This window comes from Dipodomys spectabilis, unplaced genomic scaffold (genome assembly GCF_019054845.1).
Source record: "Dipodomys spectabilis isolate Male_0828 unplaced genomic scaffold, ASM1905484v1 ptg000018l, whole genome shotgun sequence".
NCBI classification, from domain to species: Eukaryota; Metazoa; Chordata; class Mammalia; order Rodentia; family Heteromyidae; genus Dipodomys; species Dipodomys spectabilis.
In genome coordinates this window covers 8259313-8536390 of record NW_024870695.1, presented here as the reverse complement: position 1 = coordinate 8536390, position 277078 = coordinate 8259313, and the positions used below count along the sequence as shown (strand labels likewise).

The 277078-nt window shown below is 45.1% G+C and overlaps 6 protein-coding genes, 7 non-coding genes and 1 pseudogene across 20 annotated transcripts in view; 5 read left to right on the top strand and 9 right to left on the bottom strand.

Annotated features, from left to right (window-relative positions):
• Positions 1 to 74064: 74064 nt before the first annotated feature.
• On the bottom strand, positions 74065 to 75933 carry Arl4d (ADP ribosylation factor like GTPase 4D). 2 transcript variants are annotated; one of them, XM_042673641.1, is made up of 2 exons: positions 75839 to 75933; positions 74065 to 75297 (listed from the first exon to the last, which is right to left on the bottom strand). In XM_042673641.1, exon 2 carries the CDS (start codon positions 75247 to 75249, stop codon positions 74647 to 74649), a length of 603 nt encoding a protein of 200 aa, XP_042529575.1. In that variant the 5' UTR covers positions 75250 to 75297; positions 75839 to 75933; the 3' UTR covers positions 74065 to 74646. The 2 variants fall into 2 exon arrangements, with proteins under 2 accessions (XP_042529575.1, XP_042529574.1); XM_042673640.1 differs by having other exon boundaries at positions 75845 to 75933.
• A 7591-nt stretch (positions 75934 to 83524) lies between these two features.
• On the top strand, positions 83525 to 83715 carry LOC122103611. The gene has a single exon (XR_006146787.1). It is a non-coding gene; the product is annotated as a U2 spliceosomal RNA (small nuclear RNA).
• A 2904-nt stretch (positions 83716 to 86619) lies between these two features.
• On the top strand, positions 86620 to 86810 carry LOC122103647. The gene has a single exon (XR_006146820.1). It is a non-coding gene; the product is annotated as a U2 spliceosomal RNA (small nuclear RNA).
• Positions 86811 to 88333: 1523 nt separating this feature from the next.
• On the top strand, positions 88334 to 88524 carry LOC122103632. Its single transcript, XR_006146805.1, has one exon. It is a non-coding gene; the product is annotated as a U2 spliceosomal RNA (small nuclear RNA).
• Positions 88525 to 93767: 5243 nt separating this feature from the next.
• On the bottom strand, positions 93768 to 93958 carry LOC122103620. The gene has a single exon (XR_006146794.1). It is a non-coding gene; the product is annotated as a U2 spliceosomal RNA (small nuclear RNA).
• Positions 93959 to 95481: 1523 nt separating this feature from the next.
• On the bottom strand, positions 95482 to 95672 carry LOC122103643. The gene has a single exon (XR_006146816.1). It is a non-coding gene; the product is annotated as a U2 spliceosomal RNA (small nuclear RNA).
• Positions 95673 to 98587: 2915 nt separating this feature from the next.
• On the bottom strand, positions 98588 to 98778 carry LOC122103609. Its single transcript, XR_006146786.1, has one exon. It is a non-coding gene; the product is annotated as a U2 spliceosomal RNA (small nuclear RNA).
• Positions 98779 to 103925: 5147 nt separating this feature from the next.
• LOC122103612 lies at positions 103926 to 104116 on the bottom strand. Its single transcript, XR_006146788.1, has one exon. It is a non-coding gene; the product is annotated as a U2 spliceosomal RNA (small nuclear RNA).
• Positions 104117 to 114524: 10408 nt separating this feature from the next.
• Positions 114525 to 128865, bottom strand: Tmem106a (transmembrane protein 106A). Its single transcript, XM_042673845.1, has 8 exons — positions 128784 to 128865; positions 127049 to 127259; positions 125999 to 126062; positions 119730 to 119883; positions 116905 to 117045; positions 116748 to 116791; positions 115567 to 115620; positions 114525 to 114992 (listed from the first exon to the last, which is right to left on the bottom strand). Exons 2-8 carry the CDS (start codon positions 127257 to 127259, stop codon positions 114872 to 114874), a joined length of 789 nt encoding a protein of 262 aa, XP_042529779.1. The 5' UTR covers positions 128784 to 128865; the 3' UTR covers positions 114525 to 114871.
• Positions 117769 to 118206, bottom strand: LOC122103527 (annotated as a pseudogene).
• A 139-nt stretch (positions 128866 to 129004) lies between the features above and the next one.
• Nbr1 (NBR1 autophagy cargo receptor) lies at positions 129005 to 169870 on the bottom strand. Of its 4 annotated transcripts, none has more exons than XM_042671072.1 (22): positions 169767 to 169870; positions 162508 to 162617; positions 159427 to 159489; positions 157269 to 157287; positions 155919 to 155941; positions 153498 to 153692; positions 153108 to 153185; positions 151765 to 151979; positions 151091 to 151258; positions 148875 to 149084; positions 147018 to 147177; positions 146191 to 146481; positions 144575 to 144715; positions 143503 to 143578; positions 142887 to 142997; positions 142257 to 142418; positions 142081 to 142152; positions 138189 to 138606; positions 137296 to 137387; positions 136027 to 136084; positions 135031 to 135133; positions 129005 to 130667 (listed from the first exon to the last, which is right to left on the bottom strand). In XM_042671072.1, exons 1-22 carry the CDS (start codon positions 169858 to 169860, stop codon positions 130494 to 130496), a joined length of 3033 nt encoding a protein of 1010 aa, XP_042527006.1. In that variant the 5' UTR covers positions 169861 to 169870; the 3' UTR covers positions 129005 to 130493. The 4 variants fall into 4 exon arrangements, with proteins under 4 accessions (XP_042527006.1, XP_042527010.1, XP_042527017.1 ...); XM_042671076.1 differs by having other exon boundaries at positions 142257 to 142409; XM_042671083.1 differs by lacking the exon at positions 142081 to 142152.
• Positions 169871 to 170911: 1041 nt separating this feature from the next.
• On the top strand, positions 170912 to 252648 carry Brca1 (BRCA1 DNA repair associated). 4 transcript variants are annotated; one of them, XM_042674021.1, is made up of 23 exons: positions 170912 to 171103; positions 172150 to 172244; positions 180920 to 180973; positions 189931 to 190008; positions 192833 to 192921; positions 194688 to 194827; positions 197039 to 197141; positions 198311 to 198356; positions 199520 to 199596; positions 200584 to 203841; positions 204743 to 204831; positions 212448 to 212604; positions 221189 to 221315; positions 224581 to 224768; positions 227151 to 227422; positions 231046 to 231133; positions 235772 to 235849; positions 236776 to 236816; positions 241025 to 241105; positions 245938 to 245992; positions 249040 to 249113; positions 249898 to 249958; positions 251491 to 252648. In XM_042674021.1, exons 2-23 carry the CDS (start codon positions 172165 to 172167, stop codon positions 251652 to 251654), a joined length of 5400 nt encoding a protein of 1799 aa, XP_042529955.1. In that variant the 5' UTR covers positions 170912 to 171103; positions 172150 to 172164; the 3' UTR covers positions 251655 to 252648. The 4 variants fall into 4 exon arrangements, with proteins under 4 accessions (XP_042529955.1, XP_042529954.1, XP_042529953.1 ...); XM_042674020.1 differs by having other exon boundaries at positions 197036 to 197141; positions 221192 to 221315; XM_042674019.1 differs by having other exon boundaries at positions 197036 to 197141.
• Positions 252649 to 270470: 17822 nt separating this feature from the next.
• On the bottom strand, positions 270471 to 274194 carry Rnd2 (Rho family GTPase 2). The gene is made up of 5 exons (XM_042673813.1): positions 274026 to 274194; positions 273458 to 273545; positions 272346 to 272455; positions 271528 to 271662; positions 270471 to 271398 (listed from the first exon to the last, which is right to left on the bottom strand). The coding sequence occupies exons 1-5, from the start codon at positions 274125 to 274127 to the stop codon at positions 271150 to 271152; spliced, it is 684 nt and encodes a 227-aa protein (XP_042529747.1). The 5' UTR covers positions 274128 to 274194; the 3' UTR covers positions 270471 to 271149.
• A 2384-nt stretch (positions 274195 to 276578) lies between these two features.
• Positions 276579 to 277078, top strand: part of Vat1 (vesicle amine transport 1) — a 7703-nt gene continuing 7203 nt past the window's right edge. The window contains exon 1 of the mRNA XM_042672258.1: positions 276579 to 277045. Within this exon, the coding sequence (XP_042528192.1) occupies positions 276638 to 277045 (408 nt within the window). The 5' untranslated portion in view covers positions 276579 to 276637. The remainder of the gene's footprint in view (positions 277046 to 277078) is intronic.

Below are 277078 nucleotides of genomic sequence, written 5' to 3'. Positions count from 1 at the left end.
TGAATGGAATGGAAAGGGAAACACTGCAATTTATCCAACATGTTCAACTTGCCAGCTTGGCCTTAGAATTTCAGAAGTTTATTTCACTTGATTTCCTTTCTCTGTGCCTCTTTGCCTTTATAAATTAATATTTCTAGGTTGTATATGGTGGTTTATGCCTGTAAACACATCTACTTGGAGTTGGGGAAAAGGAAGATAATGGTTCAAGGCTAGCCTGGGCAAAAAGTTAGTGAGATCACATTTCCATTTAAAAACCAGAGGTGGTAGTATATACCTTTCATTCCAGCTATGCAAGAAGCATAGGTAGGAGGATCCTAGTCTGAGGCCCAGTGGACAAAAACACAAGATCCTACATGAAAAGTAACAAAAGCAGAAAAGTACTCAAGGCATGTCTCAAGATAGAATACCTGCCTAGCAAGTATGAGGCCCTGAGTTCAAGCCCCAGTACTACCAAAAAAAAAAAAAAAACCCTAACAGCATTTCTATTCTTCTGTACTCCAAAATTTAACTGGAAATACGAGAATCATAAGTTTGAAGCTAGCTATGTAGTAAGTTTGAGGCCAGGATGGGCTGAATAAGGTGAGATCCTGTCTCAAAAAGAAAAAAGGGGGGGGAGGAGGCTATAGAATCATAACATACAAGTAGTAGCAGTAAATACAACAAGAGCTTTTATACTTGTTTAGGAATCACTGAACATAAGTCTCCATAGTAACATATTAACAGCAAAGCTATTAAATTTTATTTTCATATGCCACTAACTGCCCATTTTCAGCAGTGACAGTTTTATGCAATACTATGTATTTCCTGTAACACCTAAGAATTATGAAAGGTAAACAAATCTATTGAGAAAGGTAACAGTTTAAACAAAGATGAATGTGGAATCCTCCTACTTTCTTTCCATGTAAGAGACACGGAACCAATTACATGCCTGTAATCCTAATGAGATCTGAGGATCATAGTTTGAATCCAGCCTGAGCAAAACCATGAAACTCTGGTTCCAATTAACCACCAAAAAGCTAGAAATGGAACTGTGACTCAAATGATAGAGCACTAGCCTTGAGCACAAAAGCTCAGGAACAGGGCCCAGACCCCAAGTTCAAGCCCCAGGCAAAGAGTGAATGTAGGGCCCTTAGTGGTGGTATACACCTGTAATCTCGTCCCCTGGAAGCTGAGGCAGGAATATGGAGACTTTTAGCTGCTTTGGGATATTTTCATTTTAAACTATAATATCAGATAAAATTAATTGGCCACTACAGTTATTGGTAGTTGCCAGTAATATAGTCACATGTATTCAAAAAAATGTTTTTGTTGGTGAGAAAAATCACAGGGCTTCCTGATACCAAAACAAAACAGTGTTACAAACCAAGACAGCCCTAGCTTTTTCTGCTGGGTTGAAGCAGGGACCTTGGGGACAGCTCCCCTGCTCTAGACTGTAAAATCAGAACAGTCTGCGGTTAATTATTGATTGCCATTCAACAATTATTGTCTGTGTGGTGAGGAAGAAGGGCTTGAAACTAGGAGTGGAACTCAGGGCCTGGATACTATCCCTGAGCTTTTTCACTCAAAGCTATTGCTCTACCACTTGAGCTACACTTCTGCTTCCAGTTTTTTGCTGGGTAATTGGAGATAAGAATCCAACCAGGCTGGCTTGGAACCAGGATCTTCAAACCTCAGCCTCCTGAGTAGCTAAGATTACAAGCCATTAGTGCTGGGCAACAATTCTTGTCTTTTCCTGGGAAACTTCCGGAAAAAATGATCCAACTGGAAAGCCTACTATCTATCTGTCCTAAAGACACTAGCAAGAATGATGAGAAGAGCCCTTTCCTCTGAGGTCCTTGCTGCTGAGCAATAGGACTCCAGAGAAAGGAATCATCCCTTATTAGCCACTTGACTTTTCCCCAGAATTCGTCTCTAAATTGGAAACAATTCATCAGAATTGTATTGGACATCTACTTTTTTTCTGGCATTAGGCCTTAAACTCAGGGCCTCAGTGCTGTTCCTTAGCTTTTTCACTCAAGGCTGGTGCTCTACCACTTGAGCCACACCTCCACTTCTGGCTTTTTGTTGGTTACTTGGAGATAAGAGTTCTCATAGACTTTGAATTTCTCATAGCTGGATTTGAATTTCTTTTTTGTTTTTGTTTTCATTGGTCGTGGGGCTTGAACACTAGGCCTGGGCGCTGTCCCTGCTCTCTTCAGCTCAAGGCAAGCACTCTACCTCTTGAGCCACAGCACCACTTCCCTGGCTTTGAATTTCAATCCTCAGATCTCAGCCTCTTGAGTAGCTAGGATTATAAGTGTAAGCCACCAGCTCCCAGCTTGTTAGCTACTTTGTGCCCAGGCACTGTGGTATGTTCTGGAAAGGATCATGAGGGATCTGAAAGATAGCAGAAAACATTAAAAAATGAAAACAAGAATATTCTAAATGCCACACTGAGCCGAGAGCTCTGGGCAGAGCTGTGTTTATAACTCAAGTCTCTCTGCTGCTTAAACATGAGGCAGGTGATTAGAAGGCAGAAAAACAACACAGATCTGTTTCCTGTCATCTGGAGGCAGTTGGGGAAGGGCAGGGAGGAGTCAATCCCCGCCAGGGCCATCTCATGAGGTAATTTATTCTGTTGCAATCTTTTATTTGTCTATCTTATCTTCAGTGGACAAGAGCAGCCTCAATTTTGTGCAAAACATTCCTGACCTAAAATTCCCTCTCTTCTTAGATTATTAACCTGCCATCAATAATAATGAATGCTGCACAGCTTTAGAATATTAGGTAAAAATCATTCTTCCCCAGCAGATGTTTTCTCTTTCTTAGTCAGGTTTCCAATTTTCTCTTACTTTAAGGCTATTTTTAAACTCTTTCTTTTTATTTACTCTCTTATTTTTGTTTTTCTTTGTTAGTTTTTACCTATCATACATGATAGGCAAGCGCTGATCTATTGATCAGTGCTAAGGCTGTCTTATAATGCCAGGCTAGCCAGGCACTAGTGGCTCATGCTTTTAATCCTAGCTACTCAGAAGGCAAGATCTGATAGTTGTGGTTCAAAGCCCAGGCAGAAAAATCTATTAGACTCTTATCTCTAATTAAACACCAAAAGGCCAGACATAAGCTGTGGCTCCAGTGGTAGAATACCAGCTTTGAGCAAAAGAAAGAAGAAGAAGAAGCCCAAGGACTGTATTCAGGTCTGAATTCAAGCCCCAGAACAGACACAGACACACACAGACACACACAGACACACAGACACACAGACACAGACACACACACACACACACACACACACACACACACACACACACACACACAAAATGCCAGGCTAAACCGGGCACCTGTGGCTCACACCTGTAATCCTAGCTACTCAGGAGACTGAGATCTGAGGACCAAGGTTCAAAGCCAACACCAGGCAGAAACCTGAAAGACACTTTTCTCCAATTAATACCAGCAAAAACTGGTAGAGTGCCATCCTTGAGCAAAAATGCTGAGTGGCCAGGTCCTGAGTTTAAATCCCAGTCTGGGTGCAAATGCGCACATGTGGACATGCAAGCACACACACACACACATACACATACACACACACAGGCTAAAATAAAGCAAAAGCAAACTTAGAAACCCTACACACGGGGGGGGGGTGCGGGGGGAGTAGTTGGGGAGGTGGGAAGAAAGGGATGGTAGGGGAAAAACAAAAGAGGAGGCAAGAATGCTTGATAGGAAATGTACTCATTACCTTACTCGTAACTGTAACCCCTCTGTACAGTATTTTTACAATAAAAAAGTATATAAAAAAAAGAAACCCCACACACAAGGATGTTAGCTTGTCAAAAAATACATCGTACATTTCTTCCTCTTTACTTTCTTTCTTTCTTTTTTTTTTTTGTCGGTCCTGGGGCTTAAACTCTGGGTTTGGGTGCTGTCCCTGCACTCTTCAGCTCAAGGTGAGCACTCTACCACTTGAGCCATAGCACCACTTCTAGTTTTCTAGTTTATTGAATATAAGAGTCTTACAGACTTTCCTGCCTGGGCTGACTTTGAATCGTGATCCTCAGATCTCAGCCTCCTGAGTAGCTAGGATTACAGGCGTGAGCCACCAGTGCCCGGCTCCTCTTTACTTTCATAGGAGGGTAAGGCCATTTCACTTGTTCATTTCTGAGAATTATTTATTTCCTTATTTATTTAATGGTGTTGGGGATCTAACCCCTGCCTCCAGCACCTAGGAAGCACTCTGTCATTTTTAAAGGGATCCTGATCCAAGATCTAATTGGTATTTGTTACATTTAAGTTGCTTTTCATTTGTGTGTGTGTGAGTGTGTGTGTGCTAGTATTGGGGCTTGAACTCAGGGCCTTGCACTATTCCTTAGCTTTTATTTGCTTAGATCTGATGTTCTGCCACCTGAGCTACACCTCTACTTCTGGCTTTTGGCTGGTTGGAAAGAAGATTTTTTTGGGACCTGGGACTGTGGCTTAGCAGTAGAGTGCTTGCCTAGCATGCATGAAGCTCTGGGTTCAATTCCTCAGTACCACATAAATAAAAAAAGCCAGAAGTAGTGCTGTGTAGTAGAGTGCTAGCCTTGAGCAAAAAAAGCCCAAAGACAGTACCCAAGCCCTGAGTTAAGCCCCAGGACTAGAGGGGAAAAAAGATTTTTCTGGATTTGTCTATCCCAGCTGGCTTCAAACCACAATCCTCAGATGTCAGCGCCTCTCCTGAGTCACTAAGATTATAGGTATGAGCCACCAGTGCCGGCCTTGTTGCTTCTCTCTCTCTCTCTCTCTCTCTCTCTCTCTCTCTCTCTCTCCCCTCTCTCTCTCTCTCTCTCTCTCTCTTTCTCTTGCTTGCTTTCCGTCTGTCTGTCTTTCTTTCTTGCCAGTTCTGGGGCTTGAACTCTGGGCCTGATTCTAAGCTTCTTTTGCTCAAGGAGAGCACTCTACCACTTGAATCACAGTGGAGATAAGAGTCTCATGGAGTTTCCTGCCCAGACTGGCTTCGAACTACGATCCTTAGATCTCAGCCTCCTGAGTAGCTAGGATTACAGGTGTGAGCTACCAGCACCTGGCTTGTTTCTTTTCTTTTGAAATACAGAAATTCTCCACTCTTCTTCAATATAGTTCTGGAATTCCTAGCCAGAGAAATAAGGCAGGAAAAGGACATAAAAGGGATTCACATAGGGAAAGAAGTCAAACTATCCCTATTTGTAGATGACACGATCTTATACTTTTTTTTTGCCAGTCCTGGGACTTGAACTCAGGGCCTGGGCACTGTCTCTGAGCCTCTCTATGCTTAAGGCTAGTGCTCTACCACTTGAGCTACAGTGCCACTTCTGGCTTTATCTGTTTATGTGGTACTGAGGAATCGAACCCAGGGCTTCATGCATGCTAGACAAGCACTCTACCACTAAGCCATATTCCCAGCCCTGATCAACCACTTCAGCAAAGTAGCAGGATACAAAATTAACCCACAAACCCCAGTAGCCTTTCTGAAGCTTGGGGACAGCACCCAGGTTCAGAGTTCAAGCCCCGAGACTGGCAAGAAAGAATGAAAAGAAAAGAAGGAAGGGAGGGAGGGATGGAGGGAAAGAAAGAAAGAAAGAAAGAAAGAAAGAAAGAAAGAAAGAAAGAAAGAAAGAAAGAAAGGAGAGAAAGAAGGAGAGAAAGAAAGAGAAGCAACAAGCCTGGCATTAGTGGATAATGGCTATAATCCTAGTGACTCAGGAGCTGACATCTGAGGATTGTGGTTTGAAGCCAGCTGGGATAGACAATCCATACCAACAATGCACAAGCAGAAAGGGAAATTATGAAAATGACTCCATTTGCAATAGCCTCAAATCTAGGAATAAACCTAACCAAAGATGAAAAAGATCTTTATAGTGAAAACTATAACAATCTGAAGAAAGAAATCGAAGAGAACACCAAAAGCCGAATGCTGGTGGCTCACACCGGCAGGAGGCTGAGATCTGAGGATCATTGTTCAAAGCCAGCCCAGGCAGGAAAATCCGTGAGAAGTCCATGAGACTCTTATCTCCAAAAAACTACTCCAAAAAAGCCACTGTGGCTCAAGTGGTAGAGCGCTAGCCTTGAGCACAGAGAGGCTCAGGGACAGTGCCCACGCCCTGAGGTCAAGCACCAGGACCTGCCAAAAAAAAAAAAAAAAAAAGAAGAAGAAGACATCAGAAAATGGAAAGACCTTCCATGTTCATAGATAGGTAGAATCAATATTATGAAAATGGCCATACTGACAAAAAATGATATGCAAATTCAGTGCAATCCCATCAAAATCCGAATCTTTACTGAGATACACAAAACAGTCCATATGGAACAACAAAAGACCTAGAATATATAAAGCAATTCTAGGCACAAAAAGTAATGTAGGAGGCTGGGAATGTGGCTTGGTGCTAGAGTGCTTGCCTAGCATTCATGAAACCCTGGGTTCGATTCCTCTCATTACTACATAAACAGAAAAGGCGGAAAGTGGCACTTTGGCTCAAAGTGATAGAGCACTAGCCTTGAGTGGAAAAGCTCAAGGATAGCACCCAGGCCCTGAGTTCAATCCCCATGACCAAGGGAAAAAAATACCAGACCTCAAACTCTACTACAGAGCTATAATAAAAACAGCTTGGTAGCTCGGCGCTGGTGGCTAATGCTACTCAGGAGGCTGAGATCTGAGGATTGCGGTTCAAAGCCAGCCTGGGCAAGAAAATCCATGAGACTCTTATCTCCAATAAACCACTAGGAAACTGGAAGTGGCACTGTGGCTCAGTGGTAGAGCACTAGCCTTGAGCTGAAGAGCTCAAGGACACTGCCCAGGTCCAGAGTTCAAGCCCCATGACTGACAAAAAACAAAAAAAATACAAAAAAAAAAAAAAAAAAAAGCTTGGTATTGGTAAAAATAGACCTGAAAATCAATGGAACACATTAGAAGATCCAGAAATAAAACCATATACTTACAGTTATCTGATATTTGATAATGGAGCCAGAGACATATAGTATTGGGAAAAATAGCCTCTTTAATAACTGGTGTTGGGAAAACTTGGCATCTATATGCAGAAAACTAAAAGTGGATCCTTGCTTGTAATAATGCACTAATATCAACCCAAAATGGATCAAAGACCTCAATGTCAGACTCAAAACTTTGAAACTGGACTGGGAATGTGGGTTAGTGGTAGAGTACTTATCTAGCATGTGTGAAGCCCTGGGTTCGATTCCGCAGTACCACATATACATACAAATCTGGAAGTGACTCTGGCTCAAGCAATAGAGCACTAGACTTGAGCAAAAGAAGCTCAGGGACAGTGCTCAAGCCCTGAGTTCAAACCCTGGGATTAACAAATAAAAGCGGGGCGAGAGGGGGGGGTGGCAAAGAAATACATGCAGAAATGCTCATCACCCCTGGCTACAAAGGAAATGCAAATCAAAACAATTTTGAGACTCTATCTCACCCCAGTTAGATTGGACAACATTGTGAATTCTAATAACAATAAATGTTAGTGGGATATGGGGGTAAAAGGAAATCTACTGCACTGTTGGTGGGAATGTAAACTAGTACAACCATTCTGGACAGCAGTCCAGAATAGATCTTCCCTATGACCCAACCATACCACTCCTGGGCATCTACCCTGAACATCATGAGCCATGATATGACCAAGACACCTGCACATCCATGTTTATTGCCGCACTAGTCACAAGAGCCAAGATATGGAAACAACCCAGATGCCCCACAATAGATGAGTGGATCAAAAAAGTGTGATATCTGTACACAATGGAATTTTATACAGCCATTAGAAAGAATAAATCAATGTCATTTGCAGAGAAATGGATGGAACTAGAACAAATCATGTTAGGTGAAGTAAGCCAAGCTCAGAGAGATGAATGGCTCCTGTTCTCTCTGATATGCAGAAATTAGAGCTAAAATACACTGGGATATGATAAATTATTCAAGATTCTAGATATTCACACAAAGTGAGACCAAAAGATGATATTCTTAAGAAAGAAGCACAAGGCCAGTGTCAGTGGCTCATGCCTAGTTACTCAGGAGGCTGAGATCTGAGGATCTCAGTATGAAGCCAGCCTGGGCAGAAAAGTTCCTGTAAGACTCTTACCTTGGGGCTGGGAAGGTAGAGTGCTTTCCTTGCATGCATGAGGCCCAGGATTTGATTCCTCAGCACCATATAAACAGAAAAAACTGGAAGTGGCACTATGGCTCAAGTGGTAGAGTGCTATCCTTGAGCTGAAGAGCTGAGGGACAGTGCCCAGGCCCAGAGTTCAGGCCCCATGACTGATCAAAAAACACCCAAAGACTCTTATCTCTAATTAACTACTTAAAAATCAGAAGTGGCACTGTGGCTCAAGTGGTAGGGCTCTAGCCTTGAGCAGAGAGAGGCTCAGAGACAGTGCCCAGGCCCTGAGTTCAAACCCCACAACCAACTAAAAAAAAAAAAAAAAGGGGTGGGGGGAGAGAAACACAAGGCACAATGCCTAGTGCCTTTTCATAAAATAATATACATACTGAAATGAGCCGGGCGCCAGTGGCTTGTAATCCTAGCTACTCAGGAGGCTAAGATCTGAGAATCAAAGTTCAGAGCCAGTCCAGTCAGGAAAGTCCCTGAGACTCTTATCTCCAATTAACCTCCAGAAAACCAGAAGTGACGCTGTGGCTCGAGTGGTAGAGCACTAGCCTTGAGCTGAAGAGCTGAGGGACAGTGCCAGGCCCAGAGTTGAAGCCCCACGACTGACCAAAAAAAAAAATTATACTCTCTCTCTTTCTCTCCCTGAAATGAACTAAAAAATATGGAAAACAAAAGACCTCTTTTTTTCTCTTTTTTAAAAAAAGTTTTTACTTTTAGATGATTCTGTCTTCTTTACGTTATGTATGGTGTATTCGAGTGTATAGCTTTGGGAGGGTGGGAGTAAGTCGGAACTCAAGGAAAAAAGGGTGAAATTTAGTCTAGCAGTGAAGCACACAGGACACGGAAGAAAGTAAACTATACAACTGGTGGGTGGAGATAGGAGGGAGGGGCTGGGAGAGGGGGACTGGGAGAGTGTGAGGGAACAGAAGACACTGTATGAAAGAAAATGTACTCATTACCTGACTTATGTAATTGTAATCCCTTGTATATCACCTCTATAATAATAAAGTAAATTAATAATAAGAAAATAAAATAAAATAATAGACTAAAATTTAAATCAATATTACAAATAGAGCTGTGAATGTGGCTTAGTGGTAGACTGCTTGCCTGGCTTGCATGAAGCCTGGGCTCAACATCTTAGTACCACATAAAACAGAAAAGTCTGGAAGTGGTGCTTTGGCTCAAGTGGTAGAGTTCTAGCCTTGAGCACAGAGAGGATCAGGAACAGGCAAAAAAAAAAAAGCCTAGGACTAGCAAAAAAAAAATAAATAAAATATTACAAGTATACACAACAAAGTGATAGTTTCATTGGTTTTCTTTTTTTTAATTCTTTCTAATTACATTCAGCCTCCATATCTGGTGGCTAGGTGTTTTTATGGCCTCTGTTTTCTATTTGAGGTAACTCTTTGGGAACTTTAAAAGCTTTCCTCAGGAGATATGTAAAAAGCCAGGCCACACTAAGAAATGGGTTCATGGAAAGAGGAGAGGTAAAACCAGACAACTAAAGTCCAAATGACATTCTGTATGTGAGCCAGACAACCAGCTGTTGGGGAGCCAAGGGTTACTTATTTATGGAGGTGCTCCAATGGAACCCAGGCCCTTGCACATGCTGAACACATGCACAGCAATCTACCACTGAGCTACCCCCAAGCTCAAAGGTCTGTTGGAAGATGCAACTCTACCCACTGACACAGAGGCAGCTGCTCCTTTGGAAACTCCATTATCCCCCAGGAAAAGGAGAATTGCTGTTCGGTACATTCTCCATCCAACCCTGAGAATGTCTCCTACATATCCAGAACCTCAGGTAGAACCCTCTTACTGGTAGCAATAGATACTGCCCTGGTGCCAGAGAAGCTGATGTCTTGGGATTCCGGTAATTATGGTGATTTATGCCACCAGAGTGAAAATTAGCGATCTGGTGAGCTAACTAAAAATGAATGCATCTCTTCCTAGCATTTACTCCACCCAGCTGAACCACCAAATAAAAGCAGCATATGGGGCAATTAAGAGGCCAAGTTTCTGCTCTCAGAACACAGCACATAAGAGTTCAATTTCTCTGTCTGGCTCAGTGATGATCAATAAGTCTCTAACAGCCATTCTGTAAGTGTGAGTCTGAGCCTCTTGTAAACACCAACCTGTGACTTAGCCTTTAAAGTCATTTGCTCCAGGATGTAGCTAATTAACCTTTTTTTTCCTAACTGCAAATTGGCTGAAGATGGTGGGAAAAAAAAAGAAGGGAAGGCTATCCTCTTTCACATGGATATGTGTACAGCAAAGATACTTTTTTCTTCTTAGTCATATATTTGCTCTTATATGTATGTGTGCCAGTACTGGGGGCTTGAACTCACAGGTCCTTGTGATCTTGCCTAGCTTTTTTTACTTAAGGCTGGTTCTTTACCACTTGAGCCACAGCTCCATTCTGGCTTTTTGGTGATTAATTGGACATATCAGTCTCACAGACTTTCCTACCTGGACTGACTTTGAATTGTGATTCTTGGATCTCAGCCACCCATGTAGCTAGAATTACAGGCCAACACCTGGCTTATAGTTGTGGTTTTATGTTACCCAGAAAGACTTTCAGCTTGCCTACTTCCCACAGCCACTCTCAAATTTGGATGTCACATCAAATTGTTAAAAGAAACATTTTCTAATAATTATTTTTTGGTCGGTTGTGGGGGCTGAACTCTAGGCCTGGGTACTGTCCCTCAGCCCTTCAGCTCAAGGCTAGTGCTCTACCACTTGAGCCACAGCACCACTTCCAGCTTTTTCTGCTTATGTAGTGCTGAGGAATCCAACCCAGGGCCTCATGCATGTGAGGAAAACACTCTACCACTGAGCCAACTTCCCAGCCATCAGAGATCAGACACCGGTGCCTCACACCTGTAATCCTAGCTATTCAGAAGGTTGAGAGCTGAGGTTTGAAGCTAGCCCACACAGAAAAGTCCATGAGATTCTTATCTACAATAAACTATTCAAAAATCTGGAAGTGGCTCTGTGGCTCAAGAGGTAGGTAGAGTGCTTGCCTTGAGCAAAAGAAGCTCAGGGACAGTGCCCAGGCCCAGAGTTCAAGCCCCAGTACCAGCAATAAAACAAAAATCCCTCGGATAGTCAGAATTTTTCCCTACCACTTGGATTTCATGGGACATCATATGCAATAGGTTTGATTAGGGTCCCACGCTCAGCTACTTAGAAATTTGCATGTAAATGCAGCTTTCGCCTACTCATATTTCTTTTTTTTTTTTTTGGGGGGGGGGTGTGCCAGTCGTGGGGCCTGAACTCTGGGCCTGGGTGCTGTCCCTCAGCTCTATATCTCAAGGCTAGCGCTCTACCACTTGAGCCACAGCGCCACTTCCAGCTTTTTTTTTTTTTTGCTTATGTGGTGCTGAGGCATCGAACCCAAGGCCTCATGCATGCAAGGCAAGCACTCTACCACTGAGCCACCTTCCCACCCCCGCCTACTTGTATTTCTTATAGATTTTTAGAGTAAAAAAGGATTTAAGAGAGAATATAATCAAACCCACACAATAAATTGTATCTATCATTATTTGAAATTATTCTACTCCCAGATCTCAATCTGTGAAATTCTTTGTGACCCAACTTCTTCTTTTCTCTAACATTTAATCTCCGTTTACGTTTTTGAGTCACTTGTCTTTCATCCACCCTTTCCTCTCCAGTCTATCAGCTCTCTTAATTTCAGTCACATTTTCTCCTGGTCATGCTGACTCTATTGATATTTGTTCACCAATACCAAGGATTTCTGCTACTCAGTGTTTGGTTTTGGTGCTAGCACTAGGGCTTGAACTCAGGGCTGGGGTTCTGTCCCTTAATTTTTCTGTTCAAGGCTGGGACTTTACCACTTGAGCCACAGCTCTACTTCCGACTCAGTGGTTAATTTGAGATAAGCAGCTCCTGTACTATCCCTGCCTAGACTGGCTTTGAATCCTCAGATCTCAGCCTACTGAGTAGCTAGGATTACAAGCATGAGCCACCAGTGCAGGGCCAAGCAGGACCTTTTTTAAAGGCATGTCTGAGTCATCTCTCACAAGACAATCCAAAGGCTTACACGTGGTAGGTACACGAATACTTTTCAAACTGCAAGTACCCTGGCTCACCCAAAACCACATGGCTACATACAGCGGTTCTTCCATACCATAGAGACTCAACATTCAGATAAACTAAGCTGTATTTTCTCTTTTTATAGTGCTGACAATGTCATAAGGATAGGAATTTTCTTACGGAAAAGCTGTGATTTGAGAAATTCTAAACTACAATTTAAGTCACTGTTCCACTATTTTCAGCCTTTGGCATACCATGCACTGTAATTATACCCATGTGTCTGTATAATACTAGGTAAATAATATAAGCATTTTATATATTTCCATAAACATACTCTAGACTGTCTGATTTTTATGGCCTAGAAATACATTTTGAATACTGAGATAGATTTCAAATTGAGAAGCCAAGTAGGGTCACTCATGCCTGTAATCTCAGTACTGGGGAGATGAAAGCAGGAGGATTCAGAGCTCCATGCCAGCCAGGACTACATAGTAAGACTGTATTTCAAAAAAATACTTTTTTTAGTACCACACAAGCATTGGTGGCCCACACTTATAATCCTAGCTACTCAGAAAGCTGAGGTCTGAAGATCACAGTTCAGAACCAACCTGAGCAGAAAAGCATTTGAGATTCTTACCTCCAAAAAGCTAGAAATGGAGGTAATGACACAAGTGATAGAGTGCCAGCCTTGAGCATAAAAAACAAAGCCAGAGGAAGTGGCGCTGTGGCTCAAGTGGTAGAGTATTTGCCTTGAGCTGAAGAGCTGAGGGACAGCGCTCAGGCCCAGAGTTCAAGCCCTACGACTGACAAAACAAAACAATACAAAAAAAAAAAAAAAAAAAGCCAGAGTATGAGGTTCTGAGTTCAAGCCCCAGTACTGGGGCACGCACACACACACACACACACACACACACACACACACACACACACACACACACACACACACTCGTTATTTAAAATTATTACTACTACTACTACTGTGGTACTAGGGATTGAACTCAAGGCCTCACAATTGCTAGTTAAGCATACTACCACTTGAACCATACACCAAATCCTCTTACTGCTAGTTTATTTTCCAGATAGAGTCTAGAACTAACTTTGCCCCTGTGACTTTGAGTTGATATCTTCCTTCCTGTGCCACTTGAGAAACAGGACTCACAGGCATGTGCCACCACATCCAGCTTGTTTTTGAGATAAGGACTTGCTAACTTTTGCTCTGCTATCCGAGATCATCAACTTTCCTACTTCTGCCACTTAAGTAGCTGGAATTACAGACATGTATCACAACTATCATTTTTAGAGACAAGTTCTTGCCATGGTGTCCAGGCTGAGATCAGCCTCCCAAGTAGCTAGGAGTATAGATGGATACTACTACACCTTGAGTTATAAGAAAAAGAGAGGAAGTGGCACTGTGGCTCAAGTGGTAGAGCACTAGCCTTGAGCTGAAGAGCTGAGGGACAGCACCCAGGCCCAGAGTCCAAGCCCCACAACCAACAAAATAAATAACTAAATTTTGGGGCTGGGATGTAGCTCAGTGGCAAAGCCACCTGCCTAGCAAGTGCAATATCCTGGGTTCGATCCCCAGTACCAAAAAAGAAAAGACAAAAAAAAAAAAAAGAAAGAAAGAAAAGGAAAAAAAGAAAATGAGAGCATAGGGCTGGGAATGTGGCTTAGTGGTATAGTGCTTGCCTAGCATGCATGAGGCCCTGGGTCAATTCCTCAGTACCATATAAACAAAAAAAGCTGGAAGTGGTGCTTTGGCTCAAGTGGTACAGCACTTGCCTTGAGCAGAGAGAGGCTCAGGGATATAGCCCAGGCCCTGAGATTAAGCCCCAGGACTGACAAAAAAAAAATAAAGGAAACAAGCATATTGATATTTATCACATACCCATTAAGGTATATGTTTAGATATTTTAACATTTTTACCACTACTCTGGAAGGTAGCTAAGAAATGCAAGAAGATACAAATTGCCACAGGGCCATTTGGCCAAACCACAAATGATGGGGGGAGTCTCCATTTTGGCTTTTCAGGAAGCAATTTAAGCAGGTTTGGTTTAAACTTTGAGCTATATTCTCCAGCTCTTCTTAAGAGGCCATATTTACCACACACACACACCCCAAATTCCCTGGTCTGGTCCAGACACTCACAGCTACCTGTAAATGCCAGCTGTATCTCTGATCAAGATATTGTCCTCTTGACCACCCAGCAGACAGTGCTCACAATTTGTTACAATTCTTACTCACAGGATACCTGCCTTCAAAAGGCAGAGGAATATATTCTTTGGATACCCACCAGCTAGTTCCACAAAGAAGGAAGAAACAATGATTAATCATACATTCTTACATATTAAAAATTATAACTAGGTTCGAACCTGTAATCCTAGCTACTCAGGAGCCAAAGTTCAAAGCAAACCTGAGCAGACAAATTTGAGGGACTCTTGTATCCTAATAATCATCAGAGATCTGGAAGAAGAGGCATGGCTCAAGTGGCAGAGCACCACAACGGCAAGAGCAAGCATGAGGCCTTGAGTTCAGAATCCAGGACTGGCACACACAAAAAAGTAACTGGTTTGTTTATATACTTTTAGCATGGGAAAGTAGATATTGCATGTCACCAAATCTCTTTTTATTAAAAAGTTAAAATTTTTCTAGCTACGCATGGTTTTTCCCACTTGAAATCCCAGCACTCAAGAGTCTAAGGATTAAGGATCATACTGGGCAATACAGTGACATCCTTTTTTTAAAAAATAGTATTCTGGTTTTATCTCATTATTTTTCACCTCCTAGTAGTAGTTTCAGGAAAGATGAAGGTGAGAAATGAGAGCTCTGCATCTCACTATGTGTCCTCATGGGACAAATGTCAGCCAATAGTCAGAGGACACAGCAAGGTAAGGAACAGGCAGCAGGGCCATTTGGCCAGGCCACAAATGGGGTCTTTAATGCCAATTTTCAACACCTTCTCATCCTTCCAAGTCTGTCTGCTTCTCCCATGGGATTATAAGTATTATTCATCCCAATTTACATTTGAGAAAACAAGTCCAAAGAGGTGAAGTAACTTCCTAGGAGGAAAACTACAAAAAGCCATGATCCCCTCTCCTGGAAAGAAAACTGAACTGAACTGAAAAACATAGCAAGGAGGAGGAAGGAGGAAAAAGAAGAAAAAGGGAAAAAGGAAGAGGAAGAGAAGGAGGAAGAAGAGCTGGAAGAGGAAGAAGTAAGGAGAGAGTCCAGGAAGCTTTGTAAGGTCTTTATCTCTGATTCTAGATGTCTTAGAATCAGAGACCTCTCTTTTTGCCCAAGCTCAGTACCACATAAACAGAAAAGGCCGGGGGGGGGGGGGGGGGACAGACACAAGGAGAGAGGGGGGAGAGAGAGAAAGAAAGAGAAAGAGAGAGAGAGAGAGCTGGTACTCAGGCTTGAACTCAGGGCTTCGGCACTGTCTTTGAGTTTACTCACTTGAGGCTGGTGATTTACCACTTCAGCCACAGCTCCACTTCTGGCTTTTTAAGCCCATGCAAGTTCAGGGTGTCACTCAGATCTTGTCTCTGACAACGTGATAAGGAGCAGGGCAAAGAACACCAAGCCCAGACCTTCACCTTCACACCTGTGACTCACATGGGCTTCCACCTTAGTCTATCCTGTGTGGGAAGAGAGCATTCCATTCCCACTGCTCTTGTACAATTCAAGATGACACGTGCACCTGAGGGCATGTGTTCAGAAGGAAATGCCATGCTCTCAGCAGTTGGAGTGTGCATATGGGGCATATGGTGAAATATTTGCCCATGAAACCACACCCAGGCAAACCTACCTAGACCTTGAAGGATGAGAGGGGAAGACAATGGATGGAGAAAAGCTGCAAAGATAAGATGGGTGCCAATAGCTGGATGTTTATAATCCAAGCTGCTCAGGAGGCTGAGATCTGAGGATCCTGGTTCTAAGCCAGCCCAGGCAGAAAAGTACTGGCACAGACAGAGAGAGGGAGAAAGAAAGAGACAGAGACAGAGAGACAGAGACAGAAAAGAGACAGAGACAGACAGAAACAGAAACAGAGAGAGACAGAGGGAGATCTTGCTTCTTAAGCAAGCTATGTCAGAAACCTATGACTTAAGCACAAAAAAGTTCAAGAGAAAATAGTGGAGCTAGCAATGTTCTATAGGTTAGACACATGGCCTACGGCCCAGATCATTCTTCACTGCTCTCTGTGACATGTGACACTAATTCGAGGAGACAGCAAGATGTTCCATTGCCCAAAACCTATGGAGACAGAAACTCTGCTTTTTTTTTTTTTTTCTGTTACTGAACCCTGGGCCTGGATGCTGTGTCTGAATGCTTTTGCTCAAGGTTAGCACTCTATCACTTGAGCCTCAGCTCTACTTTGGGCTTTTTGTGGTTAATTTGAGAGAAGAGTCTTTTAGATTTTTCCCACTCATGATGGCTTTGAACCTTGATCCTCAGATTTCAGCCTCCTGAGTAGGTAGAATTACAGACATGAGCCACCAACGTCCAGCAATTCTGCCTATTAGCAGCCATTCTGGTGACAGAAAACGTGATTTCTCCTGCTGTTAGCCTGGAGATGATTCAGGCCTGTCATCCCCTTGTCACCAAGAGAATGTCAGTTCTGAAATCACACGCAGAAATTAAAGTGTAAATGTGGGCCGAGGTGTTGCTAAGGCTTGGGGGATCTCCTTCCACTGAAGTTGCCAGAGCCTTCCCACACCTCCTAAGAGGCATCTATGGCTGACACCTGTGGTATACTTCTGTTCTCTGGTGTTTGTGTGTAGGTATGTATATGTGTGTGTAGGTATATATGTGTGTGTACTGGTACTGGGGTTTGAAATCAGGGCTTTAGCACTGTCCCTTAATTTTTTTGCACAAGGCTGGTACTTTACCACTGGAGCCCACAGTTCCACTTCTGTCTTTTTGGTAATCAATTGCAGATAAGAATCTCATGGGGGGGGTGCTGGGAAGGTGGCTCAGTGGTAGAGTGCTTGCCTTGCATGACTGAAGCCCTGGGTTCGATTCCCCAGCACCACATAAGCAAAAAGAAAAAAAGCCAGAAGTGGCGCTGTGGCTCAAGTGGTAGATCGCTAGCCTTGAGCTGAAGAGCTGAGGGACAGTGCCCATGCCCAGAGTTCAGTTCCCACGACCAGACCCCCCCCCAAAAAAAAGAATCTCATGGGGGGAAGAGTTGGGGAGGTGGAGGAAGGGAAGGGATAGTAGGGGAAAAACAAAGGAGAGGGTAACAATGCTTGATACTCATTACCTTACCTTGCTCATGTAACTGTAACCCCTCTACGCAGTATCTTTACAAATTTTTTATATATATAATTCCTGCTGGGGCTGGCTTTAAGCCTTGATCCTCAAATCTTGGCCCCCTGAGTCATGAGCTACTGGCACCCTGGCTCCCTGATGTTTTGAGAGCCCCCAGCCAAACTGGAACTGTAGTACCCAAGTGGGAGGCAACCATGCCCTAGCAGGAAATGAAGATCAGCTGGGCATGGGAACTCACAATGTGCCTCTCACTGAATGCCCTTTTACCTGGAGGACAGGTTAGTGCCCAGTTGTTTGACTCCCATCCAGGAATTCTTACTTGTCTATACTGGCAGCTATTCATGTGGACTCTGATCTATCCCTGGTCTCATTTATACTTGCCTAACTATTGTCAGAGCTTTGGAAGCCCAATTTTTTTTTTTTTTTTTTTGGTCCGGTCATGGGGCCTGAACTCTGGGCCTGGGCCCTGTCCCTCAGCTCTTCAGCTCAAGGCTAGCGCTCTACCACTTGAGCCACAGCGCCACTTCCGGCTTTTTTCTGTTTGCTTATGTGGTGCTGAGGAACGAACCCAGGGCCTCATGCATGCAAGGCAAGCACTCTACCACTGAGCCACCTTCCTAGCCCTGGAAGCCCAATTTGTTTGTCCCTGCCCTACTAGCATCCCCTGGAAAACCAGATCTCAGCAGTCTGATGGAAGGCACAGATTTAACACGCCATTCCAAAAGGAAATGAATGCAAAGATTTCTACTTACAGATTCTGGGCAGGGCAGGGCAGGGCAGGGCAGGGCGTAGGTGGAGTATGGTCCCCATTGGGATCATTTGAGCAAAAATGAAGAGTCACCAGAGGAAGAGAGCAGAATATATAAGGGAATGGAATTCAGGTCACTTTAAGCTCAAGGGCAAATACCCATGATCCATTTAAAGGAAGACAGCAAAGCTCTGGTGGCTCATGCCTGCAATCCTAGCTATTCTGGAGGCTGAGATCTGAGGATCCTGGTTCTAAGCCAGCCCAGGCAGACAAGTCTGAGAGACTCTTATCTCCAACTAAACAGCAAAACCTCAGAAATGGAAGTGTGACTCAATGGTAGAGCACCATCCTTGAGTGAAAAAGCTAAGGAGAGCACAAGACCCTGAGTTCAAGCCCCAATACAGGCAAAAGTGCACACACATGTGTACACACACATACAATATCCCACTGCAAAATTACTAAACCACACTTTACACATCTGCTAAATGGGGGAGGGGGTGTTTTTTTGTTTTTGTTTGTTTGTTGGGTATGGGGCCTGAACTCTGGACCTAGGTGCTGTCCCTCAGCTCTTCAGCTCAAGGCTAGAACTCTACCACTTGAGCTACAGTGCCACTTCCAGGCTTTTCTGCTTAAGTGTTGCTGAGGAATTGAACCCAGGGCATCATTCATGCAAAGCAAGCACTCTACCATTGAGCCACCTTTCCAGCTCCTCAGGGTTTATTTTAAAAAGGGAGTCTCATGGGCTGGGAAGGTGGCTCAGTGGTAGAGCGCTTGCCTTGCATGCCTGAGGCCCTGGGTTCGATTCCCAGCACCACATAAGCAAAAAGAAAAAAACCGGAAGTGGCGCTGTGGCTCAAGTGGTAGAGTGCTAGCCTTGAGCTGAAGAGCTGAGGGACAGCACCCAGGCCCAGAGTTCAGGCCCCATGACCGGACCCAAAAAAAATAAATAAATAAAATAAAAAAATAAAATAAATAAATAAATAAAAAGGGAGTCTCAGGCTGTGGCTCTGTGGTAGAGTATGCATTCATGAGGGCTTCAGTTTGATCTTTTTTTTTTTGTCTGTCATGGGGCTTGAACTCTGGGCCTAGGCACTGTCCCTCAGCTCTTTTTTTTTTTTTTTTTTGTCAGTCGTGGGGCTTGAACTCTGGGCCTGGGCACTGTCCCTCAGCTCTTCAGCTCAAGGCGAGCGCTCTACCACTTGAGCTACAGCGCCACTTCCGGTTTTCTGGTGGTTTATTGGAGATAGGAGTCTCACGGTCTCTCCTGCTCGGGCTGGCTTTGAACCGTGATCCTCAGATCTCAGCCTCCTGAGTAGCTAGGATTACAGGCGTGAGCCACCAGCGCCCGGCTGTCCCTCAGCTCTTAAGCTCAAGGTGAGCGCTTTACCACTTGAGCTACAATGCCACTTCCAGTTTTCCAGTGGTTTATTGGAGATAATAGTCTGACGGTCTTTCCTGCCTGGGCTGGCTTTGAACCGCGATCCTCAGATCTCAGCCTCCTGAGTAGCTAGGATTACAGGCGTGAGCCACTGGCGTCTGGCTTCAGTTTGATCTTTAGCACTGAATTGTTTAAAAAGTTAGAAAAGGGCAGGTGCTGGTGGCTCATGCCTGTAATCCTAGCTACTCAGGAGACTGAGATATCTGGATTGTAGTTCAAAGCCAGCCCAGACAGGAAAGTCCATGAGAGTCTTATCTCCAATAAACTAGAAGAAGGAGGAAGAGGAAGGGGAGGAGGAGAAGGAGGAGGAAATGTTGGAGCTGTGACTCAAGTGGTACAGAACTAGTCTTGAGCAAAATAAGCTCAGAGACAGAGCCCAGGCCCTGAGTTCAAGCCCCAGGGCTGTCTGTCTCTCCACACACACACACACACACACACACACACACACACACACACACACACACACACAGAAATAAGACAAATAGTGTAACACACAGAAATAAGACAAATAGTGTAACAAAAAACAGAAGCTCTATAATAGCCACAAAAGCCTCCCCTGCTTTTTCTTTTCCAAACACAATCTATCGGAAAACAGAATCAAAGATGGCCACTGGGATTATGGCAAATTAGACCCATTCTATCCTCAGAAGAAAAGAGAAATCTTTCATATATTTACATAGTTCTATTTACATCTTTCCTATCTATTACAATGTACTATGGGGGCATAGAGAGGCTGTACGGGAATTTTGAACTTGTGCCACACTTCTAGCCCCCCCCCCCCCCGCTTTTTTTTGCCAGTTCTGGGGCTTGAACTCAGGGCCTGGACACTGTCCCTGAGCTTCTTTGTGCTCAAGGCTAGCACTCTACCACTTAAGCCTCAGTGGCACTTCTGGCTTTTTTTTTTTTTAATGTGGTATTGAGGAATCAAACCCAGGGTTTCATGCATGCTAGGCAAGCACTCTACCACTAAGCCATAGTCCCAGCCCCCTAGCTTGTTCTTTGAGGTAGGATCTCATTGACTTTTTGCCTAGGGTTGTCCTGGAACCTCTCCAAGAATCTGGGCTTACAGATGGGAGCCACTGCACCCTGCACAAGAAAAGACTTTTGCAAAACACCACAGAAAAAGCCATTGTAACTCTCTTATAAAAAGACTAAATGAAAATTAATTGCAAGCCCTTGATGGTGACAAATGAATAATATACCAAGCTGTATACAATGAAACTGGCTTTTTCAGAGAGACTTGAGCTTCTCTGAAGCTATGGGGCCGCTCCTGGAGGACCATCACTGCCTTGTTTATTTTTTTTAATTTTTTATCAATTTTCCCAGTGACCTGCTAAGCCCAGCAGGAGATGCCTAACTCTGCCCCCTCGCAGAGAGCAGGTAGTTCAGGACACGTGCACAATCAAGGAAGCTCTTGACTGCAGGAATGTAACATTTTTAGTGAGTAAATGGGCCACACTGCCACTTGGCCCTTGTCCTGATTCCCAGTTCAAATGTGAATAGCCATTAGGGTGGAAAAGGGGCCTCCTGGATCGTGGAAATTTTTCAAGTATGAAGTCTGGCTTCATTCTGAAGCAATTGGGTTGAACCAAGAACAGGCCTGAGTCTACAGACATCCTTTCTCCAGGAATCCCCTGAGACCTTGTTACAAGGTTCTAGTCAGGAAATAAGGATGCTCTGTGCCCTTGGCTCTAGAATGGTCCTCCTGTATTGGGAAAGGTTGTCCTCTTCCACCGAGATCACAACCTCGGGAGAGACGTTCATGGAAAAACAAAGGAGGAAGAACTAATCCAGCCAGATCCATCAAACCAACTCTGGTGATCAATGAGATGGCAGGTATGCAGACAGATTGCCTTCACAGCCTTTTTGGGCAATGTTGTTTTATGGTTTTGGTTTTGGATTTGTTTGGTTGGGTTTTTTTGTTTTGTTTTGTTTTATCGGTTATGGAGCTTGAACTCTGGGCCTGGGCATTGTCCCTCAGCTCTTCAGCTCAAGGCTAGTGCTCTACCACTTGAGCCACAGTGCCACTTCTAGTTTTCTGGTAGTTAATTGGAGATAAGAGTCTCATAGACTTTCCTTCTCAGGCTGGCTTTGAACCACAATCCTCAGATCTCAGCCTCCTAACTAGCTATGATTACAGGCATGAGCCAGCAGTACCCAGCTTGTTTGTTTTTGTTCTGTATGCCAGTACTGGGCCTTGAACTCAGGGCCTAGGTGTTGTCCCTTAGCTTTTCTGCTCAAGGCTGGTGCTCTACTACTTGAGCCACAGCTCTGCTTCTGGCTTTTTGGTGATTCATTGGAAATAATCTCTGGACTTTCCTGCCTGGGCTGGCATCGAATCACCTTTTGTCAGATTTCTACTTCCTGAGTAGTTAGGATTACAAAAATGAACCACCATTGCCTGGTTAATATTGGGGTTTGAAATCAGGGCTTTGTGCTTCTTAGGCAGGTGCTCTACCACTGAGCCATGCCTCTAGCCTGAGACAAGGCTGCACCAAGGATTCTCCAAACTGGACTTCTCTGAGCCTCAGTTTTGTTACCTGCAAAATAGGATAACCATGCTAGCTCACATGCTTGCCTGAGAATGAAATGAGCCAACCCCCAAGAAAGTGATGAGACAGAACCTGGCCGGTGACTGTGACAGATAACTCTCACCTTCATTACTGCAGCTTTCCCCACAGCTCAGCCTGCCCTGGCCACGCCTACTCTCCCTATGACATTACTTACTATTCACTTGGAACTGTTTGCCTTGGCACCCGGTTCTGTCTTGTCCACAGATTCTTCTACCTATTATTGAGTTTGCTTTAATAGCAAGATGCTAACACACCCTTTCAAAACCCCCTATCTTACTCCCAATCATCAGACTGGATGCCACACAATGAAGAGGTAATTATGACTTTATTTACAAAACAGCTGACCTTGAAAAAGCTGTATTTCAGAGACTAAGGGGATCAGCCCTCTTAGATTTTTGGAGCTAAGGGACTGGGATTTTCAATGCTAAAATTAAGAAATACCTTGGTGGGGGAGGGGGGTAGGAAGGGTGGTAAAAAAAACAGGACAAGTTGGCCATCATGGGCAGAAATTCTGACTCAGCCACTTAACTTGGATAAGTCATGGAACCTCCCCTATCCTCTGTTTTCTCCTCTGTAAAATTGAGATAATGATAACTAAACACTTTTCCCCTCCCTGTGTGGACAGACTTATCATCTATAAATCATATACAGGCCTTTGCCAGACACTGACCATACCAGGCTAGAGGTTTTTGTTTTTTCTAGGAATTTATTTTTAACAAAATCTTCCCCCAAATATACACAAAAGAAATTTATATAAGGAAGTTCATAGGTCATCTACAACCAGGATTTAACAGAGGATTTAACTAATCAATGATGATATATTCACACAACAGAAATGTATATACTCATCAAAAAGAATGGTAGGCTGGGAATGTGGCTTAGTGGTAGAGTGCTTGCCTCATATGCATGAAGCCCTAAGTTTGATTCCTCAGTACCACATAAACAGAAAAAGTTGGAAGTGGTGCTTTGGCTAAGGTGGTTGAGTGCTAGCCTTGAGCAAAAAGAAGCTCAGGAGTTCAAGCCTCATGACTGGACAAAAGAAGAAGAAGAAGAAGAATGGGAAAACATTCCTTTGTTCTGGAAATGTGTCATGTCCAAAAAGTAAATTTAAAAAGCAAAAGTAGGTCAAGTGCCAGTGGCTCAGGTCTATACACCTAGCTATTCAGGAGGCTGAGATCTGAGGATCGCGATTCAAAGCCAGCCCAGGTAGGAAAGACCATGAGACTACTATCTCCAATAAACCACCAGAAAACTGGAAGTGGCACTGTGGCTCAAGTGGTAGAGCGCTCACCTTGAGCTGAAGAGCTGAGGGACAGTACCCAGGCCCACAGTTCAAGCCCCACTACCGACAAAAAAAAAAGAGTCTCATGGACTTTCCTGCCCAGGCTGGCTTTGAACCTTGATTACAGGCATAAGCCACAGGCACCCAGCCCATGAGACTCTTATCTCCAATTAACCATCAGAAAACCAGAAGAGGCACCGTAGCTCGAAGTGGTAGAGCACTAGCATTGAGCAGTGCCCAGGCCCAGAGTTCAAGCCCCATGACTGACAAAAAGAAAAAGAAAAAAGAAAGAAGTGATGGTCTGGGAAAGTGGCTCAGTGGTAGAGTGCTTGCCTTGCATGAATGATGCCCTGGGTTCGATTCCTCAGTACCACATAAGCAGAAAAAGCTGGAAGTGGCACTGTGGCTCAAGTGGTAGAGTGCTAGCCTTGAGCTGAAAAGCTGAGGGACAGTGCCCAGACCCAGAGTTCAGGCCCACAACTGACAAAAAAAAAAAAGAAAGAAAGTGATATACAGAGGGATTACAGTTATATAAGTCAAATAAAACGTACATTTCTTTTTGGACAATGTCACTCCTTCCCTTACTCTCTCTCATTTGTTTTTTGTTTTTATTTTTGTTTTGTGCCAGTATTGACCCTTGAACTCAGGGCCTTAAGGTCTCCCTTAGCTTTTTGCTCCAGGTAGGTGCTCTACCACTTGAGCTACACCTCCACTGACAGCTTCTTACTGGTTAATTGGAGAAAAAAGTCTCTCAGGGACTAGGAACCCTTTTTAGTGGTAGAGTGCTTGCCTAGCATGAATGAGACCCTGGGTTCAATTCCTCAGTTGCCACATAAATGGAAAAAGCCAGAAGTGGCACTGTGGCTCAAGTGGTAGAGTACAAGCTCAGGGACAGTGTCCAGACCCTGAGTTCAAGCCCCAGGTCTGGCAAAAAAAAAAAATGTCTCTCAGATTTGTGTGCCAGGCTGTCTCCAAACCAGGATTCTCAGATCTCAACCTCCTGAGCAGCTAGGATTACAGGTGTATGCCATCAGCAATTGACTCATACCAGATCTTTGATCTTAGGATTTCTTAGCCTTCAGAATTGCCTATAATAAATGAAAAGTCCCATGTCACTACTTGCCTATCGAAAATAAGATACATCTTTCCAACATGGTCTATCTTCATTGCTCAGACTGGTTTCAAACTCCTAGACTCAAGGAATCCTCCTGTATAAGTCCAAGTAGCTGAGACTACAGCTGCACCCCATTGTACCCCATCTAACATTCCCTTTCTTTTTATCTTCTGTATAGTATTTGATAATCAAATAGAAGTTTCTCCTACTCCAGCTGAATGATGGAATTCACAGTCCCCTACTACTGTGAGGTTAAATGTAGCTACATGACTTGCTTCTGCCAATGAAATGTAGGGTAGTACTTTTGGGCAGATCATTAAGATTCATGATCTGTTCCTCCCTCTTCCCATGGCTGTTTGGCTGTAGTGAGATGAAACGCCATGAAAAATCAGTCATTATGAACCCATTTGACCAGGATGATTAGTTTCCCTGCTAACATATATATTTCATATGAAATGAGCAAGAAAGTTGTGTTAAACCATTAAGAAAAATAAAATTAGGGACTGGGAAGGTGGCTCAGTGGTAGAGTGCTTGTCTTGCATTCATAAGGCCCTGGGTTTGATTCCTCAGCACCACATAAACTAAAAAAGCCAGAAGTGGCACTGTGGCTCAAGACTCAAGTGGTAGAGGCCTTGCCTTGAGCTGAAGAGCTGAGAGACAGCACCCAGGCCTACAGTTCAAACTCCACGACCGACAAAAATAAAAAAAAAATAGTTATAGGACTACTTGTATATCTCCCTATTTATCCATTTATTGCTATGTGGGGCTGGGATGGAACCCAGGGTCTGACCCATACTACCCAAGCCTCCTACCATTAAGCCATACCCCTAATCTCTAATACTAAAATTTTTCTTGCTTGGAGGTCCAGTCATTTCTCACTTCCCTGCTTTGTTAGAGCAGAATTTTCTAGCCCCCGCCCCTTCCCCTACAGAACACAGTGAGATCTATGAAATCAACTGTGGTTTAGGATCTGTTTAGGCTGGGTCTCTTTGTTTTTTCCACCTATGGAACACCTGTGTTCCAGGCCTCCCCAAACACCTATTTTCTTTCCTGTAGATTTCCCACTTCTGGATGTGAAGGTGTCCGCCAGACAACCAGCAAAGACTGACAGCTGCCATCCTATCTGCACAGGGACCACATGGTGCTTTGGGAGCAATTTATACTGGAAGGACACATTGGAAGGTTTTTTGTTTTTTTTTTTGGGGGGGGGGGTCCGGTTGTGGGGCCTGAACTCTGGGCCTGGGCTCTGTCCCTCAGCTCTTCAGCTCAAGGCTAGCGCTCTACCACTTGAGCCACAGTGCCACTTCTAGCTTTTTTTTTCTGCTTATATGGTGCTGAGGAATCGAACCTAGGGCCTCATGCATGCAAGGGAAGTGCTCTACCACTGAGCTACCTTCCCAGCCCTTGGAAGGCTTTTATGAGTTGGTTTCTTTCTTTTTGCCCCCTCCTTTTATTTTGTCAGTCATTGGGCTCGAACTCAGGGCCTGGGCACTGAGCTTTTTTGACCTTTTTTTTTTTTGGTATAGGGGATCGAACCCAGGACGCTTTGTTTTTGTTTTGTTTTGTTGCTCAAGGCTAGTGTTTTACCGGTTTGAGCCACGGCTCCACTACCTATATTTTTGGTGGTTAATAGGAGATAAGAATCTCATGGATTTACCTACACGGGCTGGCTTCAAACTGTAATCCTCAGATCTCATCCTCTTGTGTAGCTAAGATTATGGGCCACTAGTGCCAGGCCCCGAGTTTTTTTTGTTTTTTTTTTGCTCTAGGCTAGCACTCTGCCACTTGAGCCACAGTTCCAGTTCTTTAGCTTTTTGGGGGATCAGAATCTCACAGACTTTCCTGCCATGACTGGCTTTGAGCCACAATCCTTAGGTCTAAGTAACTAGACTTACAGGCATGAGCCACCAGCACCAGGTTCCTTTTTTTTTTTTGTCGGTCGTGAGGTTTGAACTCTGGGCCTGGGTGATATCCCTGCACTCTTCAGCTCAAGGCGAGAGCTCTACCCCTTGAGCCATAGTGCCACTTCTGGTTTTCTAGTGGTTTATTGGAGATAAGAGTCTCACAGAGTTTCCTGCCCCCAGGTTGGCTTTGAACCAAGATCCTCAAATCTCAGCCTCCTGAGGCACAAGCCAGCGGCGCCCGGCTTTTTTTTTTTTTTTGACACAGGGTTTCACTAATTTGATCTGGCATGGCCTCAAATTCATAATCCTCTTACCTCAAACTGAAGTGCTGATGTGTGTGTGTGTGTGTGTGTGCATGTGTGTATGTATGCTTGCATGCATGCATTGCTCCTGGGTCCTGAACTCACTTGAGGCTAGAATTCTACCACTTAAACCACAACTCTGCTTCACACTTTTTGGTGGTTAATTACAAATATGAGCCTCACGGAAGCCGAGTTTTGGTGGCTCACACCTGTAATCCTAGCTACTCAGGAGGCTGAGATCTGAGAATTGTGGTTCAAAGCCAGCCTGGGCAGGAAAATCCATGAGACTCTTATCTCCAATAAACCACTAGAAAACCAGAAGTGGTTCTATGGCTCAAGTAGTAGAGTGCCTGCCTTGAATTGAAGAGTGCAAGGACAGCGCCCAGGCCCAGAGTTCAAGCCCCACGACTGACAAAAAAAAGTCTCATGAATTTTCCTGCCTGAGCTAGCTTCAAATCTCAATCCTCAGATCTCAGCCTCCTGAGTAGTTAGGATTATAGATGTGAGCCACCGGTGTCCAGCTACCCTCTGGTTTTGATGACCTTGGGTTGTGCCAGGTGTCCCACTAGTTAAGAGGGTTCTAGCTTTATTTTACTACAGGTAAAACTAATAGAGTGCAAGGCCATCCAGCTAGTACAGAGGTTGAGATGCAGACCCATACACCCTGATTCTTAGCTCAACATATTTTTCCTCTGTTCTATATAGCCTGAGCTCCTCCACCCTCATCTCTGTGGCCCACAGAGACTACATGCACTCAGGTCATCTGAGGTAAGATGGGGAGCTGGCTTCCCCACTGCAGGGTGGAGCATGCTCTCAATGACAGCCTCGTTATAATGATTAGATCATCCCATGCTGGTGACAGATTGGAAGGCCGGGGGGGGGGGGGGGGAGCAGGTGGACAATGAATTGAGAGCATCTCTGGGACAGTTCAGCCAATGTGAGCCATCCATCACCAGAAGCTGGTAAGGTCTGCTGGGCTCTTAACCCTCTGGGGACAAACCAATTTGGGGGGGGGGGGGTTGGGGGTGGCTGATGAGCCAGATGTTCTCTCTAGCCATTTACATCTGAAATCCCTCATTTCCTGGCATGGATTGATAGCAGAGGCACCAAGGGCTAGTAGAATAGGGTTGACACTTTTGTTCCTTTCTGACCCCCATTTAAGGCAGTTCTAGAGGAAAGTCCCCCAAAGGTTAAATGACTATGACAGGAGGAATACAATTAAACAACATGGCCAAGAAGTACTGGAGGCCCAGGAAAGGTGATTTGGATGAACCACCTTTACCAGATTTTAGGCATATGAATTTATCACATAAATAATTCTCTCATGTGATGGATCAAAAGAGACATACATGAAGGCATTCATTGTAGCATTGCCCATGAACTAAGCAAATATCTTAAGCAATGAGGACAGAGCAGGAACAGGGCAAAATAGCTGCCCTTGTAAGCTTCATTCATTCATTCAATAAAACTTTTGTATGTGTGGAGGGTACTGGGACTTGAACTCAGGGCCTGGGCACTGTCCCCTAGCTTTATCACTCAATGCTGACACTCTTACTTAAGCCACAGATCTACTTCCAGCTGTTTGCTGGTTAGAAATAAGAGTCTCATGAACTTTTCTGTTTGGGCTGCTTTGAATTATGGACCTCCGATTTCAACTTCCTGGTAGCTAAGATTACAGACATGAGCACCAAGCATCCAGTTTCTTGCTTTCTTTTTATTTTTTTGAGTCCGGTTGTGGGGCCTGAACTCTGGGCCTGGACGCTGTCCCTCAGCTCTTCAGCTCAGGGCTAGCGCTCTACCATTTGAGCCACAGCGTCACTTCCAGCTTTTTCTTTTTTCTTTTGTGGTACTGAGGAATTGAACCCAGGGCCTCAGGCATGCAAGGCAAGCGTTCTACCACTGAGCCACCTTCCTACTCCCAAGCATCCAGCTTTCATTCAAAAAAAATTTTTATTAAACCACTATTATGTGCCTGGCTTTGTTCTAGGATAGAACAAAGATAAAACATAGGATGTCCTATTAAATTTTCAGATAAACAGAAAAAAAAATTCAAAATTTCCTAATGTTTGGAACTGAGGATGTAGTCCAGTGAAAAAAAGCACTTGTCGGGGGCTGGGAAGGTGGCTCAGTGATAGAGTGCTTGCCTTGCATGCATGAAGCCCTGGGTTCAATTCCTTAACACCACATAAGAAGAAAAAGATAGAAGTGGCAGTGCGTCTCAAGGGGTAGAGCGCTAGCCTTGAGCTGAAGAGGTGAGGGACAGCGCCCAGGCCCAGAGTTCAGGCCCCACAGCCAACCAAAAGAAAAGCATTTGTCCAAGACCCTCGCATCAGTCCTCAACACCACACACACAAAAAAAAAAACACACAAAAGAAAATAATGTTTCATAGAGGACTCTGGTAAATCCAGGGGGCTCTCCAGGGCTATATTCTTCTATTGCAAAGCCCAGTGAACCAGGCTGCTTGGATCTCTTGGTCCTCCCATCCCATTAGAGGCCTCCTTGGTCATTTTGTCAGGGAAAGAAAGTGTTGGAGGGCTGTGCACTGCTGATGAAAGCAGTCAGATGAGACTTCTGCTAACAATCCTTGGGCCAGAATTAGTCACAGTCTTCTGTCTGGTTCTAAGGAATCCCAGTCTTTGTGTTTGAACTCAGCGCTTTGCACTGGCTCAGTTGGTACTGTACCATTTTGAGACACATTACTTTTTTTAAAACACATTATTCATTTCCACGTGTGTTTTCAGATACCTCTGCTAGTAGGGCTGGAAGAATTTTTATAAGAATTGTAGTTTTCTAGAGGGTCTTCAATTGTCAGGATTCGAGACAGTTTTCTAGCAAGAAACATATCAGGATGACTTAAGAGGGTCACCTACACTCTACAGAAAGAAGTGGAGGAAGCCTGGTGCTGGAGGCTCACACCTGTGATCCTAGCTATATGGGAGGCTGAGATCTGAGGATGAAGGTTCAAACTCAGCCCTTGTAGACATATCTGAGAGATCCTTATCTCCAATTAACTATCAAAAAGCCCAAAGTGGAGGTGTGTGGTAGAGCATTAACCTCGAGTGAAAAAGCCAAGCAAGAGTGGAAGGCCCAGGGGCTGGGAATGTGGCTTAGTGGTAGTGTTTGCTTAGCATGCATGAAGCCCTGGGTTCCATTCCTCAGGTTCACATAAACAGAAAAAGCCAGAAGTGGTGCTGTGGCTTAAGTGGAAAAGCACTAGCCTGTGCACAGAGGAGCTGAAGGACAGTGCCCAGGCCCTGAGTTCAAGCTCCAGGATTCACACACACACACACACACACACACACACACACACACATATACATACACACACACACACACACACACACACACACACTGAACTGGCCCATGGCACATACTCAAATAGAAAATCACATTGATCAAGATGCATTGTACTTATAAAAGATCTGTTGAACTGAAACCTTTTTGTACAACCACTCAGAGACAATAAATAAAATAAAATAAATGGATTCAGAACTTTTAGGGCCCAGTACCAAATGTATGGGTTTTGTTTTTTGGGGTGCGTGTGTGCCTGTGTATATGTGTGTGTCCTGGGGTTTAACCTCAGGGCTTGGGCACTGTCCTTGAGCTTCTTTTGCTCAAGGCTAGCGCTTTACCACTTGAGCCACAGAGCCACTTCTGGCTTTTTCTGTTTATGTGATACTGAGGAATCAAACCTAGGGCTTCATGAATGCTAGGCAAGCACTCTACCACTAAACCACATTCCCAGCCCCAGCAAAAGTGTGATTTCTTATTCATGAATCAGTGAACTAGCCAGGCGCTGGTAGCTCATGCCTATAGTCCTAGCTACTCAGAAGGCTGAGATACGAGGAGTGCAGTTCGAAACCAGCCCAGGCAGAAGAGTCCTAGTAAGACTCTTATCTCCAATTAATCACTAAAAAACTGGAAGTGGAGCTGTAACTCAAAGTGGTAGAGTGCTAGGCTTGAGCAACAAAGCTCAGGGACAGGGCCTAGGCTCTGAGTTCAAGCTCCTCGACTGACAACAAACACAACAAACAAACATATCAAAATAGTACCAGAAGAACATTGACTCAAGTACAACATCCTTGTAGATGATGTGCCTGGGTCAAGTCTGCAGGCCATGGGCATGCACCAAGCAGTAGCTGACCCAACAGAGAAGGCCATCCCCATGGTTCCTGATGGGTATCCAGAGCGGAGGAGACCCAGAGTGCTGGCAGCTTTCCCTGCACAAGGACCTAATAGAACCTAATTCCTCACAGAGCCATTTTCCACACTCACCCTGCTCTACTCTGAGTTCAGCAGAAAAACCAGAGCAATAAAATAAACATAAATCAAAGCCAACCATGTTAATAGAATGAACCCAAAGGGTCAGGGTGGCAGGCAGGACATGAGGATTGAGACAGCTTTAGGATCTCCCTGGACAAATTACACAATTTGAAGTCAGAGGTAGTCTAAAGTTCATACACCATAGACCTCCTGCCTCATTGGACTCCCATTTGCCCTGCAGCATATTATTAACTAAATAATCCTGAGCTGGTAGAACTGTTGTTCCAACATAGGCCCAATATCTGCACAGAAAACTACTCAAGAATTTTTACCAGAAGTGACCCCAGGCTGAGTTTGCCATTCTGAGCACTGGCACCAGTGTTCAGGGGAAGAATCCTGTCCCTGAGAGAGGCAGGGGACAGAGGTTGCAGGAGAAGAGAGTGCAGGGCAGAGAGGAAGGCAATGGATCAAGGAGGAGATGGGAAATATTTCTGCTCTACACCAGCCACATTAAAACTTCTAGAAGTCCTTTGTTTAACCTTAAGGCTCAGCTTGAAAAAACACCTCCTGGGAGCCGGGCACTAGTGGTTTATGCCTGTAATCCTAGCTACTCAGGAAAGTGAGATCTGAGGATCATGGTTCAAAGCCAGCCCAGACAGGAAAGTCTGTAAGACTCTTATCTCCAATTGACTCCAAGTGGCAGAGTGTTGGGCCCTGAGCTCAAAAGCTCAGGAACAGGGGGCTGGGAAGGTGGCTCAGTGATAGAGTGCTTGACTTGCATGTCTGAGGCCCTGGGTTCGATTCCTCAGCACCACATAGGCAAAAAGAAAAAAAAGCCAGAAGTGGTGCTGTGGCTCAAGTGGTAGAGCGCTAGCCTTGAGCTGAAGAGCTGAAGGACAGTGCATAGGCCCAGAGTTCAGGCCCCATGACCAGACCCCCCCCCAAAATAAAATAAAATATATTTTTAAGAAAGCTCATTAACAGTGCCCAGGCCCTGAATTAAGCCCCAGGACTGGCACCTCCCACCAAAAAAAAATGCATAATTGAATTTTACTGTATAATATTCAAATTTTCTAAAATTTAACTGCGCCTGAGCGCAGAAACCAGGTTCTCAACTGTTTGTGTCACCTAGGGCGCCTTAGCCATCAAATGCTTAATGTTCCCAAACTTGGCTACACCTTGGAACCACCTGCTAGTCTTTAAAAACTCCTCATGCCTGACAGCCAACTCCAGATATTCTGATTTAATTAGTCTGAGATGAGATCAGGAGAGCAAGTATTTAAAGCTTCCTAGATTTGTTGTTTTTCTTAGACAAGGTGTCACTATTCAGCCTACCTTAAACTCAGGATCCTCCTGTCTCAGTATCCCAAATGTTGAGATTACAAGTGTGTACCATCAGATTATTTTAATATGAAGTACAATTTGATAACCACTGGCTGAGCAAATGGTTAATGAGCAACCATTTCTGGAAGCCAAAAGCTAGACTCTGCCCTTTTCATTATGACCTAAGAGCAATCAGATGTGATTTGGCCTTGGCAAAGGGAACATTACAGCCATTCCCACTGTTTACCAAGCCAAGCAAATCAGAACATTCTCTCCAAATCCTTAAGGGCCACTGCTCTCACTGTAAACATGTGGTCAATAAGGCTTCTGGCAAAGTGTTCTGCAAGGCCCAGCCTTCTCCATCCTCCCCAGACTCTTTCATTACCCCCTATTTATGTATTTATCCATTCTTTCATTTATTGGCCTGTACTGGGACATGAATTCAGGGCCTCCTGCTCTCAGTTGGCTATTTTGCTTAAAGCTGATGCTCTACGGATTAAGCCACACCTCCACTTTCAGCTTTTTGCTGGGTAATTGGAGATAAGAGTCTCATGGACTTTTCTGCCCATGCTGGCTCTGAACCTTGATCCTCAGATCTCAGTCTCACAAGTAGCTAGGATGATAAGCATGAGCCATAGGCAATGGGCTTCATTACCCTCATTCGTTGCTCAGGGAGAGGAAACAGAGGAGGTAAATACATTCTCTGTGGCTGTAAGCTTCTGCATTTCCCTTCCCAGGACATTCATGTCTGTAAAGACTGCCAACTACAAGATGGCCTGGCTCATCTGTAATAGAATTTCAGATGCTAGAAGGGAAGATATTTGAGAGTGAGGGTTCTCTTTCCCTTGACTTCTCAGGTACATGTCTGGACTGGTCCTCATGCTTTGGTCTGTTTTCTTAGAGAATGAGATCCTAGCTGAAAACATTCCATTCACTTTAATGACTTGTGGTTTGAGGTTTCATTTAGTGATAATTTGGTATTGTCTGTGATACTAATGGTCTTTCTCTGCCAAGGCATCTCATACTCCATTGGAAACCTTTGTGTACTGTCTACTGTTGTTTTGTGCAAATGAATCTTTCTCTGCTTTAGGTGCTAAGACTTTTAGTTGTACAGTTCAAAAACAAACTCAAGTAATTTCAAGCTAAAGGGATTAGAGGTGGGAATGGGTCAAGTTAGGTCCAGGAAAGCAGGGATCCAGGTATGACAGAGTCAAAATCAGGCAGCAGGAACTAAGGCCCATTCTGGTGAATTCTCTGAGATCAGATCTCAGGAAATAATAATCATTTAATATTAACTGCACACTTAGTATAGGCAATATTATGTAAGCAATTTGTCCAAGGGCTTTGGCTTGCATTGAACTCAAGCTTTCTGGTTTTAGGATCCACATACTTAAACCTAGCAGGTGAGTGGTACCTTTGAGAGTTGCACAGTAAACAACCTGAGCACTCATACATAGTGAGTGACCTTGTGGCATGATGTTCATTTTACCAACAAGGACATTATGGATATTTGGAGTTGGGCACCAGTGGCTCACACCTGTAATCCTAGCTATTTAGGAGGCCAAAAATCTAAGGATCATGGTTCCAAGCCAGACAAGAAAGTCCATGAAACTTTTTTTTTCAGTTGTGGGGCTTGAACTCTGGGCCTGGGCACTGTCCCTCAGCTCTTCAGCTCAAGGCAAGCACTCTACCACTTGTGCCACTTTCAGTTTTCTTTTGGTTAATTGGAGATAAGAATAGCACAGACATTCCTGCCCAGGCTGTCTTTGAACCACAATCCTCAGATCTCAGCCTTCTGAGTAGCTAGGATTATAGGCAAGAGCCACAGGCTCCCAGCTCTATGAGACTCTTATCTCCAATTAACCACCAAAAAGTTGGAAATGGACCAGAACAACTATGAAAGGAAGAAAGGAAGGAAGAAAGGAAGGAAGGAAGGAGAAAGAAAGAAAGAAAGGAATTTCAAACTAGATCATTTGCTAGGTAGGATTATCCTATCCTTCAGTTATTAAATCCTAGTAGTAGTGACCATCAAAATATCCCCCAGCTTTTGGGAGGAAAGGGAAAAAAACTGAGGCTTCAGTTGAAAACAACTGTGACAAATATTTCTACTTTGCAAATCCCTTCAAGGCTAATAGTTTTTTCTGCCTCCCATCACAGAACTATGTAAATTCTCACTCCCCAAGTACTAAACCACCCCACAAAGCCTGCAGGAACTCAGAATCCTTAACCTGGTTGCATGTTACCTAGGACTCCACTGAGCCTAGGCTGAAGGACTTCGTCTTGGCGAGGGGGGGGAGGGGGGGAGGGAGGCTGGGGACTGAATCCAGGGACCAGTGCACATTAGATAAGTGCTCTCCATCTTAATGAACTATTGGTAGATTCACTACCAACAAAACTTCATGAACATACAACAGTTTTCTGTTTTTCATTTGGTCTCCCTAAAGAGCCCACAGGGTAGGAAGGGCAAGTATTAGTCACTTTTTTTTTCTTCTGCCAGTCCTGGAGCTTGAACTCAAGGCCTAGGTGCTGTCCCTGAGCTTCTTTTGCTCAAGGCTACCAGTTGACCAGTTGAGCCACAGCACCACTTCTGGCTTTTACTGACTAGTTTATTGGAGATAAGAATTTCACAGTCTTTCCTACCCAGGCTGGCTTCGAACCTTGATCCTCAGATCTCAGCCTCCTGAGTAGCTAGGATTACAGGAGTTAGCTGGCTGGAATTAGTCACTTCTAGAGAAAAAAAAATGCAAAAGTAATCTTTTTTTTTTTTTGGGGGGGTCTGGTCGTGGGGCCTGAACTCTGGGCCTGGGCACTGTCCCTCAGCTCTTCAGCTTAAGGCTAGTGCTCTACCACTTGAGCCACAGCTCCACTTCCAGCTTTTTTTTCTGCTTATGTGGTGCTGAGGAATTGAACCCAGGGCCTCATGCATGCAAGGCAAGCGCTCTACCACTGAGCCACCTTCCCAGCCCAGACTTTTTTTTTGTCTATGCTTAAAGATTACTTTTGCAGGGGGCTGGGAAGGTGGCTCAATGGTAGAGCGCTTGCCTTGCATGCATGAGGCCCTGGGTTCGATTCCTCAGCACCACATAAGCAGAAAAAAAAAAAGCTGGAAGTGGCGCTGTGGCTCAAGTGGTAGAGCGCTAGCCTTGAGCTGAAGAGCTGAGGGGCAGCGCCCAGGCCCAGAGTTCAGGGTTCAGGCCCACGACCGGACCCCCCCCCCAAAAAAAAATCCCTAAACCCCTACCCTCCTCATACTGCTCTCAGATTTGCATGGTCCCTCCACTTCCTGTCTACATATACCACATACTCCATGGTTTTCATAATAAATAGTCTTCTAAATTTCTGCATAATGTTACATCGCCCAAATCTACTCCTGTGTGTGTATATGTGCATGCATGCTTGCTGGTACTGAGCCTTGAACTCAAGGCCTCCTACTTGGCTTTTTTGCTCATGACTGGCCCTTTACTTCTTGAGCCATACCTCTACTTCCTGCTTTTTGTTTTTGTTTATGGCCAGTCCTGGAGCTTGAACTCAGGGCCTGAGCACTGTCCCTGAGCTTCTTTTTGCTCAAGGCTAGCACTCTACCACTTGAACCACAGTGCAGCTTCTGGTTTTTTCTGTTTATGTGGTGCTGAGGTATGGAAGCCAGCGCTTCATGCATGCTAGGCAAGCACTCTACCACTAAGCCATGTTCCCAGCCCCATACTGAGTGACTTTTTTTTTTGGGGGGGGGAGGGTCGGTCATGGATGGGTCTGGGCGTAGGCACTGTCACTGAGCTCTTCAGCTCAAGGCTAGTGCTGTACCACTTGAGTCACAGCGCCACTTCCGGTTTTCTGAGTGGTTTGTTGCAGATAAGAGTCTCACAGACTTTATTGCTCGAGCTGGCTTTGAACCACCATCCTCAGATCTCAGCCTCCTGAGTAGCTAGGATTACAGGCATGAGCCACTGGCACCCGGCACCTCATGCTTTTTGTTGGTTAATTGGAGTTAAGAATCTGGCAGATTTGTCTGCCAAGGCTGGCTCCCAATTATGATCCTCGGATCTCAGTCTCCTGAGTATCAAGGATTAAAGGCATGCATAGCTAGTACCTAGCTATCTATTTTAATTTTAAATAATCATCTTTCACATGTTTTCAGTGTTTAATCTCTAGACTTGTTGGATTTCAGTATTTAGTTTAAAAAGTAATGGTGCAATATATGTTCTTATGCTTATAGCTTTTGTTTTAATTTACTCAGATCATTCTCCGAAATGGGATCATTGAGTCAGTGGGTGTGGACATCTTTAGGCCTTTTGGCAAATAGTTCTAGGTCACTTTCCAAGAAGTATGTACCAACTTGCCATGTTGCCTGGCAGTTTCTGAGTGCAATTTTACCACAACTATACATTAAGTATTGCCATTTTTCTGTTGAGAGAAAAACCTATGGACTTAATCTTCCTAGCCAGGCAAGATGGGCTAAAAAATACATGTAAAAGTCTGCCATGTGGATAAAAATGGAGGCTCAGCCGGGTGCTAGTGGCTCACACCTGTAATCCTAGCTACTCAGGAGGCTGAGATCTGAGGATTATGGTTCAAAGCCAGCTCAGGCCGAGAAGTCCAGGAGACTCTTATCTCCAATAAACCACTCAGAAAACTGGAAGTAGAGCTGTGGCTCAAGTGGTAGAGTGCTCGCCTTGAGCTGAAGAGCTGAGGGACAGCGCCCAGGCCCAGCGTTCAAGCCCCATGACAGACAAAAAAAAAAAAAAAAAAGAATGGAGGCTCAATAAATTTTAACTGAATTAATAGGAGAACCAGGTTTGGTGGTACAAGCCTGTAATCCTAGTTACTCTGGAAGCAGAGATTGAAAAGACAAAAGTTTAAGGACAACCCAAGCAAAAAGTGTACCTATCATCCTAGCTATGAGGAAGACTGAGACCAGGAAGAATGCAGTTACAGAAGATAGAGACAAAAAAATTCACACAATTCCATTTCAACAGAAAAGGCTGAGCATCTAAATAGTCTAGGCTGTCAGGGAAAAACAAGAGAGTCTATCTCAAAAATAACCCAGGCAAGCCAGACACTACAACTACTACCTAACTACTCAAGAGTTCTGAGGATCATAGTTCAAAGCCAGCTGGAGCAAAAAAGTCCATTAGACTTATCTCCTATTAATCCCCACCCCCAACCCCCAAAAAAGAAGGAAGTGGAGCTGTGGCTCCAAGTGATAGAGTGGCTCAAATGCCAGCCTTGAGTAGAAAAGGCTAAGGGACAATGCTCAGGCCTGAGTTCAAGCTCTAGTATCAGCACTAAATAAATAAACATAAAAATACACCTCAAGCAAAAGAGTAGGCAGTGTGGCTCAAGTGTGGCTATGTTAGGTTTGTTGTCTAACAAGCACAAAGCCCTGAGTTCCAAACCCTAGTACTGCCTTCCAAAAAGAAAGAACGACTCTAATTTTTTAGCTAGGCATAATAGTGAACACTTGTCATTCTAGCTACAGGCTAAGATTGGGAGGACCAAGGTTCTAGGCCAGCCAGAGTAATAAAGGTTCTAGGTCAGCCAGGTGCCAGTGCCTCACACCTACAATCCTAGCTACTCGGGAGGCAGAGATCTAAAGATCTTGGTTTGAAGCCAGCTTAGGCAGGAAAGTCTGTGAGATTCTTATCTCCAATAAATTACAGAAAACAACAACAACAACAACCAAAAAACCATCCCCCTATTCAAGACAGCACCTGGGAGCACATCAAGGCCATCCTATTACTGCAGGCAAGCAACAGCTTCTCTTACACTGTCATGCCCTGCCCAGTGCAGACCTGGACCCTGAAGACTCCAGCCCCAGTGACTTCTCTATGCTCCCATGACAGCAAGAAGTAGCCAGAAAAGACCACGATGTCCCTCAACTTTTCATATTCCTTCAGGGTTTCAAATGATGGGAATCTGCTTTGTTCTTTTATAGCAACATGTTGCTCCCTTCTCAGCCTAATTCTTTCATTCTTTTTCTTTTTTTAATATTTTTTTATTGTGAAAATACCGTACAGAGGGGTTACAATTACATGGGCAATGTAATGAGTACATTTCTTATCAAGAATTGTAGCCTCAGGAAGAGGCTGCAATACTTGGTAAGAAATGTACGCATTATCCTGCCCATGTAATTGTAACCCCTCTGTACAGTATGTTCACAAATAAAATAAAATATTTTAAAAAAAAAGAATTGTAGTCTCCTCCTTTGTTTCCCCTTACCATCTCTTCCCATCTCCCCCAAACCCACCCCATGCCCTCCATCCCCCCATCCCCTCCACCCCGTGCCAAAGTTGTAAAGTTCTTTTTTTGACATAATGTCTTATACATCTCATTGTTGCAATGGGTCCACCTGTATCCCTATTTAAACAATTTGTTTTTTCCCTTCCCCTCCACAAATTATACCAACATCAAATACAGTGAAAACAGGGGTTATACCATGGGGGAGGGACATACAAAGCAACAAAGAAATATCTTATAAATATGTTAGAATAAAATAAATATGTTAGAAACAATAGCAAGAAAGAAAAAACATTTGAGTCCTTATCTTGGGGTTCATTTTGCCTAACATCAACTTATCTGACCGTTTCTGCTTGTCTCAGACATATACTAGTTATTGCAAATAAGGGAAACTATGGGACCTGTTTCTTTGGGCCTGGCTTAATTCATGTAATATAATTTTTTCCAAATCTTTCCATTTCCTAGCAAATGGGGCAATGTCATCCTTTCTGATGGAGGCATAGAATTCCACTATATATATATACCACATTTTCTTGATCCATTCATTTACTGAGGGGCATCTGGGTTGGTTCTATATCTTAGCTATGGTAAATAATGCTGTAATAAACATAGTTGTGCTGGTAGCTTTTTTTTTTTTTTTTGTCAGTCATGGGGCTTGAACTCTGGGCCTGGGCACTGTCCCTCACCTCTTCCCTCAGCTCAAGGAGAGTGCTCTACCACTTGAGCTACAGCGCCACTTCCAGTTTTCTAATGGTTTATTGGAGATAGGAGTCTCACGGTCTTTCCTGCCCGGGCTGGCTTTGAACCGTGATCCTCAGATCTCAGCCTCCTGAGTAGCTAGGATTACAGATGTGAGCCACTGGCGCCCGGCTTGCTGGTAGCTTTAGTACGGTCTTGTTTGTGATCATTTGGGTAAATGCCCAAAAGTGGGGTTGCTGGGTCATAGGGGAGCTCTATGTGGAGTCTTTTGAGGAACCTCCATATTACTTTCCAAAGTGGTTGAACAAGTTTATACTCCCACCAACAATGCAGTAGGGTTCCCTTCTGTCCACATCCCCTCCAGCATCTGTTGTTAATAGAGTTCTTGATTATAGCCATTCTAACTGGGGTGAGGTGGTATCTCAATGTTGTTTTGATGTGCATTTCTTTTATGGCTAGGGAGGTTGAGCATTTCCTCATGTGTCTATTGGCCATCCTTCTTTCCTCTTCAGGGAAGTTTCTCTTTAAGTCTTTAGCCCACTTATTTATTGGGCAGTTGTTTCTTTGAGGGTTTGTTGTTGGAGGGATTTAATTTTTTGAGTTCCAAGTATATTTTAGATATGAGACCCTTGTCCATTGTATGGATAGTGAAGATCTTCTCCCAATCCGTGGGCTTTCTATTGATCTTGCTAGCTCTGTCCTTTGCCATGCAGAAGCTCTGCAATTTCATGCAATCCCATTTGTCCAACATTTCTTTGCTTTGTTGTGTTTTTGGGTCTCTATTAAGAAAATTTCAGCCTGTGCCAAGGAGACCTAGGGTTTCTCCTATTCCGTCCTGTAATGTTTTCAGAGTGTCTGCCTTGTCTCCGAGGTCTTTGATCCATTTGGAGTTGATTCTGGTGCAGGGTGATATATAAGGATGTCTCTTGGCCCATTCTTTCTATGTATCCAAAGATGGAATATGAAGGGTTGACGCCCACTCTTTTCCCAGGTGCATACAGATATCAGGCGACCCACCAAAGATAAGTGCAAACTACTCTACTCCAGCAGGGCAAACTGCCTAAACCTGAGGTGGGCCCAACCAAAAAGCCTCCCACCTCCCTTGACCTAGTGGCTTTTTCATTAACCTCTGCCTCCTTGCTCAGTCCTCATAAAACCCAGCTCCTGTCCTACCTCTGACACTCAGTCTCCAAGCTGTGCCCCTTGCTGCTCTATCTCAATAAACAGTCCTCACCTGCGGAAGGTCAAGTCTGGCCTGTTTCCTTCCTTTCTCCTCCATTTCCCCAACAGAAGTGGAGCTATGGCTGTAGTTCAAGCCTCAGGACTGGCAAACAAACAAACAAACAAACTCCAGACATCAACAGAAAAAGCTAGGTGTGGTAGGAAGCAAATGGCACTTCTGTCTTTTCCGTGTCTCTTCTGCCTAGAGAATGAATAGAGACAGGTGTCTCTAAGTCACCTCTGGTAATTTCCTAAGGTTGTGATTGAAAGGAATCTTTCACATCCATCCCAGGGGACCACGAGGAGGCAAGCAGGCGCAGGAGAAAGATTATTATAAGCTTTATTAGAGGAGCCATATGTTCCCGAATAGGAAGCACATGGCATCTGTCCCTATCTAGGTAGCAGGAGGGTCTGGGGGCTGGAAGTGAGGTAGGTGCATGCTCAGGTGGGTCTGGGTGGAGAGAGAGAATGGCCAGCTATATGGCAGGAACTCTAGGGCTGAGAGGAGCTCAGGTCTGGGTGGAGCTGAGAACCAAAGGTGGATATAATGCTAACAGTGATTCCTACCACTGAGCCACCTTCCCAGCCCCTAACAGTGATTCCTATACCTATCTTCTCCCCAAACTCTGCTGGGAGAGGAACTTTTCCCAGATTCCTGGTCTCTAGAATCAGAATCACAAGGAACTGGCCCTGGAGAGCTCTAGTTTTTTGTGGGTTTGTTTGTTTTTTTGTCAGTTGTGGGGCCTGAACTCTGGGCCTGGGCACTGTCCCTCAGCTCTTCAGCTCAATGCTAGAGCTCTACCACTTGAGCCACAGCACCACTTCCGGCTTTCTCTGCTTATGTGGTACTGAGGAATCAAACTCAGGGTCTCGTGCATGCAAGGCAAATACTCTATCACTGAGCCACCTTCCCAGCCTTTGTTTTTTAAAACTAATTTTAAATGGTTTTTTAATTTTTCTTTAATTTTTTTGTTTACATGGTACCAAGGAATCAAACAAGGGCCTCATGTATGTCAGGAAAGCACTCTACCACTAAGCCACATTCCTGCCACCAAGATCTCTAATTTTGAATCTCCAGGGAAGTAAGGGGTTCGGCCAGGTTTAGAACTCACTGTCTGAGGGTTCACACAGTCACCTAAAGGAGCTGATTAAACATGCAGACTCCCAGCCAAGTGTCATGTTCACACCTCTAATCCCAGCACTCAGGAATAAGGCAGGAAGATTCTGAGTTTGAGACCAGCCTAGGGTACAGAGCTTGACTCTGTCACAAAACAAAACAAAGCCAGGCAGATTCCCAGTCTCTCCAGAGTCTGGTGTGGGGTGGTGGAATTTGCATACCAGTAAGCAATGGGGACCCTTGGGGACTTGGGGAAGGCCTCTGCAACGACCACTTTTCCACTTTAATCAAAATGTAGAGGAGCTTCCATTGGAAGCAGCATTTTCTGTTCCCCCAGAGAAAACAACTAGATTTCCTGTAAATCCAGTTTTTCTGTCCAGCTCCAAAGTATTAGCATAAAAGCTAATGGAGAGTGAAGAAAAAAGAGAAAACTCCATTCCAAGAAGGGGGTGGGGGTCGGTTGCAGCAGGAAGGGTGGCAGGTGGTGTTTATCTACAATCATGGGCTATTCACCAAACCGCCTCTTAGATGCAAATTATTCATCAGAATGATCACTTAGCCATTCATCTGGGAACTGAGGGCTGCAACTTCAGACTCCGCCCCCTCCCCTTACCAAATCAAACTTCTGAAGAGCCTGTAGTGCCAGGATGCCATTCAAAGACATACACCTGCAACAGGACATGTGTACAGAGACACACACACACACACACGCGCACACACACACACACAAACACACACACACTCTAGAAGTGGACCACTAACCCCTGTAATTAAAGGCGTCAAGTTTGTTTGCCAGTCCTGGGGCTTGAACTCAAGGCCTGGGTGCTGTTCCTTTGGCTTTTTTTTTTTTTTTTTTTTTTGGGTCCGGTAATGGGGCCTGAACTCTGGGCCTGGGCGCTGTCCCTCAGCTCTTCAGCTCAAGGCTAGCGATCTACCACTTGAGCCACAGAGCCACTTCCGGCTTTTTTCTTTTTGCTTATGTGGTGCTGAGGAATCAAACCCAGGGCCTCATGCATGCAAGGCAAGCGCTCTACCACTGAGCCACCTTCCCAGCCCCTTGGCTTTTTTTTTTTTTTTGTCATGGGGCTTGAACTCTGGGCCTGCGCGCTGTCCCTCAACTCAGGACTAGCACTCTACCACTTGAGCTACAACACCATATCCGGTTTTCTCGTGGTTTATTGGAGATAAGAGTTTCACGGACTTTCTTGCCCGGGCTGGCTTTGAACTGCGATCCTCAGATCTCAGCCTCCTGAGTAGCTAGGATTACAGACGTAAGCCACCAGCGCCCAGCACTCCTTTGGCATTTTTGCTCAAAGCTAGTGCTCTACCACTTGAGCCACAGCTTTACTCTCACAAAGATCTATTTTACTTTAAGTTCCAAAATGTTTCTCCTTTTGTTGGAGGTGAACATATTTAACTTCAGATTTAGTTTTTATTTTCTGTGTGTGTGTATGTGGTATGTGGTATGTGTGTGTGTGTGTGTGTGTGTGTAGTAGTAGTAGTAGTAGTAGTAGTGGGAATTGAACCGAAGGATTCAAGAGTACTCAAATCCTAGCTATATATAATGGCTCACACCTGTATTCCTAGCTACTCAAAAGGCTGAGATCTGAGAATAACAGTTTGAAGACAGGTCAGGCAGAAAAGTTTGTGAGTCTCATCTCCAATTAACTGGCAAGAGGCTGGAAGTAGAGCTGTGGCTCAAGTGGTAGAGGGAGGCACGTAAGAAATCTGCTTACTCTAAAGAAAAATAGAAGGAAAAATAGAAGAAATATAGAAAAAAAAACACCTTTTCTTTTTCTAGAAACATTCGCTTTCTCAAACTTAGCAAAGGCTAAGCAAGAGTGAGAGGCCATGAGTTCAAGCCCCACTACTGTGTACAAACACACACACACACACACACACACACACACACACACACACACACAAAGCTTTAAACTTCCTTCCAAGTAATGAATTAGCATATTAAAAAAACCTGACCTGAAACCGAAGGAAAGCAAGCAGTCTTGATGAAAGAAACTATGATGAAAAAAATGTTTCTTTAATACTTAGTATTTCTTTCTTTTTTTTTCTTTTTCTTTCACAGCAGTCTTAGGGCTTGAACTCAGGGCCTGGATGTCATCTCTGAGCTTTTTAGCTCAAAGGTAATGCTTTTCTACTTGAGGAACATCTTCTTGCTGATTAACTGAAGTCTCATAGACTTTTCTGCTGGGGCTGACTTCGACAATCTTCAGATCTTAACCTCCAGGATAGCTAGGATTGAGAGTGTGAGCCACTAGCACCAGACTCATACTTAACATTTCTATACTACCAAGTATTGTGCATATAAATGATGTTCAATAATGTTTACATAATAACATTAAATTAGAACATGCAAAAAAAAAAAAAAAGCTAAGGGAGAGCTGGGAAGGTGGCTCAGTGGTAGAGCGCTTGCCTTGCATGCATGAGGCCCTGGGTTCGATTCCTCAGCACTGTTAGGTTTTTAAAAAGAGGTAGCCGAGTAAGAACAGCACCATGCACGTGCCATTCAGGTAAGGGGTAGGTTTATTCATTGTTCCAGCTGGCAACAGGCCATCTTGGTCCTCCACGTGGTGGGGAAAGGCCTGAGAAAGAGAGAGAGCTAGGGAAGGGAGAGAGCTGGGAAAGGAAGAGAGAAGAGAGCTAGAAAAAGAGGAAAGAGCTGGGAAAGAGAGAGCTGAGAGAGAGCTGGGAAAAAAAAAGAGAAAAGAGCTAGAAAAGAAGGCGTCTGGGCCTGGGCTAGGCCTTATCTAGGGTATGGGTGGAGAAAGGTGTGGCCACATCAAATTCAGATGTGACCTCAGCGGATGCAGATGTGACCTCTTCAGGTGTGCCAGTTGCCAAGGTAACGCAGGTACTGGGTGGAGACTTTGCTGTGAGGAAGGTGGAGTCTGCGAGCGGACCTTACAAGCACCATATAAGCAGAAAAAAAAGTCGGAAGTGGAGCTGTGGCTCAAGTGATAGAGTGCTAGCCTTGAGCTGAAGAGCTGAGGGACAGTGCCTCAGCCCAGAGTTCAAGCCCCACGACCGGGCCCCCCCACCCCCCCAAAAAAAAAGCTAAGGGACAACACCCAGGCCCAGAGTCCAAGCCCCAAGCCCAGTACAAAATAAACAAATAAAATAATTAAATAATAGCAGTAACAAGAGCTTATACTTGCACAACACATTATAGTTGTCAAATCTCGTTTACATGTTACATCATTCTATTTATCCTTGATTAATGCACAAACAATTAGGCATTAGTAAGCACCTGCTCTATGCCTGACATCATAGAAAAATATAAATATAATGCCTTCCTTGGCTTTCAATCAACTCACACAGCAGAATCACCTGAGGTGCTTTTTTTTCCTTGTCCTAGGGCTTGAACTCTGGGCCTGTGAACTATCCGTGAGCTTCTTTTGCTAAAGACTAGTTCTCTACCACTTGAGCCACAGTGCCATTTTCAGCTTTTTCTGAAAATAAGCTTCATGGACCTTCCTGACTGAACCACAATTGCCAGATCTCAACCTCCTGAGTAGCTAAGGATTACAGGCATGAGCCACCATTTAACATTAACTGCACAGCCTGAGGAGCATTTTTGTTTGTTTCATTGGTTTTTTGCCAGTCCTGGGCTTGAACTAAGGCCTGAGTACTGTCCCTGAGCTCCTTTTTTTTTTTTTTTTTTTGGGGGGGGGGTGGTCAGTCATGGGGCTTGAACTCTGGGCTTGGACTCTGTCCCTGCGCTCTTCAGCTCAAGGTGAGCGCTCTACTGCTTGAGCCACAGCGCCACTTCTGGTTTTCTAGTGGTTTACTGGAGATAAGAGTCTCACGGACTTTCCTGCCCCAGCTGGCTTTGAACTGAGATCCTGAGATCTCAGCCTAAGTAGCTAGGATTACAGGCGGGAGCCACCGGTGCCCTGCCCTGAGCTGCCTTTGCTCAAGGCTAGCACTCTATCACTTGAGCCACAGCACCACTTCCAGGTTTTTCTGTGTATGTGATACTGAGGAATCGAAACCAGGGCTTCATGGATACTAAGCAAGCATGTTAACACTGAGCCATGTTCCCACCCATACTTTTCTTCTTCTTTTTTTTTTCAGTACAATATTGGGAAGGTGGTATAGTGGTAGAGTGCTAAGGCTCTGAGTTCAAATATTGATACTGCAAACAAAAAAAAAAGTACAGATGTCAGAACTTTTGTGGTAAAGCCAGAAAAGGTGAGTTTTAGGGCTTTACCAGGAAGCTGCCTATGCAAAGCAGGAAGACCCAATAAGTTCCATGGTTGGTTCTGGGACCTGGTAACATTGTAGAACCATGCATGTCCTGATTTGGTGGTAGACAGAGGCAATAGTATTTTCTAAAGCTCACGAAGCAAGCCCAACAGGTAGCCAAGGTTGGGAGCACTGAACTGAAGGAATTCAGAGATGGGAAGAGGGTAAGCAAAGGACAAGCAGGATCCCAAGGAATGTGTCTGCACCAGATGGGACCTGAGCCATGTCTTTTCAAGCAGAAAAGAAGAAAGGAATTTGCAAGAAGGTAGAGAGCAGCAAAATTGTAAACACTTGGCCTAAGTGGAAGATTCCTTTTCTTTTTTTTTTTTTGGTTTTTTTTTTTTTTGGGGGGGGGGTTGGGCTTTTTTTTTTTTAATTGGTCATGGGGCTTGAACCCTGGGCCTGGGCGCTGTCCCTCAGCTCTTCAGCTCAAGGCAAGTGCTCTACCACTTGAGCTACAGTGCCACTTCCAGTTTTCTAGCCGTTTATTGGTAGTAAAAGTCTCATGGACGTTCCTGCCCAGGCTGGTTGGAACCATGATCCTCAGATCTCAGCCTGAGTAGCTAGGATTAGAGGCATGAGCCACCGGTGCCTAGCTAAGTGGAAGATTCTTTTTTTTTTTTTAACTGTTTTTTTTGTTGTTGTTGTTTTGTCTTTTCTTTTTGGTACTGGGGATCGAACCCAGGACGTTACACTTGCTAGGTAAGTGCTTTACCACTGAGCTACATCCCAGCTCATTTGTTTGTTTGTTTGTTTTTTTTTTTGGTCGGTCGTGGGGCTTGAACTCTGGGCCTGGGCGCTGTCCCTCAGCTCTTCAGCTCAAGCCGAGCGCTCTACCACTTGAGCCACAGCGCCACTTCTGGCTTTTTCTTTTTGCTTATGTGGTGCTGAGGAATCAAACCCAGGGCCTTGAGCATGCAAGGCAAGCGCTCTACCACTGAGCCACCTTCCCAGCCAAGTGGAAGATTCTTAATGAGAAATAGGTTGGAAGATCTGTCGAGCAGATTCTGAGGAATCCAAACATGCCAAGTAAGGGGCTCAATTATATCTAACAAAGTTTCAAGAGATTTTTTTTTTTTGTAAGGAGTGATTTCTTAGAGATTTGGGGGAAGAGATAGCAAATGCATTGAGAAATGCTGGAGCTTGGGGGGTCACATTAAAAATTTCCTACAGTGGGGCTGGGAAGGTGACTCAGTGGTAGAGCGCTTGCCTTGCATGCGTGAGACCCTGGGTTCAATTCCTCAACACCACATAAGCAGGAAAAAAAAAGCCGGAACTGACGCTATGGCTCAAGTGGTAGAGCACTAGCCTTGAGCTGAAGAGCTGAGGGACAGCACCCAGGCCCAGAGTTCAGGCCCACAACCAGACCCCCAAAAAAAAAAAATTCCTACACTTATCGGTACCCATGAGTCATGTCAGTAATCCTAACTACTAAGAAAGCTGAGATCTGAGCATCATGGTTCAAATCTAGACTGAGCAGAAAAACTCATGATATTCCTTAATCTCTAATTAAGTACCAAGAAGTAACAAGTGACGCTTTGACTCAAGTGGTAGAGCATCAGCCTAGCAAAGAAAAAACAAAACAAAACAAAACAAAACTAAGGACAGTATCCAGGACTAAGTTCAAGCTCCAATACTGGCACCAAAAAAAATTTTTTTTTCCTAAAGCGACAATGAGCAGAGTACAGACAGATCCATGTATACTGCTTGTTGTGAGTACATTGGTAAGGTTTTCTTTCGGAAAAAAAAAAAGTGTGGGGCACTGGTAGCTCATTCTTGTCATGCTAGCTGTTCAAGAGGCTCAGATCTGAGGATTACAGTTCAGATCCAGGCCAGGCAGGAAAGTCCAAGAGACCCTTATCTCCAATTAACCACCAGAAAATCTGCCCTATTTTTCACCCCTAGAGTTGGATCCAGTGTCTGTGGCTGCCTGGCTATAGGGCAAGTCTGTGATATTGCAAAGCTGAGCATAATCAGCCTCAGCTGGGCACCAATAAACAATAGCACAGCGTTAGGGATTGTTCCTGCTCAGGATACTTCACCACAGCTATGTGTTGTATCTCAGAAGTGTCCAAGAAAGTGTAATGATGGATAAGACCCTGCCTTAAGAAACCAAAAACCAGCCAGGTGCTAGTGGCTCATGCCTGTAATCCTACCTGCTAAGAAGGACAGTCCCTGAGCTTCTTTTGCTCCAGGCTAGCACTCTACCACTTGAGCCACAGAGCCACTTCCAGCTTTTTTTGGGGGGGGGGGGGGGACCAGTTGTGGGGCTTGAACTCTGGGCCTGGGCGCTGTCCTTCAGCTCTTCAGCTCTAGGCTAGCACTCTACTACTTGAGCCACAGAGCCATTTCCGGCTTTTTGTGCTTATGTGGTGCTAAGGAATCGAACCCATAGCCTCATGCATGCATGGCAAGCACTCTACCACTGAGCCACCTTCCCAGCCCCCCAGCTTTTTCTATGTATGTGGTACTGAGGAACCAAACCTAGGGCTTCATTCATGCTAGGCAAGCACTCTACCACTGAGCTACCTTCCCAGCCCTATTTGGAAGATCTTCATGCCAGCTATTTTGTAACCACAGATAATTTCAGATTCTAAGTCAGTAACCTTGACCTTGCTGAGCTGCTCAATTAATTCTGGCTCCACCTACCTCCACATATCATAATTCATGTTTTTTGTTTTTTCTTTTTTGTCGGTCATGGGGCTTGAACTCTGTACCTGGGTGCTGTCCCTCAGCTATTCAGCTCAAGGCTAGTGCCCTACCACTTGAGCCACAGCACCACTTCCGACTTTTTCTACTTATGTGGTGCTGAGGAATTAAAACCAGGGCCTCATGCGTGCAAGGCAAGCACTCTACCACTGAGCCACCTTTCCAGCCCCGACACACATCATAATTCATAAGTCACAATATCTTCCAGATGTGAATATCTGTGATGTTGCTAATGAGGGATCTGAATCAAATGCATGAACTTGGGGGCAACAGGGCAGACCTGGTAGAAGTTGCGAGAAAATATCTCCTTAAGGATGTCAGGAGTGGTTTTAGCTGCCAAAGCAGAAACACCAACTTGCAACAGCTTAAAATTAGAATAGTGGGGCTGGAAAGGTGGCTCAGTGGTAGAGTGCTTGCCTTGCATGCCTGAGGCCCTGGGTTCGATTCCTCAGCACCACATAAGCAGAAATAAAAAAAAGCCAGAAGTGGTGCTATGGCTCAAGTGGTAGAGTGCTAGCCTTGAGCTGAAGAGCTGAGGGACAGCGCCCAGGCCCAGAGTTCAGGCCCCATGACTGGACCCAAAAAAAAAATTCTTTTATAAGAACCTCAGGAACAGTGCTCAAACACTGAGTTCAAGCCTCCCAGTACTGGCACGCACGCATGTGCGCGCGCACACACACACATTGGGAACTTGAAACATTTTCAGGATTAGAGGCAGAGGATGGGAGAGAAGACAAAGAAGCAGAGATCAGAAAAGCTAGAGGAAGGACTCTCAGAAGAAATGAAAGTTCAAGTAGCTAAGGACAGTCCTGAGCATTAGTCTTGACAAGAAGGTCCCCTTGACCTTGGGCAGTGTTGCCATGAACAGGAAAGCACATTGAGAGGCCTGAGTGGCAGGTAGTGAAGTAGACAGGAAAGGGGGCATGGAAGGTGCCTCCATGGGGAGAAGACTGGGAGGGAGATGCTCCCACAATAAAGCACAGAACCATGGGGAGAAGACTGGGAGGGAGATGCTCCCACAATAAAGCACAGAACCTGGGAGCTTGAGAAGCTACAGGAAAACTGAAGGACTTCCTCTATGCATATTCATTAGGAAACCTCTCCCAGCTTGAGAGAGATCCAGGAGACAGAAGAGCTCCTCCCATCGCCTCTATGATTGATTCCCAGCTCCCTTGGGGCTTAGCATAAAAGAAGGGCTAATCGTGCCCTCTTGCCATCTGGACAATTACCATCTTCCCATCAGCTAGTACAAAATGAGGGGTTTGTGACATTTAGTGATGGCCCTGCCCCCATCACATCTGGGCCTTAATCCCTTGAATTTGCCAAACCAAAGGAAATTTGGAAATGTATTGTGATTCAAGTGATGGAATAAATATCCCGGTGCCCAGGCTGCACTCCAAGTCTTCCCGCCTACATCATGCTTAATTGGAGAGGGCTAAAACGGCGAGACCAGCCTTGCAGGTGCCTTGTAGAGAGACAGAGGGTGTGTACAGTGTGGCTCTATGAAGACTGTGCATCCCACTGCTGGTGACTCATCCCTGTAATCCTAGCTACTCACAGGGCTGAGATCTGAGGATTGTGGTACAAAACCAGCCTGATCTAGAAAGTTTGTGAGACTAATCTATTAACTACAGAAAAAAGCTGTGACTCAAATGGTAGAACACTAGCTTTGAGCAAAAAGCTTATGAATAGTGCCCAGGTCCTGAGTGCAAGCCCCAGGACAGGCACAAAGTAAAATAAAGACATTGAAAAATAAAGCTGGAGCAGGGCATAGGTGGCTTATACCTGTAATCCTAGCTACTCAGGAGGCTGAGATCTGAGGATCACAGTTCAAAGCTAGCCTAGAAGTCCTCCATGAGACTCTTATTTCCAATTAATCTAAAAAAAAAAACCTGCAAGTACAGCTGTGGTTCAAGTGGTTAGAGCCTTGAGCAAAAGAAGCTCAGAAACAATGCCCAGGTCCTGAGTTCAAGCCCCAGGACTGGCGCGCACACACACACACACACACACACACACACACACACACACAAATAAAAGAAAGAAAAATAAAGATGTTCCTTAACTTCCAATGGAATTAGGTGTCAGTACATACATGAAAAATGGAAAAGACTATAAATGGAATGTGTGTAATATACACCACCTGTCAAACTCCTTGGCTTAGCAGCTCAATGCCCAGAATATCAGTTATTTATTCTCCTGATTGGGTGTTCAAGTACTGGCTGTGAGCATCAGAGAGTATCACACAGCAAATAGCTAGCCATAGGCAAAAGATCAAAGTCCAAAGTATGACTGAATATGCATTACTTTTGCATTATTACAAAGTCAAAACTGCTAAGTCCAATGATCATGAATTGGAGAGTGAAGTAACTGTATCTAAAACAGAATTGGGAAATGAGTTTTGGGCTTTTGCAAAAGACAGAATAAATGCATTGGAATACAGAGGCTCAGATGTAGTTTGAGGTGAAGTGCATGTTTAGTATTTGTGAATCCAAATGTTGAAACCCAGCAACAGAGCGAGAGAGAGTGGGGGGGGGGGGGAGAATATTATAAGAGTATTAGAATACAAGCTAATACATTGTATCTCTCTGGGTAGGAATGAAATAAAGAACATTATTAAATACTTCCCTGCCCCCTCCCCATGTTATAATCTCCTCTCTGTCCTATAATTACAGAATTTGGGATAATATTATTACTACTATTTTACAAATCACTGTTGTAATTGTTGCTATGCTTATTTTTATTTTGAAATAAATTTATGTTCACAAAATGATTGTTAACCAGACATGGTGGTACATGCCTATAATCCCAGCACTTGAGAGGCTCAGGCAGGAGGATCATGAGTTTGAGGCTATCTTGAACAACATAGTGTGACCCTGTATATAAGTTGGAGTTAATGATATGGCTAGCTAGGACTTACTGAGACAAAAACTGGTCCAATAGTCACCTCCCAGTACCCCTCCCTCTCCAGTACCCCAAGGCCACTTTCTGCTACCTCACAGCCTTCAGGTCTACTAGCCATGTTGAGTCTGAACAAAGCGCAAATCAGTGACTCAGTTTCCTTCTCAGTAGCTCAGACGCTTCTCAGAGACACAGCCTGGAACACGGAGCCAAGTTTGTATCTGGGAGTTTATCTTCTTGCCAAGCGGAGAAACCCTGAAGGCAGGGTGGTGACTAACTGAAGCCTGTGAGTCAGGCACCTTGCCAGCCTCTTCTTCGTACCAGCATCCCTGGGGAGACTAGAGAACCAGTCTCTGCCCACCTGCACCCAGGGGCGAGGGCTGGAAGCCAGGGAACGGAGGACTTCCCTTTAGACCAACAGAAAGCTGCTGTGTGATGAGGGAAGGCTAATCACATACAGAGCCTCCATGACACCCAGGGGCACAAACTGGCTTCTGCCTCCAAGGCAATACTAGTTGACTGATTCAGTGGATAAGTGAAAGGGCAAAATAACAGCTCACCTGCATCTGCACAGCATTTGACAGTTAGCAAAGCTTAGCCACATACACCAGCTTATATCATTCTCCCGACAACACAGAGGCAGGGATATGATTGTACAAATGAGAAAGCAAAGAGGTTCAGAGAGCTGGCCACCCAGTAGATTAAGACACTGAATGAGCTAGGTACCAATGGGCTCATACTGTAATCCCAGCTATTCAGGAAGCCAAGATCTGAGAATTGAGGTTCAAAGCTAACCCAAGCAGGAAAGTCTAAGATGCTTACCTCCAATTAACCACCAAAAAACAGGAAGTGGAGTCTGGCTCAGTGGTATAGTGCCAGAAAAAGCGAAGGGATAGTGTCTAGACCCTGGGTTCAAGCCCAAGTACCAGTATACACTCTCTCTGTCTCTCTGTCCTCTCTCTCTCTCTCTCTCTCTCACATACACACACACACACACACGCAAAGACAATAAATGAATGCTCAATGAATGAATGCACGCATCAATGTATACATGAGTGAATGAATAATGAAAGCATCAGTAAATGCACGAATGAATGAGTTGGTGAGTGAACATCTAAAATGTCCTTGTCATTCCCAAATTCAGTACTCTTTCTTCCATGTATGATGCTACTCTCAGTAGAAATTAAAAAAGTATCACCTCTGAGGAACTAGAATTAGATGTTGCGGGAGTAAGATTGCAGAAATCCTATGGGCCCAATGTCACCTTCATATCTGATTTTTTTTGGGGGGGTGGTCGGTCGTGGAGCCTGAACTCTGGGCCTGGGCACTGTCCCTTAGCTCTTCAGCGCAAGGCAAGCATTCTACCACTTGAGCCACAGTGCCACTTCTGGCTTTTTCTGTTATGTGGTACTGAGGAATCATACCCAAGGGCTCATGCATGGGAGGCAAGCACTCTACCACTGACCCACCTTCCCAGCCCCTTGATTTTTTTTTTGAGACAGTATCTCACTAAGTAACCCAGGCTAACCTTTTCCAGTCCTCCTAACTCTGCCACCTGAGTGTGTAATTATGGCTGTGCATCACCACACCCCACTCCGTACTGATGCACTTCCATGGACACAGTACCTACCCTCCTCCTCCTCCAGCTCCTCCTCCTCCTCCTCTTCTTTTGCCAGTCCTGGGGCTTGATCTCAGGGCCTGGGTGCTGTCCCTGAGCCTCTTTTTGCTCAAGGCACTCTACCACCTGAGCCACAGTGCCACTTCTGGCTTTTTTGTTTATGTGGTATTGAGGAATCGAACCCAGGGCTTCATGCATGCTAGGCAAACACTCTACCACTAAGCCACATTTCCAGCTCTGACCTGCCCTCTTCTGACCCTTCCAAGGCTTTCTCTCACCCCATGCCAGCCCCCATAGGGCTGCTGTGCTATAACACCTACTGTCGATCTCATGGTCCTGGGAGTGTGAGCCCAAAAAGAGCATTGTGCTCTGCTGTGCTTCTTATCCTCAGCACCTGCCATAGCCCAGGTATTGGATGGATGGATGGATGGATGGATGGGTGGGTGGGTGGATGGGTGGGTGGGTGGATGTGTAGATGAGATATATGACAGATTCTCTTTTCCTTTGTTTCCCAAAACGAAGATATAAGAACAGCCTATCCCCCAACATTATTCTCTATGGCTGACCAGTTCAGAAAAGCAATCTTGTCTGTCTCTGTCTCTGTCTGTGTCTCCTGTCAATGATCAGGAGAATGATCCCATCTTCCAGGGAGCCAAAGGGCTGAGCCCATTCCAGCCTCTCCACTCAATGCAGCCCCACAGAGCTAAATTTTCTTTCTCCCACAAAAGGGCCCACATAGCAATGTTTCCACCTACATCTTGGCTCGCCCACATCTCTTCCCTGCCTCCCTGCGCACAGCCCCACTGCCACCTCCCTCCTACCCAGCCCTCTGCTATCAAAGCTTTGAATACCCAAAAAGGAAAAACGATGTGTGCTGAGCAAAGACAGAGCCAGGGAGGAAGGGAAGGGCTGCGCACTGCCAGCTGACGTCCTACAGGCAGAGCTTCCTCTATGCCAAGGGTGTGGCAACGGTGAATTCTCAGAGACATGGAGGAGGGGGGCGGGTACTGTTTGCATAGCATATCCCAAGTCCTATCTCAAACTATACTGACTTGGATTCCCCAAGAGGAAGCATAGATCAAAGACTACAGAAGATAGAGAACCAGAGGAGGGTGTATATTCATTCAACAAACATTCATGGAACACCTGACATGCACTAAGCCCAAAGAATGCAGACGTGAAAGACAGCACACTTGCCTTGGAAAATCTCACATTTGAGTGGGAGAGACAAACAAGAAATGTGACCAGTGCTAAGAAAGAGACAAGCATAGACACAGTAAGAGTTCAAAGGATAGCTAGGAGTGGTGATATATGCCTGAAATCCCAGCGCTTCAGAAGCTAAGGTGGGAAGATAGAGAGTTCAACATCAGCCTAATTGACATAATGAGTTCCAGGCCAGCTTAGGCTATATAAAAAGACCCTGAGCCAGGTGCTGGTGGCTCCTGCTTGTAATCCTAGCTACTCAGGAAGCTGAGATCTGAGGATCTCAGTTCAAAACCAGCCCAGGCAGGAAAGCCCAGGAGACTCTTATCTCCAATAAATCAGGAGAAAACTAGAAGTGGCGTCATAGCTCAAGTGGTAGAGCACTTGTCTTAAGCTGAAGAGCTCAAGGACAGCACCCAGGCCCAGAGTTCAAGCCCCAGGACCAACAACAACAACAAAAAAAAAGACCCTGTCCAAAGGAAAAGGAAGGAAGGAAAAAAAAAAATAGAGAGATAAGAAAATGCAAGGGAGGAATTGGGAATGTGACTCAGTGGTTGCCTAGCAAGCATGAAGCCCTGGGTACAATTCCTCAGGACCGAGCCGGGCGCCGGTGGCTCACGCCTGTAATCCGAGCTACTCAGGAGGCTGAGATCTGAGGATCGAGGTTCAAAGCCAGCCTGGGCAGGAAAGCCCAGGAGACTCTTATCTCCAATAAACCACTAGAAAACTGGAAGTGGCACTGTAGCTCAAGTGGTAGAGCACTTGTCTTAAGCTAAAGAGCTGAGCTGAGGGACAGCGCTCAGGCCCAGAGTTCAAGCCCCACAACCAAAAAAAAAAAAAAAAAATCAATTCCTCAGGACCACATAAACAGAAAAGGCCAGAAGAGGCGCTGTGGCTCAAGTGGTAGAGTACTAGCCTTGAGCCAAAGAAGCTCAGGGGCAGCGCCCAGGCCCTGAGTTCAAGCCCCAGGACTGGCAAAAAAGAATAGAAAAGAAAAAAGAAAATGCAAGGAAAACACCCGAAAGACAAGTGGTCAGAGTCAGCCTGGAAGAGGTGACACTCTACACACTGGTTTGTGAAGATTGGGGAAGAATTAGATCACTGCAGCTGGAAGGAAAGGTACACCTAGGCAGCAGGATTAGCCGTGCAAAGTCATGGGGCTGAAAACACCCACCACCACCACCACCACCACCATTCCTGTGATGCAGTACAGCCCAGTGAGTGCTGGGCATAATATGAGACTCTTTTTTGGAGGACCAAAAATGTTATTTTTAAGACAGATAGGGTCTCATCAAAAAACTATGAGGAGCCAGGCACTGGTGGCTCACACCTGTAAATCTAGCTACTTAGGAGGCTGAGATTTAAGGATCAAAGTTCAAAGCCAGACAGTCTGTGTGACTCTGATCTCCAGTTCACCACCAGAAAACTGGAAGTGGAGCTGTGGGTCAAGTGGTACAGTGCCAGTCTTGAGCAAAAAAAGTTCAAGCCCTAAGACTAGCAGAAAGAAAGGAAGGAAGGAAGGAAGGAAGGAAGGAAGGAAGGAAGGAAGGAAGGAAGGAAGGAAGGAAGGAAGGAAAGAAGGAAGGAAGGAAGGAAGGAAGGAAGGAAGGAAGGAAGGAAGGAAGGGAAAGAAAGAAAGAAAGAAAGAAAGAATGAAAGAAAGAAAGAAAGAAAGAAAGAAAGAAAGAAAGAAAGAAAGAAAGAAAGAAAGAAAGAAAGGAAGAAAGGAAGGAAGGAAGGAAGGAAGGAAGGAAGGAGGGAGGGAGGGAGGGAGGGAGGGAGGGAGGGAAGGACAAGAAAGAAGGAAGGAAGGAAGGGAAGGATGAGAAAGAGAGAAAGAAAAGAAGGAAGGGAGAGAGAAAGAAAGAGAGAGAGAGATGAAGGTGGTTAATTTGATCAAAGTACATTAGATACATGTATGGAAATATCACAATGAAACCTCTTCATATAATGAATATATACTAATAAAGTAAAAACAATAATGGTATCAAATGACTATAGTGTTTGGATATGACTGGGCACATTTAAATAATAAGTAATAAAGTGGCTTCATTTTTAAATGTCCCAATTTACAGCATTTATAATGCATAAGAAACAACCTTCCTGGGGAGAGGTTAGGCTGTCCTCAAAATTCCCAGTCCTCCTGCCTCAGAATTGCTAGTGCTGGGGGGCTGGGAAGGTGGCTCAGTGATAGAGCGATTGCCTTGCATGCCTGAGGCCCTAGGATTCCTCAGCACCACATAAGCAAAAAGAAAAAAGCCGGAAGTGGCACTGTGGCTCAAGTGGTAGAGCACTAGCCTTGAGCTGAAGAGCTGAGGGACAGCACCCAGGCCCAGAGTTCAGGCCCCACGACCGGATCCCCCCTCCCCCCCAAAAAAAGAATTGCTAGTGCTGGGATTACAGATATGAAACACCGTGCCTGGCTGTGCTAACTTATTTAAGTTTATGATATGTAAACAGGGTAGAGATATGGAGGGTTTTTTTGTTTTTGATTTTTTGCCAGTCTTGGGGCTTGAACTCAGGGGGCTGATCACTGTCCCTGAGCTTCTTTGGTTCTGGTTTTTCTGTTTCTGTGGTACTGAGAAATCAAACCAAGGGCTTCATGCATGCTAGGCAAGCACTCTACTATAAGCCACATTCCCCGCCCTGAAGGTGTGTCATGTGTCATGGTCATTCATGGTTCCATTCTCAGGTTCCCAGAAGTCCCCTCACTTTGTTGTTTTGTTTTTTTTTTTTCTTTTTCCCTTTCCTTTTTCTTGATAGTGTGGCTTGAATTCAGAGCCTGAGCGCTGTCCCTGAGCTCTTTTGTTCTGGTGGTTAATTGGAGATGAGAGTTTCATGGACTTTCCTACCTAGGATGGCTTTGAACCACAATCCTCAGCTCTCAGGATTATAGGTGTGACACATCAGCACCAGGCTTTCACTTGGCTTTCTCATTCAAGTCTGGTACTCTACCCTTTGAGCCACAGCTCCATTTCCAGTTTAGTTTAGTTTCGGGGGCGGGGTGGGGGGTGTGATCAATTAGAGTTTAAGAGTCTCACAGATTTTTCTTGCCAAGGCTGGCTTTGAACTGTGACCTTGATTTCAGCCTCCTGAGTAGCTAAATTATAGGTATCAGAAACCAGTGCTGGGCCTAGAAGCCCTCTCTTTTCTTTTTTCTTTTCATTTTTTAGGACCAAGACTGGGACTTGAACTTGGTACCTGCCACTTTCACTCATTGGCTAACGCTCTAGTGATTGAGAGCCACGCCTCCAACCCCTAGAAGCGCCCCCCCCCCTTTTTTTTTTTGCTGGTCATGGGGCCTTAACTCTGGGCCTGGGTGCTGTCCCTCAGCTCTTCAGCTCAAAGCTAGTGCTCTACCAGTTGAACCACAGCGTCACTTCCAGCTTTTTCTGCTTGTGTAGTGCTGAGGAATCAAACCCAGGGCCTCATGAATACAAGGCACTCTACCACTGAGCCACCTTCTTAGCCCCTAGGAGCCCCCTTTTATACTGCTCTTTTCTTCTCTTGGGGCTGGAGCCCTACTTCCTGGTAAAGAGATTAAAAAAATCTACTTTACTCACTGGCCTTTAAAAGAAAATCTGTTACACTCTGAACTAGGAAGAACAAAAGAGATTCATTGTTTCACTGTTCTGGAGGCCACAGTCTTACATCAAGATGCTGGCAAGACCATGCATCCTGAGAAGGCTCCCAGGGAGAAGGCTTCCTTGCCAGATCTGCAGGTGACTCCTGCGTTCCTCAGCCTCCCTGGCTGAAACACTCTGCCTCCATCTTCAAACAGCCCCCCTTTCTCACCAGGTTTATGGAGTCTTTAGAAAGCAGGTTTGCTGGGTGTGATGATAAGTATGTGGGGCCACTGGCAGAAAGAAGAGAGGATGGTACCAAGTTGTTGGGTATTTTTTTTTTTTTTGTAATTATGCCGGTAGCTGGGGCTTGATGGAGAACCTTACACACTTGCTTAGTTTTTTTTTTGTTTGTTTGTTTGTTCGTTTTGTGGGTCATGGGGCTTGAACTCTGAGCTTGAGCGCTGTCCCTGGGCTCTTCAGCTCAAGGTGAGCGCTCTACCACTTGAGCCACAGTGCCACTTCTGGTTTTCTAGTGGTTTATTGAAGATAAGAATATCGTGGACTTTCCTGCCCAAGCTGGCTTTGAACCGCGATCCTCAGATCTCAGCCTCCTGAGTAGCTAGGATTACAGGCTTGAGCCACCGGCACCTGGCTTAGTTTGTTTTTTGTTTTTTTCACTCAGCAGGTATTCTACCACTTGAACCACAGCTTTACTTCCAGCTTTTTTACTAGTTAATGGGAGATAAAAAGTCTCAGAAATTTTTCTACCTGGGCTAGTTTCAAATCCTGATTCTCATATCTTAGCCTCTCAAGTAGCTATGATTTACAGGCATGAGCCAACAGCACCTGACTGGTACCAAGTTCTGACATGGCTATCGAAGGGCCAGGTCAGATTACTATGAATAGAGGTGGGCTATCGAAGCAAAGGAGTAAATTTAGAGGTGACTGTGGGCAGCCATAGAGGAAGGGGCCTTGATCAGTGGTAAAATGGAGAGAAAGTGTGGAGCTCAAGGGATGGGCAGGAGAGAAGCATTTGAGAGTAAGGATGGCCACTGTAGGTGTGGGGGAGATCACCCAAAACAATTGTGGATTGAAAGTGTGTGGGATGTAATTTTCATGCCCCGATTATGATTGGCAGAGAGAATACAAGTAGAAGTGTTTGGCCTGCATGTCAGTCAGAATGGAGACTCAATAAATTTTAACTGAATGCTTAGTCAAGAATCATAAATAGAGAAGTCTGGCATAGTGGTACAAGCCTGTCATCCTAGCTACTTCAAAGGTGGAAGTTAGAAGGATCACTGTTCAAGGTTAAATGTTGAGATATCATCCATGTAAACAAAAAAGCTGGGAATAATGACTGGTACAAGTAATCCCAGCTACACAGGAGATATAGATAGGAGGATCATGGTCCCAGGCCAGCCAGAGGGAAAAAGACCCTATTCAAAAAATAACCAAAGCAAAAAAGGACTGAAGGCATAGCTCAAGTAGTAAAGCACCACTGTAGCAAGCTCCAGGTCCCGAGTTCAAATCTCAGAACCACCAAAAGAATAAAAATAAAAGAATCGGGCTGGGAGGATGGCTCAGTGGTAGAGTGCTTGCTTTGCATGCATGAGGCCCTGGGTTCGATTCCTCAGCACCACATAAGCAAAAAGAAAAAAGCCGGAAGTGGCGCTGTGGCTCAAGTGGTAGAGCGCTAGCCTTGAGCTGAAGAGCTGAGGGACAGTGCCCAGGCCCAGAGTTCAGGCCCCACAACTGGGCAAAAAAATAAAATAAAATAAATAAATAAATAAAAGAATCATGAATAGGGCTGGGATGTGACTCAGTGATAATGTGTAGGATTAGTCTCTGGCACCACACACACACACACAAAATTAGGAATAGGGCTGGGAAGGTGGCTCAGTGGTAGAGCACTTGCCTTGCATGCTTGAGGCCCTGGGTTTGATTCCTTAGCACCACATAAGCAAAAAGAAAAAAGCTGGAAGTGACACTGTGGCTCAGGTTGTAGAGCGCTAGCCTTGAGCTGAAGAGCTGAGGGACAGCGCCCAGACCCAGAGTTCAGGCCCACTACTGGACCCAAAAAAAAAAAAAAAAAAAATCAGGAATTATGTGGGTTGTTGTGTTTTTTGGTCAGTAGTGGGACTTGAACTCAGGGCTTGGGCACTGTCGCTGACCTCTTTTGTTCAAGGTTAGTGCTCTACCACTTTTTATTTTATTTTATTTTATTTTATTTGTGAACATACTGTACAGAGGAGTTACAGTTACATGGGCAGGATAATGCGTACATTTCTTACCAAGCATTGCAGCCTCCTCCTTTGTTTACCCTTCACATCCCTTCCCAGCCTCCCCCCTCCCCCCCAGTGCTCTACCACTTTGAACCACAGCACCACTTCCCGTTTTTGAGTGGTTAATTGGAGATAAGAGTCTCATGGGGACTTTTCTGCTCAGGCTGGTTTCAAACCATCTCAGCCTCTGACTAGCTAGGATTACAGGTGTGAGCCCCCAGTGACCAGCTTGAGTAACTGGTTTTGAGTAATTAAAGTTACTTCTGATCATTAACATTTTCAGTTTTTTCTTTTTTGTGATGATAATATGGCTTGAACTCAGAAGTACCTCCATTCTCGCTTAGCTTTTTCACTTAAAGCTGGTGCTCTACCACTTGTGCCACTCCTCCACTCTGACATTTGGTTAATTTGATAAGAGTCTCTCAGATTTGTCTACCAAGGCTGCCTTTGAACCTCAGATTTTAGACTCCTGAGTAGTTTAGGGTTATAGGTGTAAGCCATTGGCTTCTAGCTCATTTCCATTTTTCTTTGAAAATGTTCACCCCATTGTCTGTGCTCTTGTTCCATGGGAAGTCCTTGTAAGGTGTCTCCTCACTGCCTTACTGGGCCGACAGTCCCAATTGCCTTGTCTGTTATATTCATCACCAGCTTACCCTGTCTCCCTGCCTCCTACTCTCTCCCTTGTCTGATATTTTAAAACTGTTTTATTTTCAGACAGTCTTCGTCACTGCCATCAGCTGCCTATTTGAAGTATTTTCATCAAATATTGTGTTTGTGTAGTTAAACCATAACTTTTTGTAGAAGGAAACAATGGCACAAATTATTCCAAAATGATACATTGAAATGAGTTCTGATTGACTTGGGTCTTTCTGATTGCTGTGGTCTTTGCATGGAAATGTAGATGTGTTAGATACTCCCTAAGTCAAACTTATGTTAAATGGCCATAGTAGGAGAATTCTAGGCAAGAAGCAAGAGCCCAATTGCTCCATCCCACCCTAGTTTCTATCTGTCAAGCCATCTTTTTCTTTTCTTTTCTTTTTTTCTTTTCTTTTCTTTTTTTGTGCCAATACTGGAGATTGAACTCAGGGCCTCAAGCTATCCCTTAGTTTTTTTTCTTAAGGCTAGTGCTTTACCACTTGAGCTCCACTTCTGCCTTTTTGCTGGTTAATTAATAAGAGTCTCAAATTTGGCTGCCCAGTCTGGACTATGATCCTCAGATCTCATCTCCTGAGTAGCTATGATTACTGCCATGAGCCACCAGTACCTGGTTTCCATGTATCTTTCTCTCCTCCTCATCTATCTACCCCTCAATCCATACATCCACCCTCCAATTCCATTCATCTACCTCAAAATATCTCTAAAAGTTTGCTCTAGGCCAGGTAGTACACTAGATATCAGATGAAGCTTAGAACAAGAATCTCCCCAGCCTAGCCGGGCGCTGGTGGCTCACGCCTGTAATCCTAGCTACTCAGGAGGCTGAGATCTGAGGATCGCGGTTCAAAGCCAGCCCGGACAGGAGAGACCGTGAGAATCCTATCTCCAATAAACCACCAGAAAACCGGAAGTGGCACTGTAGCTCAAGTGGTAGAGCGCTCGCCTTGAGCTGAAGAGCTGAGGGACAACGCCCAGGCCCAGAGTTCAAGCCCCACGACCGACAAAAAAAAAAAAAAAAAAGAATCTCCCAAGCCTGATAAAGAGAAAGATCCAAGATTAAAAATAACTATACTGGCTGGGAAGGTGGCTTAGTGGTGCCTAGGATGCATGAAGCCCTAGGCTTGATTCCTCAGTACCGTATAAACAGAAAAAAACTGGAAGTGGCACTGTGGCTCAAGTGGTAGAGTGCTAGCCTTGAGTTGAAGAGAAAGAAAAAAAGAAGGAAGAAAGAAAAAGAAAATTCTAAATGAAATGAAATGGGGTTGAGTTTTCCAATCCATAGCATCCAGAAGGCATTCTTCATTTAATAACTTTCTCACTGTGCCCTTCAGTACCACCTGGTCTGACATTGTATCTCCAAGAACCTGTGAGGGTTTCAATGTACTGGCCGAAGAAAACCCCTCATTTTGATGCAGGACAGAATGCTGAAAGAAGAACTGAAAACAGCATCCAGCATCCCCTCCTACCTCAGATCCTTTGGCAGCTCTAATTGAGGCCTGTCACATGGGAGAAAAGCCAGCTGCAAATTGCATTCATCAACAAATTATAACAATTACAGTCCCAGCCTAATAGGGTGACACATGCACTCAGGCAATGCCTTCTTATTCTGAGATGCCACATGCTTTCGGCTGCCAGGGTCATTTTCTCCAGTGCAGACCTAAGCTTTATCCTAGGCCTGCAACCTGGCATTTACACAATACTTGTAGAAAGATGGAGACCCTCTGACCCCAAGAGATCTCTAGGTCACTTTTCTTTTTTGGGGGGGGGTCCGGTCGTGGGGCCTGAACTCTGGGCCTGAGCACTGTCCCTCAGCTCTTCAGCTCAAGGCTAGTGCTCTACCACTTGAGCCACAGTGCTACTTCCGGCTTTTTTTTTCTTTTTGCTTATGTGGTGCTGAGGAATCAAACCCAGGGCCTCATGCATGCAAGGCAAGCGCTCTACCACTGAGCCATCTTCCCAGCCCCTGTAGGTCACTTTTCTTTTTTTTTTTTTGGGTCCAGTCGTGGGGCCTGAACTCTGGGCCTGAGCGCTGTCCCTCAGCTCTTCAGCTCAAGGCTAGTGCTCTACCACTTGAGCCACAGCGCCACTTCCAGCTTTTTTCTTTTTGCTTATGTGGTGCTGGGAAATCGAACCCAGGGCCTCAGGAATGCAAGGCAAGCACTTTACCACTGAGCCACCTTCCCAGCCCATAGGTCACTTTTCTTGACCACTGTGGAAGCTCACCCTGCAATCCATATCCCAAGCCCAGTGCTATGCTTTGAGATGAATTTCCTCCAGATTTGGTCCTTGGAAGAATTAGCTTGTTGGCACATCAGAGCTAGCTGAGAGCTCTTTCTTTTTGGATTAAGCCAGCTCACCTCAGTCCCTCCTGCCCACCCTGAAGACACTAGTAGGGTGAGGTTCACATGAAACCTGTGGAGGTGTAGTGGAAGTTTCACCTCCCAGAAGGACAGGAATGTGGCCACCTACATCTGTTGGTAACTTCTTCCCTATTACCCTCCCTGAAGCCTGCAGCTCTGGTTTCAACAGTGTGACAGGGTATGTGTACATGTGTGAGTGTGTGAACATGTGTGTGTGTGTGTCTATGAGTCATACCATAGGCCATCCATATGTTAAGAACAAAAAGATGGGAAGGGGCTGGGAACGTAGCTCAGTGGTAGAGTGCTTGCCTCACATTCATGAGGCCCTGGGTTCGATTCCTCAGCACCACATAAACAGAAAAAGCCAGAAGTGGCACTGTGGCTCAAGTGGTAGAGCACTCACCTTGAGCTGAATAGCTCAGAGGCTGTACCCAGGCCTAGAGTTCAAGCCCCACAACCGACAAAAAAAAAAAAAAAAGGTAAGAAGTCCAGATGCTGGTGGTGAACACCTGTAATCCTTCCTACTCAATAGGCTGAGATCTGGGGATCTTGGTTCCAAACCAGCCTAGTCTGGGGAGCCAAATCTGAGAGACTCTTATCTTCAACTAACCAGCAAAAAGAAATAAAAAGTCATAAGTAGAACTGTGGCTTAAGAGGTAAAGCATCAACCTTGAGTGTTCAAACCCCAGTACCAGCCCAATTTAAAATATATATATATGGGGGGGGGGAACATATATGGGAGGACATAACACAGAACTGCCTGTGTTTGATCTTGAGAGTAAAAGAGCAGCCACATTGGGGCTGGGAAGGTGGCTCAGTGGTACAGCACTTGCCTTGCATGCATGAGGCCCTGGGTTCAATTCCTCAGCACCACATAAGCAAAAAGAAAAAAGCCGAAAGTGGCGCTATGGCTCAAGTGGTAGAGCGCTAGCCTACCACTGAGGGACAGCGCCCAGGCCCAGAGTTCAGGCCCCATGACAGGACCCCCCCAAAAAAAAAGAGAGAGAGAGAACAGCCACGTGTCCTCAAAAGTGATTTTTTTTTCTTTGGACTTGCTGTTTCCCTCAGGAACCTAGCACCTCTAACAAATAGAATTGCCTGTGCCAAAAGAAAACCAAGGTCCAGGGGTTAGTCTATCCAGCCTCCTCTCCCCAGAAACAATCATCTCTTTCCGTTCTCCCACCCATTTGGCTCTGGGAGTGGACAGGGAAAGGAGCTATCTTTTCTGTTCTGAAGTTACTAAGGAAGCCAGGCCAGGCGCACCCTTCCCCTTCCAGGGAATGTATCCTGTGATGTCTAAGTAGGAGTCACGCCTGGAAGGTGAATTGTTCCTAAACTATCCCTTCTCTAGACAGGAAGTGGGGCTGGAGACAACTAGCAAAGGGAAAGCACAAGTGAGAAGGTTAATATCAGATGTCCCTGGGTTCCCAAAGCCTGTTGTCTAGATGCTCATGGACCAGGGAAGAAATGTGCCAGGATATTTCCATGGCCCCTGCTCCTTGGGGGCTCTCAAAAAGTGCTAAGTTTCATCCTGAGTTCCCTATAAACCTCAAGAGAGATAAGGGGGCCAAATGGGGGTAATGCCTGTAATCTTAGCTACTCTGGAGGCTGAGAACTGAGGATCACAGTTTAAAACTAGCCTGGACAAGAAAATCCTTGAGAGTCTTATCTCCAACTAACCATCAAAAGAAGGAAGAGGAGGAGGAGGAGGAAGAGGAGGAAGAGGAAGGAAAAAAAGTGCCAGCCTTAAACAAACAAACAAAAAAAAAGGGACAGCAGCCAGGCCTGAGTTCAAGCCCTAGTATATGTGCATGCTTGCATATGCATACTCATACACAGAGAAGAAAAGGAGGAGGAGAAGGAAGATGAGGAGGAAGAGAGAGAAAAAGAAAAGGAGGAGAAAGAGGAGAAGGAGAAGGGGAAGGCAGCTTAGTTCTATCCTGAGTTCCATATAAACCCCAAACTGAGTCAAGGCAGTATCAGAGGCAGGGACTGAGGGTGGATGGAAGGAAACAAAGGAACAGATGGAGGAGGAACAAGGTGGGTCAAAGAAAAGATAAGGGCTGTGGCCAGGCTGAGAGTGAGAGTAGAAAGGATTGTGTTTTCAGGTGTGGACAGCAATTAGACTGTGGCATACTTGGGTCATCTAGTTCTTCTCTTCTTGGGCTACACCCTGAGTGAATTCCCTTGATGCCCCGCCCAGATCCCCTGTTCTGATCCTCTATTGGTTACCAAGAGCTCCCCTTCTCTGGTCACTTGCCTTGTCTAGTGGGCAGCCAGTCAGTTGACAGATGGGGGCATGAAAGAGCATCCTCTGTTTGGCATTGTGACTCAAGCCTGTAATCCTAGCTAATCAGGAGGCTGAGATCTGAGGACCATGGGTCAAAGCCAGCCCAGAAAGAAGACTTCGAGAGACTCTTATATCCAATAAACCATCAGAAACCCAGAAGTTATGCTATGGCTCAAGTGGTAGAGTGCTAGCCTTGATCTGAAGAGCTAAAGGACAGTGCCCAGGCCCAGAGTTTAAGACCTACGACCAACAAAAGGAAGGAAGAAAGGAAGGAAGGAAGGAAGGAAGGAAGGAAGGAAGGAAGGAAGGAAGGAAGGAAGGAAGGAAGGCAGGCAGGCAGGCAGGCAGGCAGGCAGGCAGGCAGGCAGGCAGAAAGTGTCCTCTTTGCTGGGATCAGATGCCTTCTGGGATGTGCAGACAGTCAAAAGCATACTCCAGCTGCCGGTCCTGCCTCCCTTCCCATCCTTCTCCTGATAGCCTGACCTTCCATAAACCAAGTGCCTTGTCTCAGTCTTTTTATGAGGGAAATCATATTTATGACAACATTCCACAATGCACCTTGTGGTTCTAGAGATCAAACCCTGCACATACTAAGCACACATTATCACTGAGCTACACCTCCAGTCCCTCAAGTTACTTCTTTCTGTCTAGGGGCCACTGGCTCATGCCTATCTATAATCTTAATAATTCAGGAGGCAGAGATCTGAGGATTTAAGTTCAAAGCCAGCCTGGGCAAGAAAGTCTATAAAACATCTCTAATTACCAAACAGTCAGAAGTGGAGCTGTGGCTCAAGTGATACAAGTAAGTGCCTGTCTTGAGTGAAAAAAACAAATGAGAAAGCAAGGCCCTGATTCAAGCCCCACACACACACACACACACCACATACACACAAACACCACATACACACACTTGTCAACATAATCCCCATGGCTCATCCCGGTACATCCTGTCTGCATAGAGGCCACTTGCTAATAAATGAGCTAAATCAGCAGCAGATAATCCAATCTGTGGATTATCCAGACCCTTCCTCAAATCTTCCTTCCCAGTACAATCTCCCTGAGCCCTTCTGGCGCTCCAGTACTTTCCAGGGTTGGAGGATACAATGATGCAACCACTGTCTGCCAATATTGCTGATGCTGCACTCCAGCACTCTAATGAAAGATCAGAAACTATTGGGTAAAATCAGGTCTGGAATTGCCTGTGGATTCCAGATATCTGGGCTTATCATCAAGGAGAGCTAAGAACTGTTCACGCAGTGAAAATATTCTGATTGAAGTTAGGAAAATCATCTGCTAAATAACCAGGTTTCGGTCATTTACAACCAGAGTTTGATAAGATAATGTCTGAAAATTATTCAAGATACATATTCAGTCTTCACCTACCTTAAGAGATTTCTAGGAAGGGGAGTAGGCAGTTTTTTAAATCCTCCCTGTCAAAAAGGCCTTCCTGCCTGGTACCAGTGGCTCATGGTCTATAATCTTAGCTACTCAGAAGGCTGAGATCTGTGGATCAAAGTTCAAAACCAGCCTGAGAAGAAACGTTCATGAGACTCTTATTTCCAATTAATCAGCAAAAACCTAGACATGAAGATATGGTTCAAGTGGTAAAATCCAGCATTGGGCAGAAAACTAAGTGAGAATAACAGCCTCTGAGTTCAAGCCCTAGTACCTGCATGAATGAATACATAAATAATAATAAATAAAAGTGTTGCCTAGCCAGGCACCAGTGGCTCACATCGGTAATCATAGCTATTCAGGAGGATGAAATCTGAGAACCCTGGTTCAAAGCCAAGCTAGGCAGGAAAGTCTGTGAGACTCTTCCAACTAATTAGCTACAGAAAACCGGAAGTGGAGCTATGGCTCAAAGTGGTACAGTGCTAGCCTTGAACAAAAAGAGCTCAGCAAAGCTGGGCGCTAGTGGCTCATGCCTGTAATCCTAGCTACTCAGGAGGCTGAGATCTGAGGATCGCGGTTCAAAGCCAGCCCAGGCAGGAGAGACCGTGAGACTCCTATCTCCAATAAACCACCAGAAAACCAGAAGTGGCGCTGTAGTTCAAGTGGTAGAGCGCTTGCCTTGAGCTGAAGAGCTGAGGGACAACGCCCAGGCCCAGAGTTCAAGCCCCACGACCAACAACAACAACAAAAAAAAGAGCTCAGCACAGTGCTGAATTCAAGCCCCATAACCAACCAGAAGAAGAAGAAGAAGAAGATTGCCTAGTAACCCATCCCCACCCCTGTTCATCACCTTTACAATCAATTAAAAAATAAAAATAAATAAAGTATTGCCTACTGGGGGAGTGTATATCAGTGTAGCATGTATGAGACTCTGGAGTTATCCCCAGCACTGCAAATAAGAAACAGATGAGTATGTCTGTAATCCTAGCACTTAGGAGGCTATGATGTTGAGTTTGAAGCCAACATGGGTTTCGTAGAGATGCTCTATGAAATAAATAAACCAGTAAAACAAAGCAAAAAAGAAGATGAAACTAATTTCCATATATTTTACCCAATATAACAACAAAAAAAAATGACCATTGCAACATATAACCTGTGGGAAGGGCTGGAGAAGGGGGAGTGGTTCACAATCTCTGGGGAGTGTCCCAGGCCAGGTAATTACAGGGAAAGAAGGCTTGAAACTGTTTACTAACCTTCAGTCTCAGGCCTTTTTTCCTGATCAGTAGAAAGGGCTACAAAAATGTTCCTAAGAAGCCAGGCACTGGTGGCCAATGCCAATAATCCCAGCTACTCAGGGGGCTGAGATCTGAGGATCATGGTTTTAAGTCAGACTCAGCAGACAAGTCTGAGAGACTTACAGCTGTAATTAACCAGCAAAAAAAAAAAAAAAAGCTGAAAGTGGAGGTGTGGCTCAAGTAGTAGAGCATCAGCCTTGAGTGGAAAAAGTAAAGGTATAGTGCCCATGCCTGGAGTTCAAGACCCAGTACTAGCACAAAATAAAAAAAATAAAGGGGCTGGGAAGGTGGCTCAGTGGTAGAGCGCTTGCCTTGCATGCATGAGGCCCTGGGTTCGATTCCTCAGCACCACATGAGCAAAAAGAAAAAAAGCTGGAAGTGGCATTGTGGCTCAAGTGGTAGAGTGCTAGCCTTGAGCTGAAGAGTTGAGGGGCAGCGCCCAGACCCAGAGCTCAGGCCCCACGGCCGGACCCAAACAAATAAAAAATGAAAAATAAAGAACCCAGCTGTGCACCTCTCTTATCCACCAAGAAGTTGCACCAGACTAAGTAGAAGGGCATAGAGCATGAGTGAGTAGTCCCCTGCATCCCTGACCCCCCATCATCTTACTTTACTTAGAGAGGTGACATCCTGCCAGGATGAACCCAGAAGCCTGAGACCCAGGGAGGGAGGTCAGGCTCCAAACAACACAGAGTGGATGAGGGATCTGATTACTCAGCTTCTGCTTTCTGTCCCAGGAGTTCATGACCTAAAACACTTGGTAAGATCCCACCAGAGGGGTTGGATGGGGGTCCTTTTGGGGGGGGGGTCCAGAGCCTCTGTGACCCTTCTTAAGGCTAGAGCTTCCTTCTCCAGTTCCTTTTAGAGCAAACACTCCTGGTCTCAGCCTTCCTCCCTCCCTGAGCCAAATCCCGGGAATTTATTTCAGTACTTGCTTCGCCCACTCTGCCTGACGTCTGTGACAAGCTGGGTGCTAGGGAGTCCTCACCATCTGCCCACCTCCACCACCAGCCAGGCAGCCCCAGAGGGTGCTGATCCTTATGCTGGGAAAGTGAGCCTATCTAAGCAAATCCACTACCAAGTTGCTGGTGATTTTATTTCTTCTTGCCTTCCAGAAAGCAAGGGTGCTCTGATGTCTATCCCAGTGGACACACACACACACACACACACACACACACACACACCTCAGTATAAAGAGGAGGTTGGCTTACATTTCCCTCTCCTCAAACCTTCTCTCCAGAAAGAGAAACTTTTAAGCTTTATCATTGAAAGCTTGAAATACAAGTTTACATGTAAATGTGATCTTTCACACAAAAATTCCACTTCTAGGAAATTTTGTTTTGTTTTGTGCTGTTGAGCCACCAGCACCTGGCCACTTCTAGGAATTTTATCTTTCACAAAATCTTCCCCAAATATACCCAAAAGAAATATACGTAAGGAAACCAGGCACCAGTGGCTCACGCCTGTAATCCTAGCTACACAGGAGGCTGAGATCTAAGGATCACTGTTCAAAGCCAGTCTGGGCAGCAAATTCTGTGAGACTCTAATCTCCAATTAACCACCAGAAAACTAGAAGTGGCACTGTGGTTCAAGTGGTAGAGTGCTTGCCTTGAGCTGAAGAGCTGAGGGAGAGCACCCAGGCCCAGAGTTCAAGCCCCACAACCCCACAACTGATACACACACACACAAAATATATATATACACACACACACACACATAAGGAAGTTCATGGCTCATCTACACCAAGGATTTAACAGGATTTAACTTATCAGTGATGGTATATTCACACAAAAGAAACATATATACTTATCAAAAAGAATGGGAAAAATTCCTATGTTCTGGAAATATGTCATGTCCAAAAAGTAAATTTAAAAAGCAAAACTAGCTGGGTGCCGGTGGCTCATGCCTGTAATCCTAGCTACTTAAGAGGCTGAGATCTGAGGATTGCGGTTCAAAGCCAGCCCAGGCAGGAAAGTCCATGAAACTCTTATCTCATCTCCAATAAGCCACTAGAAAACCGCAAGTGGTTCTGTGGCTCAAAAGGTAGAGTGCTCACCTTGAGCTGAAGAGCACAGGAACAGCGCCCAGGCCCAGAGAAGCCCCACAACTGACCAAATTTTTTTTTTTTTTTTTTGGGTCGGGTCGTGGGGCTTGAACTCTGGGCCTGGGCGCTGTCCCTCAGCTCTTAAGCTCAAGGCGAGCGCTCTACCACTTGAGCCACAGCGCCACTTCCGGCTTTTTTTCTTTTTGCTTATGTGGTACTGGGGAATGGAACCCAAGGCCTCATGCATGCAAAGCAAGTGCTCTACCACTGAACCACCTTCCCAGCCCCTGACCAAAATTTTTTAAAGAGCAAAACTAGGCCAGGCACCCATGGCTCACACCTGAAATCCTAGCTAGGAGGTTGAGATCTGAGGATCATGGTTCAAAGCCAGCCTGGGCCCCAAAGTCATGAGACTCTTATCTCCAATTAACCACCAGAAAACCAGAAGTGGCGCTGTGGTTCAAAGTGGTAGAGCACTATCCCTGAAAAAAGCTCAGGGACACTGCCCAGGCCCAGAGACCAGGAAAAACAACAACAAAAACAAAAACAAAAAAAAACCCTATACAACTGTAAGCTGGGTACTGGTGGCCTATGCCTATAATCCTAGCTACTAGGAGGCTGAGATCTAAGGATTACAGTTTGAAGCTAGTCCAGGCAGGAAAGTCCATGAGATTCTTTTTTTTTTTTTTTTTTGGGTCCGGTCATGGGGCCTGAACTCTGGGCCTGGGCGCTGTCCCTCAGCTCTTCAGCTCAAGGCTAGCACTCTACCACTTGAGCCACAGCGCCACTTCCGGCTTTTTTCTTTTTGCTTCTGTGGTGCTGAGGAATCAAACCCAGGGCCTCTGGCATGCAAGGCAAGCACTCTACCACTGAGCCACCTTCCCAGCCCAGTCCATGAGATTCTTATTTCCAATTAGCCACCAAAGAGCTGGAAGTGGAGCTGTAGCTTAAAGTGGTAGAGTACTAGCCTTGACCAAAAAAGCTCAGGAAAAATGCCCAGGCCCTGAATTCAAGCCCAAAGACAGGCACAACTATAAATAAATAAATAAAGCTTCTTCCAGCTCCCCCAAGGGAAGAAGTCCCATGATGAGCACCCACAGACTCCCCATTAGGTAGCCTTGGGAATCAAGTTTGGCAACACTCTACCACCAGCCAATTGTGCTAGACCTGGGCCTTGCTGTCTCTCATCCCCTCTTCTCACTGCCCACTGTCCCCCATTTAAAACAAGCCCATGCTGGAGAACAGCCCATCTACTGCAGGGAAGAGTCCACCTTAAGAAAAACCTGAAGGACGTGCTCTGTATGAAAAGTGGGAGGAGATTCTGGCCAGATGTGAGGCCAAAGCTTTGCTGGGTTTGGGAGATAAAAGCTGCCACTTGCCAGGAAGGGAGTGGGAGAGAGGAAAGCTAGTTCTTAATCTAATCAAGAAGGGGAAAGAAGGAGGGGCAGGGAGAGGGAGGAGCCAGAGCTCTGAGATGCTGTAGACTTGGTCTCTAGTCTCCCACCGCTGTGGTCAATACAAGTTGTACAAAGAGCTTGCCTGGCAACAAGGATCTGCAGCCACCACTAAGTGACAAGGTGTCTTTAGACAAGTCACTGCCCACTCTGGGCCTTAGGAATATCTCCCTTTTTTCTTTTCTCTCTTCCTTGAGCCCACACAGTAAAAAGAAGGCTGCAGAGACCATGGAAAAGTGGAGGGCCATGTTATCTTTGTCTTCATAGGACACAGGGAAAAGTGTGCAGGGAAAATGCCCTCCATCTTGATTTTACAGTGCAACTTGTGCAAGGAGAAGGGGTGGCCAGTGGAAGGAAGGGTGGTTCAGAAGTGAGCCTCAAGTTTGGGCTGACAAGTTTCCTTCCTCTTCTCCAGGCATCCAGGTCCAGCCACCACTCCAGGGAACTTCTCAGCACCCATTTCTGGGGCGTAAAGAGATTCTACTTAGCCAGATGCCAGTGGCTCATGCCTGTAATTCTAGCTTTCAGGAAGCTGAGAGCTGAGGATCTAGGATTGAAGTTAGCCTAGGCAGGAAAGCCTGTGAGAGACTCATCTCTAATTAACTACCAAAAAAGCTGTAGGTAGGGCTGCGGTTCAAAAACTAGGGCACTAGGGGCTGGGAAGGTGGCTCAGTGGTAGAGCGCTTGCCTTGCATGAATGAGGCCCTGGGTTCGATTCCTCAGCACCCCACAAGCAAAAAGAAAAAAAATGCCGGAAGTGGCTCTGTGGCTCAAGTGGTAGAGTGCTAGCCTTGAGCTGAAGAGCTGAGGGAGAGCACCCAGGCCCAGAGTTCAAGCTCCAGGAGCAGCACCTCCCCCCCCCCCCCACAAACACACAAAGAAAAAAGAGCAGAATTAGGATGGATAGGAACAATTTTCCAGTTAAGGATAAAAGATCTTTCTGGCTGCATCCTTCTCAGCCTAGATCAGGCCGTTCCTTGGCTACTCTGCCCCAAAGGGCTAGAAGATGACGAATGATCCGGTGTCCTGGAAGCCAGGTAACAAAGGTCTCCAGCAGAACCAGTCCAGCAGCTCTGCCAGGCAGGCTCTGACTGACGCACACTTTGGGCACCCTTCTGGATCAATGCACATCCAACCACCCTGCCAGCCAGAGACTGGAGACAGAGAGGGAGGAATCTACATGGGCCAATGCTCAGCTTCTGGAAACCCAGGGTAGGAAGCAGCAAGTTCTTCAGGAAGCCTCCCCCAGCACCTTCTCTCCCTCCCCCAGTCCTTTTATCTAATTCTGGAGCAGAGATTAAGCCTGTTTCTGGGATCCAATGTTTGCACAAAGGGTGGGAGTAAGACTAAAGGGGCTGGAAATAATTATTTGGCTTAAATTCACTGCTCCTGCCCAGCAAGATTAGGAGAATCTAATTGTTCTGTGTTATCACTCAGCTGACCTTGGTGCTGAGAGGGGACTCAGGCACTTGCAACAGAAACATTATTTTTTGGGGGTAGAGTAGCATTACTTGAACTCAGGGCCTGGGAGCTATCCCTTAGCATTTCACCAGTGCTCTACTAATTAAGCCACAATTCCACTTTTGGCTTTTTGCTGGTTAGATGGAAATAAGAGTATCAGATTTGTCTTCCTGGACTGGCTATGAACCTGGATCCTCAGATCTCAGACCCCTGAGTAGCTAGAGTTATAGGCATGAACCACTGGTACCCTGCCAAGGAAACATTTTATTCTTACAGTGACTACTAACATTGGTTGCCTGTCGCCCTCCTGAAGAGTTGGGCTGAGGGACAATTACTCTGCTTCTCTTGTGGGAATACTGGAAGACTGGGCTTAGTCATCAGACCAGCCTAGGCCTCCCCAGCACCAGCTGCTGCTGATACATCCAGAGTGCTGCAGTCAGCAGGATTGAGCACACAGAGGTGGCTTAAGGCCAGTGATGAATTACTTTCCATTCGCACCACATCTTCTGGGGGGGGGGGGGGGGGCTGGCAGGGAATTAGACAAACCTGAGGACTTAGGAGGATGGCTCTTCAAGGATTTTCCTATATAGACAGAGCTAGGAGCAGCTTAGACCAGCAACACCGGCAGTTAAATCTGCAAGAAGCAGCTAGTAGCAAGGGCAGGAACCAAAGGACAAAGGGAGGGGAGGAAAGGAATGTGACCTTCACAAAAACTACTGAGATCAGGGTAGAGATAGCTTAAGAGGTTTTCACTTACCCCAATAGTTCTCACCCATTATCCCCTTTAGTTCATAATCTAATTTTTATGAGTGTTTGTTTTGCAAATTCAGCCTGAAGATAACCCTCCTCCTCCCACCCCAGACAGAAATCCTGGAGTTTCACGGCAGCTAAATAAGGAGAGAAGAAAATGGCACGCCAAAGTAAGAGCTAGAATCATCAATCTTTAATAACTTACAGGCAAAATGCTAAAAAAAATAGTTCATAATAACAGAGGGTACACATAGTTTATAAAAAGGGTAGTGGGGAAGGATTCTTGGCACACTCACACAGACACAAAAATAAAAACTATTGTAACTGATGTCCCTAGAAAAGCAGCTGGGGAGAAAGACCCTCCCTAGCTGGGGAAGCAGAAAAGGAAAAAAGATAGCTCTCGTTCACCCCAAATGCACTCTCTGAGCAAGCTTCTATCCTGCTCCAAATATCCAAAGAGAAAGCTAGAGAAAGGAAAAGAGAAGCAGAGTCGAGGTAGAGCCAGCATTTACATTTAAGCCTCCACAGTCTTATAGCCCCTAACTTCTCCAGAGGTGAGGGGGAAGGAGAGATGTAAAGACGTCCCGCCTGCCATCCTTCCCCCAACGTGGCACCAAAACAGGACCCCCATTCTCCTCAGTCCTTCATTGAGATGGGCAGATCCTGAACCCCAGGCTGACAGACATCCTAGGCACTGTCTGACTATGCAAGCGTACAGACCCCCTAGTAGGTATGGAGGGGTGGTATCTCAGGTCACCGTCTCTTCTTGCTTGTCCGGGCTGTCTTCTTCCTCTTGAGAATCATCTCATACAGACGCTCAAGGCCGGGCTGCAGGCCCAGCCCGTCCACAGCACTGCACCCCTGCACATGAGTCAGTGTGGCTGCTGCCAGCTCACGGACTGCCAGCCTCTTTTCCACCTCAGCTGCGCTCAGTGCCCCAGGCTGGTCCTGCTTGTTAGCTAGCACCAGCACTGGCACCCCCTGATTGTCCGAGGCCCTGCTGATTCGATGTAGTTCCACCTTAGCCTCTTCAAGCCGCTCAGTCTCTGCAGCATCCACCACAAACACCAACCCATCTGTCCTGCGGGTGTAAGAGCGCCACAGGGGTCGCAGCTTCTCCTGACCCCCAACATCCCACACTTGGAAGGTGATTCCACGGGACCCCCCCAAGGGTACGCGGATCTTCTCAGTGTTGAACCCTTTGGTAGGGACACTCTGGACAAACTCTTTGAACTTGAGGCGGTAAAGGAGAGAGGTCTTTCCAGACGAGTCTAGCCCAATAACCACTACGTGCAGGGCCTGGAAGTGGGGCAAGAAGGAGGCAGTGGGTGCCATCTCAGTCAAGTGGTTCCCCATTGTGAGTTAGGGTTTAGGTCAGAGCTGAGGAGCAGGTCTCGGAATGTCCTGTAGAGTTAAGAAGGAGGCTTTGAAATTATCAAGTTAATAAGAGCACACTGGGCATTCTAAACAGGAAAAGGTCATGAAAGGAAAAAGAGACTTTTCCTGACATGCATAATTTGCAACTTTTTGATCTTTCCTAAATCAGTCATCTTTTGTCTATTAATTTTGCCTTTTTTTGTTTTTAAGCAGTTGCAGGGATTCCCCTCCCCGGGGCTCCTAAGAACTAGAGAAACTCAGGTCTCAGGAGGCTCTAGTGAAGGGTGAGGGCGAAATCCCATGGAAAATCCACTTTCAGAGCTTCTTCTCCGAGCTGCGGAATGGAAGTAAATATCGACACCTCCATTCCCCAGGCGAGAAATCCTCGCAGGAAAGGAGAAGCTGAGCATTGCTCCCAAACTAAGAGTCAGGGTGCAGGCAACGAATCTTGCTGCTGCAATCTCGAGCCTTTGCAAGCGACCCCTTCCCCTCCACCCTGCGATACTCTCCTGTAAGCCTTCCTCTAACAGCCGATTAGGGACACCGGCTCCCCAGCCCCGCACCGCACCTTTACCTGTCGTCAGCAGCACTCCCGGGAGCCTTCCCTGGTCCAAGCCGCGACGCTGCCTCCGTTATCTGCAACCCAGCCTGCTCAAAGTGCCGACTCTGCGGCAAGGTCTCGGACTCTGTATTTAAATACCCTCTGGTGACGTCACGTGGAATGGACCAATCAGCGGGCCCTCAGTGAAGGGGTGGGGAAAGAAGGTAAGCAGGCTGGCTGTGGTGCACGTTTGATGAGGCTGTATCTGCTTTGATTTTTTTTTCTACAGTATGCTAATATGTTTAATGAAGCCTAGGATTAATCAGGGCTGGGTGGTGGGAGAAAGAGAAGGAGCTGTGGCAAGTATTTGACTCCAGAGGAGAGAGAAATAGTTATATTTTTTTTCGGTTGTGGGGCTTGAACTCAGAACTCAGGCACTGCCCCTGAGCTCTTTTACTCTAGATCGCTACCACTTTGAGCCACAATTCCACTTCCGGTTTTTGAATGATTAATAGGAAGTAAGAGTCTCATGGGGACTTTTCTGTCAGGCTGGCTTTGAACTGTGATCCTCAGATCTCAGCCTCCTGAGTACCTAGAGTTCAAGGCATGAGCCTCTGGTGCCCAGCTGTGAAATATCTTAATATTCCCACAGAGCTACCTGCCCACATGCACTCCCTTAGGCCAAAGAAAATATATTCCTGGGGCTGGGAAGGTGGCTCAGTGGTAGAGCGCATGCCTTGCATGCCAGAGGCCCTGGGTTCGATTCCTCAGCACCACATAAGCAAAAAGAAAAAAAAGCCGGAAGTGGCGCTGTGGCTCAAGTGGTAGAGTGCTAGCCTTGAGCTGAAGAGCTGAGGGACAGCGCCCAGGCCCAGAGTTCAGGCCCCATGACTGGACCCAAAAAAAAAAAAAAAAAAAAAAAAAAATATATATATATATATATATATATATATATATATATATATATTCCCATAGAGCCTTATAAGTCTGTCTCCTTACCTTTCACAATTGATTTTCCAAGCCAGAGTTAATCTGGGGCCTTATAAAATAGCTAATTGGTGGTGTTAACCCCATTGTTTCTTTTTTTTTGCGGGGGGGGGGGGGGGGGGGGGGGTGAGCAAAAGAAGCTCAGGGAAGCCCAGTGCCAGTGGCTCACGCTGTAATCCTAGCTACTCAGGAGGCTGAGATCTAAGGATCACGGTTCAAAGCTAACCCAGGCAGGAAAGTCAGTGAGACTCTTATCTCCAGTAAACTACTAGGAAACAGGAAGTGGCGCTGTGGCTCAAGCAGTAGAGCGTTCACCTTGAGCTGAAGAGCTCTACCACTTGAGTCACAGCGCCATTTCTGGTTTTCTGGTGGTTACTTGGAGGTAAGAGTCTCACAGACTTTCCTTCCCGGGCTGGCTTTGAACAGTGAGCCTCAGATCTCAGCCTCCTGAGTAGCTAGGATTATATGTGTGAGCCACCGGCACCTGGCTTCCCTTAGCTTTTTCAATCAAGGCTAGCTCGCCACCACTTGAACCACAGCTCCAGTTCTGGCTTTATGCCAGTGAATTGGAGATAAGGGTTCTGTATAGGTTCATTTGAACTATGATCCATAGATCTGAGTCTCTTGAGTGGCTAGGATTACAGGTGTGAGCTACCAGTGCTTGGCTAAATTGGGCCTCTATAAATCCTGAGATAAATCCTTGTAGAATTTTAGAGTACACAGAGAAAATGTTGATTGGAAGCCTCAGGAAAGCTTTCCAGAAGCTCCCTAGTTGTATGTTAGACCAGTTAGAAGGGACACAGGACCGAATTACCTCGACCATTTCATAAGGGGCAGCCCTGAAAGGATGTCACAAAGGGCACTGTGACCAAAAGGACACAGTGGATGCCAGTAGGATAAACTTTTCAAAGGCTGTATGGAAAGGGGACTGGAAAAGGAAGAGAGGAAGTCATTGCCAGACAGCAGGGCCAGCCCTTTTCCTGCTCACCAGCCTCAACCAAGTGCTGATAAATAAGTTTCCATCTGTTTAACACCAGCATGCCTTGCCACCTCCTTCTTCCCCGCCTTTCCTGCTACACAATCAGCCACCTGGCCCACTCCCACCCACCCCAACAATACAGGGAGCCTCCTGAAATCCCTGAAGACTTTAGGAAATTAGTCTAGGACCTGAGAAAATTCACTATTATCACCCCAGACTAGGGGGTGACAGATTACAGCAACACCCAGGAGTGGAGCAAATTTAGAAGAGACAGATACAGAGCAGACCCAGGGATGGGACAACCACTGCCCTATCCAATGACAGGCCCAAGCCTAGGATTAACCCAGGCACTTAATCTTTGCCTCTTGTAATATGCAACTCAAGTTCAGGAAGTAAGGTTAGTATGAAAAGAGCTGGTTGGGCACTGGTGGCTCATGTAGTTCTAGCTACTCAGGAGACTGAGACCTAGAGAATCTAAGTTGGAAGCCAGCCTGAGTAGAAAAGTCTGGGAGGGCTGGGAAGGTGGCTCAGTGGTAGAGCGCTTGCCTTGCATGCTTGAGGCCCTGGGTTCGATTCCTCAGCACCACATAAGCAAAAAGAAAAAAGCTGGAAGTGGCGCTGTGGCTTAAGTGGTAGAGTGCTAGCCTTGAGCTGAAGAGCTGAGGGACAGCGCCCAGGCCCAGAGTTCAGGCCCCACGACTGGACCCAAAAAAAGAAAAGAAAAGAAAAGTCTGGGAGACTCTATTTCCAATTAACCAGTAAAATGCTGGGCTAGATGCATGGCTCAAGTGGTAGAGTTCCAACCTTGAGCAAGAAAGCAGAGAGCTCAAGGCTGAGATCAAACTCCAGGAAAAAGAGGAAGAAGAGAGGAGGAGGGAAGGATCTGAAGCACACAGGAGCACTGGAAAAGTTAGGTAATTTATCCAAAGTTACCCAGCTAGAAATTGGCCAAACTTGGCTTTGAGCAATGGTTAGAATGACTCTGAAACTGAATACACACAGGTTTTTTGTTTCTTCTGCCACATTTGAGGCTTTAACATTTCTCCTATAAAATCTCTCCTGAGAGCTGGGAAGGAAGCTCAGTGGTAGAGTGCTCACCTAGCATGCATGAAGCCCTGGCTTGGATTCCTCAGCACTGCATAAACAGAAAAAGCCGAAAGTGGCATTGTGGCTCAAGTGGTAGGCTGCTAGCCTTGTGTAAAAGAAGCTCAGAGACAGTGCCCAGGCCCTGAGTTCAAGCCCCAGGACTGGCAAAAAAAAAAAAAAAGTCTCCTGAGATTCACACCCAAGATAGAAATTGTCACATATCTGATAAAGGAAATGAAACTGACAATCTCACTCCACCCTTTATCTCCCCAGTTTGCTGAAAAGGTCTTGGTGCACAAATGGGAGTGAGGAGGTGGGGCTGGGGAGGAGTGAAGGACTGGAGCTGTGGACAAACCCACTCTCTCCCACTCTCTGCCTCCTTTAACCAGGAACTCTCGTCCCTGCTTCCCCACTCCTACCTTGCCCAAATGGCTGTTCTCCAACTATCAATGGGGTATTCTTCTAGCAGCCTCACTTCCACAGCCTTCCTCTCACAAGATCACAGCCCAGGGGACTCACGCTTATAATCCTAGCTACACTGGAGGCTGAGATCTGAGAATCGTGGTTGAAAACCAGCACCTGGCAGGAAAGTCCATGAGACTCTTAACTCTTAACCAAAAAGCCCAAAGTAGAGCTGTAGCTCAAATAATAGAGCCTTGAGTGAAAAAGTTAAGGGACAGCATCCAGGTCCTGAGTTCAAGCCCCTCAGCCCAGGCCCCATACCCTCAGGGATTTCTTCACAGAAAAAAACATTTTGGACTTGTACACATTTAACATTGATACATGGAATAGCTAGTAGGTGTTAGATGTCATTGTAGGTTCTGAGTAAGGTGGATAAGGACCTGCTCTGATGGACCAGGAATTGCAATGGAGAGTGGGGAAAGATGGGATAAAGAAGGGCATCTCTGTGGCTGATACATATCAAGAAGGAAAAGCAACAGAATTTGCCTCTCAAAGAGGCAAACTCAGAACCAGGCTAAAGTATAGGGAGTTAGTTAAGTGTCTCTCATAGAGGGAAAGACTAGCTGAGAGTGTCTGCTTCCGCCTGCTAGCTTCCCACCTGGATCAAATTCCAGCTGCTACATCACCCTTCCTCCAAGCCAGCTGTCCTACTACACTCAGCCCTGGAGGGCAAGAGTTGGCCAAGGGTCTTGAACTCTGGGCCTGGGTGGTGTCCCTGTGCTCTTCAGCTCAAGGTGAGCGCTCTACTGCTTGAGCTAAGGCCCCAGTTCCGGTTTTCTACTGGGTTATTGGAAATAAAAGTCTCATGGACTTTACTGTGCAGGCTGGCAGGAAAGGATTACAGGCATGAGCCACTGGCGCTTAGCTCTTTCTTTCTTTTCACACAGGGTCTCGCTAGATACGCAAGCCTGGCCTGCACCTTTTTATGTAGTTCAGGCAGGCCTCCAATTCGAGCCTCTGGAACGTTGTGATTACAGGCATGTATCACCATGCCTGGCCCTCTGCAGCATTTTAACCAAGTCCATGCCTAAGTGAATAGCAGGAATCCTTTAGGAACAGACGCGTAGGAGCAGTTATCAGCTTAGGACTCAGAAAGTCCCGGTGTGCAAATCCCAGTTCAGCTTCTCCACGAACAAAATGAAGACAGCACCTGTCACAGTTGGGGCGCAGAAGGCCTGGAAGGGCCCCAAGGCTCCCCTGTCCCAGTCAACCATCCCGAACTCGCTCCAGGGCACGCCAACGGGCGGGAGCTGAGCCAACGCCGCCCCCTGGCGGCCATCTTGGTCACTGCCTACTATCGAAAGAAAAGTTAGGTAAAGGTGCAGCAGTTTAGTCTGGTTCTCTGCTTCCTTGGAAGGCTCCTTTCCCGCCAGGGCGACTCCTACGTACATATTGAGGATGGAAACGCTGACTTTCCAGAGAGTGTGTGTGTGTGTGTGTGTGTGTGTGTGTGTGGATGGTGGGGCCTGAACTCTGCGTCTGGGCGCTGACCCTCAGCTCTTCAGCTCAAGGCTAGCGTTCTACCACTTGAGCCACAGCGTCACTTCGGGCTGCTTCTGCTTCTGCGGTGCTGAGGAATCGAACCCAGGGCCTCATGCATGCAAGGCAAGCGCTCTACCACTGAACCACCTTCCCAGCCCATCTTTGGATATTTTTTTGCGTGTGGATTTGACCTAGCTAAAATGAGCATCTATCTGAGCAAAGTGTCTACCTTCGGTCTAACTTGGATTTTCTGTGCATTTACCAAAGACATAGGTGGAGGCCGGGCGCCGGGGACCCACGCCTGTAATCCTCGGTACTCAAGGGGAAGGGCGGGGGCTGAACTCTGAGGATCGCGTTTCCAAGCCAAGCCCGGGGAGGAAAGTCGGTGAGACTTGTATCTCCAATGAACTACTCAGAAAAGGAACAAAGAAAAAAACCACCGGAAGTGGCACCGTGGCTCAAGCGGTGGATTGATCAGAAAAGAAGTTGAGGGACAGGGCCCGAGACTCTGCTTCTAGCCCCGTGACCCGTAAAAGAAAAGAGGTGGAGGGGGGAGAGAGGGAAAGGTCGAGAGACCACTGAGGCGAGGCAGGAGGAAGCCGCACAAAGGACGCGGGTCCTGAAGAGCTGGGATGCCTGCGGGACGTGTACACAAACGCGCAAGAACAGCACCCAGACCCTGACTTCAAGCCCGGGTCCAGCACCATAAAAGCTTAAAAAATAAAGAAAGGAGAAAGCCGGGCGCCGGTGGCTCATTCCCGAAATCCTAGCTACTCAGGGGGCTGAGATCGGAGGACCGCTGTTCAAAGCCAGCCCCGGCAGGAAGGTCTGAGAGACCCTTACCTCCAATTCACCACCAGAAACACAGAAGTGGCGCCGTGGCTCAAGTGGGAGCAAAAGAGCTCAGGGACAGCGCCCAGGCTCAGAATTCAAGCCCCAGGACAGACAAAAAGAAAAAAGAAAGGAAAGAAAGAAAGAGGGAGGGGGGAGGGAGGAAGGGAGGAAGGAAGGCAGGAAGGGAAGAAGGAAGGAGAAATGAGATGGAGATTGAAAGTAGCATGAGGAGGAATAGGAGGAAACACGAGGCTCTGGGGAACCCCCAAACTGGGGTTGAGGGTATGGCTGAAACGCCAGAGCACCTGCCCAACAAACATGAGGTTCTGAGTTCAAATCCTAATATGGCCAAACAACCACCACCACCACCACCAAACCCCAACAAATTAAACCCCACAAGTCCACAAGGGCCTTTGAAGCCAAGGGAAGCCAGTATCCAAAGTAAGGAAAAGGGAGCAGTCTTTGGATGCGTGAAAGCCGGGAAATCACAGGGGACGGGATGGGCTGAGGGATGGGGGGTCCTGAGAGCGAGGTCCAGTGGTGGCTGCAGAGTTGGAGGAGTGTCGCCTCAGGGCGCGGTGGGTTGTTTGAGCGCCAGTGGCTCCCAGCTGTGAATCCCAGCTACTCAGGAGGCTGAGATCTGAGGATCAAGGTTGGAAGCCAGCCGGGACAGACCAATCTGAGAGAGTCTTATCTCCAGGAGAGCAGCAAGAAGCCCAAAGTGGAGGTGTGGTTCGAGAGGTAGAACACAGCTTGGAGTGAAAAAGAAAAGAAAAGAGTACAAGGCCCCCAGGTCAAGCCCCAGTACGGGCACGCAGGCACAGCCCTCACCCCCCCCCCCCCCCCAACACACACAGAAGGCACAGTGCAAGAATAGTTCTCTCCAGAGCACATGGTTCCACAAGGACTGGCGCTGGGAGGAGAGGTCTCTAAGGAGCCAGCAGGAGTCAAGAGATGAGGAGCATGTCCTTTGTGGCCTGGCGGACAGGCTGTGCTAGGCCTCCCAGGAGAGCCCTTACTGAGTAGAGAAGCAGGTGGCTGTGGGCATAGGGAAGTGGGGGGGGGGAGTTCAGGCCTGTCAAGGTCAAGGTTCAGAGGCAGGATTCAAGGTTGGGGTAAAGGGCTTCTTATGCAGCACAACCTAGACAAGCTTGTCTTCCTTCAGGAAAATTTGGACCTCAGGCTGTCTCCCGCCGCCTCCCGGACCCTTCTTTCCGCTCAGCCCCAATCCTCCGGTGGAGTCTTCCTGTTGAGTTGTTAAAGAAAAAAAAAGTGGGGGGGGGGGAGGAGGGGACCGGGGGCGAGGGGCGCCGCTCGCCGGTGGCTCCCGCCTGTAATGCTAGCTACTCGGGAGGCTGAGATCTGAGGATCGCGGTTCAAAGCCAGCCGGTGAGGCTCTTATCTCCGATTAACCACCAGAAAACCGCAAGTGGCGCTGTGGTAGAGCGCTCGCCTTGAGCTGAACAGCGCCGGGACAGCGCCCAGGCCCGAGAGTTCAAGCCCCACGACCGCCGCCCCCTTCCTCCCGCCCCCAGGCCCCACAAAAGGCTCCGCCTGCCTCTCCGACTGGGTCTCCCAGCACGCCTTAAGCAGTCGCGAAGGTGGAGTCGGCCCCCGTTGGCCACGCCCCCGGAGGCCGGTGAAGGGCGGGACTTGCAAATGAGAAGCGGCTCTACAGCCCCGCCGCGCGGGACCCCCGGGCCCGGAAAGGTTCTGGTGAAAACGGGGAAGAGTAGGAGATCCGCGCGGGGGGGGGTCTTGGAGGGGCGCGCGGGTGAGGACGGGGCGCAGGAAAGGAGAGCGAGAGCGAAGCCCCCGGCGCTCGCCGCGAGTTGAATGTGTGGGAGGCGAGGGCGGCAAGGCGGAGAGGGAGGCGCTGAGTTATCGCTTCTCGGCCTTTTGGCTAAGATCAAGTGTAGTATCTGTTCTTATCAGTTTAATATCTGATACGTCCTCTATCCGAGGACAATATATTAAATGGATTTTTGGAGCTAGGAGTCGGAATAGGAGCTTGCTCCGTCCGCTCCACGCATCGACCTGGTATTGCAGTATCTCCAGGAACGGTGCACCCCTCTCGGGGATCTAAAGCTGTCAAAGATCAGAGCATGCTATCGCCTCTCGCTGGTTGTGTCGTTTACTGCCACTTCCCTTGCAGACCTCTGAAGCGCAAGTGACTGTACGCGATGTGACCCTTGGAGTGCCTTTTGGTACTTAGCTTGCGAGTTGAAACCTGACCCGGTCTTAAGTCGTTCTGTTTGTTTTTTCCTGCCTTAGGCCGGCCTTCTACCACCTTGAACCACGGGTCCGGTTCCAATTCCGTCCTTTTTCTCTTTATTTACTCTTTTGAGTCTTGTTGTAAGAGGCACACGTAGTTAATTTTAGTTTTATTCTAGGGTAAGGGTGCTGTGCTGTCGGGGGAGCTGTAGTTACACAAGTAAGGAAACCAGTCTCTGTCTCTCTCGGTGGTGCCTGGGGGTGCTGTCCCTGGGCTCTACTACTTGCGCCACAGCGCCACTTCCGGTTTTCCGGTGGTTTGTTGGATTTTCCCGCCCGGGCTAGCTTTGAACCACCATCCTCAGAACTCAGCCTCAGGAGGTAGCTAGGGTTAAGGGCCTGAGCACCCCAGTGCCCGGCTGAGTACATTTCTTTGTTTTTTTGTCGCTCTTCAACTCAAGCACCACACCACTTCCGGTTTTCTGGTGGTTTATTGGAGATAAGAGTCTCACGGACTTTTCTGCTCGGGCTGGCTTTGAGCCATGATCCTCAGATCTCAGCCTCCTGAGTAGCTAGGATTACAGGCGTGAGCCACCGGCGCCGGGCCTGAGTACATTTCTTCATTGTTACCCCCACTGCCTGTTTTCTCCCCCTCCATCCTTTTTCTCCCTAGTGGTTAATTGAAGGCAAGCACTGTAGCACTAAGCCGCATTTCGCAGCCCAGTCGGGGACTTGGTGGTTTTTAGTAGAGGAGTTTCTTTGGGGACGTGCTGGCAAGATAGCGTGTGGTGGGGAAGATACAGCTCCCAAGGACTCCTCTAATAACCTCTTTTTATTTTATTTTTTGTCATTCCTGGGGCTCGACGGCAGGGCCTGAGTTCTGTCCCTGAGCTTCTCTGCTCAAGGCTAGCACTCTACCAACTGAGTCACAGCGCCAGCTCTGGCTTTTTCTGTGTATGTGGTGTTGAGGAATCGAACCCAGGGCTTCATGCATGTGAGGCACGCACTCTACCATTCCCAGTCCCATGTTACTGTTGTTTAAGACAAGTGTCTATCTTTGACTTTTTTTTTTTTTCCTTGAAAATACTTTGGTGGGGCTGGGAAGGTGGCTCAGTGGTAGAGAGCTTGCCTTGCATGCCTGAGGCCCTGGGTTCGATTCCTCAGCACCACCTAAGCAGGAAAAAAAAAAAAAAAAGCCAGAAGTGTCGCTGTGGCTCAAGTGGTAGAGCGCTAGCCTTGAGCTGAAGAGCTGAGAGACAGCGAGCGCCCAGGCCCAGAGTTCAGGCCCACGACCGGACCCCCAAAAGAAAATACTTTGGTGGCTCGGCACCAGTGGCTCACCATCTACGATCCTAGCTACGGAGGAGCCTAAGATCTGAGGATCAAGGATCAAAGGCAGCCCCAACAGGAAAGTTCCTCAGGACTCTTATCTCCAATTAAGCACCAAGAAGCTGGAAGTAAAGCTGCGGCGCAAGCGGTAGGAAGCATGCGGGCCGTGAGCTGAAGCCCAAGTTCAAATGAACAAACGAAACCTCGGAATTCCCTGAACCAGGACCTCTCTCTCTCTCTGAGAGAGTCAATGCTCTTGCTTTCAATAAACTACTTAATAAATAAATGAAATAACCTTGCTCAGTAACCCAACTGGACTATATGGGCAAGTGCCCAAGATCATCGGGAAAGAAGTCGTCGTTGAGGTCCTTGTCCCTCCTCCTCCTCCGCCTCCTCTTTCTTCTTCTTCTTCTCCCTAAAGGTTGACAAAAGCAGCAATCGTACTCACTGGACACACTATGTGGAGAAATGAACTGCGCGACTTCTGGCGGGGTGGGGGAGGGCGGTGGTGTGGAAGAGTGGGAGAGAGCGAGGGAAGGGGTGACACTGTCCGTTTACCTGACGTGGGCATCTAAAGGTTGCCACTCACTGAGAAGGATGTGTGTGTGTGTGAGACAGAGAGAGAGAGAGAGAGAGAGAGAGAGAGAGAGAGAGAGAGATTTTCTGGGGCTGGAGCGGAGGGCCTCGCGCCTGCTAGGCAGTCCCCAGCTGCTTGGAATCAACCTGCTCAACGACACGGCGCCCACTTCATCCTTCCTGGCTGCCGCTTCCTGACCGGCCTTCGCTCGCCTCTCTCCCCGGTAAGAGCCCAGCCCGGACGGGGGGCGGGTGCGAGACAGTGGACCCCCCCCCCCCCCCCGCCCTCATCCGGTGAGGACACTGGGGGTCGAATCCAACTCCGCGGGACGCAGTCCCGCCCAGGAAGCCGCCACGCCCACCGTTTGCGGCGGGAAACGTTCCCTTCCAGCGACGGCTATGCCGGACCTCCCCTTCCCGGGAAGACCAACTGCAGAAGAGGACCCGGAAACGGGTTAGTGGCTACTGGGGACCACACCAGCAGCACGACTCGTCGGGGTCCGGCCGAGTAACGCGGTAGGGACCGAAGCTCGAGGTTGTGAAGCTCAAGGGTGGAGTCCGCCGGCGATGGCCACGCCCCTGGATGCCTCGGGGGCGGGGCATGCAAATGAGAGGCGGTGCTACAGCCCCGCCGCGCGGAACCACGCGGGACCACCGGGCCCGGATTCTGGTGAAAATGCGGGAGAGTAAGAAGTCCGCTTGGGGAGTCTTTGAGGGGCGCGCGGGTAAGGACGGGGCGCAGGAGAGGAGAGCGAGAGCGAGGCCGCCCTCACCCCCCCTCCCCCCCCCCCCCGGCGCTCGCCGCGAGTTGAATGTGTGGGAGGCGAGGGTAGCAAGGTGGAGAGGGAGGGGTTGAGTTATCGCTTCTCGGCCTTTTGGCTAAGATCAAGTGTAGTATCTGTTCTTATCAGTTTAATATCTGATACGTCCTCTATCCGAGGACAATATATTAAATGGATTTTTGGAGCTAGGAGTCGGAATAGGAGCTTGCTCCGTCCGCTCCACGCATCGACCTGGTATTGCAGTACCTCCAGGAACGGTGCACCTCCTTCCAACTGCTGCGGTTGCAAAGTTAGAATCTCTGCTTTGCGGTTTCTGTGGTGTATTTTAGGGTTTGGGGTTTGCTTGTCTGGCTTGGTCCTGGCTGCCAAGTGTGGGAGTGTCGCAGGCGCTCTTGTTCACCTTTGTCTTCTGTATGAGTGCTCTCTGTCTAGCATCTCCACAACCTAATTTTCCTACTTAGTCTCTTAGCTTGGGGGGGGAGGCTGTCGGGTGTATGGGACGGCCTAGCCGTGGCCTTCTTTTTGCGCTCTCCCCTCACCCTTTTTTCCCTTAGGAAACCACAACACAGGGCCCTAGATAGTAGGGCCCTGGAAAGAGGAAGGAAACACAGCCGGGAGCCCCCACCTCTCTAACCTCACCGGGTTTGCTTCCTGTGGCTCTCCTGTCACTTTCTGAGGCCGCCTCCTGCTCCACCTGCTTCTGGAGAGCTGCGGCGCCATCCCCTCACGCCCACCCGCGGCCAATCTCACCCAGCAACCTAGCGGTGAGCACGTTCTCTTCTTCCTATTATAGGAAGGGCGTTCCCCCCCCTCCCCTCCCACTCCCGAACTCTCCAATTCCTTCTTGTTCTCCCTGTATTATTTTAAGATCTCACAGTAACTTCTCACTAGACAGACAGGCAGGGACGGACAGCTGGCTCTAGAAGCAGAGGCAGGAAGGTGGAGTGTTCGAGGCCAACCCAGGCAAAAACTCAGAAACAAAAGATGAAAAGGCTCCTGCGGTGGGAGCGCTTGCCGAGAATGTGCCAAGACACGGGTGCACTGCCCCGAGTGTGTGTGTGTGTGTGTGTGTGTGTGTGTGTGTGTGTGTGCGCGCGCGCGATTCTCTCTCTGCCCTTCTCCCCGCCCCCTCCTCCCCCCGTGTACCCCGGTCCATTCTCCAATTTGGGCTTGGGCCTCTGCAGAAGGTCGGGATGACAGGTGTTTGCCATCGCGCCGGGCTCCCGGCAGAGCACGTGGCCCGGGGCCCACCCCGGCTCGCGATGGGCGGGCACCTCCTCCCTCGGGGAGCGCCTGACCGAGCGCCCCAGCCTCTCGGCAGTGAGTTCGCCAAAGGGCGTCCGGTACGCTTGGAGCTGCACCCCGTCCCGGCCGCGAGCTGGGCTTCTGTAGCCTCCCCTCCCCTGACCAGAGGCGCGCGGTTCTCCCCTTTGAGTTAGAGGCGGGAGAGCGCCTCTAAGAAGGCCACGGGCCACCCTGCGGTTAGAAGGAAGCGCGAGGAGAGAAGAACCGCTGTACGGTCGGGGGAGGCGGCGCTGGGAGCGCGGCAGGGGCGGGGCATGCAAATGTGAAATGGCGGCTGCTCGGGAGAGCGATGGGAGCGAAAAGAGTGCAAAAAAATCCTACAAATACGTGATGATCCCGGACAAATTTTCGCACCCTCTGAGTTATGCCCACCACCCAGTACGAATGGCGGTGAGGGATGAGCCTTCTCTGGAGCTTGGGATTTCTCACCGTGAGCTGAAGATGTGTGGGTCGTGCAGTGCTGCGAGTAAAAGGGAGGTTGGAGTTATCGCTTCTCGGCCTTTTGGCTAAGATCAAGTGTAGTATCTGTTCTTATCAGTTTAATATCTGATACGTCCTCTATCCGAGGACAATATATTAAATGGATTTTTGGAGCTGGGAGTCGGAATAGGAGCTTGCTCCGTCCGCTCCACGCATCGACCTGGTATTGCAGTACTTCCAGGAACGGTGCACCCCTTTGGGGGACTCTTTGCGGTGTTAAAAAGCAGACTTATTACTTTTTCTTCGTTTTTCCTTGGTTGGTGTGGTGTGTTTTGCTTCTCGATACCTGTCTTTTTTTTTTTTTTTTTCGTTTTCCATTTTTCAGAGTTGCCCGCCACACACCGCTCAGCTTTTCTCTTCTTTGGGATAACTTTCTGTGTGACTTCCCTGTAGAGGGGACTGCCGGTTGCTGCCTGGTGGAGACATCTCCTTCCTGCAGTCTCAATTTCTTTTCACTGGTAAGTTTTTTATGAGGGGTTCTTTTAAAATAGTCCTTCTCCAGAAGTTTTTCTTCCCCCTCCCTTCTCTACTCCCCACCCCCGCTTACAGTTCTGGGGCTGGCACCGTACCGTACTTTGGGCCACAGCGCCCCTGTTCTCTCTCTCTCTCTCTCTCTCTCTCTCTCTCTCTCTCTCTCTCTCTCTCTCTCTCTCCCCTTCTCCCCTCCCTCTCCTGCCCTACTTTTCTTTTTTTTTTTTTTTTTAACTTAATTTTATTTGTGAACATACTGTACAGAGGGGTTACAATTACAAGGGCAGGATAATGCGTACATTTCTTACCAAGCATTGCAGCCTCCTCCTTTGGTTTTACCCTTCACATCCCTTCCCAGCCTCCCCCCTCCCCCCATCCCAATCCTTCTCCTCTCCCACACCCCCACCCCCACCCCGCACCGCCGTTGTAAAGCTCGTTTTGGACATGACAACTTGTACTTCTCATTGTTGCAACAGGTGGACCTGTTCCTTCTTTCTTTCTTTAAGTGTTTATGTGGTGCTTGGGAATCCCACCTCGGGCTTCACGCGTGGTACACAAGAGCTCTCTACAGCACTGAGCCACATTCCTAGGAGTTTTTTAAGTTGGATGCTTGAAACAGCTGTGAGTACTCTTTATTTACATATGCATTGCTTCTTGGCATTCTCCCACAGGACTCACCCCCAAAAAGTGTTTAAAGTTGTGAGCTCCATAACTCAAAATTTTTTGTTAGGGAGTCAGTTTTCTTCTGTGAGGAAGGTGAGTGAAAGCGATTTATCCCTTTTACCAGAAATGTTTTAACATTTCTGTAAAGCATTGTAGTGTAAAATACCAACATTGACAAACATTAAGCAACTTACTCCTGGCCATCCATCATCAGTGCCTGTAATCCTGCCTCTCAGGAGGCTATAACCTGAGCAGGAGAGACACTGGACTGTAAGACTGGTCCCCAATTAACTACCAAAAATGCCAGTAAGTCAAGCAAAGAACTTGAGGGGCATTCCCTGTATAGTTTATTGTTTATTTTCGTGGGTCTTGACTTTTAACTCTGGGCCTGGGTTCTGACCCTGAACTGTAGAGCACTCTACCACTTGATCCCCAGCACCACTTCCAGTTTTCTGGTGGTTAACTGAAGATAGTCTCCAGATGTTCCTCCCTGGGCTGCTTAAATCACAGCTCTATGGTTTGGTTGATGCTCTGTATGTCTGCCCTTTTCCTATCTTGGAAAATGAAAGAATGTATTAAGACTTTTAATACAGTGTGTAAGGAACTGTGGAGCCGAGCTGTGAGATCAGGACAGTGTTAATAGGTTGGAATGCCACATCCACAGCACTCAGAAGGCTGACAGCTGTACTTAAGGCAAGGGAAGACAGAAGTATAAGCCCCTAGCCTAAATGATCTGTTTGGACACTCAAAGCTTAAGACCTTGGAAAAGAAGGTGTCTGTGTTAGTTAAATTGTTCACTGCTCCCCCTATTGACACTACAACTCATGTTAATGGCTGTACCCACAAGATAGATTGATGCTCTAAGTTCAGCACTTACTGGTTGTCCCCTCCCTTGTATTGAACTACAGAAGATTGCTAGTAGGAACTTGGGGTTCAGAAGCCAGGAAGAGGCAGTCCCCCAGGTTTCTATTTCCCCCTCTCTCTTTGGCCCAGGTATCCCATTGTACTTTCCTGGTTTCAGGAAGAAACAAAAGTGAATTATTTCTGCCTAGAATCCAAAAAATTTACCCAAGTCTTGATATGGATACTGGCTGGGCACCAGTGGGTCATGCATGCCTGTAATCCTAGTGACTCAGAAAGCTAAGATCTGAGGATCAGGCTGGGAAGGTGGCTTAGTGGTAGAGTGCTTGCCTTGCATGCATGAGGCCCTGGGTTCAATTCCTCAGCACCACAAAAGAAAAAAGCTGGAAGTGGCGCTGTGGCTCAAATGGCAGAGTGCTAGCCCTGAGCTGGAGCTAAGGGACAGCACCCAGGCCCAGAGTTCAGGCCCCATGATCTGAGGCCCCCCCCCCCAAAAAAAAATCTGAGGATCTGAGGATCAAGGTTCAAACTCAGTGTGGGATGAAAACTCCCACTGGAGACTCATTGCCAATTAATCACCAGAAATCTGGAAGTAGTGCTATGGTTCAAAGTGTCTTAAGAGTACTGGCCTTGAGCAAGTAGAGGTTAGGTAGAGCACAAATATGGATATTGGATCTAATAGGTATGATCTTGGCATCTTGGTGGATGATAGGACTGGCTTTTAATTTTAACAGCTAATACAATTCCTTTTTTTTTTTTTTTTTTGGTGGAGCCTGAACTCTGGTCCTGGGTGTTGTCCCTCAGCTCTTCAGCTCAAGGCTAGTGTTCTACCACTTGAGCCACAGTACCACTTTGGGCTTTTCCTGATTCTGTGGTGCTGAGGAATCAAACCCAAGGCCTTATGCATGCAAGGCAAGCGCTCTACCACTGAGCCACCTTCCCAGTCATACAATTCCAACTTTTTGTTTTTTTCAGTCATGGGGCTTAAACTCTGGGCCTGTGCGCTTTCCCTCAGCTCTTCAGCTCAAGGCAAGCGCTGTTATCACTTGAGCTAAATGCCACTTCCGGTTTTCTAGTGGTTATTGGAGATAGTTTCACGGACTTTCCTGCCCCGGGCTGGCTTTGAACCGTGATCCTCAGATCTCAGCTTCCTGAGTAGCTAGGATTATAGATGTGAGCCACAGGCACCCGGCTTACAATTCTAATTTTAAGCATTACTTCCACACAAAGCAAAAACCCACATATTCTACAAAAACAACAACAACAAAACAAAACACAGGGGTTGGGGGTTTAGCTCAGCGGAAGGGCACCTGCCTGGCAAGCAAAAGGCCCTGAGTTCCGTCCTCAGTTTGGAGAAAAAAAAAAAAGCTACAAAGAAAAACACTTGGTAGAAAAATGACTAACATCCTTTCCTGTTCAGCCCTGCCCCCAACCCATGAACTGTAGTCTGGTTGCAAAATTACAGCACTTTTAAAAGCTTTTTAAGTTTCTTCCATCCTGGGGCTTGAACTAGCTGAGCCCTGTCCCTAAGCTCTTCAACTCAACTAGCACTCTACCACTCTGGAGCCACAGTGCCACTTCCTTTTTTTCTTTTTCTTTTTTATGCTCCTGAAGCTTGAGCTTAGGACCTGGGCACTGTTCCTGAGCCTTTTTGTGCTCTAGGCCACTGTTCTACCCTTGATTCACAGTGTCACTATCAGCTTTTTTGAATAGTTGGAGATACCAGTCTCACAGGGGACTTTTTTTTCTGTCTAGGCTGGCTTCGAACCCAGATCCTTATATATCACCCTCCAGGGTAGCTAGGTTTACAGGCATGCATTCTCCAAAAAGTCTTTAAGAGGTGAGATTCACTTCCCCGTCCATCACTTCCCAGGGTTGGATGCTTCTAGGCTAGATACCTAGAAGCAGATGGGACAGGCCAGAAGCATGCCATAAACTCCAGCTTCTGTTGTCCTTGCCCTCTAACCAGGACTCTAGGCCCCACTACCACTACTGCCAGTACACCACCATGTCTTCAGTCTTCTCTCAGATCACCATTGCATTTTTCTTAAACTCTCCATTAAAGGTGCTCTGGTTTGTTAAGATTGCTTTCTTTCTTTACCACCTGTGTGACTCAGATTCCTAACAGTTTTAAGTGCATTAGAAGTTATAGGTGTTGGGGAACATGAAATGCACACATGATGGCCAACTTTGTAATAATAAAGGTTTCAGATTCAACCTCATCTTGGCCACCTGAGGAGCTCAGGTTACAGATGTGTGCCACACTGACGCTCAGCTCATCACTTCTGGCTGTATTTTGCACATAATTCTTCCTGCATGCAAAGTATACACCATCTTGCACATCTGTGCTCCCTAAGGTGCCCTGTTCTGTTAAGTTCTGGTAAGGCAAAAAGGATAAATCGCTTTCACTCACCTTCCTCACAGAAGAAAACTGACTCCCTAACAAAAAATTTTGAGTTATGGAGCTCACAACTTTAAACACTTTTTGGGGGTGAGTCCTGTGGGAGAATGCCAAGAAGCAATGCATATGTAAATAAAGAGTACTCACAGCTGTTTCAAGCATCCAACTTAAAAAACTCCTAGGAATGTGGCTCAGTGCTGTAGAGAGCTCTTGTGTACCACGCGTGAAGCCCGAGGTGGGATTCCCAAGCACCACATAAACACTTAAAGAAAGAAAGAAGGAACAGGTCCACCTGTTGCAACAATGAGAAGTACAAGTTGTCATGTCCAAAACGAGCTTTACAACGGCGGTGCGGGGTGGGGGTGGGGGTGTGGGAGAGGAGAAGGATTGGGATGGGGGGAGGGGGGAGGCTGGGAAGGGATGTGAAGGGTAAAACCAAAGGAGGAGGCTGCAATGCTTGGTAAGAAATGTACGCATTATCCTGCCCTTGTAATTGTAACCCCTCTGTACAGTATGTTCACAAATAAAATTAAGTTAAAAAAAAAAAAAAAAAGAAAAGTAGGGCAGGAGAGGGAGGGGAGAAGGGGAGAGAGAGAGAGAGAGAGAGAGAGAGAGAGAGAGAGAGAGAGAGAGAGAGAGAGAGAGAACAGGGGCGCTGTGGCCCAAAGTACGGTACGGTGCCAGCCCCAGAACTGTAAGCGGGGGTGGGGAGTAGAGAAGGGAGGGGGAAGAAAAACTTCTGGAGAAGGACTATTTTAAAAGAACCCCTCATAAAAAACTTACCAGTGAAAAGAAATTGAGACTGCAGGAAGGAGATGTCTCCACCAGGCAGCAACCGGCAGTCCCCTCTACAGGGAAGTCACACAGAAAGTTATCCCAAAGAAGAGAAAAGCTGAGCGGTGTGTGGCGGGCAACTCTGAAAAATGGAAAACGAAAAAAAAAAAAAAAAAGACAGGTATCGAGAAGCAAAACACACCACACCAACCAAGGAAAAACGAAGAAAAAGTAATAAGTCTGCTTTTTAACACCGCAAAGAGTCCCCCAAAGGGGTGCACCGTTCCTGGAAGTACTGCAATACCAGGTCGATGCGTGGAGCGGACGGAGCAAGCTCCTATTCCGACTCCCAGCTCCAAAAATCCATTTAATATATTGTCCTCGGATAGAGGACGTATCAGATATTAAACTGATAAGAACAGATACTACACTTGATCTTAGCCAAAAGGCCGAGAAGCGATAACTCCAACCTCCCTTTTACTCGCAGCACTGCACGACCCACACATCTTCAGCTCACGGTGAGAAATCCCAAGCTCCAGAGAAGGCTCATCCCTCACCGCCATTCGTACTGGGTGGTGGGCATAACTCAGAGGGTGCGAAAATTTGTCCGGGATCATCACGTATTTGTAGGATTTTTTTGCACTCTTTTCGCTCCCATCGCTCTCCCGAGCAGCCGCCATTTCACATTTGCATGCCCCGCCCCTGCCGCGCTCCCAGCGCCGCCTCCCCCGACCGTACAGCGGTTCTTCTCTCCTCGCGCTTCCTTCTAACCGCAGGGTGGCCCGTGGCCTTCTTAGAGGCGCTCTCCCGCCTCTAACTCAAAGGGGAGAACCGCGCGCCTCTGGTCAGGGGAGGGGAGGCTACAGAAGCCCAGCTCGCGGCCGGGACGGGGTGCAGCTCCAAGCGTACCGGACGCCCTTTGGCGAACTCACTGCCGAGAGGCTGGGGCGCTCGGTCAGGCGCTCCCCGAGGGAGGAGGTGCCCGCCCATCGCGAGCCGGGGTGGGCCCCGGGCCACGTGCTCTGCCGGGAGCCCGGCGCGATGGCAAACACCTGTCATCCCGACCTTCTGCAGAGGCCCAAGCCCAAATTGGAGAATGGACCGGGGTACACGGGGGGAGGAGGGGGCGGGGAGAAGGGCAGAGAGAGAATCGCGCGCGCGCACACACACACACACACACACACACACACACACACACACACTCGGGGCAGTGCACCCGTGTCTTGGCACATTCTCGGCAAGCGCTCCCACCGCAGGAGCCTTTTCATCTTTTGTTTCTGAGTTTTTGCCTGGGTTGGCCTCGAACACTCCACCTTCCTGCCTCTGCTTCTAGAGCCAGCTGTCCGTCCCTGCCTGTCTGTCTAGTGAGAAGTTACTGTGAGATCTTAAAATAATACAGGGAGAACAAGAAGGAATTGGAGAGTTCGGGAGTGGGAGGGGAGGGGGGGGAACGCCCTTCCTATAATAGGAAGAAGAGAACGTGCTCACCGCTAGGTTGCTGGGTGAGATTGGCCGCGGGTGGGCGTGAGGGGATGGCGCCGCAGCTCTCCAGAAGCAGGTGGAGCAGGAGGCGGCCTCAGAAAGTGACAGGAGAGCCACAGGAAGCAAACCCGGTGAGGTTAGAGAGGTGGGGGCTCCCGGCTGTGTTTCCTTCCTCTTTCCAGGGCCCTACTATCTAGGGCCCTGTGTTGTGGTTTCCTAAGGGAAAAAAGGGTGAGGGGAGAGCGCAAAAAGAAGGCCACGGCTAGGCCGTCCCATACACCCGACAGCCTCCCCCCCCAAGCTAAGAGACTAAGTAGGAAAATTAGGTTGTGGAGATGCTAGACAGAGAGCACTCATACAGAAGACAAAGGTGAACAAGAGCGCCTGCGACACTCCCACACTTGGCAGCCAGGACCAAGCCAGACAAGCAAACCCCAAACCCTAAAATACACCACAGAAACCGCAAAGCAGAGATTCTAACTTTGCAACCGCAGCAGTTGGAAGGAGGTGCACCGTTCCTGGAGGTACTGCAATACCAGGTCGATGCGTGGAGCGGACGGAGCAAGCTCCTATTCCGACTCCTAGCTCCAAAAATCCATTTAATATATTGTCCTCGGATAGAGGACGTATCAGATATTAAACTGATAAGAACAGATACTACACTTGATCTTAGCCAAAAGGCCGAGAAGCGATAACTCAACCCCTCCCTCTCCACCTTGCTACCCTCGCCTCCCACACATTCAACTCGCGGCGAGCGCCGGGGGGGGGGGGGAGGGGGGGTGAGGGCGGCCTCGCTCTCGCTCTCCTCTCCTGCGCCCCGTCCTTACCCGCGCGCCCCTCAAAGACTCCCCAAGCGGACTTCTTACTCTCCCGCATTTTCACCAGAATCCGGGCCCGGTGGTCCCGCGTGGTTCCGCGCGGCGGGGCTGTAGCACCGCCTCTCATTTGCATGCCCCGCCCCCGAGGCATCCAGGGGCGTGGCCATCGCCGGCGGACTCCACCCTTGAGCTTCACAACCTCGAGCTTCGGTCCCTACCGCGTTACTCGGCCGGACCCCGACGAGTCGTGCTGCTGGTGTGGTCCCCAGTAGCCACTAACCCGTTTCCGGGTCCTCTTCTGCAGTTGGTCTTCCCGGGAAGGGGAGGTCCGGCATAGCCGTCGCTGGAAGGGAACGTTTCCCGCCGCAAACGGTGGGCGTGGCGGCTTCCTGGGCGGGACTGCGTCCCGCGGAGTTGGATTCGACCCCCAGTGTCCTCACCGGATGAGGGCGGGGGGGGGGGGGGGTCCACTGTCTCGCACCCGCCCCCCGTCCGGGCTGGGCTCTTACCGGGGAGAGAGGCGAGCGAAGGCCGGTCAGGAAGCGGCAGCCAGGAAGGATGAAGTGGGCGCCGTGTCGTTGAGCAGGTTGATTCCAAGCAGCTGGGGACTGCCTAGCAGGCGCGAGGCCCTCCGCTCCAGCCCCAGAAAATCTCTCTCTCTCTCTCTCTCTCTCTCTCTCTCTCTCTCTCTCTCTCTCTCTCTCTGTCTCACACACACACACATCCTTCTCAGTGAGTGGCAACCTTTAGATGCCCACGTCAGGTAAACGGACAGTGTCACCCCTTCCCTCGCTCTCTCCCACTCTTCCACACCACCGCCCTCCCCCACCCCGCCAGAAGTCGCGCAGTTCATTTCTCCACATAGTGTGTCCAGTGAGTACGATTGCTGCTTTTGTCAACCTTTAGGGAGAAGAAGAAGAAGAAAGAGGAGGCGGAGGAGGAGGAGGGACAAGGACCTCAACGACGACTTCTTTCCCGATGATCTTGGGCACTTGCCCATATAGTCCAGTTGGGTTACTGAGCAAGGTTATTTCATTTATTTATTAAGTAGTTTATTGAAAGCAAGAGCATTGACTCTCTCAGAGAGAGAGAGAGGTCCTGGTTCAGGGAATTCCGAGGTTTCGTTTGTTCATTTGAACTTGGGCTTCAGCTCACGGCCCGCATGCTTCCTACCGCTTGCGCCGCAGCTTTACTTCCAGCTTCTTGGTGCTTAATTGGAGATAAGAGTCCTGAGGAACTTTCCTGTTGGGGCTGCCTTTGATCCTTGATCCTCAGATCTTAGGCTCCTCCGTAGCTAGGATCGTAGATGGTGAGCCACTGGTGCCGAGCCACCAAAGTATTTTCTTTTGGGGGTCCGGTCGTGGGCCTGAACTCTGGGCCTGGGCGCTCGCTGTCTCTCAGCTCTTCAGCTCAAGGCTAGCGCTCTACCACTTGAGCCACAGCGACACTTCTGGCTTTTTTTTTTTTTTTTTCCTGCTTAGGTGGTGCTGAGGAATCGAACCCAGGGCCTCAGGCATGCAAGGCAAGCTCTCTACCACTGAGCCACCTTCCCAGCCCCACCAAAGTATTTTCAAGGAAAAAAAAAAAAAGTCAAAGATAGACACTTGTCTTAAACAACAGTAACATGGGACTGGGAATGGTAGAGTGCGTGCCTCACATGCATGAAGCCCTGGGTTCGATTCCTCAACACCACATACACAGAAAAAGCCAGAGCTGGCGCTGTGACTCAGTTGGTAGAGTGCTAGCCTTGAGCAGAGAAGCTCAGGGACAGAACTCAGGCCCTGCCGTCGAGCCCCAGGAATGACAAAAAATAAAATAAAAAGAGGTTATTAGAGGAGTCCTTGGGAGCTGTATCTTCCCCACCACACGCTATCTTGCCAGCACGTCCCCAAAGAAACTCCTCTACTAAAAACCACCAAGTCCCCGACTGGGCTGCGAAATGCGGCTTAGTGCTACAGTGCTTGCCTTCAATTAACCACTAGGGAGAAAAAGGATGGAGGGGGAGAAAACAGGCAGTGGGGTAACAATGAAGAAATGTACTCAGGCCCGGCGCCGGTGGCTCACGCCTGTAATCCTAGCTACTCAGGAGGCTGAGATCTGAGGATCATGGCTCAAAGCCAGCCCGAGCAGAAAAGTCCGTGAGACTCTTATCTCCAATAAACCACCAGAAAACCGGAAGTGGTGTGGTGCTTGAGTTGAAGAGCGACAAAAAAACAAAGAAATGTACTCAGCCGGGCACTGGGGTGCTCAGGCCCTTAACCCTAGCTACCTCCTGAGGCTGAGTTCTGAGGATGGTGGTTCAAAGCTAGCCCGGGCGGGAAAATCCAACAAACCACCGGAAAACCGGAAGTGGCGCTGTGGCGCAAGTAGTAGAGCCCAGGGACAGCACCCCCAGGCACCACCGAGAGAGACAGAGACTGGTTTCCTTACTTGTGTAACTACAGCTCCCCCGACAGCACAGCACCCTTACCCTAGAATAAAACTAAAATTAACTACGTGTGCCTCTTACAACAAGACTCAAAAGAGTAAATAAAGAGAAAAAGGACGGAATTGGAACCGGACCCGTGGTTCAAGGTGGTAGAAGGCCGGCCTAAGGCAGGAAAAAACAAACAGAACGACTTAAGACCGGGTCAGGTTTCAACTCGCAAGCTAAGTACCAAAAGGCACTCCAAGGGTCACATCGCGTACAGTCACTTGCGCTTCAGAGGTCTGCAAGGGAAGTGGCAGTAAACGACACAACCAGCGAGAGGCGATAGCATGCTCTGATCTTTGACAGCTTTAGATCCCCGAGAGGGGTGCACCGTTCCTGGAGATACTGCAATACCAGGTCGATGCGTGGAGCGGACGGAGCAAGCTCCTATTCCGACTCCTAGCTCCAAAAATCCATTTAATATATTGTCCTCGGATAGAGGACGTATCAGATATTAAACTGATAAGAACAGATACTACACTTGATCTTAGCCAAAAGGCCGAGAAGCGATAACTCAGCGCCTCCCTCTCCGCCTTGCCGCCCTCGCCTCCCACACATTCAACTCGCGGCGAGCGCCGGGGGCTTCGCTCTCGCTCTCCTTTCCTGCGCCCCGTCCTCACCCGCGCGCCCCTCCAAGACCCCCCCCCCGCGCGGATCTCCTACTCTTCCCCGTTTTCACCAGAACCTTTCCGGGCCCGGGGGTCCCGCGCGGCGGGGCTGTAGAGCCGCTTCTCATTTGCAAGTCCCGCCCTTCACCGGCCTCCGGGGGCGTGGCCAACGGGGGCCGACTCCACCTTCGCGACTGCTTAAGGCGTGCTGGGAGACCCAGTCGGAGAGGCAGGCGGAGCCTTTTGTGGGGCCTGGGGGCGGGAGGAAGGGGGCGGCGGTCGTGGGGCTTGAACTCTCGGGCCTGGGCGCTGTCCCGGCGCTGTTCAGCTCAAGGCGAGCGCTCTACCACAGCGCCACTTGCGGTTTTCTGGTGGTTAATCGGAGATAAGAGCCTCACCGGCTGGCTTTGAACCGCGATCCTCAGATCTCAGCCTCCCGAGTAGCTAGCATTACAGGCGGGAGCCACCGGCGAGCGGCGCCCCTCGCCCCCGGTCCCCTCCTCCCCCCCCCCACTTTTTTTTTCTTTAACAACTCAACAGGAAGACTCCACCGGAGGATTGGGGCTGAGCGGAAAGAAGGGTCCGGGAGGCGGCGGGAGACAGCCTGAGGTCCAAATTTTCCTGAAGGAAGACAAGCTTGTCTAGGTTGTGCTGCATAAGAAGCCCTTTACCCCAACCTTGAATCCTGCCTCTGAACCTTGACCTTGACAGGCCTGAACTCCCCCCCCCCACTTCCCTATGCCCACAGCCACCTGCTTCTCTACTCAGTAAGGGCTCTCCTGGGAGGCCTAGCACAGCCTGTCCGCCAGGCCACAAAGGACATGCTCCTCATCTCTTGACTCCTGCTGGCTCCTTAGAGACCTCTCCTCCCAGCGCCAGTCCTTGTGGAACCATGTGCTCTGGAGAGAACTATTCTTGCACTGTGCCTTCTGTGTGTGTTGGGGGGGGGGGGGGTGAGGGCTGTGCCTGCGTGCCCGTACTGGGGCTTGACCTGGGGGCCTTGTACTCTTTTCTTTTCTTTTTCACTCCAAGCTGTGTTCTACCTCTCGAACCACACCTCCACTTTGGGCTTCTTGCTGCTCTCCTGGAGATAAGACTCTCTCAGATTGGTCTGTCCCGGCTGGCTTCCAACCTTGATCCTCAGATCTCAGCCTCCTGAGTAGCTGGGATTCACAGCTGGGAGCCACTGGCGCTCAAACAACCCACCGCGCCCTGAGGCGACACTCCTCCAACTCTGCAGCCACCACTGGACCTCGCTCTCAGGACCCCCCATCCCTCAGCCCATCCCGTCCCCTGTGATTTCCCGGCTTTCACGCATCCAAAGACTGCTCCCTTTTCCTTACTTTGGATACTGGCTTCCCTTGGCTTCAAAGGCCCTTGTGGACTTGTGGGGTTTAATTTGTTGGGGTTTGGTGGTGGTGGTGGTGGTTGTTTGGCCATATTAGGATTTGAACTCAGAACCTCATGTTTGTTGGGCAGGTGCTCTGGCGTTTCAGCCATACCCTCAACCCCAGTTTGGGGGTTCCCCAGAGCCTCGTGTTTCCTCCTATTCCTCCTCATGCTACTTTCAATCTCCATCTCATTTCTCCTTCCTTCTTCCCTTCCTGCCTTCCTTCCTCCCTTCCTCCCTCCCCCCTCCCTCTTTCTTTCTTTCCTTTCTTTTTTCTTTTTGTCTGTCCTGGGGCTTGAATTCTGAGCCTGGGCGCTGTCCCTGAGCTCTTTTGCTCCCACTTGAGCCACGGCGCCACTTCTGTGTTTCTGGTGGTGAATTGGAGGTAAGGGTCTCTCAGACCTTCCTGCCGGGGCTGGCTTTGAACAGCGGTCCTCCGATCTCAGCCCCCTGAGTAGCTAGGATTTCGGGAATGAGCCACCGGCGCCCGGCTTTCTCCTTTCTTTATTTTTTAAGCTTTTATGGTGCTGGACCCGGGCTTGAAGTCAGGGTCTGGGTGCTGTTCTTGCGCGTTTGTGTACACGTCCCGCAGGCATCCCAGCTCTTCAGGACCCGCGTCCTTTGTGCGGCTTCCTCCTGCCTCGCCTCAGTGGTCTCTCGACCTTTCCCTCTCTCCCCCCTCCACCTCTTTTCTTTTACGGGTCACGGGGCTAGAAGCAGAGTCTCGGGCCCTGTCCCTCAACTTCTTTTCTGATCAATCCACCGCTTGAGCCACGGTGCCACTTCCGGTGGTTTTTTTCTTTGTTCCTTTTCTGAGTAGTTCATTGGAGATACAAGTCTCACCGACTTTCCTCCCCGGGCTTGGCTTGGAAACGCGATCCTCAGAGTTCAGCCCCCGCCCTTCCCCTTGAGTACCGAGGATTACAGGCGTGGGTCCCCGGCGCCCGGCCTCCACCTATGTCTTTGGTAAATGCACAGAAAATCCAAGTTAGACCGAAGGTAGACACTTTGCTCAGATAGATGCTCATTTTAGCTAGGTCAAATCCACACGCAAAAAAATATCCAAAGATGGGCTGGGAAGGTGGCTCAGTGGGAGAGCGCTTGCCTTGCATGCATGAGGCCCTGGGTTCGATTCCTCAGCACCACATAAGCAGAAGCAGCCCGAAGTGACGCTGTGGCTCAAGTGGTAGAGCGCTAGCCTTGAGCTGAAGAGCTGAGGGTCAGCGCCCAGACGCAGAGTTCAGGCCCCACCATCCACACACACTCTGTGTGTGTGTGTGTGTGTGTGTGTGTGTGTGTGTGTGTGTGTGTTTTTCTCTCTCAAGTCAGCGTTTCCATCCTCAATATGTACGTAGGAGTCGCCCTGGCGGGAAAGGAGTCTTCCAAGGAAGCAGAGAACCAGACTAAACTGCTGCACCTTTACCTAACTTTTCTTTCGATAGTAGGCAGTGACCAAGATGGCCGCCAGGGGGCGGCGTTGGCTCAGCTCCTGCCTGTTGGCGTGCCCTGGAGCGAGTTCGGGATGGTTGACTGGGACAGGGGAGCCTTGGGGCCCTTCCAGGCCTTCTGCGCCCCAACTGCGACAGGTGCTGTCTTCATTTTGTTCGTGGAGAAGCTGAACTGGGATTTGCACACCAGGACTTTCTGAGTCCTAAGCTGTTCCAAAAGGAGGATTCCTCAATTTTGAGGCTAGCATGAACTACATAGAAAGTTCCAGGCCTGCTGTGGCAAGTTGTCATTGTCCTCACTACTCAAAGGGACTCGGAATCCATGATTCTCCTGTTCTATGTTTGGGTATCCCCAAATCACCCTCTGTCCTACTGTTCCTTAGAGGGTATTTTCAGTCCTTGCCTTCAAGATTTCCTTGATGAGGCCCTGCAGCCCATGCTAAGTGGAAAATGATTTTAGGGAGAGGGCTCAAAGCTAGAGAAATACAAACAGAGGCAGAGCTGTCAAGGTTTTCCATCCTCTTTTGAGTCAATCTGTGGGTCCAAATAAGCATTCAGTACCCCTGAGTTCATGGACTGTTTTGGGTTTTTTTGGTCGGTCCTGGGGCCTGAACTCTGGGCCTGGGCACTGTCCCTCAGCTCTTCAGCTTAAGGCTAGCGCTCTACCACTTGAGCCACAGCCCCACTTCCGGCTTTTCCTGCTTATATGGTGTTGAGGAATGGAACCCGGGGCCTCATGCATGCAAAGCAAGCACTCTACTACTATTGAGCCACCTTCCTAGCCCAAATAGGAAGTTTTCATTCCAATATTCTCAGAGACCTTGTGAGCATATTCCCCATTTTGCATTTTCTTTATAGATCACCATCAGCCATGGCTGGCTACTACCTATCACGCTTGGGTTTCAGCTGGTCCTGGGGCTTGAATTCGGGGCCTGGGTGCTTTTCCTGAGCTTCTTTTGCTCAAGGCTAGTGCTCTGACAGTTGACCCACGGCCGGCCAGCTCTGGCTTTTTCAGTACTTTATTGGAGATGAAAAGTCTCATGAAGTGGCACAGTGGCTCAAGTGGTAGAGCGTGAACATTGAGCTGAAGAGCTCAGGGACAGTGATCAAAAAAAAAAGTTGATAAAACGTCTCATGGACGGGCTGGGAAGGTGGCTCAGTGATAGAGTGCTTGCCTTGTATTGCCTTGTATGCCTGAGGCCCTGGGTTCAATTCTCAGCACCACATAAGCAGAAAAAGCCAGCAAAAGCATGCTGTGAGTCAAGTGAGCAATAGCCTTTAGCTGAAGAGTTGAGGGACAGAGCCCAGGCCCAGAATTCAAGATCCATGACTACCACCACCGACCACCACCACCAAAATGTCTTGTGGACTATGCTTCCCAGGCTGGCTTTGAACTAAAATCCTTAGATCTGAGTAACTAGAATTACATGTATGAGCTCATGCTTGCTTCTAAAATATGGTTTGAATGACTTCCAGCTGGATTCTCTTTTAGTCTTGTGGTTAAGTGGTTAGCACATGGTGTTTTAGTAGTGTTTAGGAGTGTTTAAAATTTAAGAACTCAGCTTTTTGCCAGACCCAGAGTGGCTCACCTAATTCTAGCTACCCAGCAGATTTAACCTGGATTTGAAGGTCTGTGATTTAGATCTCCATTTAACCATAAAAAAACAAACCCAGGTTGTTGCTTTCTTAAATCTCTAGAAATTAGCGGGTCGCCGGTGGCTCACGCCTGTAATCCTAGCTACTCAGGAGGCTGAGATCTGAGAATCGTGGTTCAAAGCCAGTCCGGGCAGGAGAGACCGTGAGACTCCTATCTCCAATAAACCACTAGAAAACCGGAAGTGGCACTGTAGCTCAAGTGGTAGAGCGCTGGCCTTGAGCTGAAGAGCTGAAGGACAGCGCCCACGCCCAGAGTTCAGGCCCCATGACCGACAAAAAAAAAAAAATCTCTAGAAATTACAACTGTAACGGGAGGGAGGGAGGGTGTGCCAGTGGCCCAGGTCTGTAAACTACTCAGGAGGATGAGGACGTGTAAGACAACTCCAGCTAAGCACAAGAGAAACTTAAGTGATAATGCACTACAACCTCAAAGGAACACAAAAATGCCATAGCTACAACATACGTGTAGACTAGATGGATAGCTCCAACCTTAAGCTGTCTTAGATTAATAAGCACAGTACTTGCCTAATTTTAAACCACATTAATTTCCCCCAGAAGGAGATGCACCGTTCCTAGAGGTACTGCAATACCAGGTCGATGCGTGGAGCGGACGGAGCAAGCTCCTATTCCGACTCCTAGCTCCAAAAATCCATCTAATATATTGTCCTCGGATAGAGGACGTATCAGATATTAAACTGATAAGAACAGATACTACACTTGATCTTAGCCAAAAGGCCGAGAAGCGATAACTCAACGACTCCCTCTACGCCTTGCCGCCTTCGCCTCCCACACATTCAACTCGCGGCGAGCGCCGGGAACTTCGCTCTCGCTCTCCTTTCCTGCGTCCCGTCCTCACCCGCGCGCCCCTCCAAGACCCCCTGCGCGGACCTCTTACTCTTCCCCGTTTTCACCAGAACCTTTCCAGGCACGGTGGTCCTGCGCGGCGGGGCTGCAGCACCGGCTTGCATTTGCAATTCCCGCCCTTCACCGTCCTTCGGGGGCGTGGCCAACGGGGGGTGGACTCAACCTTAGCGAGACCAGTCTGAGCTCTAGGCGGCGCCCTTTTTAACAATTCAGCAGAAAACCTGAGGATTGAAAGGGATCTTGGAAGCGGCTGGCAGCAGCCTGAACAAAGGCAAGCTTGCAAAACACATCCACCAGGAAAGCCTAGACCATGGATTTTATTATTAACCCCCGTGCTGGGCGGGAAGAGCTGCTTTGGCCAGTGAGAAGGGAAGAAACTGTCAGGTAGGGTGTGCCTGGCAAGGGAGTGGGAAGCATTGTCTGTAACTCTAGCATCAGTGTCCGTGGGCAACTTAAGCTCCTTTAGCCTAGTGTCATTTGCCTTCCCCTCTCCCCTACCTGGTAACTTTCTTTTAAAAAACAGAACTTTAATATTATTGATATTATAATAATACTATATTGAAAGCATTCAATTTACACACAGACATTACTGAATTACATTTCACAAAGGCAGTAAACAATACATTAGACTGTATGGAAACCAGTTCTAAATATCAAAAGATACAGCTGCTCAGACATCTGTAATCTTAGTTACTCAGGTGGCTGAGATCTGAGGATTGGGTTTGGAGCCAGCCTGGCAAAAGTCTGTGAGACAGTTGTTTGTTTTCTTTGTCAGTCATGAAGCTTGAACTCAGGGCCTGGGTACTGTCCCTGAGTTCTTAGTTCTTTTTGCTCAAGGCTCGTGCTCTACCTTTGAGCCACAGTGCCACTTCCAGTCTGTGAAACTTTTATCTTCAATTAATCACCAAAAAGCTAGAAGTGGAACCTGTGTCTGTCATGGTTTCCCTCCCCTGTTCCTCTCCTGGTTTTGTGTGTGTGTGTGTGTGTTTGCACGCACATGCACGTGCTGATACTGGAACTCAAGGTCTAGGCAATCTTACACTTTTTCACTCAAATGTTAGCACTCTACCACTTGAGCCACACCTCCACTTCCAGCTTTTTGCTGTTTAATTAGAGATAAGAGCCAATTTTGCCTGGCCCTGGTGGCTCACACCTATAATCCTAGCTACTCTAGTGGCTGAGATCTGAGGATCATGGTTCAAAGGGAATCCGGGGGCCAACTCCATGATTCTCTTATCTCCAAGAAACCACCAGAAAACCAGAAGTGGCACTGTGGCTCAAGTGGTACAGCATGCCTTGAGCTGAAGATCTGAAGGACAGAGTCTAGGCCCAAAGTTCAAGCCCCACGACTGACAAAAAAAAAAAAAAAAAAGAGCTAATTTTGTCTTCCCTAGGCTGGCTTTGAACCATAAGCCTCAGATCTCAGCCTCCTGAGTAACTAGGAAGACAACTGCTGCACTCACTCGTGCTCGCTCTCTCTCTCTCTCTCTCTCTCTCTCTCTCTCTCTCTCTCTCTCTCTCTCTCTCTCTCTCTCTCTCCTCTCTCTTTGAATACCAGTGCTGGGGCTTGAACTCAGGTCCTAGGCACTGTCCCTAAGCTTTTGTGCTCAAGACTAGCACCTAGCCCCTTGAGCCACAGAGACAATTCCAACTTTTTTTAGTAGTTTGTTGGAGATAAGAGTCTCATAGACTTCCCTACCATGGCTGGCTTTGAACTGTGATCCTCAGAGTTCAGCCTCCTAGTAAACAGGATTACAGGCGTGAGCCACCGGTGCCCAGCAACAGATTCTTTTTTTTTTTTTTTTTTTTTATTTTATTTGAGAACATACTGTACAGAGGGGTTACAATTACATGGGCATCAGCAACAGATTCTAAGTAATCTTTACTTAGAAGCCTCAAGAATACGGAGTGGCCTGCCCAAATTCTCTCAGCTAGCAGGTAACTGGATTAAGTCTGTTTGACACCAAAGCCCAAACTGTGTCTACTACAATGACCACTAGAATTGACAGGCTCTAGAATTAACAGGAAACTTCTCTGATCAAAGAGTTGCTCCCTATGTCCCCAGTGTTGCTTACCTAGGCTCTGCATTTTCTTCTGTCTTTACTCCACACAAACATTTATGGGGTAGGGTTATCAGTGAGGGAAGGGAAGATGGAGATCTGAGGGAAAAGTCATTCTTGAGATCTTGTGGGAAGGAGAGGTTAGTGGGTGCTGCTGGAAATCTCCTGGGAAGTGTGGGAGAACCAAGCCAGAAACAACCAAGGAGACTTTAATTGCAAAATTATCCCTGAGGCCTGCTGAGACTGAGTTGAGGTTAGATGGTGTTGTCTGTCTTCTCAGGACCCTGGAGAGGAAAGTACTTTATAGATTGATAGGCCTTTCCCAGAGCCTGGAGAAGTCTCCCCTCAACAAGGCAGATGGGCCCACCCAGTTGCCCTGGCAGTGGCCACATTGTGAGGTGGTTCTGGCTACAAGCAGTAAAGGGGCTGGGGTACAAGGCTACAGAGTGTCAAGCCAGACATAATGTCTTGACTTCTGCCTGCCTTCACTCTCAGCTGGGGCCTCCCACCTTACCATCATGGCTAGTGCCTACCACTGGGAGGCCCGGCGCCGGCAGATGGCTTTAGACCAGAGAAGATGGCGGCTGATTCAACAACAACAAGAGCAACAAGAGCAGGTGCCCAAGAGGGCCCAGGTCCATCACAGGGCAAGAAGGGAGCAGGAGAGGGATTCAGACTCTTACTGTCTGTTTTAGTTTTAGTTCCTGTATTTTGTGCCTATTAGTGGAACTTAGGGCCTGGACTGTGTCCCTTAGCTTTTTAGCTCAAGGCTGGCACTCTATCACTTGAGCCACATCTCTACTTCTGTCTTTTTCATGATTAATTGAAGATATGAGTCTCTCAGATTTGTCTGCCTGTGCTAGCTTCAAAGTCTGATCCTCAGATCTTAGCTTCCCAAGTAGCTAGAATTACAGGCATGAGCCACCAGCACCTGGCCAGCTCAGGTTTCTTTTGGGCAGTGGTGCTGTTTCAAAGCATTTGCCAGGAATCACTAATTACCCTGAAACTATACTAAAAACTGCTGGCTCTCCTGCTTGAAGTTTTTCTGACAGATAGGTGGGCGACTGAGTAAGGATGTCACTTGCGGGGGTGTGGGGGTTTCTTAACAGGAACCAGAGAGGTGCCCACAGAAGGAACAGGATCCTGAGAACAAATCTCAGCCACCTTACCCCAAGGAAACTCTGTCACCACTTTTGCAACTACAACAGCCAGCTACACTGCCAAAGCCACCCTTACAAAAGCCACTGCCGCAGCCTGAGGTACAGCCATCACTACCTCACCCATCTCAACGTGAGCCAGACCTTTCTGTTCAGTGTGCCTTCAAATACAATCTCCAGAAGGATACCCAAAGGCAAGGACCCCAGCTTGGGTCAGAGGGGACCGATCAAACAGGACAGCCATCCTATTGTACATACAGAGTCCAGGATGGGCCGAACATCCTTCCAGGTCCTGGTGAGTGGGATGCCTAGTAGGTTCAGTGGTGAGGAAAGAAAACCCTTGCTCCCATCCCTACAGCCTAGAATTCCTATGGGCCATCCCACCATTTGATCCTTCCCCACATTCTCAGCCTTTTCTACCTGGGTGGTCACTGCCTGTGGGTGGGTTTGTGCACCAATCTAAGACTGTAAAGATGCCCACCAACTTCTGCATAGTGGGCTGAGGGGTGTCAGCCCCTCTTAAGGGTGAGGGTGGCAAAGGAAGTGAGCATCTAAGTTGCAGGCTATTAATATACACTGAATCCTTTTGCAGTCTGGAACATGAACCTCCAGCATGGCTTCCTGGTTAAGCATCTTCAGGGTGGGTTCAGTCTGTGTCTTGCCCCAGGGAGGGGGCACACCCTTGTCTCTAGACTCTCAAACATAGGGTACAGAGGCTAACCTTACTGTGTTCTACCCTTGGAAATTTTCAAATGAGTGATTTGTGCTTGGTTCTCTCATCAGACCCCATGAAACTATGCCAGCCTCCTTCCAACAAATACAAACGACTCACGGTGAGACAAATACAGAGCTTGAAAGATGGACAGACTGGCTGAGTGAATTTCTGGCTGGGTGCCTTTGCTTGTGCCAGTGTGTGTGTGTGTGTGTGTGTGTGTGTGTGTGTGTGTGTGTGTGTGTGTGTGTGTGTGTGTGTGTGTGATCTACAAGAATTCTTAGCAGGAGTGGGCCAGAAATTATTTCAGTCTTTTTTTTTTTTTTTGCAATTACTAGGCTTTGGAACTCTGGGCCTTATGCTCCCAAGCAAGGGCTGAGACATGCTTCCAGCTGAGTCACTTCTAAGAACTTCATACCTTAGCCTCATAAAAATATCTGAGATCTGGTCACTGGTGGCTCATGCCTGTAATCCTAGCTTCTCAGGAGACTGAGATCTGAGGATTTGAGTTTGAAGCCAGCCCAGGCAGGAAAGTCTCTGAGACTCTTATCTCCAATAAACTACTTAGAAAAAGCCAGAAGTGGTGTTGTGGCCCAACTGGCAGGGTGTTGACCTTGAGCAAAAGAAATTCAGGGGGGGCTGGGAAGGTAGCTCAGTGGTAGAGCGCTTGCCTTGCATGCATGAGGCCCTGGGTTCAATTCCTCAGCACCACATAAGCAAAAAGAAAAAAGCCGGAAGTGGTGCTGTGGCTCAAGTGGTAGAGCGCCAACTTTGAGCTGAAGAGCTGAGGGACAGTGCCCAGGCCCAGAGTTCAGGACCTCCCCCCAAAAAAAAGAAAAAAAAGAAAGAAATTCAGGGACAGTGCCTAGGCCCTGAGTTCAAGCCCCAGGACTGGCACACACACACACACACACACACACACACACACACACACACACACACACACGCGCACACACACACACACACACAATCTGAGTTGTTAGGCACCAGTGGTGGCTCATGTTTGTAATCCTAGCTTCTCAGGAGGCTGAGATCTGATGATTGTGGTTCAAAGCCAGTCAGGACAGATAAATCCAACTAACCAGCAAAAAGCTGGAAGTGGAAGTGTGGCTCATATACTAGAGAATTAGCCTTGAGCAAAAATGCTAAGCAGAGTGTGAAGCCCTGAGTTCAAGCATCAGAACCAGCAAACACATATAAAAGAAAAATCTGGGTAGAACCTGTTTCTAGGGCTAAACATAAATGGAAAGACAGATAAAAAAAGAACCTTAATAAAGGTGATGTTTTCAGGTCTTATCGGGTAAATTAAAAAAAAAAACAAACAAAAAACACAGGGCTCGAAATGTGGCTTAGTGGTAGAGTGCTTGCCTAGCATACATGAAGTCCTGGGTTCCATTCCTTAGTACCACAGAAACAGAAAGAGCTGGAAGTGGCTTAGTGGCTAGAGTGGTAGAGTGCTAGCCCTGAGCAAATGAAGCTCAGGGATAGTGCCCAAGCCCTGAGCTCAAGTCTCAGGACTGGAAAAACAAAACAAAAAAAACCTAGAAACATAGTTATTTATTATCATTATCAGAATGATAATCAGGGGCTGGGAAGGTGACTCAGTGGTAGAGAGCTTGCCTTGCATGCCTGAGGCCCTGGGTTCGATTCTTCAGCACCACATAAGCAAAAAGAAAAAAGCCGGAAGTGGTGCTGTGGCTCAAGTGGTAGAGCGCTAGCCTTGAGCTGAAGAGCTGAGGGACAGTGCCCAGGCCAAGAGTTCAGGCCCCACGACCAGACTCAAAAAAAAAAAAAAAGAATGATGATCAGTTTAGGCTGAGGACAGAACTGCTATAATTCACTTTTTTGTTGTTCCAGTCCTGTGGCTTGAACTCAGAGCATGGGCAATGTCCCTGAACTTTTTTGCTCAAGGTGAGCTTTCTACCACTTGAGCCACAGTTTCATTTTCAGCTTTTTACTGATTAATTGTAGATAAAAGTCTCATAGACTTCCCTACCTTAGCTGGCTTCAAACTATGATCCTCAGACCTTGGAGTTTTGAGTAGCTAGGATCACAGGTGTGAGCCCCCAGCACCTGCTGTATAGTTCATTTTTATTCCTTTACCTCAAAGGGTTGAAAATACTCTAAAACCAGCAGGCCTGGTAACTACTAACTTGTTTTCCTTTTTTGTCTCTCTTCTTTTTCAGTCAACTAATTACATCCAGCAATGGTGATGTAGAGATGGACTTCAGGACCCCAATGCATCACCAGAATACCAATTCACAATCGTACCTTCTCACCACCCAGCAATATCTCCACCACAAAAGCAATCCATGCTCGAAGATCAGGCTAGCTAGAAGCTTAATTGACTTCTGGAAGGAACCAGAACAGTCAGCTTTGAGACTAAGATGAGGGTGGGGCAGGAGGACCCATAGGGTGATGTAGAGAGTGGAAGGCAATCCATGCTTCTTTTTCCTTTTTTTTCTTTTTTGCTGGTACTGGGGTTTGAACTCAGGGCCTTATGTTCTCACTCTTTTTCCTCTCACACCACTTAACACCTATAGTCTAGGGTTGTTGTTTTTGTTTTGTTTTGTTTTTGCTGATTAATTGGAGATATAGTCTCTTGGACTATATCTGCATCTCCTACTACTAGTTTTACTATTCCTACTCGCCTTGTTCAGCAATAATAGGTCTGTTAGCTCATTGTCAGGTCAGGTTTATTTTGTGTGTGTGTGTGTGTGTGTGTGTGTGTGTGTGTGTGTGTGTGTGTGTGTGTTACTTAAGGCCTCCTGCTTTCTTGGCTTTTTCACTCAATTCTGGTACTCTATCATTGGAGCCACACCTCCATTTCCAGTTTTTTTAGTAGGTAGTTGGAGATAAGAGTCTCTCGGATTTGTCTGCTTGCGCTGGCTTTAAATTGTGATCCTTAGTCTCAGCCTCCTGAGTAGGGTTATAAGCAGGAACCAAGAGTGCTTGGCTAGATCAGATATATTGAGCAATACTTGGGTCTTTGCTCCTCTGAGATATGGCCTGAGGGAGAAAGAACTACACCACACCAGAGCAGGCCTGGGATTCACATGTAATTCCTGGCCCATAATAGCTACTCAGATGTTAGATGGTTTATGTGACAGGAAAGGAGAACTTAGAAGGGAGCTGCAGCCTCAGGTATGGGACACCTGACCCTGGGAAGGAGAGAGAGGCTTGCCTATTAAAATCCTCAGGTAAGGGGCTCAAGACTAATCCAATCTACTCAGGAGTCTGAGATCTGAGGATTAAGGTGCAAAGCCATCCTAGAGAAGGAATTTCTGTGAGACTTCAATCTCCAAATAACCACCAAAAGAAAAAAAAAAAAAAAGACAAATGGAGCAGTGGCTTGAGCAGTAGTGCATTAGCCATGAACAAAAAAGCTCAGGGATAGTGCCCAGGCCCTGAGTTCAAGCCCCAGGACTGGCACAAAAAAGTAAAAAAATAAAAATCTTCAGGCCTCTCTTCCCAGGTATCAGCCTTTCCATCCAGCCAGGAGACTTCAAAAGCATAAGGTGAAAGAAAAAGGGGATAGGGCTAAGGGACTGTGGTTGTCAGGCTTCAGTAAGGTACAAGCTCGGGGGATCCTGAGAAAAGCTACCTCAGTGACTCTTTACACCCCAGGTCTGAGAAATCAATGGGTCATTTCATTGTAGCCTAGGGAGCATTATCTTTGGAACTGACTTAAGGATTTCTGTCTCAGTACAGCCCAGGATGTTTCCTGAGGGACACTTCTGGGATGAGGGGAAGAGCACAGACTAGGAATATTAAAGATTGGAAGATAGCTTATAGATGAGTAATATCTCAGTCAGAAAAGCAAGACACATTGTCAGAGGCCTTGACTTAGTCTAAGAATGCTAAGAAACACGGAGAATTGTTTACCAGCTTCTTCTCACTCCCAGGAGACTTTTTTTTTCCTTTGGTCGGTCATGGGGCTTAAACTCTGGGCTTGGGCGCTGCGCTGTCCCTCAGCTCTTCAGTTCAAGGCGAGTACTCTACTGCTTGAGCCACAGCGCCACTTCCAGTTTCCTAGTGGTTTATTGGAGATAAGAGTCTCACAGACTTTGCTGCCCAGCTGGCTTTGAACCTCGATCCTCAGATCTCAGCCTCCTGAGTAGCTAGGATTACAGGTGTGAGCCACCAGTGCTTGTCAACTTTTTTTTCTTAAACACTGCTAAGATATTGAAAACAATATAAGTCATTTGCATTGGGTGATTTATACAAAGCAGCCCTAGCCTGTCTCCCAGCCCCTCAGCTTCTGTGCATTGCTGGCACTACCTTGTTTCTGTTTTTTAATGTATGTATGTATGTATGTATGTTATATGCATGTATATATTTATGTGCCAATCCTGAGGCTTGAAATCAGCCTAGACACTGTCCCTGAGCTTTTATGCTCAAGGGACATTCATTCTACCATTTCAAGCCACAGCTTCAATTAGAGGCAAGAGTCCCCAAGACTTCTTGATTGGGCTGGCTTTGAACCATGATCTTCAGATCTTAGTCTCCTGAGTAGCTTGGATTACATGTATGAGTCACCAGCACCCATATACTACTATATGTTTCTTAAGTTCCATAGGATGAAACCTTAAGAGACAATACAGACTATACCTTCACTCTCTTAGTAGCCCCAGTTAGTCATCTATTTCTATTATGACACCCCTCTCCATCCACCTTACTTCAAAATTCACTTTTCACCATCTGATTGTTTCTCTCATCTGAAGGAGAAAGTCATAGCCACCTTTAGTGAGCAAATAACACTCCTGCTTTGCCTAAGTCCAAAAGTTGCCTCCATGTAGAGCCCAGTGGGAAGTTGGGAGTTGTCTGAGATCTGGCTCCAGGCCTGATGGATGGGCTGCTGCTCAATGTCAAAGCCTTGAAGGGAGCAGGGGCTTCTGGGAGCAGAAGGTGCTGAGCAGGGAGTCCACAGAATTGAGCCCTGCAGCTTTGACTGGATAATGGCAGCTTCATCTTCTACAGGCATTCAGAAGATAGCAGCTGGGCATTTTTGATCTGTGCCTATTCACATGGGATAGGTTGTGGGGCTTAGAAATTCTCTGTTAATAAACACCTTTCATTTTATGTTATTGCCAATCCTGGGCGCTACTCCTGAGATGCTTTTTCTCAAGACTAACTCTACCACTTGTGCCACTGTGCCACTTCCAGCTTTTATCTGTTTATGTGGTACTGAGGAATAGAACCCAGGGCTTCATGCATGCGAAGAAAGCATTCTACCAGTAAGCCACATTCCCAGCTCCAATAAACACCTTTTAAGACAACTGCCTTTGGGCTGGAGATATGGCTAAAGTGATGAGTACCTGCCTAGCAAGTATAAGGCCCTGAGTTCAAATCCTAGTATATAGGGAAAATAAAACAAAAGAACTGCCTTTGACTCTTCCATGTGGACCCAGGTAGCTCCTTTCCTTCCTCTTGTACTTGAGCTCTTTTAGTAATGACATTAGTAACACTATTTTTGTTGGTCATGGTGCTTGAACCCAGGGTCTGGGCACTGTGCCAGAGCTCTTTCTGCTCAAGGCTAGTGCTTCACCACTTTGAGCCACAGTGCCACTTCCGGTTTTCTGGTGGTTACTTGGAGATAAGAGTCACACAGACAGGGCTGGGAAGGTGGCTCAGTGGTAGAGCGCTTGCCTTGCATGCCTGAGGCCCTGGGTTCAATTCCCCAGCACCACATAAGCAGAAAGAAAAAAGCCGGAAGTGGCACTATGGCTTAAGTGGTAGAGTGCTAGCCTTGAGCTGAAGAGCTGAGGGACAGCGCCCAGGCCCAAAATTCAGGCCCCACGACCGCACCCAAAAAATAAAAATAAAAAAAAATAAAATAAAGAGTTGCACAGACTTTCCTTCCTGGGCTGGCTTTGAACTTTGAACCTCAGATCTCATCCTCCTAATTAGCTAGAACTACAGCATGAGCCATAAGCACCTGGCTTGGTAATACCATTCTTTATTTTTTTAAAAATTTTTTTTGGGTCCGGTCTTGGGGCCTGAACTCTGGGCCTGGGCGCTGTCCCTCAGCTCTTCAGCTCAAGGCTAGCACTTTACCACTTGAGCCACAGCGCCACTTCTGGCTTTTTTCTTTTTGCTTATGTGGTGCTGGGGAATCGAACCCAGGGCCTCAGGCATGCAAGGCAAGCACTCTACCACTGAGCCACCTTTCCAGCCCCAGGTAATACCATTCTTTAGAGAGGAGGTTTTTTTGGATGGAGAATAGCTATCTTCCAGGGACCCATCTCATTACCTGGGAAGAACAGAGTTTTGGCCAATCTTACTGTGATAAGTTACCAGACAGAAGAGAGTCATTCCCATCATTTTGTCACCTGACTCTGAAGCAGAGAGACACAACACTGGATGTCCCCAAAGTCATTTTCTTATTACTGGGTGAAGAACCTGAGTGAAGAAGCCAGATGGCACTGGGCAACCAGCATGCTCAGCCACAATGTGAGGTCAGATTTTCCTTTAGACATACCAAGATCGGATCTGATGCTCACACAGAAAATAATTCATAGAAAATGAAGGACTGAGTGTGTTTGCAAGTGTGATGTTAACATTATAGAAAGCAACTTGTGCTAAGGGTGTGGCAGGGCCTGGGCATGATAAAGCAGGACTTTCCTTTGGCAAAGTCCTTCTTTGGGCACCACAGTTGACAGTCATGGACCAGGCTTGCAGGTACCTGGAGTCCAGGGACCACAGGCAGTTAGGGTGTGTGAGGGATTAGCAGATGGGGCACTGATGTGTCATCTCGGCAGTCCACATATTCATAGCTCTGGAACATCCGCTGCTCTGAATGGCACAGGTAGGAGCAGGTCAGCGAGCCCCTGGAGAGGAAGCAGGCCTTGTTGCCAAGTTGAGGAGGAAAAGGACAGCTCTGGTCTTGTTCTGGTGTCTGGGGGGGGGGGGGGGGGGGGGGGGGGGGGGGAAGGGAGGGGCAATGTTGCTTCCCTGCTCTGCCAAGAGCCTTGGGATGACTGCTTCATGAATGCTAGCAGTTTTCAGATAGCCTTGGGACTCTCACACCAATCCAGCCAGGTGAGACCAGAGAGGCCTGGACTTGTTATTCCCCAGACCCAATTAAGATTCACATATTTAGCTGGGCACCGGTGCCTATAATCCTGGTTACTCAGGAGGCTGAGATCTGAGGATCACAATTTGAAGCCATTCCAGGCAAGAATGGTTATGAGACTCTAATTAACTAGCAAAAAGCCAGGAGTGGAGGTATGGCTGGAGTGGTATATAGTACCCAGGCCCTGAGTACAAGCTCCCAATACTGGCACCAAAAATTAAAATTAAAAAATCATGTAGTTGGCTTCAGTGACTCTTTCTCCCCCATGAGACAGACCAGAGGTGAGAATTGAGAAGTGGGAGGATATCACAGCTCTATACTCTACTTACTGGATATGTAAAAGCACATGGTGGACTTTAATTTTCAGCCAGGTACATATTTTGCTGAGAAAGAGAAAAAGGGAACATGGAGGCACATTTCACAGTAAACAGCCTGTCAGAAATCCCAAAGAAGCCGGGCGCTGGTGGCTCACGCCTGTAATCCTAGCTACTCAGGAGGCTGAGATCTGAGGATCGCGGTTCAAAGCCAGCCCGGGCAGGAGAGACCGTGAGACTCCTATCTCCAATAAACTACCAGAAAACCGGAAGTGGCGCTGTAGCTCAAGTGGTAGAGCGCTCGCCTTGAGCTGAAGAGCTGAGGGACAGCGCCCAAGCCCAGAGTTCAAGCCCCACGACTGACAAAAAAAAAAAAAAAAAAAAAGAAATCCCAAAGAAGCCGGGCACAAGTAGCTCATGCCTGTAATTGTAGCTACTCTGGAGGCTGAGATCTAAGGATCAGGTAGGAAAGTCCATGAGACTCTTATCTCCGGTAAACTACTCACAAAACCGGAAGTGGTGCTGTGGCTCAAGTGGTAGAGCACTGGCCTTGAGCTGAAGAGCTGAGGGACAGGGCCCAGACCCAGAGGACAGAGGGAGGCGGGGGGGAGGCGAAGACATCCCAAAGAAGACCAACAGGTCTCAGTTTCCTTGCCTTCTATGATTTCACTCTTTTTTTTTTGTCGGCCTGAACTCTGGGCCTGGGCACTGTCCCTCAGCTCTTCAGTTGAAAGCTAGTGCTCTACCACTTGAGCCTTAGCCCCACTTCTGGCGTTTTCTGTTATGTGGTGCTGAGGAATCGAACCCAGAACCTCATGCATGCAAGGCAAGCACTCTACCACTGAGCCACCTCCCAAGCTCCCATGATTTCACTCCTATGCCTTCCCTCTTCCTCTAAGGTAAGGTGCTAGTCACCAGGCTGCACTATCATCTGCCTACCCCTACTTGCTAGACCCTCCTTCAGTAGAAAACAAGACATTCTTCTTCCTCAATGATTAGGCCCAAGAGCCCAAGATCATATATTGTAAAGATTAACCATATTTTAGCCTGTTTTCATTCTAATCTACATTCAACAGCTGGGAACACTCTCGACTTTGCACATTGCAGTTCTAACCTCAAGGGGGCAGGCCAAACGTGGGTTGTAGAATTTGCTAGACAACCAGGAAACCTGGTGGAATTGATGAATGGATACTTACTATGTGCTCTCATCCTTAATCCTGCTGGCTACTGTGTAAAATATCTGTCAACCAAATGGACACAGAGTTAGTACTAACTTCAGGATCTCTCTCTTCCCACCATCACCACACATCTACACACACTGGGACAGGTCTGGCCAAGAAGGCAGTCACTTACCTGTTCACTTGCCAAAGGGCCAACATGCAGGAAGAGGCTGTAGGAGACCTGTCCAACTATGAGGGACAGGTGCAGAACTTCGATGGTCAGCTGAGTCACAGTGATAGGGTAGTAGTTAGTGTTGGAGATGTTCAAGACATTCTGGAAATGAAGACAAGGAAAGAGAGGAGTGAGGGTTGCCTTCCTAGGAGAAGCCAAACAGTTGATGAATCTTGACTAGTCTAATCTAGTCTAATCTCCATCCTACCACAATGGACTTTAAAGTGCAGAGGACTAAGTACAGGGAAGCTTTTTCAAGGCCTCTTCATTTTATTTATTTGGTTTAACTTCTTGTTGTTGTTGTTGTTCTGATCCTAGGGCTTGAACTCAGTGCCTAGGCATACCTATAACCCTAGTTACTCAAGAGGCTGAGATCTGGGGATCATGGTTCAAAGCCAGTCTGGGTAGGAAAGTCTGTGAGATTCTTATCTCCAATAAATCAACAGAAAACCAGAAATGTTGCTGTGGCTCAAGTGGTAGAATGCTAGCCTTGAGTTGAAGAGCCCAGGAACAGCATCCAGGCCCAGAGTTCAAGCCACATGACTAACAAAAGAAAGAAAAAGAAAGAAAGAAAGAAAGAAAGAATGAAAGAAAGAAAGAAAGAGAGAAAGAAAGAAAGAAAGAAAGAGAGAAAGAAAGAAAGAAAGAAAGAAAGAAAGAAAGAAAGAAAGAAAGAAAGAAAGAAAGAAAGAAAGAAAGAAAAGGAAGGAAAGAAAGAGAAAAAGATGCTCTCCAATTTTTCTTCTGTGCCTTCTTCCTTCCTAACATCCCTCCAGGGGAGTTCCATAAGCTGTGGAAGAGGAATCTGAGGATAGTGAAAGGGGATCATGATTTCTCCAAAGTCCTCTGAAACAACCAAATCTTTCTGGCTCCAGTTGAGAATCTTTTGGTTGAAAAGAGATTTAGCTCTTCAAGTCCCCCATGTACATCTCGGGGAGCTTGTATCTTCTTTCATTGTTTGGTCTGTGCTTCACTAGTCCTGGCTGGCTTTGAGGGGGCTTCCACTTCCATAGTCACCTTTTCTGTCTGTGCAAGCCAGATCTGCTGTTGGAGTTTTCTGCAAGTCTCCCTGGACAAAGCAAATGTTGGCATCGGCACTGGATGCTCACTTTTTCAGGTGACACCTGTGATGCCTTCGTCTATCACAGTCCCACCACCTGGTGCTTCAGTAGGTAGAGGCTCCTAGTTCCAAACCTGCCGGTGCTTGCCCAGCTTCTTCAGCTTCATTCAGGGCTGGTTGTTATTTCCTCCCAGGGAACCCATAATTGCAGAGAGGCTCACTCTTTCCCAGGTGCTGGTGGCTCAGCCTGTAATCCTAACTACTCAGGAGGCTGAGATCTAAGGATTGCAGTTGGAAGCCAGCCAGGGCAGGAAAGTCCCTGAGACTCTTATCTCCAATTAACAGAGCTGAAAGTTCAACTGTGTCTCAAGTGGTAGAGCACTCATCTTGAGCACAAAAGCTCAAGGACAACACCCACACCAGAGCTCAAACCCTAGGACTGACACACATTCACACACAAAGGTATGGCATGGTAGTGAATCCCTGTGATCTCAGCTACCCAAAGACCAGTCTAGGCAACCAAGCAAGTTAAGGTTCTCAAAAGCAATGAAAGTGTCAAGCTAGGCATGGGTGGCTCATGCCTGTAATCCTAGGGAGGCTGAGATCTGAGGATCGAGGTTCAATGCCAGCCCTGGCAGGAAAGTCCCTTAGATTATTTCCAATTAACCACCAGAAAACTGGAGGTGGTGCTGTGGCTCAAAGTGGTAGAGTGCTAGTGTTGAGCACAAGAGCTCAGGGACAGTTCCCAGGCCCTAAGTTCAAGCTCCATGATCAGAAAAAAAAAAAAAAAAATTAAGAAAAAAATAACAAGCTGGGGTGATTCACACCTAAGTAATCCTAAGTACTCAGGAGCTGGGTCAATGACCAGGAATCTTTTTTCACTCTTCATTGTAAATCCCAGGTTGGGAAAGCCAGAATGCTTTTTTTATTTGTCAGTCGTGGGGTCTGAACTCTGGGTCTGGGTGCTGTCTCTCAGCTTTGCAGCTCAAGGCGAGCGCCCTACTGCTTGAGCCACAGCGCCACTTCTGGCTTTTTCAGCTTTATGTGGTGCTAAGGAATCGAACCCAGGGCCTCATGCATGCAAGGCAAGCACTCTACCACTGAGCCATCTTCCCAGCCCCACACCCCCCCTTTTTTTTTTTTTTGTCAATCATGGGGTTTGACTCTGGGCCTGGGTAGTGTCCTTCAGCTCTTTAGCTCAAGGCTAACACCCAACCACTTGAGCCACAGCACCACTTCCAGCTTTTTCTGCTTATGTGGTGCTGAGGAATGGAACCCAGCGTCTCATGCATGCATGGCAAGCACTCTACCACTGAGCTACCTTCCCAGCCCCCAGAATGCTTTGTAATAGCAGCACTGAGTCTGAATTCACCCTCAAAACACCCAATGAAGACAAGGCAGCTGGGTTCATGGTTTGAAGCTAGCCCAGTCAGTAAAGTCCCAGAAAGTCTTCTATCCAATTAACCACTAAAAATACTGTAAGTGGACCTGTGGCCCAAATGGTAGAGCACTAGCCTTAACTGAAAAAGCTAAGGGACAGTGCCCAGGCCCTGAGTTCAAGACCCAGTATTGATGCATATATATATATATATATATGTATATACACACATATATACATATATATGTATATACATATGTATATGTATATGTATATATGTGTGTGTGTGTGTGTGTATATATATATATATATATATGAACAAATGCTACAGGGAACATGGGTACCCACTGTCATGTTGACTTGGATATTTTCTTCATCAAAGGCCACCATAGAGGAGTTGAGGCCTGCAGGCTCCACATCAACAGACCGGGGAAACAGGAAAAAGATGATGAAGGAGGAGGTCACCAGGCATATGAGCATAGTCAGGAACACAAAGAGCTTCCTGTGGGAACGCATGGAGGAAGAGAGGAATGTGAACACCCAGGAAAGATGGAGAGATCTTTACATACTTTTCTCTAGATACAAAGTTCTCCCATATATATCCACCCCACAATTGCATGTTTAGCTTCTTAGCTGTGGTCCAGTATGGGTGGGAGCACAGGATTGGCTGGTAGACACTTCCATTTCCAGCTCTGACCTCATTGACCTAGTAATGCTGAGAAGCCCATGTAATCTCTCCAAGCCTTATTTTATTTATTTATGCTGGACGTGGGGCTTGAACTCAGGGCGTGGGCATTATCCTTGACGTCTTTTTGCTTAAGGTTAGGACTCTACCACTTTGAGCCACAGTGCTATATTCAGGTGTGTGTGTGTGTGTGTGTGTGTGTGTGTGTGTGTGTGTGTGTGTGTGTGTGTGTGTGTGTGTGTGTGTGTGTTTTAAAATGTTTAATTGGAAATAAGTGTCTCTGGGACTTTTCAACCCAGGCTAGCTTTGAACCGCAATCCTAAGATCTCAGCCTCCCCCAGTAAGCTAGTTTTAGAACTAGACTGAATAAAGCACACTACACACTTCCAGGAAAGTAAGGTTTAATGTCAGAGAGACTGACAGGCTGTTTCCATCAGGACACAGCAGCTAAGGGGGTAATTATAGGGGAGTGAACCTGTAGGAATGAGGTGGGGAGTAAACCTATAGGAACAAGGAAGTGGGAGTCTGCACTGTGTAAGGAAAATTGATGGTAAGGGAGTGAGCAGGAAATTGACTGTGAGGTAGTTGGTGTTAGTGGTCAGGCTATGTCAGGGACCCTGAGATGCAGACAGCCTGGTGGAACCTCAGCAGCCAAAATGTCAGCCACCACAGGATGACTTCACCACAGCCAACAGCTAGGATTATAGCATGAGCCATCAATGCCTGGCAGTTTCTCTTTTTTAGATGGAGATAGTTATACTTACCTCATAGAATTTGCAATGGGCTAAAGCATGAAAAAATAGTAGGAAAACAGTGCTCCTAGTTCATAGTTAAGAACTCAATGGATAGCTGGATGCTGGTAGCTCATACCTGTAATCCTAGCTACTCAGGAGGCTGAGATCTGAGGATCACGGTTCAAAGCCAGCCCCAGCAGGAAAGTCTGTGAGACTCTTATCTCCAAAAAACCACTCAAAAATCAGAAGTGGCGCTGTGGCTCAAGCGGTAGAGCACTCACCTAGAGCTGAAGAGCGCAGGGACAGTGCCCAAGCCCAGAGTTCAAGCCCCACGACCAACAAAACAAAAAAAAAGAGACAAAGGGCACATGGTCTCCCTGATATGTGGATGCTAAAGCCAAAATGCAAGAAGATATGACAAAGTAAACAGGACTTGAGAAACAAAGGACAGCCACTCATTTTGTCATATCATTACTAAATGACTCCATGTTCTTTTTTTTTTTTTTTGGGTCCGGTTGTGGGGCCTGAACTCTGGGCCTGGACGCTGTCCCTCAGCTCTTCAGCTCAAGGCTAGCACTCTACCACTTGAGCCACAGCGCCACTTCCGGCTTTTTTCTTTTTGCTTATGTGGTACTGAGGAATCGAACCCAGGGCCTCGAGCATGCAAGGCAAGTGCTCTACCATGAGCCACCTTCCCAGCCCCATGACTCCATGTTCTTGACCATATATATGGTAGATATATGCACACAACAGAGGGAAGACAGGAGGAGGATACAGAATAAGTGGGAAATGGAACAACCTACAACAAAAGGACCCATCAGCTTCACTGGACATAGAAGAAAAAGAACTAAGCAACCAAAGACAGCAATGGGAAGAGAAGAATGAGAGGGAAAGAGGGAACAGCCTACACTAAGCAAAAAGAAAAGAAATGTAAGCATCCCTTGATGTGGAAAAAATAATTTGTATTGTAAAAGCTCAGAGAATTCACAAACTGTATAGACCATGATAATGACAATGTGCCTTGTGAAGGTTAAAATGTGTTTATGACTTTAACTAAGTATCACTATTCCACAATACTGTGAAATATGTGAAATTTATGTAATCACCTAATCTCAATTTTTAAAAAAAGGGGAGAGAAAAGGGATGGGTTAGGAGCAATGGGTGACAATGTTGTCAGACACCTTGTATTCATATACTGTTTTGTAGAATAGGAACTTCTTTCTACAACTACTTAAAGATAATAATAAATAATGCCACTTAAAAAGAATGTTCCCGGCTGGAAAGGTGGCTTAGTGGTAGAACGCTTGCCTTGCATGCATGAGGCCCTGGGTTCGATTCCTCAGCACCACATAAGCAAAAAGAAAAAAGCCGGAAGTGGTGCTGTGGCTCAAGTGGTAGAGTGCTAGCCTTGAGCTGAAGAGCGGAGGGACAGCGCTCAGGCCCAGAGTTCAGGCCCCAGGACTGGACCCCCCCCAAAAAAAGAATGTTCCCTAAAATAACTTTTTCCAGCTAAATAATGTCTTTCCACAACTTCTCTACTCTGGAAAAGCAGCCAGCAGACAAGAGAAGCAAGAAGGACTAATGGCTGTGGAATTTTCTGAATGTGAATGATAAAGAATGCAAATCTTTGTCATTGAGAAATGAAGTTACTTTGAAAAATGTCTAAAAAAATTATTTGCTGGTCCTGGGGCTTGAACTCAGGGCCTTGGTGCTGTTCTTGAACTTTTGGGTTCAAATCTAGCGCTCTGCCACTTGACCACATTTTTACTTCTGGGGTGTGTGTGTGTGTGTGTATGTGTGTAACTGAAGAGTCCCATGAATTTGTCTGCATAAGGCTGGCTTTGAACTGAGATCTTTAGAACTCAGCTTCCTGTGTAGTTAGGATTACAGGTGTGAGCTACCTGTGCCAGGCTACACATGAGTGTTCTGAATTGTAATAATTAATCAAATTTGATATTCAGAACAGGCTACTATCCCTCTATCTAATTATAAGCAAAACTAGGTGCTGGTGGCTCATGCCTGTAATCTTTTCTACTCAGGAGGCTAAAATCTGAGGATTGTGGTTCAAAGCCAGCCAGGGAAGACAAATCTGAGACTTTATCTCCAATTAACAATCAAAAGGCAGAAGTGGAGTTGTGATTTAAGTGGTAGGGGTTCAGCCTTGTGTGAAAAAAAAATCTAAGCAAGAGCACAAGGCTCTAAGTTCAAGCCCTCCATAGAAGCACAAAATAACCACAGAACCTCAGATACGCCCAGTTACTCAGGAAGTGGAAGCAGGAGGGTGTTGACTTGGATGCCAGCCCAGACAAAGCTAGCATGAGACCTTATCCCCTAGAAACAAAATGAAAACAGAGTTGGAGGAGTGGCTCAAGTACTCAAGTACTTGCCTAGCATTCTCCAAGCAGTGGGTTTAATCCCAGCACTGAAAAACAAGCTATATATACAAAATCAGAGCTATTCACTAGAGTCAGTACTTTGTTAGTATCTCCTGAGGAACACTGCTAGTTTCTAATTTTAGTGCAATGTTTGGGGAAGCTGAGTGGTGGCTCTCAAACTATGCTGAGACCCTTGAAGTTGAAAAGATCCATGTCACATGGACCTGGATCACATACAAGATCCTCAGCTGCATCTGAGGTTCCCAGTAGTTTCCAGATAGGAAACAGCTGGCTTTCTATCCCTACTGGAAAGAAAACAAGCTGTTCTAAACTACCATAATAAGGGAAAAATAACTTCCCCAAGTAACTGCAGCTAGGACCCTGTGCTCTGTCCTGGTAGGATTTGGAGAGGCAGGAGGGAGTTCCTTTCTGTCTTGGAGAGGGAGCCATGCTTCTTGGAAGCAGTGATGGTCTGGGAGGGTTATCAAGTGACCTAAAGAGATAATTATTTTGTCTGATGCTGCTTTTTTTTTTTAAAGTTTGATTTTATTTTGCTTAACACATAATTGTACATGTTTATAAGGTATAATATGATGTCTCAGTATATACATATAGTGTGATAATTACCCTATCTATGACATTTATCTCTTTCTTCCTTCAATCCTTCCTTATTCCTCCTTGTGTTTTTCTTGTGCCAGTACTGGGGTTTGAATTTAGGGCCTCTCACTCTTGCTGAAGGCTAGAACCCTTCCACTTGAGTACACCTCCACTACAGGCTTCTTGCTGGTTAATTAGAGATAAGAATGTCATAGACTTTTTGAATGGGCTGGCTTCAAATTATGATCCCCCCAGAGCTCAGCTTCCTGAGTAGCTAGGATTACAGGTGTGAGCCACCAGTGCCAAGCATTTATTGATTGATTGTAGGTCGTGGGGCTTTAACTTAGGGCCTGGGCACTGTCCCTGAGCTTTTGTTCTCAAGGCTAGTGCTCTACCACTCTCTCTGAGCCTCAGCTCCACATCTGGTTTTCTGGCGGTTAATTGGAGATAAGAATCTCATGACTTTCCTGCCCAGGCTGGCAGGAGTAGCTAGGATTACTGGCATGAGCCACCATTTCTTTTAATGGTGCTAAGAATTGAACCCAGGGCCTCATGAATGCTTGAAAAATAATCTTACTGCTGACCTAAAACCCCAGCTCCTGACCACATTTTTTTTTCTTCCTGGTCCTGGGGTTTGAACCCTGGGCCTGGGTGCTGACTCTGTGCTTCTTTTACTCAAGGATAGCGCTCTACCATTTGAGCCATAGTACCACGTCCATCTTTTTCTGAGTAGTTTATTGGAAGTAAGACTCTCATAGACTTTTCTGCCTGGACTGACTTCAAACCACTTTTCTTAGATCTCAGCCTCCTGAGTAGTTAGGATTACTGGTACCTGTCTATTATCTTTTTTTTTTTTTTTTTTTTTTTGAGAGAGAGAGTGGGTGTTTGAGACAGGGTCTCACTAGGCTGGCCTCAAACTCAATCCTCCTGCCTCTGCTTACCAAGTTCTGGGATTCCAAGTACTGTATATATCACTATGTCCAGCAACACTACTATTCTTTTTCTTTTTGGTCAGTTGTGGGGCTTGAACTCTGGGCCTGGGAGCTGTCCCTGAGCTCTTCAGCTCAAGGCTAGCACTCTACCACTTGAGTCACAGCGCCACTTCCAGTTTTCTGGTGGTTTATAGATGATGAGTCTCATGGATGTTCCTGCCTGGGCTGGCTTTGAACCATGATTTTCAGATCTCAGTTTCCTGAGTAGTTAGGATACAGGTGTGAGCTATCATCACCTGGCTCCAGCACTATCATTCTTTTTTTGTTTGTTTTGGTTTTTTCTTTTTTGGTATTGGGGATTGAACCCAGGATGTTGCATTTGCTAGGCAAGTGCTTTGCCACTTGGCTACATCCCAGCCCTAGCACTATCATTCTTTTTTTTTTTTTTTTTTTGGGGGGGGGGGTCTGGTCATGGGGCCTGAACTCTGGGCCTGGGCGCTGTCCCTCAGCTCTTCAGCTCCAGGCTAGCGCTCTACCACTTGAGCCATAGGACCACTTATGGCTTTTTTCTTTTTGCTTATATGGTGCTGAGGAATCGAAACCAGGGCCTCATGCATGCAAGGCAAGCGCTCTACCACTGAGCCACCTTCCCAGCCCCAAGCACTATCATTCTTTTTTTTTTTTTTTTTGCTGGTTGTGGAACTTGAACTCTGGGCCTGGGCACTGTTCTGAGCTCTTCAGCTCAAGGCTAGCACTCTACCACTTGAGCCATAGCACCCACTTCAAGCTTTTTCTGTGTATGTGGTGCTGAGGAATTGAACCCAGGGCCTCATGCATGCAAGGCAAGCACTCTACCAATGAGCCACCTTCCCAGCCCCAGCACTATCATTCTTAAACCAGGAAAATCCTTAGAAACAAAGAGCTGGTTATGTTTGAACCCAGCAAAGCTCAGGTTTTTTTTTGTTTTTGTTTTTTTTGTTTTGGGTCTGGTGGTGGGGTCTGAACTCTGGGCCTGGGCGCTATCCCTCAGCTCTTCAGCTCAAGGCTAGCGCTCTACTTCTTGAGCCACAGCACCACTTCCGGCTTTTTTCTTTTTGCTTATGTGGTGCTGAGGAATCGAACCCAGGGCCTCATGCATGCAAGGCAATCGCTCTACCACTGAGCCACCTTCCCAGCCCCAAAGCTCAGGGTTTTTATAGAATAAATTAGAAAGGATCCAAACACAGCACACACACTAGTAACATGACCACCAAGGGTGATAGTCTGTGGAGATGAAGGAAGAATTGTGGCTCACGTGCGCCTGGGTTTCAGCCTTTTGTCCCCATAGGGGATGAGAGCCACCAGCTGCTTCTCCAGCTCTGTAGAGAGAAAGAGGGTGAGAGGAGGATCAAGAAGTGTCCATGACAAATGTTTCTTGTGCTAGCCTCACAGAAGCACCTCTCCATATAGAAACATACTACTTCTATCCTAGAACGGGTCTGGGAATACTGGGCTGTGCTATGAGTTAGTAGCTTTGACCGAGAATAGAAATGAGGTTTCCATTACCAAGTCTGAAGAATATATGGAAATCCCTAGCAAATCAGATACCCCCAGCTTATTTGAAGAGATAATTTGTAACTTTTTTTTTTTTTTTTTTTGGTCTGGTCGTGGGGCCTGAACTCTGGGCCTGGGCGCTGTCCCTCAGCTCTTCAGCTCAAGGCTAGTGCTCTACCACTTGAGCCACAGCGCCACTTGCGGCTTTTTTCTTTTTTCTTATGTGGTGCTGAGGAATCGAACCCAGGGCCTCATGCATGCAAGGCAAGCGCTCTACCACTAAGCCACCTTCCCAGCCCCAATTTGTAACTTCTTGAATCCTAAAACAGACTGTTGCTTGAGGAGCAGAGTGACTTTGACTAGGTATCCTCCCTCTAATGGCTGGAGAATAAGTCAGTAGCACTGTGTGTGTGTACATATTTATATGTTTTCAGAGAGTCCTATGATAGCATCTCCTTGGCCAGTTTTTTTTTGTTGTTGTTGTTGTTGTTGGTTTTGGGCCTGAACTCTGGACCTGGGCACTGTCCCTCAGCTCTTCAGTTCAACCCTAGCACTCTACCACTTGAGCCACAGCACCATTTCTGTTTTTTTCTGCTTATGTGATGCTGAGGAATTGAACCCAGGGCCTCATGCATGCAAGACAAGCACTCTACCACCGAGCCACCTTCCCCGCCCTCCCTGACCAGTTTTTGACTGGGAGATCACAAACTGGAAGCAGATTCAACTATTCTAGGAGATTCAGGGGCTAAACCTTGGCTAGTTGGTCAAGAGCTCTTTGTGGATTTAGGCCCTGCAATCTTGGGCCACTTACCTCGGGGGATCTCCCCACTGCCTTGGCAAGTAGGACAAGTAACAAAGCTGGTACTAGCTGTGCATTCATTAGGCATATAGGAACAAAAAGTCTTGCTGTTATTCATGCTTGAGTAGCTGATAGCCTTGCTGTCAATGGCTGGGTTCTGGGGCAGGACAGTGTTGCTTTCATCTTCCTGCTGAGAGTCCAGCTGGGAAATTGACCCACCCATCTGTTGAGAGACAGGAATTTTTCACTGATAGGAGCAAAGTTCATTGCTAACATTATTAGAATGGATGCTAGATATAATTCTGACATATATATATATGTGTGTGTGTGCGTGTGTATATATATGTATATATATCACAGCCACTAGCACCTGGCTCACTTCTTTTTTGGTAGTTTAAGTTTCATGGGCTTTCCTGTCCATGCTGGCAATCCTCAGATTTCAGTCTCTTGAGTAGCTAGGATTACAGGTGTGAGCCACCATTAATAATTCTGATTTTGCTGGGCGCCGGTGGCTCATGCCTATAATACTAGCTTCTCAGGAGGCTGAGATCTGAGGATCGCAGTTCAAAGCTAGTCCGGGCAGGAAAGTCCATGAGACTCTTATCTCCAATAAACCACTAGAAAACTAGAAGTGGCGCTGTGGCTCAAGCGGTAGAGTGCTAGCCTTGAGCTGAAGAGCTGAGGGACAGAGCCCAGACTCAGAGTTCAAAAATCTGATTTTAAGTTCTCAAGATTTGCAAGAAGCTCTACCACAATGTAAGCAAGCTGAAGCCCAACAAGCTTGGTGTGTGTGGATGTGTGACACACAAGACCAGATATGAAATCTCAATGCATTTCACTATTGAAAGAGACAAAATGCTCTATAAAAGAGAAAAGCAGAAGTTATTTCAATTTAGGGGATTTCCATAAGTGAATGCAGAGCACTAGTAACTTTCTCTGATAAAGTTGCTGAGCTGACATTCCTTTAAAGGAAGGAAGCTGGAAAGGGCTGAGACAGGAGACAGGACAGACCCAGAGGGCCTTTTATCCTTAATCTGGTGATTATTCTGAAGAGATCTCTCAGAACACTAGGACAGAAATGCCTGAGATCTGCATACTGGTGTGGAAAGCTTTGGTTCCTGGCCCTGGGTAGTACTGAGGTAACAGGAAGGTAGGATTTGTTTTAAGCAAGGAGAAAGGAGAGCACCCATCTAGGTAGGGCTAAAGACTGTTTTCCTGAGTGGAAGCAAATAGTTCCTCAGGCAGAATTGAAAGGCCTGAGGGTGGCTGTGGTCATGTCAAGGTCTGTCTGTCCATTAAAAATGAGTAAATCTGCACTTTTTCTCCAAAAGACCCAAGGAGTGGCAGAATGAGGTAGGCAGGTCGAGGCACACAGATTGATCTTCCTGGGCTAAACTAAAGGGAGCCAGGGGCTCTGATCCGGGATGCCTGGCTCATTTCAGCTGCAAGCCAAGTTTTCTAGAATGCCTCTAAAAAAATGTAGGGATGGAGGTGGGAGGTGGAGGAGCAATCAGCCCCCTACAGCAGAGTCTTGGGGGAGTGGCTATGCGGCGTTGCAGCCGTGGATCGGAGAGGGGATCAGGTCCCTAGCTTCCTGGGAGGACCAAGCTGCTTCCTGCTCTAGTTGGGAGGTGTGTCAGCCAGTGTGCATGGGACTTCAAACTCCATCAGACACAGAGGCTGGAGTTGGATACCTGTGTGTGCCAGTGTTGGAAGAGGAAGCCCAAAATGTCTCTCAGGTTCTTACCTCCGAAAGGGAAAGGAAGAGAGTCGACGCAGGACGGCCTTCCTCAAGGCGGACAGAAACGGCTGCTCGCGGATGGAACCGAAAGTGCGGCAGTAGGCGGGAGCTTTGACAGAGTGCTTTGGGAAGCTCCGCCCCAGCGCCCCCGCCCCGCCCCTGAACTCCGCAAAGGTCACCCGAGGTCACAGACACTTCTTCCCAAAGGACCACCTTAGTCCAGGTAGGGGTTTCAAAGGTCATTTATTTCACCATTCTTTAAGTGGTTATGTACAGGTACTACGGGGAGGACGACACAGTTGGTCAAAACCGGGCCCGTTTGAAATCAACCCCATTATCCACACCCTGGCTTCATGAAGCCCCGATTAAAAAACGTCGTAAATAATGAACAGCCCGGTTGACTTGCGGTCTGAATTCTGGTTTATTTAAGTAGCATTCGAGAGTTATACTGTAAATAAACATTATGACTAATTAAAATCGCCATTCATTATAAATACCGACCAGGTTAAATAATACTATTTTAACTATCTTTTCCCCTCCAGCTGGAGTTTTGCTTTTTTTTTTTTTAACCTTTTCTGAAAGCCACTTTCATGAATAAAAAGTTTAATTTTCTGTTACCTTTTCCCTTACCAATGAGCCCAACACTTCCTTTCTGCAAATAGAAGCAACTGAGCTCCTAGAAGCAACTCCTTCCACTCAATTCTCTAGGGCTAATCCAAAACTTATCCGTGAGTTGGCCCCCATCGAAGTTGTTCAAGCAGCAGCTACACTTCTAGGGCTAGATGTCTCTCTGAATGGATTCCAAACATTCAATAAGTCAACAGCATTTCCTGTGCCACACTTCTGAACATTAACATAAGAGCCAGCTTGCATTTCTGGTTTCTATTTCCCCCACTCTACTATAAAATAAGATCTTCCCTGACATTTAGAAAACAGGTGACTATTAAATTCCTCTTTCCCTTTATGTAATACTTTTTTTTCCTCTATAAGATCAGCAAAATATTTCATACTACCTAAACTTTTTGTCCTTAAATAAAAGAAAAATATATGCAAAATTACTACAAGACACTGCTCAACAGGTGCATACTGTCTCAGACTTTTGAGATTCTTGCAAGGTAGATACTGATATGCACCAATGAAGTCTCTAGGAAACAAGGTGCTCTTACAAAGTCCTGCAGGAAAATGACTTTCTTCTTGAGAAAGAGAGTGGCAATATTTCTGTCTTGCTCTGGTGTCTTTTCAATGACATATGCCTATGAGGATTGGGGTTGGTTACAGAAATTATGAAAATTCTTAAACATAACTTCCAAGGCTAATTTCTAAAAAAAAAAACAAAACACCTGACGTTTAATAGATATCTCATTAAAAACATCCACATGAACCAACAAAGAATACTCAACTTCAATACAAGTGGAAAACAATGGTCCTACAGAAAGTCAAAGTTACACTCCTCAATGCACTGAGAAAGGAGTTTTATCCAAATTGATTGAAAAACTGTCTTCCTACTACTCACCCAATTCCTAAAGTGAAAATTTAGGTTGTGGTCTTTGATTTGCTCCAAAAAATACTATAACTGGTAGTGTCTTGATAATTCAGTGATGGGTTCTATATAGATTATTCAGATTAAAAAATAATCAAGGGTCTCTACTCCATCCCCCAATAACAAATAAAAATCATCTCTAAGCAGCAGGCAGTTATTTAATGCAAGGTCACTCCTCAGTAGCGTTGGCTGTACCAGTCATTATTGTTGACTTGAAGGAGTTCTGTCACAACTTGCAGGATGTTGTAATTATGTTTCTTCAGCAGCCTTAGATTCAACTGCCTGTCACAGAATCCCATTTCAAAGAGATGGGCCATCAGAGCTGCTGTCTGGTCTTCAGAAACTATTGGCTGGGCAAAGATAGGAAGACATTTCATGAATGATCTTTTTTTTTTTTTTTTTTGCCAGTGGGGCTTGAACTCAGGACCTGGACACTGTCCCTCAGCTTTTTTTTGCTCACCACTTGAGCCACAGCGCCACTTCTGGCTTTTTCTGTGTATGTGGTACTGAGGAAGTGAACCCAAGGCTTCATGCATGCTAGGCAAGCACTCTATCACAACCACATTCTCAGCCCATGAATGATTAATCTTACAAATCTTTTTTTTTTTTTTTCTTGCCCAACCTGGGGCTTGAACTCACCGGTGCTGTCTTTGAGCTTCTGTGCTCAAGGCTAGTGATCTACTACTTTGAGCCATAGTTCTACTTTTGGCTTTTTATGGTTAATTGGAGATAAGTTTCACAGACTTACCTGCCTAGGCTGGTTTTGAACCTTGATCCTCAAATCTAGCCTCCTGAGAGTATCTAGGATTACAGGCCTGAGCCACTAGTACCTGACTCTACCTTACAAATGTTTACAGTCTTGTCATACATACTAGTCTTTCTAATTAAAAATGCTAGCCAGGTGTAATCCTAGTTACTCAGGAAGCTGAGATCTAAGGATTGTGGTTCAAAGCCAGCCCAGGCATAAAAATCCATGAGACTCTCATCTCCAATAAACTACTTAAAAAGCTGGAAGTGGCTCAAGTGGTAGAACACTAACCTTGAGCAAAAGCAGCTCAGGACCAGAAGCCAGTGACTCATGCCTATAATCCTAGCTACTTAGGAAGCTGAGATCTGAGGATGGCAGTTCAAAGCCAGCCAGGGCAGAAAAGTCTAGAGACTCTTATCTCTAATTAACCACCTGAAAACCAGAAGTGGTGCTGTAGCTCAAGTAGTAGAGCGCTGGCCTTGAGCTGAAGAGCTCAAGGATAGTGCCCAGGCCAAGTTCAAATCTCACAAACCAACAACAACAATAATAATAATAATAACAACAACAAAAAAGCTAGAAAATAAGTGCAAGTATAGAGAGAGCATTCCTGTCTACCTGATATCAATGAATCTTCTGAAAGAGTAAAGAGTGCTTTAGGTTAGCTATGTGTGTACCTAAAGGAGAAAAGGGAAATGGGGGAGATTCTAAACTCCTAAGAATAAGGAGACTGTTTCAGAGGGGACTTTCAGAAGCATGTTTTGGCTAGAAGGAAAAGATGAAAACAAACCTTTGAGACCTTGTGAATATTAAAGTAATTGTGGTTGCATGCCAGTGGCTCACACCTATAATCCTACTCAGGAGGCTAAGGTCTAAGAATTTTGGTTCAAAGCCATCCCTAGCAGTAAAGTCTGTGAGACTTTTTTTTTTTTTGGGTCCGGTCATAGGTTCTGCACTCTGGGCCTGGGCGCTGTCCCTCAGCTCTTCAGCTCAAGGCTAGCACTCTATTACTTGAGCCAGAGTGCCACTTCCGGCTTTTTTTCTTTTTGCTTATGTGGTGCTGGGGAATAGAACCCAGGGCCTCATGCATGCAAGGCAAGCACTCTACCACTGAGCCACCTTCCCAGCCTGTCTGTGAGACTTTTATCTCCAATTAACCACCCAAAAAGCCAGAAGTGGAGAGTGGAACTGTGGCTCAAGTGGTAGAGCAAAAAAAACTCAGGGATACCACCCAGGCCCTGTGTTCAATCCCCAGGATGTGCACATGTGTATGTGCACATACACACGCACACACACACACACACACACACACAGAAATTGTGATGATAGGGCAAGGGAAATCTTGCCTGATACATGAAGGAGATGAGATGTACAAAAACTGGAAAATTACATCCAGGCAGGCTTCTTGACTTTTCCCTTTCAAAATAGAAGCGGTCTCGGGGGCTGGGAAGTTGGCTCAGTGGTAGAGCTTGGCTCAGTGGTAGAGCGCTTGCCTTGCATGCCTGAGGCCCTGGTTTCGATTCCTCAGCACCACATAAGCAAAAAGAAAAAAGCTGGAAGTGGCACTGTGGCTCAAGTGGTAGAGTGCTAGCCTTGAGCTGAAGAGCTGAAGGACAGCACTCAGCCCCAGAGTTCAGGCCCCATGACCGGACCCAAAAAAAAAAGAAGAAGCGGTCTAGGTAATAGGAGTTCCCAATATATTTCCCTCTGGGCCAAGCCCTGGGGTAGATATACAACCTTTTAAAATCCTAATATGATGATTTATCCACATGATAGTTGGAGGCTGGAGAGCAGATGATTTGACTGTGAAAGTAGAAAGGCTTAGCCTCAAATCCTAACTACCATTTGTTTACTATCTGTGCTGAGTATCTACCTCTCTCTCCTGTGTGGGTGTGTGTATATGTATGTATGTGTGTGTGTGCGCACATGCACTAATACTAGAGCTTGACTTAGAAACTGGGTGCTGTCTCTGACCTTTTTTGGCTCAAGGCTAATGCTGTACTACTTGGAACCACAGCTCCACTTCCAGCTTGCCTGCTTATGCTGGCTTCAAATGACAATCTTCAGTTCTCAGCCTCCTAAGTAGCTAAGATTTCTGTTGCCCAGCCTCAATCTCACATTATTCCTGTTTTGCAGCATAGAGAAGATATATAAAAATGAGGAAAATATGTAATATACAGGAATCTCTGGTATTTTACTTTCTGGTATGTTCATTTCTTTCCACTTAGATTATCCATACTCTTTTCCAGATTTAATCTTTTATGATTTTTTTTTTCCCGGTCATGGGGCTTGAACTGTAGGCCTGGGCACTGTCCCTCAGCTCTTCAGCTCAAGGCTAGTACTGTACCACTTGAGTCACAGTGCCATTTCTGGCTTTTTCTGAGTAGTTTATTGGATGTAAGAGTCTCATGGAATTTTCTGCCAAGGCTAGCTTCGAATCCTGATCCTCAGATCTCAATCTCCCGAGTAGCTAGTATTATAGGCATGAGCCACCAGTACCTGGCTTACAAGTGTCTTTACTACCTACTTGGTCTACAGTACTTTCTGCTGTTCTCTTCTCCTGAAAACTTAATTTGTCCTTATCCTTTAGAATTCATTTCAGCTGGGGGCTGGTAGATCACACCTGCAATCCTAGCTACTCAGGAGGTTGAGATCTGAGGATCTCAGTTTGAAGCCAACCCAGGCAGAAAAGTATGTGAGACTTTTATCTCTAACCACCAAAAAGCCAGAAGTGGAGCTGTGGCCCAAGTGGTAGAGTGTTAGCTTTGAATGGAAAAGCTAAGGGACAGTGCCAAGGCCATGAATTTAACCCCTAAGACTGGCACAAAAAACAAAAGGTAAATTAGCTGGGCACCGGTGGCTCATGCCTGTAATCCTAGCTACTCAGGAGGTTGAGATCTGAGGATTACAGTTCAAAGCCAGCCTGAGCAGGAAAGTTCCTGAGATTCTTTTTTTTTTTTTTTGGGTCGGGTTGTGGGGCCTGAACTCTGGGCCTGGGCACTATCCCTCAGTTCTTCAGCTCAAGGCTAGCGCTCTACCACTTGAGCCACAGTGCCACTTCCGGCTTTTTTCTTTTTGCTTATGTGGTGCTGAGGAATCGAACCCAGGGCCTCAGGCATGCAAGGCAAGCGCTCTACCACTGAGCCACCTTCCCAGCCCAAGTTCCTGAGATTCTGATCTCCAATAAACCACCAAAAAACCAGAAGTGGCACTGTGGTTCAAGTGGTAGAATGCTAGCCTTGAGTTGAAGAGCTGAGGGATAGCACCAAGGCCAGAGTTCAAGCCCCACAACCACCACCACCACCACCAACAAAAAAGGAAAGGTAAGAAGGAAGGATTAATTCAGTTCAGGCATTATCTACCAACCTCTGGCCTCACTAGATTGAGGTGTTTTTGTTTTTTTGTCGGTCATGGGGCTTGATCACCAGACCTGGGCACTGCCTCTGAGCTCTTTTGCTTAAGCACTTTGAGCTATAGCACCACTTCCAGTTTTCCAGTGGTTAACTGGAGGTACGTCTCAAGGACTTTCTTGGCTAGGGTGACTCTGAACTGCAATTCTCATTTCTTAGCCTCCTAAGTAGCTAGGATTACAGGTGTAAGCCACTACTGCCCTGCTTTAGGTGTATTTTTCTAATATGTCTGACTGCAATGGCATAGTATCTTATCCTGTATGTTTTTATTTTTCCTGCTGTTGGAATTGAGCTTGTCTACTCTGCCACTTGAGCTCATGCTCACCTCTCTTACTCTGACTGTCAATATCAGTTTGTCTCACCTGTCTTACACAGTATTTGGGCAGAAGCCATTGTTTTATTTATTTTATAGCATCACACCTGCAGTATCTCCTCTATGTATTATGCATTAACAAAGACTAGAGCCCATGCTTTTTCCATAGTGCCAAGTAGCTCCCTACACAGAGGACATCATTGTTACCTGTGATTTATTGAGTTTGAGGAAAATGAAACACTTACCTGTGCAGTGACTGGTGGCCCAGAAAATAGGGCCTTGTATGCAGAGGCAGCAACAGACAAAGCCCCCTTCACCAGTCCTCCAGCAATGCTCCCATGATGGTGTCTGTAGAGGAAAACCAAATTATCTCCCCTCATAAAACAAACCGTTACCTTCTTACAAGATGATTTATGTGCCAATTTCAAAACATTAAAAAAAAAAAGGTTTCCTTGAGGAAAAAGTAAGATGTGAAAGAGAATTTGACTATTTTCACATCAGTTTTCTAGTTATAAATCATAGTTTCATGTAGAGTTCAGTTCTGCTGGTGTAAGATATGGGCATGTCTTTCAGGAAGTGTACCACTCTGGTTATCATGCCAACTTTTAATTCAAGTTTGGAAGTTAATGTGGTCATGAACACACTGGGGTATTGACATCCCATCTGCTCATTGAGAAAACACCTGGTAAAGGACATGTGATTTTTCTACTTACTGCTCTGAGATGACAGGGAGCAGAGGCAGGGGTTTCTAAGGAAAAAACTAAGAAGATGCACACTAGGTTTGACTTTTCTTCCTTCTCTGACATTAAGGGTAAGGTGAATTTTAGGGTAATTTTTTTTTCTGAGATGTGAAAACTCTTAAACAGAGGCTATATCCCTCTGCAAAGTTTTTCTCAAAAGCTTTAGCTACTCAGGAGACTGAGATGTAAGGATTATGATTTGGAAAAGAGGACCCAGAGAAGAGTCATGAGATTTTTTATCTCCAATGAGGCACCAAAAAAATTTGGAAGAGAAGCTGTGATTCAAGTGGTAGAGTTCTAACCTTGAGCAAAAAAAAAAAAAAAAGCTTAAGGACAGTGCTTAGGCTCCAAATTCAAGCCCAAGGACCAGCACACATACACACAAAAAGGTAGGAATAAAGGCCCTCAGAAGACAGACACATGCTTTGAGAGGCTCTTTAAGCAGAAGCAATGCTAGGATATCCACCTGCTTCTGAAGAAGAGACTGCACAAGGTCATTACCTTGAGTGATCATAGCTCTTCTGTCTGCTGTGTACAAGTCCTGATGAGCCTCTGGGCTCTAAAAGCAAAAGAGCTGTTGGTTAGATACAGCATCAGTAAGCACCTAGTGTTTCCTAAATCACAGCAAGGCTATTATCAAGGCAGGTGGAAATCTTCTCATAGTATTTGAAGTCTTTCTTCTTTTGCTTTTTAAATTTCTAAAAATTCTATGGGTGGTTTAACCAAATTATAAGAAACTCAACTGTCCAGAAATGCAATGCAACATTGATTCAAAAATTTAATTCTGCCGGGCAATGGTGGCTTACTCCTGTAATCCTACCTACTCAGGAGGCTGAGATCTGAGGATTACAGTTCAAAGCCAGCCCAGGCAGGAAAGTCTGTGAGACTCTATCTCCAATAAGCCACCAGAAAACTGGTAGTGGTGCTGTGGCTCAATTGGTAGAGTGCTAGCCTTCATCTGAAGAGCTCAGGGACAACACCTAGGCCCTACCACTGATAAAAAAATAAAAATAAAAATAAATTAATTCTGTGTTGAAGTGTCTCAGCAGTAGAGCAAGCATAGATTGAGATCAAACCCCAGTCCTGTCCTCCCCCTAAAAAAAGTTCTATAATACATGGATGTATTAGTTCTCAAATACTTTTAGATTCAGCTTTTTGGGGAATAGTGAGAAGTGGCTTTGTAGATCTACTCACAACTATACACTGCTATCTTCCTAATTTTGCAGATAAGGCAACAGACCCAGGCATTATAAACCAACAGAGTGGCTGCATGGTCACAGTCAGGGAAAGTGGAAGTGGAGCTGGAATCTAGACTGGCCAGGCTCCAAACCTACGTTAATTCCACCACAGCACAATACCTAACAACTCTGAGGTTTCAATAAATATTCAGAGAACAGAAATAAAGAATATGAGGTAATCCTAGCTACTCAAGAGGCTGAGACCTGAGGATCATGGTTCAAAACCAGCCCAGGCAGGAAAGTGCATGAGACCCTATCTCCAATTAACCAGTAGAAAACCAGAAGTGGCACTGTGGCCCAAAGTGGTAGAGCACAAGCCCTGAGTGAAAAAGCTCAGGGACAGTATCTAGGCCCTGAGTTCAAGCCCCAAAACTGAAGGAAAAAAAAAAGTATAAGGGAGGAGCACAGAAAGAGGGAAAGGGCATGTTTTTAAAAAACTGCCAAGAATCATGAAGATGGAGAGCCTTTACTAAACCTAGTTTCCACTAGAAAGGAGCAGAGAGAAAAGAGATGAAGCTCAGCTTGTCATTACCTCCTCTGATCTGATCAGGGACTGAAGAAACTTCTGGTATGGTAACTGGTAAATCCACTCCCAGGGAACCATGTTGTACACAAGGAGGGCTCCTTTCAGAAAGACACAATATGGAAAGTAAGTTGAAAAACACCTATGGCAACAGTAGAGAAACAGTACATACAGCACGGCAGTGCCAAATTCTCTACAGAGGCTTCACATTTCAGATACAGATGACAGATGAAAAGATGACAGATCTGATACAGATGTGTGAATTAAGGGAATTTAAGCAAAACTACATTTTACTTCTGGCTTTTCTTTAGTCAAGCTAGAAAGACTGACTTCAGTGCACTCACTTCCCCCCTATATCAAGGGTGCTGACAAAGGGAAATGACTAGCTTCTTGGGAGAATGGTTTAAATTACAGTTGGGCTCTAGCAATTTTGTACTATTAGGAGAGAGCAAGACTCAGATAGATCCAGTAGAGAACTGAATAATAATTTCTATTTGGGTTGGCAATGTTTTTTTTCCCCTCATCATGGATTTAACTCCCTAATTATGCTTTTTTTTTTTTTTTGGTTAATATATGGATGAGGTGTTTTCTGTTTCTTTTGTCATGCTGGGGATGGAACCCAGGCCTCAAGCATGCTAGGCAGGCTCTCTACCAGTGAGCTACATGCTTAATCCTCAAATAAAGTTATATCAGATAAATAAGGTTGACTAAAACAAAACTTTAAATCCAAAATCCACAAATACTGAGAAATACGACTTTTATTCATCTAAATTCAGACTTCACTATGGGAAATCATCTTTTCCCATACTGACAAAAAAGCAGGTTTTGAGATCAAGTCGGTTCCTCCTACTCTTTATTTCACCTCTGAAGAGCACCCCAGTTGAAGGGGGCGTGAATGGTACCTGGGCAGCAGTGGTGGATGCCCCACAACCTCTGGGATTAGGGGCATAGTTTCCAGAGTCTGTGAGGTCATGAGGATATCACTGATATTCTGCTCTTGTGGCTGGCTCTCCCCTTCAGGGAGTCTCTCCCCAGCCTCAGCCGGTTCCTGACCAGCCTCAACTCCAGGCTCGCTTTCAGCTCCTCTTTCGAGGCCAGGCTGCGAGAGTGCAGAGCTGTACATGGAATCCCCCAGGGGACGGCTGGTATCAAAGCACTCAGGCAGGATGATGATGTAATCTTCTGAGGACGAAGAAGACTGACTCTGAACTTCATCCTTGAGTTCCTCTTCTTCCTCCACAACGATTTCTTCCTCAGCAATATGGACAATCTCTTCTCTCTCATCTCCAAGTGGTCCCTCTTCAGGCAATGCAAATTTCACTAAAGGATGAAAGTAACCAATTTGAAGGTAGAAGTTACAAGCAGCCCCTAGTGCTATCCTTGTTTGGTGAAGCTTTCTGGATAATGAGCTAGTATTATGAAAGCTAGAAGATGGGGAGAACCACAGGGAAGTACGGGCCATATTCTATGTTTAAAGACTATGTAGAGGGCTGGGAAGGTGGCTCAGTGATAGAGCGCTTGCCTTGAATGCATGAGGCCCTGGGTTTGATTCCCCATCACCACATAAGCAAAAAGAAAAAAAGCCAGAAGTGGCGTTGTGGCTCAAGTGGTAGAGTGCTAGCCTTGAGCTGAAGAGCTGAGGGACAGTGCCCAGGCCCAGAGTTCAGGCCCCACAACCGGACCCAAAAATAAAAACAATAAAAAAATAAAGACTATGTAGAACTATGAATCTTAAAATCAGAAAGCCTAACCTTTTTCTAGTTCATATGATAATTAACATATAATGGTTAACATAACCAGGACAGAGCTTTTAGGGATGGAGAACATCCAGTTCACAGACCACTAAAAGCTCTCAAAATCATTTGGTACATTACAGGACAGATAATGTATGCTTCTCAATAGCTGTAAAAAGCCCATCTGCTTGTACTGATAATTTGATGTGTCCTGTGAATGAAGTTATAAATATCTAAATGACCCTAGGCATAAAAAGAGTCCTCTATCCCCAGAACTGGTAATACTAGCTAACAAAGCTATAAAAAGAAAATTCAGCTGGGTGCCAGTGGCTCATGCCTGTAATCCTACCTACTCAGGAGGCTGAGATTTGAGGATCTTGGTTCAAAGCCAGCTGGGCAGCAAAGTCTGTGAGACTCTTATCTCCAATAAACCACTAGAAAACCAAAAGTGGCGCTGTGGCTCAAGTGGTAGAGCGCTCGCCTTGAGCTGAAGAGCTCAAGGGACAGCGCCAAAGCCCAGAGTTCAAGCCCCACGACTGACAAAAAAAAAAAAGAAAAAAGAAAAAAAAATTCAGGTTGTGAGTACTCTAGGGCTGAAGGTCTACTTTCCTTCTCCTTACAAAAGTGATGTATAGGCAGAGAAAAGGTGTTCACAAATCCTATCAGAATAAAGACAATGAACAAATATTTAGGTGTTAAGTCCTTTCAGATCTTTTGTACATATGTGTGAAAAAAATATAGATGTACGGGCTGGGAATGTGGCTTAGTGGTACAATGCTTGCCTAGCATTCATGAAGCCCTGGGTTTGATTCCTCAGTACTGCATAAACAGAAAAAGCTGGAAGTGGCACAGTGGCTCAAGCCCCAGAACTAGCACAGAAAAAGAAAATTTAAAAATGTATATGTATATACTTTAAACTAAGACAAGTCATATTTAAAAGTATAGGTCAGGAAGCCAGGCACCTGTGGCTCATACCTGTAATCCTAGTTACTCAGGAGGCTGAGATCTGAGAACCATAGTACTAAGCCAGGCTGGGCAGGCAAGTCTGTGATGCTCTCATCTCTAATTAAGCACCAAAATCCCAGAAGTGGAGCTGTGGCTCAAGTGATAAAGTGCTAACTTTAAGCAAAAAAGCTCAAGGAGGGCTGGGAAGGTGATTCAGTGGTAGAATGCTTGCCTCGCATGCACGGGGCCCTGGGTTCGATTCCTCAGCACCACATAAGCAGAAAAAAGCCAGAAGTGGCACTGTGGCTCAAGTGGTAGGGTGCTAGCCTTGAGCTGAAGAGCTGAGGGACAGCGCCCAGGTCCAGAGTTCAGGCCCCACGACTGATAAACAAAAAGCAAAACAAATCAAAAAGCTCAAAGACAGTGATTAGATAAGAGTTCAAGCCTCAGGACCAGTATTAAAAAAAAAAAAAGTATAGGGAAAGGCTAACTAAGAACATTTGCCTAACAAGTATGAGGCCCCGAGTTCAAACTCCAGTACCAACATCAAAAAAAAAAAAGTAGGGGCTGGGGGTTTAGCCCAGCGGAAGGGCGCCCGCCTGGCGCATGCAAGGCCCTGGGTTTGGTTCTCAGCCCTGGTAAAAAAAAAAAAAAAAAAAAAAGTATACATTAAAACTTCACTAGATGGGCTGGGAAGGTGGCTCAGTGGTAGAGCGCTTGCCTTGCATGCATGAGGCCCTGGGTTTGATTCCTCAGCACTACATAAGCAAAAAAGAAAAAACTGGAAGTGGCGCTGTGGCTTAAGTGGTAGAGCACTAGCCTTGAGCTGAAGAGCTGAGGGACAGCGCCCAGGCCCAGAGTTCAGGCCCCACAACCGGACCAAAAAAAAAAAAAAAAAACTTCACTAGAATAAACAGAGATTTATTTTCCATATTATTTTTGTGCACATGTCTTTTGGGATAGTTCTTTAGACACATAGTATTGGCTCTACCTATCTGACATTTAGCAGGTTCTGTTACAAAGCTATTTATTTATTTAGTCGATCATGGGGCCTGAACTCTGGGCCTGCGTGCTGTTCCTAAGCTCAAGGTGAGCACTCTACCACTTGAGCCACAGCCCCACTTCCGGTTTTCAGGTGGTTAATTGGAGTAAGAGTCTCATGAACTTTCCTGCCTGGGCTGGCTTTGAACTGTGATCCTCAGATCTCAGCCTCTTGAGTAGCTAGGATTACAGGTATGAACCACTGGTGCCCAGCTTTATGAAGCTATTTATTAAAACAAAATTTAATCTTGGGAGTCAGAAGTTGATGGCTCATGAGGCCTAGCTACTCAGAAGGCTGAGACCTAGAAGATAATGGTTTCAAGGCCAGCCTGGGAAGAAAATTCCTTTAGATGCCATCTCCAGTTAACCAATAAAACACTGGCTTGGAGGCATGGCTCAAATGGGAGAGTGCCAGCTATGAGCAAGCAAGCAAGTTGAATAAACTTGAGGTCCCCGAGTTCAAGCCTCAGAAATAAAACAAATAAAATAAATTTAGCCTTGGGAAACTTAGTTTGGCATTCTTTTTTTCTTCTTCTTCTTCTTTTTTTGGGTCCGGTCGTGGGGCCTGAACTCTGGACCTGGGTGCTGTCCCTCAGCTCTTCAGCTCAAGGCTAGCACTCTACCACTTGAGCCACAGTGCCACTTCTGGCTTGTTTCTTTTTGCTTATATGGTGCTGAGGAATCAAACCCAGGGACCTCATGCATGCAAGGCAAGCGCTCTACCACTGAGCCACCTTCCCAGCCCCCTTAGTTTGGCATTCTTGCTTCTTACTATTTTTGAACTGTTGCCCTCAAAAAAAAAAAAAAAAAAAAAGCAAACGGGCTGGGAAGGTGGCTCAGTGGTAGAGTGCTTGCCTTGCATGCATGAGGCCCTGGGTCGATTCCTCAGCACCAAATAAGCAGAATAAGCTGGAAGTGGTGCTGTGGCTCAAGTGGTAGAGTGTTAGCCTTGGTCTGAAGAGCTGAGGGACAGTGCCTAGGCCCAGAGTTCAGGCCCCACGACTGACCAAAAAAAAAAAAAGCAAACGCTCAGCTGCCAGAAGGGGTCTCTGATGAGGAGCTCTGTCAAACTTACAGGAGGATTCCTTTCTGCAGAGTTCAGGCATAATTGTTTGCTGTTCCTCTGTGGAATGCTGGTTTAATTCTCCTGAGAAAGTTCAGAAATGAGTTTGAATTCTAGTTAAACTGGTCACATAGCATGCTCAAATTTGGTCAGAATTTCTACAAAGCTCATCCTGCAGGGACACTTACTCAGGGAGAACTTCTGTCTGCAAGGTGGATTGTGGTCTGGGGCAGCATCCAATGTAAGGGATCGGATTACAGTCTCACAAACAAACTGGGTCCCACTAAGGTCTTCTTCTGCTTCCTCCACAGAAGCAGTGTTCTCAACCTTCTTGGTGGATACTGTAGAATTTGAAAGAGACATAAACCTGTCTTCACTTGGCATAGAGCTGAGAGCTTTCACCAGTTACTATCAACATGCTGAGACTACATCAAAAAACAGCTGCTCTCTGTACCATGGGGGAGACTTCAAAAAAGATGCCACAGGACACCCATTTACATGCTGAGGTAAGGTTAGTAAGGAGTAAGTATAAAAATAGGGTGTGGGGGCTGGGAAGGTGGCTCAGTGGTAGAGTGCTTGCCTTGCATTCATGAGGCCCTGGGTTCGATTCCTCAGCACCACATAAGCAGAAAAAAAAAACAACCGGAAGTGAAACTGTGGCTCAAGTGGTAGAGCACTAGCCTTGAGCTGAAGAGCTGAGGGACAGTGCCCAGGCCCAGAGTTCAGGCCCCACAACCGGCAAAAAAAAAAAAAAAAAAAAAAATAGGGTGTGGTATAAAAAGAAAGGATGCAAAAGCTTTAACTGTTTAACCCCTTACCAGGAAGTGCTTTAAATCCCGCCCCTTCACTCTCTTCCTGTATCTGCCCCAAGCCTGGCTTCTCTATTAAAGGACTGTCATGTGGCAGAGGAGACATGCAGGGAGTCATATCTGGAGAATGAAGACAGGAGAACCATCAACTGAGAAAAAGCATCACATCATTAATAATCAGTATCCAGAAGAAGCAGTTCATAAGTTTCTTGCCTCCTGTAGTGCTAAAATAAAAACCAGATATGCTCCCAAACTTGTACAAAGAATTTCTCCAGACTACCAGGTATCCAACTAATCTCAGGACTATCAAACAATGCAAGAAGTATCAAAAACAGTTAACTGGCCTAAAAGGTCATGGCCAAGACACAAAGTCATGAAATGTAAAGGAACAAAGGGAGGAAAACAGAAGAAGGTGCCTGCCTTCTAGTAAGGAAGTCTTACACAACCTTTTATTGTTGCTTCTGAAAGAAGGAAAATGGATCATGATAAAGCTTTACTGTTCCACTGTGGTAGAAATCCTTGCCATTAACTTCCTCAGGCTAGAATAACAACTACCAGAGTCTAAACTTCAGTACCTTTACACATATTAATAGTATAAACAAGATGAGCCAAGTAACATTCTTACCCACAGGGGTGTTGTGGGGCACTCTTTCCAACTCTTGGACAATGTTTATATCCAACAATTCAAAGGAAAGCAGGTCCTGCAAAACAAAAACACAAGCCAGTGTCAGGCACTGGTTTCTCTTGCCTATAATCCTTGCAAAAGATTGAGATGTAGATGATCAAGGTCTGAAGCCATCTCCAAAATAACTAGCAAAAAGCTAGGCTAGAGGTGTAGCTCAGGTGCTAGAATGCCAACCAAGCAAAGTAAAAATCTGAGCTCAAACTGATAACAAGGAAAAGAGAAAAAGAAGAAAAAAAAAAAAAGGAAAAGCAAACACACAAATCCTCCTCTGGTGTGTTGGTACATTACTGTAATTCCAGGTAGAGGTAGGAGGATCATGGTCTGAGGCCCAGCCCAAGCAATGTTAGCATAAGACCCTGTTGGAAAAGCAAACTAAAGCAAGAAGAACTGGAAGCATGGCTTATGAGGTACAGTCCTGCAAGCATACAGTCCTCAGTTCAAATTCTAGTCTCACTGAGAAGGTGGGGGGATGGTGGGGAAAACACAGTGGATGTAAAGGTGAAGGAAATAGGCTAAAAAGAAGAGGAAGCAGGCCGGGCGCTGGTGGCTCACGCCTGTAATCCTAGCTACTCAGGAGGCTGAGATCTGAGGATCGCGGTTCAAAGCCAGCCCTGGCAGGAGAGACCGTGAGACTCCTATCTCCAATAAACCACCAGAAAACTGGAAGTGGCGCTGTAGCTCAAGTGGTAGAGCGCTCGCCTTGAGCTGAAGAGCTGAGGGACAGCGCCCAGGCCCAGAGTTCAAGCCCCACGGCCGACAAAAAAAAAAAAAAAAAAGAAGAGGAAGCAACTAAACAGAAGATGTGGGTAAACAGAAGACTAAGTTCCCAATTCAGGTGAAACAACTCAGAAACTTGCTTCCTTGGGTGACTTCCTTTATGCATCTGACTGGATCAAGTGGGCTTATCTTTAACTTCTTGGTAACCACCTATACCAACTTCTCTGCCACAGGTGACATTTCTTGTTAATGCTCTCTCTCTGTCCCTTGCTCCTCAAAGTGCTGAATGTCCTACCTGGGCAGTCAGGAGGTCTACGGATGGGATGTAGAGCTCTCTCTCACTGGCAACACTCTTTGTCTTTGATGTGCTGCTGGTTCCTGTTCCTTCTGACTGCAGAGTCACTTCATTTTCTTCTTTGTCTAGAGGAAACGTTTCCTATAGAGACAAACAATTGAAATATATGTTAGGACCTCGACAGAATTGCAGCACTATTTCTGACAATGCCTCCCCAAACTCTGCTGAACCTCTTCACCTTTGTCTGGTATCATTTCAGAAGTCACATACTACCTTTTCACCCAGTTTATTTTTATTTTTTTATTTATTTTTTGCTTATGTGGTACTGAGGAATCGAACCAGGGCCTCATGCATGCAAGGCAAGCACTCTACCACTGAGCCACGTACCCAGGCCTCACCCAGTTTACTTTAATGACTACACTTTACACAACTGTAAGAGCCCAAATCAGGCATGAACTTTGAATAAGTCTCATTTAAGAGTAAACAGTATGCCCCACTTATAGGGATATTGTATACAAGAAACTTGTGCATCAAATAACAAGCGAGGCAAGCCTTCATTAGTATATAGGGAACACATGGGGACATTCAGGAGGGGACAAATGTTAAAGAACACAGTTATTAGTTGGCAGTTCCACAGTCCAGACCAGGTGGACCAAGTAGCCCTTCTTTCCCTTATGCAGTTAAGAACTGAGCAAACACCAATACAAAAAGTTGGCAAAATGCTTAAAAGAACTGCCTAGCCGGGTGCTGGTGGCTCACGCCTGTGATCCTAGCTACTCAGGAGGCTGAGATCTGAGAATCACGGTTCAAAGCCAGCCTGGGCAGCAAAGTCTGTGAGACTCTTATCTCCAATAAATGACTTGAAAACCAGAAGTGGTGCTGTGGCTCAAGTGGTAGAGCGCTTGCCTTGAGCTGAAGAGTGTAGGGATAGCGCCCAAGCCCAGAGCTCAAGCCCCACAACCATAAAAAAAAAAAAAGAACTGCCTGTATTAAGGACAATAAAAGCTCCGAGGACAAGACCAATATCAGCCCATAAATGTGTTGGGGAAGGTCGAGAAACTGACTGCCATGTGTCCTGCAGGAGTGTAAGGTTTGGCTGCCAGGGTCATGGCACTACTGGAAAATTTGGCAGTACTTTTAGGATAGGGCTTTGTGGGAAATCTTTAGATCATGGGGTCATGCCCTGGAAGGAGACCTCAGCCTCTTCTTTCTCCATTTGCTTCCTGGTCAGGAAGGTAAACAATAGTGCTCTGTCACATGCTCCCCACTGGTGCAGCTGGGTATTTCCACTGCAGGCTTAAAAAACTATGGATTTGCCCAATCATGGACTGGAACCTCTAAAGCTAACAAACCTTTACCTTTTGTAAGTTGTCCCAGGTATTTTTGTATGTGATAGAAAGTGACAAACACTATCAAGATTTCTGGAAGAACAACTAGCTATAAACAGGGGGTCTTTTAGTTTTAGACAGTCTCACTATGTAACCCAGACTCCCTTGAACCAAAGATCCCCCTGCCTCAGCCTCCCAAGTGCTGGAATTATAAGCATATACCAACACCCCTATCTTTAACTCTTGAAGTAATAACTGTATACTAGGCCAGAGTCTGTCAATGCTCACCTCTTGCTGGCAGGTGACATCACCAGTTTTGCTTGTGCTAATCATGCCCCTTTCAATGTTATCAGAGTTCTCCGAGGAAGGAAAAGGATCTACTATGATATTGCACCAGACCCGAGGGCCAAACTGTTGGCCTTTATGAGAAAGACGCCAATGGGAAGTGTATGTTCCCTCTAAGGTTGGGGCGATGAACTCCACAGACACAATGCCCACATGGCCAGCCTTCAAACTGGGAACCAAAACATCCTTCTTTTCTGTAGATGCCAAAGTCAAGTTTCCCCACATGAATTTGAGCTGAAAAGCATAATAACCAGAAGAAATTTTGTTAACTGTATACTCTAGCTCTTAAATCTCTTTTATTAAAAAGTCTCATGCTCTCACTTGGATTTTTTGTGCATTTGGCTGGCACTCTACCACTTGAACCATGCCTCCAGTTCCAGCTTCTTGCGGGAACTCTCTCCATAGAGGGTCTTGAGGATTTGTTTGAACCAAACCTCGGTTCTCATATCTCAGCCTCCCAAGGAGCTTATATCTATATATATATATATATATCTATATATATATATATATATATAGATATATATATATATATTTTTTTTTTTTTTTTTTTTGGTCAGTCATGGGGCTTGAACTCTGGGCGCAGGCACTGTCCCTGAGCTCTTCAGCTCAAGGCAAGCATCTACCACTTGGGCCACAGAGCCACTTAACAGTTTTTTAGTGGTTAACTGGAGATAAGAGTCTCAAGGACTTTGCTGCCCAGCCAGGATTACAGGCATGAGCCACCAGTGCCTGGCATCAGTTTGTCTTCACAATTTGTGGGAAAAAAATACCTTGGTATCTGCACTCCACTTTATATTTCCTGTGTTTTTCATTCTCCAGTGTTTGATAAACTTAGTTCCTGGTTGAAGGTGAGTCCCATCAGGCAAGTTCTCATCCACAAATGCAGCACTGAGTGTTGGCATAACTGGAGCACAGGGCTGCAAAGGGAGCCTGAATAGAAATTCAGATGCTTAGTTATTTGCTGTTGGGAGGGACGTGATGGTTTCTGAATATTCCTACTGTGACTTTTTTAGAGGCTGACTTACGACTTTCAGGTATGTACTAATGAATTTGCAAAAAAAGAAGGGAGAAAAAAAAAGTATCCTACCAGTTATGCTCCTAGCTCATAAAACAAAAGAGTTTTGGGAATATATGAGTCCTGAGTTAAAAAGCTAGAGATATAATGAAAGTGTCCATGAATACAACTAGAGATTAAGTTCCATAAACATAACTCTTCCTGGGGGCCAGTTGCTCATGCCTGTAATGCTAGCTACTCAGGAAGTTAAGATCTGAGGACCACAGCTGAAAGCCAGACTGGACAATTAAGTCCATGAGTTTTTTTTTTTTTGGTCAGTTGTTGGGTTTGAACTCTAGGCCTGAGCGCTGCCCCTCAGTTCTTCAGCCCAAGGCTAGCACAGTTCCACTTCTGGATTTCTGAGTGGTTTATTAGAGATAAGAATCTCACTGTTGGGCTGGGAAGGTGGCTCAGTGGTAGAGCTCATGCCTTGCATGCCAGAGGCCCTGGGTTCGATTCCTCAGCACCATATAAGAAAAAAGAAAAAAGCCGGAAGTGGCGCTGTGACTCAAGTGGTAGAGCGCTAGCCTTGAGCTGAAGAGCTGAGGGACAGTGCCCAGGCCCAGAGTTCAGGCCCCATGACCAGACCCAAAAAAAAAAAAAAAAAAAAGAATCTTACAGACTTTCCTGCCCTGGCTGGTTTAGAACCGCAATCTTCAGATCTAAGCCTCCAGAGTAGTTAGGATTATAGGTGTGAGCCACCAGCCCAGCCATAAGATTCTTATCTCCAACTGAGTACCAAAAAAGAAGGGACTTGGAAGGTGGCTCAGTGATAGAGTGCTTGCCTCACATGCATGAGGCCCCCTGGGTTCGATTCCTCAGCACCACATAAGCAGAAAAAGCAGGAAGTGGCACTGTGGCTCAAATGGTAGAGCACTAGCCTTGAGCTGAATTGTTCAGGGACAGTGCCCAGGCCCAGAGTTCAAGCCTCATGACCAACAACAACAACAAAAAAGCGCCAAAAGTAGAGCTGTGGTTCAAGTGGTAGAGAGATAACCTTGAGCACAAAAGCTTAGGAACAATGCCCAGGCTCAGGTTCAAGCTGTAGAACTAATACACAAAAAACAAAAACTTCAATACAAAAAATGTAACTCTTATTTGCAACTGTTGCTTCAAATTCACTTTCTCTAAGAGTGAATCTTGTTTCATTTTTTCTTTTTCTTTTTGGTACCGGCACAGGGGCTTACACTCAGGGCGTCATGCTCTTGCTTGGCTTTTTCATTCAAGGCTAGCACTCTACCACTTGAGCCACAGTTCTACTTCTAGCTTTTCAGTGGTTAATTGGAGATAAGAGTCTTATGTACAGGCTGGCTGCAAACTGAGATCCTCAGATTGCATGAACTACCAGTACACAGCCCTTACTAGTTTTTAACTTTCTGAAGAAGACAACAAGGAAAATATCAAAAACTACTACCAAACATCCTTTAATAAAGCTTAGATTAATAGAAAGTTTTAAAGATGTGGGTATTAGGAGCTGCCAAAGGACAAGAGAGAAGATGGCTGAAATTCCAGTTTTAGGGAGCTGAACATAAAGCCTGGGTTCCCTCCACCCCCTACCCAGTTCTGGGCTTACATCAGGGTATTAGACTGCAACAAGCTCTCAGGTCGGCCCAAAGGAGACTTAGGGCTTTGGAGTCCATGAATTGAATTCCACAGATGAATCTTCCTGTGGAGTTTTAGCTGCTTTTTAAGTTCTTTGACTTCAGCTTTCCGCTGTTTCTTCTCAGCTCGTAACCTTTGCTTTTCTGCTTTAAGAAAGTTCTTATCAACCTGTTTCTGGAGCCTGTGAGGTAATAATTGAATGTCTTAAAACCAAATAAAACCCAACCCAAATTTAACCCAAAACATCTGAACCCATTAAAAAATCCTGAAGGCATCCAATACATTCTCTGTCTGCTAAATTTCTGAGCTGATTGCTACATCAGAAACCAGACCTCAGGCCTTAGACATCCTTTCTTCCTTCCTTTCTTTTTTTTTTTTTGTTGGTCATTGGGCTTGAACTCTGGGCCTGGACATTCTCCCTCAACTCTTCAGCTCAAGGCTAATGCTCTATCACTTGAACCACAGCACCACTTTCGATTTTTTTCTGCTTATGTGGTGCTGAAGAATTGAACCCAGGGCCTCATGTATGCAAGGCAAACCCTCTACCACTGAGCCATCTTCCTAGACCCAATCCTGAAGTTTTTTAGATAGTTTCCATCAGTGTCAGCATTTAGTTTACTTGCTTAATAGCTTTCCTTCCCAGTGGAAACCTCTGTGACCCGATAATGACTTCAAATCACTTGATGGACACAATGCAAGACAAGTGCCAGCAATCTGCAAAATAATCACACACTATCATACATGTGGTATCACTGCTAGGGTGCATCTGTTTGTAATACTGGAAGCAACAATTTATACACAACTTCAGAAAGCTGTGACACACACTTCTGGTTTCAGCGATACTCATGTAGCAGGTAAAAGTAGGTAAAGCAGGTAAAGGGCTCCTCCTAGTCACAAAGACCTATAAACATCAAAACTTCTGATCCCAATCCCATCAACAGTTGAACATCCGTTCTGCAGTGGGGCTTGATCAAGGCCATTCATTCTTGCTTGATTTTTTTTTTTTTCAGATACAAAGGGATCTCTAAGAGCAAAAGCTTCTTTTTTTTTTTTGGCTCAAGGTTGACGTTCTACCACTCAATCTACACCTCTACCTTCAGCTTTCTTCTGGTTAACTGGTGATAACAAACTCTTGGATTTATCTTCACAGACTGGGCTTCAATCAGATCCTCTGATCTGTCTCCTGAGTGGCTAGGATTACAGGCAGGAGCTACTAGGACACAGCTGCTTAATTTCCCTTATAATTATCATTGCCACTTGATTAGATAGATAACTGCCTTCATTATTGCACATCAATTGAAAAGAAACAGAAATAATGAGTGGTAACTAATAATGTGATAACTAGATATCATCATCAGGGTTTTTGGTTTTGTTTTGTTTTTAGCACTAAAATACTCTACAATTTGAGCCACAGTTCTACTTCTGGCCTTCGGTGGTTAAATGGGGAAGAGTCTCACAGACTTTCCTGCCTAGGCTGGCTTCAAACTGTGATCCTGAAAATTCAGCTTCCTGAGTAGCTAGGATTCAGGCATGAGCTACAGTTGCCTGGCTCTGTTACTTTTTTTTTTTTTTTGCCAGTTCTGGGGCTTGAATTCAGGGCCTGGGCATTGACCTTGAGCTTCTTTTGCTCAAGGCTAGTAGTCTACCACTTGAGCCACAGTGCCACTAGTTGTTTCTTTTTGGGGTACTGAGAAATCAAACACAGGGTTTCATGCATGCTAGGCAAGCACTCTATCACTAAGCCACATTCCCAGCCCCTCTGTTACTTTTTACTTTATTTATTTATTTTTTGTTGGTTGTGGCGCTTGAATTCTGTCCCTGAGCTCTTCAGCTCAAGGCAAGTGTTTTACCACTTGAGCCATAGAGCCACTTCCCATTTTCTGGTGGTTAATTGAAGATAAGAGTCTCATGCTGGCTTTGAAGTGATTCTCAGATCTCGGTCTTTATAGCAGCTAGGATTACAGGTGTGGGCCACCAGCACCCTGCCCCTCTGTTATTTTTGAAACAGAGTCTCATGTTATCTGGGAGGCCTCAAACTCTGTCTTCTTGCTTTAGCATCTGAAATGCTGAGATTACAGCTTGAGTCACTACTCCTGACCTCATAGGAGTTTTTTGATCTTCAGCATTTTGTGTCATCAGAACTAAGAAGACAATTAGAGAACAAGGACGCCAAGTATATGGTTTTACCTGACTTGTTCCAGAGCAGCAGGGAGACGAGGAGTAGAGTACTTTGAATGAGAAAATGATTCAGAAGAACTCACAATGGGCTTCCGTAACTTCAGCAGGACATGGTTAGTGTCATGGGCATATGGTCCTGCCTCACAATCTTCACAAATATTGTAGGATGGGCACAGGCTGTGGTAAAGAATGGCATGATAAGAATGTCACTTGAGGCAGTGAGGTAAAAGTCCACTACTGTATTTACTCCATTACCAGCTAGATGGTAAACTATGCCTGTCACCTAGTAATGCCAAATCTTGGTAATCCTCATTAATAAAGTAAGGATAATGAAATTAATTTATGTCTATTTTTTTTTGTGGGACAATCTATGGGGGGAAGCAAGAAATGAGAGCATTTGTAACAAAATGGTAAACTGTCCTTTGTTCTAATTTTGTCTTGGGGAATACAGCTTTACTTGCTTCGGTTGATACAAATGTGTATGTAAACATAGCAATCAGAATGGTATTCTTTAACCTATTAAAACACAGAGGTGAAGAACAGCTTGTCATTCCAACTCAGAGTTAAGACATCTAAGGTTCCAGAGACAGAAGACACCCAGTTTCCCTTTAACTATATAGAATTCTAAGAAGTCTCTCCCCTAAGGCTTACCAACACCTGACTATTCCCAAGTGACTACTTACCTACACTGGTAGCGCACACCAACAATCCTTCTTTGGCAGTTGCTGCAAGCAATATACCAGCTGAACTGATTTTCTGGAAAAAACAGGGTTTCCTCTGAAACAGGCATTGAGCCTTCTGAGGTACAGGAACCCAATGGTGGGTTTTGGAGGACAAGCTTCTCATGTAATTTCTGTTCAAGCTTCTCAACTGTTTCTTTAACCACTTGCTCTCTGAACTAGAAAAGAGAGAGGATGGGGGGGGGAATTTAGTTAACAATTCTGTGAAGATATCAACATACTGGAAATCACACATCTCTGGTATAACTATAAGAATAATAAACAATTAGTAGCTATTGAATGAATAAACACAAATATAACAAAAAGTCTATAATCTTCCATTGCTCACTTAGTTCAAAGAAAATACCATGTTGGGCATTGGTGGCTCATGCCTGTGATCCTAGCTACTCAAGAGGCTGAGACTTAAACATCATGGTTCAAAGTCAGCCTGGGCAGGAAAGTCCATGAGACTCTTATCTCCAATTAACCACCAGAAAACCAGAAGTGGTGCTGTGGCTTAAGGGATAGAGTGCTTGCCTTGAGCTGAAGGACACAAGGACAGCACCCAGGCTAAGAGTTCAAGCTCCATGACTGGAAAAGAAAAGAAAAGAAAATACCAAGAAATCCTTTTGCTGAGTAGATTTCTTCTTTTTCTGTGTGTGCCAGTACCAGGGTTTAAATTCAAAGACTTGGAATCTACCTCAGCTTTTTTTCTCAAGGTTGAGGCTCTACCTCTCGAGCAATACCTCCTGTTAGACATTTTACTATTTAACTAGAGTTAAGAGCCAGGTTCTGTTTAAAGCTTGCTCAGGCAAGAAAGTCCATGAGACTCATTTCCAAGTAACCACCAGAAAGCTGGAAGTAGAGATGTGGCTTAAGTGGTAGAGCACTAACCTTGAGCACCAAAGCTCAGATACAGAGCTCAGGCCCTAAGTTCAAGCCCCAGGACTAATACAAAAAAATTTGAGGGCTGGGCACCTGTGGCACATGCCTGTAATCCTAGCTACTCAGGAGGCTGAGATTTGAGGATCACAGTTTGAAGTTAGCTCAGGCAGGAAAGGCTGTGAGACTCCTACAACTGACTAAATACATACATACATCATATATACATACATACATACATACATACAAGGACAAAAGTTAGAGCTTTCTTAACCATATCTACTCTGAGTCTAGAAATTACTAGCTATCATTCCTCATTCATCTGTAGCAGAGGTTAACAACCATGTATATTCGACTTCCCATTTCTGCCACATTCCACTGATGCCAACAATGCTACTAGAAGCCAAATCAGAGAGAATACTCACTGTTTCCAGATAGCTGGTGAACCAGTCTGGGGGTTTATCTTGAGGCTGGTTTCTGTCACAAGGAGCAAGTGGAAATGACTACAAGAAAACAGAATCCAAGATTCCTGGAAGTTATTTTTCTTATTTTTAACAATTTTTCTGAAATGTATTATTTTGAGATTTCTGTTGCCAAATTATATAAACATATGGTTTTAACAGTCACAGTGTGAAGGAACAGAAAAATAAAACAAAGTGTGTATTCTACTATGCTGCTCTATCTCTAGAAATAAACCATAGCTACCTGTTTCAAAATATTATAGGAAAATGGTCACAGTAACTCCCAAATCTTTGGTGCATACTCAAATTTTCTATTAAGGACAACGAGACAAAAGGTTAGAGAACTGGACATACCTGTACTGTTGGCTCCTCTGGAGTCTTCATCTCTGATCCCAAAACTCTCACTAGTGAAGAATAATGTGCAAGTGGCTTCTTCCCTGGCCTGGCAACTGTCCGTTTTTCTGCAACAACTGGAGGTGGGGCTTCATCAACAATATGGTGCCCTTCATAGACTTGCATCTGCAGTTGGTTTCCCTGCTTAACTGCCATCTGAGAGCATATGTTACAAAACAAACACATACTGTGTGATTCTCCTTTCCAAATGGACTTTGAAAGCACAGAAATAGAAAAGTGCAGTGAATTATGCTATGATTTTTGCTTGCAATATTAAAAAATATAAGTTGAGTGTACCTAATGTGAAATCCTACAAAATCAAAGTACTGGAGGCACTGACATGATGCAAAAATGGAAAATTCTACAGCTGGTCTTATAAGCCAAACTGCAACCAAAACAATGGTGTATTAAAAAAAAACTGTAGGGGCTGGGAAGGTAGCTCAGCGGTAGAGTGCATGCCTTGTGAGCATGAGGCCCTGGGTTCGATTCCTCAGCACCACATAAACAGAAAAAGCCAGAAGTGGTGCTGTGGCTCCAGTGGTAGAGCGCTAGTTGAGCTGAAGAGCTGAGGGACAGCACCCAGACCCAGAGTTCAGGCCCCATGACCGGCAAAAAAATAAATGAATAAATAAAATAAACTGTAGAGGGCTGGGATGTAGCTCAAGGCAAAGGGCTTTCCTAGCAAGTACAACATCTTGGGTCTGATTCCCAGTACCAAAAAAGACCAAAAAAAAACAAAAAAACAAAAAAACAAAAAATTACATCTAGGCTATGTGTATAAGGTGTATATGAAACCCAAATTAATTTCAAATTTAGTCTTGGGTTCCATTCCCAATATAATTGAGGTTGGCCATGGGGCTTGAACTCAGGGCCTGGATGGTGTCCCTGAACTCTTTGGTCCAAGGCTAGTGTTCTACCTCTGAGTCACAGCACCACTTCCAGTTTTCTGGAGGCTAATTGGAGATAAGAGTCTCATGGACATTCCTGCCTGGGCTGGCTTTAAACCACAATCCTTAGATCTCAGCCTCCAGAGTAGGGAAGATTACAGGTGTGAGCCATCAGCACCCAGCTGCTAAGATATCTTAGCTCTTCAGCTTAAGGCTAGTGCTCTATCACTTGAGCCACAGCACCACTTCTGGCCTTTTCTGCTTATGAGGTGCTGAGGAATCAAACCCAGGGCCTCATGCATATGAGGCAAGCACTCTACCACTGAGCCACCTTCCAAGCCCCCACTTCTGGCTTTTTTGAGTAGTTTATTGAAAATAAAGAGTCTCATGGACTTTCCTGCCTGGGCTGGCTCTGAACTGGGATCCTCAGATCTGAACTTTCCGAATAGCTAGGATAACAGGTGTGAGCCACTAGCACCTGCCTTAAATTTAGTTTTTGTTTTTTTTTTTTGGGGGGGTCTGGTTGTGGGGCCTGAACTCTGGGCCTGGGCGCGCTGTGCCTCAGCTCTGCAGCTCAAGGCTAGCACTCTACCACTTGAGCCACAGCGCCACTTCTGGCTTTTTTTTTTTTTCTGCTTATGTGGTGCTGAGGAAGGGAATCCAGGGCATCAAGCATGCAAGGCAAGCACTCTACCACTGAGCCACCTTCCCAGCCCAAATTTAGGTTTTTAGTGTAGCAAGTTTTAGGTGAGATTTTGCATTAACTGTGTTAATATTTCTCTGTTTTGAGACAGGGTTTCCCTGTACTGCCCATTTTGGCCTCAAATGGAGATCCCCACATTAGCCTTCCAAATGGTAGTTTTTTTAGCGATGCAGTCCAGCAAACTTTTCTGCCTATGCTGGCATCAAATTGTGATCTTCCAGATCTCAGCCTTATGAGTAGTTAGGATTACATGCATGACCTACCAGTACTTGGCTAGAAGAATGAAAAGAATCCCCCCATCCCTTTCCCCCACCAGTTGTAAGGGCATGAACTTAGGGGCCTGGGCACTCTCCCTGAGCTTTTTGCTCAAGGCTAGTGCGCAACCACTGAGCCACAGTGCTACCACCAGTTTTCTTGTGGTTAATTTGAGATAAGAATGTTTGGACTTTCCTGCCTGGGCTGGCTTTAAACTGCAATCATCAGATCTTAGCCTCCTGAGTAGCTAGTAGTACAGGTATGAGCCATGGATACCTGGCTTAGAAGAATCTTTTGCTGAGTGATATGCTCAACTTATTGCAGTCTCCCTAATTTCTAAAAAAATTCAAGTTTTAATCAAGGAATTTTTAAAAATTTATTTATATTTTTTTTGCCAGTCCTAGTTCTTGAACTCTGGGCCTTGGTGCTGTTCCCGAGCTCCTTTTGCTCAAGGCTAGTGCCCCTCCATTTGAGTCACAGCGCCACTCCCAAGGAATATTTTTAAATTAGTTGAAAATAAGATGAAATAAGAATTACCTTAAGTGCTTCTTCATATTCTCCTAAAAGAGCAAAAAGATACACAGTAACATTTCTTCATGAGTTGTAAACATTCTAGCAAATAAATAGTAATTCTACAGGTAGTTTGTTTAGTTTCTAGACAGTATCTTGCTCTGTAACTAGCTTCAAATTTACAGCTCCCAAGTCCTTGGCTTACAGGCTTACATCACTATGGCTGGTTAATCCTACACTTTTAATGTACAGCACGAGAACAATAGCTAATAATAGTGTGTAGTCCTCAGGATTTTTGCTAATGGGAGTAGATTATAGCTGCCCTTGCCTTGGGGACAGAGGTAGAGTGGAGGGATGGATAACCAGGTGAGATGCTACATACTTTAATTTATCCCACTACAGGAACTATTATTGTACTATCTTTATATATGTGCAATCACTTTTTTCTTTTTTGTCGCCAGGCCAATGCAAGATTTCTTATACCTTAAATGTATACACTAAAATTTATTTAAAAGAGAAATATAGCCAAGCTTGATTTAATTCTTAGTTCACAATCATTATATATAACTACTACCTTTTTGCTAACAAACTCCCTACTCTGCCCACTGCAGATCACTTCTCCCTCCTTAAGTCTCTCTTTTCTACTCTAGTCTTTTAGTTACAAAACCAAACCCAGCTCCTTCACAGTAGGATTCAAGGCAGTTCATGGCTTTTTTTTTTTACATTAAAAAAATTTTTTTTTCAGTCGTGGGCTTAAACCCAAGGTCTGGCATTGTCCCTACGCTCTTTTTGCTTAAGGCTAGTGCTCCACCACATTCAGTTACAGTTCCATTTCCAGGTTTTGAGTGGTTAATTGGAAATAAAAGTCTCACTTGGACTTTTCTGCATGGCTGGTTTCCAACAATTCTCAGACCTCAGCCTCCTGAGTAGCTAGGATTACAGGTATGAGCCACCAGAGCCCTGCTCATGGATTGTAGTATGTTATAAGCACTATATTATTTCAGTTGATTATTGTTGGGGGCCAGCTTGGGAAATAACCTTCAAATATAACATGGTTCCTGTGGAAAAATGTATTCAAAGCTCTGAAAAAAACAATCAACAGGTAAACTTTGGGAACATGAAGTTTAAAAGTTGTAAGATGATATTAACACATATGCCTAGTCAGAGACAAATGCAATACCAAGGGAAAAAATTATGTGACAAACTGGGAGGCATAGAGAATCTGCACCTTAAATACAAGAGAACCTCCATTAAAGCTGTCCTTATAATACACAAAAGCATCATCCTATATATAAAAAATAACATGTATAAATGGAAATGCCTCAGTGAGCAGAGAAAATTTTATATAAAGCTAAATAGATTCTGTCAGGGACTCACCTTGACTGTTGATGGATACCTATAAAGAGAAAAAAGCAACTGTGAATTACAAGCACCTATCATTTTAGCATTTGTTAACAAGACAAGTCTCATATGATAATCTCAAGGTAGGGGTTCAACGTTTCCAGTATCACTTGCTAAGAATTATTTTCTTTCTTTCTTTCTTTCCTTCCTTCTTTTTCTTTTCTTTTCCCTCTCTCTCTCTCTCTCTCTCTGTCTTCCCTCTTCCCTTCTCCTCCCCTCCCAGTCATGGGGCTTGAACTCTGGCCCTGGGCACTGTCCCTCAGCTCTTCAGCTCAAGGCGAGAGCTCTTCCATTTGAGCCACAGTGCTACTTCTGATTTTCTGGAAGTTTATTGGAGATAAGAATCTCATGGACTTTCCTGTCTGGGCTGGCTTTGAACCGCAATCCTCAGATCTCAGCCTCCTTAGTAGCTAGGATTACAGGCCTGACCCACCAGCTCCTGGCTTTATTTATTTATTTATTTTTTGTCGGTCGTGGGGCTTGAACTCTGGGCCTGGGCGCTGTCCCTCAGCTCTTCAGCTCAAGCTGAGCGCTCGCTCTACCACTTGAGCTACAGCGCCACTTCCGGTTTTCTAGTAGTTTATTAGAGATAGGAGTTTCATGGTCTTTCCTGCCTGGGCTGCCTTTGAAGCATGATCCTCAGATTTCAGCCTCTTGAGTAGCTAAGATTACAGGTGTGAGCCACTGCTAGTCCACATGCTTGACTCAGGACCTGGGCACACTGTCCATGATCTTTTTGCTCAAGGCCAGCATTCTATCACTTGAAACACAGCTTTTTGGTGGTTGAGATAAGAATCTCATGGACTTTCCTACCTGAGCTGGGTTTGAACTTTGATGCTCAGATTTCAGCCTCCTGAATAGCTCAATGGTAGAGTGCTTGCCTTGCATGTATGAGGCCTTGGGTTCGATTCTTCAGCACCACATAAGCAGAAAAAGCCAAAGTGGCACTGTGACTCAAGTGGTAGAGTCCTATCCTTGAGCTGAAGAGCTGAGGGACAGCACCCAGGCCCAGAGTTCAGGCCCACAACCGGCAAAACAAAACAAAAACAACCAAACAAAAAAAAACAACCAAACAAGTCAAAAACAAGAAGGCAAGGGAAAGAGGCAGAGGTGTTAATTGTGGCCAGATCCACATTGTCTGTGACTTCAGAGTGTCATCACTGTACATTCCAGGAGATGACCACCTCTATAGCTCTGCATCTGTGGTAGTCTTAAGTACCCTGAGGCTCAGTTTACTTGTGTTTAAAAAAAACAGGATTAAGTTGGGCTGGAGGCAAGGCTTCTGTGATGTGAGCTACCAGTATCAGTATGAATAATTTTTATTGCTTACTCTTATTTTGGGTATATTAACAGGCAGCATAATATAATAAGGAACCTATTTACAGAGCCACAGAATCAACTCAACTAATTCCAAGCTTCTGAGCCTTGATATAAGCTATGCAAACTTTCGGTGCCTCAGTTCCCTCTTGGAAAAATAGAGAATGTACCTCAAATGTAGTATTAAGCCGGGTACTGGTTGCAAACTTTCGGTGCCTCAGTTCCCTCTTGGAAAAATAGAGAATGTACCTCAAATGTAGTATTAAGCCGGGTACTGGTGGCTCACGCCTGTAATCCTAGCTACTCAGGAGGATGAGATATAAGGACAACAGTTCAAAGCCAGCCTGGGCAGAAAAGTATGTGAGACTTATCTTCAATTAATCACCAGAAAACTGGAAGTGGTGCTGTGGCTCAAGTGGTAGAGTGCTTACTTTAGCTGAAGAGCTGAGGGACAGCACCTAGGTCCAAAGTTCAAGCCTCAGGACCGACAAAAAATAGAAACAAAGAACCCCCCCATAATATTGTTGTTAGTTTGACAAACTAAAACCAATACATAGAGAGTAGCCGTTTTTTATTATTATAAATGACAGCTTTTGTTCTATCTGAACTTAAAATCATCATATAATTTTAACTTCTCTCAGATATTCTTCATACTGCTTCTCTATTTCTCACCTCTACCTTAGATGCTACCAGTCTTCTAGAACATGCAATTATCAAATAAATTAGATAAATGCTATCCTGAATTTCTCAAACTCCATATCACTCTAGAGAAATAAGATTCTGAGTACCCAGTATGGGGATTATAATATACTTTTACCTCTTCATTTTCCTCATCCAAGTATTTTATTTGAATAGTGTTCAGATCAAATGAAACTTTTACCTGCAAATGAAAAGAAAGGAAAAAGTGGGTATTTTTCACTATATAAAATAAGCACTTTGTCTTTTTTGTTGTTGCTGTTGGTGGGCCGGAAATTCAACCTAGGGTCTCATGTATGCTGGGTTAGTACCTAGCTATCAGCAGTATACACCCTAGTCAAAATATTTTAATGGAAAAAATCACCACAAAAGTTTAAAAAGACAATCAATAGACTAGGAAAAATAATTTCAACTTGTAACAGATAAAAGGTTAATATCTCCAACACAGAATCAGCAAAATTTCTAGAAAGATTAACAGCTCAGGTAAAATGACAAAAATGTACAGAAAATTCAGAGAAGAGGAAATCAAGAGTGTCTATGAAAAGATGTTCAAATTTACTTGTAGCCAGATAATACAAATTAAAGCAGTAAGATGCTATATCATTATAATAGTACCTTTAAAAGAAAAAAAAAAAGCTGTAGCACCATCCACTTTTGGCAAACCATTCAGGCAGAGCATTGACTTCTATTTCTTTAAATTGATATAACTATTTTGCAAAGCATCTGGCAATACCTGTGAAAACTTAAACCACCTAGCTTGTGATCAGTGGATAGTTTAGAGAATAGCACATAAATTATTAGTAAAAAGAGATACTTTTGGCAGTTTATATTCTATAATGGTAAAATGAAAATAAAGCCAGGCACCACTGGTTCATGCCTGTAATCCTAATATCCTTGCTAGCTACTCGTGAGATTGAGATCTGAGGATCACAGTTCAAAGCCAGCCTGGGCAGGAAGGTCCATGAGACTGTTACCTCCAATTAACCAAAAAAAGCTGGAAGTGGAGGTGTGGTTCAAGTGGTAGAACACTAGCCTGGAGAACAAAAGCTCAAGAATAGTACCAAGGCTCAGAGTCCAAGCACCAGAACACACACACACACACAACCCTAGGCACAATCTTTCAAGAAGAGATGGTTAGCTATATTTCAGTACAACAATACCATTTGTACTGTGGAATATAGCTAACAAAGAATGAACTCTGATCTTCAGTGATTGAGAATTGTGCCTATGATACACTGTTGGGTTACTGTTGGGTAAGAAAAGCAAGCTACATAATGTTTATTGAATGATCTCTACATGAACATGGAAAATGTGGGCAAATATGTACAATACTGTTAATACTGGTTCCCTAAAAGAATAGCAGATGTGAGAGAGAATGGAAGGAGGAGTATTAACTTCTCTTTTATATGTTTGGATTTTTTTCACTTTTAATAATGGACATGCATTATTATTTTATGATTTAAATTTTATATTTGTTTACTTATTGATTGATTGATGGTCCTTTGGCTTGAACTCAGGGTTTGGGTGGTGTCCCTGAGCTGCTGCTCTTTTTTTTTTTTTTTTTTTTGTCGGTTGTGAGGCTTGAACTCTGGGCCTGTATGCTGTCCCTCAGTTCTTCAGCTCAAGGCTAGCACTCTACCACTTGAGCCACAGTGCCACTTCCAGTTTTCTGGGTGGTTTATTGGAGATAAGAGTCTCATGGACTTTTCTGCCTGGGCTGCCTTTGAACCACAATCCTCAGATCTCAGCCTTCTGAGTAGTTAGGATTACAGGTGTGAGCCACTGGTGCCTGGCATTCCCAGAGCTTCTTTTTGCTCAAAGCTAGGGCTCTACCACTTGAGCCACAGTGCTACTTCCAGCTTTTTCTGAGTAGTTTAGTGGAGGTAAGAATCTCATGGACTTTCCTGCCCAGGCTGGCTCAACCTCCTAAGTAGCTAGGCTTACAGGTGCGAGAGGTGATTTAAATTTTATAGTAAAGTAAAAAGACAAGTTGTCAGCTCCTCATTTAACTACTAAAAAAGGAAAGAAGGAAAGATAATTGTTGGACTTTCATATTTGGATCTTCTTTCTAGATAACCATTTGCTTGTTTTTTTTTTTTTTTTTTTGTTGGTTGTGGGGCCTGAACTCTGGGCACTGTCCCTCAGCTCTTCAGCTCAAGACTAGCACTCTACCACTTGAGCCACAGAGCCACTTTTGACTTTTTCCCAGCCCACCATTTGTTTAAGATATAGAGATACCTGTTGAAAGGCAGAGGACTAGATCAGATCACATTTAACATCTCTACACCATTTTCTTTTCTTTTTTTAAGTAAGTTTTTTTTATTGTGAAAATACAGTACAGAGGGGTTACAATTACATGAGCAAGATAATAAGTACATTTCTTATCAAGCGTTGTTGCCTCCTCCTTTGTTTTTTCCCTACCATCCCTGCCCTCCCATCTGTACAACTACACCTCCCCCCCCACCACACATTTTCTTTTTCAGTTAACATCACAGACAATAACCAGGTAAAGGCAGGTTTTTAGCCAAAGGACTACGTTAGATAAGTACACATGTGCAAGAAGTGAAACATTGACCACTACAAACCCAACAAAATCGGTGAGTACAAAGGGCAAATGAAAATGAAGAAAAGCATTAGCAAAGAAAGGAACAGATGGACTGCTGTCTAAGCATCTGTGGGAGTTTTTTTTTTTTTTTTCTGGGCAATTCTGAAATACCTAACCTCTCATCTGGCAATTTACAATTGATAGGCTCCTGCAAAACAAGTCATATTCCTGGCAGTTCACAAACAAAAGTAATTTATCTGTTTTCAAGCAAGAGAATATTCTCCTGAGGCTTAGTTGGAGTGAGGCCCTCAGCAATTCATTTCTCAGCTGTTTCTAAAATAAATAGGGTTTCTAAATCCTATCTCGCGCAATGATTTCAATTTTTTTTTTTTGTCGATTGTGGGACTTGAACTCTTGGCCTGGGCGCTGTCACTGTGTTCTTCAGCTCAAGGCGAGCACTCTACCATTTGAGCCACAGCACTACTTCCTCATGTAATAATTTTACCTTCCCTTTCTGAGTTTCTCAAAAGGTACTTATTTGCTTGCATAAGGAGATATCTTCAATACAAATACTATGACAATAATACTGCTAAAAATCAGTGACCTTTGGAAAACACATCTGTACTTAAACCATTGAGAAATAAAACAAATACTTACCATAGCCTCAACATCAGCCCAAGTTGTATTTTCTGGATCCGAAACCAAAAAACTTTGAGTTTCATTTTTGAAAGTCACATTTAGAGTAACCTGTAGTTCCATGCTTAGGGCTGGAGTTAAGAGGATAGGTAGAGGAGAAACAGAGAGGGGTAGGGTGGGGAGAAAACACATTAGAAAGATTCTATAAATTGAAGAAATAGTCACTCAACAAACATTGTAAAGATTTAAAATGGAAAAAAAAAAGATCTAAAATGGATGAGGCTTGGGAGATAGCAGCAAATGAGAAACAATTCTCTTTCAGAATTTGCAATGTTTTTTTCAGAATTTGTATATAGTTTAAAGCTCACTGTTAAATAGGAAATTTTTTTTTTTTATTTCTGGTCCTGGGAGCTGTCCCTGAGCTTTTTTGCTCAAGGCTAATGCTCTACCACTTGGACCACAGCTTCACTTCGAGCTTTTTAGGTAGTTAATTAGAGATGAGAGTCTCAAGGATTATCCTGCGTGGGATGGCTTTGCACTGTGATCCTCACAAATGTGAGCCACTGGCACCTAGCTAAGAATTGTTTCTTCTAAGAAATAAAGATATTTGTGCTCAGTGTGCCATAAAGATTTGTGTTTAAACAAGCCACAACAACTGTTATTTAACTATTATTGAAGTTATCAGGATATTTTACACTAAAAATAAAAGTTAAGCCAGGCAGTGTGGCACACACATGTAGTCTTAAGTATTCCAGAGAATGGGACAAGAAGATTGCTTAAGCCCCACCAGTTTAAAGTCAGCTGGACTGTGGGGGATGGGAGGGGATGGAAGCCTCGGCTGGGAAGGTGGCTCAGTGGTAGATTGCTTGCCTTGCATGCATGAGGCCTTGGGTTCGATTCCTCAGCACCACATAAGCAGAAAAAAGCCAGAAGTGGCGCTATGGCTCAAGTGGTAGAGCGCTAGCCTTAGCTGAAGAGCTGAGGGGCAGTACCCAGGCCCAGAGTTCAGACCACACGATGGGAAAAAAATAAGCAAATAAATAAAATTTTTAAAAAGTCAGCTGGAGTAACTTAGTAAAATCTTGTAAAAAAAAAAAAGCCAGGCACTGGTGACTCACACCTGTAAATCATAGCTACTCAGGAGGCTGAGATCTGAGGATCACTGTTTAAAGACAGTATCGGCAAGATAAGTCTGTGAGACTCATCTCCAATTAACCACCAGAAAACCAGAAGTGGTACTACGGCTCAAGTGATAGAGTGCTAGCCCTGAGCCCAAGAGTTCAGGGACGCATCCAGGCTCAGAGTTCAAGCCCCACCACCAATTAAAAAAAAAAAAAAAGTAGTTTGCCAAGAGAATTTATATTGTGACCATACTTACAAAATCAATCTAGCATTTTAAAATTTCTAAGGATTTTTTTTTTTGTCAGTCATGGGGCTTGAACTCTGGGCTTGGGCGCTTTCTCGGCACTCTTAGCTTAAAGCAAGCACTCTACCGCATGAGCCACAGTGCCACTTCTGGTTTTCTAGTGGTTTGTTGGAGCTAAGAATCTCACAAACTTTCCTGCCCAGGCTGGCTTTGAACCGAGGTCCTTAGATCTTCGTGCCTGGCTTTTTTCTTTTTTTGTTGGTCGTGGGGCTTGAACTCTGGGCCAGGGCACTGTCCCTCATCTCTTCAGCTCAAAGCTAGCCATGTAAGCTACAGAGCCACTTCTAGTTTTTTAAGTGGTTTATTGGAGGTAAGAGTCTTACAGACTTTCCTGCCCAGGCTGGCTTTGAACCGAGACCCTCAGATCTCAGTCTCCTAAGTAGCTAGGATTATAGGTGTGAGCCACCAGTGCCCGGCTCTAAGGATTTTTACTGCCTTTTTTTTGTTTTTTTTTGTGCCAGTACTAAGGTTGGAGCTCAGGACCTAGGTGTTGTCCCTTAGCTTTTCTGCTTAAAGCTAGCATGTTACCCCTTGAGCCAGAGTTCCACTTCTGTCATTTTTGGTGGTTAATCAAAGATAAAAAAGTCTGATCTCATAGGCTTTCCTGACTGGGCTGGCTTCAAACAACGATCCTAATATTTCAGCCTTGTGAGTATCTAAGATTACAGGCATGAGTCACTAGCACCTGGCTCAGTTGTGCAGTTTTGCTTTTACTGTATTTTATAGAACTTGGTTCTATGAGCCAGTGTCTCATGACTGTAATCCTAGCTACTCAGGAGGCTGAGATCTGAGGTTTAAAACCAGCCCAGGCAGGAAAGTCCATGAGACTGTTATCTGCAATAAACTACTCAGAAAAAGCCAGAAGTGGCACTGTGGTTCACATAGTAAGAGTATTACTGTTGAGCAAAAGAAGCTCAGGGATAGCGCCAACAGACAGAGTTCAAGCCCCAGGAAGGGGGAGGAGGGAACTAGGTTAGCTAAGTACTCACAGAAGAAAATATCAAAATAAATAAAACAAACAAGGATTCTAGCTGGACATAGTAGCACATGCCTGTTGTAACACTAGTACTCAGGAAGCAGAAGGAAGAGAATTTTTTTTTTTTGGTCCGGTCATGGGGCCTGAACTCTGGGCCTGGGCGCTGTCCCTCCGCTCTTCAGCTCAAGGCTAGCACTCTACCACTTGAGCCACAGCACCACTTCCAGCTTTTTTCTTTTTGCTTGTGTGGTGTTGAGGAATCAAACCCAGGGCCCCAGGCATGCAAGGCAAGCGCTCTACCTGAGCCACCTTCCCAGCCCAAGGAAGAGAATTTTGCGTTAGCATAAGCTACACGCTAAGTTCTAGGCTAATCTAGACTACACAGTAAGTACCTGTCTCAAACAAAACAAGCTAGAGGCATGTCTCAGCAGTAGAGTGCCTGACTAACAATATAAGTTCAAACCTCCTCAGTACCAACCCCCCCAAAAAACACCCAAGCAAACAAAAAACAAAGTAGAGTAAAACTAAGCAAAAAGCCACAACGTATTTGTTAAGGGAAAATTAAAAGCTATATGACAGTAAAGACAGTATCTATCCCTGTGCATCTATCAGCTAGCTTTCACAATTTCCAACTCAGAACTAATTTTATTGTTAGCAATACCCCTTCCTTATTACTTATTATTTGAATGTATATATATATGGTGCTGGGGATAGAACCCAAGGCCTGTGGCATGCCAGGCAGGCTGCTGCTCAATCACTAAGCCACTATCTCTAGCTCCCAAGACATTTATAAATCTATAAATAATTAAAAGACATTAAAATAACCCACAATAAACTATGCCACAGTAGCGCACCTGTGATTTGTGTCTATAATCCTAGCTACTTAGGAGGCTGAGATCTGAGGACTGAGGTTCAAAGCTAACCAGGCAGACAAATCCAATAAACTTGTATCTCCAATTATTAATCAGCAAAAAGCTAGAACTCGAGAGCTCAAGGCCAGAGACCCTGAATATTCAAGCCCCAGTACTAACACAAAAAATACAAAAACTAAAATCTATTAAGGTTAAACTTTTTTTTTTTGAAGGGGAAACGTGTTTCCTGGAATTTAAACTCAGTGCCTCAAGCTTTCAGGCAGGTGCTCTATCAGACTCATGTATTCATTTATTCTGCCAGTCCTGGGGCTTGAACTCAGAGCCTGGTGCTGTCCCTCAGCTTTTTTGCTCAAGGCTAGCATTCTAACATCTGAGTCACAGTTTCACTTATAGCTCCTTTGCTGATTAACTGGAGAAAAGGGTCTTAGGGACTTTAAAACTTAATCCTGAGACCTCAGCCTCCTGAGTAGCTAGGATTACCGGTGTGAGCCACCATTGCCTGGCTAATTTTTTCTTTTTTCTTTTGCCAGTCTTGGGGCTTGAACTCAGGGCCAAGGCACTCTCTCTGAGCTTCTTTTGCTCAAGGCTAGCACTCTACCATTTGAGCCACATCACTACTTCTGGGTTTTTGTTTCTGTGGTTCTGAGGAATCAAACCCAGGGCTTCATGCATGCTAGGCAAGCACTCTACCACTAAGTGTCCCCCCCCCCCCCATTCCCGTCATGATCCTTGAACTCAGGGCACAGCTCCACTTCCAGCTTACTGATGGTTAATTGGAGATAAAAGTTTCCCAGCCTTTTCTGCGCAGGCTGGCTTTGAACTGTGTTCCTTAAGATCTCAGCCTCCAGAGTAGTAGGATTATAGGCATGAGCCACCAGTTCCTTTGTTTATTTTGTTGGTTGTGGGGCCTGAACTCTGGGCCTGGGCACTGTCCCTCAGCTCTTCAACTCAAGGCCAGCACTCTACCATTTGAGCGATAGTGCCACTTCCAGCTTTTTCTGCTTATGTGGTGCTGAGGAATCCAACCCAGGTCCTCGTGCATGCAAGGCAAGCACTCTACCACTGAGCCACCTTCCCAGCTCCCCCTTATTTATTTTTAATTAAAGATTTGTTTACCAATCAATTCTCTCTGTTGTCTTGGTTTATTTCTATGACTTTATGAAAAAGTAGTTTAAGCTATTCCAATACAACGTAAGTTTTCATGGAAAAATATCAGCTTTTAAACACAGATATACACACACAATCTGTATTCCAGCACTGGAGCTTGAACTCAGGACTTGACATTTGCTGAGCACTTACCTATTTGCTCTAGTTATTTTTATGATTAGCTCACTCTGCCTAGAGTAGACTGGTATCCTAATTTGCATTTCTCTCTTTAGCTGGGATGACAAATGTAGCACCATACTCAGCTTTTTCTGTTAAGATGTAGTCACATGAACTGTTTTGCCCAGGCAGACCTGGAGCCTTAATCTTCTTGATCTCAGCCTAACTTCACAGCTAGAATGAAGGTGTGCATCACTACACTCAGCTATTGGTTCATATGTGTGTGTGGGGGGGGGGAGGTCTTATGAATTTTTTGCTCAGGAATGACTCTGAATGGATGGATCTCTGCCTCCAGAGTAGCTAGGATTACAGACATGATCCACTTCACCTGGCCATTATCAAGTATTTTTTTTTTTTTTTTTTTTTTGTCGGTCATGGGGTCTGAACTCTGGGCCTGGGCGCTGTCCTTCAGCTCTTCATCTCAAGGCTAGCGCTCTACCACTTGAGCCACAGCGCCACTTCCGGCTTTTTTTCTTTTTGCTTATGTGGTGCTGAGGAATCGAACCCAGGGCCTCATGCATGCAAGGCAAACACTTTACCACTGAGCCACCTTCCTAGCCCCCATTATCAAGTATTTTTAAGCCGCAGCTACAGAAAGCCCATTTTGCTCTAGGCACAGTATGTAAGAGATGAATAGGATTAAGTTTCCTGTATTATGGGGGAGTGAACCCAAGAGATGGGAAGACTTGGGTTCCAGATACATCTCTGGCATGGTATTAACTATGTAACTATGGGCAGGCAAGTCAATAAACCTCTGAGCTTCAGTTATTTAATCTGTAAAACAAGGCTAATAACTCTGCTTTGCCTCTTTCACATTGTTATTGAAAGGATTAAAAAAAAAGTGGGTGAGGAAACTGGGAGTATGGCTAATCGGTAAATTGAGTGCCAGTGTGTAAAAGGTTCAATTCCCAGCCACACGCATACACACCACACACAGTGTATAAATTCTCTGAAACCATAACTGAAATCTAAGAATTTTAACAAACATGCTGTAAGACTTAAAAATAGAGCCGGGTGCTGGTGGCTCATGCCTGTAATCATAACTACTGAGGAGGCTGAGATCTGAGGATCTTGGATCAAAGCCAGCCCAGGGCAGGAAAGTCATGAGACTCTTATCTCCAATTAGCCACAAAAAAAAAAAACAGAAGTAGAGCTGTGACTCTAAGTGGCAGAGGGCTAGCCTTGAGCAAAAAAGGTGCAGGAACAGCACCCAGGCCAAGATCATGCTCCATGGCAAAAGAAACAAAACAACAGTAACAAAAAACCCTTAAAGTTTTAAATAGTCTACTGCACAATGAATATAACTGAGATTGTCATTTTAAGAACCTGAATTCTCATGGATACTGATTTTTTTTTTCCATTCTTTGACTTCACCTAAAGTTTACTGCCAAAATAATACTGGTCCCTAGAAACCAATCCTGATGCTATCCAATATTTATTCACATGGAAAACAATTTCTGGAGTCCTTAAGATTTGGACAGAATCCTTGCCAGCCCCCCATCCCCACCCTGGGATATTGGGCAAAAAAAAGTCAGAGAAGTGACTGACTCAGTCTGCTAAAAGTGAACATTCTGAAATAGATTCTCATTTTCTAACTTCAAGAAACTTCCACATTTTTGAGTTTGAAAGGAAACTAATCTTCCTTTTTTCCTTCAAATTACACAAATGGAAATTAGTTTAGGTACTTTGGAGTTCATCCAGCAGGCTTGCCAATGAGAGAAAACAGGAAGTGGGAAACTCTAGCTTAGCTGGACCACATCCAAGTATTCATAAAGAACTGCTTATCTCTGTTTGGCTTACATATAAAAATCTGCCTCTCTTTTGGCTTCCATGTGGAAATTCTTTCAGCAACAGCATTAATCTTGAACTTGTGGGGAGTATCAAAATTATTGTTAGGACCATCGGTTCCGGTAGGTTTACAGTCAGCAATCAGGTTGGGGGCCTAAGCCTTTAGCATTTATCTTTTGACACTCCTGACTCACCTTCATTTAGCACAAATCAGCTTTTCTTCTATGATTTAAGTTGCAACAAATACCTTTAAAGAAGCAGACTTGGGAACTTGAGCTCTCTAGGCTTTAAAAATGGGTGACTTGGGCCCGGAGTCTAATTCAAATGGTAGAGTGTCAGGGCCTACCGTAGGTTCAATCCCAGTCCTTGGGGAAGGCGGGGAGGAGCGGGAATCGATGGGGAGAGTGTGACCTGAAAGCTGGATATCTGACAAAATGGAAAATCAGGGCCTTTCCAACATCAAAATTGGTGCCAGACGACGATCTCTTTAAGATGGTCTCAAAACGAGAAGATTGTGTGGGGGTAATGTCATGTCCCTTAGTTGCCATTTCCTAGCACTTCATTCCCTCCAAGACAGTGTCACAATCCCCGAAGACTCGTTTTCTTTGCCTAGGCCCTCTTTCTGTACTGAGGAATTTTGACCTTCTCCCATCAGAAACCAGGCGTTCAGAGCCACAGTCTCTCCAACCCTCTCGTGCTATCCACCGCCACGGTCCCTCACCACACGAACGGCGTTTTTTTCAATCTGGTCACTGAAAGATTGGCTGCCCTAGACAGGGGGGAAAAATCCCCCCCTCTTAAAAAGATTTCTCCCTTTAATCTCTCCCCCGCCCCCCGCAAAGTCCTAGAAGAGCGACTAAACCCCACCCGTGGGTAACCGCAGCCACTTCCTTACCAGCTTCTCGCCCCCGGGGGGCGCCTGCCTGTGGCCAGTGCAAAGACCGTTCGCTGCCAGTTCGGCTGCTATCCCTGCGGGGCGAATCTAACATGGCGGATAGAGACAGGACCTAGTCCCTTGTTTCCCCGAACTTCCGACAAGATGATTGGCTTTTACAACACGTCCCTCAAAATCATCACCCTATTGATTGGTTGAAGATGCGTTGGAGGGGGTGGGGCAGAAGCTAAGTGAGCCGTACAACAATAATAAACACAGGGGCCGAGGGGGTGGAACTTCAAGTGCGCAGACGTGAGCCGCGGCGGATTTCCCTTTCCCAGCTGAGTGGACGCCCTCGGCCTTCCCTTAGGTCACTGGCCTTTGGAGGACTCGATGGGAATTATGGGACTTCTCAGGTTCTCTAGCCTATGTTCTGCTTGCACGAAACGAAAACACAACACTCCAATCCACAGCTGTTGACGCGCTTAACCCTGAGGAAGTCTCCAGGTTAATCAACCCGGTTGCCGTGAGAGTCGTGCCTGCTCCCAATGTCGGAAGCTCTCGTCCATTAGACAAGAAACACTGACAAAAGCTTTTCGTTCTGCAGTGCATGCTGGAAATCTTAGGTTTACGCACACACACACATTCTTATTTGTTGGTCTTGGGGCCTGAACTCTGAGCCTGGGCGCTGCCCCTCAGCTCTTCACCTCAAGGCTAGCACTCTACCACTTGAGCCACAGCGCCACTTCTGGCTTTTTTCTGCTTATATGGTGCTGAGGAATCGAACCCAAGCACTCTACCACTTAGTCACCTTCCCAGCCCGCCCCCCCCCCCATTCTTTTATTAATCTAAACTGGAGGCATCCATTGCAGGCAGAAAGGCCTGTTCTGGCGACCGCTTTTGGTACTATTTTGAGCTCATACCGCTTTCTCAAAGGGCAATTCCCTCCATTACTTCGACGTAATATGCCTCAACCGGAAGCGTTGAGGCGAGGGGGCGGGTGCTTAAGAGAAAATTCAGAATTACTTATCCTTCAGTCTCTTTTTGATCACGTCATTGATAGTCAGAATGAGAGACCAATCATGAACGCCGAAAGTCTCGGCTTATTTTACTCCGCCCTTCCGCTAACGTGTCTTGATCCAGTGTTCCTAGAGGCTGTTGCTTAACGGTAAAGCAGCTGGTTTCCGTGACGACTGAAAGCGCGGGAATTACAGATAAATTGTAATTGCGACTGCGCCACACAGTGATCCTGCTGAGACGTTGTTTGCTGAAGACGTTCCGAAGATATCTGGGATCCTAGAAGCCTACATGTTTTTCTCTGGGCGAAGGTGCAAGAGCCAAGAGCCAAGAGACCTGGGGTAGGGAGTTAGGCCCAAACGTTGCCCCTGGGGACAAGCGGGAAAGTTGGTGTAAGGAGGGCGGTCTTCTGAAGGAGGCTATGGAAGATTGGAACCTGAGGGGCCTAAGACGTATATGTGACAGAAATCCCGGGGGAGGGATAGTTTGTGGCTCACTGAAGGAGTTCTGGGGATAAGAAAGAGGATATGGTGTTTTCCTCCAAGAGGACACCAAGAGGAAGAAGGGGGAAGGGATGTCTGTTGCAAGAGAAGCAGACAAGACTTTGCGAAAGAGAGCTCACGCCTGTAATACTAGCTATGCGGGAGGCTGAGATTTGAGGATCGTGGTTCCAAGCCAACCCGGGCATCAATGGTACTTGAGACCCTTATCTCCATTTACCGCCAAAAAGCCAGCAAGTGGAGCGCTAGCTTTGAACTCGAGAATCTCAGGGAAAGCACCCAAGGCCAGTTCAAGCTCCAGGATCAGTACACACGTGGATCTATAAATGTTTTTCAAAAGGTTCTAGAAGGAATTATGGAGAGGGGCGATTGTAGTAACAGGTGCTTCTGGAGAGATGCTTTTGGTGAGGATCCGGAGATAAGGCTATTGGGAAACCAGTAGAGAAAGTTAAAGAAGCTCAGGGAAATGTTGGCTAGAGATTTGATTTTGTGTTGTGTTGGTACTGAGGCCTGAAATCAGGGCCTACGCACTGCCTTTGAAGTTTTGTTTTCCTCAAGACTAGCACTTTGTCACTTGAGCCACAGATCCAATAATGGCTTTTTTGATAGTTAATTGGAGAAAAGAGTTTTATGGACTTGCCTATGCGGGCTGGCTTCTAACCTTGATCCTCAGATCTCAATGTAGCTAGGATTACAGCCTTGTGCCACCAATCACCTGGCTAGAATTTTCTTTTAAAAAAAAATGATATTGTCAGTTCTGAGGTTGGTATAATTCTAAAGAACTCCAATCTTAACTGTCTCTTATTTAGGAATAGTAGATAACCTGCTTAGTTTAAAACTTTTTAAAGCAGTCTGTTTACATGTACTTTAAATTTTATGTGTTAAAGTTGGAACAGAAAGAAATGGATTCGTCTTTAGCTCAAATTGAAGAAGTACAGCATGTCCTTAATGCTATGCAGAAAATCTTAGAGTGTCCAATATGGTAAGTCAACACAATAATTTATTAATTTGGGATTCTTGCTTATTGTTTAAACAAATGAATAGAGTTGACATTACATACTAAGGAGAAAAATATACAGTAAATCTTAAGGTCAGATTGCTAAAATTTTAACCAAAGAGATTTAAAAATATAGAAAACTACTCCTTTTACTCTCCTTCCTCCTTTCATCCTTCTTTAGCACACAGAGTTTCTTTTCCAGTCCACCAATTGTCTGGATTGGGACAGAAGTCTGATTTAAATTGAGTGTCATTTAGGCTTTTCTTTCAATTCTAAAACTACTTTGAGCTGGACACCAGTGTCTCATGCCTGTAATTCTAGCTACTGAGGAAGCTGAGATCTGAGGATCACAGTTCAAAGCTAGCCAGCCAGAAAGGCCATGAGACTCTTTTTTTTTTTTGTCGGTCGTGGGGCTTGAACTCTGGGCCTGGGCGCTGTCCCTCAGCTTTTAAGCTCAAGGCGAGCGCTCTACCACTTGAGCTACAGCGCCACTTCCGGTTTTCTGGTGGTTTATTGGAGATAGGAGTCTCAGGGTCTCTCCTGCCCGGGCTGGCTTTGAACCGCGATTCTCAGATCTCAGCCTCCTGAGTAGCTAGGATTACAGGCGTGAGCCACCAGCGCCCGGCTGCCATGAGACTCTTTATCTCCAATTAAGCACCAAACAAACCTGGAAGTGGAGGAGTGGCTCAAGTGGTAGAACACTAACCTTGTGCTACAAAACCACTCAGGACCAGTGCCCAGGCCTTAAGTTCAAGTCCTTAGACCAACACCCTGCAAAACAAAAACAAATCATATCTATGTTTTGACATTTAATTTATAGACCCTCCAAGACCCTTAGGAATTAAGTATTTTGTTTTTGTGTATGTCCCAGTTCTGGGCTTAACTTGGGGCCTCTTGCTCTTGCTTGGCTTTTTCCGTTCACAGGTGGTGCTCTCTCTACCACTTGAGCCACAACCCTCACTTTCACCTTTTTGCTAGTTATTTGGAGATTTGTCTGCCTAGGCTGGCTTTGAACCACAATCTTCAGATCTCAACCTTCTCAGTAGCTAGGATTATAGGCATGAGCCACCACTGGGCAGCTTGGGGATTAGTTTGTTATTAAAAAATATATATATATGGGGCTGGGAAGGTGGCTCAGTGGTAGAGTGCTTGCCTTGCATGCATGAGACCCTGGGTTGGATTCCTCAGCACCACATAAGCAAAAAGAAAAAAGCCGGAAGTGGTGCTGTGGCTCAAGTGGTAGAGCGCTAGCCTTGAGCTAAAGAGCTGAGGGACAGCACCCAGGCCCAGAGTTCAGGCCCCATGACCAGACCCCCCCCAAAAAAATATATATTTAAATGCATATCTCAGGATTAAGGCTATAGTTCAGTAGTAGAGCACTAGCATACTTTAGGCCCTGAGTTTAATCCATAGCACAATGAATGAATGAACAAATGGCTCTAAGAAGGGAGTCTAGAGTACAATGAAGGTTAAGAACCCCAAAGAGTCATTAGATGATCTTTACAGTTTCACTAAAATATACAAAATAAATGGAAATCCATATGTGAGAATATCTTGGTGAAAAGTTAGAAAGGAACATTAGAATTAGTGCCTTCTCTTCTTCTATTTTAATAGTCATTAAGTACATCCTTTGAAAATTTTGATTCAAATACTACCCTTCAAAGAGATGTCTTCAGATACTATTTTCAGTTGCAACATTCCTTGTGCTGTTTTTCAGCTTTAGTGTTCTCTGTTATATTTGATACTATCTGACTAACAATTTGTTCATCCTTTTTCTCCATCCTCACAGAATATAAACTTCATACAGATGGAAGTTTTTGTTACCTTTAGTACCTAAGACATAATAACGCTTAATATACTAAATTAATGGTAAACTCAATTGTTTCTTTATAGTTCCTTTTATAGTTTATTATTCATTGAACCCAGAGCCTCTTGTATGTTAAGTATGTGCTTAACATGAAACTATACCCAACCCTATTTTTGTTTTAATATGATGATAGTTATTACTTGGCAACAGTTGAGAAATAGCCTCAGTGAAGAGTAAATTTGCCTTTGTGAAAGTTGTTTTTCACATACAGAGTCAAGCTGATAAGATGAAGGAAAATGCAAATTGTGTTCTCAGAGATACAAATTTATAAGTAATCATCTTTTCCCTATCCCTCAACATTTCAGCTAAATAAAAACAAAAGAGCTAAAAGAGATTTACATCCTAATTTATGAAATATCAGAACCAGGGAAGCAAAAAATAACACTAGGAAAGATTGCTTTTGAAAAGCATAAGATTTACTGAAGATAATTATAAAGAGTGATCATAACGTCTTCTATACTATGTCATTTGGGTCCATTTATCTTACATTCCCAAGAGATTGTCATAAAAACGTAATGTTCTTTCTCATTCTGGCAAATTAAACCATCAATTAAAAACATTTGATACTTAAAGATGTAAAAATGAAAGCTACTGCCAAGTTGGTGTTTTTAAATTTTCAATCAACTGTTGATTTAATATCTTACATTCCTTTTTCTTTTTCTTTCTTTGAGACAGTTGTCTCAAATCTTTAATCCTCTTACCCAAGTATTGGGCTTTAAACTAGCTCTTTCTTTCTTTTTTCTTTTCTTTTTCTTTCTTTTTTTTTTTTTTTTTGCCATTTGTAGAGCTTGAACTCTGGGTCTAGGTGCTGTCCTTGAGCTTTTAGTGATCAAGGCTAGCTCTCTACTGCTTGATCCACACCTCTAGTTCCAGCTTTTTGTAGTAATTGGAGATAAGAGTCTCACAGACAGGCTGGGAAAGTGGCTCAGTGGTAGAGTGCCTGTCTTGCATGCATGAGGCCCTAGGTTCGATTCCTCAGTACCACATAAGCAGAAAAAGCCAGAAGTGGTGCTGTGGCTCAAGTGGTAGAGCTCTAACCTTGAGCTGAGGAGCTGAGGGACAGCGCCCAGGCCCAGAGTTCATACCCTATGACTGATAAATAAAAGAAAGAAAGAAAAACCTTCGGGGCTGGGAAGATGGCTCAGTGGTAGAGCGCTTGCCTTGCATGCATGAGGCCCTGGGTTCGATTCCTCAGCACCACATAAGAAAAAAGAAAAAAGCCAGAGGTGGCGCTGTGGCTCAAGTGGTAGAGCGCTAGCCTTGAGCTGAAGAGCTGAGGGACAGCGCCCAGACCCAGAGTTCAGGCCCCATGACCAGACCCAAAAAAAAAAAAAAAAAAAGAATCTCACAGACTTTTCTGTCTAGGCTGGCTTTTAACCATAATCCTCAGATCTCAGTCTCTTGAGTAGCAGGATTACAGGGATGTGCCACCACTAGTGCCCAAGTTTCACTTTTGTGTGTGTGTGTGTGTGTGTGTGTGTGAGTCAGTTATGGGGTTTGAACTCAGGGCCTGGAAGCTGTCGATGAGCTGTTTCTCTCAAGGCTAGCACTCTTTATCATTTGGAGCCACAGCTCCACTTCTGGTTTTCTGGTGGTTAATTGGAGATAAGAGTCTCACAGACTTTTCTACCTGGTCTGGCTTTGAATCACAACAAGCCAAAAAGCTGAGGTGAGATTACTAGGCCCTGAGGTCAAGTCCCAGGACCAACACACATATAAATACAACACAACTTTTTGTTGTTGTTGTTTTTGTTGTGGGGCTCCAACTCTGGGCCTGAGCGCTGTTTCTGAGCTCTTCAGTTCAAGATGACTACTCTACCACTTGAGCCACAGCACCACTTCTGGTTTTCTGGTGGTTAATTGGAGATAAGAGTCTCACAGACTTTGCTGCCCAGACTGGCATTGAACTGGATCCTCAAGTCTCAGCCTTCTAAGTAGCTAGGAGGATTACAAGTGTGAGCCACTGGCACCTGGCTCTGGAGTTACTTTTATAGTAAATACTTACTCTTACCGGTACCTAGAGGAGGGAACATTATAATTTGTTTTATTCTTTTCATTTCTGGTCCATCTTGAAGCTCTTCTTTCAATAGTCATTACCTTTTTATTGTGTGTGTGTGTATGTATATGCATGTGTGTATATGCGTGTGTATGCCGATCCTGGGGCTTCAATTTAGGGCCAGAGAAGGTAGGATAACAGCAATGAGCCACCAATGCCAGGCACCTCTTTACATATTGTAGTTTAAATCTGTTCGTTTGTGTTTACAATGTGTTTGTATAGCTTAGATTATAATTACCATACTGAAATATAATTATTTCGGAATTGAGTCAGTGGTGAGAAAGCAAGCCATCTGGTATCTGAGCTAAATCCAATTTTTCTTTTACTAAGAATTTCTTTGATCTCTAGCATGTCTCAAATAGTGATTTAGTCACAAATGGGAATTCTCTTTGTTGGGATTGTTTTTATTCTCATAATAACTGCCAGGTGAGAGACTGAAGAAAGCTGAAGTAGAATGCTTAGCCTGAATAGGTACTCTGCTAATAAAGAGTTGGTAGTGGAAACTCAGCCTTTTGACTTAGTCTAGTGTTTTTCTTTTCATTGCCCCTGTACTGCGTCAGAAATCCCATGGTTATAAGAGTTTTATTATGAAACCCTTTACAACAAGGTTATTGTTCACCAGCTTTTCTTGTGAACCTTTTCTAAGCAGTTACACATGTAATGACAAAACTACATTCCTTTCACACTGCTAGGTTACCTCTTCATTGATATCCTGCTTGGGCTTTTCCACCCAGAATCTGTTTCTAAAGCTCACATTCAGAACACACTCATTGTATTCCATGACCCTTCTATCTGCTTTCTTCTTTTCTTTCTTTTCTTTGTGTGTTTATGTGCACGTGTGTGTGTGTGTGTGTGTGTGTGTGTGTGTGTGTGTGTGCGCGCGCGCACGCGCACACATGCATGCATGCTGTTCATGAGACTTGAGCTCAGGACCTGGGCACTGTCCCTGAGATTTTTTTTTGCTTAAGAATAGCCCTCTACCACTTCAGCCAGAACTCTACTTCTGGCTTTTTTGTAGGTTAATTGGAGATGTAAGTCTCATGGATTTTCCTGCCCAGGTTGGCTTCAAATTGCGATCTTCAGAGTTCAACCTCCTCAGCTCTAGGATTACAGGAGTGAACCACCAGTGCCTAGCTTTTTTTTTTTTTAAATCACTATTCTTCTTTTTCTCCTATTTACTACATCCAAAATACTTACTCAATGAAGGCAGGCTTTCTTTTGGAAATACATTAGTATGCAAAAACTGCCTGCATGTAGATGCTCAGTAAGTATTTACTACTAAATGAGTATATCTCAGGAAGTCCTTGGGATTTTGTGGATGCACAGATACTGAGATGGAGATTTCTTTTAATAAAATTTACACTGATTTTGCAAAGTAATCTGAAATCAATGTTGTAAAAGTATATAGTACCAACTAATGAAATATTTTTGCCAAAAAAATTGAACCTAAATTTGATTAAGCCTGTAAGTCTAATTTTCAGAAAATACAGGGATTATAGGACAAATTAAACAACACGATGGGGTTAGAATAGGGAAAATCCAAAGTGTCACAAGTTCTGCTAGTCACATGATCTAGTTTTTTCCTTTTTTCTTTTTTTTCTCTTTTTTTTATTGTGGAAAATACTGTTCAGAGGGGTTACAATTACATGAGCAAGATAATGAGTACATTTCTTATCAATGTGCGGCTTAAACTCAGAGCCTGGGCCCTGTCCTGAGCTCTTTCACTTAAGGTTAGCACTCTACCACTTTGAGCCACAGCTCCACTTCCAGTTTTTCTCGAAGTGGTATGTTGGAGAGAAGAGTCTCATGGACTTTCCTGCCCAGCTGGCTTTGAACTGCCCTCTTCAGACCTCAGCCTCCTTGAGTAGCTAGGATTACAAGCATGAGCCACCAGTGCCTAGAAATCTAGTTTTTTGGGTTTTTTTTGCCAGTTGTGGGGGCTGAACTCTGGGCCTGGGGGCTGTCCCTCAGCTCTTTAGCTCAAGGCTAAGGCCCTAACACTTGAGCCACAGCACTACTTCTGCCTTTTTTCTGCTTATGTAGTGCTGAGGACTCGAACCCAGGGCCTCATGCATGCAAGGCAAGCACTCTACCACTGAGCCAACTTCCCAACCCCGTGGCAATCTAGTTTTATAAAAATAAAAAGGGAAAGCAGGAGAGGAAATTTGAGACATGTCAAATTGGATCTTGATTTAAATATCTTAACTATTTAATGTAATTTTTATGGCCCAAAATGTGGCAGATTGAAAATTTTAAGAAAGTTTGTTTTAGGAATAATAGCTTCATTGTTATACTTTAAAAATTATCTTTTAAGAATATACATAGTTAAAATATTTAATTTAATTTTATTTTTTTATTTTGTTGGTTGTGGGGCTTGAACTCTGGGCCTGAGTGCTGTCCTTCAGCTCTTCAGTTCAAGGCTAGCTCTCTACCACTTGAGCTACAGCACCACTTCTGGTTTTCTGGTGGTTAATTGGAAATAAGAGTCTCACGGAGGCTGGGAAGGTGGCTCAGTGGTAGAGCGCTTGGCTTGCATGCTCAAGGCCCTGGGTTCGATTCCTCAGAACCACATAAGCAAAAAGAAAAAAGCCGGAAGTGGCGCTGTGGCTCAAGTGGTAGAGCGCTAGCCTTGAGCTGAAGAGCTGAGGGACAGTGCCCAGGCCCAGAGTTCAGGGCCCACGACCGGACCCAAAAAAAAAAAAAAAAAGAGTCTCACGGACTTTCCTGCCTGGGCTGGCTTTGAACCATGATCCTCAGATCTCAGCCTCCTGAGTAGCTAGGATTACAGGCATGAGCCACCGACGCCCGGCCATAGTTAAAATATTTTATAGCTGAGCGCTGGTGGCTCATGCCTATAATCCTAGCTACTCAGGAGGCTGAGATCTGAGAATTACAGTTCAAAGGCAGCCAGGGCAGGAGAGTCCTACTCTTACCTCCAATTAACCACCAAAAAGTGGAAATGGCACTGTGGCTCAAGTGGTAGAATGCTCGCCTTGAGCTAAGCTCAGAAATAGTGCCCAGGCGGAGAGTTCAAGCCCCATGACTGATGAAATAATAAGAGATTTATTTTAAAATAAAGTAATAAGGGCTGGGAAGGTGGCTCAGTGGTAGAGTGCTTGTCTTGCATGCATGAGGCCCTAGGTTCGATTCCTCAGCACCACATAAGCAGAAAAAGCCAGAAATGGCGCTGTGGCTCAAGTGGTAGAGCGCTTGCCTCAAGCTGAAGAGCTGGGGGACAGTGCCCAGGCCCAGAGGTCAAGCCCCATGACCGACAAAACAAATAAATAAAATAATAGTCTTTTTTTTTTTTTTTTTGGAGGGGTGTCCAGTCCTGGGGCCTGAACTCTGGGCCTGAGTGCTGTCCCTCAGCTCTTCAGCTCAAGGCTAGCACTCTACCACTTGAGCCACAGCGCCACTTCCAGCTTTTTTCTTTTTGCTTATGTGGTGCTGAGGAATCGAACCCAGGGCCTTAGGCATGCAAGGCAAGAGCTCTACCACTGAGCCAACTTCCCAGCCCAAGATAATAGTCTTTTATCTCCAATTTACTACTCAGAAATTGGAAGTGGCATTGTGGCTCAAAGTTAGAACATTCGCATGAACAAAAGAGCTCAGGGACAGTGCCCAGGACTGAGTTCAAGCACTGTGACTGACAATAAACAAACAAACAAATAAATAATTAAGATGGGTTAGGTTGGATGAAACAAGATTTGCCATTTATGGCTAGTTGATGGAAGTAGATGATAGTACATACAGTTCATTTTACGATTTTATCCATATAAGTCCTTTAAATCTTTTCTATTAATTTCCATAAAAAGACAGTCCCATAAAAAACTACTTTGAGGAAATCAAAAAGAAATATACAGTAACCTTTCTCCATATCCCTGGGGGATACATGCCAAGCTCCCCAGTGGATGATCCAGTGGATTTCTGAAAGCACAGATAGTTCTGAACTCTATATGCTGGTTTTTTTCCTATGCATGTTTACCTGTGATGGACTTTCACCCTTTCACTTACAGGAAGCACCACTATTCTTGTGCTTTGTGAGCATATTAAGTAAAATAGAGGTTACTTGACTACTAGTGCTTCTACCCTAATGTTTGATTTGATAGCCCAAACCTCTGCTAAATGACTAACAGACAGATAATGAATACAACTTGGATATATTGTACTAAGGAGTGATTCATGTTTTGGGAGGTATGGGGTGAGGTTTTATCACATTCTCAGAATGGCCTACAATTAAAAACTTATATTGCTTTTTTTCTGGAATCTTCCATTTAATATTTCATTTAATCAGCTTTGACTTTTTGGGAGGTACAGAGGATAAAACCCAGGAGGACCTTGTACAAGTGCTTGTCACTAAGTGCTTTGCTCAGCAGACATTTGATAAGTATTCAGTAAACTTCAAAGTTGAACTTTATAGCCAGGCACCAATAGCTCATGCCTGTAATCCTAGCTACTCAGGAGGTTGAGATCTGAGGATCATAGTTCAAAGCCAGGCCAGGCAGGAAAGTCCATAAGACTCTTATCTCCACTTAACCACCAGAAAACTGGAAGTGGCGCTGTGGCTCAAGTGGCAGAGCACTAGCCTTGAGCTGAAGAGCTGAGGGACAGTGTGCCCAAGCCCAGAGTTCAAGCCCCACAACCAACCAAAAAAAAAAAATTGAATGAATTAAATAAAATTGAATTAAATGAATTATTTGATCTTATTTTCTCTAATTTTTTTCTCTTCTCTTCTAGTCTGGAATTAATCAAAGAACCTGTTTCCACAAAGTGTGACCACATATTTTGCAGGTAGGTTTGAATACTTTTTGTGCCTTCATTATTATTAGCTTTTGTGCTTTGGGTTTTGAGGGGGAGGGACAGTACTGGAGTTTAAACTCAGGACTACTTACTTATTAAGGTGCCCTACTATATTGCTAAGCCACATATGTGCTTGTTGTTTTCTTTTCTTTTCTTTTTTGAATTTAAGGGGCTTTATTTATTTATTTTTTTTAATTGTGAAAATACTGTACAGAGGGGTTACAATTACATGGGCAAGATAATGAGTACATTTCTTATCAAGCATTGTAGCCTCCTCCTTTGTTTCCCCTTCCCATCCCTTCCCATCCTCCCCGCTCCCCCCCCCACCAAAGTTGTAAAGTTCGTTTTCGACATAACGACTTGTACATCTCATTGTTGCAATGGGTCCACCTGTATCTCTATTTAAACGATTTGTTTCCCCCTTCCCCTCCACAAATTATACCGACATCAAATACAGTGAAAGCAGGGGTTATACTGTGGGGGAAGGACATACAAAGCAACAAAGAAATAATCTTATAAATGTGTTGGAAACAATCGCATGAAAGAAAAAAAACATTTGAGTACATATCTTAGGGTTCATTTCCCTAACATCACCTTATCTGACCTTTTCTGCTTGACTCAGACATATACTAGATATTGCAAATAAGGGAAACCATGGGACCTATGTTTCTTTGGGCCTGGCTTACTTCACTTAATATAATTTTTTCCAAGTCTTTCCATTTTACATGTGCTTGTTGTTTACAACACAAAAAACACCTAATTTTACAGAAACTTTAGGTCAAGTTCTTCAATTAAGTGACAACAGAAAATCCAGCTCTCCCTGGTGGCTCACACTTGTAATCCTAACTACTTAAGAGGTAGATATTCAATCATGTTTTTCAGGCTGGCCTGGGCAAAAAGTTCTCTTTTTTTTTTTTTGGGGGGGGTCCGGTCGTGAGGCCTGAACTCTGGGCCTGGGCGCTGTCCCTGAGCTCTTCAGCTCAAGGCTAGCGCTCAACCACTTGAGCCACAACACCACTTCCGGCTTTTTTCTTTGTGCTTATGTGGTGCTGAGGAATCGAACCCAGGGCCTCATGCATGCAAGGCAAGCGCTCTACCACTGAGCCACCTTCCCAGCCCGCAAAAAGTTCTCAAGACCCTATTTCAATAGAAAAATCTTGATATGATGGTACACATTTGTCATCCTAACTATGGGGAAGAAGTATAAACAGGATATCAGGCTGGCCTGGACAAAATATGAGACCCTAGTAAAAATATGCAGAACTAAAAGGGCTAGAGGCATGGCTCAAGTGGTGGAGTACCTGCCTAGTAAGTGTGAAGCCCTAAGCTCAAAGAACATCAATACTAGAAGAAAAAAAAAGTCCGCTGGGGTGCCAGTGGCTCATGCCTACAATCCTAGTTACTCAGGAGGCTGAGATCTAAGGATTGTGGTTCAAAGGCAGCCCAGATAGGAAAGTCTGTGAGACTCTTATCTCCAATTAACTACCAGAAAACTGGAATTGGTGATATGGCCCAAGTGGTAGAGTGCTTGCCTTGAGCTGAAGAGCTCAGGCACAGCGCCCAGGCTCAGAGTTCAAGCCCCACTCTATTCATGTGTTCACAGTACTGATAGTCATTGTAAATTGGCTGTAGCCATAGTTTTTATTTTTGTTTTTGTTTTTTGTATGTGTGTGCCAGTCCTGGTGCCTGGCCACTGTCCCATAGCTTTTGTGCTCAAGGCTAGCACTCTATTGTTTGAACCACAGCTCCACTTCTACCCATAGTTTTTCTTAGTAAAGTATTGACATAGCTTATCTATTTACTTAAACAGAGAGACCTAGGAACACTTTGAACGGCTGTTTGGTATTTGTGTCCAAGGGTGAAAGTAGACTACAAGGGATTGTGAAATAAACAAATTGTATTTCAACTTTGTCAGTTCCTTCTTTCTGTTAATTTCTGCATGCCCTCCTGCTCTCCCCCTCTTAAAGTTCAGTGTTAGTCTGTTTTGTGATCCTCCTTGGCAAAGAGAGGAGAGAATCTGGTATTAGTTCATATTTATGCTGAAATATACTCATACAAATTGTTCAAATTATACATTCTGTCCTCCATATCTTTGGGTTCTCTACCCATAGAGTCAACTAACCATGGGTGAAAATAGTCTGTAAAAAAAATTGTACCTGGGCTGGGAAGGTGGCTTAGTGGTAGAGCACTTGCCTTGCATGCCTGAGGCCCTGGGTTCGATTCCTCAGCACCACATAAGCAAAAAGAAAAAAGCTGGAAGTGGCGCTGTGGCTCAAGTGGTAGAGCGCTAGCCTTGAGCTGAAGAGCTGAGGGACAGTGTCCAGACCCAGAGTTCAGGACCCACAACTGGACCCAAAAAAAAAAAAATTGTACCTGCACTGAATGTTCTTTTCATTGTCCAAGAAATTTTGAGCAATAACTACTTACACATCATTTACATTATATTATAAATAATGTAGAGATTATTTAAAGTGTATAGGAGATTATACTTACATGTTAATATTGTACCTTTTCATATAAGGGGCTTGAGCAGCTGAAGATTTTTGTATATTCATGGACAATTTTGGAACCAATCCTCCTGCATACTTTGACTGTATTTATATTTACATATTTAAGTGTCTTTCTGTCTTGTTTTGTTTTCTTCTGTTGGTCATAGGGCTTGGACTCAGCGCCTGGGCTCTATCCCTGAGCTTTTGTGTTCAAGGCTAGTGCTCTACCACTTTGAACCACAGTGTCACTTTCAGTTTTCTTTTTTTTTTTTTTGCCAATCCTGGTGCTTGAACTCAGTGCCTGGGTACTGTCCCTGAACTTCTTTTGCTCAATATTAGCACTCTACTACTTGAGCCACGGCGCTACTTCCAGCTTTTTCTGTTTATGTGGTACTGAGGAATTGAACCCTAGGCTTCATGCATGCTAGGAAAGCACTCTATCAGTAAGCCATATTCTCAACCCCTCACTTTTCAGTTTTCTGATGGTTACTTGGAGATAAGAGTCTCGTGGACTTTCCTGCCCAGGCTGGCTTTGAACCACAATCCTCAGATCTCCGCACAAAAAACCCAGAAGTGGCACTATGGCTCAGGTGGTAGAGTGCTAGCCTTGAGCTGAAGAGCTGAGGGACAGCACCCAGGTACAGAGTTCAAGCCCAGTACTAGCCCCCCTCACTCTCTCTCTCTCTCTCTCTCACACACACACACACACACACACACACACACACACACACACAAAATGTACATATATAGCAAATAGCTAGGTTGCTCACACCTATAATCTTAACTACTTTGGAGGCTGAAGTCAGGAAAATCAGCCTGAGCAGGAGAGTCCTTGAGATGTTTAACTCCAGTTAACTGCCAAAAAGATGGAAGTGGAATTGTGGCTGAAGTGCTAGAGTGCTAGCTCTGAACAAAAAAGCTCAGGGACAGTGCCCAAGCCCTAAATTCAAGCCCCAGGACTGGCAAAAACAAAAACAGAAAAAAGGAAGAGAAGTGCAAGGAAGGAAGGAAGGAAGGAAGGAAATAGAAGGTGATAATATTAGCTAGGTTATGATGGCTAAGGAGGCTGAGATCTGAGGATTGAGAAAGCCAGCCCAGGCAGGAAATGCAGTGAGACTATTATTTCCTATTAACCGCATAAAAACCAGAAGTGGAGCTGTGGCTCAAAGTGGCAGAGCACTAGCCTTGAGCACAAAAACCCAGGGACAGTGCTTAGGCCCTGAGTTCAAGACCCAGGACTGACCAAAAAAAAAAAAAAAAAAAGCATAATATGTCATCTAGTTACGTAGCTTTGAGTAGAGTGCTTGCCTAGCTTGATTTTCATCTCCAACACTGCAAAAATAAAAATGAAAAAGAAGCTGGGCACCGGTGGCTCATACCTGTAATTCTCAGGAGGCTGAGATCTGAGGATCGAGGTTCAAAGCCAGCCTGGGTAGGAAAGTCCAGGAGACTCTTCAGTTAACTTCCAGAAAACTGGAAGTGGTGCTGTGGCTCAGGTGGTAGAGTGCTAGCCTTAAGCTGAAGAGCTTAGGGACAGTGTCCAGGCCCAGAGTTCAAGCCCATGACCAACAAAAAGAGAGAGAGAAGAGAAGAGAGCTGGGTACCACTGGAGGCTGAGATCTGTTTGAAGCCAACCTGGGCATCCATGGGACTCTTATCTCCAATTAACCACCAGAAAACTGGAAGTGGTACTGTGGGTCAAAATGTTTTAAGTGCGGGCTGGGAAGGTAGCTCAGTGGTAGAGTGCATGCCTTGCAAGCATGAGGCCCTGGGTTCGATTCCTCAGCATCACATAAACAGAAAAAGCTGGAAGTGGCGCTGTGGCTCCAGTGGTAGAGCGCTAGCCTTGAGCTGAAGAGCTGAGGGACAGCGCCCAGGCCCAGAGTTCAGGCCCCATGACCGGCAAAAAATAAAAATAAAAAATAAATGTTTTAAGTGCTAGCCTTGAGCAAAAGAGCTCAGGGGCAGAAAGCCAAAGCCCTGAGTTTAAGCTCCATTACCATCCTAAAGAAAAAAGAAAAGAGAGAGCAATGCATTTTAAACAATCTGGCTGGTAAAAATGTTCTCCAGATGTGCTGACTTTTCAGTAACTTTGACCTTTTCTTTCCTGTCTCTCTTCAATATCAGTGTCTGCTATTTATTCCCTACCCAGTCACTCCCTCTCTAGAGTATTATGTCCTTAAAAATGATATTTGCCTTTTGTACTGAATCTCTCACATTTAGAACAGTTTTTTTTCCTGTCGGTCGTGGGGGCTGAACTCTGGTCCTGGGCGCTTGTCCCTTAGCTCTTAGCTTAAGGCTAGCACTCTACCACTTGAGCCACAGTGCCACTTCCAGCTTTTTTTTTTTTTTTTGGCAGTCATGGTGCCTGAACTCTAGGCCTGGGCACTGTCCCTCAGCTCTTCAGCTCAAGGCTAGCGCTCTACCACTTGAGCTATAGCACCACTTCTAGCTTTTTCTGCTTATGTGGTGCTGAGGAATCGAACCCAGGGCCTCATGCCTGCAAGGCAAGCACTCTACCACTGAGCCACCTTCCCAGCCCACTTCCAGCTTTTTCTGCATATGTGGTGCTAAGAAATCAAACCCATGGCCTCATGCATGCAAGGCAAGCACTCTACCCCTGAGCCACCTTCCCACCCCCCTAGAACAGTATTAGATAGGTGACAGATACTGTTTGTATAAGTGAATCACTGCCCACAATTATCATCACTATGACTATCTGCTAGGCTGTGATTCACTTGAGTTCATTTTTGTTTGTGATCTGAGATAGTCTTCATGGTATTCTTTTATGTGGATGTCCAGTTTTTCCAGAAACAACTTTTTTGTCAGTAATAAATTTGAACTCAGTGCCTTTGCACTGTCCCTGAGCATTTATTGGTCAAGGCTAGTGAGCTTTTGAGCCACACTTTTGGGCCACAGTGCCACTCTGGCTTTTAGATGGTTAAGTGGAGATAAGAGTCTCACAGACTTTCCTGCTCCAGCTGACTTTGAACCATGATCCTCAGATTTCAGCCTCCTGAATAGCTAAGATTACGGGCATGAGCCACTGGTACTCAGCTTACCATTTGGTTTTAAAAATTATTTTCTCAGGGCTGGGAAGGTGGCTCAGTGATAAGTGCTTGCCTTGCATGCATGAGGCCCTGGGATCAATTCCTCAGCACCACATAAGCAAAAAAAAAAAAAAGCTGGAAGTCATGCTGTGACTCAAGTGGTAGAGCACTGGCCTTGAGCTGAGGGACAGTACTTAGGCCCAGAGTTCAGGACCCACAACCAACCAAAAAAATAATTATTTTCTCATTTAATTGTCTTGGTATCATTTTTGAAAATTCATTGATCATAAATATATGCATGAATTTATTTATAGACTCTTCTTATTTTCTTTTTGATAGTATAATAAGCCCACCTTATTTGCAGATTTATTGCATGTGGTTTTGAGCATTATGGTTAAAAAAACAATGACTCTTACTCAAAAGCAAAAGATTTGAATTGCTTTGCATATACTACAAAGCTCAGTGGGCACAGAGAAGCTCTCATTCCCATGTTATGTTCAGTTTTGTTTAAATTATCCTGTGATCTGCTAAGTGTTTGCCTATTCCCAAAAAAGAAAACTACAAGTTATTATGTTTAAGTGGTGAAGTGAAAATTTTAGATTTGATGACAGGGGCAGCATGTCTTTAGTGGGAGTTGGGCAGCATTATGGAGAAATGAATTGAGCATCTGCAATATAGTACTGAATTCTGTGTCTTGAGCATTTGTAGGTTTTCCTTAAGAAGTGGTCTCCTTGTAATAATATACTCATGGATCCCAAAATTATACTGTATATGGGCTTAAACTCAAGGCCTTATGCTTGTTAGACAAGTCTACTTGCGCCACTTTCTCAGTTCTTTTTTTTTTTGGCAAGTCCTGGGGCTTGAACTCGGCCTGGGTGCTGTCCGCTGTCCCTGACCTTCTTTAGTTAAAAGCTGACCTTCTTTAGTTAAAAGCTACTACTCTATCACTTGAGCTACAGCATCACTTCTGGCCTCTGAAAAGATTATTGGAGATGAGTATAAGGAAACTGAGTCATGACAGTATCAGAATAAAAGGCAAAAAGTGAACTCAAAAAACCAACAAGGGGGGCTGGGAAGGTGGCTCAGTGGTAGAGCGCTTGCCTTGCAATGCATGAGGCCCTGGGTTCGATTCCTCTAGCACCACATAAGCAAAAAAAAGAAAAAAAAAAAAAGCCAGAAGTGGCGCTGTGGCACAAGTGGTAGAGCGCTAGCCTTGAGCTGAAGAGCTGAGGGACAGTGCCCAGGCCCAGAGTTCAGGCCCCACAACCGGACCATTAAAAAAAAAAAAAAAAAAAAAAACAGGGGGCTGGGAGGTGGCTCAGTGGTAGAGTGCTTGCCTTGCATGTATGAGGCGCCCTGGGTTCGATTCCTCAGCACCACATAAGCAGAAAAGGCCGGAAGTGGTGCTGTTGCTCAAATGGTAGAACACAAACCTTGAGCTGAAGAGCTGAGGGATAGCGCCCAGGCCCAGAGTTCAGCCCCCCCCCTTCACCTCCCCCCTCCACCCACACACAGAGGCTTTATTTAGGAATGAACCCTGGGAAGGGCAGCCAAAGTCTCCTTCAGCATGCCTGAAGGAGAAATGGCGTGCCCCCCCCTCCCTCTTACAACTAGGGCTCTTTAAATATTAGCAAGAAAAGAGTGAAGTTGGTACGGGGCTGGGGAGGCCGATGGAAGTAGGGTGAGATGGAGGTGGGTGTGTGAGCAATGTTATTTTGACTGAGGAGTTTCAAGGTCTCAATAGCCTCTGTGCATCAGCGTCAGACAGGGCGCTGGTCTCAGGCTCTAGTCTCCAAAACCTTAGGGTATGTTTGTTCAGGGGGATGGGGAGGAGAGATGATTCAGCAGGGTCTGCATCCAAGGACAGTTCTAAGATATGGCTAGGGGGGGGGGAGGGGAGGGGAGAGAGTGCTTTAGGTTAAGTCACTTTACATCAAAGAGTCTCACAGGCTGGCTTGGAATTGTAGTCCTCAAATCTCAGCCTCTTGAGTAGCTATGATTGAAGGCATGAGCCACCAGTGCCCAGCAACTTTCCTAGTTCTTATAGACTCTTAATTTTGTTCAATTGATGTATATGTCTGTCCTTGTGCCAATATCACACTGTCTGAATTACTGTAGTTTTGTAGGAAGTGCTAAGTTTTATTAGTATTCTTATTTGCCGTTCTGGGGATTAAACCCAGAGAATTACGCAAGCTAGACAAGAACTATAACATTGAACAACAACCTGGCCTCAGGTGCTGAGATTTTGAGTTATGTGTTTCATTCCCATGAGTGTGTGTGTGTGTGTGTGTGTGTGTGTGTGTCTGTGTCTGTGTGTCTGTGTGTCTGTGTGTGTCTGTGTGTGTATTGCTATCAGAGCTTGAATTCAATGTTTCACTCTCGCAATTTGATTGCTTATTGCTGATGCCCTACCCCTTGAACTATGCCAGCAGTGTAGCATTTTGCTGGTTAATTGGACATAGAAACTCAAACTTTTTGGTTGGGATTGGTCTTTTTTTTGGGGGGGGGGGCAGGTCCAGTTGTGGGCCTGAACTCTAGGCCTGGGCGCTGTCCCTCAGCTCTTCAGCTCAAGGCTAGCGCTCTACCACTTGAGCCACAGCGCCACTTCTGGCTTTTTTCTTTTTGCTTATGTGGTGCTGAGGAATCGAACCCAGGGCCTCGTGCATGCAAGGGAAACATTCTACCACAGAGCTACCTTCCCAGCCCCTGGGATTGGTCTTGAATTGTGATCTTCAGATCTTAGCCTCCCAAGTAACTAGGATATACTCTGTTTTTTGTTTTTTTTTGTTTTGGTCGGTCATGGGGCTTGAACTCTAGGCTTGGGCGCTGTCCCTCAGCTCTTCAGCTTAAGGCGAGTGCTCTACCACTTGAGCCACAGGGCTACTTCTGGTTTTCTAGTGGTTTATTGGAGATAAGAGTTTCACGGACTTTCCTGCCCAGGCTGGGTTTGAACCCTGATCCTCAGATCGCAGCCTCCTGAGTAGCTAGGATTACAGTTGTGAGCCACCGGCGCCTGGCTAGGATATACTCTGGAACTCAGCTGTTATACTATGTTTTAAGCTAATGATCATTTCACATGAATTACCTAGCCATTTATGTCTGATTATGCTTTGAAATAATTATATCATTAGATATACTATATTAACCTAATACATTTTATTTGGTAATAACAATAAGCCATAAGTGTGTACATCCGAATTTTTAGAGATCATTTCTTACATAGTTTGGTTTTCTGCTTATAAAAAACAAGAATAAAAAAACCATTGATAATAATTCACCTGTCTTCCCTTTTAAGTGACTCTTAAAGGCAGTTATGAGATGATCTTTTCATAGCTGTTTACCTTTGAGTATTCTTCCTACAGAAGAAAGTAACTTGAATTGTTCTTTTCTCTTTTTTTATAATTTATAGATTTTGTATGCTGAAACTTCTCAACCAGAAGAAAGGGCCTTCACAGTGTCCTTTGTGTAAGAATGACATTACCAAAAGGTATATAATTTGTGTAATCATGGGAGGTTGGAAGCAACAATGGCAGGAAAAGATAGAAATTCTTGCTGGGAACCAATGGTTCCTGCTTATAATCCTGGCTGCTCAGGAGGCTGAGATTTGAGGATCACAGTTCAAATCTAGTCCAGGCAGGAAAGTCCATGAGACTTAACCACCAAAAAGCTAGAAATGAAACTGTGGCTCAAGTGGTAGAACTCTAGTTAGCCTTGGGAGAAAAAAATCTCAGGGACATTGCTCAGACCCTGAGTTCAAACCCTAGGACTGGTACAAAAAAAGTAGAATTTTATTTTTATTTTTTATTTTGTTGGTTGTGGGGCTTGAACTCTGGGCCTGAGTGCTGTCCTTCAGCTCTTCAGTTCAAGGCTAGTGCTCTACCACTTGAGCTACAGCACCACTTCCGGTTTTCTGGTGGTTAATTGGAGATAAGAGTCTCACGGACTTTCCTGCCCGGGCTGGCTTTGAACCATGATCCTCAGATCTCAGCCTCCTGAGTAGCTAGGATTACAGGCATGAGCCACTGATGCTCGGCTAGAAATTTTTTGATAACATTGTTGGTGTTCCTGTAAAACAATTCATCAGCAGAAAAATGTATAAAAATGTGCTTAGCAGTGGGGCACGGGTTGCTCACACCTATAATCCTAGCTACTCAGAAGGCTGCGATTTGAGGATCAAGTTTCAAAGCCAGCTTGGGTAGGAAAGTCCACGAAACTCTTAGCTTCAATTAGCTACCAGAAAACCGGAAGTGGTGCTGTGGCTCAAGTGGTAGAGCGCTCTCCTTGAGCTGAAGAGCTCAGGGACAGTGCCCAGGCCCAGAGTTTAAGCCCCATGACCGACCAAAAAAAAAAAAAGTGCTTAGCAGACAGTAAATTATTTCTAAAGTTATTCTCCTGAAAGTTTTATAGCATCCACATTAGCAACATAATGCTGTTTTTTTCCCATCCAATACTAACCAGGCCTAATTCTGCTTAGCTTCCTACATCAGATGAGATCAGGTATGTTCAGAGTGATATGGCCATAGATGACAACATACCATTGCCTTTTTTCCTTCCTTTTCTTCCTTTATCCTTTCCTCTGTCTCTTTGTTTACTCTCTTTCTTCATTTTATCCTTTCTCACTCCTTTCTTCATTCCCTTCCTTCCTCCCATCCTTTGTTATTTCTTTTCAGTACCCCCCATTGTTTTGTTTTGTTTTGTTTTTTGTAGTGAAAGCAATACTAATGTGTTTTTTGTTTTTTTTGGGTTCGGTCGTGGGCCCTGAACTCTGGGCCTGGGCACTGTCCCTCAGCTCTTCAGCTCAAGGCTAGCGCTCTACCACTTGAGCCACAGAGCCACTTCCGGCTTTTTTTTCTTTTTGCTTATGTGGTGCTGAGGAATCGAACCCAGGGCCTCAGGCATGCAAGGCAAGCTCTCTACCACTGAGCCACCTTCCCAGCCCCAATACTAATGTTTATTAAGACAAATAGGCTCACACCATCAAGAGAAAGGTTGGTATCTCAAAGAGGAGATGGACTTGTATTGCCTTTTGCTAATACTTCTAAACATTTTAAGAGATCAGAATCTGGGCTGGGAATATAGCTTAGTGGTAGAGTGCTTGCATAGCATGCATGAAGCCCTGGGTTTGATTCCTCAGCCACATCACAGAAACAAGCTGGAAGGGGCACTGTGGCTTAAGTGGTAGAGTGCTAGCCTTGATCAAAAGAAGCGCAGGGACAATGCCTGAGTTTGAGCCCCAGGACTGGCAAGAAAAAGAAATCACAATCTTTTTTTTTTTTTTTTTTCTTGTCCTGGGGCTCAAGGGCCTGGGTACTGTCCCTGAGATACTTTTTGCTCAAGGCTAGCGCTCTATCAGTTGAGCAACAGTGCCACTTCTGGCTTTTTCTGTTTATACTGAGGAATCAAACCCTTGGCTTCATGTATGCTAGGCAAGCACTCTGCCACTAAGCCACATTACCAGCCTTTCATTGCTTTTATTTATACTAATTATTTACCAACATGCAATGTATTTACTTATTATGTGTCTCTCCCAGCATAAGGGAGGTGTAGGGCATTGGCTTTGTCTCTCAATCAATAGTATTTCTCCAATATCTGGTTCATCATAGTGTGCATTCTGGAACATAGTGCAAAGATTGAATTACAAATTTTTCTTCTACTTTTCTAAACCAAAATCTCTCTTTGGACATTGGTATCTGTTTTTTAAGAAGTAGAATCATCATTTGATGGAAATCTCTTGGAAGCAGAACTAGCTGTGTGAGATTAAATAGGACTTGCATGTTAAGACTAGTATATTCTCTAGGCAGTGGATTTATATCTATTATGAATTCGGGGTAGTATTCATGAGTACTTTCCTTCTTTTAATGTCCTTAGAAGAGTGATAATTGCTGGGGGCTAGGGACTTGGGGTTTATGTCTATAATCCTAGCAACTCAGGAATCTGAGATCTGAGAATGGCAGTTTGAAGCCAGCTCAGGCAGGAAAATCTGTGAGGATCTTATCTCCAATAAACTACACTCAGAAAAAGCCAGAAGTTGGAAGTGGCACTGTAGCTCATGTGGTAGAGTGCTCACCTTGAGCTGAAGACCTGAAGGTCAGCGCCAGGCCCAGAGTTCAAGCCCCAAAACCCACCAAAAAAAAAGAAAGAGAGAAAAAGCTAGAAGTGGCATTGTGGTTCAAGTGGTAGAACACTAACCTTGAGCAAAAGAAACTGAGGGATAGTGCTCTATCCCAGAGCCCCAGAACCGACCCCCCCCCCCAAAAAAAAAATGATAATAATCACTTGCTAAGTACATCTCTGAAACAATTTAATTTCAGGAGTCTACAAGAAAGCACAAAATTTAGTCAACTTGTTGAAGAGCTATTGGGAATCATTCATGCTTTTGAACTTGACACAGGATTGCAGTGTAAGTGTTGCATAGCCCTAGAGGCAGTGTTCAAGTAGTCATCCATAAAAACTCAGGATGTTTGCACAATTATTTTCTTTGAGTAGGCAATAAGACCTTTTGGTCTAAGTTAACTTAGCTCCATATCTGTAAGCTGTATTTTAAATCAGTTCAGTTTCACACCTTATTCTGTGAGACCTTAGATGTATATCTTTCAAAAAAAATCTTAAGATCTGAAATTAGGGACATTTTAACAATGTTATGTCATTGTTTAATTCAGTAGTGTCTTAGCAATAGAAAATAATTGTGATGTCTTATATTCAGTGTAATATGGTATTAAGAGGCAAATTTGTTAGAATAGAAGTAACTTGGACATTCTGTGTTTAGAATAGAAGTAACTTGGACATTCTGTGTATGCTTCCTAGGTATAGCATTTTCAAAGTTGTATGCACTAGTAACTCACACCTGTAATCCCAGCTACTCAGGAGGCTGAGATCTGAGGATTGCCGTTTGAAGCCAACCCAGGCAGAAAAGTCCCCATGAGATTCTTATCTACAATTATCCACTCAAAAACTGGAAGGTGGCTCAGTTGTAGAGTGCTTGACTTGTATGCATGAGGCCCTGGGTTCGATTCCTCAGTACCACATAAACAGAAAAAAAAATGGAAGTGATGCTGTGGCTCAAGTGGTAGTACACCAGCCTTGAGCTGAAGAGCTGAGGGACAGTGCCCAGGCCCAGAGTTCAAGCCCTCCAACTGACAAAAAAAAAAGGTAGAATTAAAAAAAAACTGGAGGTGGCACTGTGGCTCAAGTGGTGGATTGCTAGCCTTGAGCACAAAGAGGCTCAGGGATAGCTCCCAGGCCCAGAGTTCAAGCCCCATGACCGACCAAAAAAAAAAAAGATATAGTCTTTCTGTATAACTTAACAGCCTCAAACTTGACAATCTTCCTGCCTTAGTCTCCCTAGAGGTGGGATTATATAAAGAGCAAACACAACTAGGGACTGTGGCTCACCCCTATAGTCCTAGCTATTCAGAAGGCTGAGATGTAGAGGATCACAATTAAAGTTAGACTAAGCAGAAAAGCCCATAACACTTCATCTCTAATTAACTAGCAAAAAGTTGGATTGGAGGCATAACTCAACTAGTAGAACTTCAGCATTGAGCAAGAAAATCAATCCAGGCACTGGTGGCTCAGGCCTGTAATCCTAGTTACTCAGGAGGCTGAGATCTGAGGATTACAATGCAAAGCAAGCCTGAACAGGAAAGTATGTGAGATTCTTATCTCCACTAAAACTACCAGAAGTGGAAGTGAAGCTGTGGCTCAAGTGCTAAACCACTAGCTATGAGCCAAAAAACTCAGGGAGAGCACCCAGTCCTTGAGTTCATGCCCCTTAATTCCCCAGGATTGGTGTGCACACGCGTACACACACACACACACACTAATTAAAGCAAGAGTGTGAAGTTTTGAGCTCAGGCCCTAATACTTGCACCAAACCAAACAGTTAAGGGACTGGTAGCTCACACCTGTACTCCTAGCTACTCAGGCTGAGATCTGAGAATTGCAGTTTTAAGCCACCAGAGACTCCTATCTCTACTAAAACTACCAGAACTGGAAGTGGAGCTGTGGCTCTAGTTGTAGAGTGCCTTGAGCAAAGGATCTCAGGGACAATGCTTAGGCCCTGAGTTCAAGCCCCCACCCCAGCACAGAAATACAAAAAGCAAACACAGGATTTCTTTAATGAAAATTAAATGACTTCTAACTAATATACTTCTTTGTAATTTATAGTTGCAAATGTGAATTATAACTTTTCAAAGAAGAATAAGTCTCCTGAACATTTAGAGGAAGAGATTTCTGTCATCCAAAGTTTGGGCTACCGAGACCGTGCCAAAAAGTTTCGACAGAATGAATCTCAAAATTCTACATTGGTAAAGCCATTTTCATTTCATCTAGCAGCATCTCTTTATTAAGCATTGTGCATTAGTGAATATTTTCTTTTTCTTTTTTTTTAATGAGACTGTACTTTTTTTTTTATTGTGAAAATACTGAACAGAGAGGTTACAATTACATGGGCAAGATGAGTACATTTCTTTTTTTTTCTTTTTCTTTTTATTGTGGAAATACTGTACAGAGGGGTTACAATTACATGGGCAAGAAACATTGTAGCCTCCTCCTTTGTTTCCCCTTCCCATCCCTTCCCATCCTCCCCCTGCCCCCCCACTATTAGTGAATATTTTCAGTGTTTTTAAGCTTAGTAAAGAAATGGAGGTAGTAAATTGAGTGGTTGGACAATTTTGAGGGTTTAAATGCAGTTGGCTGGCTTATTTGCTTGTGTGTCATTCTACAACTTGAGCCATGTTTCTAGCCCTTTTTTTGCTAGTTAGAGATGGATCTCAGATTTTTCCACTGGGTTGGCTTTGAACCAGCATTTTCAGCATCATAGCCTGCTGAGTAGTTCTGAGCACTGAAGTGAGCCACTGGCACCTGGCTGGGCAAGAATTTTGATTAGTAAGCATTACAGGCATTCAGAAAGTTAGAGTATGTTCTGTGGTCAAGAGACCTTACCCTTGTCCTCTTTTGAAGCTTTATCATTTTTGATGCTTGTCTCAAAGAGTCACAAACTCACTGATCCTTTTAAGCACTTAAAAATCACTTCCAATCAAGTGCTGGTGACTCACACCTGTAATCCTAGTTACTCAGGAGGCTGAGATCTGAGGACCATGGTTTGAAATCAGCCTGGGTAGGAAAGTCCATGAGACTCTTATCTCCAATTAACTACCAGAAAACTGGAAGTGGTGCTGTGGCTCAAAGTGGTACATCACTAGTCTTGTGTGAAAAAGCTCAGGGACAGTGCCCAGGCCCTGATTTCAAGCCTCAAGAATGACAAGAAAAAAAGGAAAAAAAAAAAAATTTGTAGCCAGGCACCGGTGACTCACACCTGTAATCCTAGCTACTCAGCAGGCTAAAATCTGAAGATCATGGTCCATTTTCCTGTTAGCCTGGGCAGGAAAATCCCTGGGAAACACCAAAAAAGCCAGAAGTAGAACTGTGGCCCAAGGGCTGGGAAGGTGGCTCAGTGGTAGAGCGCATGCCTTGCATGCCAGAGGCCCTGGGTTCGATTCCTCAGCACCCCATAAGCAAAAAGAAAAAAGCCGGATGTGGTGCTGTGGCTCAAGTGATAGAGCGCTAGCCTTAAGAACTGTGGCCCAAGTGGTAGAGTACTAGCTCAAGGCTAGTGCTTTAAAAAAAAAAAAAATCATGAGACTAGCATTTATATTTCAGCAGTCATTGATGGGTGAAATAGTAAGAAGGAAAGCTTCAGTAAATTAATGTTGGGCTTTTAAGCATTGTTTCCTTTACTAAATGTTCTTAGGAATACCGGGGCTTTATTGTTGTTTTCCTTTATTAAAATTTATTGATTGATTGATTGATTGTCAGTCATGAGGCCTGAACTCTGGGCCTGGGAGCTGTCCCTTTTCTGCTTATGTGGTGCTGAGGAATTGAACCCAGGGCCTCATGCATGCAAGACAAGCACTCTACCACTAAGCCACCTTCCCGGCCCCTTAAAATTTATCTTGCCTTAGTTGCCAACCTCTTGTCAGAAATTATATCAAGTGAGCTAGGAATATAGCTTAGTGGTAGAGTGCTTGCTTAGCATGCCTAAAGCCCTGGATTTGATTTTTCAGTACCACATAAAAAGAAAAGACTAGAAGTGGTGTTGTGGTTCAAGTAGTAGAGCACTAACCATGAGCAAAAGAAGCTCAGGGACAGTGCCCAGGCTCTGAGTTCAAGCCCCAGGACTGGCAAAAAAGAAAAGAAAAAAATTATATCAAAATATGCTATTCTAATACTTATAAAAATCACACATAGTTGGTGCCAGTGGCTCATGCCTGTAATCCTAGCTACTCAGGAGACTGAGATCTGAGGATCATGGTTCAAAGCCAGCCTGGGCAGGAAAGTCCATGAGACTCTTATCTTCAATTAACCACCAGAAAACCAGAAGTGGTGCTGTGGCTCAAGTGGTAGAACACTAGCCTTGAGCTGAAGAGCTCAGGCTCAGAGTTCAAGCCTCACGACTGACAAAAAAAAGAAGAGGCATAGAATTGGCCAACAATTGATCATTCTTTACTGCTTAGCAGGACGTCAGTCTTAGTGTCCAACTCTCTAAACTTGGGATTGTGAGCTCTCTGAAGACAAAGAAGCAGATACAGCCTCAAAATAAATCTGTCTACATTGAATTGGGTAAGGCTCTCAGATTTTGTAAGTGCAAACTAATAGTTGCTTTATGGCTTGTCTTATAGTTTTACCAGAAACCTTAGTCATGATTTATACATGTGGCAGGGAGCTTTGGGAAATGAAAATAAAATGATTTCATAAACTTTGTAGTGAGTCATAAATAATGTAAAAGGTGTAGTCACTACCTTGAGGAACCTTTATAAAGGCAGCAAAAGAAAGACTATTGTTATAAGTATATGTAAATAACCTTTAAAAAAAATGGAAACTAGCAATAAAAAGGAACATGATGGGTTGGTATATAGTATTTAGAGGGATTTATATACTAGGAAGTCTTAAGAACAGCCCAGGGTTGAAGTAGGTCTCAAGAAGTAGAGTGCCAGGCAAAAGTAAGGGCCTAGCAAACAGGAGGTCCTGAGTTCAGTACCACCAAAAAAAAAGGAGAGTTGAACTCAAACAGGTTTCTCCATTGCCTTATCTCTTAGAATTGGGACAAATGGTCCCCTTTTGAGATTCCAGGTCCCACCATGTGTTTACCACCACACTTACTGGATTTTAATGAAATTATCTGCTTGTCTCTGACCCATAAGATAATGAATCTATTGCCAACAGTTGTTAGGTCATTAAAAAAATAGTTTAAATAATTATAGTAGTTAATCCTCAGGGGTACTTAACTATATTCTATATTCTAGGTACTGTAAGCTCATTTATGATGATGTCAAACCTCTGAGATTATTTGGTTTTGTTACACTTACTTTACAGTTGGAGCAATTAAGTCACAGAGTGGTTAAGAGGTTTTTCTCAAGTTAGCTCTAGTGAGTGGGTAAAATGTGGACTCAGCTCTGAAAAGGCTTCATAGCCTATACTTTCAGCCACTTTTTTTCTTGGCCTGACATCTAGTGCACCTGCCAAATAGTAGGTGCTCAGTAAATAGAACTAGATGAATGAGTATCTGTTTTACAACAATTATACTTTTTGAGTTTAACACTCGCTTTTTATTGTTTTTTATCTTTAATTGTACAAAGGAGTTTCCTTATAACAAAGCAGTTTATGAATATAATACATCTTGATCACTGCCACCCCTTTCAACATTCTCTCCCATCCCTCCTGAGTTTCACCCTTTTAATTTAAAAAATTTTACTTATTTGCTTTTGAGGATTTTACTTTTTATTTTTTAGGCTCTGATTCATCTGAAGAAACAAGTTATATATCAAATTATTGCAGGTGAGTCAAAAGAAGCCTTTGTCTACGAAAACTGACATTTATATCTAGTTAATGCTGAAGATTAGAGTTTCTCTTAATTAGGATCTTGGTATTAAAAGAGACCTTAGAGATCATCAGTTTGCATCCTTTCATTTTATACCGGAGGAAACCTTTTATATTTTTTTTTCTCTTTTTTAGTACTGAGGCTTGGACTCAGAACTTTCTGCTTGCTAGGCAGACAGATGTACTGCTGAGCCATGCCTCTAGCCCTTATTTATTTAGTTAACTAGTTTTTCCCCAGGACCAGGACTTGAACTGATGATATCTAATGATTTTACTCATTTGCTGGCACTTTACCACCTGAGCCATGCCTTCAGTTTCCCTACACACATTTTACCCACTCACTAGAGCTAACTTGAGAAAACCTCTTAACCACTCTGTGACTTAATTGCTCCAACTGTAAAGTAAGTGTAACAAAACCAAACATACACACTTATTTATTTGTAATGCCCAAAGGAATTTAGGATAACAGTAGAACCCTTGAATCACTTCCTTCTATTGCATGGTTCATTCTCTGAGTTCTTTATATAGTAATTTTATGGGGGGCGGGTTTTGGTTGTGGGACTTGAATTCAGGTCTAGGCAATGTCCATAAGCTTTTCTGCTCCACAGCTCCACTTCAGTTTTCTGGTGGTTAATTGGAGGTAAGATCTTACAGACTTTTCTGCCAGAGCAGTCTTCAAACTGTGATCCTCAGATCTCAGCCTCCTGAGTAGCTGGGGTTACAGGCATGAGCACAGGTACCAGGCTCATTATCAATTACAAAGAAGTGGTTCTAGCCTGAAAAGAAGCATAGAAAGCAATATAACAAAATGGTGTTCTTTACATTCTGTTAGGGTATCTGCTATTTTGTAGCAATCCTTAAATTTTTATTCTCATTTACATGTTTATAAAGCATCGTTCTAAATTGCTGCTCTGAGTTTGTGACTAAATTCTAAGTGTTTGGTACTTCATTTTGACTAGAAGTTACTTAAAGAGAGCAAATGTCAAAATGTGAATCCCATTGGTTAGCTACTATAACTCTACCAAGGGGAGCTAAAATATTTCATCTTGCACATTTGATAGACTTAGGAGTATATAACTAGTGTTTCTTATTAAGGTTCCTGTCTTTTACAAAACCTTTAGTGTAAGAGATGAAGAATTGTTACAAATCACTCCTCAAGGAACTAGTGCTGAAGCCAGTTTGGATTCTTCAAAAAGAGGTAAAGGAAAGTCTTCCTAACTTAATGGGCATGCTGTAGAGAGAGTGGGTATATACAATATTGTAATTAGATTCTTCAGAAGACCATTTGGCCACCATTTTTTTTTTTTTGGTCGGTCGTGGGGCTTGAACTCTGGGCCTGGGCGCTGTCCCTCAGCTCTTCAGCTCAAGGCGAGCGCTGTACCACTTGAGCTACAGCGCCACTTCCCAGAAGACCATTTGGGACATTTATAATTTACAATATCTCTTGGCCAGAGTTAGAGTATCATTTTTTCCTTAGCTGTCATAATATATTTATTTCAATGGACTAAAACTGATGAAATTTTAACAATATACTGTATGATTCATAGTTGATCTCTATTTCTTTCCTTCTTTCCTTCCTTCTTTCATTGTCTGAGTGGAAATAATGACTAGATGAATAGCAATTCTGTGAAAGTACATACGTGAGCCACATCTTCAGTATTATAGGCTCACACCTATAATACTAGCTACTTACTCAGGAGGCCAAGATCTGAGGATCATGGTTCAAAGCCAGCCAGAAAACCAGTTTGTTTTTTTTTTGGGGGGGGGGAGGTCCGGTCGTGGGGCCTGAACTCTGGGCCTGGGCGCCGTCCCTCAGCTTTTCAGCTCAAGGCTAGCACTCTACCACTTGAGCCACAGCGCCACTTCCAGCTTTTCTCTTTTTGCTTATGTGGTGCTGAGGAATCGAACCCAGGGCCTCTTGCATGCAAGGCAAGCGCTCTACCACTAAGCCACCTTCCCAGCCCCCAGAAAACCAGAAGTAGTACTATGGCTCAAGTGGTAGAGCATTCGCCTTGAGCTGAAGAGCTCAGGGTCAGTGCCCAGGCCCAGAGTTCAAGCCCCACAACGACAGGAAAAGAAAGAAAGATGGTTGGTTTCTACTCTCAAACTGTATTAGGTATATATTTTTTTCATGATAATTCAGTTGGTATTTTTGAAGAAGCACCTTGTTTTTGTGTACTTTCAGCTTCCTGTGAGGAGGACATAACAAATATTGGACATCAATCCACTAGTAATGATTCAAACACTATTGGGAAACAGGCCACTGAGAGGCATCCAGAAAAGAATGAGAGCATTTCTGTTTCAAACTTGCATGAGGAGCCATGTGGCACAAATACTCATGCCAGCTCATTACAGCATGAGAACAGTAGTTTATTACTCACTAAAGACAGAATGGATGTAGAAAAGGCTGCATTCTGTAATAAAAGCAAACAGCCTGCCTTAGCAAGGAGCCAACAGAGCAGATGGATTGAACGTAAGGAAACGTGTCATGATAGGCAGATTCCCAGTGCAGAGACAAAGGTAGATCTGAATGCTGATCCCGGCTGTGGGTGTAAAGAATGTTCTGAGAATCCAAGAAGTACCCAAGATGTTCCCTGGATAACTCTAAATAGCAGCATTCAGAAAGTTAATGACTGGCTTACCAGAAGTGATGATATGCTAACTTCTGATGACAGTGGGAAGTCTGAAACAAATGCTGAAGTAGATGGTACCTTAGAAGTTCCACATGAAGTAGATGGATATTCTGGTCCTTCAAAGAAAATAAACTTACTGGCCACTGATCCTCATACTTCTTTAGAGAGTAAAAGCCTCAAAATAGTTTCAAGTAATATGGAAGATAAAATATTTGGTAAAACCTATCGGAGGAGGACAAGCCTCCCTAATTTGAACCATGTACCTGAAAATCTAATAAGAATAGCACTTCCTACAGAAGCAAAGATACAGGAGCAACCTCTCACAAATAAATTAAAGCGTAAAAGGAGAGCTACATCATGCCTGCAACCTGAGGATTTTATTAAGGCAGCAGATATGACACTTGTTCAAAAGACTCCTGAAAAGGTAAATCAGGAAACTCACCAAATGGAGCAAAATGGTCAGGAGATGAGTCTGACTAAAAGTGGTCATGAGAATGAAATAAAAAGTGACTATGTTCAGAAAGAGAAAAATGTGAATCCAGAAGAATCGTTGGGAGAAGAGTCTAAAGCTGAATCAATAAGGAGCAGTATAAACACTATGGAAGTAGGATTAAATATCCGCAGTCCAAAACTACCTAAGAAAAATAGGCTGAGGAGAAAGCCCCCTATCAGACATCTTCATGCACCTGACGTAGTATTCAGAGCTCTAAGCCCACCTAGTCCTAGTGAACTACAAATTAACAGTTGTACAAGCAGTGAGGAGACAAAAAAAAGTTCCAGTCAAACATCAGATAGGTGTGGCAGAACTCTTCAATTCCTAGAAGACACACAGTCTACAACTGGAGCCAAAAAGAGTATCAAGCTAGATGAACAAATAAGTAAGATATGTGACAGTGATGTTTCCTCAGAACCGAAGTTAACAAACACACCTGCTGGTTTTACTAACTGCTCAAGTTCTAATAAACTTGAAGAATCTGTCGGACCTAGCCTTGAGAGAGAAGAAATAGAAGAGAACCTAGAAACAATAGAAGTGCCAAATCTTACCAAAGACTCCAGAGATCGGTTGGTAAATGGAGAAAGGGCAATGCCAACTGAATTATCTGCAGACAGTACCAGTCTTTCATGGACACCTGATTCTGAATATGACACCCAGGACAGTATCTCATTACTAGAAATTAACCCCCTTAGAAGGGGGAAAACAGCATCAAATCAATGTGTGATTCAGTATGAAGCAGTTGGAAACCCCAACCACATTATCCATGATTGTTCTAAAACTACTAGACACGACACAGAAGGCTTTATGGATCCATTGAGACAGGAAGGTAGCCATATGCTGGAGAGTGATATAGAAACAGAAGAGAGTGAACTTGATACCCAGTATCTGCAGAACACATTCCAAGATTCAAAGCGTCAGTCATTTGCTCTGTTTTCAAATTCAGGAAATCCAGAAAAGGAATGTGCCACAGTCTCTGCCCACTCTATGTCCTTAAGTAAGCAAAGTCCAAATGTCATTCTTGAATATAAACAAAGAGAAAACCATCAGGACAAAGAGTCTAAAACCAGGCTTGCACAGGCAGTCAAGGCCACTACGGATTTCCCTGTAATTTGTCAGAAGCATGAGCCAGGGGATAATGCTGAATGTAGTAGTAGCATTGCAAAAACCTCTGGGCTTTGTCCATCATCTCAGTTAACCGCCAATGAACTAACTTCTGCCAATAAACTTAGAATTTTACAGAATTCATATCTTATACCATCAATTTCTCCAGTTAGGCCATTTGTTAAAACTAAATGTAAGAAAAGCCTGTTAAAGCAAATGTTTGAGAAACAGTCAATGTCATCTGAAGAAGGATTGGGAAGTGAGAGCATTATTCAAAGTACACTGTGCATGTTTAGCCCAAATAACATAGAAAATGCTTTTAAAGGAGCCAGCCCAGGCAGTATTAATGAAGTAGGCTCCAGTACTACTGGAGGAGGCTCCAGTATTAACGAAGTAGCTTCTAGTGTTGAAAACATTCAAGAAGAACTAAACAGAAGCCGAGGGCCTGAACTAAATGCTGTGCTACGATTAGGTCATACGCAACCTGAAGCCTATAACCAAACTCTCCCTGTAAGTAATTGTAAGCATCCTGAAATAAAAGAGCAAACAGAAAATGAAGGAGTAGTTCAGGCTGTTGGTGCAGATTTTTCTCCATGTCTAATTTCAGATACCCTAGAAACAGGTATGACAAGTAATGATGTCTCTCAGATTTGTCCTGAGACACCTGAGGATCTGTTATATAATGGTGAAATAAAGGAAAATACCAGCTTTACTGAAGGTGCCATTGAGGAAACATCTGCTGTTTTTAGCAAAAGTATTCAGAAAAGAGAGTTCAGCCCTAGCCCTTCTTTAACCCCTGAATCTTTGGCTCACGGTCTTGAAATAGATGATGATCTTCCCTGCTTCCGACACTTCTTATTTAGTAAAGTAACCAATACACCATCTCAGTCTATCAGACATACAATAAAATGTCTGTCTCAGGAAACAGAGGAGAACCCAGTATCACTGAGGAACAGCTTACAAGTCAACAATAATGAGATCTTAGTGGAAGCATCCCAGGAGACACAGTGCTCTAACAATACAGGGCCTTCACATCATGGTGCATTGGTAGACCTGACTACAAACTCCAACTCCCAAGATTCCTTCTTGATGTTTTCTTCTCCCAAACAAATGAACCAGGAAGTTATTGTTCTGAGTGACAGAGGATTGGTTTCAGATGATGAAGAAAGGGAACCTGACCTGGAAGAAGAGGAAAGAACGGATTCAAACTTAGGTACTCAAACCAGGGTTGACTGTTTTTGTTGTTTGTATGTTTGTTTGCCCTAGTCTATAGTAATAAATGTTTATGTCTTTGAGGGGGGTGTTCCTCAGGTTTGAACTCAGGGTCTGGGCATTATATCTGAGCTTTTCCTCAAGGCTGATGCTCTACGACTTGAGCCACAGATCCACTTCTAGGTTTTTTTGGTGATTAATTGGAGATAAGAGTCTCAGGGACTTTCCTGCTTGGGCTGGCTTTGAACCATGATGCTCAGATCTCAGCCTCCTGAGTAGCTATGATTACAGATGAGAGCCACTGGTAACCAGCAGGTTTATGCCTCTCTTTGGTGTGTGTGCTTGTCCTAGGGCTTGAACTCAGAACTTGGGCACTGTCCCTGAGCTTTTGTGCTTAAGGCTAGTGCTCTACCACTTGAGCCACAGCTCTACCTCCAGCTCTTTTTTGGGGGAGGGGAGGGCACTAATTGGGGATCAGAGTCTCACAGACTCTTCTGCCCTGACTGGCTTTGGCTTATATCCTAGCCCCAAGTAGCTAGGATTACAGGTGTGAGCCCCTAGCAACTGGCATGTTTATACCTTTTACAGAGCATCTTTTACAAGTTTTCAAGTACAGTTAAATTAATCACTACTTAAACTTGAAAAATATTCCTCTTAAGCTTCTTTTCCTAAAACATCAAAAGTCATTCATACAGCCAGAACATCTGCTACTAAACCAGCATTTATGTCCTAATCATTGGTGGATTTGCTTCTGGTTGAAATTTTATGATGTCCCAAACCCAGGAGTTTTAGGTAGTATGAAAGTAAAACCAATCCTGCCCAAGGGATGAAACCAATTCAGCAGATTGCCATGTTTATGGTCTGTTTTTACATCTTAACCTCTATTTTTATTATCATCTAAGGTGAAGCAGCATCTGGCTATGACAGTGAAACAAACCTTTCTGAAAATATCTCAGAAGTGTCCTCACAGAACGATTTTTTAACCTCTCAGGTAAAAAGCACATATGTGTGAGTGTGAGATCTCTTTTGCGTTCAGTGGTATGTAACTGTGTTCTTCTATCTGTTGATCTTGTCCTTTGAATTAATGTCACAACAGTTGTGTATAATAATGTCTCCTTAAATTGTAAGCACCTCTATGGAATTCACATTACTTCATTTATAATGCTGTACACATACACATCATCTAGTTCATTGTAGACCACAAAATTCTGAATTTAATTAATAAGCTAGGCCTTGAAAACTCATCTTCCCCATAGCAAAAACATTTGAAAGCATGATTGTATTTATATTATCTGCCTTATAGAACATGGCTCTGTTTCCTGATTTTTTGGGGGGGGTGGGTGGGGAGGAGGCAGGCGGTCATGGGGCTCAAACTCAGGGCCTGAGTGCTGTCCCCGAGCTCTTTTACTCAATACTAGTGCTCTACCACTTTGAGCCACAACACCACTTCTGGCTTTTTCTTTTTATGTGGTACTGAGGAATCAAACCCAGGGTTTCATGCATGCTAGGCAAGTACTCTACCACTAAGCCACATTCCCAGACTGTTTCCTGATTTTTATATTGTAAAACTTGTACAAAAATTGCTGAGTGCTGGCGGCTCACGCCTGTAATTCTAGCTACTCAGGAGGCTGAGATCTGAGGATACGGTTCAAAGCCAGCCCAAGCAGGAATGTCCATGAGACTCTTTAATTAAACACCAGAAGACTGGAAGTGGCGCTGTGGCTCAAGTGGTAGAGCACTGGCCTTGAGCTGAAGAGCTGAAAGACAGAGTCCAGGCCCACAGCTCAAGCCCCACAACCAACCAAAAAAAAAAAGTACAAAATTTTCCCAAGTTCACATACTTAAAAATTATCATTTGGGGGGGGGGGGGGGTGTCTGAAGTCATGGAGGTTGAACTCTGGGCCTGAGCGGTATTCCTCAGCTCTTTAGCTCAAGGCTAGCGCCCTACCTCTTGAGCCATAGCACCACTTCTGGCTTATGTGGTGTTGAGGAATTGAACCCAGGGCCTCATGCATGTAAGGCAAGCACTTTACCACTGAGCCACCTTCCCAGCCCAAAATTATCATTTTTTTAACATGAGGTTTATTTGAAGGGGAGCAGGAATTTAAAATGTGAAACACTTTATGAATTTTATTTCATTATTACACAGGGGCCATGCTAACCTCTGTACTTTCCTAGTTTTAGCATATGTGCTACCAAAATGAGCCTATGAGCTACCAAAATTCAGTCTTGTTTCAGCTTCTTTTGTTTTTGTTTTTGTGGTACTAGGGCTTAAACTCAGCACCTGGATGCTGTCACTGACCTTTTTTGCTCAAGGCTAGGGTTCTGCCACCACTTGAGCCACAGCTCCACTTCTGGCCTTTTGGTAGTTAATTTGAGATAAGAGTCTCAGGAACTTTTCTGCTTGGGCTGGTGTTGAATAGTGATCCCCAGATCTCAGCCTCCAGAGTAGCTAGGATTACATGCGTGAGCCACTGGTGCCCAGCTTTTAAAAAAAAAAAAAAATCTTAACAAAGAAAGATTTAACCAATTATGACGAAATAACTCATGACTGGAATCCCAGTAACGTAAGTGGTGGATTGGGAAGATTGTGGTTGGAGGTCAGCCTAGACAACAAATTTAGACAGACATTATCTTAATATCTGGTATCCCAGCTACATGGGAGGCCTAAGTAGGAGATTTCAGTCCATGCTGGCCCCAAGCAAAGAACTCTAGACTATCTGAAAAATAGCTTAAAAAGTTGAAGCATGACTCCAGTGGTAGGGTACACAAGGTGAGTCTTTGACTTCAAACTCCAGTACTACAGAAAAAGGAGAAGGAGAAGGGAGAAGGAGATTAAACAGTTTTGTGCTTCTCCAGCCCCTGTGATTTGAGTTCCTATTTTCTTTTAGCTTTGCCAACACTGGGTAGTATCCAGTTACAAAATCTTATAAATCTGGGTACTATTGCAAGAACTACAGGGAGGTTGTATCTTCTGTTGTCCATTCTCCATACAGAATAAAGACCTCTAGGCCGAAGTTCATTGGAGTTAGAAAAAAAAACACTTTGAGGTGACTGTCCATTCTGTTCCTGGTTTGTCACTTGTTTTCCACCTCTGCAGAAGTGCCATGGTGACTAAATTGGTGAAAAGGCTTTAGGAGATCTTTTCTCTTTCTACAATTCCTCTGCTCTTTTCTTTCTTTCTTTTTTTTTTTTTTTTGGTTAGTCAGGAGGCTTGAACTCTGGACTTAGGTGCTCTCCCTGTGCTCTTCAGCTCAAGACAAGCGCTCTACCGCTTGGACCACAGCGCCACTTCCAGTTTTCTAGTGGTTTATTGGAGGTAAGAGTCTCACGGACTTTCTTGCCCAAGTTGGCTTTGAACCGCTATCCTCAGATCTCAGCCTCCTGAGTAGTTAGGATTACAGTTCAGTCCTCAGATCTCAGCCTCCTGAATAGCTAGGATTACAGGTGTGAGCCACCAGCACCTGGCTTCCTCCACTCTTTTGTAGATATGGACATGAGGCCTGTCAGTTGATTTTGTCCCTTGTGCTTTAAAGTTTTAAGTTCCAGTGGGGTTTTTTTGTTATTGTTTTTGTTTTTGCCAGTCCTGGAGCTTGAACTCTGGACCTAAGCACTGTCCCTGAGCTTCTTTTGCTCAAGGCTAGTACTCTACAATGTGAGCCACAACACTAGTTCTAGCCTTTTCTGTGTATGTGGTACTGAGGAATCGAACCCAGGGCTTCGTGCATGCTAGGCTAGTACTTTACCACTAAGCCACACTTCCCACCCTCCAGTGTTTTGTTTTTTAAATAATTTTATTAGTAGTAGTATTAATGTATTATACAAAGGGGCTATCGTTTTATGTTGTTTTTTGGGGGGTGGTCCGGTCGTGGGGCCTGAACTCTGGGCCTGGGCGCTGTCCCTCAGCTCTTCAGCTCAAGGCTAGCGCACTACCACTTGAGCCATAGCACCACTTCCAGCTTTTTTTTTTCTGCTTATGTGGTGCTGAGGAATCGAACCCAGGGCCTCATGCATGCAAGGCATGCACTCTACCACTGAGCCACCTTCCCGGGGCTATCGTTTTCTAAGTCAGACAATGAGTACATTTCTTGTTTTGGACAATGTTACTTCTTCCCCTTACTTTGCCCCAGATTCCCCCTCCCATCCCTGCCCATGAGTTACATAGGTCATTTCCCACATTGTATATACTGAATAGCATGATTGCATGTGTTCACCCTTCCTCCCTCCAAGTTTTAAAATTCCATCTGCCTTCACCATATTGTATTATGTTTGACATTCAATAAACTGCTTCTTTGTTTTTTTAATATCCCTGATCTTATTCCCAGAGATCCATGTCTGTTTGTTCAGGATTCATTTTGCAGAGTGTTTTATTAAGAATCACTGAAAACAAAGTAACTTAAAATCAGAAGTAGCATACACAACAAAAATGATAGAAGTGGGATCTTTCCTCTCTGTTTACACAGAACTAAAAAGTATACAGAGGATAGAGAATGCCTAATTTGCTAGTGTTAATAACTTTTTAAACCAATGACTGCTTAATTCTATTCATTCATTGATTTCTGCACTAATGAATACTGAGTAGGCATTGGAAAGACAAAAGTGACAAGAAGTCTGGTGTGGTTTTGCCAGCCTTCTAAAATCCCAGCACAGGAGGCTGAAGCAGGAGGATCTGAGTTTAAGGCCAACCTGGGTTATATAGTGAGACATATACTTGCACACATAGATACATTTCTCTAGATAAAGAAATCAAAATATATGTATTTAAAATGGTCAGGAGAAGATTCCTCTCATCAAGGAAGTTACACATCAGTTTGAATATGTACTAATGGATTCACAGTATGATCCAAATAATCAGGAATTCTCTGTTCCTGATAGATAAGTTACATATAGAGACTTCCAAAGGATACTTTTGGAGTTAACAAGAATTTTTCCAAATGAGAAAAGAGAAGCAAATAAGGTGAAAACTCAGAGGCATGGCATACCCAAGAAACAAAGTTTTTTTGTGTGTCACTGGAAAAGGGGGCAGGTAGGGAATGCTGAGGAGAAGATCAGGGTATGAAGGGCCTCTTTGCATGCTTAGGAATTTGGATTTTGTCTTGAGGGCAGTAGTAATAACAATTTTGTAATGTTCAGAAAGCATTAACCTATGAAAAAACATGGCTTTCAGGAAACTTGTGCATCAGTGCGGCTGTGTTAGCAGTACACATCAGAGTAGCACTATGGCGATAAAAAAAGTAGAGCTCAAAGAGACATTTCACGACTAGAATTAAGACTTGCTTGCTTTTGTTCTCCCTAACTTGTATTCAGCCAATTGCCTATAAGAGAATTTATCTACGCTATGAAGTATTTCCAATTGGAAAACCTAAAGGAAAAGTTATCTAACTAATTCTCTCACTACTCTTTTTTTTTTATTTGCTGGTCTATTTAATAGCCACATAGAGGTTAGATAGAATAATGGTAGCAGAACGAATTTAGCTGCTAAAGCATTGGCCAGATGTCTGTGGGTGATTTCATTCCTGTCTTAGTGAGGCTGGGCCTTGGCTTCAGTTTGATCAGTGATGTAAGTACTCACGCGTACCACGTGGTGGCAATGGCGTTGCTGCAGACATTGGCAGCAGAGCAGTCTCCATGTAGCAGTAAAAACCTTTGTGAAACTGGAAATATATTTTCTGGTGATTTAAAAAAAAGAACCTCCTGAAAACTATAAAGCTAGTGGAGCAGGAACAAGAGAATGGCTTGTTTTTTAGTAGAGGGCAAAGTCATATTCAAAGACCAGAAGAAGAAAAACAGAGGACAAAACAGTCTGTTTCCTTTCTTTCTCCCAGCCCCAGCTTGCAGAGAAACATCAATATTCCTTCTAAAAGTGGCAAAAAAAAAAAAAAAAATGAGTATTTTGAAAAACTTACTATGTACCTAAATTGTTTGCTTACCAAATATGTTGGTCTTACTATATTGCTTCTTGAAACGGAGTGATAAACCACAGGAGTCCTATAAGCAAAAAGAACCCATTATCTTGAAATTGGAAACAGTAACTGTCTCCAGGCTTTCTCTTTTCTTTTTTTCTTCTGTGTGTGTGCGTGCACGTGCATGCGCATGCACACATACATGCATGCAAGTTGTAAGTATTGAACTGAGAGCCTGGGTAATGTCTTGAGCTTTTTGGCTAAAGGCTAGCACTCTATTGCCAGTTGAGCCACACTCAGCTTCTTGGTTAATTGGAGATGAAGGTCTCATGGACTTTTCTTACCAGGGCTGGCTTCAAGCCTCAATCCTCAGATTTCAGCCTTCAAAGTGGGTAGGATTATAGGTGTAAACCACTGGTATCTGGCTATAGGTTTTGTTTTGTTGGGTTCTTTTGTTTAGAAAATTTTAACATTTCATTGGTTTAAAAATAACATATTTTACCAGGCATTGGTGGCTCATGCCTGTAATCCTACTCAGGAGGCTGAGACTCAAGGATCATGGTTTGAAACCAGCCTGGGCAGGAAAGTCCCAGAAATTCTTATCTCCAGTTAACCATCAAAAAGCTGGAAGTCACTGGGCACCAGTGGCTCACGCCAGCAATCTTTTTTATTATTTGTTTGTAATTGTGAAAATACCATACAGAGGGGTTACAATTACATGGGCATCACGCCAGCAATCTTAGCTATTCAGGAGGCTGAAATTTGGAAATCACAGTTCAGAGCCAGCTTGGGCAGTAAAGTCCATGAATTTCTTATCTCCAATTAACCACTAAAACTCTGGGAATGAAACTGTGAGCAAAAGAGGTTCAAGGACAGTGCTCAGGCCCTGAGTTCAAGTGCCAGGAATGGCACAAAAAAATAAGATATGAATAGAGCTGTGGCTCAAGTGGTAGAGCTCCAGCCTTGAACAAAATAGTTACAGGACAATGAGTACCCAGTCCCATGCCCCAGTACTGGCACCCACACACACACACATTTCTGCTGCTCAGGAGGCTGAGGTAGGCGTATTACTTAAGCCAGAGAGGTGAAACTCCATCTCAAAAATGAATAATCAGCCAGGTGCCAGTGGCTCTTGCATGTAATCCTAACTACTCAAGAGTCTGAGATCTAAGGATCACAGTTTGAAGCCACCTCCGGCAGGAAACTGTAAAATTCGTATCTCCAGTTAGCTACCAAAGAGCCAAAAGTGGAGCTGTAGCTCAAGTGGTAGATTACCAGCTTTGATCCAAAAGCTCAGGGACAGTGCCTAGGCCATGACTTCAAGCCACAGGACTAACTAATTGAATAATCATGTATTTTCAATGGATTAAACTAAATGTCTTGTGAGTCCTACAATATCAAATCTTTGACACTTGACTGAGTAAACAGATGGTAATTGTGTTTGTTCATTCTGTTGTGTTTTGTTTTGCTAGTACTAGAGCTTGAAGAAAGGGCCTCAACTTCTTTTTCTTTTTCTTTTTTTTTGTATGTTATAGGGCTCAAACTCTGTGCCTAGGTGCTGTCCCTATGCTCTTCAGTTCAAGGCAAGCGCTTGAGCCACAGCGCCACTTCTGGTTTTCTGTTGGTTAGTTGGAGATAAGAGTCTCATGGAAGCCAGGTGCCGGTGGCTCATGCCTATAATCCTAGATACTCAGGAGGCTGAGATCTGAGAATCACAGTTCAAAGCCAACCCGAGCAAGAAAGTCTGTGAGACTCTTTTTTTGGGGGGGAGTCAGATAGTGGGCCTGAACTCTGGGCCTAGGCGCTGTCCCTCAGCTCTTTAGCTCAAGGCTAGCGCTCTACCACTTGAACTACAGCGCCACTTCCGGCTTTTTTTTTTTCTTTTTGCTTATGTGGTGCTGAGGAATCAAACCCAGGGCCTCATGCATGCAAAGCAAGCATTCTACCACTGAGCCACCTTCCCAGCCCGGTCCATGAGACTCTTATCTCCAGAAAACTGGAAGTGATGCTGTGGCTCAAGTGGTAGAGCACTAGCCTTGAGCTGAAGAGCTCAGGGATAGCGCGCAGACCCAGAGTTCAAGACCCGCAACCGACAAAAAAAAAAGTCTCATGTACTTTTCCTGCCCTGGGCTGGCTTTGAACCAAGATTCTCAGATCTCAGCCTCCTCAATAGCTAGGATTACAGGCATGAGCCACTGGCGCCTGGCTTTCAACTTCTTAACTTTTTTGCTCAAGGCTGGTGCTCTTCCACTTGCACTACACCTTCACTTTCAGCTTTTGTTGGTCAATTAGAGATAAGAGTCTCACAGACTTTTCTTCCCTGGCTAGATTCAAACCACAAACCTCAAATCTCAGTCTCCGGAGTGGGATTACAGGTGTCTGCCACCAATGCCTAGCAAGTACTTTATCTTGTTTTTCTTCCCCATCTTTATAAGAAAATAACCAACTACAAAAGAATATCATAATAAAGCAAGTCTATTTGGGAGAATAGAGTATTCCCTTCTCCCACAGCATCATTTTGAAATAATTTACAGCTGTTAATTGTATGAATATGGTTGGAAAAAGGAAATTCAACCAGAACTCATAATTCCATACTAGATGATTTTATTTCCCATGTTAAAATTAATTGGTATAACCTATTTTCACTATATGGCAAGTTTCTCAAAGCATATAACTTCCTTGGTGTTCTTTCTTGTTTTTGCAGCAGAAGCATATTATGAAAGATAACCTGAAAAAGATCCAGCAGGAAATGGCCCATCTAGAAGCTGTGCTACAGCAGCACAAGAGCCAGCAATTTCCCGCCAGCTCCACTTCCCTCCTAGCTAACTATTGTGGACCAGAACAAAACGTATCAGGAAAAGGTTTGTAATATTGGCCAGATGCCAACATCTTAAAAACAATTCTTTCATTGGGCACCAGAGGCTCACACCTATAATCCTAGCTACTCAGGAGACTGAGAGCTGAGGATCGCAGTTCAAAGCCAGCCCAGGCAGGGAAGTCTGGGATACTCTTATCTCCAGTAAAGTACTCAGAAAAAGCCAGAAGTGTTGACATGGCTCAAGTGGTAGATAGAGTCTTGAGCACAGGGAAGCTCAGGGACAGAACCCAGGACCTGAGTTCAAAGCCCAAGACCACAAAACAAAACACAATTCTTCCTCTCCTTAATTGTTTACTTCTTCTGAAGAACAAGGACCTAGTTCCGACTTGAAGTACCGAGATTTGAACTCTAGCCCCCTCTTGCTAGGTGGTAACTATTCCTCTAACCTTGTACACTAGTTTTGGGATAGGGTCCTGCTTGCTGCCAGGGCATGCTCCTGACCCAAGATCTGTATACTTTTAGATTTCCCAGGCATTTCTAGGAAGTCTACCTTCTCTCTGTGGAGACAGCCTCAAGGACCATCCTGCCTGTCTAGCCTAACACTAAAATTCTCCCATTGTCAGCCTCTCACCCATCTTTGAGTGGCAGGAGCAGGCCATTGCACCTAGCCATAGGTTGAAAAGGAGTCTCATAGTACCTTTCTGCTGGCTAGCATCTGAACTCTGAACTTCCCATTCTTAGCCTCCCAAGTAGATAGGATTACAAGCATGAGCAACTAGGCCTCCAGATTAGATCCAACATTTTCTGATCTTTGCTCAGTACATATTTACTGAGTCACCCCATGGATAATTTGAGAGACTTAGTGCCTGGTTATAACTCATGTACCATTCACAGGACCTCAAGACCTTCCTATCACTGCCAAAGCACCTATAAGGCAGAGATGCTGTGTGGAGCTCATAGGAGAGACAGACAACATAAGACACTGGGTGTAACAGGGGATATTAATAGTAGACATAGAATCTAGTAGGTTCACAAAGCCATTAGAAAATTAAACAGTAGGACATACATATTCCTTATAGCACTAGTGGTCTACCACAAAGATGAAATTGACCTACTTTTGGATTTATAGAAAGATATCTTCTACTTCAACAACTGCACTTTTGAGTTTTCAGTTAGAGAAATAGCATACCAGGTAGGGGACCTCCCAGGGGGAGCTGGGTGCTTAGAAACAGGCAAAGTGCTCCTCACAACCCTTTCAGTGAGCCCTACCTGACTATCTTAGGGTTAAAGTTCCTTCTTCAGCACTTCCTTCCACTGTCCACTAGGAGCTCCAAGTCCTACCTTTGAGTCTTTGTAGGAACTTTGATCTGTTTATTATCTAGAACTGTGGTCTTGGTCCCCACAGGTGCCTTGAAATATTTTTATGTGTAGAAAAACAGTAACTCATGCATGAAAAGCTAAGGACTCTGTTGCTATGGCAGTATGTCAAAATGTATTTGTTTAAATGCTTTCTTTGTAACTGCATCTTCATTTAGTTCATCTGGAGACTAATGAAGATGCCTGTCCACAGTACAGCTCTCTTTGGGGTGCTTTTACAGTCTTAATTCCTAAAACAGACTGGACTTTCAGTGCTAACACACAAGATATGAAATGTACTGTCTGGCTCTGAATAGCTGTCTAAATCTAGCTCATCTTTGGCGTACATTGTATGTTGATTTTTTTTCCCTAAAGATTTATAGATTAAAATGTTTCTTTGTAAAACAAACAAATGTTGCTTTGTAGTTTCATTTCTGAAATATTTTGAACATCAATTTAATACCAACTCATATTTTGAGCTTTTTTTTTTCCTTACCTTAATGTGAGTCTTAATTGACATGCCAGTGAATTTCTTAATTCTAAGAAAAAGGTATTATTTACCTCCTGCTATCCCCATGACTTCCTTTCTTTCCTGGTACTAAGGCTTGAACTGAGCCTCACACTTACTTTTTGCTTTTTGCTCAAGGCTAGCACTCTACCACTTTGAGCCACAGCTCCACTTCTGTTTTTTTAGTGGTTGATTGGAGAGAAGAGTCTTAGGAACTTTCTTGCCCAGGCTGCTTTGAATCGCAATTCTCAGAGCTCAACCTCCTGAGTAGCTAGGATTACAGGCATGAGCCACCAGTACTAGGCCTTTTTTGGCTTTTTTGATCATTGTGTGCTCTACCATTTGAGCCACATCTCCACTTCCACCTTTTTATGGGAATAAGAGTCTCACAGACTTTTCTTCCTGCACTGGCTTCAAATCTTAATCCTCAGACTCAGCCTCCTGATTAAAGGTATGAGCCACAGCACCTGGTTTACAGATGACATATTTTTTTAGTAGACTTCTCATTTTGGAATAATTTTAGGTTTACAGAAAAAGTGCAGTGATAGTACAGGATGTTCCCACATACTCCCATGCCCAGTTTGTTTCTCCCTGATATCTTAGATTACCATGATACTTTTATCAAGGTAAGAAATCAACATTAGGCTGGGTGTCTGTGGCTCATGCCTACAATCCTAGCTGTTCAGGAGGCTGAGATCTGAGGTAGGCCTCAGACCTTTATCCTCTGTTTATGGCCTCCCACATAGCTAGAACTATAGATGTGTACCATCGTGTCTGAGTTATTGATTGTTATGGAAACGACTCACTAAAATTTCCACCACATTGTCCTCAAAACATAATCTCCATTTCCTGAATAGCTGAGATTACAGGATTGAACCACTATGCCTAACTGAATCTTGCATTTTTTTAATTAATTAATTTTTATTTTTTATTTTATTTTTTGTCAGTTGTGGGGTTTGAACTCTGGGCCTGAGCTCTTCAGCTCAAGGCTAGTGCTCTACCACTTGAGCCACAGAACCACTTCCAGTTTTTCTGGTGGTTTATTAGAGATAAGAGTCTCATGGACTTGACTGCCCAGGCTGGCTTTGAACCTCAATCCTCAGATCTCAGCCTCTAAGTAGCTAGGATTACAGGCATGAGCCACCACCAGCACCTGGCTTAATTTATTTATTTTTTTTTTTTTGCGGGGGGGGGGGGGGTCCAGTCGTGGGGCCTGAACTCTGGGCCTGGGCGCTGTCCCTCAGCTCTTCAGCTCAAGGCTAGCGCTCTACCACTTGAGCCACAGCGCCACTTCCGGCTTTTCTCTTTTTGCTCATGTGGTGCTGAGGAATCGAACCCAGGGCCTCGAGCATGCAAGGCAAGTGCTCTACCACTGAGCCACCTTCCCAGCCCTTAATTTATTTTTTTAAATTTTTATTTATTTGTTTGTTTGTTTTGGAGGTACTGGAGTTTGAACTTAGGGCTTTATAATTATACTTTGCTTTTAGCCTGGATCTAGTATTCCTAAAGGTAATAAAAATCTCCTAATTAAAGTCTTTATATTAGTGTCCTGCTCTTCAGCATAGATCTTCCTACTGTTTGTCTAAGGATCATTCCTAAGCCTGCAAAATATTTGGGTGCAAATGTGTATATTTACTCATTGTAGATTATGTATGTTTTTATAGATTAAGCTATTTCATATCAGGTACTACTATGTTTGTCATTCAATAAGCAAATACTAGCTTTTGTGAGATCATGGCCCATTACAGTACAAGTGATTTTTCTGACATGTTTGAGCTTTTCTATCCTGCAGATATGTTTGTTCTTGTAAGCACTTGCTAAAAATCTCCAGTCCATTTCATTATGGGTTCTATATTTTGTAATTTGTCATTTTTTAGTATTTCTTTGCTTCTAACTCAATGTCTTTTCCTTGATTCTTCCCAATACCTTCCACGATGCTTAGCACAAATTAGGTAGTCAATACATTTATTGAATGCTTGATCTGATGCTTATTCCATATCCTTGAAGAATATAACTTGTTGACATATCTAGAAGACAGAATGACCTGCAGGAGATGTTAGTATTATTTTGGAGCTAAGCTCTATATCCCTGTGTTATATTCTGCTAACCCAGCCTACAGGTAAATCATCATATCTGAAGGCCTGGATTGGGTTTGCTGTTCAGAAAATGAACAGGAGAATGAAAAGGAGAGAAAAAGAAATTTGGATGTGTTCTGTTAAGACTTTTGTGTGTGTGTCTGAAGTTGGAATTCGGTGCTTTGGGCTAGCTAGGCAAGCAATCTACTTCTGACTCAAACCTCTAGTCTAAGCAAAGTCTTGCCACATATCCTAGGCTGGCCATGAACCTTCATTCCTCCTGCCTCAGTTCCTCATCCCAGTGCTAGGGCTATAAACATATACCAGTATACCCCAGTTGAGCAGAAAAGCCTTGATATTTTGTTTTTTATTTTTATTTTTTGTTGGTTATAGGGACTGAACTCAGCCTGGGCACTGTCCCTAAACTCTTGCTCAAGGCTAGTGATCTACCACTTGAACCAATTCTGTTTTTCTGGTGATTAATTGGAGATGATAGTCTCACAGACTCTCTTGCTCAGGCTAGGTTTGAACTGAGATCCTCTCAGATCTCAGCCTCCTGAGTAGCTAGTATAGGCATGAGCCAGTAGCATCCAGCTGATTTTTTTTTTTTTTTTGAGTTCTGATATATTAGTAACTTAACTCAGGTTAGCTCATTATTCATGCTTGGAGCCTGTAGTAATAAGGAATTTATTTGACCAATGTTCTTGTGATAGAATAGTGTGTGTGTGTGTGTGTGTGTGTGTGTGTGTGTGTGTGTGTGTGTGTGTGTGTGTGTGTGTGTGTGTGTGTGTGTGTGTGTGTGTGTGTGTGTGTGTGTGTGTGTTGCTGAGGCTTGAACCTGGATCCTCAAACAGGCTACAACTAGCTCAGCTGTATCATAAGCTAAACTGCCTCCCCTACTATTTTGTGTGTGTGTGTGTGCGCGCGCGCGTGTGCATGAACACATGCATGTGCTGTTCTGGGGCTTGATCTCCAGGTTTGGGCACTGTTCCTAAGATTTTGTGCTCAAGACTAGTGCTCTACCAGTGAGTCAAAGCTCTGCTTCCCACTTTTTGGAAGTTTATTGGAGATAAGCTCTCAGGGACTTTCCTGTTGGGCTGGCTTCAAGCTCAATCCTTGGTTCTCAGCCTCCTGAGTAGCTAGGGTTACAGGCATGAGCCACTGGTGCCACTTTTTTTTTTGCCAGTCCTGGGGCTTGAACTCAGGGCCTGGGCACTTTCTCTGAGCTTCTTTTGCTCAAGATTAGCACACTACCACTTGAGCCACAGCGCCACTTCCAGCTTTTTCTGTTTATGTGGTACTGAGGAATCAAACCCAGGGCTTCATGCATGCTAGGCAAGCACTCTACCACTAAGCCACATTCCTGGTGTTACTTTTTAAAACAAGCTTTGAGCTGGGCACTGGTGGCTCATGCCTGTAATCCTAGCTACTTAGGAAACTGAGATCCAAGGCAAATCGCCATTCAAAGCCAGCTTGGACAAGGAAGTCTGTGACTCTTATCTCCAGCTAACCACCAGAAAACCAGAAGTGGCACTGTGGCTCAAATAGTAGAGTGCTTGCCTTGAGCTGAAGAGCTCAGGGACAGTGCTCGGGCCCAGAGTTTAAGCATCTTGACCGACAAAAAAAACAACAACAAACAAAAGCTTTGCTGTGGTTAATGCTGCTTGCTAAGATTCTTCGGAAACTGCATGTTACACCTTATCCATTGTCACTGTATTTGGAAGTGAAAATGATAACTCCATTCATGGCTAGGCTGCTTTCGCTAAGCACTGGTAGCTTCAGGCATAGCTCTGTGTTCTTGGAAACACAAGTCTGAGAAAGATGAGCACAAAAAGAACTATAAATAATGCATTTGAAAATTAACTCAGGAAATCAATGGTTATTTTCCCCCAGGTCCTCCCTGTCTTTAAAAAAAAAAATCTCTAATTAATAGAACCTTTTATTTAAATTTTCTGCCTCGATTTATGGATTTTTTAAATTTATTTATTTATTTATTTATTTTGCCAGTCATGGTACCTGAACTCTGGGCCTAGGCACTGTCCCTCAGCTCAAGGCTAGTGCCCTACCACTTGAGCCACAGCACCACTTCCAGCTTTTTCTGCTTATGTGGTGCTGAGGAATCGAACCCAGGGCCTCATGCATGCAAGGCAAGCACTCTACCACTTCCCAGCCCTGGATTTTAACTTTTCTAATAAAAGTTTGAGTTTCATGGGGCTGAGAAGGTGAGTCAGTGACAGAGCAGAAAAAAAATAAAAGTTTGAATTACATTCATCATTAGCTTTTTAATGGAGAACACATTTATAGTTTTTAACTATTTGTTTTTGCTATTTAAATATTTCTGCCTTCAGGCCACTTTGTAGAAAGCAGTGACACAATCATACATTTGGAAGAATTAATGAATCAAAAGGATGTTCTAGGGGCTGGGAAGGTGGCCCAATGGTAGAGTACTTGCCTTGCATGCATGAGGCCATGGGTTCAATTTCTCAGTACCACATAAGCAGAAAAAAAGCCAGGAGTGGTGCTGTGGCCCAAGTGGTAGAGCACTAGCCTTGAGCTGAAGAGCTGAGGGACAGCACCCAGGCCCCAGAAGTTCAGGCCCCACAACCAGAAAAAAAAAAAAAAAAAGATGTTCTATTATCTGAGGATCATGGTTCAAAGCCAGACTGGACAGGAAAGTCCGTGAGAATCTTATCTCTATTTAATGACCAGAAAACTGGAAGTGGTGGTATGGCTGAAAGTAGTAGAGCTCTAGTCTTGAGTAAAAGAGCTTAGGGACAGTGCCCAAGCCTCAAGTTCAAGCCCAAGCCTCAAGTTCAAGCCCCGTGACTGATTAGGGGGGGGGAGTGGGGGGGGGGGGGGAACGGGCCCTGGGAATGTGGGTTAGTGGTAGAGTGCTTGACAAGCATACATGAAGCCCTGGATTTTAATTCCTCAGTACCACATAAGCTGGAAAAGGCACTGTGGTCAAATGGTAGGGCGCTAGCCTTGAGTAAAAGGTCAGGGACAGTGCCTAGGCCCTGAGTTCAAGCCCTAAGACTGAAAAAACAAAAACATTCTAACATGCCAGAACTTTGCCTTGAGTTCCTTGTACTTTTTGAACATTAATTCTTTGAAAGGTGTTCTTTTTTTGGGGGGGAGGTCCGATCGTGGGGCCTGAACTCTGGGCCTGGGCGCTGTCCCTCAGCTCTTCAGCTCAAGGCTAGCCCTCTACCACTTGAGCCACAGCGCCACTTCCGGCTTTTTCTTTTTGCTTATGTGGTGCTGAAGAATCGAACCCAGGGCCTCATGCATGCAAGGCAAGCGCTCTACCACTGAGCCACCTTCCCAGGCCCGATATGTAAAAATTTAGACTTCCATCTCACAGTCTAGAAGCAGCAGGGATGGGAGAAGGGAAGTGCTTTGTGCTTGCCAGGACTTTGCCTATTCCCTGAGGTCATTGGGCAGCTGAGATAAAAATGCATTACATATTTTTTGTTTTCCTATCATTCCAAGCTAAAATATAGAAATAGATATTTTTTCACTCTGTCTCACTCTATTGACCTAAAGGAAGCCTTTTATTGTTACTATTTTCTAGTCAGTTCTGTCTGCTAGCATTTGTTATGTCACTTGTATATATGAAATTCTGTCTGATTAATTTAAGAACCAATTTGAGCCAGGAACTAATTATTCACACTTATAATCTTAGCTACTCAAGAGGCTGAGATCAGAGAATTGCTGTTCAAAGCTAACTAGGCTAAACAAATCTGTGAGACTGTTACCTGTAACCATCAAAAAGCTAAAATTAGCAGGGCACTAATGGCTCATGCCTGTTATCTTAGCTACTTAGGAGGCTAAGATCTGGATCATGGTACAAAGCTAGCATGGACAGGAAACTCTGTGAGATTCTTGTCTCCATTTAACCACCAGAAAACCAGAAGTAGCACTGTGGCTGAAAGTGGTAGAGTGCTAGCCTTGATCAAAAAGAACACAGGGACAGCACCCAGACTTCAGAGTTCAAGCCATGACTGACAAAAACAACAAGAAAGAAAGAAAGAAAAGTAAGAAAGAAAATGCTAGAAGTGGAAGTGTGGCTCAAGTGGTAGAATACTAACCTTGAGTGAAAAAGGCAAGCAAGAATGTGAGACCCTGAGTTTATGCTCTAGTACCAGCACCTGCACACAAAAAATGAACCAATCTGCCAGGCGCCGGTGGCTCACGCCTATAATCCTAGCTATTCAGGAGGCTGAGATCTGAGGATCATGGTTCAAAGCCAGCCCGGGCAGGAAAGACTGTGAGACTCCTATTTCCAATAAACCACTAGAAAACTGGAAGTGGCACTGTAGCTCAAATGGTAGAGCACTCTCCTTGAGCTGAAGAGCTGAGGGACAGCGCCCACGCCCAGAGTTCAAGCCCCACAACTGACAAAAAAAAAAAAGGAACCGATCTGATTGTCACAGATTGCTGCTTCTAAAATCAATAACTTGAGTGCGCTGTTGGATTCATGTAAATCCCTGTACTCTAAGGCTGAAGCAAGAGGATCAAAAGTTCAAGGCCAATGTATGCTAGACAGCATGTTCCAGAACAGACTGAGCATGTGAGACCTTGTCTCAATAAACAAGCAAAGACAAAAATCAGTATCCTCACCTGAATTATCACCCTTAGGACAAAGAAGTAAAGTGGATTTCTTTGTTTTCTCATTCCCTTTAAAGCAGTTTTAACTCCAGAGAAAAATAATGGACATCCTGTAAGCCAAACTCGAAAAGCCTTTTCTGCTGATGAGTTCCAAGTATCTCCAGATAGTTCCACCAGTAAAAATAAAGAACTAGGAGTGGAAAGGTAAGAATATCAAGTTGATGGTAATATCTCCTAACATTAAACTCCAGCTAATTTCCCTCCCCATTTTATACAGAGACATCTAATTCCTAGAACACTTCCTTTATTTAATTGGGTATAGGCTTTCTGGACCTGTATGTGGAATAAGCTACTACATGAGAAATGTGCAATTAGACCTGTCTTTTCTGAAGGTCACAAGAAAATACAAGAGAACTACAACTGAAGCAAGCCTGGAGGCTAATGGACTTTCCCCAGTCAACCCTTGCCCTAATGGGAATGTTTGCCTCTAGAAAAGGATTATCTGATTTATTCCAGAAAAATATTCAGAACATCCTCCAAGAACTTTGTAACAATATATTTTCTTTTCTTACTTTTATTTTTGTTCTGCACTCAGGGCCTGGCCACTGTTTTTGAGGGGTTTTTTTGCCGGGCGTGGGTTTGAACTCTGGGCCTGGGCGCTGTCCTTCAGCTCTTCAGCTCTACCACTTGAGCCACAGCACCACTTCCGGTTTTCTGGTAGTTTATTGGAGATGAGAGTCTTGAGGTCTTTCCTGCCTGGGCTGGCTTTGACCAGCCATCCTCAGATCTCAATCTCCTGAATAGGTAGGATTGCAGGTGTGAGCCACTGGCACCCAGCTTTTTTTTTTTTTTTTTTAATTGCCAGTCCTGGGACTTTGACTCAGGGCCTGGACACTGTCCCTGAGCTTCTTTTGCTCAAGGCTAGCACTGTACCACTTGAACCACAATGCCACTTCTGGCCTTTTCTGTTTATGAGGTACTGAGGAATCGAACCAGTTCTGGCCTTCTCTGTTTATATAGTACTGAGGAATCAAAAAACAAAAACAAAAAAAAACTAGCTCAAAGCTAATGTACCACTTAAGCCATAGCTCCAGTTCCAGCTTTTTGGTGGGTGACGTAGACATAAGAGTCTCATGTACTTTCCTGCCCGAGATGGCTTTGAATCATAATCCTCAGTTCTCAGCCTCCTGAGTAACTAGAATTACAGGTGTAAGCCACCAGTACCTGGCAAGGATTTGTTTATATATTTGTTTGTTTATGCTGATACTGGGGCTTGAACTCAGGGCTTAAGTGTTGTCCCCAGCTGGCTTTGAACTGTGATCTTCAGATCTCAGCCTCCTTAGTAGCTTGAATACAAGCATGAGCCACTGGAACTAAGGATTTATTTTTGAGGCTAGAGTTCTATGTGGCATTGTGGTTGTGGTAAAGAGGAAAAAGAGCTGACTTCCATTGGCACTAAAGCCATGTTTAGAGGTAATGATGTCATTGGTATGGTTTAATCAATAAGCTAAATGAGCCTTTCAAATTATTTTTCTTTATCCTACAGGCACCTAATGTAAACTTGAATCCTAAAACATTCACACTAAACTTGTTCCCTCTACTAGACTACTTGAGAGTAACAGTTAGGACTTGCTCTTCTTCAATCCATAGAGCCTTCCTTTAATACCTAACATATAATAAACACCCAAAAATTGTGCCAGGCATGGTGGTACCTGTGTATAATCCCATCACCTTGTTTCAAAAAGTAATGATTTTTGAGTTAATGATGCATCTCTGAGACCCTTTAAGCCTATTGATAGTTATTTTATTTTACACATTTGGAGGAAGGGAGGTCCTAGGCTTGAACCTAAGAGCCTAAGTACTATCCTTGAGCTTTTTTTGCTCAAGGCTAGTGCTCTACCACTTGAGCTCTACTTCCAGCATTTTGAGTAGTTTACTGGAGATAAGAGTCACATAAACTTAACTGCTTGGGCTGGCTTCAAGCTGTTATTCTAAGATCTCAGCCTCCTGAACACCTTGTGTTATAGGTGAGAGCCACCAGCGCTGGCTATTATTTTTTGTTTGTTTATTTTGTTTGTTTATTCTTATGGGTCGTGACGCTTGAACGCTAGGCATTGGCGCTGTCCCTCAGCTCTTAAGCTCAAGGCTAGCGTTCTACCACTTGAACCATAGCGCCACTTCTGGTTTTCTGGTGGCTTATTGGAGGTAAGAGTATCATGGAAGCCGGGCGCTGGTGGCTCACGCCTGTAATCCTAGCTACTCAGGAGGCTGAGATCTGAGAATTGCAGTTCAAAGCCAGCCCAGGCAGGAGAGACCATGAGACTCCTATCTCCAATAAACCACCAGAAAACCGGAAGTGGCGCTGTAGCTCAAGTAGTAGAGCGCTCACCTTGAGCTGAAGAGCTGAGAGACAGCGCCCAGGCCCAGAGTTCAAGCCCCACGACCGACAAAAAAAAAAAAGAGTATCATGGACTTTTCTGCCCAGGCTGGCTTTGAACTACAATTATCAAATGTCAGCCTCCTGAGTAGCTAGGATTACAGGCATGAGCCACAGGTGCCCAGCCATTCCTCTAGTATTTCAGGTGTTTAAGAATATGTAAAAGCACTGGGCACCAATGGCTCACACCTATAATCCTAGCAACTCAGAAGGCTGAGATCTGAGGATTGCGGTTCAAAGCCAGCCCAAGCAGGAAAGTTCGAGAGACTCTTAATCTCCAATAAATCACCAGAAAACCAGAAGTGGTGCTGTGGCTCAAGTGGTAGAGCACTAGCCTTGAGCTGAAGAGCTGAGGGACAACACCCAGGCCCAGAGTTCAAGCCCCATGACCAGCAAAAAAAAATAAAAATAATTAAATAATAGAGGAATTACTTAGTACATTTACTTTCCAGCAATATTTAATAGTTTGGATTTTTTTTCTTGTAGTGCTAGGGTTCAAACCCAAGGCCTCACACATGCTTTGGGAAGTGCTCTCCCAGCTGAGCACTAATAGTTGGCATAGGTTCTCTACCCACCCCTGATAGTTGGCTTTTATTTTCAAACGGCCCAGACAGTGAAAAGGCTAATTAATGATAAGCTGATTCTTCCCAAACTGGTGGAAAAAATAAGTGTTTAGATGTCAACATTCATCATCTATCTTTATAAGAAGTCTGACACCTCCATTTAGGCTCAAGTACAATAGTGCATAGGGTTTGGTGAGTGGCAGTGGATATTTGGGGAGAAACTGCTGACAAGGGTTTTAAGTATCTGGGAGATATACTGCCTCAGACCAGCCCCTAGGAGAGATATATGTCAGCCATGATATATTGGTTGGCTGCATGAATCCAGATGCCTAGGCTGTCACTGGGCTCTTCTTTGTTCATCATTTCTCTGACAGGGAGCTCTTTCACTTATGCTTTGTCTGCCCTGGGATTCTGACTAGTTCTTTTAGAACTAGTAGTAATAGTTTTCTCTTTTCATCTGTCTTTTCAGGACTTCCCCATCAAAGACCCAGTTGGTAGATAGTAGTGGGTCTGTGCACTACCTGTCTACCAGGCTTCAGAATAGAAACTTCCCATCTCAAAGGGAGCTTGTGGTGATTGATCTGGAGGAGGAACAGCTGGAGAAGTCTCAGCCACCTGACTTAATGGAGCAGTCTTATTTGCCAAAGCAGGACCTAGGTAATACATTTTATCTCCTGTAATTGGAAGTAAGACACTTTTTCTTTACTCTGAGTCCTATATAAAAGATATGCTGGGACGAACATTTGGGCTGGGAAGGTGGCTCAGTGGTAGAGCGCTTGCCTTGCATGCTCGAGGCTCTGGGTTCGATTCCTCAGCACCACATAAGCAAAAAGAAAAAAGCCGGAAGTGGAGCTGTGGCTCAAGAGGTAGAGCGCTAGCCTTGAGCTGAAAAGCCAAGAGACAGCGCCTAGGCCCAGAGTTCAGGTCCACAACCGGCAATAAATAAATAAATAAAAGATATGCTGGGATTGGTATAGAGTGCTGGGGTTGGGATAGAGTGCTTGCCTACCATGCATGAAGCCTTAGGTTCGATTCCTTGGTACCACAAAACAGAAAAAGCTGGAAGTAGCACTGTGGCTCAAGTGGTAGAGTGCTACCACTTGAGCAAAAAGAAGCTCAGGGACAGTGCTCAAACCCTGAGTTCAAGCCCCACAAGTGACTAAAACAAAAAAATAGACTCTAGTTAGTCAACTTTCCGGTGTACAGGTTTATCATTTATGCTTCTGTTATATATAAGCCCATTTAAAAAATAACTTGACTTTTAATCCAAATTTACTTGAAAATTATTGCAGCTGTTAATCTACCTATTGGTTTCACTCTTAGTATGCTCTGAATATTTTACTTTGAAGTCAAGTGTTGGTGGCTCATGCCACCTGGGCTCCTTGGAGGATTTCCCTTTTTGTTTTGTTTTGTTTTGTTTTTTTGGTCCTTTGTGGGGTTTGAATTCTGGTCCTGGGCACTGTCCCTCAGCTCTTTGGCTCAAGGCAAATGCTCTACCACTTGAGCCACAGTGCCACTTCTGGTTTTCTGGTGGTTAATTAGAGATGAGTCTCATGGACTTAACTGCCCAAGCTGGCTTTGAACCATGATCCTCAGATCTCAGCCTCCTGATTATTACAGCGCCTGGCTTGGAGGATCTCCCTTTGAGGCCAGCCCAGGCAGAAAAGTCCTTGAGACTCTGTCTCCAAAATATCAAGAAAAAAAAATCTGGGCCAGGGGGTAGTTGAAGTGCTATACTTGAACTGAGGAAGCATAAGACCCTGAATTCAATCCTCAGTACCTCAGAAAAATAAAATAAATATTTTACTTCAACTGTTAGATAAGCATTCTAAGGCCCTAGAATAGTTTTAGGTCTGTCCTTTATTGAATAATGAGTCAAATACCAAAGCAAGCTCTTTTTTTCTATGAATTAATGAATATAAATGACTGTTTTATGCCTTGTAAATCACTTGTAATGATTAATATATTTTATGGCATGTAAATCAAAGTTTTAATCAGTAAAAAAAAATTAATTAATACTCAATATACATTATCATAAAAGGCTCTATTTGGCATCAAATGTGGTATTTGGTCATGTTCATTAGTTCATTTTAGGAATCTTTTTCCTTTTACTCAGCTCCACCCTTGATAGAATGACATTTTCTGAGCTGTTTCAAAGGTGTCATAGAAAAATAAAAGTATCTGTCATAGTTTTCAGCCTTTTTTCCATTCCTTATGAAAGTTCTATATGACTATTGCCAAAAAGAATCGTATAATATAGAAAATACAAAATAAGAATCTTTAAAATTGCCTATGTTCCTGCCAGTTAACAATAAGATATTGCTATTTCTTCAGTCATTTTGCTTATTTTTAGAATACAGAATCAATCTGGGCATAGTGGTACACATCTATAGTCCCAGCTACTCGGGAAGCAGAAGCAATAGGATTGCTTTAGTCCATGTTAAATATTTCTTAGCTGTCATCTTAAAATATTTATTTTACTGCTCACTGTAAGGAGTGAAAAACTACTCAATTAAATGTATCATTTAATGTCATGTTGGATATTTAGATCATTTCTAAAATTGTGTTATAAATAGTAGGAAGGAAATATCCAATGACTACCTTTGCATACACCTTCTATTTCCTCAGGATGCATTTCTTTATTTCTTTTTCTTCTTTTTTGTCAGTCATGGGGCCTGAACTCTGGGCCTGGGCTCTTCAGCTCAAGGCTAGCACTCTACCATATGAGCCACAGCGCCACTTGCAGCTTTTTCGGCTTATGTGGTGCTGAGGAATCGAACCCAGGGTCTCATGCATACAAGGCAAGCACTCTACCACTGAGCCACTTTCCCAGCCCCCTCAGGATTCATTTCTAAAATTAAAACTGCTAAGTAAAAGTGTCAACACATGTATTGGCCTTCAGAAAAGTTAAGCCACTGTACTTCCACAGCAGTGGACCCTCTTAACCTCATCAGGTCTATTTCATTCTTATCAGAGACTGGAACCTCCTAATTCAAATTCATTGTTATATAAATTAAATTAAACATTTATCCTTTTCAGAGAGAACCCCTGATCTGCAGTCTGGAAACTGCCTCTTCTACAATGAGCCTAAATCTGAACCCCCTAAAGACAGCACTCTAGAGCCAGCTCATGTCTGCAGTTTATCATCCCAATTTCAAGTTGCCCAGTCTGCCAGCAGTCCAGCCGCTGCTCATGGGGACAAAGCAAGGGAAGAGAGAGAGAAGAGAGACAAACCAGAATTGAAAACTTCAACAGCAAAGGTCAACAAAAGAATGTCTATGGTGGTATCAGGCTTGATCCAAAAAGAATTTGTAAGTATATCTAGGTATATTTCTGTAGTCACTGTGACAGGACAACATACCACAAACTGTTTTATGCAGAGTCCAGCAACAAATAACCTGTGGGAAGAAATCAAGGAAATCAGAAGAAGTCTTTGTAATTTAATTTCCATCCCTCATTTCTGAAAAATTGCATCTAGGTAAAGCAAAAATACAAATTCTTGCCTGGTGCTGGTGGCTCATGCCACCTAGCTACTCAGAAGGCTGAGATCTGAGGATCGAGGTTCAAAATCAGCCCAGGCAGGAAAGTCTGTGAGGCTCATCTCCAGTAAACGGCTGGAAAGCCGGAAGTGGCGCTGTGGCTCAAGTGGTAGAGTGATAGCCTTGAGCTAAAGAGCTGAGGGACAGCACCCAGGCCCAGGGTTCAAGCCCCTCAACTGACAAAAAAATAAAATATATATAAATATATATATAAATTCCTAAAATATATTTAATTATGAAAACAATTAGTAAATAGTAACAAAAAAAGGTTTACTTGGGAATATGATCTAAAGCTTTTCAGTTAGCATCAGAATTTTCTTTTTTATCTAAAAAAGCAAGTAGGGCTGTCTCAAGTGGTAGAGCACTAGCTTTGAGCAAAAGAAGCTCAGGGATAGTGCTTAGGCACAGAGTTCAAGCCTCATATGGAAACCTATTTCACCAGAGTTTCAAAAAAATAAAAACGGTATTGTTTTGTTTTGTCTTCTTTTTTTTTTTTAAAAAAGCAAGTAGGTGTAGCTTTCTCTTTCCCTTATTTTGTATCTGAGTCAGCTTACCAAACTAGTTCCAAGCACGCTGCCAGACAGTGGCATTTTTCCAGTGTTTGTCTTCATCCTTGCAGGGAAGACAGCTCTTTAATAGCCTGCCCTGTCATTGCTGCCCTACAATACCCTTTGCTATTTAGATTTTGGCATCTCCTTATGCCCCTTATGCCAGAAATGGGAATTATTTCACATTATAGAAAAATAACCATTAAAATTTTAAGACTCATGGGGCTGGGAAGGTGGCTCAGTGGTAGAGTGCTTGTCTCACATGCATGAGGCCCTGGGTTCGATTCCTCAGCACTTCCTAAACAGAAAAGGCCAGAAGTGGCATTGTGGCTCAAGTGGTAGAGTGCTAGCCTTGAGCTGAAGAGCTCAGGGACAGCACCCAGGCCTAGAGTTCAAACCCCATGACCACCAAAAATAAAAAATTAAGACTCATTAAAATATTAAGACCACTAAACTCTTGTCTCTTCTTAGGCTGTTTGTGGATTTTAGACATCCTGGAAAATTTACTTTTCTTGTAATTTCTTGTTATTAGTATCTGGAAAACAATTGAGTGAGTAATATTTCTTTAAGATATAGTAGCCAGGCACCAGAGGCTTCACACCTATAATCTTGGCTAATCAGGTAGGACATGAACCATTTTTCAGCCTAACTTCATAGGTAGTGACTCAGCATAACGGTCCTTGCTGCCAGATATGTCCTGCTTTGGACTGAGCAAAGCAAATGAATACAGGCAATAAATGAAAATTGTAAGATGATGGTTGTGAATGTTGTCATCTCACTGTCCATCCCCAAGGCAGCATTTGCTCTGAAAATTCTTATACCTGTGTCTATTTAAATGGCTTTTTTACCTACACATCTAGAATATCCATTCATTCACTGAAAATTAGCATTCTTTTATGAGTTCAGCTTTTCAGACATGGCTAAAATGATCTCATCTCTTGCCTTGGGTGGTTCTGAGCTACAGGTTACACTATAAATGTTGTAGGCACATGTTGTCTTTAAACAAGTAAAAGAGGGAAACTTTGAGTTCTATTCAGGCTTGCTATAGTGTGGTAAATTTATGATGAAAGCTGCTGACTTTATTATACATGATTCATTCTGAGGCCTATATTAAGATGATCTTTTCAGCAGTTGCTCTTCCGACTGAACGAACGCTGTTTCAAGGCTGAGATTTCAGCAATTAATCAGTTCAGAATTGCTAATGATCCTGGCAGAGGGCAGTGGCGAAAAGGGAAAATGTCGTTAGCTTCTTTCTGTGCCCCATGGCAGTACAGAGTGAGACAACAGGAAAGGAAGAGGCTTTGACCTGTACAGCACGTCAGTGGTAGTCTGGATGGCGATGGTTCATAAACGATGGCGCTTAGCAAACAAGACTGTTTTCCAAGCAATCGCTACCAGTTATGTCAACTATGCTCATAATGGCTCTAATTCATTTTGTTTACTGCCTGTTTGGGTACTGTCCCTGGGCTTCTTTTGCTCAAACCTACTATTCTACTACTTGAGCCACCGCATCACTTCCAGCTTTTTTTATTTGGTGCTAAGGATTCAAACCCAGGGCTTCATGCGTGCTAGGCAAGCATTCTACCACTAAGCCACATTCCCAGCCCTGACTTTAGTTTTCTTTTGGGAAGAATATGAGGCTCTTCCACCAGGCACTGATGGCTCATGCCTATCATCCTAACTACTTAGGAGGCTGAGATCTGAGGATTGCAGTTTGAAGCCAGCCTGAGCGGGAGAGTGCTTGAGACTCCTCTCTCTCTCTCTCTCTCTCTCTCTCTCTTTCTTTTTCCAGTTCTGGGGCTTGAACTCAGGGCCTGGATACTCTCCCTGAGCTTTTGATCAAGGCTAGCACTCTACCACTTGAGCTACAGCACCACTTCTGGCTTTTTCTTTTTATGTGATACTGAGGAATCAAACCCAGGATTTCATGCATGCAAGGCAAGCGCTCTACCACTGAGCCACCTTCCCAGCCCCTGCTTGAGACTCTTATCTCTAGTTAACTACTGGAAAACTGGAAGTGGTGCTGTGGCTCAAAGTGGTAGAGCACTAGCCTTTGACAAAAAGAGCTCAAGGATAGTGCCCAGACCCTGAATTCAAGCCCCACAAACGACTATATATATAATTATTATAAAATAATATGTATATGGCTCTTTCAGTTCTTCTCCTACAATTTGTATTTTTTGCCCTGCTCTTTAGAATCTTCATCACCTGTATATTTTATAACTATCAGAGAGCTGAATTTTAAGCCACATAAATCTAGAGTGTTACCTTCACTTTATACAGTGTAGGCTGATAAAACTGAATGATAGGACAATAGAGTATCACTACACAAAAAACATTTATTAGGGCATCAAATAATGTCTGTTATTAAAGACAAATTAATATTATTTTGAATCTTTGGTTGTAATTCCATGACTGATAGCACTATATTAGATTATATTAGAATGTCTCCTTGTGGCTTATACATAATCTTTATTAAGTAATTCATTTTGAGACTTCAAGCCTGTTCTTAAAAAGATGTACACTTTCTGAGGAAAATAGAGACACAAAGCTGGACTAATACTGTAAGCCACATACTTAAGGCAGTTTATCATACTGTAATATTTTATTTGTTTTTTGTTTTGTTTTGTTTTTTGCCAGTCATGGGGCCTGAACTCTGGGCTTGGGTGCTGTCCCTCAGCTCTTCAGCTCAAGGCTAGCGCTCTACCACTTGAGCCACAGCACCACTTCTAGCTTTTTCTGTTTATGTGGTGCTGAGGAATCAAACCCAGAGTCTCATGCATGCAAGGCAAGCACTCTACCACTGAGCCACCTTCCCAGCCCCTGTAATATTTTATTTCATTTCAGGTACTTGCACAGAAGTTTGCCAGAAAACACCACATCACTTTAACTAATGCAGTTACTGAAGAGACTACGCATGTCGTTATGAAAACAGGTATGTCAAAAACCTTATAGAATATGTTGCATCTGATGCATAAACCACATGAAAAAGTAAGAATCACGCTGAGCATCCCTAATCTGAAAATCCAAAATCTACGACTTTTTCATTGTAGACATGACCTCACAAGTAGGAAGTTCCACACCTGATGTCATGTAACAGTTTATACACAAAATGCAGGTATGCTAAATATATTACATAATATACTTGCAAGCACTAGAGGTGACATTCAGTGGTAGAGTGCTTAGCTAGCATGCAAAAGACCCTAGCAACATAAGAAATGAAAAATGCTTTTCAGGCATTTCATGGGGCCTGAACTCTGGGCCTGGGTGCTGTACCTCAACTATAGCTCAAGGCTATCGGTCTACCATTTGAGCCACAGCACCACTTCTGACTTTTTCTGCTTATGTGGTACTGAGGAATCAAGCCCAAGCCTCATGCATGCAAGGCAAGCACTCTACCACTGAGCCACCTTACCAGCCCCTTTTTAGGTTATATTACATAACACATATATAGAACATAAATAAATTTTATGTTAGACATGAGTCTTAGCTCCAAGAATTTGTGTATATGCAAATATTCCAAAATTGAAATGTTTCTTTTTTCTTTTTTTTTTTTTTTTTTGGCCAGTCCTAGGGCTTGAACTCAGGGCCTGGGCACTGACTGTCCCTGAGCCTCTCATGTTCAAGGCTAGCACTCTATCACTTAAGTCACAGCACCACTTCGGCTTTTTCTGTTTATATGATATTGAGGAATTGAACCCTGGGTTTCATGCATGCTAGGCAAGCACTCTACCACTAAGCCCATTCCCAGCCCCAAAACTGAACTATTTCTTTTGTTTGTTTGTTTGTTTGTTTTGTTTTTTGTTTGGTGATGGGGCTTGAATTCTGGGCCTGAGTGCTGTCCCTTAGCTCTTCAGCTCAAGTCTAGCGCTCTACCACTTGAGCTATAGCACCACCAAGTTTCACGGACTTTTTTGCCTGGGCTGGCTTTGAACCATGATCCTCAGATCTCAGCCTCCTGAGTAGCTAGGATTACAGGCATGAGCCACCGGTACCCGGCTTAAACTGAACTATTTCTTTTTTTTTTTTTTTTTTTCTTTTTTTTTTTTGTGGGGGGGGGTCCAGTTGTGGGGTCTGAACTCTGGGCCTGAGCACTGTCCCTCAGCCCTTCAGCTCAAGGCTAACACTCTACTACTTGAGCTAGCACCACTTCCAGCTTTTTTTTTTCTGCTTATGTGGTGCTGAGGAATCGAACCCAGGGCCTCATGCATGCAAGGCAAGCACTCTACCACCGAGCCACCTTCCCAGTCCCTAAACTGAACTATTTCTAAGACACTTATTTCCAAGAATTTCAGATAAGGCATATTCAGTCTGTATCATGCATAGCACAGATGATCCTCCAGTAGTCAGTCGACTATTACTTTATGGAAGTTTTCCTACTTTTTTTTCTTTCCAGGAGTCCTGGGGCTTACACTCAGGTCCTGAGCTCTGTCTCTGAGCCTCTCTGTGCTCAAGGCTCGCGCTCTACCACTTGTGCCACAGGGCCAATACCAGCTCTTTCTGTTTATGTGGTACTGAGGAATTGAACCCAGGGCTTCATGCATGCTAAGCAAGCATTTTTCTACTAAGCCACATTCCCAGCCCTGATACCCTTGTGCTTTTTTTTTTTGGTTGTGGGCTTGAACTCTGGGCCTGGGTGCTGTCCTTGAATTGAAGAGCTCTCTATGAGCACTCTGCCACTGGAGCCACAGCACCACTTCCAGTTTCCTGGTGGTTAATTGGAGATGAGTCTCACAGATGGGGCTGGGAAGGTGGCTCAGTGGTAGAGCGCTTGCCTTGCATGCCTCAGGCCCTGGGTTTGATTCCTCAGCACCACATAAGCAAAAAGAAAAAACGCCGGAAGTGGTGCTGTGGCTCAAGTGGTAGAGCGCTAGCCTTGAGCTGAAGAGCTGAGGGACAGCGCCCAGGCCCAGAGTTCAGGCCCCATGACCAGACCCAAAAAAAAAGAGTCTCACAGACTTTCCTGCCTGGGCTGACTTTGAACTGTGTCCTCAGATCTCAGTCTCCTGAGTAGCTAGGATTATAGGTATGAGCCATCAATGCCCAGCTTACCCTTGTGCTTTTTAATTAAGATTTGAAGAGTAAGCTAGACAACAGTGGCTCATACCTGTAATATTCAGGTTGCTGAAATCTGAGGATCAAGGTTCAAAGCCAAGCTGAGCAGGATAGTTTGAGATTCCATATTCAGTTGACCAGAAAAAAAAAGTGGGACTAGAAGCATAGCTCAAATGAGCACCAGCTATGAGCAAAAGACTAGCAAGGAAAAAAAAAAAGATTAGCAAGAGTTCAACGCCCTGTGTTTTAAGTCAAGGGTTTAGAGAAGACAAATTCAATAGATACTTTTTTGTATGTATGCTGGTACTGGGGCTTGAACTCGGGGCCTTGAGCCCTCACCTGACTTTTTCAGCTCAAGCCTCTGTCGGTTGAGCCACACCTCTACTTTGACTTTTTGGTGGTCTCATAGACTTTGATGACTTGGCTAACTTTTTTTTTTTTGTCTTGTCTCTTTTGGTACTGGGGATCGAACCCAGGACGTTGCATTTGCTAGGCAAGCGCTTTGCCACTGAGCTACATCCCAGCCCATGACTTGGCTAACTTTTAATCATGATCCTCAAATCTCAACCTTCTGAGTGGTTAGTATTACATGTATGCGCCACTAGTGCAGGTCTTTCCAAGAGACTCTTCTATTTTGTTAGTCAGTAAAAAACAAAAAACAAATAGAGGAATGACTGAAGTGGTAGAGTACCAGCCAGGAGTGAAGAAGTCAAGCAAGAAGCTGGGTTGCCAGTAGCTCTTATCTATAATCCTGCCTACTCAGGAGGCTGAGATTTGAGAATCCCAATGTGAAGCCAACCCAGGCAGGCAGGAAAGTCTAAGACTCTTATTTCAAATGAACCAGAGAAAAGGTGATGGTGGAACTGTGCTCAAATATTAGAGCACCAGCCTTAAGTAAAAAAACTAAAGGAGAGCATCCAGGCCCTTGGTTCAAACCCCAGTTCTGGCTCACACACCAAAAAATTTATCACAGGCTCAAAGGGTAATTTAGCTCATTGGAATCAGGTGCTAGAACAAGAAAGTACAAATGAATTAAAACTTTAGAGACAAATGTCATTGACTTTAATATCTTTTAAGCTGTAAGTTTGGATCAAAGCTGATGAAAGGTGAAAAGAAAGCTTTAAAAGTCCAAATTAAATCCAAAGTAGTTCAGTCTTTAAATTCAAAGGCAATACACCATTCCTTACTTTCCAAGTAAAACCAGCTTTTATAGCAATTAAACAAAAAGCTTCAAAAAATTATGAGGAATTCTGTGAGGGAGAAAGGCTGCTTCTATTCCATGCAGATGGCCTGCTGTGTTAGGATTTAAATACATTTCTCCTCTTTAAAATTAAATGGTCTTTTCTAAGTTTGCTTATTTCTTCAAACAGTCTTTGAAACACTAGGAAATAAACAGAAGTGATTCTTCACCTCCTGCTTTCTAAAATACTTATGTAGAAAAGAGAATGCATCTAAAAAGACCATATTTTTCCAAGCACCAGTAACTCCTGCCTATAAATCTAACTTCTCAAGAGGCTGAGATACGAGGCTTTAAGTTCAAAGCTAGCCCTGGCAGGAGCATCTGTGAGACTCTTCTCTCCAATTAAACACTAAAAAAGCTGGCAAGTAGTACTGTGACTCAAGTGGTAGAGACTTGAGCAAGAAAGTTCAGGGACAGCACTTAGGCCCTGAGTACAAGCCCCAGGACTGGAACCAAAAACAACAACAAAAAAAAGCATTAAATTAAAAAGACCATATTTGGAGTTTGGGGCTAGGAATATGGCTTAGTGGTAGAGTGCTTGCCTAGCATGCATGAAGCCCTGGGTTCAATTTCTCAGTACCACATAAACATAAAGTCAGAAGTGGCATGGTGGCTAAAGTGGTAGAGTGCTAGCCTTTAGCAAAAGAAGCTCAGGGACAGTGCCTACCCCCTGAGTTCAAGCCCCAGGACTGGCAAAAAAAAAACCATATTAGCCTGTCCCTCTGGGGAATTACTGGGAAGTTAGGATTCCCCAGGTAATTCCCAGTAATTCCCCAGGTAGATGTTTTGGGTTTGGGAGGTAAAATTTTATCATATTTAAGACTTCAACACTGGTTGTGTTTGGGGTTTGAACTTGATACCTGGCACTGCACTTTTGTGTTTGCTAGACTAGCAGTCTACCACTAGAGCTACACCTCCAGACTTTTCTTCTCCTTTTACATATCACCATCTCATAAAATGAGCCTTTTTTTATCCGGTGAATCACTGATGTGAACACTTCGTTGAACACAGGGTTGGAGCTCTTTAGCTGCCATAGCATCGGTAAGATGGAACAGTCATTTCCTCTGGTCTTTGCCTCTTCCAGGCCTCCAAAGCTCCAAGCCTGCTGCTTATAATTCATGGTACTTCCAGCTTCAGATTTTATCTGTAGGGGTGTCAGAAATTGTCGATCCAGATTGATCTTGAGAGCAGGATTTGGGGTCCGTAAGCTTCTGAGGGCAGCACTTCCTGATGGTATTTTCTTCTTCTAATATGCTAAAGATGTTTTTCTTTCCACAGATGCTGAGTTGGTTTGTGAACGGACACTGAAATATTTTCTGGGAATTGCAGGAAGAAAATGGGTAGTTAGCTATTTCTGTAAGTATAATACAGCTTCTCCCCTCCTCCATTTAACACCTCAGAATTGCATTTTTGCACCTAACATTTTAACACCTAAGGTTTTTGCTGATGCTGAGCCTGAATTACCAAAAGGTCTTTAATGGTAACACAAAACTAGCTCTGTCTTTAATGCATATGGCTTTGTTCACATAAGCTGGTGATGCTGGGAAAATGGATTTCTTTTATAACTAATAGGACTTAATCTGCTCCTAGAAATGTTAGCATATGAACTTGGAATTTATTTAATAGGCAGAAATCTATGTGCATTAGCTAGCCACTTTTATTAGTTTAAGTTAAGCATTAACTGGGTCTCCAGGAGGAAATTTCTTCCACAAATCTTAATAAAGAGTGGTGGCTTGACTGGAGCCTGTGGCTCACACCTGTAATTCTATCTACTCAGGAGGCTGAGATCTGAGGATCTGGTTCAAAGCCAGCCAGAGCCAAACAGGCCCCATGAGATTCTTTTTTTTTTTTTTTTTTTTTGGTCCAGTTGTGAGGCCTGATCTCTGGGCCTGGGCACTGTCCCTCAGCTCTTCAGCTCAAGGCTAGCACTCTACCACTTGAGCCACAGCGCCACTTCTGGCTTTTTTTTTTTTTAATCTGCTTATAAGGAATTGAACCCAGGGCCTCATGCATGCAAGGCAAGCACTCTACCACTGAGCCACCTTCCCAGCCCCACCATGAGATTCTTATCTCTAACTGACTACTCAACCAGAAGTGGCTCTGTGGCTCAAGTGGTAAAGTACTAGCTTTGAGCACAAAGAGGCTCAGGGACAGCACCCAGGCCCTGAGTTCAAGCCCCACAACCAATTAAAAAGTGGGGTGGCTTCAGAGAGAGAAAACATTCATGAAGGGGGTATGTTCTTCTGCTTCTATGTGATCTGTCTTTTTCATGATCTCTTTAGGGGTGACCCAGTCTATTAAAGAAGGAAAAGTGCTGGATGAGGTAGGTACCTGATCTTACAAATTATTCAGATATGCTTGAAGCCATTAAGTCACACAAGTGTGTATCTGCTTTCTCCTCCCTCAGCCTCCTGAGTGCTGGGATTGCAGGTGTGTACCACCATGCCTGACTTTGACCAGTAATTTTTGTTTTTTCATTCATTTGTTTTATATTTCAAAAGAAATAGTTTTAGAGGGGACGGGAAAGGAATTTATAAAATAAAGATTAATAGGGACAAGAAATAGGACCCTCTGAATCTTGCATGAGTATAGATCTGAGGCTTTAAGTTCAAAGCTAGCCCTGGCAGAAGCATCTGTGAGACTCTTCTCTCCAATTAAACTCTAAAAAAGCTGGCAAGTAGTACTGTGACTCAAGTGGTAGCGCCTTGAGCAAGAAAACTCAGGGACGGCATTTAGGCCCTGAGTTCAAGCCCCAGGACTGGAACCAAAAAAAAAAAAATAAAACCCAAAAAAAAACAAAAACCAAACCAAAAAAAAAAATAAAAATAAAAAAAGCATTAAATTAAAAAGACAATATTTGGAGTTTGGGGCTAGGAATATGGCTTAGTGGTAGAGTGCTTGCCTAGCATGCATGAAGCCCTGCAGAAAATTGGCTGTTAAATGTTAAAGAAAAAATACTTAAATTAATATGCAAATGTGCTGCTTAGAAATCAGATTTTCAAAGAGATGTTGCTCCTATGATACTGAGAACAGTGAGAGGTAAATAAGGTAGAGTGTAGGTGGAAGAATAATTTTAGAACAGACAAGAACTGCTGGTGACAGTAGATCAGGCACAATAAAATTAGTGGAAGCTGCTTTAAACTATTATGCACTACTCAATATGTTCATAACTAATTAAATAACATTTTTTTATCTTTATTCAGTGACTATCAGGAGCCTACTATGTGTCACATATTTAGAATTTTACAGTAAATAAGACTAAGCTAGGTACTGGTGGCTCATGCCTGTAGTCCTAGCTACTCTAGAAGCTGAGATCTGAGGATCATGGTGGTTCAAAGCCCAGGCGGGAAAGTTCATGAGACTCTTACATCCAATTAACCACCAGAAAACCAGAAGTGGAGCTGTACCCCAAAGTGGTAGAGCACTATCTTTGAGCACAAAAGCCTAGACACAGTGCCCTGACTCTGAGTTCAAGCCCCATCACCAAGAAGAAAACAAAACAAAGACTGGCTAAATCCCTCTCTGGAATAATTCATCTTAATGGAGGAAAATATGCAATAAATAGAGATGAATTTAAGGTACCAGTAAAAGGGTAAGAAAAGCCGGGTGCTGATGGCTCACACCTCTAATCCTAGCTACTCAGGAGGCTGAGATCTGAGGGTTGAAGTTTGAAGCCAGCCCAGCAGCAAAGTCCATTAGACTCTTATCTCCAATTAATCACAGAGAAAACTGGAAGTAGTGCTGTGGTTCAAATGGTAGAGTGCTAGCCTTGAGCAAAATGAGGCTAGGGACAGTACCCAGGCCCAGAGTTCAAGCCCTAGGACCGGCCAAAAACCAAACAAAAGACTAAGAAGGACAGATTAGCCAGGTGTGATGGTACAGACCTGTAAGCCCAGTACTCAGGATTTTTTTTTTTTTTTTTTAAGATTCTGTCTTGAATGGGGAGGAGGAATAAAACAGACTGGCAATTGTCAGGGATAAAGGTTGACTGCTTCAGTTAAGGATGCCTATTAGAAAAGGTTGAGCTAAGAGTGGCGCTGTGGCTTAAGCGGTAGAGTGCTAGCCTTGAGCTGAAGTGCTGAGGGACCACGCCCTGGCCCAGAGTTCAAGCCCCACAACTGACAAAAACAAAAACAAAAAACAAGGTTGAGCTGAGAACTAAGTGATAAATAATTGCCCTTGAAAACTGAAGGGAAGGACAATTGGACAATTAAGAGGTCACAGAAAAGGTCTAGATCAGATAAGAGTTGAGGCTAATCCATAGCAAGGAATTCAAATTTTATTCTTAGCATAATTGGAAAACAGGCAGATGGCTTTAAAAACAAATGTGGGTTTGGCATCTTTATGGAGATAGCACTTGATAGTGAATTAAACTTGGAGAATAAAGAAGGAAATCAGGAGTTCTTGGATTGGGGCCTAAGAAACAGACTGGCTACATGAGGAGTCTGGGAATGTAACTCAACAGCAGTTTGCCTCACACATATAGAACCCTGAATTCAGCCTTCAAGACCACAAAAAAAAAAAAGAAAAAAAAAAAAAACTAATTAGATGAGAAGCCAGGCTCACACTTGTAATCCTAGCTACTCAAGAGGCTGAGATCTAATGATTGAGGTTCAAAGCCAGCCCAATCAGGAAAACTCATGAGACTCTATGTCTGTTTGTTTTTTTTTTTTTTGGGTCCGGTTGTGGGGCCTGAACTCTGGGCCTGGGCGCTGTCCCTCAGCTCTTCAGCTCAAGGCTAGCACTCTACCACTTGAGCCACAGCACCACTTCTGGCTCTTTTCTTTTTGCTTATGTGGTGCTGAGGAATCGAACCCAGGGCCTCATGCATGCAAGGCAAGCGCTCTACCACTGAGCCACCTTCCCAGCCCGAGACTCTATGTCAAATTAACTAGCAAAAAGCCAGAAGTGGAGCAATGGCTCACATGCCAGCCTTGAGTAGAAAAAGCAAAGCAAGAGTGCAAAGCCCTGCCAGCACTGGTAGCTCACACCTATAATCCTAGCTACTCAAGCCAAAAGTTTGTGAGACGTGTGTGTGTGTGTGTGTGTGTGTGTGTGTGTGTGTGTGTGTGTGTGTGTGTGTGTGTGTGAGAGTCAGTCGTGGGGCTTGAACTCTGGGCCTGGGCACTGTCTCTAAGCTCTTCAGCTCAAGGCAAGCGCCCTACCACTTAAGCCACATCGCCACTTCAGATCTCAGCCTCCTGAATAGCTAGGATTACAGGTGGGAGCCACCAGCACCAGCCTTCAGGAGACTCTTATCTCCAATAAGCTACCAAAAAAAGCTGGAAATGGAGCTGTGGCTCAAGAGCTAGAGTACTAGCCTTAAGCAGAAGCAGCTCAGGGACAGCACCTAGACCCTGAGTTCAAACTCCAGTTTGTTCCCCCCACCAAAAAAAACAAGTAGATAAATCAATTTTGAGATGTATGTAAGCTATCTGAAAAGAGAGATGAGAGACTTAAGTAGTCAGTGGAACACATAAGAAGCTGAGGTGCAATAAAGTCTAAATATGAAAGTCATCTTCAAATGACAAAAATTCATCACCTGGCTTCTCATTCACATGACTAGGAAATGCCATGTGTTCTTTCCCTTAGGAATAGCCTCTGGTTATACTCTTTCCTTTATTTTCCTTCATAGTACTCTTTTTTTTTTTTTTCTTTTGGTGCTAGTTCTTGGGCTTGGACTCAGGACCTGGGCACTGTCCTTGACCTCTTTTTGCTCAAGACTGGAGCCACAGCTGCACTTCTAACTCTTTGTTAGTGGATTGGAGATAAAGAGTCTTAAACTTTGCTGCCTGAGCTGGCTTTAACTAGGATCCTCAAATCCCACCCTCCTAAGGAGCTAGGATTACAGGCATGAGCCACTGACTGTTATATTTTGGCCTCATTAACTATACAAATCTCTCAGTGGAAAACTGAAAAGTCCATATTTGTTTAGATGGTAATGTACAGTTGATTTGAGATTTAAAGGATCGGAAATTGTCCAGTTATCTTTGAAACAGGACAGTATTAGCAGTTTAAATGCTAAGTGAATCTTTTGAGGGGAGAGAGATGTTGAAAATTAAAGTACATTAAGTCCCCGTGAGGTGAAAAGCTACTTTCTAATTTTTACATACCAAGACTTAAAGCAATGAATTGATTTCAGCAGCTATGATCCTTGTACCCCCAAAATAGTCATTTTATCCATTGTTTTTTTTTTTTTTTTTTTAGGGGGGGGTCCGGTCGTGGGGCCTGAACTCTGGCCTGAGCGCTGTCCCTCAGCTCTTCAGCTCAAGGCTAGAGCTCTACCACTTGAGCCACAGCGCCACTTCCGGCTTTTTTCTTTTTGCTTATGTGGTGCTGAGGAATCAAACCCAGGGCCTCGAGCATGCAAGGCAAGAGCTCTACCACTGAGCCATCTTCCCAGCTCGCTTTTTTTTTTTTTTAATCAAACCTGGTGATTCTGAATGTCTGAAATACAAGTGTCTACTTTGCTTCCACAGAAGGAGAGCTTCTCTTTCTCTAATCCAGTGGTTTGCATTTGGTTTCTTTCAGCATGATTTTGAAGTCAGAGGTGATGTGATCAATGGAAGAAACCACCAAGGACCAAAGAGAGCGAGGGAATCACAGGAGAAGGTAAAGCCCTTGAGTGCCTTCCCAAGATTGACAGAGCCCCTCCCACTCCCCCAACCCCTGCCTCTGGCTCTGCCTGCAGCTGCCTTGGAGATGATCCTCATCTGGTAAATGCATGCTGCTGGAGCACTGGCCTGGCACTTTCATAGGGGCTGCTTTAGGCCTCCCAGACAACAAGGCAAATAAGTATTATTTGTGCTTTCCCAGTAAGAGAATGTAGAGTGGTTGTGTAATTTGGATCTAGTCAAGGGTTCAAATCTCTGATAAGGGGCAGAGCTAGGATTTAAACAGAGCAAGTAATGACTTGCTAGGATGGCCGAAGTAACTTTGGCCAAATCATATTGTAGCAGATGATGGAGCTAGAACTATGTTGTCCCAGGGAGGTGGCTGTGCAAGATCTCATCCCTGCCAGTCGGGCCTGGGCTTAGCTGCTTTCTCAGGTTGCTGGTTAAGTGCTTGTGTTCCCCATCTGCTTTTCTTCCTCCTTCAAATGCACACTACTAGGCATTTCGGAATATTAAGAAGCACTTTTTTTTTTTTTTTGTCGGTCATGGGACCTAAACTCTGGGCCTGGGCACTGTCCCTCAGCTCTTCAGCTCAAGGCTAGCGCTCTACCATTTGAGCTACAGCGCCACTTCTGCTTATGTGGTTCTGAGGAATCGAACCCAAGGCCTCATGCATGCAAGGCAAGCACTCTACCATTGACCACCTTCCCAGGCCCATTAAGAAGCACTTTCTGTTCCCCTATGGCAACTTGCCACAGTACAGGTGGTTTTCTCTGGAAAGCTGCTATTGGAGGCTGAATTTGGAACCCTTGGGGTCTGTCTGTCCTCACCCTCTGAGCCTATGGAGTAACTGTCCCACATGCTAAGAAAAGCTGTTTGTCCTATTTCAGCTCCTGCCTTCACCCAGGGGGAGCCGGCCATTTGTTTTTACCCCGCTGGATGCCAGACAGAATCAGTGCCACATCCCTCCTTCCTTGGAGGAAATCTTGCATTCAGTGTAGCAATGATAGAAAGTGCCTAGTCAAAGAAATGACATTCTGAAGATACTAAATGTCACCATAGTATTTTCATGTAAAAGAGCAATGTATTTATACAGGTGAAGCTTCATATTTCTTATCTCTTAACTAGACATTCCCATCAGTGAGTGTCAGCCTGAAAATACAAATTCCTGATCTTTTGTACTTTACATGTGGCAGCATTTGGCTTCTACTGGCTGCCTGGGGAGAACTTTGCTTTATATGTGTCTAGGCCTGTCAATAAGTTGGAGATGCATTTTGTTCATAAAGATAGGGAGAACAGCACAGGTAGAAACTGTCACTTAAAAGACAAAGACTTGCCAGGAATCAGTGACTCACTCCTGTAATCCCAGCTACTCAGGAGGTTGAGATCTGAGGATCACAGTTCAAAGCCAGCTGGGCAGGAAAGTTTGTGAGACTCTTATCTCCAATTAACTGCCAAAAAAGCCGGAAATGGCACTGTGGCTCAAAGTGGTAAAGCATTAGCCTTGAGCAAAAACACTCAGGAATAGTGCCCATTCCTTGAGTTTAAAGCCCCAGGACTAGCCCAAAAAGAGGGAGTGGGGGGGACTTATTCTACTGTCCTTTTTCTTCTTTGGGGGAAAGAAGACGCATGTGTGTTTTCAGCTTCCTAATGTTCCTATCTCAATTTCTTTGACACCAGGTAAACTCTAGGCCTAGCCCGTTTTCCTGTTAGCTCCCTCCTTCTGGGTTTGGGACTTGAACTCAGGGTCTGACACTTTTGCTCACAGACTGGTGCTCTTCCACCTGAGCCATACCTCCAGCAGGGGGTTTGTCCCTGTGGCACAAATTTAAGGGTTTTGTTATTGTTTTTATTTTTTGTTCTGGTACTTAGAGCCTGGATGCTGTCCTTTGGCTTTTTTGCTCAAGGCTAGCACTCTACCACTTGAGCCACAGCTCTATTTCTAGCTTTTTGATGATTGATTGGAAATAGTCTCACGAACTTTCCTGCCCAGGCTAGCCTCAAACCACAATCCTCAGATCTCAGACTCCTGAGTAGCTAGAATCATAGTCATGAGCCACTGACACCTGGCTAAGCTTTCTTTTTTCTTTCTTTTTTCAGTGGGGCCTGAACTCTGGGCCTGGGCACTGTCCCTCAGCTCTACAGCTCAAGGCTAGCGCTCTACCACTTGAGCCACAGCACCACTTCCGGCTTTTTTCTTTTTGCTTATGGGGTGCTGAGGAATCGAACCCAGGGCCTCAGGCATGCAAGGCAAGCGTTCTACTACTGAGCCATCTTCCCAGCCCCCTGGCTAAGCTTTCTTTTGCATGATACCTGAGTCCTTTCTTAAGAACCTGTACCAGGATGTGAAAATTTGTGTCGTCCAACTCAGTTATCACCAGCCATGTGGTACTATTTAGATTTTAATTAAGATATGAAGTTCAGAGGCTGGGAAGGTGGCGCAGTGGTAGAGCACTTGCCTTGTGTGCATGAGGCCCTGGGTTCAATTCCCAGCACCACATAACCAGGGGGAAAAAAGCCGGAAGTGGCGCTGTGGCTCAAGTGGTAGAGCACTAGCCTTAAGCTGAATAGCTGAAGGACTGCGCCAAGGCCCAGAGTTCAGGCCCATGACTGGACCCAAAAAATAAAAAATAAAATAAAGAGGCTGGGAAGGTGGCTCATTGGTAGACCGCTTGCCTTGCATGCCTGAGGCCCTGGGTTCGATTCCTCAGCACCACATAAGCAAAAAGAAAAAAGCCAGAAGTGGCGCTGTGGCTCAAGTGGTAGAGCACTAGCCTTGAACTGAAGAGCTGAGGGACAGCGCCCACGCCCAGAGTTCAGGCCCCACGACTAGACCCAAAAAAATAAATAAATAAAATAAAATACGAAGTTCTGTTCCTTACCCCAACATTTCAAGTGCCCAGTAATCACGTATGACTCCTAGATAGCCTACTAGGGCAGGTACAGAGCAGTTCCAATGTAACAGAAAGTCTTTGAGCAGTGCTGAAGAGCACTGTAAATGGAAATTCCCCTAGGAGATACAATGTAATCTATGTCTTCAGGAAACCAGGCAGTCAGACCAGTTGGGTGAGGAGAGGCAGAACCAGGCTACATTATAGATTAAAAACTGCCTGGCTGTGACCAGGTACAGTGGCTCATGTCTATAATCCTATTATTCAGGAGGCAGAGATCTGAGGAACAAGGTTCATAGCCAGCCTGGGCAGAAAAGTTCATGAGACTGTCTCTAAAATAACCAACCTAAAGTATAGATGGGCTGGGAATGTGGCTTTGTGGAAGAGTGCTTGCCTAGCATGCATGAAGCCCTGGGTACCATTCCTCAGTACCACAAAAACAAAAAAGCCAGAAGTGGTGCTATGGCTCAAGTGGTAGAATACTAGCCTTGAACAAAAAGAAGCTTGGGGACAGTGCCCAGGCCCTAAGTTCAAGTCCCAGGACTGGCAAAAAAAAAAAAAAAATATATATATATATATATATATATATAGAGAGAGAGAGAGAGAGAGAGAGAGAGCTAAAGTACTACTATGGGAAGTACAGGGCACCAAAATTGACCTCAAGTCCTCACTTTCTGGCAAGAAGTGAATTCAGGCAAGCCAACATAAGTAAAGGTAATAGGAAAGATTCACTGCCCTTCTTTCCTTATTCTCTTGTTCTTCTTACTTCCTCATTCTTCTGTTGGCTCCAGCCCCTGTTTGGTTTAGCAGCTTATCCTGCCATATGCAAGTGCTGTAGATCAAAATACCCTGATTGACTGTTTTCCTGATAACTTGACCACTACAACACCAGCTGAGCAAGCAAACAAACCAAGAAAACTTGAGGCCCTGAGTTACAAGCCCCCAAACCAACAATTAATTAACAAGAGCAAAAAGGGTTGGAGATGTGGATCCAACAGGAAAGCACCTACCTAATGAGCATGAAGCCCTGAGCTCAAATCTTAGTACCACAAACAAACAAAAAAGTTCAGTGGCTATTATCAGAGCAGTGTAAAAGAAAGACAAAAAGAGCATGTACACATAGAATAAACAGACTGCTATGCTTATTGGGATCATAGTATTGAAGTACCGGTCTGAATAAACAAACCACTAGCTTTGAATTTCTTGCCATCTAAGCCTTTTATTAAACATAAAGAAAGGCCTCTCTAACAAGAAGTAAAATTACCTGCAAAGGTCATACATGAGACTCTTATCTCCAGTAAGTCAGCAAACAGCTGAAACTGGAGGTATAGTTCAAATGGTAGAGCACCAGCTATGAGCAAGCAAAAAAGCCAAATGAAAGTTTGAGGCTCTGAGTTCAAACCTCAGTACTAGCACAAGAAAAACAGCCTTCTCATCCAATGTGATGGCACAAAACTAATGTCAGCACTCTAGAGGCACAGCAGAAGGAAGTCTTAAATCTGTCAGTGTTCTGGACATTGGACTGATTGTTTCTGGGAAGTAGCAGTTGTCAGCTGGTAAAGAAAAGTTGTTCCTTTTTCAGGAGTGTGTTTTGTTGCTTTTTTTGCTAGTACCTGGGCTTGAACTTGGGGCCTTGCACTCTCACTTGGTGGTTGCACTTGCTCACAACTGGTACTCAACTACTTGAGCCTTTCCTCTAAAGCCTTTTCTCCAGTTGCAGCATTTTGCTGATGGCTTAGAAAGTTGTGCTAATTTTTCTGTCCAGGCTGACTTTAAACCTCATTCCTCAGATCTTAGCCTCCTAAGCAGCTAGGATTACAAACCTGAGCTACTTGCTTGCAGCGTCTCCATATTTTCATGTAAATGCCCATTCTCAGTTGTGACTGTGTTTTTCTCCATCGCCCATTATGCTCTCTCTCTCTCTCTTTCTCTCTTGCAGCTTTTCACAGGCCTAGAAATCTGTTGCTATGGGCCCTTTACCAACATGGCTATAGGTAAGTGCCTGGAAGAACTGCAAAGTTCCAACACCAGCCTCTCTTAACATAGTGGTGATGTAGTCAGGGTCACCCTATGGAGGTCCCTGAGATTGCTGAGACGTTGTAGAGCCTATTCTATTAATCGATCACCCTCCAAACCACTTGACACCTAAACATCATCCTATGACCAAAAACAAAAACCTAGAGTCAGGCACCGGTGGCTCACACCTGTAATCCTAGCTGAAAGGATCCTTCAAGACCCTCCCAGGGGACAACACAGAGGCAAGCAGGCGCAGAAGAAACATTATTGTAAGGTTTATTAGAGGGGCCATATCTCTCCTGGAGAGGGAGCACATGGTGTCTGTCCCCATCCAAGGCATGGTCAGTCTCTGGGAAGTGAGGTAAAATGCATGAACAACAGGTGGACCTGGGTAGAGAGGGAGTGGCCAGCTGTAGGGTGGGAACTCTAGAGCAAGGAGGACCTTAAGTCTGGGTGGAGCTGAGGACCAAAGGTGGGGATAATATAACACTAGCTACTCAGGAGGCTGAAATCTGAGGATCACCAGTCAAAGCTGGCCTTAGCAGGAACATCCATGAGACTCTTAGCTCCAATTAACCACCAAAAAAACAGAAGTGGTGTTGTGATTCAGATGGCAGAGTACGGGCTGGGAAAGTGACCCAGTGGTAGAGCGCTTGCCTTGCATGCATGAGGCCCTGGGTTCGATTCCTCAGTACCACACAAGCAAAAAGAAAAAAGCTGGAAGTGGCGCTGCGGCTCAAGTGGTAGAGCACTAGCCTTGAGCTGAAGAGCTGAGGGACAGCGCCCAGACCCAGAGTGCAAATGCCACGACTGGACCCCCCCCAAAAAAATAAATAAAAATCAAATGGCAGAGTGCTCACCTTTGAACTGAATAGCTGAGGGACAGTGCCCAAGCCCAGAGTTCAAGACCCACAACCAACAACAAAAAAAAAAAAAACTAAGCCTCTTTCATAGTGCATGATGAGTTTAGTGAAGAGTTAGGATTCAGAGCCTGAGTGCTGGTATAAACATAGTTACTCAGGAAACATCTAAGGATGGACTTTTCTTTTTTTTGGGTGGGGGGGTCCGGTCTTGAGGCCTGAATTCTGGGCCTGGGGCGCTGTCCCTCAGCTCTTCAGCTCCAGGCTAGCGCTCTACCACTTGAGCTGCAGCGCCACTTCTGGCTTTTTTCTTTTTGCTTATGTGGTGCTGAGGATCAAACCCAGGGCCTCATGCATGCAAGGCAAGCACTCTACCACTGAGCCACCTTCCCAACCCCTAAGGATGCACTTTCTAAGCCAGCCCAGGCTTCGAAAAATCTGTGAAACTCTCTCTCTAACTCATTAGCCAAAAGCCAGAAGAGAAGCTATTGTTCAAATGGTAGAACATCAGCCTTGAGCAGAAAAGGTCAGGGGCCGGGAAGGTGGCTCAGTGGTAGAGCACTTGCCTTGCATGGATGAGGCCCTGGGTTTGATTCCTCAGCACCACATAAGCAAAAAGCCAGAAGTGGCGCTGTGGCTCAAGTGGTAGAGCGCTAGCCTTGAGCTGAAGAGCTGAGGGACAGCTCCCAGGCCCCATGACCATTCCAAAAAAAAAAGTCAAATGAGAGCAGAAACCCAGAATTCAAGTCCCCCACCCCCACCCCCAAAAAAAAGCACAAAAAAAAGGAAGAAAAAAGCTAAGATTCAGGGCAGTGTATTTTGTACTCAAATAAGGGCAGAGCTGCTGTTATTGCCCATTTGGACTAAGACAGGAAACCAGAATTAGGGAGAAAATATGTGGGATTTGTAAATGTCCAGAAAAAGTTCTGCTCTTCCTAAACATTGGTTTAATATAGAGAAGAGAGCACTGCAGCTCCTAAGCCTTGTGGGTCTGAGGCCACACACAGGCCCTGAGCAGAGGAACACACTTGATGAACAATTTCTAATTAAATTTGACATTGAATAAGATGTTGCAGTTAGACTGCTATAGGACTGGACTCGGGTTGTGCAGCACCAAGGGCCTCCCTCTTGCATGTATAAATTAAGTTTCTTTTCAAAACAAAGGCTTAAACTACCTGTGCTTCCTGGAGTCCACTTCTACCCCAGGGACTCCAGTTTCATTTTGGAGAGGAAGGCTTCAGTATCTGGTCACAAGCAGAGGAGCAGCAGCAAAAGATCCTGGCAATGTATTTTGCTGTCTTCTTCTTGACTGGTTATTGATTGGTTTTTATGAAATCTTGAAGTGCTATTTGAGGATTTTTTTTTAATATACTTTGTCAAAGTGAAAACAAGGGTCTCTAACAGGTAGCATTTCTGGAGAGGTAACTTAGTAAACCTCAGTTTAAAGTAGAGCAACTCAGAACTTCCCAAAAATGAGCTTTTCAAAGAGAGCAACATCTGTTTTGGATCCCCAGGGACCTCCACAGGAGCCCAGAAGATACCCATAGGTCAGTTCTGTTGACTCTCCAGGTACAGGTGGAACATCTCTACAATCTTAATTTTTTATTTCCCAGAATATATGGCTCCAGCTCAGCATGTGGCCTTTCCTGCTGACATGCTGAGTCCCTGACCAGGGTGACATGTATTTTTACACTGGATCAATTATCTTCCCTCAGTCTCTTGACATTTACAGTAATTACACCAAGTATGGTGCTCTCTGTGGTTGTGATTATCAATTACCAACACAGTCTTAGAATGCAGGGAGGGAAGAAAAAAGGTGGGGAGTGGTGAGTATTTTTTCACACAATATCTTATCTAGCAATTTAGCAAATTAATGGAAATTAGATCTTGGAGGGTTTTTTTTTTTTTCTTCCTAACTGTTTTATTTGAGAGTCTATGGAACCTTATCTACCATGGCATATGGAGACTGATAACCAGAATAACTGTGGCAAATTGATTTAGAATGCATACTAATGTTAAGGCTTTTCTGTCCTTTGGAGCTGGGAGACAAGGGCTCACCCACTGAGTAATCCAGTTGTAGACTTCCTTTGGGGAGGCAGTGGAGGAGGGAGCAGGTTATATATGTGGATCACTGAAATGATTTAGGATCTGATTGTCGTATGTAGATCAACTGGAGTGGGTACTGCAGCTGTGTGGGGCCTCAGTAGTAAAGGAGCTTTCATCAATCACCGTGGGCACAGTAAGTGTTTGGGGCCCTGTCATAGAAGAAGACACATATTCTCTTCTGCAGTTGAGCAGGTGTGGAGTATAGCCTCAAAGCGTCTTTCCTAGCCAAGTGTTGGTGGCTCACCCCTGTAATCCTAGCTACTCAGGAGGCTGAGATCTGAGGATCATAGTTCAAAGCCACCCTCGCAAGAAAGTCCATGACACTCTTATCTCCAATTAACAACCAGCAAACAGGAAGTGGCACTGTGGCTCAAGTGGGAGAGTGCTAGCCTTGAGCTGAAGAGCTAAGGGACAGCGCTAAACCCTGAGTTCAAGCCACATGACCAACAACAAAAAAGAGTTCAAGACCTACGACCAACCAAAAAAAAATTCTTTCCTGGGCTGGGAATGTAGTTTAGTGATAAAGTGCCTGCCTAGCATGCATGAAGCCCTGGATTCGATTCTTCACTACCACGTAAACAGAAAGAGCCGGAAATGTTGTGGTTCAAGTGGTAGAGTGTTAGCCTTGAGCAAAAGAAGCTGAGGGACAGTGCCCAGGCCCTGAGTTCAAGCCCCACAACTGGCCAAAAAAAGTCTTTCCTAACAGAAGACTCATCTGAATGGGCTAGGGACTTAGGAGCTGTGGTATTTACTGTACTGAGGGGAGGCCTTTACCCTCTAATTGTTTTTGCCATGTGCTCTTCCCCCACTGTCTGGCTACCCTGAGCATAGTCAGCTTCAGCAAACAAGAAATAGTAAAGAGACCGTTCCAAAAGCCCCAATCTGACCTCCTCAATATTCTCTCCTTGGGGTTGCAGTGCTCTCCCCTAATTGTGGTCATACAGCCAGATGCCTGGACAGAAGACAGTAGCTTCCAGGGTAAGTTCCCCCATGTACCAATGTCATATGGGGTCCTTTTGTGTGGGTTTGATTCAAACATTTTGTTGTTGTTTTATATTATAAAAATAATAATGATATGCTGAATATTGGTGTTTCATCCTAGATATTCAGGTGGCTGAGACCTGGAACATCATATTCAAAGCCTGCAAAGCAGAAAAGTCCATGAGACTTTTTGTTGTTGTTGGTCATGGGGTTTGAACTTATTAGCACTTGGTCCATTTCTGGTCTTTTTGCTATTTGGTTGATGATAAGAGTCTCATAGAAGCCTGTGCCAGTGGCTCATGCCCATAATCCTAGCTATTCAGGAGGCTAAAATCTGAGGTGAATTGTCATTCAAAGCCAGCTTGGGCAGGAAAGCCCCTGAAACTCTTATCTCCAATTAATCACCAGAAAACTGGAAGTGGCTCTGTGGTTCAAGTGGTAGAGCACTTGTCTTGAGCTGAGGACTTCAGGGATGGCACGCAGACCCAGAATTCAAGCCCCGAGACCAACCAAAAAAAAAAAGGAAGTTACGCTATGGCTCAAAGTGGTAGAATACTAGCCCTGAGCAAAAGAGCTCAGGGACAGCGCTAAACCCTGAGTTCAAGCCACATGACCAACAACAAAAAAGATAAGTAAATAAATAAAGAGGACTGTGGTCCAAGCCTGCCTGAGCATAAATGTGAGACCCTGTTCAAAAAATAACAAAAGCAAAAAGGTCTAGATATTTGGCTCAAGTGGTAGAACACCTTCCTAGAAAGCATAAGGCCCAAAATACTGAAAAACAATAATAATAATGCATGAACATTTTCAATGGTGGGTGGTTTAAATATGAATATTCATCACAGAAAATGTACTCTAGCACAAAAACAAATAGTAATCCACTATTGGAGATGACCTTATAAAAACTTTCCAAGTAAGCCGGGCGCTGGTGGCTCACGCCTGTAATCCTAGCTACTCAGGAGGCTGAGATCTGAGAATCACAGTTCAAAGCCAGTCCGGGCAGGAAAGACTGTGAGACTCCTATCTCCAATAAACCACCAGAAAACCGGAAGTGGCGCTGTAGCTCAAGTGGTAGAGCGCTCGCCTTGAGCTGAAGAGCTGAGGGACAGCGCCCAGGCCCAGAGTTCAAGCCCCACGACCGACAAAAAAAAAAACTTTCCAAGTATAAGTACATGTATATACATATGTATACATGTGTATTTTACACAAATGTGATTGTGCTCATTATATTGTTTAGTTCTAAAGGTATTTTTGCACATCATTAAAATGCAGTGTTGTTTTACTCTGTGGTGGCTTTTCCTCTAAAGTTCATGGTAATACAGTAGTTAATAGCTGGACTTTTTACCAACAATCATTCATCAGACTTCTGAGTAAGGTCTCACTTATATCCTGAAGCGTTGCTTAAGAGAAACAGTTTGACTCTTACCTGACCCTAAGAACTTATATAATCAGGTTGAAGGAGTAGATTTATTAAGAGTCTGGCCAGGAAAAATAGTTGACACTAATTTCTGCTTGTGTTCTGTCCCCAGCCATCAGTCAGTTGTGTGAAGCATCCGTGGTGACGCGGGAGTGGGTATTGGACAGTGTGGCCCTCTACAAGCGCCAGGATTTGGGCACCTACCTGATAACGCAAATCCCCTACAATGAAGATAGCAGCCAGCCACAGGTCAAAACCACAGGGCCCCAAGGATGAACTTAAACAGTGGCCTTTTCTAACCCGGAGACTGCCTCTTACTACTGAATCCTTCCATAGTCCTGTTTACTAAATGTTTTATGTTCATAGGCCTGGCCGGGGGACAGAAGGGCACTGTTTATGTGAGGGCCCCTTCAAGATTTTCAGTTTCAAGTTTTCCTTTGAAAATTGCCATGAGCACAGAATTGTGGCAATCTTTCACCTAACAATGTAAAATCATTTAAACCCTACCAATTGAACAAGGTGCTGACTCATTATTTATTCCTGGTACTAGAGCTAGCGGCACAGGTGGCTCAGCCTCGGAAGAATACCTAAACTGGTTTCTCTAGAATCCTGTGTACAGACCTTTCCATGGAAGGAGCATGCTTGAGACCTGTGATTTGACTTAACATCAGAACAGTCTGCAAGGCCCGAAGTTCTATGCCCAGCACCACACTCAGAAAAATAAGAATGGTCGTCCTTAGACAGCTGTCAAATGTTGGGTGCAGACTTGGGGAGGAGGTTTGGGGGCAGATGATGAATATGAATAAGGAACTTGAGGATTAGCTAGAGATCTCCAAACATCTGCACTTAGTCACTGGACTAATTTCTGATTTGCAGAATATTTTCAAAAAATGTGTCCAAAGAGTCTGCTAATTCCCCATTAGTGACTAATTTTTATTGTTGTGGTTCTGGTATAGGGTCTCTACTATGAATATTTCATGTTTGTAAAATGACAGATGCCACCAGGAAAGGTGCTATTGCTTTCTTTGAAGTAATTTTTTCCCCTTTTGCTGCCTATTTCTGAGAGGTACCACTTCATAAATAATTCTGCTTGCTAAAGGAAGAGAACATGTTTTCCATAAACACATTATCTAAGACTGTTGTAACTGTTGGAAGACCTAGGTCTTCCCTAGCCCACAGAGTACAAGGGCAGGGAAGACTTGATTGCATAAAATGTGTTTTGTAAATGTCTTGCTACGAACACTGCAAGTGAACTTGGTAGCAAATATTGTCACCAAGAGTGACCCATCTTGAAACCCATCTGCTGACTTTCTGAGTCTTCTATCACACTTTCTCGGCTCCCTTATCCACAAAATAGAAGAGAGCAGATTCAGCTACAGGGCACCTTTAATCCTAGCTAGTCAGGAGACTGAGATCGGAGGATCCTGGTTCAGAGCTTGTCCAGGAAGACAAATCTAAAAGATGGTTAAAGTAAAAGGCAGAAAGTGTAGCTATGGCTTAAGTGGTAGAGTACCAGCCTTGAGCAAAAAAGCAACGCGAGAGTGTGAAGACCTGAGTTCAAATACCAGCACAAAAAAAAAGAAAAGAGAATAACATGTGCCTCCTAGGCTGACTGAGGCAACTCAAATACTTTTTGTGTCTTCTGTTACAAATGGTCACAGATTTAGTGACTTACAACTTCTGTTTAGTATTTAACTTTATATGGGTTGGAAGTCTCAGGTGTGGCTAGAGAATGTAGGCTAAATGCTAGTTTAATTACTTAACAGGTGAAAAGCTCTGGCCCAATCATCAACACTGAGGAAAAAAGTCTCAGGTAGCCAGGCGCCAGTGGCTGTAATCCTAACTACTCAGGAGGCTGAGATCTGTGGATCATGGTTCAAAGCCAGCCCCCACAGGAAAGTCCATGAGACTCTTATTTCTGTCCTTTTATAAATTCTGGGGATAGATCTTCCAGGTTTATTTATGTTGTCTGAATTGTCTGTCAGGTTGCAGGCCTGAGATCTTTGCCTACTGGCTGTTAGTTACCAGTCACTCAGCTTCTAGAGGTCCAGCTCCTACCTTCCTGCCTCCATCTTCAAAATCAGCCATGGCTACTCAGGTTTTTTTCACATTGAATCTCTGTGTTGGTTATTTTAGTGGAAAGCCTCACAAACTTGCTTTGAGGCTTGCTTCAAACCATGATCCTCCAGATCTCACATCCTCCTGAGTAGCTGGGATTACAGGCCTAAACCATCAGCCATAGCACCTGGCTACAGTGCGTGCGCGCGCGCAAGAGAGAGAGAGAGAGAGAGTGAGTATGTGTGTGTGTGTGTCATGGGGCTTGAACTCTGGGCCTGGGCACTGCCCCTTAGCTCTTCAACTCAAGGCTATTGCTCTACTGCACTACCACTTGAGCCACAGAGCCACTTCTGGTTTTCTGGAGATTTATTGGAGATTAGAGTCTTAAAGACTTTCCTGCCCAGGCTAGCTTTGAACTGTGATCCTCAGATTTCAGCCTCCTGTGCCTGGCAAAATATTTGCTCTCAGCCAGGCACTGGTGGCTCATGCCTGTAATCCTAGCTACTTAAGAGGCTGAGATCTAAGGATCAAGGTTCAAAGCCAGCCTGGGCAGAACAGAAAAGTCTATGAGACTCTTCTCTGCAATTAACCATGAGAAAACCGGAAGTGGTGCTGTGGCTCAAGTGGTAGAGTGCTCACCTCAAACTGAAGAGTTCAGGGATAGTACCCTGAGTTCAAGCCCTATTACCAATAACAACAATTGTGTGTGTGTGTGTGTGTGTGTGTGTGTGTGTGTGTGTGTATGCTCTCCTTTTTTTAGCACTATTGGAGTTTGAACTCTGGGCCCCATGCTTGCTAAAGCAGGGTTCTACCACTGAGCAACATAGCCAGCCCTACAGTGGTTTTTTTTTTTGTTTTGTTTTGTTTTTTTATTTCTTTGGTTTTTTTTTTTTTTTCTTTTTTTCTTTTCTTTTTTTTTTTTTTTTTTTTATTGTAAAGATACTATACAGAGGGTTACAGTTACATGAGTGAGGTAATGAGTACACTTCCTCTTGAACATTGTTACCCCCTCCATTGTTTTCCCCTTACCATCCCTTCCCTCCCTACCTTCCCCAGGTTCTTTTTTTTTTTTTTTTGATTGTGGTTAGGTGATTACATAATTTCTGGAATTTCACAGTATTCTACAGTGGTTTTTTAAGTTCTTACTCCTTGCCCAGAAGGATCCTAACCTTTCTAGCTTAAGTTTCCCACCGTAGTCAAAATGACAAGCATACACTACCACACTCAGCTATTGATTAACAGGGGTCTCCTGCTTCCCAGTCCATCCCTCTGGCCTCAAACTTAGATCCTTCTCAGCCTTCAGAGTAGCTAGAGTTACAGGTGTGAGCCACTGTGCCTAGCTCTACTACATCTTTATAACTTGCCTGATTGATTGGTTGGTTGACTGATTGATTGATTGATTGATAGATTTTTCCAGTCCTGGGGCTTGACCTCAGAGCCTGAGCACTGTCCCTGAACTGCTTTTGCTCAAGACTGTCACTCTACCACTGGAAGTCACAGCGCCACTTCCAGTCTTTCCTGTTTATGTGTTACAACGGAATTGAACCCAGGGCTCCATGCATGCTAAGCAAGCACTCTACCATTAAACCACATTCCCAACCTTGGTTTTGATTTTTGAGACAGGATCTCAATAGGTAGCCCATGCTGGCCTCAGACTTGTGATCCTCCTCCCAAGTGTTGGGATTCAAAGTATATACTACAATACTCAGCTAATTCCCTTTTTGGAAGAAACTCAAGTGGATTAGGTTACACCCACAGAAGTAATTCAGGGTGATCTCCTTGTTTTAAGATCCATTGCTCCGGACTGGGAAGGTGGCGTCTCAGTGGTAGAGTGCTTGCCTTGCATGCATGAGGCCCTGGGTTCAATTCCTCAACACCACATAAGCAGAAAAAGCCAGAAGAGCCGGGCGCTGGTGGCTCACGCCTGTAATCCTAGCTACCCAGGAGGCTGAGATCTGAGAATCGCGGTTCAAAGCCAGCCCGGGCAGGAAAGACCGTGAGACTCCTATCTCCAATAAACCACCAGAAAACCAGAAGTGGCGCTGTAGCTCAAGTGGTAGAGTGCTCGCTTTGAGCTGAAGAGCTGAGGGACAGCGCCCACGCCCAGAGTTCAAGCCCCACCACCGACAAAAAAAAAGAAAAAAAAAGAAAAAGCCAGAAGAGGCGCTGTGGCTCAAGTGGTAGAGTGCTAGCCTTGGGCTGACCAGCTGAGGGACAGTGCCCAGGCCTAGAGATCAATCCCCACAACCGGCAAAAAAAAAAAAAAAAGATCCATTGCTTATGTTACAGGTCAGAATATCTTCAGTAGATTTAGTGTTAGATTTAATAGATTGAATAGCAGTTGAAGAAAGGCAGCTTTAGAATTCTACCTACCATTCCTATTTAACATGCGTCATCCACAGATAATACTACATCATCTCATGGTACTTACACTAGTCAGAGATTTGAATTCCTTAGTCATCTCACAGTAAGTTGTCATATTGGAGAAAGAAGTGATGGAAGAATAGGAAAAATGGAGCATTTGCCATTATTTGATCTCAGTCTTCCACACAGCCTCATGAAATGGCTATTTACCATCTCATTTGAAAAATGGAGCCCAGGCATTGGTGGCTCACACCTGTAATCCTAGCTACTCAGGAAGCTGAGATCAAAAGATCAGCGTTTCAAGCCAGCCTCGGCAAGAAAGGCAGTCAAGAGTGTCAGACCCTGAGTTCAAGCCCCAGTACTAACACACACACACACACACAGAAAAGAGGGGGGAACCCCTCAAATTCAACCTCAGCTTTATAAGCATCTCCCCCAGGACCTGACAGGGAGCTGTTCCCTCTTCCTACAGGAGAGTTGATAAGACTCAGTGTTAGCAGTAAAGGCATCAGATAAGCAAAACAGAAGTGCTATTGGCTCCAATATCCTGTCCTACAGGATACTGGGTCTTGGAAGTGAGCAGGGAGGGCCTCTGCCTGCTGTCCCCATCTCTATAATGGGTTAATAGAAAAAGCAACATCCATCTAGTACATTCCTGTCTTTCCAGGAATCCTGGGTGAAAGCAGATTTGACTTAAACACAAAGTCTTCTGTAATTGTTTCTCAAGGTCTTCCAACAAATAGACACTGTCTAATTCAAACTCTTTGTAACTTTCCCCAAAAGTCAACTTCTGGCTCTGGCCTCAATGCTTGGCCTAGTTTAAGCCTCCTATCTTATAATAGTACATCTGCTTGTTCCGTTGACTACCTGACTAAGATGTCCTCCTCCCCCTTTCCTGTACTCCCAATCTCTAACCTCTGTGGGCACAACAGTACTGGGAACTAGTTCCTCCTCTATTGCCTTTTATCTTATTTCATAAAATAGGCTGCGAAGAAGCTGGAAAGGATTATCACATAGGCATGGGAGGGGACTCAGAAAAGCTCTCAGAAGATTATCTCCCTCCTAAAAAATGCAACCAGAATCTTCAACAAAGTATCCACTCAAAAACATGCAAGAGAAAAAGAAAGGAATCAGTGTTGGAGTGGTTGGAGCGGAAGGAGCCAGGCTGCCCAAAATGTATCTTGTGAAGCTGCAAGGAGCAGATAAGGACAGCCCCAGAAGTAGGAGGCTCTAAGAAGAGTGGGAATGTATATCTACCCAAAGAAACCAGAGAGAATGAGGCCTTCTACCCAGGGAATGGGGGCTGGTTTATCAATGGCTGGCTGAGCTAGAGGCATCGGTAACCTACTTCAGTGATGTTTAGCACCCACCCCACAGCCTGTAAATCTGCTTGTAACAAGAAGAAAATTACAGAGGTAAATCTGCGCAGATAGAAAAATAAGAACCAGCATTCTGCAGAGAGCATAAACTAAGGAGCTATAGATGGAGTTGATTCTTAACAGATGTAGTGGTACACACATAATTCTATAGTGCTAGAGTGCTTGTCTAGCATGCTTGAAGCCCTGAGTTTGATTCCTCAGTACCACATAAACAGAAAAAGCCAGAAGTAGCACTGTGGCTCAAGTGGTAGAGTACTAGTCTTGAACAAAAGCTCAGAGACAGTTCTTACCCCAGAACTGACAAGGAAAAAAAGTCATGGACTATGGTTTCCAGGCTGGCTTTAAATTGTGATCCTCAGATCTCAACCTCATGAGTAGCTAGGATTACAAGCATCAGCCATCAGCGCCATACAATATGGCAGTTTACCACGCAGCTTAGTGGACCATTCCCAAAGCACGGCCCTTTGAAATAAACCTTTGGGAGATGGGGCAAAAGTATCACCTAGGAACTTGTTAGGTAGACAGATTCCTGGACCTCATCCAAACCTAATTAGAAACTCTGGGGTGGGACCCATCAGCCGGTGAAACTGCTGTGGACTCAAGTCTGAATCAGATTGGTTGGGTATAAGGGGTTGCCAAAAGTAGAAAATGTTACCTGTGGTCTCTTGCCTCCAGCAGATGTGAATCTTGAGCCTGTTAAGATAAAAGTCTGTGGACTGCTAAGTGGTTCTTATCTACAAGATTGCAGTAGCTGTCTTCAGTGAACTCCAAAATGGCCCTTTAAGCAAATACCAAGTCAAGGATGAAGATGAAATTATATTAGCAACCTAGGAGCCAAAGGACCAGACTGATTAAAAAAAAAAAAAAGGGCTAGCCATTTTGAAGGTTTTATTAATACTTAAATTGCAGGGAAACCACAGCTGTAGCCTTTGACTCCAGCACAAAGTTATGCAAATGTGGCTTTCAACAGCAAGGCAATCTCAGACAGCCCTCAAGGTAACAAGAACAAATAAAACAAATGATTTTGTAATTTATCTTTATTGACTGATTGAGCTCAAGGCCTGGGCAGCCCATACCTTGAGAGAGTCAGCAAGTACCCAGTGCTCCAAGGGGGAGCACCGGAAGCCGGCCGGAGTGAGAGATGCAAGCAGACACCTATGGAGGATAAAAGAAGGGGGTGGACAGGAAAGAACTAAATTAGAAAGAAAAAACTGGGTGCCAGTGACTCATGCCTAGAATCCTAGCTACTCAGGAAGCTGAGATCTTAGGATCCTGGCTCAAAGCCAGGCAGGGTAGACAAATTGGAGACATTCCAGGAGGTAGTGTGCAATATTAATAATCATGATTGAGGGGAGAGCATGCCCTCATCCATGATGGTGCTGTCTCTCTTTCTCTCCCTCCCCCCTCCCTCCTTCTCTATTTTTCTCTGTTTTTGTGTCTATGGAAGTGAGGGTGAAAAGATCCATTATTTCCGGCCTTCAAATTGCTTACTATTTAGTGGATCAAGCAAGAAAGCCACTGAAGACCCTTGCAGAATTCTGATTCTGAGTTTCTTTGAGGACTGTGTGCTAGAGCCAGACTTTGCCTACCATAGGAGGATGTCTGGAGGAGGCATCTCAGCTGGATGGTAGAAGGTAGGTAGGATTTGGCCAGATAAAAAGGAAACTAGGAGATTTTATAAGAGCCAGGTAAGGAGCTGGGAATGTGGCTTAGTGGTAGAGTGCTTGCCTAGCATGCACAAAGCCCTGGGTTCGATTCCTCAGTCCCACATACACAGAAAAAGCTGGAAGTAGTGCTGTGACCTAAGTGGTAGAATGCTAGTCTTGAGCAAAAGAAGCTCAGAGACAGTGCCCAGGCCTTGAGTTCAAGCCCAAGACTACCCCCCCATAAACACACAAAAAGCCAGGTGAGAACCTCTAGCTGTTGAAATTACAGCAAGGAGCACCTACCTGATCCAGAGACGGGATGAGGTGGTTCTCTAACCATCATTTTTCTGCCTCTGGCTACCTAGTCTCTTGGGATCCTGCATCCCAAACCCAAACCCATTCTTTCCATACCACATCTGGCACCCTTTCAGTTACCCAAGGCACCACATGAAGGGGCACACGCATTTTGCTCAGACTGGATTTTCTACTGGCTGAGTCCTGATCTGTCTGCCCTACCTGAAGGTTTAAATACAAGAGACTCCAACAAAAAGCTGAAATGAGAGTCATGACTCACATGGTAGAGGACCAGCCATAACAAATACCAAGAGAGAGCTCAAGAACCTGAGTTCAAGCTCTAGTATCAGCATATAAAAGTACACACATTGCTGGGCACCGGTGACTCATGCCTGTAATCCTAGCTGATCGGGAGGCTGAGATCTGAGAATCGTGGTTCAGAGCCAGCCAGGCAGGAAAAGTCTGAGAGACTCTTATCTCTAATAAACCACTAGAAAAACCGGAAGTGGCGCTGTGACTCAAGCGGTAGAGCACTTGCCTTGAGCTGAAGAGCGCAAGGACAGCACCCAAGCCCAGAATTCAAGCCCCAAGACCAAAACAAACAAGTATACACACACAAATATCCTAGAACTTGTTGCTTCATTTATGATACTTTATTCAAGGACTAGAAGTTGCTTATATCTTATGGGTGATTTAGTAGCATTCCACTTTGATACCTTATGAAGCACATAGTGTAAGGTCCGCTCCTGGATGGCCAGCAGACTCCACCCTCCTCGCAGCAAAGTCTCCACCCAGTACCTGTGTTACCTAGGCAACTGGGAACACCTGGAAGAGGTCACATCTGCATCCGCTGAGGTCACATCTGTATTTGATGTGGCCACACCTTTCTCCGCCCATACCCTAGATAAGGCCTAGCCCAGGCCCAGATGCCTCTCTCTGTTCTTTTCTAGCTCTCTCTGCTCTCACTGCTCTTTTCTGGCTCTCTTGCTGCTCTTTTCTATCTCTCTCTGTTCTCTCTGCTCTTTTCTAGCTCTTTCCTCTCTTTCCCAGCTCTCTCTCATTCCCAGGACTTTCCCAGCCACGTGGAGTGCCAACCTTGCCTGGTCCCAGCAGGTCTACTGAATAAACCTACCCCTCACCTGAATACCACGTGAGTGCTGCTGTTCTTACTCGGCTACCTCTCTCTCTGCGCTTGTCTAGCTCTTCTCAAGCTCTTTTCTCTTTCTTTCCTCTCTCTCTTTCCCAGCTCTCTCTCTTTCCTAGGCCTTTCCCAGCCACGTGGAGTGCCAACCTTGCCTGGTCCCAGCAAGTCTACTGAATAAACCTACCCCTTACCTGAATACCACATGCGTGGTGCTGTTATTACTCGGCTACCTCTTTTTAAAAAACCTAACACATAGTATTTGCTAAATTAATTCCCAAATGCACTCCATGAATTGAAGGGCTTATCCAGCTGCTTGGTCTGACCTTCAGAAACCTTGGAAAACCAGCCACATCCTGACACTGGAAATACTGACTCCCTTCAATCCCTCGATTTTTCTCAAAAGAAAATCTGAGGCATCTATGTTTTCCTTTTCTAAACTCATCCCTACATATTTCTTTCGATTCTCTTTTTTTTCTTAGGTCTGAGACCAGGACTCAAACTCAGTCTCAGAGGCTGGAAAGGTGGCTTAGTGGTAGAGTGCTTGGCTTGCATGCATGAGGCTCTGGGTTCGATTCCTCAGCACCACATAAGCAGAAAAGAACAGAATTGGCACTGTGGCTCAAGGGGTAGAGTGCTAGCCTTGAGCTGAAGAGCTGAGGGATAGCGCCCAGGCCCAGAGTTCAGGACCACAACTGACAAAAACAAAAACAAACAAAAAAACTCGGTTTCATGCTTTCATTCATTGGCTGGTATTCTACCAACCAAACCCTATCTTCAAACCCCCCTCTTTTTTTTGTGGGTCATGGGGCTTGAACTCTGGGCCTGGGTTCTGTTCTCAGCTCTTCAGATCAAGACAAGCACTCTACCACTTCAGCCACAGCGCTATTATGGTTTTCTGGTGGTTAATTGGAAATAAGTATCTCAGGGACTTTGCTGCCCAGGTTGGTTTTGAACCATGATCCTCAAATCTCAGTCTCCTGAGTAGCTAGGATTACAGGTGTGAGCCACCGGTGCCCAGATCCAGCTACCTTTTTTTATTCTCTTTCACCTATGATGAAGCCTTACAACTTCATCAGACCAATCCCCAACCCAGACAACACATCAGTTTGCCTTACCCATCAATGATGCTTCTCCCAAGCCTAGACACATGGCAGACAGAGACTGCTGCTTCCATCACTTAGGAAATAATTATGATAATCTCTCTGCAAGTTCAAAGCACAAGCATAGCCATTATCTCTCACTAGAGTAAAGAGTACTAACCCCTCTTTACAGATGATAAAACTAGAGTCCAGGGGCTTGTCAAAGATCGCATCATAAAAACTAACCACCAGCCCTCAACTCTCTTCATTAGGGCACCACTGGCAATACCTTTATTATGTTGTCTGGACTGCACCTAACAGAGGGAGGCCAATGTGGACTCCAGTGGAGTGAGATTGGGAGGCGGGAGAAGGTCAAAGAAAGTTTGCCACCTGTAAAGATTTTTCTCTGCAGTGAGGAAGCTGTTGGCACTAGTTCATTCCAAAAGGTTTTATTTATGTCCTAAATGAGGGGAGAGGGTGTTCTGAAGGTGACACCGACACACAGGTAACCAGTTATTTTGATATCTTCCCTTGCAAGCCACATAAGGCCAAATGGTATGTTGGACTCCAATGGCTCATGCCTATGTCATCCTAGTTATTCAGGAAGCTGAGAGCTGAGAGAATCTTAAGTTCAAAGTCGCCCCAGGATGAATGTGGAGCTGTGGCTTAAGTGGTAGAATGACAGCCATGCGTGAAAAAGCGAAGGGAAGGGCTAGGAAGGTGGCTCAGTGGAAGAGTGTTGGCCTACTATGCATGAAGCACTACGTTCGATTCCTCAGCACCACATAAGCAGAAAAAGCGGGAAGTGGTACTGTGGCTCAAATGGTAGAGCACTAGCCTTGAGCTGAAGAGCTGAGGGACAGTGCCCAGGCCCAGAATTCAGGCCTCACAACCAAAACAAAAACAAAAAAACAAGGGGGAGTATATTAGCAAAACAAACTAATGTTACAATTCAGGAATATTTTTCCCCCAGCCTACAGACTGTGGCTGTGGAGCTGTAGTATAAGCTGGTCTATGTACCAAGAAGATAGAAAATCTGTTCTTGGTAAGTCCTACCCCTGGAGCTCAGTGAGGAGAGAGCCTGCCTGGAGGCAAGGGGCTGTGGGGGAATAGGGGGCTGTGGGAGTTCTATCAAGGCCCTTGACAGCCCCCTTTCCATCTCCCCAAGTGAGAAGCCTGTTGACAGGATCATCCCTAAGCCCACAGAGGCTGTAAAAGCCATGGAAACCAAGATCTGTGCAGAAGTCACCTCTGTATTCTCACCAAATGCCAGAGAAATGAAAAGAGAACAAAAAAAAAAAAAAATCCCCAGAAAAAAATCCGGTTTTTAAAGCTGTGGCCCCAATGTCGTTCCCCCCAAAATCCTAGTGGCACCGTAAAGCATGGGGATTCTCTTCACCAGCCCCAGTGTGCCAGCTTTCACCATTACTTCTTCACTGGGCTGAGGCCATGGCAGCGTCTCTGTCCCGCAGAAGGCTGTAGGGAAGGGGCAGAGGGGCAAAAAGGCTGAGACCAGAAATGGAGTACAATGCTCCTGGATCATACGCTTTACAAAGGGAAATTGTATGTCATGTGCATTTCACTCTTTAAAAAAAAGGAACGAAAAAGAAAAGGGGGCCACCTTTGGGGTGCAGAAAGGAGCTGGGCCTGGTTCCGAGGCTTTGGAAGGGTCAGGACTCCTTGCAGGGAGTGGCACAGTGAAGGACAATGTGACAATGAGAGGCCCAAGCTGGGCCTCCCCCTCCTCCTCCTCCTCCTCCACTTCCTTCTCCAAGACCAGATGGGAACTGGGGCTCAGGAGAAAAGCCCAACTGGGGCGCTGGGCTGGGCAGTGGAGAGGCACTCAGTGAATGCTGGAGGCCGCCGCCGTTGGCTCATTTGCATCATAAGTGATTGGCTTTCCTCGCTCGTCCCTCATTAGGACACAATGGACAGTTGTTTGCTGGCGCAGCAGATCATTTACCAAAGGAGAGAGGGATAGAGCCCAAGTGACTGATGGTCTGAGTGTTTGGGGGGGGATGTCTCCCTCCACCCCCCAGTGCTCAGCAAGCTACCCGGACTTCTGTTCTCACACAATGAGAAGGCGGCTTTGAGGAGCAAACCAGCCACCTCATTTGGCTGAGGAGGGGACTGAGGGGCTAAGAGGGGAATCAGACTTGCTTACATTACAGAACTGGGGGGGGGGCTTCCAAATGGAGAGTAGATTCTAGAACTCTCCATTCCAAGGCACACTTCACTCCTGTAAAATCATGTTCCCTTCCCCTTTTCCATCTGGGGTTCACGTGTCTATGTACATCTTCTGGGCCTTGGCTTCTATCACACCCTCCCCTGCGAGTGCCTATCTAGTCAGTCTCTTCTTTCTCTGTTCCTGACCCACTCTGTCTTTTCCAGCCAGCCAGAATAATTACTAAACGTCTCATTCACCCCTGCTCAACAAAGGTGGATCTGGCGTGTGAGGCAGCAATTTGGAAACTGACTCTGTGTGTTGTGGGGCTAGGTGGATGGATTGAGAAAAAATTAAATATGTGTTGGGACTTTTCTTTGTGTGCCAGTACTGGGACATTGGGCATTGGCCTTGAGTTTTGGGGTTGTTTTTTTTTGTGTGTTTTTTTGCTCAAGGCTAGGGCTTTATCACTTGAGTCACAGCTCTACTTCTGGCTTTTTGGTGATTAGTTGGAGATAAGAATGGCATGGATTTTCTTGCCCAGTCTGGCCATCCTCAGTTTTGAGCCTGCTAAGTAGCTAGAATTATAGGGATGAGCCACTGGAGCCTGGCTTGTTTTGTTTTTGTTTTTTGGTTGGTTATGGGGCTTGAACTCAGGGCCTGGGTACTGTCATTGAGCTTTCTTTCTCAAGGCTGTAAGCATTATGCCTACTTTTGGTCCTCAGCTCTACCCAAACCTGGAGCTTCTCCTGGACCTAGAGTTCCCGCCATACAGTTGGCCCCTCCCTCTCCCGCCCAGACCCACCTGAACTCCCATCTACCACACTTCCTACCCTCAGACCCTGCTGCTACCTGGATAGTGAGGCTGCCTTGGGGCCAAATATGGCTCCTCTAATAAACCTTGTAATAATCTTTCTCCTGTGCCTGCCTGCCTCTGTGTGGTCCCCTGGGATGGATGTGTCAGATCCTTTCAAAGGCTAGGGCTCTACCACTTTGAGCCGCAGTACCACTCCCAGTTTTTTGTGCTTAACTGGAGATGAGTCTCATGGCCTTTCTGTCCCTGGCTGGCTTCAAACTATGATCCTCCGATCTCAGCCTCCTGAGTAACTAGGATTACAGGTATAAGCTATGGGTACCTGGCTTTTTTTTTTTTCCTTTTGAGGTAGTTCATATACTAACCTGGAATTCTCCAACCTCCTGTTGCCACCTCCTGTTGGGATTACAGGCATGTGCCAACTATGCTTGGTTTAAGACCTATAAACCAGGACACTACAGTATACATTTTATTTTTTTATCATATTCATTTCCTGTCCTTTCAGTCTTTCAAGGTCATTGTTAGAGGGCTAGAGTCAAGAAGGGTAAGATTCAGAGAAGCTGAGTAACTTGAGCAAAGACACACAGCTGGCAAACGATAAAATTGCCTGATTCAAAAACCTTTGTTCTGGGCTGGGAAAGTGGCTCAGTGGTAGAGTGCTTGCCTTGCATGCATGAGGCCCTAGGTTCTATTCTTCTGCACCACAGAGAAAAAGTAGCGCTGTAGCTCAAGTGGTAGAGTGCTAGACTTGAGCTGAAGAGCTGAGGGACAGTGCCTAGGCCCAGAGTTCAGGCCCACAACCAGGAAAAAATAAATAAATCTTTTTTCTTCTACCAAACACTTATTTCAGCTTGTATGGCACAGAAAACCACTGCTTTATTTAATCTATCTATCCATCTATTTATCTATTATGCCTATATTGGGACTTGAACTCAGGGCCTGGGTTCTGTCCCTTAGCTTTTTTTTTTTTTTGGGGGGGGGGTCCGGTCGTGGGGCCTGAACTCTGGGCCTGGGCGCTGTCCCTCAGCTCTTCAGCTCAAGGCTAGCACCCTACCACTTGAGCCACAGGGCCACTTCCGGCTTTTTTCTTTTTTGCTTATGTGGTGCTGAGGAATCGAACCCAGGGCCTCATGCATGCAAGGCAAGCGCTCTACCACTGAGCCACCTTCCCAGCCCCTGTCCCTTAGCTTTTTCACTCAAGGCACTAGCCTTTCTGAAATTGGTAAGCTAAAGCCTACCACTTTCAGCTTTTTGGTGGCTAATTAGAAATAAGTCTCATGGGTTGGCTTTGAACCAAGATTCTCAGCTCTCAGTCTCCTAGGTAGCTCGGAGTACAAGTGTGAACTACTAGCACCCCACGACCACTTACTGCTTTGTTGATCTCCTGCAGGCAGCACAGCCTTACCATGACATTCTCACCCAGACCCCTCACTGCCTCACTAACTCACTGACTTTCCCCTTCCTCTGCTGGCTGGTGAAAACCAACAAGATGCTAGCTTCCTCCTCACCCCCATGGAAAGGCAGTGATCAAGATAGAAACCTGACAAACCAGACTGTGGGGGTCTCCCTTCTGCTAACACCCCTCCCTGTTCCCATCTGCCCCTCCCCTTTGTAGGTCAAGGCTGCCAGCATGTGAGACTGTGTCATTATGCTCTGGGGAAAAGGAGAGAGTTGGGGGTGAGTGGGTGTCTGTGTGCATGAACATAAGGCCTCCGGGTTCATTCTGACACTGAATGAAAAACTCACCAATTATTCGTCCAATTATTCGTCCGATCTTATTAATATGCAGACAGACATCTGTTATTTAGGAGTCAACAGCAGAGGCATTTTCTTGGGGGGAAGGGCACTTACATACACCATCTCTCTTGTCTCTGGGTGGGTAGCTGCTCAGAATTCATCCTAGTCTTAGGGATCAGGGCCTTCTCTCTCTCTGATCTTCACTGCAGTGTTGAGGAAACTAGGCAGAGGTTGACTAAGAGATAGAGTGAGACCTGGGCACCTAGTTAGAAGGAGGAAGGCAGAAGAGGAGCCAAAACACTAGAAACAAAATCTGAAAACACTAGAACAAAATCTGAATCCCTTCCTAGGGAAGAGTATGGAGTAGGAGGAGAGAGCTGTACTGGGATTGCCTGTGAGGGACCAGAGAAATTAAAGATGTGATTTAGGAACCTTAGGAAGGTGACTCACCCATCCTTTTCCTCAGGTCACGAGAAGAGTTCAAGTATATCTGGGAGGGTTACTATGGCAACCTAAGGACAATGCCCAGAAGCATACACTGCAATCCTATCATCCAGGAGGCTGAGGCAGGAGGATCAAGAGTTCAAGGCTGGCCTGAGCTACATAGTAAGACCCTGTCTCAAAAGCAAAAAGAGAAAAGAAAAAGAGAAGGAAAGAGAAAGAAAGAGGAAGGAAGGAAGGGAGGAAAGGAGGGAGGGAGGGAGGGAGGAAGGAATGAAGGGGGGGCTGGGAAGATGGCTTAGTGGTTTAGTACTTGCCTTGCATGCATGAGGCCCTGGGTTCAATTCCTCAGCACCACATATGCAGAAAAAGCTGGAAGTAGGGCTGTGGCTCAAATGGTAGAGCACTAGCCTTGAGCTGAACAGCTGAGGGACAGCACCCAGGCCCAGAGTTCAGGCCCCGAGACTGACAAAGAGAGAAAAAGAAAAGGAACGAAAGAAAGAAAGGAAGAAAGAAGGGAAGGAGGTGATGGGATAGAGGGAAGGAAAAAAAGAACTCAGAAAAAGTAAGGAAGAGAACTCAGAAAAATGGAGACCAAAGGATATTGCCAAGGACTCAAAGCTTTTTCCACTCCAGCTCCATCCAGGATTGAGGGTGCTAGTGATTCACGCCTGTAATCCTAGCTACTCAGGAGGCTGAGATTTGAGGATCACTGTTCAAAGCCAGCCTGGGCAGGGAAGCCCGTAAGACTCTTGTCTCCAATTAACCACAGAAAAAAAACAGAAGTGGTGCTCTAGTTCTAGTAGTAGAGTGCTAGCCTTGAGCAAAAGGAATTTAGGGACAGCACCCAGGTCCTGAGTTCAAGGCCCAGGACTGCAAAATGCAGCTTCTACCTTCCCCAAGCCCTTAAATCCTAGCTCCAAACACCCCCTGCCATCTAAATCACCTTTCCTGATGGCCTCAGGGCCAGCTGAAGAGCACTGAAGCTTGCACAGATGTCTTGGGTGTAAGACACTAGCTCAGGCTCTGGGAAAGGGCCAAGCAGTTTCTCACATTAATTCTGCTCTCTGCATCTTTTTTTCTTTCTTTCTTTCTTTTTTTTTTTGGAGGGGGGGGTGGTTCAATCATGGGGCTTGAACTCTGGGCTTGGGCACTGTCCCTGAGCTCTTCAGCTCAAGGTGAGCACTCTACTATTCAGGTGGTTTATTGGAGATAAAAGTTTCATGGACTTTCCTGCCCAGGCTGTCTTTGAACCTTGATCCTCAGATTTCAGCCTCCTGAGTAGCTAGGATTACAGGCGTGAGCCACCAGCACCTGGCTCTACATCTTCAGCAGCCCAAAAAGGGACAAGTGACCAGCTCCCTTTCTTAGGTAGGAAAAATGAAGTTCAGACAGTCCACATGCTCCCCAGGGAGAAAGCTACAGGGCTGAACCCAGGTCTTCCAGCTTCAGCCTCCAAATCTCAAGGGTTTTTGTCTGTGGCTGTCTCTCTGGTGGAATTGCTGCAGGGTTGGTGGATGAAGGGGAAGGGAGGGAGGGAAAAGCAGTAAGTGGGGGAGGCAGTGGACATGAGACTCCCCCCCCCCCATCAGTTGCAAAGTCTCAGAGGCTGAAATCTGCTTGCCTCTTCCTTCTCCCACTCCCCCTCAGCAGGCTGATTACTGAGGTTAAGAAACATTGGCAGCATCACAGCATGATTAGTTGTTTATTTCATTAAATGATTAACGAGGCTACATTGTTTCCCAAATGGGTGTCTAATTTGTGGGGGAAACAGCTGCAGAGGAGGAAGCTGGGTCTGACTCTGGCATCTGGGATGGGAGTAGAAGTAAGGTTCCCCCACCCCACTCCCTCCAGTCTGCAGAGGTCTCTTTGGAGCTAGCAATAGCCCATTCCCTCTTCCCACCCGTTGGATCTTCTTAGCCCAGAGTTCAGCATCCTCCCCAAGGTAAAAATTGGCTACCCAGATCTGCAGAAGGGACCAAAATCCATTCTCGGCGATACTGGAAATGTATTAAACTTTGGGGGTTCCTCCAGTTGATTTACTGTCCTAATTATGTTTGTGTTGGGTGGATATTGAGATGCATTTGCATTCCCTGAGCTCATATGATTGGGGGCCAGGGAGAGAGGCAATGCAAACACTGCACTCTGGGGATACTGCAGGCCTGAGCCTGCTTTGGTCCTGGATCCTTCAAAGTGGAGGGGAAGTGCCTCATCAAAATGGACTGGTGCCAAGTCAGTTTTTCATGGCAGGTCCCTATGGGACAGATGCAGCGCCCCAGCCCTCTCCAGCACCCTCAGCTCAGGCCTTGGGAGCCCTTGAAGAGAGTCTCAGAGCCAAATGCTAACCAAGCTTCGGTTGAGTGGTGGGAAGTCCAGAGGCTTTAAAGTTGCCATGGAATCCTGGAGATCAGCTCAGATAGATTAGGACAGAAGTCCCTTAGGAGGGGGAGGGATGGGGGAGTCTAGTGAGACAGGGAGTAGATTTCCTTTCCAAACATTGGGGCCTGGCATACCAGAGAGAGAGAGAGAGAGAGAGAGAGAGAAGAAAGACTACGTATTTAAGTTTTATTTTGCTGGTACCTCAGGCTTGCTTGGCTTACTTGGCTTGCTTACTCAGCTGGCACTCTATCACTTGAATCATAATTCCAGTCCTCCTTTTTCTGGGTTAATTGGGAACGGAGTTTAGCAGACTTTTTTTTTTTATCTGAACTGGCTTCAAACCACCATTCTGATTCTTTAGATTACAACCTCCTGAGTATGTAGGATTACAGGCATGAGTCCCCCTCATCAGCCTTACAAGAGGGTTTACTTTAACTGATGCATGTCAGAGCCCAAACCTCTGATCCCCACCACCTCTCCAGAAATGCCCACCCCAAAACCAAATCTGACCTCTTCACGCTGCTTGAGATCTCTGGTGGCACCTCATATCCTCCAATGAAATCCTTGTTCCCTTCTGAGCCCTGCTGCAGCCTCCTTGTGCTTTGCCAGCCTTGTCTTCAGCTCTCCCTACCATGAGAGCTCCACTCACGCTCATCCTCACCCCCTTTTTTACCTCTGCCTGCCTCTCTACCCACCATGCTTTTCTAATCTCCCCCACTTCATGGCAAACTCCTCTTCAACCTTCAGGACCTGGCTCAGAGGACTGGCTTCCCTAGTCATAGGGAAGCTGTGTACAACTCTCCCACAGTTAAGCCACCTTCACATCTGTGTTACCTCTCTTTCACTAGGCTGACCCCTAGATGCTCAAAGACTGGACTTTCAGTCTCTCACATTAGTGGCTGGCACAACTGGCACACTTTATAGTTGCTGAATGCACAAGGAAGTACAGTAAGGTCCCAGAAGAGAGGAAGGAAAGATCTGTGCTCTTCTCGTGAGTCTGGGAGAAGAGGTTGGGGCTGGGGCAGGGGGAGGGGGAGGCCAGGGATGGTTCCTGGGGGAGAATGTCACCGAAAAGAGGCCAGTGGGACCAGAGCCAAGGAGGGAATACAGGACAATCTGAAACCAGACTCCCAAGAAAACAGACCAGTACTGTCCTTTCTGACAACAAGTGCTTTGGCCATCCCTTCCACCAGCTTTCCTTCTCTAGGGGATGGGATGGGGGGAAGGTGACCCTAAACTCACAGCAAAAACTCGTCCTCAAATGATCAAGTTGTTTAGGGTAGAAAGGAGAGAGCCTCTACCTTAGCCTCTGGGAGACCCCCAGAATTGGGAAACTTCATCCTATACAGGTTTAGCTTGGGTGATGTTCTGGCCCCTTAAGGGGACCTGTACCATGTCAGTAAAGCCTCCCTCCTGCCATCGGTGTTCCCCAGCTGGGCTGAGTGATGGTGAACAACTGTCTAGACATCAGTCTTCTCCAAGGGCCTCCAATCACCTGAGGACTGTTCCTCTTTATTACCTGCAATGAAGAGTCCCAACATAACCTTCTCCCCAACCCCAGCTCTGGCTCCTAAAAGAAGGGGTACAACTCATCCTTCCTCCCTCTGCTCCATCTATGGACAAGGATAGGGAAGTCCCTCCTTGAGGATTAGCTTGTCCTCTTGCTGCTAGAGAACTAGTAAATGGGTTTTGGGAAGAAAAGGAAAAAACAAAATACTAAAGCCACAGCCGTTTTCCATGGACATGGGCTTTATTTGGGGGAGCATGGGGAGGAAGGGGAATGGGGAGGGGGGCTGGTGGTGGAGAGGGGCTTCCCCTTGCTTTAAAATTTAGTGCCTGGAGGTTAGAATGTGTGAGAACAGCTGTAGAAATGAGAGATCAAGAAAAGAAGTGTGCAGAATTGACATTTTTGCTTAGGAAAGGAAGCCAGGGCCAGGATTCAGGGACCCAGGATGGGAAGAAAAGGTACTCTTTCTACACAAGGCTTAACAAGGTCATTGCTTGATGCTGGCTTCCCTAATGCCCACCTGCCCCACTCAAGTTCTGCCCCAGATGCCCATCTGTTAATCCCCTTAAATTCCAGAGGCAAGGAGGGGATGGTGACAAGGAGAATGGTGACATCCCTCTGCCTTCTAGCTCCTCTGACCAGAAGCCTTGCTCCATCTGCCTATCCTAGCCTCCCAGCCAAGGTCAGGAGGTCAGGAAGCCCAGGTGCAGACAGAAGTACTGTGCCCCTCGACATCCCCTCTTCACTCTGTGCCACTGCAGCCCCTCACATGAGGTTGCAGCTCTTGGCTCGATCCTTGTGTATCTCGCCCTCATTGCCCCGATCCGGCCGTCCTGACAGCTGCGTGGATCGCTGCAGACCCCGGCGTGAGTCAGTACGACGCAGCTGCCTATGGCCCCGGCCAAGAGAAGCCACTGTGGCCACGTGGAAGACATCCCTGACGCTGCGCTCAGAAGATCGGGAGGAACACTCAACATAGGAGACGGCCCCCACCTGCTTGGCCAGCACAGTGCCCTGGAAAAGAAGTATATGGGACTTAGGCTGTAGCTCAGCAAGGGGACATAGAGGCTGAGGGATGAGGTGAGAGGTCCAGGGCTGGAGGAGGGTCGGGGGTTGGATGGAGGCAGAGGTCCAGGGTCTTACCTGCTCATGTGTAACAGGGATAAGCCTCTGCTTGGATAGCTCCCTCAGTGTGGCCAAGTCAGTTCGCATGTCCAGCTTACAGCCAACCAGCACAACCTTGGCATTCGGGCAAAACTCCTGAGTCTCCCCCTGCCACTATTCAGGGAGGAAAATAAGAGTTATGGAGGGGTTCATGGGGGAACAGAGCAATCACTGGTTTCATGCCAGGAGGAAGTCCTTCCTCAGAGCATGCAGAAAACATGCATTCTACCAGACCAGGATGGACATAGGCATAGTGGGATGGAAGTGTCTAGAGAAAGGGAGGATAAAAGGGCTACAGTGGGGCTGTGGAGTTTAGGGATTTTCTTCCACTCTCAGTGGCCAGGAGGGATCTGCCAACCTGGTGCCTTCCCATTGCCCTCCCCTTTTCCCAGACTTTTTCCTGGGTACACACCAACCCAACCTTCTTTCCTCTTCCACCTGGGAACCTGGCTTTGCATAGCTGACTTTTGTCTATTCACACGGATTATTTTTTTTCTCATTGAAACAGAGCCAGGGCCCCAGGGTTTTCTTGAGCTCTAGGGTCAGCATTCCCAACCCCTCCAGCTAAAGCCAAGGAGATGGGGAGAGCAAATAAGGAATTTCCTGCTCTCTCCAACTCACCCAGCTGCTGTTTCCAGCTGACAACTGATTTTCAGGAATGGGCCTAGAATAGAGAGATGGGTGGAAACTTCACCCACGCTCCATCAGATGGCCATGCCCCAACCATCTCCTCATAGTACAAGCTGTGTCAAGACCATGCTGTCTGTTCCTTCAGTCTAGTTGCCTTGCTTCCCCACCTTTTTGAGAACATTATCCAGTGTCTCTGGCCGGCTAATGTCGAAGCAGATGAGTACAGCATCAGAATCAGGATAGGCCAGAGGCCGGACGTTATCATAGTAAGAGGAACCTGAGGGAAGATGGAATAAGAAGACAGACAAGGCACCTGAGTGGTTGAGAGACATGAAGGGAGGCATGAAATGGGGAGACTTAAGAAATGTTGATCAGCCGGGCGCTGGTGGCTCACGCCTGTAATCCTAGCTACTCAGGAGGCTGAGATCTGAGGATCGCGGTTCAAAGCCAGCCCGGGCAGGAGAGACCGTGAGACTCCTATCTCCAATAAACCACCAGAAAACCGGAAGTGGCGCTGTAGCTCACGTGGTAGAGCGCTCGCCTTGAGCTGAAGAGCTGAGGGACAGCGCCCAGGCCCAGAGTTCAAGCCTCACGACCGACAAAAAAAAAAAAAAAAAAAGAAATGTTGATCAAATGTTGGGCGCTCTGTGGCTTACACCTGTAATCCTAGCTACTCAGAATGATGAGATCTGAAGATCATAGTTCAAAGCCAGCCTGGGGAAGGAAAGTCCCTGAGACTCCTCTCCAATTAACCACCGAAAAGATAGATATGGAACAGTGGTGCTAGTGGTAGAGTGTCAGGCTCAAGCGAAAAAGCTAAGGAACAGCTCCCAGGCCTTGAGTTCAAGCCCTAGTATCAGCACCAAAAATAAATAAATAAAAATTTTAAAAAATTAGCCTTCGCATATTGGAAGAGGATGAGGAGCAGGGACAGGGAAAGAGCTCCCCCATCCTCTCGGGACTTCACCTAAGATTTCTCTAGTTTCCTTTAAGATTCTAAACATCTTTCTTAAACCCAGTTCCGTCTCCTAAAAAACATGTTCCATCTTCTTTTCTAACTTCTCCAGGTAGAGCCCAGGGCTGTCTCCTTCAGGACATGGTGTCTGTCCAGCTCTCTGCCTTAGTCTCCCTGGCTTTAAGCACAAAATTGATTTACCTTCTTCTAGAATCAGATGGATGGGCAGGCTGAGGTGACCTAGAATCTAAGGGTCTAGACAAGAAAGGGGTGAGGATGGGGGGGGGAGTTGGAAGTCAGGGTGACCCCGAGGTTCTGAGCTACCTGAAGTATCCCACATGTTGAGCTCAATGCGGCGCTTGTCGATCTCGAAGCTTGCAGTGTAGTTCTCAAACACCGTGGGGACATAACTCTGCAGGCAGGGATGATGGGTCAAGAGCAGATTTCTCTCTCTAGTTCTCACCCTCTTGCCTCCCACACCCGGTCCAGCCCGGTCCTTGGACAGAAGTTGGAGGAAGGGAAGATCCCAGGAGCTGCTGCCTCCGCGGAATCTCGGCTAGGCTCCCGGACCCCCTCCCGGTCCCCTCAGCCTCTGAGTTCTTCCCCTCTCCGATGCGGAGGACCTCCGACATTCTCCTAGCGCGCCTTCCCGTCTCCTCTGGCTCTCCCAAACCCCATACATTTCACCAAGCTCTGCCCCCTAATTCCTCCCACCCCAATCCTCTGCAGTCCTTTCCGAGCCCCCCAAAGCCTCCTTCCCCCTCGCTTCTCCCTCCCTCCCTCTCTCTCTGCCCCCCCCTCCGTTGTGACACTGGCACTCGTTTTCACCCTTCCCCTGGGCCCCTGTCACCCACCCCCACAGACCCTCTCTCCAGACGCTCTAGCTCCTCACCCCAGGATAGGCGTCCTTGGCGAACACCTGCAGCAGCGCCGTCTTGCCGCACTCAGCGTCCCCTACCACCACGATCTTGCAGCGGCCGCTCTGCCCCTCCATAGTCCCGGCTACGCGCCGGCCCCCCACGCCGCCCCCCTCCCGGGCCCCGCCGCCGCCTCTGCCGCCGCCTCCCCCGCCGCTGCAGCTGCAGCCTCTCGGGCCGCCGACACCGGCATCTCGCGGGCCCGCGCCGAGCCCCCACCCGGGGATGCGGTCCCCCCCCACCCCCGCCCCCGACTTCCCTCCGCCCCGCCTCCAGCACGGACCACGCCCCCAGTCCCGCCTCTCGCCCGCGCCGCCGAGGGCGGGGCCCAGAGAAGGGGGCGGAGCCAGAGAATCTGGGCCCCGGGAGTCAGATTCCTGCGTGCTAACTCACTCGCGGCCCGCGGGGAGACAGGCTATTTTGACTGCCTCGGGGATGGGGGTGATTCGGAGCTAGGGCGAAGTTCGGAGGGAATGGGGCGTGAGAGGCATAAACTTGAGACTTGGGCATTCGGTGTGCCAGCCCATGTGTGCATGCAGGTGTGCTAGTGCGTATGCACGCGGGCTGCCGCCATCCACCTTCTTCAGCACAGGGGGGCGCGAGATGTCGGGGAACGGCAGGGATCTTTATGGGTTTTGTCTCGCTCCTTCCATTCCGTAGCAGGGGTCTTGGAGGGAAAGAGAGTGTAGACAGCACACCCACCCGGCAGTGATGACATCATGGCTTTCCGTCCCCATGGCGACGGGTGGCCGGGCCTGGGGTTGGGGTGACTTAACGCCGGGCGGATCTGGACTAGAGAGGAAGCCAGCGGGAACTGAACTCCTCCTGTCAAGTGCTGAGTGGAAAGTTTGCGTCCTCTGGTGGATGCTTGGGGAGAAAGGAGAAAGGGAAGAAGAGGAAGCTAGAACAGTCGGAGGAGAGAGTGAGGAATCCGAAAAGTCAATTCCGGCTGGACTCAGACGAAGCACTGCTGTGCTTTTACATGACATCTTTGCTTTTTAAAAGGGCTTCCTTGCTGGGAGCTGGTGACTCACGCCTGAAATCCTAGCTCCACGGAGGCTGATATCTGAGGATCGAGGTTTGATCTGAGAAAGTCTGAGAGACTCTCAATTGTCGTTCTGGGAAAGTCCGTGAGACTCTTACCTCCGATTAACCACTAAAAAGCCAGAAGTGGAATTGTGGCCCAAGTGATAGAGTGCCAGCCTTGAGCAAAAAAGCCACGTGCTGAAACCCAAGTACTGAAACACACACACACACACACACACACACATAACAGAAAGATTACATAAATAAGAGCTTACTTCAATTTGTATATGTAAATATAGAATCAATTTAAGGTTGGGAGAGATGGGAGAGTACTAATATGATGAATTGAAACCTCTTTGCACAACTACTTTTTTTTTTTTGGTCGGTCTTGGGGCTTGAACTCTCGGCTTGGGCGCTGTCCCTGAGCTCTTCAGCTCAAGGCGAGCGCTCTACCGCTTGAACCACAGCACCACTTCTGGTTTTTTAGTGGTTAATTGGAGATAAGAGTCTCATGGACTTTCCTGCCTAGGCTGGCTTTGAACCGTGATCCTCAGATCTCAGCCTCCTGAGTAGCTAGGATTACAGCGTGAGCCACCGGCGCCCGGCTTGTACAACTACTTAAAGATAGTCCTTTCTTTTGGGTGCTAGTCCTGGGGTTGATTTCAGGGCGTTCTCCCTGAGTTTTTCTGCTAAAGTCTAGCGCTTTCCCACTTGAGCCAGAGTCCCACTTCCGGCTTTTTTTTTTTTTTTTTGGTGCTTAATTGGAGATAAGAGTCTGGTGGGGGCTGGGAAGGTGGCTCAGTGGTAGAGCGCTTGCCTTGCATGCTCGAGGCCCTGGGTTCGATTCCTTAGCACCCCATAAGCAAAAAGGAAAAAGCAGGAAGTGGCGCTGTGGCTCAAGTGGTAGAGCGCTAGCCTTGAGCTGAAGAGCTGAGGGACAGCGCCCAGGCCCAGAGTTCAGGCCCCACTACCGGACCCCCCCCCCCCCCCCCAAAAAAAAGAGTCTGGTGGACTTTGCTAGCTGGCTTTGAACCGTGATCCTCAGGGCTAGTCTCTTGAGTAGCTAGCATTATAGGCGTGAGCCACGGAGCCCGGCAAAGACAAAGTCTCAATGGCTCAGTTCCCATAATTCTAGTTTGCCACTGCAAGATCACGGGAAGTCTAATTCCTGCCAGGATAACAATGGGTAGAATCAGAATTTGTGGCACAACCTCCTTGGGGTTCTGGGCCACAGGTGGCTGGCTGGCTTCTTAAATTTGATCCAAAGTCAAATCTTGAGATTATCCTTCAGGCGTTTTAAATTTGCATAAGGCTCATTATGAGTGGATAAATCAAATGGCAAATCTCTGCGCGCCCTCGCGCAGGGCGGACGCGGCTCCTTTTCTGGCAGAGCTCACCGCAGAGGCCCTGGCCCTTTAAGTCCAAGCGCGAAGCCCCGCCCTGGCTCCAGCGCCCCGCCCCGCTCGCTGAAGTCGTGGGCCGCGGCTGTGCCCGAGCGCGCCCCGCCCTCCCCAGCTGTGCACCCTCGGTCCAGCTGTGCGCGCACGTCGGGAGTCCAGCCATGTCCGCCGAGAGAGAGGCAGCGGAGACGGCCACTGTGGTGGCGGTGGCCGAGGCAGGGACCGGGGAAGATGCCCCTTCGGAGCCCCCCAAAACCGAGGCACCGAACGATCCCCAGCCGAGCGCAGCCTCCGAAGGGGCGGCGGCCGCCTCTCCGCCGCCGGTGCGCTGCCTGGTACTCACCGGCTTCGGCGGCTACGACAAGGTGAAACTGCAAAGCCGGCCCGCCGCGACCCCGGCCCCAGGCCCCGGACAGCTAACACTGCGCGTCCGGGCCTGTGGACTCAACTTCGCTGACCTCATGGCTCGGCAGGGGGTGTACGACCGGCTGCCGCCGCTGCCCTTCACCCCGGGCATGGAGGGCGCCGGCGTCGTGATCGCCGTGGGCGAGGGAGTGAGCGACCGTAAGGTAAGCGGGCCTGGGCAGGGCGAGCCCGGGAAG

Excerpts from the sequence above, each read along its gene's own strand:
- Tmem106a (XM_042673845.1), bottom strand. The coding sequence starts at position 127,259 with ATGGGTGGGTCAATTTCCCAGCTGGACTCTCAGCAGGAAGATGAAAGC. Across the intron at positions 117,046-119,729 it reads ATATCCAAGTCAACATGACA|AATGTCTTGAACATCTCCAA; the intron begins GTGGGTACCCAT and ends CTTCATTTCCAG. Across the intron at positions 115,621-116,747 it reads ATTAAGGATGAGAGCACATA|CAAAATATGTACCTGGCTGA; the intron begins GTAAGTATCCAT and ends TCTCTTTCTCAG.
- Rnd2 (XM_042673813.1), bottom strand. The coding sequence starts at position 274,127 with ATGGAGGGGCAGAGCGGCCGCTGCAAGATCGTGGTGGTAGGGGACGCT. Across the intron at positions 271,663-272,345 it reads TGGATAATGTTCTCAAAAAG|TGGCAGGGGGAGACTCAGGA; the intron begins GTGGGGAAGCAA and ends CTCCCTGAATAG. Across the intron at positions 271,399-271,527 it reads TCCCTGTTACACATGAGCAG|GGCACTGTGCTGGCCAAGCA; the intron begins GTAAGACCCTGG and ends CTTCTTTTCCAG.
- Nbr1 (XM_042671072.1), bottom strand. The coding sequence starts at position 169,860 with ATGTTAGATTCGCCCCGCAGGGATAGCAGCCGAACTGGCAGCGAACGG. Across the intron at positions 151,259-151,764 it reads GGTGTGCGCTACCAGTGTAG|CCTGTGCCCATCCTACAATA; the intron begins GTAAGTAGTCAC and ends TCTTTACCACAG. Across the intron at positions 138,607-142,080 it reads CTGCAGAAAGGAATCCTCCT|TGAAATTTGCATTGCCTGAA; the intron begins GTAAGTTTGACA and ends TTCATCCTTTAG.
- Arl4d (XM_042673641.1), bottom strand. The coding sequence starts at position 75,249 with ATGGGGAACCACTTGACTGAGATGGCACCCACTGCCTCCTTCTTGCCC.
- Brca1 (XM_042674019.1), top strand. The coding sequence starts at position 172,165 with ATGGATTCGTCTTTAGCTCAAATTGAAGAAGTACAGCATGTCCTTAAT. Across the intron at positions 249,114-249,897 it reads CATCAATCACCGTGGGCACA|TGCTCTCCCCTAATTGTGGT; the intron begins GTAAGTGTTTGG and ends TTGGGGTTGCAG. Across the intron at positions 249,959-251,490 it reads AGAAGACAGTAGCTTCCAGG|CCATCAGTCAGTTGTGTGAA; the intron begins GTAAGTTCCCCC and ends TTCTGTCCCCAG.